The sequence below is a fragment of the Harpia harpyja genome, chromosome Z, assembly GCF_026419915.1.
Source record: "Harpia harpyja isolate bHarHar1 chromosome Z, bHarHar1 primary haplotype, whole genome shotgun sequence".
NCBI classification, from domain to species: domain Eukaryota; kingdom Metazoa; phylum Chordata; class Aves; order Accipitriformes; family Accipitridae; genus Harpia; species Harpia harpyja.
The window spans coordinates 77,547,682-77,750,029 of NC_068969.1; the positions used below are offsets into that span (position 1 = coordinate 77,547,682).

At 38.4% G+C, this 202,348-nt stretch overlaps 1 protein-coding gene and 1 long non-coding RNA gene across 3 annotated transcripts; one reads left to right on the forward strand and one right to left on the reverse strand.

Moving 5' to 3' along the window:
* Positions 1 to 23,293: 23,293 nt before the first annotated feature.
* On the reverse strand, positions 23,294 to 28,097 carry LOC128137830 (uncharacterized). Its single transcript, XR_008233865.1, has 3 exons — positions 27,911 to 28,097; positions 26,566 to 27,488; positions 23,294 to 23,755 (listed from the first exon to the last, which is right to left on the reverse strand). It is a non-coding gene; the product is annotated as an uncharacterized LOC128137830 (long non-coding RNA).
* A 137-nt stretch (positions 28,098 to 28,234) lies between these two features.
* On the forward strand, positions 28,235 to 174,041 carry RORB (RAR related orphan receptor B). Of its 2 annotated transcripts, none has more exons than XM_052778317.1 (10): positions 28,235 to 28,699; positions 132,903 to 132,988; positions 138,011 to 138,152; positions 141,232 to 141,633; positions 159,552 to 159,673; positions 160,953 to 161,085; positions 163,025 to 163,132; positions 164,252 to 164,362; positions 169,541 to 169,653; positions 170,136 to 174,041. In XM_052778317.1, exons 1-10 carry the CDS (start codon positions 28,693 to 28,695, stop codon positions 170,289 to 170,291), a joined length of 1,380 nt encoding a protein of 459 aa, XP_052634277.1. In that variant the 5' UTR covers positions 28,235 to 28,692; the 3' UTR covers positions 170,292 to 174,041. The 2 variants fall into 2 exon arrangements, with proteins under 2 accessions (XP_052634277.1, XP_052634276.1); XM_052778316.1 differs by lacking the exon at positions 28,235 to 28,699 and adding an exon at positions 120,427 to 120,556.
* The last annotated feature ends 28,307 nt before the right edge of the window (positions 174,042 to 202,348 follow it).

The window sequence follows — 202,348 nt, forward strand, 5'->3', positions numbered from 1 at the left end:
GATGCCTGGTAGATATCTGCTGATTGAGTTATTACTGTTCTTTTCATAAGCATGTCATTTTCTCCATTGAATTGATAACCCAGAACATTTTATTTTTAAATGGTTACCTGAAGTAGTAAAAATATAATCATAGAGGCTACTAGAACAGTGAGGTGTGGGAGCAGCTTGGAACACCTGGCATTTGTTTTCAAGAGTAACCGTTAGAATTTGTTGTGCTGCATGTTTGCCAAGCCCTTGAAGAACTAGTTTTACAAGGTCAGGTTGGAGGATAGCCTTGTGTAGGCCTGAGAAGATGTGGCTGAAGACAGTCACGAGTATGTCTATGGAACGTTTTTGTCTTTAACTGTTCTGAGGACTGGCAAACATCCCAGGTGAGCCAGATATGCGCTCCTGTGTTAGTAGTATTGGCTGTATGCTGTTTTAGTTCTTTCTAGATCTTTGTTGAAACATATGTAAGTTGGATTCTTTTGTGAAATAAAGGGAATCTTGGACAGAGAGCTTGAGTGCTTAATTCAGTCATGGCAGTGAGGTGCTATTTTTCAATTATAGGGTGGAACTTAAATAACCCACATCATAATGTTGAAATTCAGCAGCCATAAACTATCCATTGTGCCTTTTTAATACAAAATATTTAACAAAGTGTTAAGCATACAGTGTAGGACTGCATATTTGCCTGGAAAAAGAACTAATGCTGCCCTGTATCTATGCTGCATGCTGTAATTGCAAAATGCAGTACACTCTTCTGTGATGAGAAAGCACTAGTGAAATTGCCAAACAAAGGCAAAAATTAAATAGAATTTTCTTCCAGTTCTCTGTTATTTAAGAACTTCTGGGCTCAAAATCACACTTATATTTTAAGTATTCATGAAAATGTATTAGAATACCTCTCAGAGTAGGCAGTCAGCGTAACAGAAATGGAAAACTTATTTACTTCAATATGAATTCTGCTATTATCTTTGGCTGACAGAAAATTTCAATATCTGAGTGAAATTCAGGTATTGTATATAAAACTCCCATTAACTTTCTTAGTGAAATATCAAAAATGTTGCAATCCAAGTACAGGTGCATTTTTTTGAGCTAGAATGTGGTGAAGATGTAGCTGTTGCTAGTAAAACTCCTTTAAAACACCATCCAAGGGATAAGGGGAAAATATCCTAATCATAAATATTCTACTTTCCACAAAATTTTTATTCAGAAACACAAAAATGAAAAAGAACCCCAAAATAAGAAAAAAAAAATCTTTTTCATCTGCTGTATGATAAAATCTAAAGTGTGACTATCTGTCCATATGCTCCTGTGATGTGCATGCCGAAGAGCATATAGAGATTTTCTTTAAAAAGTGTCTTCTGTGCATAATCTATAAATCTCTACTTGTATATTTGGTGTATTTCAACCGAGGAAGCCTTGCGAAGAAGATCCCTTAAAAGGGACTGCATAAAAGCAATGAAAAAAAATGTTTTTCAGAGGAAGGAAAAATGAAAAAAAGCTTAGGCCAGGGCACAAAAGATTAAATTTTATCACTGTTGAAGTAAATGCCAATATTGGAGCCCGCTTCTCAAGACATCCTTTTAAAAAGTTGTGTCGCTGGCTAGCAGGCTAATCATCTTTTTAACTAGAAAATATTTACAAAATTAATAATAAGGGACTGTGAACAATAAAATGTGTTAACTCATGCAGAATACTTAATATGAATTCTGTAACATCTCTTATCATATTGCTGTATCTTAGCAATCCAGTAAGGTAAGAAAGAGACATGTTTATCTGCAGTTACCTTGACCAAAACTAACGCCATGAATGTTATGTGAGTACTTATCAATGATTAAATGAACATCACAGTGTCTTGACATCCATTTTTATTAAGGTTGGAGCCCTAGATGGTACTTAAATGATTTGTCTCTTTCCTAATGCAAGTAGCTGAACTTGATCAGTGCTCATTAGTATTAGTTTTTGGGATATTGAGAATTTAGCAGAATATTACATTCTCTTATAATTATGTTCATTGAATTTGCAGCATTTTAAGGGGAAAAAAATTCAGAAGCCTAGTTTGCACTGGAATGCCAACATGGGTTGCAAGGGTGAAATCACAAACCCTGCATGTGGTGAGGGGGGAGAGAGACCAACGCAACCATCTCCCCAACAGCGTGGACAGCTGGAGTTCATGGGGCAAGCTCATGCTGACTGGTTTTCTGTAGCCAGGAGGGACAGACACATGATGGTGCAGTTGGGTGAAGAGGAAATCTTAGTGCACAGTGGCAGATCTCAGATAGAGTTGTTGGAAAATTGCTATGGCTGCATCAGAGAATGATGGTGTTGCCTGCAAAGCCTTGTGTTGCTGGGTACGTCCTGGCAAGCTGTGGGGCATTCAGTTGTACCACATGCAGTGCTATTTTCTATAGTTAAACTTTATGCATCTTTCTCTTTGCCTGTGCAAAAGCACACAAAAAATTCAGATGCCATGCTGACTAACATCTTTTCAGTCTTTTGAGAAAAAGATGTGCTTTTAAAGCCTATAATTTTTTTCTTTCCCTTCTTTTAACTCCTAGTCTTAGTTGGGACCCTTGATTTATGATTCCATGAGTTTATAGGCAGGGCTTAGCACATCTTCATTTGTATTTTGCACCTAGCTTGTCTTGGGAAAAAATCTGAAAAAAAAAAAAAAAAGAAAGAAAGAAAAAATCCACCTAGATTTCTAGTATCCCAGTATTGAAATGTGCTTATCCTATTTGGAAATATATTTTTTTTCCTTTGTGGTAAAAGACAAGAAAAAATGTATTAGTTTTTGTATGCAGCTACCTATCACCATTATTACTGTTCTCTTAAAATCTCTCTTTTTTTATAGTCATCTACCATTACTTGCTATAAGCATTTTGCACAGTTATGTATTCTTAGGGAATGGTGGCAGCATCATGTCAATTTGCTATAGTAATTGCTGAAAATAGTCCATCCACCAATGTGCTCAAATAACCCCTGTTAAAGTATCTTTCTTGATGCTTTCCTGTATTCATTCCCCTGGGAATTCCTATAGCTATGGCTATCCTGAAGGCAAGAATCTGCTGCCTGTAGTGAAGATGAGGCTGTTATTTTCTGAGCTGTTGTCGTTCCCATAAGAGACCAATGCACCAACGCTATGGTTTGTTAGTCACTTATAATATCTAGCTCTTCCAAACCAGACTCAGACAAATACAAAATAGGCATTCCCTACAAGCTAAGTTCAGCTTTTGAAGAGTAAACAAACAATTCATTAAAATGGTCTCACTAAAGACAGGCAGAGAGTTCTGAACTGAGCTGTCACCTTATATTAGTCACACCCATAAATTCTGCCATGTTACAGTGCTTGCTTGCAGTATCCCAGAGAGCTTGGAAGAGGCAATTCTTCAGGTTTCCCTCTCTTCATTTTGGAGTTTTGTCTGGGGGGAAGTTATCATCTCCCTTGCAATGTCCAGTATGTGTTTTCATCAGTGCTGCCACACTCACTTTTTGTACATGTACTCAAATACTGACCCTGACAGCAATAATTTCTATTAGGCCAGTGCAAATAAATATTTTTATTAGGAAGACCACTGTTTCTATACCAGCTCCTCTCCTTTCAGGTCTGAGACAGAGCTTTTCTAATGTTGATGGTTTCCTGGTCTTTTGGATTCTTTTCCCCCAGTAGCAGTGACAGTGAATTCAGTCCTCACATTCACTTTGACAGTCTGAAAACTGATATCACCAGGCCACAGCTAGTAGTGGTTTATTACTTTTAGTAGGATTTATTTAATTCAGCCTCACACCCTAAGGGGGTGGGGGAAGAGATTTAACTCAAAATTAAATTCTTGTAGGAGTCCTTTTAATATAAGAAAAATGGACAGAAGGAATATGGGGAGAGGGTAGAAAAGCAATAGTTGGAAAAGCATTTAATGTGAACATGATTATTAAATGCAATAAGTCATGGAAGTGGGCTTGGTAAAACATGTATGAAGCAAAAAAGTAGAGGAAAAACAATAGCAACAGACTTTGTAACATATATGATAAGGTATGATTAAAACCTCTGTGTCTGAGATTTTAAGGGACTACTGGCTGGATGTTTTTTCAAACTATAGCTTTGAAAAAGCAAATTTAAACCAGAGCCTAGGTGAATAATTCTTGAAAGTTTTTCTTTCCCACAAAAAATCCAATAGAAACAGCTTTTTATTACATAAATATTACTTAGCTTTCCACGACTCAAATGCTGTATTATTTTCCAAATGCATAAGGGGAAAAAAACCTAGGGATGTTTTACAAAACAGCCATAAAAGTAAGGAAGGATTAAACTGAGTTTTTCATGGCTTACTTCTATGAGCCCTTGTTAAAGAAGACTGTGTAAACAATGAAACTATGAGAGCTGCCTACTGCACTCAAGTATTCCAAATTCAGATACAGTTCCCAGCCCAGTCCTTATGTCTGATCAGGAATTTTCCTCTCTAACCTAGGCCATCAGAAAGTAATAATTTCTTCCACACAAACCCCTGCATCCCAAACAAGGAAGTTCTTTGATGCTGCCTTTTCACTGCTCATGGTGAAATTAATTTATTCTTTAAAACACGGGAAACAAATAGGATGGAAATAGGTGAACATAATTAGAAAATGTGCTAATCTCCACCTTTTACACAATTAGCATTGGAGGACTTCAGTGCCTCTTTCCCTCCAAGGATTTTTTTTAATTGGTGAAGCTTTCATCTCACTACACCACGGACTACCAACTTTCTTTGCTACTTCAATTGTTTCTCGGGCACATGGACCATCCAGTCTACTGAGAAAGTAAGCAATGCTTAGTAAAATCCCAGAGCAGCTTCCTAACCCACAAGGAAGTAGAATGTTCTTCCCCTGCAGGGCTGGGGAATGCTCTGCATCCACAGGGAAGCACTTTATGTTTATGAAGTTTTATTTTGTATTAATAAGCAACTTGCTGAACAAAATTTAAACAGTCACCTAACTGGGATATGCAGCATCTGCTGGAAAGTCAATGTGATGGCAAGCAATAACCTCGAATAATAATGGTAGTAAGACAAAATGACTCCCATGTCTGTCCTCCAAGGATGCTGCAAAAAGGAAAATGGGATTACCAAAATATACTCCTTTTCGTATTCCATGATTTTCAGGTTAATATCTGCAGTGAACTTATCCTGAATCAGAATAGAGTAAGTGGGGGCCATGTAATCACATATGAATAAAGGCATTTTGTGACACATGGGCTTCATTCAGCACTATTTAATGTTCTGTTCCCCACTCCTTTGCTCACTTTCGGCCTTCAGTAAATCTGTAGTTGGCTACAAGGGAATGGAGCTTTTGGGTGGGACCGGTTTTATGCACACGTGGTGCTTGCAAGGTAGAAAGTCATCAGGAGAAATGCTTTAATCTCCTGCTTCTGCCACCTGTAACTCTCTGACCATGGGGTAGGAGACTACTCACTTTTGAATGAATGATCACCCAAAAAGGAAAACTATTCAGATGTTTTAAAGCCAGTGTCACATATTTTTGCAAGGAGCTGTGAACATAGGCTAATACCTGTTAAAAAAAAAACTGCAAAAGGAGACAATCTTGGGTATGTTATGAGTTTAGGGGAGGAGCTTAAAACCAGTTTTTAAATGGCTGCTCATAGAGTAGCAATGATAATATGTCTACCTGTGATCTGGCCACATACATCCTCATTTTCCTGTACTGAGCCAGATCTGTCAGAGGACTGAAATGCCTGAAGACTCCTCATAATCACCTTCTTCATGAGTCAAACTTCATCCTTTTGCTTCTCCCCTTAAAAAGAAAATGGCCCATTAATGATCAATAAATACTTCAACATTAGCATATTGCTCAGAAGAGAAGAGAGGGGTCACTTGTGATATGAATGACTGGAGGAGAGGAAGCCAATACACAGTGGTTCATCATCTGTGTATCATCACACAGAGTCTATGAGCTTTAGCAATGGTTAGATTTAGAGACTGCAAATGATCTGAATAAATCAGAATTCTGTCAAAATTGCACTTGGTCTGCACAGAAAAATCAACAAGAAATACAGATATATAACCTAAAAAACATCCTGAATCAAATAGTCTGCATAAAAAAAGAGACATCACTGCCACTAATCTGGAAGTCTACTATTTAGCTTTTGTAACCTGTGTATTAATGTACATCTTGTCCCTTATGCCACATCTGGGCAGCTCCCTTTAAACCTATGCACTCACATGCAAAGCCAAAACAAGCTATCTTCAAGCTTTCTACATTATGTATTCACAAACAATTTAAAGACCTCAGGTAATCCTTCTAAATGAAAAGATAAAGTCTAGGGGCCTTATTCCTTCTCACAATAGAAATAGGTGCTTGTAGGCAGTAGAATTCAGGCTTGAAAGTATAATTTCTACCCTGTTTGCCTCTTTGGCTTTACAAAAGGCATAGCATGAGCTTTATGTAATTTCAGTGTAACTGTGGTAGAGCTTAGAAAGGTAATTATTGGATAGTGTAAATCACTTCAGCTCAAATTACTTCATCTGCTACAGTAACAAATGAGATACTTTAAAGAATATCTTTCTCCATGGTACACACTTTTCATTTAATTGCAAACATTTTAGAATAAAGGGCCTTCTCTGAGCTTAGCCGGCACTTGGAACGAGTGTGTTTTCCCAACCACAAAAATTTTTAAATCTACTGCGAGTATCAATGTGGCTTGACAGATAGTACTCTGAAGTGATGATGAGTAAAGTTGGTAGATGAATGGGCAAAGAAGAGTACGTGGCCCAACTCAGGAAAAGGTCTACAGGGCAAGTTTGCACCTTTTTTGCATAAAGGAAAAAAAACTTTTTGAAACCTCAAATCAATTCAGTTTGAATTAGAACTCACACCTTCTTACAAGCCAAATCAACTCACCACAGGAAACAAGTCCGTAAGAAACAGCTCTTAGCTCCAGGTCTCAGAGAAGTGCTTGCAACTTTTCATTTGTTAAGCAAAATTAATAGGAGACATGGACATGCTTAACAAAGAGAAAAGAAGCTTCAGGCTTACTAAAATTGTGCACTCTATTATGCAACAGGTGTTTTTGGAGGGGAGGTGAAAAAGCAAAGCACTACTTGAAAAAAATTTCTACTTTCATTTTACAAATGATTGACAACTTTTTACCAAATTTTGCAAAATAATTTCTCTTAAGAGTTTAGCCCCTGAAAGGATAAGTTTATAATGGATTCCTTAATTGAGGTATTATAAATACAATTCTCTAATGCCATATGTACACAGTGTAATTACTGGAGCATTAACTTAGATGCTCTATTCAAGGCTGTAGAACAGTTCCAACGGATTTATGTTTTATGAGCTGGACTAACAACTCTGAAAAACCCACCATTTGGGCAAAAATGTTTTTTACTGAGTCAGTGGGTAAAGACCATAATTGTTATTTTTTAAGTTGGAGCAAAGTCCCATTAGTTGCACTTGGATACTCTGAGGTTGAAAATGGTCCAAAGTATGAGAAATATCACAAAAAGGATTTCTGAAATTCACAATAATGGCAGTTTTAGATGACTTAATTCCATCGGCTTTTCATCACTTAAGGAGACTAAATGATATCAGGAGAATCATCACCTAAGCTCCTATCTGGTGCTCCTTCTTAGCCCCTGTTCTTTACAGCTGAGGTACATATGTTCATGTGACTGATACAAGTGCTTTTCTACTGCAGTTGTGTCTTATGTAACACAAATAAAAAAAAAAAGTTGACACACAAATCAGAAAACTGTGTTGTTTCTAAATACCTATGAATCTTCCCTGAACAGATTTTCAATGTAATCCAGAAATAAAATTATTTCACTGGAATTCAAGAAAGCTGAGGTAAAAGTTTGTCTCTGGCTTACAGGCCTCCTTGGGTGATCTTGGATGTGTCACTTGGATCAGCATTTGGAAGCACATAAACACTCCTGCATCCGCTATGAGGAAGTAAGGTGCTTAATTCAAGCTTCTGGTTTAGATTCTTGGACTATAAACCTTATTTTTTCTTATCATCCCTCAGCTAGTTTTTGGACATTTCTAAGGTGTTTGAGGACATCCATACTATTCCATTCTCTTCTGTTCTATTTTCTTAAATACTTCTTTTACATTTAGCTCTCAAAACTGAAGTCAAAGGCTATTTTGATTAGTGGAAAAATTGAGTTTAGTAGTTTTCATTAATTTTTCAGTGTTAGCCGATGTAAACATAGGTCTTATTTTCGGTTGTCCTCTGTCTTTAGCACAGCTTCCTTCTTTGCAGTGGTGCTTTCTGCAGAGGCAGGCTGACAATCACATAGTGCCATGTTGCCGCAGTGGGAGCATGGTGTGCCCCACGCTTACAGGACACAGTCTCACAGGGCTGTGCACCACATTTGTTGTAGAATGTGAAAGGGTCATTATTGTATTGATTTTTAGAGCTTAAAATGTGTGAATCAGGGTCCCCAGAATTATTTATTTGTACAAGTAAGATTTATAATTTTTAAACTAATTTTATTTAAAGTTTTTTACCACAGTCAGGAATTAAAGATTTAAATAAGAAAGTCTGCAGCCTGCTCCATGACAAAGACCTCCGCATGCTTTGTAATATGATGACTCTGGGATACTGAAATCAGTGTGGATTAACAGAGGTCTCCTAAATTAGAAAAGGGAGGCAATGGAATACCTTCTCTGGAGGTGACAGATGTGAAGTGTAGCAAAGACTGATAGAGGCCCAAGCCACATTGGAAGGGGGGCAGGTTTGGGAGATTTTAGTTACTAAACTCCACCAAAGTATTTACTTAGCCAGGTACCAACTTTGATTTCTGAAAGGCTCATAACTTCACCAACTAAGATGAATTTGCATGAAGATGGCAAAAGTTAACCCTTGCCAATTGCAAATGCTTGTTCTGTAGTGCAGAGGCAGTAAAACTTTCCAAAGATATGATCTGTACAATTTTACACTGAAAAATGAGTATTTTGCCCTCAGTAGTATCTGAACTAATTTAGGTGAGTATATAGGTGAATATAAAGTAATGCTCACATAAAAAGCTTTATGGCTTTAGCAACATGCTTTAACAAACCTTTATGGTGCTGGCTACGACTTCCACAGTAATCTTCCCATTTATGTGAAAAACAAATGCTCTTATTCAGTTATAGCTGTAATTTCTCTTTAACATGACTCCTGAAGGATTACAGGAATTTGTTTATTTTCAGTGGTTCTGGAGCAAGGGGCTCGATTAAAAAAAACAGGTTGAAAACTCCATAAAATTCTGACTCTTCCTAACTCTGAGGATTCTTTGTACCTGAAAGAAAGAAAAGGTTGCCCTCTTTGTTAAATTTATGCCAGGACAACTGAAGAATACAAAAACCAAACAAACTAGAATTAATCATTTGCTTAGATAATAAATTTAGGACCCTATTCATTCATTTTGTTGTGTGTAAAATTATAAATAACTGAGGAAGGAATGTATTACTTAAAAACTAACTCCTTGCAAATAAGGACAATTAAGTAATTAATAGCAATGCCTGGTTTAACGGGCTGTAGTTTCATTGATCTTGGGTGACATACATTTCTACACCACACTCATGGGCAAATTATACAGGGAAAAACATGTATGTACATATTTGGAATAAATATTTTTAAAATAAAAAGAGAGAGAAAGGGGGAGGCAATTCCTTAAGAGAAAATGTCAATATGCCATTTCACAAATAGCCAAAAATGTCACTTCCTCACTAAACTGTTTAACCCTATTTTTGTTTTTCTCCTTCAGCTGTTTCTCCTTCCTAGATCTTCCTGGTTTCCCCTGTTTAAAAGAATAAACTGAAGAAAGGAAAAACAAAAAGGAGGAGGAAGAAGACAAAGACAAAAATGTACAATGTTTAAAATGCCTGTTTCATTTGTCTCTGTGTCTAGTGTCATTCCAGGAAATACTCGCCAAGTATGTAAATCACTGAGAGGGAAGAGGAAAGGTAAGAGGACATTTTACCGTTCTCCCCAGGTTGTTGTTCACCCAACCTTCTCCCACGGAGAGGTGGTTCACCTCAAGGAACATCCCTGGCAGTACTCAGGCTGTAGTTTCACAGCCACCTCCCTCCAGAGTCAGCTCTGTTCCCGAAAAGGGGTGCCCCTTTTGTCTCTACCATTTTTCCCATGCCACTGTTTTCGCAAGGCTGGTTGCTAGCCAGAGAGGTTACCTGATCCATCTTGCTCTGCAGCTGCAACAACGCGTCATGCAAGGGAGGGAAAGGGGCAGAATTGCCCTTTTTACTAGCAATCCAGATTTTTTTCTGGATTATAGTGCCTTTTTGCCCACGGTCTCTGTGCAAGCCAAGACTGCAGAATCAGTCCTTTGATGTTTTACACCTAGAGAACTTTTTCCCAACAGAAATGTATCTTTTCTTCTAACGAATTTGTGAATTACTTAAATATTGTCACGTCTTTTCTACAGCTGTAATACTGAAGCAGTTTAAGAGAGATGCCTCAAGCTAACCTGAAAGGCAGTGGCAAAGAAAAAGTAATAATTCAAAGGTTCCTGTTTTTCATATCCCTCCGAATTCACTAGATTGTTACCTTCAAGAGGTCTCAGCATTAGTAATGATACTGTAGATCTTTTTATATGTGAACTACATAAAACCAACACATTACCATACAGCTTTAAAGATGAACTTCACAATGAACAAGGAGTTTTTCGAGATCATCTAAGGTTATAATTTTTTCATTAAAAATCGTATTTAGAGAATTGTGTTCAAGCAAATTTCTGTCAAAGAAAAGTGTAAATGTGAAAATTTCAGCATTGCAGCTTTCATTTTTGTGGGGGTATGTACAATAAGAAGCACTTTTTCTTCTATTTAAAATAAATTGTTAAACAAAACATATGATAATAATGCTAATTAAGATGAAGCCTTGTGTCTGTGCTTACCCACTTCTGGTGTTTGCTTTTTTTACATATTTTTTTCTCCTCCTCGTTGACATTCCAGACTAAAGCAAACATTCTTTACCTGAATCTGTGACCAAGTGAGGGCAATATTCTAACCTTTTTGAGAGGATAATGATAGTCTTATTCACCAAAAAATTTCTCCCTAAAGATTACAAAGACAAACACCAGGGCTGAAACCAATTCTCATAACCTATGCCATCAAAGGCACCTTATTTTTTCAGAAAGCAAATGATTGTATTTGGTTATTGACATCTATAATTTTATTAACAAGACTGAAATGTTAATGTTCTCTTTCATGTAGCATTTCAAGATATTTTTCCAATCTTTTCATATATAGATTAGCATATGGGGAGCTATAAGGAGCTTTCTGTGCTGTTTTATTACTCTTCTGAAGTCACGTAGAAATAATCTAAATCATCTCTAATGTGTAACTGGCAACATCACTCTGTATAACCTCATCTCTCCATCTTTTTCCATAATGCCAGTGTCACAGGCACTATCTGCAAAAATATGAAATAAGATTTGTGTGTGTCCTCATAGAGTAGACCTTATTTTCTGCTGCTTCTTCAGTTTGACAGCTAAAATTTGTGGAAGAAATCAGTTTAGATTCATTGTTTCACAACAATTCTCACCTCTCTCCCCCCAAAATTTTGAAAAATCATGAAAATGAAATAAAAGATCTAGTTAATTTTGAAATAATGTATTTTATTTCTAGTTAGGGGGGGAAATCAAGCTGGTATAAAGGAATTAACCTGGAGCCTATGTTTCAGTAGTTATGCCAACCTAAGCAAGAACCTTCAGTTGCCGTTCCACTGCCTTGCTTGTGTGCCTGCACAGTGAACCAGATCAGGGAACCAATCTGGCTAGAAAATAACCATTTAAATCAATACTCCACGTCATGCTGTGTGCCTGAGAACAGTGGTGACTGAGAGTTTTCCAACTTTCAGAAGGGTGTCCTAGCCTAAAATGTTATACAGTCATGTTAATTTCCTCTGGTAGAAAAGGACTGTAATTGCACAGTGTAAAACAGAACCAGAACAACTAAGAGAGTCCCAAAATACCTGTGTGCACCCATTAGATGTTAAATCTGCATTGGCCAAGTTATATGAGCCACCTAGAGAAGCAAGAGAGGGAGAAACTATAGGTGTGAAAATACTTTATTGGAAAATAATACGAAACTTCATATTATTCATTCTCCTTGTGTGGCTTAAGAGCAGTTTATGCCTTTATACATGCCCAACATAGAACCTTGGCTACAGTGGATTAAGGCTCTATGAATACTACAGTGGTCTGTGAATAAATCATGTTGATAGGCTCTTACAACCTCCCTCTAAAAATGAGAGAAATCTGTTTCTGGAACCTTGTGATGTAGCTGTGACAAAGCTTTTGACCTTTTGTGCTTTTTAATATAAGGATTCCTACATTTTCCTTTGCATTTTCCAGTGTAATGAAGACATTTTTTCTGAAAATCACATAAATATATGTTAAATGCTAATCGTCTGTATGATGTTTTTCATAAACAACCTACCCCAAATCAATTTTTCCCAGATCTTTTAATTCACACATTTCAGATGCTAAAAATGTCCTGTCAACCTTCAATGCAAAGCTGTCAAGCTAGATATATAAGAACTGCAGATTAAAAAAATGTTCTGAGTTTGTTTGAAATGCAACATTGAGATCCATTTTCAGTCAGTTTTGGCTTTTTTTTTTTAAGAATGAGGAGTCAGGTGATAAAGAAGGAACAAGATTTTATTTCAGATAAAAGTGAATGAATGGATGGATGGATGGATGGATGGATGAATGTTACATACACTCTGAACCACAAAAACTGTTGTATTACAGTCACAGTCTCATTGCACTGTCATGTCCACATGAATCTCACGGCACTGGAGAAAATTCAATTTTTAGCGCTTTAATAGAAAGCTTTTTTTTTTGTTCCATAATGAGACTCATTTCTCATTTCCTTTTTGAGGGGTTGAGTCCTGTACTGTGGGAGGAGCATTTATCTGGCAAGTCCAAGCAACAACAAAAAGGAGTTGGGTTGACAGCTTGCAGCTTCTGACTCTAAGTCCCACTGCAGTTTGAAAAATGTGCAAAGAACATGGCAACATCTCCTTGCATCACAAGTTCAGAAGGAATATGGTGCTGTGACAGGAGGGAGGTTAGAAGAGATGCTTATTGTATAAAAAGCTTAGAGCTGTCTTCCCTGAGTCTGGCAGCTAAAGACTAGACGCTCTGGCTAACCATGTTTGCACTGAGGCCACAAAGTAGGTGGAATGGAGGTTGAATGAAAATAATTATACTTCCTATACAAGGAGAAACATGAAGCAAACATTTAAGCCAGGATGCTTACAATTTAGCCATTAGTGGTTGTTGCATTTTTTAATATAGATTTTATGGTGTCTACTAGTTCTGTAAAACAGCAAAATATTTTATCTCACTGAGTCAACAATGAAAGCTTTTTTTTTTTTCTCTTTGAAGCACAACAAATATCTTACATTTTAAAATAGGGGTTATATATGAAATTACTACACATGGTTTGGGGAACTTCAATATTTTCTTTAAAATGTTGGTTTGAAAACTACCTTTAGTGATGTACTGCTAAAACCAGGGAAATGAAAGGTGGAGATGATCTTCACTGAAGAGTATTTTCCACTGGGGACTCCACTGGCATTCAGTTGTCTCATTTAATTATCACTTTCCTGATTCAACCATTATTCATGAGCTTCCTTGTATTCTTAAAAAGCTCTGAGCTGTGCTTGCCAATGTTATGGCATATTATGAAGCACAGTTATGCAGCAAGAGGGAGGGGGTGATAATGCATTGGTCTATACTGCTGGCATGTTTTCTGTTTGAACTCCTCAGCTGCCAGCAGAATGCAGAGCTCTTTATTTGAAATCTACTGCTGTTTTTTAAGCATTGTGCTAGTATTACAATCCTTTGCAGTAAAATACAGCAATACAGAAGCACTATGAATAATTTGCATGAAGTTTACACTAGTTTCCATTTGACTGCATTTTGTAACAGTGGTGAAAGAAATGCATGGAGAGAGAAGTTCCTAACAGATGCAGACAGAATACACCCGGGTAGGTTAGAGATGAATTTTAATTGGCGTCAGTTTTATCCATACGTGAAGCTGGAGTATACTTGTTTCCTTTCTTTGTGCCCCCTCTGCCTAATTTAAATGTTTAGATTTTTAGCTGAATTACGCATTGCTAATTTACTAGGTTTGGATTTTTACTAAAAATACATAAGTCCAAGGTAGTAAGGATAAAGATAAGGCTAAATTAAAGGTAGCTGTTCTCCTAAATGTGCTTCAAATCATGTCATAGCTAACTTAAGGGAGAGTGGAGCAACTGAAATTGTGTAATTTCTGTTCTAAACCACTGAATTTAGTTTATAAGAGCAATAATCCTGAGGAAATCAGTCATTAATGAAGTTCACAGCAAGTTAGCTAGAGTATTACCTGCCCTTGGCTTCACCCGAGGCCATTATGTCAAAACCCATAACTTCTTAATAAAGATGAATTATTATTATTATTATTATTATTATTATTATTATTATTATTATTATTATTGCTTAAATACTGAATTGGCACTTTATAAGCACATATATAAACTTCAGAATACAGTTAAGGTAGAATATTTATTTGCAGAAGTACTGCTAACACTTTTTATTTTCAGATGAGGAAAGCAAACACAGGAAAAAAACTCAGCACGCTTCTTAGCTGTCTTGCATCAAATATATATGAGAGTAAAAGCTGATTCTCCCAAATTTATGCTAGGGTGAAAGGAAATACAGAACAACACTTTCTACACAGCCTGGTTGAAACACTTATTATTCCAAATTCCTCTTTCAAGCATGCAGATGCTTTCAGTTTAAATGAAACTATGAGGCAGTTTGAAACAAGATGCAGTTCCAATAAATTCAGCAGAGTTGCCTTTACTTCAGTGGCAAACAAGTTTGAATTTGGCAGCGAATTATACACTGACTGAATATTTACAAAATTCTGAAGTCTTCACTTAGTTGAACCTTTCATTAATTTCAGTGCAAACAGTAATATTACATGAATGGGAGGTTGCTTGAATAAATGTTATTTCCATATCCAAATACATTAACACTAGTATGAGCTATGAATGAATAAAACAGGCCAGCGTCTACTCAGAGTTACATCAGTGTAACTAAGAACAGAACTTGGCTCTGTGTGCTTGGCTGGGGCTGTAGTTGCTAAGACTAGTCTATGAATTGAAAAAGCTGCTGCAACCGGTATGTGCCAACTGAGCAAGTGCTGGAGCTGTTGCACCTCCTTTGCTCCACAGACTCGTGGACAAAACCACTTGCACGAAACCTATATCGCTCCACGTGAGGACCATCAGGACTGATTTCCATGCTGTGTGGTCTATATCCTGTGCTGTAGAGCAGGATATTCACCAAGTCACACTGAGAAAGCAAGACACCACTGAAAGGGTTAAGTTTTAAAGACAAAGCCCCAATAAGTTGACACAGTGTGGGTTTAGTTTGGAGACAGTAGTTTAGATTTTTAAGATGATGAGTAAAAGCTCTTAGGGAAGCTTTAGAAAAGGACACAGTAAATTATTCACTGCAAATTTCAAATTAGTGTTGCATGTTTTGCCTAAAAATTATGCCTTAATTCAAACAAGTCCTTGTGGAAACTCTATGGATTTCATTGTAAGTAAATGTGGCAATCGTTTCTTGCTTTATACTTTATAAATACATTTTTCTGCACATTTTTTCATCACATCTACTGAATGCTGCTTCCATTCTTTTGTTCCAAATTTTTGAAGTTAAAAGTTTTGATTTCTTGCACTTTATTTTTGCTAGCTGTCAGCTAGTGAAATGGGGCTGATCCATCAAAATCTTTTTCATTAGTGTTGTTGTTCTGATTTGTAGCTTTTGTTAATGTTTAAGGCAGTATCATGTCTCTGTAGGATCCACTTTATATTTGAAAGTTGATCTTTAGGATCATCTTTTCTATTTCTATTATTATTTTAAAACTAAAAATAGCAATTCCAAAATTACTTAGTATGATAAAATAGTTTTTGTTTTCAGTATTCATTCTCTTTTGGTTTAATGTAGGATATGCAGTTCAATATAACCAGTACACGGCCTTGTTTAAATTCGGGTTCAATATGTAAAAGAAGCCTTATCAAGTATACCAAACCCTCACTTTTTCTGATTACTATTTTTTCTTTGAAGGTAATTACAAGGTATTACAAGGTAATATAATGTATGGGTGGTGCAGAAGAATTATAGAATTACCTGAGCAACAATTTCACAAGTTGCAAGTACAAAGGTAAATAGATTTTACACAGTGATCTTTCTGCTAGGCACTGCATTTTCTTTCACTGATCAGCTTAGGTCTTGTACACCTTTTCTTCCTAAGCCACTACATTATAATCATTTCTCAGTTCCACCAACAAATATTTATTTGCCTGAGACCTTAATTTAAAGTGTCATCAGAAGAAAATCTGGAATGACAATTGCATAAATCCTTAGACCTCGCTAAGGTAACAAAAATGATACTTTTCTCTCATATTGATAATTCATGTTTTTTCTCTGCCAAGTACCAGTACAGGTTTCCTACACACTTCACTTAACTGACTGCTTTGCTAGTGCCTATATAGCTTGACTGTATCACACTGATAGTTTTCCTTTCATTCCATCTTATCAAATAACCACTGCTATTTGCAGATATTTCTCAGTGACATCACAGTTTGACTCTGCAAACACTGCATACTACCTAAAAATTATATTTCTACAGCATGTATACAGAAAAGTGCACCTCTTTTAATACCCAGCACCACAGTATTAAGAAAACTGGGGTATCTGGTAGAAATATGTAACCAAAACAATATATTTTGACTGTACAGAATTGGGGGGGGGCGGGGTGGAGGGGGTGGGGAAGCGGTGTTAATACAAAATAGCTACAGACACAGAAAAATTTAAAATGCAGAATTAAGAAAATGCAGTTTTCACTGGAAACAATTTTTTTTTATGGTCTTCATTGCTATAGAAATGAATTTCAAGTACCAGACCAGTCCCTAAAAAGTCTTCATCTCCTACATTTTTACCCTTATCACAGGAAGTCCTGTTGTGCCAGAAGAACACACATCTCGTTTCAGAGCTTTGGGCAGCCTCCTAGATATCTGGGACCCAACTATAAAGGTAAGCAAAGAGTCCTTGAATCTGATTAAAAATTCTATAGGAAACCAGTGGAAGGTCTATGTTTGTGGTAGCTGCGCAGGTAAGAAAATGTTAGAGCTGTCTGAGCTAGTTGGAGTTCCCTAATCATCAGCGGCTTCACATCCAGCTCTGTTTAAGGGCTGTAGTCCAGTCACAGGAAGTCATTCTTCTGGCAAAATTGGATGGAGTTTCCTAGACAAAAGGACATGACTGAAAGCTTTTTTAACTGACACTTCTTGGTCCGAGTTTAGCATCAGCAAGAATCCAGGTGTACCCATACACTGCACAACAAACAAAATTCACTTGAAGAATGCTGTGGTAGGACTGCCCATAAGTAATAACCTTCTTTTGCTATCTCTAGTTAGGACTCAGATTTGGCTGGTTTTGATTAGCTCATTCCTTTCTAGCCAGGCTGGCAGCCATAATGCAGTGTAGGACCAGTAGAGCTGAGCATCATGTATCTGCTGCCAGCACTTATGTCCTCTTCTGCTGGTTTACAGAAATTCTGCACAGAGCTGGGGGGGAAACAAAATTGACCCTTGTGCAGTGTAAGTTTATAAGTTAGGCATCAACTAACAGAGGTGCAGTTTTGCAGGCAAGACAAAGGTATGCTCAATAGTTGTAAAATGCTGCAGAAAGACCTAGCAGAATGAGAAGAGATTTAGTGGCACAATATATACCAATGTTGACTTCAGATCTTGCTCTGAAACCACATAGTTTGAGATTGAAACTGAAACCTTCAGCTTCCTCCTGCACAGGTATATTTGGAAATGAAAGGTTTAATTCAGAGTAGAAACTGTTCCAAATGTGTCACATGCAATGTGGCTGGCCAGGGGGATGTGCACAAAGGAGTGGTTTGTTTGTTTACTTGTTTGTTTAGTGTTGGTTCAATTACTGTATATTTGAACAAAGGAAAAAGTGGCTTCTTTAAATGACATGTCTGTTTTAATGGCATAGTTCATAAGACAAAGGAAGCAGGGAAAAATCTTTTCAATTTTGGTCTTCTTATTTTTTATTTTTGGAATGAAAAAAAAAAGGAAAGTAAACTTATTATGGCTTCTACAGCTTGCAAGGAACAACTTGACACAACTGTCATTTGAATAATGTTTTCATTATCCCTTTGACTCCTTAAAATGATTTAATTTTTTTCCGTGAATTTGAAGTGGTTTGGCAGTGCTTGACATTATTTTCTTTTATTTCTTGATAATTGGCTCTTTTTTTTTTATTATCTTCCCAATCAAAAAGAAACAGAGATGGCAGTCCAAAAATGTCTACAATGTATAATAATTACCTAATCTATTTTAATAATACCCTACCAAAGTTTTATATCATAATACTTTTTTTTTCTCCTAAAAACAAAGCTTTTTTAAATTATCTTGACACATACAAAGTCATACAAGCATAGCACTTGCACCTTCTAGCAAGATTTTAGGAGTATAGAAATTATTATGCTGAATTATATAATGGTCTAAGGCAATATTTATTCTCCAACAATGGTAAGCACTGTACCCTCTACATACAAATTAATCAAAATCTCAACTTCTTCAAGAGCTGAAAAACAAGTTTTAAGATCTTTTCCAAAACTAAACACTTATAAACCTTCAAAAAAAATCACTACTTCTATGGATTCCAAACTTTTTGAGTCTGGGCAGGGTACTGTCACTGCTCAGGGTAGAAGGTACCTGTATAATATTTGCAAGTTCTTCTGAAACACAAAAGGTTTACAAGAACCATTATGTAGCCTTCCACTCCCTCAGTATTCCCTCTCTCTGGTCTCATCACAGTAGTTGCAGTGTGCTGGGCAGAGTTACAAAAAAACATGTTATACAAAACATGATGTAATACAGTACCAAGTAGGGCTTCAAGGGATTATATAGTGCACATAAGGCTCTTTCTTAATTTTATTTATTTTTTCTTTTGTGTTCCTATGTCTATCAGTACTTATCTTCCCACTTACTCTCCATCCTGTGGTCCTCGTAAATAAGCAATTTTAACACAGAAGCTTAAGTATTATGAATAATATAGAGTAATATGATTCTCTGTCCCACTTAAGGTAATTCTCTAATTTTGTGTGGCTAAAACAGCAGTGTTTACAAATCAGCGAAGTTTTGCAAAGATAACAGGATTATGAACATTATATTAATTTTATTTTGTTGTGGTAACAAGATACTCTTCTGTTTCCATAAACATCTCTAATCTGGGGTTGTAATCACTAATTTGTGAATATTGGGGTTTTAGCCTATCCTTCATTTCTGAGTTTTACTGTATTGAAAATTGAGTCCTGCTAGTCTGTCCCCCTGCTGTTCTTTCATGAACATTTTCCAAATGTTTCTGCTTCTACATTTTGTCTGTTAACTGAAATTACTGTAAAGTTTTCATAGTCCTTAATCACTGGACTTAATACCTCTTTGGACAGTGTCCCTTGCTGTAGGAGTCGGTCAGAAAATCAGCATTGTCTCAACATTGTCATCAGGAACATGAACAGTACATTTCCTGACAATGGCCTGTTTGGAGCGCAGTGGCCGATCCCAAGAACGGAACGTGCGGTACAAGGCTCCTGGAAGGTACCTGGCTAAAGCCATTAGACTGTCAAAAAGGATGGATTGCAACTGTTGCCATAACATCGATGAAGAAATCATGAACTTTAGATGAACTTTGCTTCATTATAATACCAAAACACACCTCCTGGTCGAAGGCTACCCGCCTCCAAGACTTACCACGCCTCAGACACTGACCCCGCGCCTGCGTGATAGCCTCGCTCGAGAAGGGCGGAGACTCCTGAGGCAGAGGTGGAGCAAGGTGTGTTACTAGGCATAAAAGATGACTTCTGAACAACGGAAGCTTGAAGCTTCCCCACCAAGGACGACGACGATCGACGACGCAGCATTAGCTGGACCCGGGACCGTTAGGACATCTTGAGATCAGCGGTGGTAGCTATAACTTCTCTTTCTCCTCTCTCTAAACTTAACTTTACTCTTTTCTCCTTTCTTTCACCCGTCTCTAACTATCGCGTGCCTCTTCACAGGCAATACAATAAAGTTTTACTGTGTGATTATTGCTATCCCCTTTGGTGTTGGTCACCTTAATTTTGCACTTTCGAGATCGTAGCAAACGAACCATCACGAGTCCACCGAGTGGACCGTGACACTTGCCCACCTGCCAAGAAAGCTAACGTGTTTTGACACATGAACTATCTCCCTGCAACGCAGTGGCAACCCACCATGGGCCTGGGGGACCGGCGTCTTGTTCTTTGTGACTGGCATTAAAAGCAAAGAGAGACACTTGTGGGTTTTTGCTGTGTCCTATTAGCAGCAGCAGTCTTTAAGTTGTTCATTTCATTTGAGAGTCTTACAATAATTGTAGGTGTTTGGAAATTTCCTTTTTATTTGCACACATGTCCCATTATAAATAGTGAAGTAGCCAAGTAGCCTTTTTTAGAAATACCTCATTTCTTTCATGTCATGTGAATGTTTTCATCTCAGGACCAGCCACATTTCACCCAGGAAAGTTCTGAGTGAGGGTAAAGTGGTATCATGAATAGGCAAAAATTGCTAGAATAATTTGTGCCTATTATAGTGCAGTGTAGCTCTACCCCAGCTAACCACTTTTTGCCACGTGCCTCCGCTCTGTTGGATACATTTTGTGTGAGAGGTATTATGCAAAATATTGTGCTGTAGCCATCTCACAATAATAGCATGGAGTGCAGGACGGGCTGCTAAACTTGCCCATGCAGCAGAATAAACTTCTTACGCAGAGTTAGCTCTCTGCTATCACAGCTTGACTGTTGCCAGTACCCAAAATAATTCATTCAAAGCTAGCTCTGGCATCTTTCTGCTACACTGTGTCCTAGTGGGCTTTTACATTTTCCTATTCTTAGGATTTAAGCCAAAGATACCAGTGAACATTTGCAGTTTGTCAGGTGCAACTGACCATCCCGGAAACCTGAGGTTTAAAGGAGTATTAGCTCCTTGGACTTGCTTATTTGTGTTCAAGCTGTGCATTTATCCACCCATCAGCCAGCTATGCTGGAGGTACGGAGATATTTAATACTTGAAATATTTAAGCGTTGCCTGCTTTTATGCTGGAGTGACACAGCAACATTAGCATGGGGTGGTATATGTGCCAAGAACTCAATTTTATACCAGCATTTATGAGTTTCAAATATATCTTATGAGAACTTTTCTTTGCACATCTGTCCACGAATATGAGTTGTTCAGCATTTTTATATCACTGTATCTAGAAGGTGTCTCTTAGACTCAGTCATAGTCCTTATCACAATAAGTATAACAAAAATAATTTTGGAATTAAAGCAGGCAATGTTTATGAGCTAATTTATGTCTCTCATACAAATATTTATATATCCAATGTAACTTATCCAAAAAGTATAAAAAAAAAAGGAATATTCAAAACAATGCCACTTTCTGTATTAGGTCAGCCAACATGGGAAGATTTTCTTAATATCAGAATTGTAGCTAAATAAGCATCCTGACACAGATTCTAATTCAGAAAAGCACATAACCACATGTTTAATCTTAAGCATTTGCATTAGTACTTTCTCAGATCAAGACTTGCTAAATCTGCCTGCCTCATATAAGGGGTTGAGCTAAGGACATTTTTCCCCTCTTGGGATTGGCCTGTGAACTGGAAAGAAAAATTAACTGCATGAATTAAAGTGGTGCTAATAGCTTTATATGAGAAAGAGCTTTTTTTAATGAAAGGGGAGCATGGATAGTCACTCCTGCTTTTGGAGACTGTTTTTGTTATCTGACGTAACTATCTGCTTTGCTTTGCGTTGGCCTGTAAATGGATCATGCCAAAAATAGGGGTAAGCAATCTGTAGGCTCTTTTATTCTCTTTAAATATCTACCTTAACAACAACAACAAAAAATTCTGCTTTTTAGTATGTGTATTTTCAAAAGCCTGATTCTGTTCTCATCTGCTTCAAAAACTAGGCCAACAATGGGCACTTTGAATATCCCTGGCCTTACTGTTTGGACAGTGTTTTAAGCATATTTTTTCCAACTATCTGAAAATAAGTGTATTTTGGGATATCAATTTTAAATGTAACTATGCTGAAAGCAATTTTAGTTTTCACCATAAAAATAGAAGGTAACTGACTTTATACAATTCTCAAAGTATTTGCAGTATATGCAATGTGAATAGGTTGCGCCTGTTCACTAGGGGGTTTTTACTGGTTTTTTTAGTAATACTTTACAAACATAGGAAAAAAAAAAAGAATAACTTTGTATATAGCTCTGGAATATTGTCATGTAGTAAGTGCGTATTCTGTGAAAGAAAAGACTCTTTCTGTATCAGGCCATTCTGTAAATACATTCAGTCCTCAAAGAAAGAAAGAAAGAAAGAACAAATGTAAAAAACTTAGAAGAAACTAAAAAGCCGCTTTAGAATAGAAGCCCTTAAGCATCCTTAACTGTAGCTGTTGCTATGAGCTACAGCTAAAGCTGCGGAGCGTAGAGGTAGACTCAATGTGCACAGGAGATTAGTCTAAAACAGAACCCCAGATATGAATCCCTCAAAAGCTACAAGAAAGGCAAAATATTGAAACCTAAACATTTCTTGGTTCAGTGAAAATTTGAAAGAAATATGTCTTCTTTCAGTTTGAAACCACGGAATACAGCCATTTTAAAATGCTAAGTCCAAACTAACTTTTTTATCTCAAGCTCACCATTGTTTTGCAGGTACTAATTTATTGTAACGTAATAATAAATTACTGGTTGTTCAAGAGAAGGTTATAGATTAATTCCTGTCAGTGTGTTTCATCCTTCTTGTAAAGTCCAGGGTGTTAGACCCTCTAAATTTTTCAGAATTTTTCTGTTTCATACTCCTGTCATTCTTTGTATCTGAGATTTCCGTTATAACCTGTTTCAGTCATAACCTGTGTTGAAATCAATACAAAATGCTACTATTTCCCTTAATTTTACCTTTTTCAGAAGAGAATTACTAATAAGTATGTGCTTTTTGGTCCCTCTTGTAGTGAAGGATTGATTTTAAAAAAATTGTGTAAATAGCTAGTTCATCAAAATGGACTGAACTAAAAACTATGATTTGCTAAACAGACATTAGCTTAGAAATAATAGTTACCTATTTTGCATACAATGAACAAATCAATTAATATTTTAAAATAAACTTTTTTACCTTCTTTGATTTTAAAATGTAAAACTGTAGTGCACAAATATGAATAGGAAAACTGGGATTTCCCCAGAAAATTCATTCATTTCCTGATAAATAAAATATCTATATTCCGAGTTTTGCTTTTTTCCAGTAGAACAACATTAAAAAATTATAAAATCAGACTGCTTCCATAAGGCAAAAAGAATGTTTAGCTGGAAGGTCAGCATCCACTTAAAGTGGAAAATCTTCGGTTGGAATAGAACCTTGCTTTTTAAACTACTGCATGAGAGTGATACACATTTGAAGAATCATCTTGTTCCTGACCTATAGTGCCTGGTGCCTCAGAGGCTGCTAATAGGAGGATTTGAAGCATTGATCTGTAGGTAGGTCTTCTGCCTCCTGCTTCCTTCCTAGAGCATTTTATTTTGCCTGCGTATTCCTTCCACCTCTCATCTGTCTGTCTTCTTCGCTGAAGCCCATTCTTGCTCTTGGGTTGCCTCGAAACAGCTTAGGAATCCCTGGCCCTGCCAAGGAAGGAGAATGTGGACACAAATGTTGGAAGGTCATTGCCTCTCGGCAGCTTTTTTCTGCAGGAAGACAGTCTTTCATTGCTGCCTCCTCACTTCATCAACACTCGAAGATGCTGCAGTTTCTCCAGAGCAAACACCAGGTTATTTGGGCATAGGCAATACCCTCAAACTTAGCTCTTTCCCTGTCTGAGTTTTGTGACCCAAACTATCATTTTAAGGTTTGTGGTGTTCTAGGGCTAATGCAGCTCTGACCAGCAATTATATCCTTATAGCCAGTCTTTTCAGTTGCTGACCATTTTAGGTAAACATCAGGTAGGAGGGTAGGGGGAGAGGAGGGAATTCTCACCTAATATCCATTCTTGTTTAAAGGTATATTTAGGTAAGACATTTTATACAATGATCCAGTGATTGACTACCTAAAGCAGGGGTAAGTCACTATACAACTTCTGCCATCAGAGCAGGGAAGAATATATGGAATGAAATGAGGCTTCAGTAACATTTAAAAAACCAATGCATTTGTAAGAAAAAAATCTTTAAATGTATCAACTATGCAAATTTTATAATAAATTTGCAGTATTAAGGAAAACATCAGGTTTTAAATGTCATGAAGTATTTACAGGAGTTGAGATTCCTTCTTTGTGGCTAGGGATTGCTTTTCATCTCACAAGACAGAGGAAATAATCAAGTATGGTTTTTCATTTTGATTTTTTCAAGTTTCTGGTTATCCTGTCATGCATAATGCATTACATTCTTAACTTCTAAAACTAAATTGGCATAATTAAAGATTTTCAATTACTGAGTATTGTTTCTGAATGTGTCAGGATTTTCTAGGGCTGCTTTTAAAACAATTTTACTGGCTTGGAAAAAAATACACAGTTCTTGAATTAAATAATATTCTGTGGAAACAGTTTGAAATTTCATGATGGTTACAAGGCTTTACAGGAGATAAACACAGTATAGTGTATGTGCATGCTTTCAGATTGCAGGCATAAAGAAATGTAAAGAATTTAGAACGTGAATCTAAAGTGAAGAATCTATGGGAGAAGTTCAGATTCCTGAGTCTGTCAATAAGTCCATGCAGAAGTCATAAAATGAAAAATTAGAAAGTCTTTCTCGTGACTTACATAAAGTTCGGAATGTCTGGCAATTAAACCATATCTGCTGGAGACAGATGAGATGAAGAAAACTGTGACCAATCTTGCTCCTATTGAATCTGAGAAATAAATTTTGGCTATGAGATGCATCTGGCTTCCTTTCATGCCAACAGAAATTAGCCATTGATATCCAGGGGAATGAAATGGGGCCTGTAGACACAGTTTGTTTTGACTATTTTCTATTCAGTAATTTTTAATGAAGCAACTAAATTAGGCATAACTTGCTACAGCTCTAATGAATATATTGCAAATGATTAAAATGATAAAACTATGTGGCCTTAAATATTGTCTTAGAAGATTTGTCATCCAAAGAGCCTTGGGAAAGGTGCTAATGCAAGCGAATATTCTGAAAGGCAATTTCACATTGTTTAGTTTGCAGTGAAAATATATTAGCAATGATTTTTTTTTTCTATAAAATATTTGTTTACATTTTTAAGAAGAACAACTTATTTATTGTATTTTAACTCTTTTTGCCTGGCTTTTTCTAAACTTTTCCTCTGAAGCACTCATCTTAAACAAGAAATCCCATTAAAGGCTCTTTGAAACATAGGATAGCTACCGTCTTACAAGAATGGTGGGCTGAATTGTACCACTCAGTTTATTTAACTACTAAGGATATGTGTTTGGTTTTTAAATATACTATAAATTCCTGTAAGACCTCAGATCATGTGGCTTTCCTGTGTGTTGTTTACCTGCTTCGATGTATAACAGTTTCAAGCAGCCATACATTTTGGAATAAAGTATTTATAATTTGCCTGGTGCTCACTGAAGTCCACATATGCTTATTATATGTATCACTTTATTGCCACCATTACTAGTGCTTAACAGATAATATCTCATCCTAAGTATTAGAATAAATTGCAAATTTAACAACTTGCTCCAGCTACTGAAGAAGTTAACTCAGACATCATTATACATACACCATATTGGACCAAGACAGACAAATAAAATAAAAGCCTACAAGGACTTCTGAAAATAGATAAAGAAAAAATGCCACTCCATATAGTAGAGAGACAAGTAAATGAAACTCAGGGTACAAATTATTTGGGTTTTGTAGACTGGAAAAAAAAATCTTTGTAAACAAAATCAAAATCAAATTAAGAGAGAATATTGGCATTTCAGTTTCTTCTCCATTGTCAAAAGCACCATATAAATTCCAAACAAAGGTGCACCAGTACTCAGTGCAATAGTGTAAGGTATTCTGAATGCACTGCTTAGCAAGTAGACAGCTTGTTATTTACCTATCAAAGTTTTGACTGGTGTTAAGATGTAGCGCTACAACAACTAAATCTAAAAATCATATTGGCATAGACAAGAAAACAAGACTCAGCAGATGAAAAAAGAGTCATTGCCCCCTCTTCAAATTCACCTAGCTTTTGTTCCTGCTGCTAGGTGGACATCCAGGAGAAAAAAAAAAAGTGTCTTGGTTGCAATACACCAAGTACGTCTGCTTTTTCTTGCACTTGCTTTTCTAAAGCCATAAGCACTAGCCAGGAGGTAATTAATCCTTCACCCAAATTCCAAATTAGATATTAGGCAGGGTGAGATATTAGATATTAGATATTCGATATTAGAAAGATGAGATGAAGACCCCATGCTTTTGAACTTGCTTTGCAAAGTGATGTGTATGATTTGTTTTATTGCAACTACCTCAGAAACTTTTGAGCATGATGAACAGGTTGAAGAGATGGCTGATGGGAAAATCCACAAAAGGGAGTCCTAGAAACAAACCTGTGTGCTGCCAACGACATCTTCTGAAATTTCAATTATAAAGAAAATATACTACTGTAAATTCCTGGTCTTGTGAAGTGGAAAGATGGATGGCGTGTAACTGATATTGGAAGATATGCTGATATAATTGGAGTGAAAAATAAGCAATTGTTAAGAGCTTCTGAACAGGATCCTAAGAAAATGCTGTAAATGAGTATTAACAGCTTTGCATGCAGTATACAAATTGCATAAATACTACGGTCAAAAATATAAAAACCAACCAATATCTTAGGATTTCAGCATGATTATTTTATTTTTAACTGACTCTGACTTTACCAGGGTGAACACAGTTAAAATTCACCACAAGCAGGGAAATCTAAACATTTTCAATGTTGGCAGAGCTGATTCTTCATATCTTTCTCAGTTTCAGTTCAAACAGGTGTTTTGAAAGAGTCTAACCACAAGAACTGCTTCCTGTAAACCCGTCACCTTGTTCCCCAGGAGTAAGGCTTTGCCAGTTTGCACCAAGAGTGGAAACTTCACTTTGTCTCTTTCCTGTATTGATTCTTAACTTTTTCAGAGCAAAAGAGATCATACGTGTGATCTCTTGCATAACAGACCTAACAGAACTTCATCTGATAATTCATGTAGGAAAGAATAAATCTACTTCGACAGGTCCATATTTAACTTAAAAGTATCTCTCTTCAAAATATATCCCATTTTGATTTATGAGGTCAGTATGAGTAATTTTGTATGGATATACTTCAGTTAAATAGGGTTTTCCATTTTCATTTCAGGCTTGGAGTTAGGAACCATGATCCTTGGTAGCAGGGACTTGTTTCTAAGATGATCCACGAAGCTGCCTTGTGGTTGTGTTCCACACAGAAAATAAAAATAATAATAATAACATCGAGAAAATCCCACAGTCTTTTTTTTTTTTTTTTTTTTTCACGGGCAAAACACGAGTTAATTCAGAGGGGCAGTTACAAGTCAGGAAAAATCCTGCTGCCCGCGGAACAAACCCGTTTCTGCAGAACCGTCTGCTAGTCTTACACAGGAAAAACAAACTGCATTCGACGTCCAGATTCGCTCTTTACTGAGAAAATGACTCACCAGCAAACTTTCCCATTCCCATCGGAAAACGCCGTTCCCCGGTGACAATCACAGCGGGGTGAGCGCTTTAATCTTCTTCCCCAGAGAAACACCCCCCCCCCAAAAAAAAAAAACCAAAACCCCACCAACCAAAAATACTAAGGCACGGGAAGGGATGTTCTGCGCCTGTTACCTTTCTCCACAAGCTCCAGAGCTGTGCCGGCAAGGCTCTTGTCTGTACCACCACGCCCAGCCTCGGCTGCCGGGCAGGACCGGCCAGCAGCCAGGCGCTCCCAAGAGGAGCAAAAGTTGACGGCAACAGACGGCGCGGTGCGGCGCGGAGCCCCGCGGAGCCGCGCGCCCCCTGCGCGGCGGCGGCCGGTGCCGTGGCCGCGGCCGCGGTGCCGGGCGGGCGGGCGGGCGGGCGGCGATTGGCGGCGGCGCTGACAGCGGGCGGGGCGGTGGCGGTGGCACCGCCCTCCCCCCGCTATAAGCGTCTTTGCCGCTTTGGCGGCGGGTCGCACTCCCGCTTCGCGCGTCCCTGTGGCTGCGCAGTGGAAATCCGCACCGGGGAGCTGCTGAGGGGCGCCGGTGTCATGTGAAAGCGCACATGCTCTGCCATCCACGCAGCCCCAGCCTCTCTTCTTCCTCCGCCTGCTTTTCCTGTTTTTCCTAGCGTAACTCCTCTCCTTCCCCCCTCCCCCGCTTCGCCACTAGCCAGCCGCCGCTCCGCGGCCCAGGCGACCCCCGCAGGGGCTCCGCGGCGGGCGGGCGCGGGGCGGCCGCCAGGGAGGAGCGCGCCCGGCGGCGGGCAGCCCGCGGAGCCGCGCCCCGCGGAGCCGCCTCGGAGGTATGGTTTTCCCGGCGGAGCAGAGCTGCGGCGGCCGCCGCCTCCGCGGGTGCTGAGACGGGATTTTTGTGGCGTGGTTCCTGGGCTCCCAGCTTCATGACTGCGCGGAGCGGGGAGCCAACACCATGCGAGGTAAGCGGGCCGGGGGGCGGCTCTTTTCTGGGAAAACTGCTGGGCAAGGGGCTGGGGAGGAGGTTTCGTGCCGGGGGAGAGGGTCCGGGGGAGAAAGTTGACGGGTCACGCCAGCCCGCCGGCGTGGCTGCTCGCGGCGTGTTCCCCGCACCCGCAGGGCACCGGGAGGGGGGCTTCCCGAAGTGCCCCTCCGCGGCCGGAGAGGCGGGCAGACACCCCCGACTAAACTGTGCGAGAAAGCCCGGCGTCGCCCTAGGCCACAGCGGGCGGGGTGGGATGGAAGGAGCAAGTGGTTGGCGGTGCCCCTGTCGCGAAGTCCCCACCCGTAACTCTCCACGGGGCGCGCTCGCCCTCGGCAGGTGGTCCGTACCGCAGGACCCGCCCGCCCCTTGGTCCCTGGCCGCTGCCAGCGCGGGAAGGGGCTCCCCCTTCCCTCTCCAAAAGTTGCTCTCAGGACTTTTTCGCTGGCTTCGCCTTGTTGCCCAGCCGGCATGTCGCCTGGGCGGTCCCCTTCCCCGGGGGCTGACAACGGGGCGGGAACGGTTGCGCTGCCCGGGACCCTCCTCTCCGTGCCTGCGGCTCTCTTCCGCGACCCCCCGAGCCAACGCCCCCGGCGCAGCCCTATCTCGGAGGGCAGCCAGAGCCTCCCCCAGGGCTTGCAGTCCCACCCAGTGAGGGTCCCGCAGGAAAACACGGAGCATCCCCACCGACGGGACACCCCCAGGCATAGAGAGCTGCCGGGGTGCTTGTCCTGAGGGTGCCGCTGGGGCTGGAGAGGGGCTGCGTGCTGTGGCTGGCACGCAGGACGCCTAAGTGGGTGCGGAGGCGTCCGGGAGACGTGGGAACGCGATGTTTCCGCGTGTCCCAGAGCCATACTCCGCTGGGCCCCTTCCCCGGGCCACGCGAGCACCGGCACCGGTACGAGAACAACCCCGGGCACCCGCGGGGGTTGCACACCTCCTCCGCTCCCCGTCTTCCACACTGCCCCTTAATCGCCCGGTTACTTGCCTCGCCTCACGGCGTGGTAAAGGGGCAAAAAGTAATCTTTCCCGGGGTCGGGGGGGAGGAGAAGGGCTTACGAGGAGCGGAACACGCTCGGGGTTGACAGCGACATCGCGCGCAGATTTCTGGGGTCTCCGGTTTGCTTTAATGAATGGGGACGCACAGGCTGGAAACAACTTTTAGCTACTATTTCCTCTTGTGGGGATATCCGCTCCTGTAGCTGCGTGCGTTAACAGCGCTAACAAATCACGCGTGTGTGTAATTTTCTTTCAAGAAATTGTAACTTTGACGTTTGCGCTGAGAAACAAAAAAACCGTCTTTCCCCCTGAGTTCTTAGATGATGGGATGTTCGCTCTGGGGCATCTGGCAAGAACTTGCCAAACAGTATTTGTCTTTCACAAGAGCAACAGGAAACGGAGAGAAAACTCTCAATTCTGTAACGGGGACCCTGTTGCAGCTTCGCGTGGGGGGTGGGGTGGTGGTGGTGGTGTTTTTTGGTTTTGGGTGGGGGGTTTGTTGTTGTTGTTGTTGTTTTGTTGGGGTTTTGTGGGGTTTTCTTTATTTCCCCCCCCGGAGCGCCTCCAGTGCGAGCAGAGCCGATCAGCGGCTCGGGGTCATTTTCGAAACGCGCCCGTCAGCATCCCCTGGGCAGGAGCCCCCTTCTCCCCTTTTTCCGGGCAGTTTGTCCACCCGAGCCAGAGCCGCCCCCGCGCTTCTCCTCCCACGCCTCGGGGCGGCCCGTGCCCCCGCGGAGCGCAGGAGCTCCCCTCGGCAAGCGCGAAGGGAAACGCCGTCCCTCTCCTCCGGCCCTTTCCTTTAAAACAAGGTCCTGGGCAGGGGGAGGGAGGCGGATCTCTCCGCACACCTGGCGGCATCGCTGGCGGGGCGTGCCCCTGCTCTGCGGGCGCCTCTGCGGCCCCTTGAGCTGTGCTGTCAGCTACTGTCCGTGAAGAGGTGCTGCTGGGCCCCTAGCATGCAAGTTTGTATTTGCATTATGTTTAGGCTTGCTCAATACGGGATTTGTGGCGGGGGGGGGGGGGTGCGGCGCGGGGAGAAGGGGCTGGGATGGATGGAGGGAGGAGAAAAACAACAGGCAGGCAACTTTCATCCTTGTGCAAAACTCATGTGCAAGAGGTTACCAAACTGGTGCTTTACATCAGGTGTACGTCGAGAGGAGAGCAGCGCTTGACACCCCCTCAAATGAACAAGAACATTGTACCCTAATAGAGCATCTGTCCATTGCATTTGTGGCTTTCCCAATAAAGGAAATAAACATATATCACAACAGATTGTGAGCTTCTGTGAATTGATAGTTTTAGAAAGCTGTAAGCCTTCCTGTGAAGATATAGTTGTTTTCAGCTATGTTGTATTTGCTGTTGGTTTTAAAGGAAAAAGCTCTCTCTCTTGTACACATGAACTGTTCCCCTGGACTTTCCCAGCTGAGCTGTGATCCTTCCAAGCTGCAGTTGATGCACTCAGCCCAACATGCCTGGGGTGCGCAGGGGTTGCTGTGGTTGCTTACCTGCTCCACATTGGAGATGGAGGCCAAAGAGCTTCTGAAAATACCCAGCCTGTGTTACTGCCTCCTGCATCCCAAAGTGCTGGGCAGTCACAGGGGCTGTCGGTCATCCCATCCCATGGAAGCACAGCTAGCTTTGGGGCACTCCTCAGCTGTCGCACCACTGCATTACAGTCATTGGTCATGTCCTATCCAAAATCATAATTCCTGTACTTGAAATCTTGGTTTAAATCCCTTTGAAGGTACATAGCCATGCTGACTTATAGCAGAACAATATTCTGGTACAGGAGGCTGAGCACTTGCGCTCTTGGTGCTCTCATTGTCATGGTAGCTTCAGGTATTTCCCTCTGAAATGGGAATGGAAGTTTTGGAAGCTGATGACTTTTATACCTATATTTTAGAGAGGCAAACATAGGTATAAAAGAATGAGATTTACAGTGACCATTCCTCATAGTCTTCCTTCCTTCCTCCTGTCCCACTCCTGCAAACATACTGCAAGGAGGTTATGAACATAGAAGGTGTACTTAAGTATATTTTTTAGAAAAAGAGGACTGCAAAAGCACTAAAATTATTATGCTGCTTAACTAAAAAGAAAATAAAAGTTATGGGTTTTTTATGTTGTAATTTAATTTTTGTTAAACTGATTTGTAAAGTTTAAAGCTGTTACAAATTAGTGAATTCTGTATATAATGCAGCTGACATGCAAACATAAAAAAATTACCAAGTGGCAAAAACCCAGTGTCAAATCACCTAATTTTACTCTGGGCACATGCTACCTATACACACACAAAACCCAAGTTTGTGATCACAATTGTTCGAGTTGTGAAAGTGACATTAAAGGTGACACACAGAGTACCCCTTATACTGCAAAAGTAATATTTAAGCTTTCAGTTGGGAATCTTACTAAAAAACTTTATCTTTTATGTTTTAAAGAAAAGGAACTCCACAAAACCCTGAAGCCAAGGTATTTGAACAAATTTTTTGTGTAGTTTTCTCTTGTTGGTGTCAGGACTGAGCAATGATACATGTTACATAATGTTACATGGTTATTCTGTTTTCTTAGCATCACTGAAGTATTTGTCAGTAATTAGGAAAGTGTGAATCAAACAAGTCCTATCTGCAGTATTGCTGAGAGAGCTTGTTAAGTAACATATACAAGTAGTCTGGATAACTGAGAAAGTTCTCCTTATTTTCATAGATGAATGCAGGGAATCTTTATAAGCTCATTAAAGCAAAGGAAACTTATTTCACAAGTTATTCCAGGAAAAATAAATATTACTAAATTTGGAATATGTAACATTAATATCCTAAAATACGTAAATGAACACACTGACTATTTAAAACAAAGGTGGTAACAGAGAAGCAATATTGATTTTGACAGACTTAGGACCCTACCCCACTACAGCAAAATCTCTTCATCATCACAGCATGGTGCATCCAGCTACTACTTACCTGAATAATGTTATGTGACTTCATTGAGATGCCTTGATACGTGATGGAACTCAAGTTTCTGGTGTTAGGCCTTTGCAGGTCAAATTTTAACAAATGTCAATAAATGCTTAGAAAATCATGACTCAGTAATAAACTAATACTGGGTTACATAATAAAAACCACAAATGTGTAAAGTTAACATGGAGTGACACCTCTCTAGAATGGACAGAAATCAAACTTGAAGCATGACAGCCTGCTTGAATTGTACCATATTTACATTCCAAAGGGTATCTTGCATTTATCTTTAATTGTTTTATTATACCATAGTGTTGAGGGTGGGAGGGGCGTACATAATGCAAATTCATCAATAGAAAACTATCTGGTTTAACATCATTAGAATTTTTACCATAGAAAAGAATTTTTTTTTTGTTTTCTGGTTTGGGGTTTTTTTTTAATGAGAAAATTGTTTTTCCTGGATAGAAGTCTGGTGACCTGTAATATGACAATTAATTTAAGAACTATGAAAATATCATGTGCATGAGCTGGAAGTAATTTCTCTTTTGTGGTATGGAAAATGTCTGCCATCCACTATTGGCCTTTTACAAATACAGTGACAAGCAATAACTTGGTATGACTTAGCCATTTGACAATACAGTCACGATTGCAAGTAGAGATCACTTAATTTGTGTGTTGTGATTAAAAACTGTATCAACATTTGGGGGAAAAATGTACCAGGAGAAAAAATATGTGTTCTGAGTAAACTGGAAGTCAGAATTCCTGTTTAAAATGGACTTGTGCTTACTAGTGTAAAGTCTTTAGGGTGCTATCATGGGTACTGCTATACATGATATTGACATGTGCCTATTAAGAAATGTATGGATGAAGTAAGTATACCTTCAACAGTACTGTGTGTTATTAAACAGTTCCAGGAACTAGGATCTGCCATAGTATGGACACTGGTTACCTGATACAGGAAAACAAAATCAAAGTAGTGAAAGATTCCCAAGCTATCCAAGAAATCATTTTCCTTCCTCTCAAGCAATGCAATGAATTCACAGAAATCAAGGTCTGTGCTATGAAATTGAAGAATGTATGCTTTGTAGCTGAAGACAAAAGATGCACACAGGGGTAAATATTGATTGAACTAATCATCAGATGAATAGAAATGAGCTTTACCAGTGCACCAGTATAATGGGTTATTTAACTAGCCCTTTCGTAGTCCATATGCTGCCCTTTCAACCCACAACCCTATCTATTGAGCTCTTAATGAGGGAAATCACAGGTGTTATAACGGCATTTATGGTAAATCGGGCTAAATATAATAGTTGTATGAATAACCAGTTGTAGTTAAATAGGACAAAAGGGAAATTATTAAAAAGAAAAGAAAAATAAAAGAAACTTTGAGCATTACTACACAATCATGAGGTAACAGTAGTGCATTAGTGGTTACACATTGTTTTACACTTCTAAGATACTGTCCTAGATCACTTGCTGTTGAGCTTAGTAATAAACCTGTTAAATCAACTTCAACCAAAGCGTAAATTTTAAGGAACCTGATACATTTGAATTTAAAATCAGTTTCTTTAAAGAGCAATTTTAACAGCTTTGTGCATTTAGCACAGTTGGGGCTTTCCATAATGACTTTCATAGACAAACTATAGATGTCAAAATGTTGTTCTTTGTGCTTCATGTTTATAAAGTTCAATGTTGTTGTTCCTTCCGATTCTATATGCAGTCTGGGCAAAGTCTGCAGTGCAGCTTTGAGGATAAGACATCACACAGTGTCAGTGGGGGTGGCAGACAGAAGGTGCCTTTTGGATTGTGCTGTTTTCCTGTTTGTTTCTAATATTGCTTTCATGAGCGTATTAAAAACTCTGATTTATGCACAGGATTGAGAATAGAATACAGCTGTGACGGTCTGGTCGTTGTTTGACTGAACAACGCTTACTCACTTGAGTGGTCCTATTGATGAGACATTTGGCTGTCTGTATTTTTGCTGTCTTGGAACTATTTTTTATAAAGCAGAAATGCTCGCACTTAACTTTGCCAGACACATTCTGCTGGACATTTATGCAAACAGAATGACAGCTGTTTCTGCCTCTGCTACAAGTGTATAGGCTAATTTAGTTTGACATAAATGTTGTTATTATGCTGTTAATGATGAATTATTTTGATGAATTGTCAATTACAATGCATCTACACAATTTTTAAGGAAGATCGACACTTTTATTGCTGCACAAAAATTCAATAAATTTTAAAAATCTGGATCTGGATCATGGACATTTAAAACCACATACTCATTAAAGAGTAAACATCAAGTAATTATGCTTGCTTGACAGACAAACTCATTTTGAAAGAGTTTTCCTGTTATCATGGGCCTTGTTTATATGAGTAGTTCAGTTAGATTTGATGGGACTACTCACATAAATAAGGCAAACTGGATTTCAGGCTGTTTGTTCTGTGTCCCTTTGAAACCAAATGACTTGGGATTGTAAGAAACATGAATGATTATAAAGGCTTACAGGGAATCAACGTTGTAAGAAGCATGCCATGTTAAAAAATCCTCTTGCCCTGAAATTTCAATAAAATCACCTTTCACTCCTAACTGCCTACTACTTTTTGGTGCTTGAATATAGCTGTTGGCTTGGCTGGAAATTCCTATTTGCTGGAAAGAGCTGTTGGTAAACATGCTACTTGTTTTCTCAGCTAATGCTGATGTATAAAAAGTATTCAAAAACATTGTTCTTCAATTATCAATAAATTACTTTGTTTAATTGTTATGCTTATGCTGATTGCTGTGTTGCTGCTGGTAAATAGTGGCCAAATCAACCTTTAAGTAAAGATTAAGAAAATACATATGTTTGTAATATATTTAGGCATGAATATGCTACACATGGTAATAAACATTTTAGCATAGCCAGTATTATTTTAAGAGTAATTTTGAAGATTTTTATAAAGTCAGTCTTTAAAGCATTCTGTCTGCTTATAGATGTTCTTGAGGTGGTCTCACAGTTAACTGATTCCTTTTAGTCATCCATGGTCACTTAGAAGGTTCTCTGAACACAACAAACAGCTTTCACACCAAAATATTGTTTTTAAGAGTCTCATTTCTGCTTCATTAATCCATGGTAGCCATAAGTGACTTTATCCTTCAGAGTAACATTTCCAAACAAGATATGCATTACCATTTAATTTAATTTTTTCACTCTGAAGCAATCCTTTAGACTAAAAATGTCTTTACTCTTACAAGTAATATGTATTACGAGTTTTTTTGAGTGAGGGTGTTCATAGGGGGAAAAAAGCTAGATCAAAAGAAGACAAAGAAGAAAAAGTTGTTAAATTGCAGTTCAGTCTACTGTCAAAATAATGAGCTGTCAAGAGGGTAGCATATTATGTTTTGGAGCGGGTTGTTTTTGGTCTCGGATGAAATTATGATTCTCCTAAAATAAACTTCAAGTGTAAAAAGTGAAGACAAGGCTGTTTATAAATAAGCAACTCTTAAATTACCATTCCCACTACAACAGGAGGTAAAGTGTGATAGGCTTTATGCAGTTTGATAATTTGGGGAGGTTAGATTATTTAGTGTGCATTACACATTGAAAGCTTACACTTGTTTGAAAGATATTTGGAAACTATAGATCCGATCCTGGAGCTGATGCCTTGTTTCTGTTTTTTAGCTAGCAGAGTGAAAACTGTGGAGCAAACTATTTTCCTAAAGATTAATTGGAAATGAGAATCTTTTTTTTGGAGGAGGACAGTTTAGTGAATTTACTATATGTGAACTGTATAAAATGGAGTTTAACAAAGTTAAGGACAATATTTTCATTAAAAATGTTGTTTAGAGACATTCATGTGTGTTTTCTTCTCTTTCCTTCTTGAAAAATGTCCTGATTTTACTAGATGATGATAAACTGCTGCCAGTTAACTTTTTGATTTAAGAGCTTGCCACAGCAGTGCTTTTTAGAAAACCTCACACTACACTGTTGGCAAATTTTTACTTGATCGCTTGTTCACTTCAACAGTGCAGCACTGATTTTGCTTCTCGAAACAAGATAAAAAATGAAAGTAAATGTTATATTTCAGGTCCTGACTAAGTAGTGAAACAGGTGCTCTATTGTTTCTTTTCATATTTGTCTGTCTGGAAGAAGAATGAAGCGGCAAACTGGCTATGAAAAGCATTGCTTACTTCAATGCGCATTGTTTGGGGGATTTTGTACAATATTTGTACAATGAACTGTATTTAGCATTTAATTGGAATGAACTGAAAGAAAGGAGAGACCATGCAGAGGAACTGAGGCCAGATATTTAAATGCAGTGGGAGCACAAATGTGAACAAATGCAGCACAGTCTAGTGGCACAGAGAAGTAATGGCACTAGAGAAGAAATGTATTAATAAGGCATAGTGCCATTTGGTGATTTCATCTTTATGAAGAAAAGAAACTTTTCTTTTGGAGACAGTTCCACTGATGACCAAGCACAGATTATTTTAGTTTGGAATTTGTATTAAAACTGCCATTGTTTTCTTTCAGTGCATTTGTGAAAATTATATAAGTATCTGTCAGCAAGCCAGACTTCTTTTAATGACACAAACCATTCTTTCTATACTAATACATATGGAAATGGAAATGTGATACAAGAAATATCAGCTTAATTGTTTTTTTAATCTATAATCTATAATATATATCATACTATAGATAGTATGTAAGCAGTACTGCACCAGTAGTCTTTATTAGATGTGCGAACTAGAATAGTGAGGGATTTGCATTTAAAATTAATGTTGCTTTATTGGGAAAAGTAAAAAACAGCAACACTTTTACTAAATTTTCTCATTCAAAAATCTACGTATTCTAAATAATCTAAATTTATATCTAAAATCACAACTATTAAATAGTGTGAACTATAGCCACACATAGATAAAACAGTTTTCATTTATTTGAATGGGATGCACTTTACTGAGGAATCACAATTGTTAATATATACTAGTTTCCTCTAAGCCATAGCCAATTTTGGAAAATTCAGATTATATTAATCTCTCAAATGATTAAGTAGGAATAAGGAGGAAAATTAAAAAAAACCAATGTCAATAGAGGCAAAGTATGGTTGATCAAAACACTTTGAGAATAACTGAAACTACAGATTGTTCTATAGCTTAAAGAACTTCAGCATCATGTTCCACTACAGTTTGCAGAGCACTTCTACATGCTTATGAAAGTAAATTCCTTAGTCTGAACTGGTCGAGAATAAAGGCATTACCAGTGTTGTGGCAGCTGTTGCAATATTAAAGATCAAACTTCAAAAGTATCTAGTAACTACCATAATTTAGCCATAATTTAATTCATAATTAATGTATTATTAAAAAAAAAGAAAGAAATTGCAGAAAACTTTGCATTCACATTTTGAGAAGCAACAATTATCACACAAAGATTTCTGGAGAAACTGTTCATATGTGTCAGTATTTCAAGCAAAGGTATGTTACAGTATATTACATCAACTGAGTGAAATCTGTCTGCAGAGCTGTGGTTGATCCAAGCTGCATCTTTAATTTTGAAACAGAATTCCCTATAGACTTGGCTGGAATGTTTTACTGTAAAACTAATGGTACAATATGGCTCTTTGGTTGTTTACAGCCTTCTGATTTTCAGAAGATGGGAGAGCTAAATAATACTATCACTTTGAGTTCAGTTCATAAGTGGGGAGAGAACTTGTACTGTCTTAATCCAGGTGCCTATGCAGAAGTTGCTTTCTTCATTTATCATTGATTTGAGTTTGCCACAATTCCAATGTTTATTTTTGTAAAAGGCCATTTACCAAGATGTGTTCTAAATCAGCAATTGCTACAAACACTAGTGGGAGTGCCATGAAGAACAGGACACTAAATAAGACCTTTTGCAGCAAGCCATTTTCAGGCTTCAGCAGAATTTAGGAGAAAAAGATTGTGCCAGCTGCATCATAAAACTGAAGGAGAGAAATACATGCTTTCAACAAGGAATTTAAACAGGTGCAAGAGAAAACAGGGAGGAAAAAAGGATGGTGAATTTGGATTAAAAACAAACTGAATAGAAAGGGAGCTGTTTTGAAAGAGAGTGATCTGAAAGAAGTGGAAAAGTAAAGGAAAAAAACAATATAAAAAGGAAGAGTGAGGAGATGGAAGGGCTTTTTTTAACATGAACAGTCCTGTACTACAAAGTTCTGGACTTTTCAGCTTCCCCTCATTGAAGGTGGAGTTAACTACAGTGGGCATGCTGTTAGAAAAGAGAAAGAAAGAGAGAAGTGGAAGTAATAGAAAAAAGGAGTGAAATAAGGAAAAGAATGAACGTACAATATGAATGTATTCATTGTGCTACCTTCCATTACTTGGTGTTGCATGTAGAGTTGTTGTAGTGGGACTTCAAACTATTTGGTATTCAGCTAAATGCTAGCATTAGACATCCAGTCCCATTCACTTTACTATGTATATCCAGAGGTCCGCTGCTGAGGAGTGCTGCAAGTTGGAACATCACATATACAGTTATGTAAGCTGTCTGTACAAGCTTGCTATTCACTGCACTTCAGCCAAGTTAGTCATTTGCAAAATTAAAATGTCATTTGCAAAATACATCCAAACCTGATCTTTTTAAATTCTGGATCCTATCAAATTGGTTTGTTTTCTTTCCCCCCCTATCTTTCTGTTATTTTTCTGTCCCTCATTCTTTCTCTATTTTTTTTTTCAGTCACTTTTGTTAAAAAGCAGTACACTCAGAGAAGTTCTTGACACTGAACTTCATTCACTTGTTAGAAAATGTGTAATTAGTTCATTAGACCATGCATCATACATGACCATGTATTACAGAAAGAAGTTTCGTTCTTTGCACCTTTTGTTCCTTTTGGTTTATCTTTGGGATATGCTGTTGGGAAGAAATAAACAGTTTGTTAAATCTTGGCCTGGCTACATCTCCATCATGTACCTCTATTACATTTGTATGCCTGTAGCCGTGGAGATAGAAGAGGTGCTTGAGAGATGAATCTCTGCTTCCCTAGTACTTCTTGGTTGCCAGCACCTGCTCTTTCTCTTGCCCGGTAAAAGAATTTACCTGTATCTTTGCATTTATTTATTTTTTTAAATGATCTATCACCTAATTCATATAATAGGCTTTTGGAGACAGTGGAAATGTAGCAATGAAGAGATAATGTCCTATCTGATTGCAGCAAAACATTTTTTTGTAAGATGGAAATAATGCCTTTAGATCTTTTCTCCAAGCTCAGAAGATAAACAAAGATTGCTCTTATGATGCTCTCCATTTCTCCAAGATCAGGGTGATTTTTAAGTATATACCCTTGGCTAACTTTTCCTTCTGTAGCAGCCACAGAGCTTATTACAGAACCAAACAATTGCAGAACTCTCCATAACCAAAAAGAAAAAGGAAATCTGAATTTTCGGAAAACTACTCTGGTAGCGTAGGAGGTTAATTTACATGAATTCTCTGCTTTCCCACCTCCCACCTGTAGTTTTCTGTAAGTCCTAAGCATGAAACAGGCAGAGCGCCAAGCTGTCATCCGTTAACGTCTATTTCATCCTTTCTCAGGATCAGCTGAGCTAGAGGAGGATATATGTCTCAGAGGAAAGTCTTTATGCTATTACTGAAATGTTTAGGTATGCATCAGATTTTGACCCAGCATTAACCTACATTATCTTTTGGGCAGAAATGAGCAGCAGGATAAAATAATTTCAGGAAGACAAATGCTATTAAATGCATATTGTGATTTTTCATAATCTCCAAAATAGGATTTTGATATATTCTTCACTGTGGAACAAGTCAAAGCATGAACTTCTAGTTTACTGTCAAGAATAATATAAATTGTTTAGGAATTGTTTTTCATTTAAGGAATAAGGCTATTTCTGCTTGAAACTACTGATCACTGTCTAGAGGCCAACTGTTACGGTATTTTAAGCAGTACTAAACCATTAGTATTTTAATTACTGCTCAGGAAGGTAACTGAAAAGGTTTCATATTTTAGATGTATGTATAGATATGTTTCATATTTCGTGAGGGAATAGGTGATATTTTGATACATTTATGCATAGAATGGTTGAACAATTCCTTGAAAATCAAATAATACTATTTTCCCATTATGTGACTTTAAAAAAATGTCCATTTCCAATAGGAGATGTATTCACATCCAAGCATAACAACTTACCTTACATATCTATGTATTTTTGTAGTTCATAATGAAGAGGAAAAAGAGAAAATAATATGCCATTTTCCAATCCTGTTTGGTTATCAGGTTTTGCTCTTAAAGCTAGCCAATCATTCTGATGTATGTTTATTGGTTTGGGGTTTTATTGCAGTTGCATATTACCTTTTAGATTTTTTTGTGCTGTATTAGTTTAAATCCCCACCTCCACTGGTTGTCAAACAAGTTGTCACTTGTTTCTTCTTGGTACGTTTCATATTCTTGTAGTCTTTGTGGTTCTTCATTTTGTGAGCTGCTTCTGCCACAAGTATACTCTTACTGGCAGGCTTAATAGAAGAAGGCCATTGAATAGGTGTTAAGGATGAACCTGGAATATGATCCTTCCACGCTGTTCATTAAACTCATTAGAAAGGCAGGTTGAAGAAGAATTTGGAATTGTCCATATGAGACTAATCTATAGTTATGCACAATGACGAATGCTTTCTGTAGTGACATTTATCAACTATTCATGTACAAGAAAGCCCCCCAAAAGTGTATTTAAGTTATGTCATTTATTTGCTTTCTTATCCTGCATGACTACTTATGCCTATGTGAAAGATAATAGTTCCCCTTCTATTGCAGATACACTCAGCATCTTTATACAGTAAGGAAAAGAAGCAGAAAGCTTTTGTACGATGGAATTTTGTCAAATCAGTTAAATTAGAACTTTCCTAGGGGTTTTGAAATCTAGTGCCTTCACATGTGACGTATTCTTTACTTCAAAAAGGTGCCAGATTGATGGCTGTTCTGTACCCTGCAGAGATTTAAGACCTGTTCCTGAAGGGGTTTTTGGCATGCAAATAGTTGCATGGGTGAGGTGACTGGTGTGCAAAAGTCTTTGTTGGGCTGATCTTTTTAGGTGCAGACCTAACAAAGGTCCCAGGAGCCAAACTGCCCAGGTCACCGGGGCTGTCTCTATCCTGTGCCATTTCCCTATTGTGCCTCAACACTGACCTTGCAAGATCCTTTTCCTCTGGCCATTATAACCTTGGCCTTGCTGCTGACAGTGCCAACAGGGGTGCCAATTAGTGCTATGTGGTGGGTTTTGTTTTTCCTTTTTTATGAACAAAGTCCATTGAGGCCTGGATTGAGACCACCAACTTACTTCATGCAGGCCACCAAGTGTCATGGCATTTTTATTTTGCTCAGTCACTACCGACCTGGTGTTGAACCTTCATTTGTAATCTGTATACAGTCTCTGTGTCTATTATTAATTTGAAATCATTTCACGTGATAGGAAAAGATGTTTGCTTCTGAAGTAAGATATGTTAATAAAGCATAGTATTATGTAACAAATATGTAAAATACCTCAAGTTGCTTCTTGAGGTTAGATGCTGAATTTGAGTCTGCTTTTACGAAGTTCACAAATTTTATCAAAATTCTGAAGAATGGACCAGGCATACAAAAAGGGTGCAGCAGGAATGACAGGAGCATTAGAATTTTATATCAAATAAAGAGAATCCCGTGTGCTACAATAAGCTTTGCAATCTAATATACAAACATGAGAGTCTCTATTCTGTTATGGGCTTCTCTTAAGTGATCTTAGGACATTTCTACTTACTAGGGCCATTCTGTCAAAAATATCTAAGAATATGCAGACCTATTCCAGACTTCCAAGGTTTCAGAGATAGAAAATTGAGCTGAAAAAATAGAGTTCTTCTTAAGCATTGCAGGGAGCCCAGGATTAAATCAGTTGTTCTGAAACATTATTCTGTATTTTTCTGTCTGTCAGCAGAAAAGTTATTTTACAGGAATCTTGATTTCTTCTTTTAAATTTATGTGAACAAGATTTTCTCAATGTCCAATGGAAGTGGTAATCACTAGTCTCCATTTAAATCTATAATGCCAAATTTCAGGTAACATACATATATATGTGGGTGTATACTAGACTTGCCAGCTGAATACAGCATTTTTTATTTTATGTTTTTGCAGTATTTTTAATATTTTAAACTTTTAAATATTTCATTCTTTTGTTATCATAACTGAGCAGGAAGTATATCATATGGTTCAGGTTTTGGTTGGGGTTTGGTTTTGTTTTCCTTTTCCCTCCCAGTGAAAGCTGTGATCCCTCATAGTGAGACATATTGTAAGTGTGTCTGCAACTTTAAATCCTGTGGTAATGAAGCTAAAGTTGAGGAAATATTAGAACTTTGTTATTAGCAACAGTAGACAGGAAACCACAGGGAGACTAGAACTGACTTGTTATTGAGTCGTAATAAGGCTGCAGATTGGACTGTGGATATATCCTCTTAAAATAGCTGTTCTGATGCTGAAAAGAGTAAGTATTCTTATTTATTTTAAATGTATATATCCATGAAGAGGCTGTAGAAGGAATCATGTAAATGTTGGAACAGCTTACCAAGTTATGCCAAAAAAGATTTTTATTCCACTTCAGTAAATTCAGCTGGCTACATTTCTGAGAAAGGGAGAAAGCTATAAGGAGGAGGGGTGAGTGTATGAGTGAGTGTGAGTGAGTTTGTGAAGCGCGGTAAAGAAATCTGTGTTAAAGATGAGAGAATTGGGGGAGGGAGACACTTTAGCCTCTCCTTTAAGTACATCTCCCTCCTGAGTACATTTACTTCCATCACAATGGGCTAGAAGAGATCTTTGTTTAGTGGTGCAGTGCCCGTGAGACCTAATTTAGCTTTTATAGCAAATTCAAAAAGAGACAGAGTGAGCAAGAGAGACCAGAACAAAGATATGAGTTTGCACCACGAATATTGATACTTGTGGGTTGCTTCTGTAAATCCATTAAAAGAAATTCTCCTAGAAATGCTGACTTGGACTTTCTGCTAAAGGAGGGCTGAACTTCAGAGATACACATTGTTTCATTATTCAGCTGTGATAATGAGGAGATGGTATAAATGTGTGTTGTAGGGCAGCAGTGGCTTTGTTACTTTTAAATAACAAGTAGAAAGCCATTAAAGTCAAGCAGAAATGCATCAAAAATTAATTTTGCTTCTGAAAATGCATTTTTTTATTCAATCATACTGTTAGAAGCATGTATTAGATCTAGTTCTGTGAACATTACAAAAACATTCTCAGGAGTCTCAAAACTTAATGTATGACATTTCTTGTTCCTTTGTTTGAGTGACTTCTCTTTGAGAATTTGGAATGGTTTTGCTCTCTTCTAGCACATAACTTTGCAAAGGTCATCTTTGGCCCCCTGGATTTAGGGCCACCATGATGGTTTGGGATAATTTTTTCCTGTATTTTACAAGGCTGTGTTTTTTTATCGTGAATGGAGTTGTACTGTGTGTTCACGTAACCCCATGAATCTTACTCAGTAGGACGCATTTCTGCAGAGTCTTGATGTCAGAGCTCTGCTTTGCTACACTACAGATGTGCCTTGTGAGTATCGCTATTTTAAAAGCACAACATGAAACGAAATCAGATGTGGGGAAAATTTGCTTTGGAGTGATGTACTATTCTGTTATCAACACACAAATCATGCTTTGACATCAAAAGTTATGGACAGCTACAAAAATATATTTTTGGTTAAAATGAGATGAGATTAAATGAATCTCCCATTAGTTAATTTAACTTGAGGTTTTATTGGTACTTTTATGGCTGATCCAGTTGTCCTGCACATTCATATTTTACATGAACATTTCCTTCAAAGAGTATTTGATAAATAAAACATAGGCTTGTCAACACATATGGAAAGCTGATTTGAGTCAGCTCAAAAGTATGCATTTAAAGGTGCATATTTTTAAGGAAGTCATATTTATACTTTATTTATCATCTAATTGCAACTGGCTTCCTCTGCCTTCTCTGAAGAGCACTGGCTATTAAATATTCCACTGCCACAAACTTGTGCCCACAGAGGCAATCGCTAGTTTATGTCACATCACCTCACTGAAACTTGTTGCTGCTGTTGCTAGGCAGACCGATTTGCACCAACCAATAGCATGGTGTAATTCCCCTCAGCAGCAGATTTCAATTAAAGGTCTAGGCATAGAGCTGGTTTCTTCAGCTGGTCAGCTCCAGTAGTAAAAGGAAAGGCATCAAGAGCTGTGCTGTGCAGCAGCTTGATTCCTTAAGGTTTTCTGTAATAGATTCAGGCTCGGTATCTTAGAAAAATATTTAAACAAATAATTGAGCTGTTTCTGTCTTCATTTGTATAAATCAATTTGGATGGGAAGCAGTGATGTTTGTTGCCTTCATTTTCCAAATAGATTTTATCCCTTCCTTGGTGTGTTGAGGATAAAAACAATTGAACATCAACCAACAGAAAAAACCCTTTTAATCTATGGTGTGATTGGGAATCCCTCAAAAAGATCCTGTGCCAATGTTCTCTTCTTTTAGAAACATTTCGGGATCTGCATGGAAATATTACATCTTAAGCAAAAAGATCTAAGGCTAAGCAAGAAGCTTTGGGATCAATACATTACCTTGCCATTTAAAAAAAAAAAAGCTATTTTGGTATGTTGAGGGGTTTGCTGGGAACTCAAAAACTCTAGAAAAGGAAATATTTTGAGGACTATGTCTTGGTGTGTTGAGTCACAGCTGGAAAAATGGAAATGGCAAAAGCAGATTTGGGGATGGTGTCATTTGTTAAAATTTAAGTTAATTCTGCTAACTTGGTTTAAAGCAGAGATTGAAGAAGCATTTTTGTAGACCTATGGCTATCTTGTCTCACCAAAGCGTAAATACTTCACTTTTGCCCTTCATGTTTGTGGGAAGGAAAGGTAGAATTTAACCTTTTAATTAATGTTTAAAAATATTTTTCTTGTTGTATCCATCAACACTCCCTTAACATACATCTTTCTGCCAAAGATAATGCAGAACTTGCTTCTCAGAATTACACTGATCTCAGCTTTGCTGTTGCTGCACTAGTATTTTCACCCAAATTCTGATAACAAATAGGACTGACCTATTATTCAGTCCTGCGGGGAAACATTACTGAAGAAAGAAGTGGTAAGAGCATAGACCGAGCAATACCATTTCATAAGGTTTTCCATGGTGGCACAGTGAAATTTATTACAATTTGTATTCTGAACTCTGTTGCAGGCATGCAAATCTGTAGTTTCCCTTCATTTGCCAAAGTGTTACTGTAGAGATTTTTTGCAAAGTATTTTGATTTATTCTAAAGCTGTCCAGGGGCTTCCTTTCTCACCAAGTTCTGTCCAAATGCAAAGCATGCTCCTATGCTTTGGAAAGAAAGAGGTGCCATGTTTCCATTTTTAGGTAATCATTTGATTCTTAGGCCATGTCCAGGTTGTTCAAGGTCTCCTAAATAATTCCTGAAGTTTGTTCCACTCTTCCAGTGTTTCCAGTTGCCGGAGATGGTCTCTAGGGCACCATCAGGCTGGATACTTAATTCACGAGTTCTCAGAGTATCTCTAGCAAGGTTCTAATAACTCTTCATAGCCCAAACTGGTGCTCTATACAAAACCCCATGATACTTCATATTGTGCCTTCACTGTCTCATCTAATGCCATTATCTATCCACTAGGGGGTTCCTCCATCATCTTCTTGGCCACCCCGTGTGGACTTCACATCACCTGCTGGAGGTCAGCACCAAATTCAGTAGCACCAAAGGGACGTGGCATAGAGGGATGTGGGGAAGAAGTCAAAATGTCTGTGAGTATATGCATACAGGAGAGGATGAAAATTTGGAGCAGAGGCTTTTCCACAGAACATTGAATCAAGAGAGAGGGATTCCAGGATAGTATATAAACTTAACCCTCAACAAGGGCCAACAAAACTTACCATTATTAACAAGGACCAAGTACATTGTCTCTCCTCATTCAGGCAGTAGATAAAGAACAGGTACAACTCGTCTTCTCCTCAAAAAAAACCTAAGCAAAAACCTGCTTCTCCTTAAACTTCTCTCTTTTGTTTTGGTTTGGTTTGGCTTTTTTCCAAAGCTGCTCAGAGCATTGGATAAGGAATCTCTTCTTGGCACATCATGTAATGCTATGAAACTCTGCACTTACTGAGAAATGAGTCTGAAGACACCAAGACCTTGAGGCGAAATTTTCATGAAAAATGGGCAGTAGCAAAATAAACATCTTCCACTGTGGTCTTCTACAAGAAGACTCTTAAATTAACTGTACCTCTCTGTACTCAGCAGCTGATCTTAAAAAAACTTTGACTGTCATCAAAGATGGACACATCTTGCTGCAGTTTAAAAATGAGGGTTTCTTTTCCAGACACTAAGCCTGGATGAAAAAAACACAGGACAGTCCCCCCAAAAAGCATTACGTGCAAACTCTTCTTATGACTTAAGGGCTATTGCAGTGTTCCCAGCCTGTATGTTTAGTGTCTAGCTCATCTCCAGACTAGATATGCTAGGGAAATGTTTTTGAAGGTTATGTTGGTCAGATCTGAGGAAGATCCTCGTCTGGAATAAAACCATGCCAAATACTGTAAAAATCTTTTAAATCATCTTTCCTTGATTTAGCAGAGCAAATATGAATCCTGGATTTTTCTTGAGGCCCAAGATACAGGCAGGAGGGATGGGCATCTCTTTTATTCTAGCATGGTAGTCCAAATGATGATGAGTTTAACATGTACCAGTATAGGACAGGCTGTGATTATGGTCAGCCACATCAAGTCTTGTGGATTGGCTACTTGCTTATTCAGAAAAGATGGAGGGAAGGAGGAGAGAGAGCGGGGTGCAGAAGCAGGTCAAGAGTGTGGTTAGATCAGGTGCTGTAGCTACAAATCAGTCATGGAATTTTTTTCTGTATCTGTTTAGGCCATTGTTTTTATTCCCTGATGTGCTACCGCTGAGAGTACCTGAGAGGAACAAGGCTTCAAAATGCCACGCAAAGTCACTTTCTTTTCTTATCTTCTGTGTGAGATATTCTCTGTATCATCTCTATCCCTAAACAGCCAAGAACATTTTTGAGGGTATCCAGCATTTTTCCATTTCACAAAACCTAAGAGCTGTGCTAAAAAGCTGCTATATTCTTTGCAGGAATGGTACAGTATCTAATGAGGCATGTTTTGTAGTAATTGTTCTGTGAAGGCCAGCAAATGGATACTACTGCTGGCTTGATTTTTGGCCTACAGTAATGACCTTGAGGGAGGAAATCATGTGAAGTCAGCATTATGCTTGCCCTTGCCCAGATTTCAGTCTTCTCCTGGGGAGACATTTCAGGCCATAGCTCAAGTCTATCTGAACGATCCTCCTTAGGAACTAGTGTTTAATTTTGCAAGGAGGCAGCTGTACACAGAGTCCAGGAAAGACTGTGGCAGAAGCAGAGGTGTTTCTGGGCATCAATCTGGGAGTGTCACTATGGAGTGCTCTCTGTGGCAAGGAGTCCAAAGTCCTTGATAGGCTTAGGTAGGCTGAGCAAATGATGTTTGCAGGTATGGCCCAAGCAAAGACAGTATGGACAATAAGGAGGTTTTGCCCAAAGCAAGCTTACCAGCTGTGTTCTCATAGGACAGTGTAGATGCAGTTTAGAAATATGATTTCTTACCTGGTCTTTTTATCACACTGCTATATAATATTTTAGACTCTTTAAGTTTGCAAACTGAATGGAGCTTGATAGAATAGTCATGGGACACTTGTAGATTATACTATGATTGACAGATGTGTTCTGACCAACTAAAGCCAAGTATGAAATGGTGAAAGCACTGTATGTCAGAACCATACTAACAGATGCAGGTATTAGTCTAGTGCTGACCTTCATGTAGCTGCATGGTATAGGTTCTGCTCCTTTTCTTCATGTGAACAGAAGATCAATCAAGCATTTCTCAAGTTAAAGTAGCAAAATTAGGGTTCGTACAGAAGGGAACTGCACTGACAAACATTATATTCACCTGCTAACATGAAGAACAAATAAGGAAATAGAGAGGTAATGCTGTAAGTCTGCTGTCTGTAAGAAATATTCCATGAATGTTTTTCATAATTTCAAATTCAAGACAGGGTCACTCTGGTAACAGTGAGTATCATTAGTAGCCTTATCGCCTACCATCACATGATGATTTTGTGATATCCCTTTGTCGTGGTTTAACCCCAGCCAGCAACTAAACACCACGCAGCCACTCACTCACTCCCCCCCACCCAGTGGGATGGGGGAGAAAATCGGGAAAAGAAGCAAAACCCGTGGGTTGAGATAAGAACGGTTTAATAGAACAGAAAAGAAGAAACTAATAATGATAATGATAACACTAATAAAATGACAACAGTAGTAATGAAAGGATTGGAATGTACAAATGATGCACAGTGCAATTGCTCACCACCCGCCGACCAACACCCAGCCAGTCCCCGAGCGGCGATTCCCCGCCCGCACTTCCCCGTTCCTATACTAGATGGGACGTCACATGGTATGGAATACCCCGTTGGCCAGTTTGGGTCAGGTGCCCTGGCTCTGTCCTGTGCCAACTTCTTGTGCCCCTCCAGCTTTCTCGCTGGCTGGGCATGAGAAGCTGAAAAATCCTTGACTTTAGTCTAAACACTACTGAGCAACAACTGAAAACATCAGTGTTATCAACATTCTTCGCATACTGAACTCAAAACATAGCACTGTACCAGCTACTAGGAAGACAGTTAACTCTATCCCAGCTGAAACCAGGACACCCTTCTAACCAGAAAAGGCCAAGAGGAATAGATGTGTTAAAAGTTTCTGAAGTGCACGCTTGGAAGGCAAAGCCTGCTGATAGGCAGGAAGTGCTTGTGCCCCATTTGCACTCCTTTTTATAGTTCTTCTGAGGACAGTGCTGTTTCTGCTGAAGTTAAAGAAGTCATTAACTTGGATGTCTGAGGGCTCGTGCCCAGCCCTAACTTTGTAGGAGAAAGCTGCGAAGGAAAAATTAGGGCCAAAACGTTTTCTTGCCCACCTATGACAAAGCATTCCATACTGCAGCCAACCCCAGTATGGACCACATCACATCGATCTAATGGACAGCTTTGCCACAGTTGCTTCCAAACTCATATAGCAAATAAATAATAATAACATTTTCTGGTGTTTTCAACCTCTTATAAGAAAAAATAGATTCTACATTGCAAAATTTTCAATTTTCTTTCTTATAAGGTCAGTTATTTCTTTGATGACGTGTTTAGCTTTCCTGTCCTTTTGATTTTGTTAATTGTTGTTAATATTTTATATATTTTTACACTTGTTCTGGTTTTCTTCTTTCACCTGTATTTGTCTTCCACTAGTGTCTTCCTTTCATCTGACTTTTCCACATTCTTCTCTGTTTTCAGTTTTTACTCTTCATTCTCCAAATGTCACCTTTTCTCATTAAGCATGTATTGTTCCTCCTCTATAGTATTAGCCCTTAAAAATCACCACTTTTCACTAGTCATAGCTTTTAATGGTCAAGTTATGTTTTCTAAGCCCCTGAATCTCCAAAGGTCATGCATGCAGTTCAGGCTTTCTAATAAGCTTAAGTTAGTCTCTTCTTAATGTTTTCACTATTGAGGGTGTGCCTGCAAAATTATTCAGTACTTATCCTGGACAATGTTATATAGCTCTTTGGTAGGTTTACACAGCTCATATTACATCAATGAAGGTTAAATATTTTATAGAAATTACAGACTTCACTGTAATGTCTTACTGATTTTCAAGATAAGCTTGTGCTGGGGAAAGTATACCAGCATTTTTCTGGTGTCATAAGAGCTTAGGTCATTACCCACCAAATCATTATAAATGCAATTTAGCACCTGTGATAGGTGCTCAGCTACAAAACTGTGACTCTAAAAGCCTCTTTTTAGCTGCAGAATACTTAATCTCTGTAAGCTCATTTGCTTTTAACATTTATGTTCGTCAGAAATTGACATTGCTGTGGGCAATTTGTAGCAAAAAGGGAGTGGAGATGTTGGGTTTCCATCTTGCTTGTTGATGCTCCTCACTTAAAATAAAGATTTTAAAGATTCATTGGGTCAGAAGCAGGGCAAGCATGATCCATTAGCACCATAGAACAAGGCTGAACATCCAAATTTCACACTCTGACCTTGGATTTATTTTCCAAATTTGAAACTAGATAAAAATACCTATTGAGTCAAGAACTGGCACAAGAGCTTCCTCCCCAGGTGACTTGGTGACAGTGCCAAAGAACCATGCTCGCCCTTGTTCCCTCTTGATCTTCTCCTTACTTTCCCCTTTTTCTAAAGAACAGATAGTCCAAAATGAACAGTGTCATAAGGAGAAACTAAGAATATTCACCACCCGTCATAAAGTCTGTGAAACCTCTGTGAGTTCTAAAGGTGAGTATTATGATGTCTTTATGCCTCTACATATATAGCCCTTAGCTGCTGCACTACACAGCAGTAAAAACAACTGTCTTGATTTTTAACTTGTATTAATCATCACTATTCTGCTGAAAATGCTGAAGTTGTGATAATTTTCTCCAGCCAATAATTTGCATGACTGGATGAGTTGTATCAATGTCTTTAAAGATTACAATTAAAAGTGTATTAGGAGATCACTGTCAGAGTGAGAAGTCATCATTCACTTTTAATGGAATTATGATGGTGTCTTCTAAATTAACAACTTCAAATGCCAAACAGTAAACAAAGATGTTGAAGGATTATCGAAGTCCTAAAAAATGTAGCTATATAAGGACAGTTTTTTTCGTTTGGAGTGTTTTGTTGCTGTCATTTTTTTTTTTTCTGTGCTCTGTAACAAGGTAAAATAACTTAGTTCCCAGTTATATACTGAGTATAGGTCCATGCTGATCACAAGTTCACAAAGTCAGGCTTAGTACAGGTGTTAGGATAAGTGGCATGGATCAGCAATAGACTTAGTGGCATTGGACAGTGCTGTCCTCAGAGGGTCATTCTACCATCAGCAGCAGGCCTAGCTGTGGGTGGTGGTTTGGCAGAAGAGCAGCAGGGTTGAGATCTGAGTCACTTGTTGTCCTACCACAGCATCAAGGTACTGTAGAACATAATTGCCCAATTAAGTCAATGCACATGAATTTATGGACCACACTGTGTAGCAGATTGTTCTTCACATGGTCCCCTTGATTTCACTGGGGATAGAATAAGAATTACTGAATGTAAGGATGATTTTCTTCCCGTAGTATCTGTTATTTCTGTCCTTTAGCTCCATCCCATGTGCACAATAAAGATATTTCTCAGAAATTCAAGGGGTTTTGTTCTGACTTCTCCTAAGCTATTAGATAGCCAATTGAATAATTTATTCTTTCATGCAAGATAAACTTGATCCTCCTGGCTGACAAAGCAAAATCACTCAAACATTTTCTACTTACTCTTTGTAAGACAAAGACAGAGGGTCTCCAAAGGTACACTAATAATTTGAGCTGTGTGTAGCTGACTTCAACACAGATAACTGAAGGTGTTTTTAAAAAAAAAAAAATCTGTTTTTGTAAGAAGTAAGGTCTGGCTTCTAGCAATTAACTTATTTTCCATTTTCTTTTATTTTTTTCTTTCTTTTTCTTTTAATACTCAGAACAATGTAACAAAATATGCATGCAGGAGAGAGACATGCAGTATAGAATTAATGCTTGCATATTCCTTACATTTTCTCTTACTTAGCTCTCAATATGTCTCCAAATATTTTTGCTTATGCCACATTACCATGTTGCCTCAGCAAGCCTCACTATTTCAGGTCCTTTCCCTTCAGCATTCTTCTTGTCTTTTCTGCTGTTACCTGGTTGTTTCCAGCTGTTTCTTATGTTGTACTTCCTTGAGATTTCAAGTAAACTTGAACCAAAGCATTTTGCCTCTGCCAGTGAAACCTCTTTCTTATTAAGCATTTACAGCATGTGCAGGACAGCCTGTGTTTAGACATCACTTCTCTACTATTACTTAGGTGCTGGTTGAGGAAAAGGCTGCTTTTCCTTGCCTAAAGACTGTTGCTCAGATTATACATAGCTATCATAACACTAACGTAATATATACAAACCTGGCCCTGTATTTTGTTGCCCCCCCACCCCTTCAGGGAGGCCACCCTCACTACAGCATCCTTCTTCCAATGCCAAGCTTTCCTTGGCAGTGCACCCGAAGCCTATAACCCTATTCTCTAATTTCTCTTTTTCTGCACGCTTCACTTCTCGTTTCAGACAACTCTGGTCTTAAGCCCATACTAAGTACCTTGCTGCATGTAACCCTTTAGTGGCACATGTCCTGCTAGACCTGTGCTCTCGTCCTGGTTTTGGTGAAGGTTTGGGAGAAGGTTAATTTTCTTCTTAGTAGCTGGTACAGTGTGTTTTGGATTTAGTGTGAGAATAATGTTGATAACACACTGATGTTTTAGTTGTTGCTAAGTAGCGCTTGTCCTAGGTTAAGGATTTTTCAGTTCCCCATGCTCTGCTGGTGAGCAGGTGCACAAGAAGCTGGGAGGGAGCTGTCACGGTTTAACCCCAGCCAGCAACTAAACACCACGCAGCCACTCACTCACTCCCCCCCACCCAGTGGGATGGGGGAGAAAATCGGGAAAAGAAGCAAAACCCGTGGGTTGAGATAAGAACGGTTTAATAGAACAGAAAAGAAGAAACTAATAATGATAATGATAACACTAATAAAATGACAACAGTAGTAATGAAAGGATTGGAATGTACAAATGATGCACAGTGCAATTGCTCACCACCCGCCGACCAACACCCAGCCAGTCCCCGAGCGGCGATTCCCCGCCCGCACTTCCCCGTTCCTATACTAGATGGGACGTCACATGGTATGGAATACCCCGTTGGCCAGTTTGGGTCAGGTGCCCTGGCTCTGTCCTGTGCCAACTTCTTGTGCCCCTCCAGCTTTCTCGCTGGCTGGGCATGAGAAGCTGAAAAATCCTTGACTTTAGTCTAAACACTACTGAGCAACAACTGAAAACATCAGTGTTATCAACATTCTTCGCATACTGGACTCAAAACATAGCACTGTACCAGCTACTAGGAAGACAGTTAACTCTATCCCAGCTGAAACCAGGACAGGAGCACAGCCAGGAGAGCTGACCTGAACTAGCCAATGGGATATTCCATACCATAGAACATTATGTTTAGTATATAAAGTGGGGGGAGTTGGCTGGGAGGGGCCAATCTCTGCTCGGGCATCGGTCATTACTATTGTTGTTGTTGTTACAATTATATTTTATTTTACTTTAGTTACTAAATCATTCTTATCTCAACCCAGAACTTTTACTTTTTTTTTTTTTTTTTCCAATTCTCCTCACCATCCCACTGGGAGTGGGAAGGAGTGAGCAAGCAGCTGCATGGTGCTTAGTTGCTGGCTGGGGTTAAACCATGACAACTCTATTTCCTTTGATCTTTTCTCTAGGTTAGCAACCCTTAACTCTCGTTTCTTCTCTTATCCCAGAGGTGCTTTTGTGATAGACCTGTTGGAAACTGTATCCTAATTGTCTCTAGCTATGGTGATATAATATCTAGCAGACTAACATCTCTTTCTGTATGTTAGCAACACTTACTAATTGAATCACAAGAAATTTCATAAACTACATGCCTAGATAGCTATGCTCTCTGTTACTTTTCAACAGATACTCTGTAATGTTGGTTTCCTCTTGGGCAAATCTAGCTAAACAATCCAAACACAGTTAAACAAAAAAGATCAAAACACAGACTTTCTGACTGAATCACAGATGTATAAAATGTCTCAAATTCTGATGTCACTACATGAAATAATGGCATCATGATGTTTCTAGTAACATGAAGTATTTGGATAATGATAGGTTTCAGTTCAGTTGCCTTTGTAAGAACTTCAAATATAGAAAACATTAATTTTCTATAAGGCTTTGATAGTTTATTCATCTTTGTACTGCCTCTTTGTCCTTGTGTTTATTTCTAAACTTGTTGTTGCTATTTTGTTTCAGTGAATACTTCGCCACTATAATTTCCTTTACTTACTTATATGCCTAAACTTCACTAGGTAAGCCATCTCAAGGCTATCTTTTTTGCTAGTTCTCCACAAAGAAGAGTCAATTTCCCAATACCTTTCAATGTACATGAACCTCTTTGATATTTTTTATAATGTGTTATTTGCTATAGCTGGATTGATATTTTTTATAATGTATTATTTGATATAGCTGGATCATATCATGGTCACTTTGCCAGTCAATTCCTGTCAGATGTCAACAAGTGACTAGTAACTCTAAGCTGGTCAGGTAACTGGGATCAAGCAACAAAATGTGAGCCTTTTCCTGTATTTTGGTTCACACATTTATTTGAATTACCACCTTTTCTCCAAAATTTTCTTGCAGAATTGGAGGTGATGGGCAGTATGTTCAGAAGAGGCACCAGAGTCAGCTTTCTAGTGCTCTTTTCCCTGCTGCATTTCAGCTTTATTCCTTTGTAATGTAGGGGTAACAATTGCTACACTCCTGGGACATTTGGATGTTAACTTAATACTTGCTAAGGTCTGCATGTTTTTATATCAATGGCAGGGTATTTTTTTAAGTTTCTTTTACTAGATAGTAGATTTTCCCTTGGGGCATTCAAACATCAATGGCTGAAATTGGATGCAGCCACCACTTTTCCCCCACGCCATATTACACACTGATACAAACTAAGAATGATTACAAATAGAAGAGGAAAAGTTGTGGGAAGGAAAGGAAGGATAAAAAGCTCCTACTGAAATAAGCAGGGTGACAATAAGAATTTGCCAAATAGAAAGCTGTTGTAATATTTCTGAAACAAAACACACAATAAAGGTATCTGATTGCCTTTACTTGCTGTTAGCGTATTGCCCTAAATAAACTGTCTGGACTTTTCCCAGAACTATGTCTAAAACATTTGGCTCATAAGACATAAAAGGGCTACATATTGGAGTCTTTCCCTGCTTTTTTGGGGACATTTGCTCTTTTTGCCTTCAGTACAGCACAGTAAGACCTTTTTGCAGACCATTAGTATTTTAAAAGAGAAACGTGTATGAAAAGTATCAAAATGTTTGCATTTTCACCACGGTACCTTTTTTTTAAAATTAATTATTATTTTTATTTTAACCAAAATGTGTATAACTGTAATTATTAGAGTTCTAATACTAAAAACTTAGAGTTTAGTTGCATAGACATTCAATCTCTTATAGATTTCCTTAAGTATTTTCAATGTCTTTGGGGAATTATCAAAGTTTTCATTGAAATCTGTGTCTTTTGGCTGATTTTAGTAGCTTTGGAGTATTTACTCTGGCACAGAAAATCTGCATTGTGATGAGTGTCACCATCATCAAGAGAGTTAAGCAGGTACCTTTTATGTTTCTTATCATACCTCCTAGTATTCAACATAAGGAACGTATTTTATGGAGGAGTAAGTTCAGGCTGTAAATTCATATACGTATTTTCCCCCACTATATTCTCTGCCTGTATATAAGGGCTCCTGTTGCAGTGATTTGGCTGTGACAAAATAAAGCTTTAGGCTTACACTATGGTGTAAATGAGATCATATTTGTTGTTTTTTGCTGTCCAAGATGTGGAAATACAGGAAGATTATGCTGTTAGTTGCCTCTCAATCTCACTCAAAATTGTTTTTCTGTATGTAAAATCATTCAAGTTAACTTTTCAGCTGAGACAGTGTTCTTCATACTGTGTGAAAGCTGGAATTTTTCCTTTTCTATTGCAACTGCAATACTAGAGATAACTCATAAATTTACTTGTCTTAAGTTAGAAAGTTGGTTAGAAAATTGAAAACATAATTTTCAAAGTTTCATGAATGCACTTAGTAAGTAGAATATATAATATAATTAAGGTGGGCGTTTAGAATCTGTCAAGGTTCACTTGTGTTGCCTCTAAATAGTTAAGAATGATAATGCAATTTTAAATATACAATAACTATGAATGTTAAACAAGCAATGGATTTCTTTTTTTGTAAGCTAAGGGAAAACCTAAGAAATACACTTTAAATTAAAGGAATTCATCTAGGAAAAATTCTGTAATTTTTGTTATGGAAATTTTTTTTTAAATTTTTTGTATAACCTTTAAATGTGAAGAATGATCAGCTCAGCATGTCATAATTACTGAAACATCATCATGTAGTTTGCATAGTTGGAAAAAATACTGAAGAAAATAAGCAAAATAAGTTTCAGCATTACAGTGTATTGTTAAAGACTCAGTGAAATAAAAGGCAGACATAAAAATTGGATAGCATATTGATTTTGCATTATAGGATAAAGGTTTGCTTAAAATTGAAAAACTGTGGCAGTGAGTAGTAATGGCTTTGAAATCGTTTTGAGGAAAGCAACAGAAGAAGGAACAGCTGTCTGCCTTAGTTCTCCGGTTTGTGTGGTGTGTACAGATAGTGATGCAAGAATTTATTTCTGGCGTTAAGAACATGTGAGGAAAATGTTTGGTTATTTTGGCTTGTTTGGTGTATTTGTGTAATTAAATCTGCAGAATGCAGGCAAACAATCCTTTTTTAAGCAATTTCTTCTCCTGTGTTCTCAAGTATGCAAAATGAGGCTGCAGTTTCCTTCAATTATTCACATTTATTTGTTGAATTTCCTCTTAAATAATCTTAAGTCTCTAGATTGTCCATAAGCAATTTGTTGGAAATATTTGATATTTAAAATTCAAGGTGTGATCATTCTCTTTGAAAAACGTAACATAAGGTACAGTTTCTATTTCTTAGCCCAACTTGTTAGAAGGGTATTCTAACAAGTGGCTTTCTGGTGTAAGTACTCATAAATTCAAAATTCATTAACATTCTTTCATATTTTTTTAAAATCAGTTTTTTATGGGAGTTAGTAAATTTGTTTGCTAAAATATTTGTGGAAGGTGAGTGTGAAAGGTGCACAAATAAACTGAAATTAAATGCATCTTTTTTTCTTGGAAATCTTTTCTGAAAATATTTTTAGATATTTGTCCACATTATATCTATATAAAACTCGCTCACAGAGCTGCACACAGACAAACACAAGGAAAAAAAAAAAAAGAAAATAATGGCAAGTAATAGCCACAATAAATATCCCAATATTGTACCATAGTGGCAAATGTTATTTACATCAGTAGGTTGCCCTTCTGTAGATGAAGACTGATGTCCTCACAGTACAGTCATTGTATATGCAAGTTGTTTCTGTGTCCTGCCACTGTGGTACCTGAGGTTGCTCAGTGTCTCTGAGGAGGTCAGTCAACACCTTTCAGTATTAGACCCTACAAATTTAATTTTGCACTAATAACCTTTTGTTTAATAGAACAGTTGTTTGCTTAATTTTTTAATTATGATTGAAAGGGCAGTATTATACTATTTCTGGCACCGACAGTGATTGCTGAGTTGCTGGCTTTATAGCAGAACACAATAATTTTTTAAAAGACTGTTCTTTTTTGATCTTGATGCACAGACTTCATGCCATGCTTATTGCAAGCACAGTTGAAATAGTTCTTGTGAGACCCCACTACAGTACTGTGTTCATCTCTGGGGCCTCCAGTATAAGAAAGACAGGGACCTGCTCCGGTGGGTCCAGAGGAGGGCCATGAAGATGATCAGGGGTCTGGAGCACCTCACCTACGAGGACAGGCTGAGAGAGTTGGAGTTGTTCAGCCTGGAGAAGAGAAGGCTCTGGGGAGACCTTATAGCGGCCTTCCAGTACCTAAAGGAGGCCTACAAGAAAGCCAGAGAGGGACATTTTACAAGGGCATGTAGTGATAGGACAAGGGGTGATTGCTTTAAACTGAAAGAGGGTAGATTTAGATTAGATGTAAAGAAGAAGTTCTTTACTGTGGGGGTGGTGAGGCACTGGAACAGGTTGTCCAGAGACGTTGTGGATGCCCCATCCCTGGAAGTGTTCAAGGCCAGGTTGGATGGGGCTTTGAGCAACCTGGTCGAGTGGAAGGTGTCCCTGCCAGTGGCAGGGGGGTTGGAACTAAAAGATCTTTAAGGTCCCTTCCAAACCAAACCATTCTATGATTCTGGGAAACTTGGAGGAAATAGTAGGAAAGGAAGCGCTCAGGGTTCTAAATCTTGGGGTTTTTTTCCCTGGTAGAGATTACTTAGTGCTCAAATACATACTTCAATCATTTACAATTTAGGGTAAATTTTGCAGAAGCATCTATGTTGCTTTATAGTCTCATTCTAAGCGATCGGGAGACTGGGCTCCTAATTTCCAGAGAGGCATAGGCACACAGTTCTCAAAGGACTTAAGCACCGACTGTGCACATTTATGCATACCTGTATTTAGAAAACTTCCCTGTCCATACAGATGCCTGATTTTTCAGAGAAAACTGGCATTTACCAAGTTTCCACAGGAATTTTGTGAATTTGACTATACAGCTTTCAGCCTCACAGGTTATAAAGCCACTGCTGAGGACAGTAGTCAAGCTCACAAGCCTTGTAAAACATTGTATGAAAATACATCTTGAACTGCTCAGGGTTATGATTGCCAATGTTCTGTTTTTATTACCAGTCTTAATTTTAAACTGGGACTCCTCAGTGCAGAGATAGATCCTCAGACACAAATTGCTTCAGCAGTGATAGAAATTGAAGTTTGCATTTGTTGGCACTGAAAAGATACTTTGAACTAAATTGAATGTACGGATTTGAAGTAGACATACATTCCCATTACAGTAAGGCCTTAATTTCACATTAAAAAAGCAGGTACTGTTGCAATGTTAGCCCCAGAAACACTAAAATTCTCCTTTGAAAAATGTGGCTGTGTGTTGTTATTGCCAGTTCGTAAGTCATTTTTGACACTTGCATATTCCCGAGAGCATTTTTCTGGTAACTTTATTATCTGAATGAGATTATCATTAAAAATTGAACAAATATTGTTTGACTTCCCTTTGAATAAAAGAACAGCTCTTTTGAGACACTTATTAAACTTTACTCCAGGCATTGTAATTCATATAATAGGAAATCTGGCAGTTATGGACAAAAAAAAAAACAAACCACCACAAATACTTTTGATTGATTTATAAGGTGCAGGGGAAAGGAACAAGCAAAAGGGCCTGCTGTCAGCAGGTTAGGGCCAGACTGTAAAACCTAGAACAAGGGTGGACACATCTGTTTCTGGCCTTATTGCCCCAGATCCCTGACCTCCTTATCATGAATGAGATGCAGGCATTAAATTTTGTGCAAAAAGATTTCCCTTGGGTAGTTTATGTTATAGAAGACTTTTAACCTACACGCACCCAGCTCTGTCAGCTGGAACCAAGTGCCTGAAATTGTGTGGGTCACATCATTTAGCACTTCTGCATACTGGTCCCTCTTGGGTGGGATACAGGGCCTGAGTTGCTCCTTTCAGGGTCCAAGCCCATGGCATGACAGTCTTGTGGGTCCCCAAAGACAGTGTAGAAGGGGAGCGAGAGCACAATAAGCAAAAAAGCCACACTGTGCAAAACTGGACTATTGGAGGTCATAGAGGAAGCTTGCTGGTCATGTGCAGTAGCTGGAAAAAACCATGAATAAGTAAAATGTCTGTTCCACATGGAGCATTCATCTCATCTTCTGAGCGTAGGGGAAAGATTAGGTGTGTGTCAGTTAGCCGTGTTGAATGTTTTTTTTCTCCTCCAACTGAAAACTGGTTTTGAGTTGTATTGAGCTGCTGAGGCAGTGAATGTCAGATGAATTTTAATAAGAAGCTAAAGGGAAAAAAAAACCCAAAAGCAAAACCCTAAACCTCTCCAGTGACCTTGCTGACAGCACTACATGTGTTTAGTTATGGTTTCCTATTTAAACAGCACTACATGTGTTTAGTTATGGTTTCCTATTTAGACGCTCCCCACTGAAGATGACCTTGGATTTTGACCTTTCATTAAGAAGAAAGGATGTAAGCATGTACACTGGATGTATGACTGTTATTTCTCAACCATTCCTATTTTCAGAAAAGTACTACGCTTCAGGTTACTGAGGTTGGTTTTATCCTATAGAATCTAATTCTGTAATTCTGTAGCTGAACGTGTCTTGGTGAATAGAGAAGGACAATTTGGTTTTCTCTGGCCCCAGTTGAGCATTGTATTTTATCCTTCAAAAGTATTGACAATGACTTCAAAAATGTGGTGTAGAATACAAACTCTACTGTAGGCACAGACCATGTGCAATGCATATTAAAAATTCACAATAAAGATTATATTCTCCCCCTAATGTGCAGGGATTTACATATGTAACACTAGGATGAAAAGTTATTATATCCACATAAAAAAGCTACTTTAAAATGCAGAACATGGCCATTTTCCAAAGTGAATATTACAATATTAAATATTTGTAATACTGAATATATTATTGTAATACTGTATGTATGCCAATATTTTAACAGTGCCCATGCTCAAAGACTTGCCAATTTGCAGTTAGATAAATTAACAGAGTTATTTCAATATTATTTGGTATAACCATAGCTTCCCTATTCTTACTACAGGGAAAATATGGAATAATTAGTGATGGTGTATAATTACATCTGACATTATTAATCAGTGAGACTATACTGTTTTTGTCATTCTAATGCATGTTTCATGACTGAAATTGCACTAAAAGTGTGGGTCTTCATGCTCAATTCTACAGATTGAATTCTCATAATTTGATGTTCCCATACAAGTAGAATTTGAATGTAAAGGGTCCAGGATGCTACTGCAGTAAGGAGGGGAGAATTCTAAAAGAAGTATTTTGACAGCTGGATGGTATTTTGACAGCAAGACCCTCCAGGAAGAGTAAAACTCAAAATAGCGAGTGAAGAAATAATGGGTAAGAATAGTTTGAAAGAGGGAAGTTGCTGAAAGAAGGAGAAAAGAAAAGGAAACAACAACAAAATAAATGCTAGAGGGGAGGAGAATAAGAAATCCTTCTGAAAACATGCTGCTCAAAATTATTCATTACAGTGAGTCTATATGAGAGGCTTAAATGGTTCTATAGCCTTCTCTTGAATACAAACCAAATGCTTGTCTTTGCTAGAGTGGTAGTATTTCATTGATATAAGAAAATGTTTTTGTGAGAAATTAATATTTATTCATTTCATACTAAGTCATGGAACTGAGGAAAACTTGTGACATCCAGCAAAAGTCTATTTTGCCATATTTTATATGGCAAAATTTATATGCCATTTTGCCTAGGTAACCTAGGAGTTTTCTGTGAGTTCTGTGCTTGCATTTACAGACCTGTACCCAAAGTTCATGCAACTTTTCAGGCTGCATTTAAAGTGAATTCTTTGTGAAAATGTCCATACATTGCTTTTGTATCGATAGCACTTCCAGCACTAACAAAAGAGCCTGGCTACAGAGGAGCCCTGAATAACTTGGTAAAAAAGCAAGATGGCTGATTCACACCAATGATCATCAATAATACCTAGATTATTTGGCACTGAGAAGCAAGAAAGGGGGGGAATTAGATTTGCCTAATATTCAAAGCTGGAAAAAGTTTTTCCAATATCAAAAGGAAAATTATAAACCTCCCTATTGATTGTGTTGAACCGCCACCAAATAAAGGTGGTTTCTTGTTTAACAGATTGCGTGGACATTCTTATACCTAAATATGAGTATCTTATTCCTTCCTAGCCTGAAAATATTGAAGTATTTCTAAGCTGTTGCATGGACTCTAGGTTTCAAATACACAGCTAACAGAATAAGGCATGTGTAGTTACATAGATCTGTCACTTTTACATAGAAGAGGATAAGCCATCAAACTTTGTTGTCTGGGTGTATAAATCCAGATCCTAGCCCTCTCCTCCATCTTGCTCATGCACACAGATGCACACATGTATCACACAGCCCGCAGTACAGAAACCAACATTTCCTTCTAAACCAGACTTCCACATGGCAGAGCAATAAAATGCATCACAGGAGCTTATAGTAGTAATTATTCTCAATGCTTTTTTTAAAACGAGTGTTTGTGCTGTCACATTCTTTTTCTTCTGCTGGGATGGAGGCAGTGCATTAGCCAGAGACTGAGACACTCCTTGGGAAAAATTTGTGGGAAGGGGTTTTGGCACACGGCTTCTCCACATCTCTTACAATCTCATTTAAACTAAGGGAATTTTCCAGTTCTTAATTGGTACAGGAATGTATCAGAAAAGAAGTTTTAGCTGAGACGCTACTCATATTATTGTTGTAAATAATTGGATTGCTTCAGCTAGCACATCAGCTATTGTGAATGTGATATGGCTGTTACCAGCTAACACTGAAATATGTGTTACAAGATGACAGGCAGGTAGTAGATCACAGACCAGAAAACACTGATTAAAATTTCTTTTTTTATATAATGGTCAGTTAGGATAGCATGGCATAAGTAAAAAGAGCAAATTTTTCCAACTGGGTCCCTTGGTTCAATGGCATCATTATTTCCTTTTTTCTGCATTGTCCTTCTTTAGAGAATTTTTAACCTTTCTTTTTCAGAAAATAAAGTGGGAGGAATTGCAGGAATAGACTGTGACTCTTGTTTTATAGGAAGCTTGGTAGTAAACAAGACTCTTAGATATCAAGTAATATACATTTTTTTTTAAAAAGAAATGCAGAATTATGTTGGATAAGTTTTTCATTAATAAATAAATCCAAATTAAAAGGATATTACAGTGTTGCAGCAAAGTGTTTATTTTTTGTGGCATTAGGAACTTTGTAGTGGTGAAGTCAGTGGAACTAAAGCCCTCTCATAATAGTCCGTGAAGGCTCTAAGATTCAACCATTTAAAGAGCAAAACCTTAACATGAATTAGATCAGACATGATGCTGAACCCTCTGCAGGGTGCTGGTACACACAATGGCTATATTGTGAGAAGTCTGACTCATAAAGAGTGTCTTATATAAAGCATATTATATAAAGTATCTCTTCACCTGCTGGCATACATTCAGGATTCCAGAAAGTTCTGCAAATCTCCCAAAGTTTGGATATGTCACCGCATTTGAGTCTGCCTGTCCATGTAAGTGGCCACCATTGTTAGATTTTATAAATACGCATGCACTGATCAAATATCCAAGTGCAGCTGTAGAGGCAATCAATGAGGAAAGAGGAGCGTGCCTGTTGGAAAACTTGGCAAATATTGCCTTTTGCCAAAACTGTTACTGCAGTTTTCGTATCTGCACAGAGCAAATAAGAATTTAGCCTGTGCATGAAAGATTTTGTGTAGTGAACTGCCTGAAGTGGAACAGGCATCTTCCTTCATAAACTAGTATGAAACAGTTCATCATTCTGTATATTATGAATAATAGTTGGGGGTTTTTTGAGTTTTTTTAGTTTTTAATTGCCAATACGCTGAAATGTACAGTAAGAATTACATTTTAGCCTACAAGCACATCTTGTTCAGCTCAGCTTTGCTTTACAGCTCACAGGCTCTCTGCCCATTAATCACAAGGTGACACTCCTAAGTGGTAAACCTGATGATACCTATTAATATTTATGGTTTTGCTATACTGTACTCTTGCTTTTGCTATACTGGGAAAGAGCAGTGCTGTCTATCAGTATGAGCTTACACCTCTTTAAAGCTGTAAACTGACAAGCAGCACACTGGCATTTTTACTAATTATTTTACCAAGCCGATGACAACTAATCAAACTGAACTGCCAGGCGGCCTGCTTATACAGTGGCTGGCACTATTTGCTTTCAGTACCTGCTCTGTGGTTTTAGGAATTTTCTTTCTCAGCAGTGCCTGCTGAATATAACATACTTCTTGAATAAGGATTGTTTTACTAATCTTAAAGGAAAAACAAAGCAACTGTAAGTTCAGACCAGAATCTTCCAGCCTTCAGATATTCTTTTACTTAATGCAAACAAACATTTTGAGTGGAAGACACCAGGTCATTTGGAAATAAGGCCAAGCATATAGGTATGTATATATATATACACACACATATATATAGTACTTTCAATGTAATAGTACTTTTCAATATAATACTTCAGTGTAGTAGTACTTTACCTGCAGTTGGGTGCCAGTCCTGCCAGCATTTTGAAGATACATCTATTCAAAAGTGCATGAAATTGTGACTTATTTTGAAATACGGTTCTTTTCTGGGTTTGGGCTGGTTTGGGGTTGTTTTTTTTTTTTTAATTACATTTTAGAGAATGGTCTGATTATCTGTGGCTACTGTAAAAGTGAACTGTTAGAAATTAGAGACTTTTCACATTAAAAGCTATGACACCATTTGACCTTTGAAAGCAGCATTTTTTTTCAGCAGTCTGAGGCTCTCCCACTGCCTTCATACACAGTCCTTGAGGCTCAATCTGTGAGTCATAAACATGGATAGAGCCACTTGTGTGGAACATTTCTATTGAAAATATTCTACCTTGAGAATATTGGCTCAGCTGATGTTTCGGTTCATGAGTTCAGAGATTTTTGGCAACCCTTAAATTTCTCTAAAGCTAGCACTGCATGAAGAAATGCCTGTGATCTTTTTTAGCTGAGCTGACATGTTGTCTCTCTAGCTGAAAATAAACTGACCTAGTGTGCTGAAGCCAGATTCCAAGCTGCATGTTCTGTCAAGGCTACTTTTCCTTAAGCAGCTCTCCCAGTCCTTAGTCAAGTCTTTAAAAAATATATTTACTACAGTAGATAATAATTCATCTACTGGTGTTACTTTGTGCAAATGATAAATAATGAATTGTGAATATTCTCTCTCTATTACTAGCAACTAATCACTGGTAAATGATAGGTTCAGAGAAAATCTGCCATCAGATACTATAAATGCATACTTGAAAGCATCTGCAGCTTTTTTGTGTGTATGTGTATGTATATATACATAAATATGTATATATAATATTATAAATAATATACATTCATACATGTATGCATACACACTAGGAGAGGCACACATGTATTGGTATCGCCACATCTTCTCAGGTCATGTTTTAGCCATGTTCCACCACCTTTTTCTCTCTGAACCATTCATTATTGATTCATTCTAGAATTTAAAAACCGAAATAGTCGAAGTTTTTGATTAATCAAAAATACTATATATTTGATCATAGTGTTCTTTCCTAAGTTGTATGATCATAGATGTGCAGTGTTTGTGGAGAGCCTCATCATGTTCTCTTAGGGTGCATGTGTATATTTACACACATGGTTTTTTGCTGAACCTATCATTGCATGTTGACTCACCAGGCTCTGGTTAAATGTGACACTGCATGTCAGTTGTAAAATGCAGGAAAAATAAGTTTCAGTGACAGCTATTTTACATGTCAAACACAGTGTTTAGTTCTATATAGAAAAAAAGTAAGAAAAATACTGCAACAGCACCAACGGGGTAACTCTGTCTTCTTTGATGTACTCATTTCCTGCTACCTTGATTCCTCATCATACTGCAGTACACAGAAAGATTATGCCTGCACTGTGTATGGGGTTTGCCCTTGATGAATCCAGTCATTTCAGCTTTCACAAAGAGCAAGCCTGTCTAAAACCAGAGTGGATTTGTAAAGTGTTTACTAAGCTTTAAAAGCTTTAAAATCCAGCATAACAGGCATGATTAAATAGACACCAATGACAAACAAACAGTTCTGTAAGAAACAGCACAAAATATAACAATAACAGTTCCACAAGTTTACTGTTTGCTGCTGCTGCTTTCAGGGAAATTGAAAATGTGCAATATTTTTTCTTTTAGAATTTGTTGGAGTACTTGAAGAGCTCTGTTTAATGTTTGTTTTGGGGTTTGTGCTGATTTATTATAAAACAATGCTCTTTTTATTTCCAGTGGAACCCTAAATAAAATGGCACTTGTGAACAATACAATGTTCATAACACTGCTGTGCTTCAGGTGTGAAGGCACTGCTGAACAAGCAGCTGGTTATTAAACTCTGTGGCAACAGAGGCATTGCTTTTCAGCTACATAATGACGAGTGACTGGTCTGTTTCATGGTCTCCCATTCAAGGGACAAACCACCTAACAAAATAATGGCCAACTTTGTATACTGTGACTGCAGCAAGGTCTCTCTTCTGAAGACTAGCAGGGGCATTCGAGCAAGGGGAAGCATCCCAACTGTGTTGAATGAGCCCCTGCAGCCCTAACACAGTTCTTCATGTGGATGATGTGATAAGTGCCTTGCCCAAGGTCATGCTGGAAGTCAGAGTCAGGTCTGGAAATGTCGTTGAGGAACACTGGTTCTTTGTCCCATCATTACAAACTGCTGCATACCAACAGTTACCTTAATCTACACAAATGAAAACTAATATAGCTACTACTACACTATGTCAGCAGGAAAAAAAGGTAAAATACAGTGTACTGCTATCCCTTCGAGAAGTGGTAAGGAATGCAAAATTCTGAGTAGAGTCTTCTGTCCATCAGCAGTGAAGCAGCCTTTAAGCAGTATAATTAAATACACTTGATACAGTTGATATTATCTCCCTAGTAACTCCTTCATTTTAAAAAATGATAACTGAGAATATAAATCACTACCACAAATAGGAGACCAGCAGCCACATTGCACAAGAAGGCATAGCCAGCATTGTCTAAAACCCCTGAAGAGGGGCAGACATTGACCTACATTTAGGCCAGCAGTCTCAGGTGTGTCTGTAGCTTCTAGGAAAAGCACAGAGATGGGCTGGAAAAGGCTTCTGTAAATCCTGTGTGCCTGACACCTCACTTTTGTCAGTTTTATGCCGCTGCAACTCTATTGAAATCTCTCTAACTGTTAGATAATTGTAATTTTGATGTGCTTTTTTGTTAAAGTTGTTAAGTTTTCTTTTCAACTTTTAGGTCTAATCTGCCTATGGTCAAGATTTCTGACAAAGCACAGCATGTTCGGAAGGTTGCAATGGAGAGCCCCAGGACCAATAACAAAAGGGAGAGGAGGGAGGAGACACAGGCAGGAATAGAGCATTAACTCTGCAGGCACCTAGCACATTCCTCTTCATACTGTTCATCCCTTCTTCCACTCCTGTGTGTTTTCATTTTTGACATGGAGTGGATGCTACATGTGGCTTTCTGTAAGCTGTCGTCCATGTCTCCAGTACAGATGTCACAGCATGTCAGATGAGGAGGGTAGGTTTGTAGAGACAAGAAGGTCTCTTCTCCTTACACATCTTATGAGCTCCTACTTGGAGTGCCAGATATTTGAGCAGAGACTGTGATTTACTTGCATCCCACCTCTGCCTGGGCTCTGAACTGGGATAAGCATAAACCATCTCCGTCAACTGAGTTATGTTGGTACATGGCAATGCTTGCACTAAAAAAGTCAGTGTGTCATCCAAAAATGTTATTGCTGGTAGAACTCCACACTAACATGGCTTCTAGACAGGGGTGTTTTTGTCTGAGAATTAGACCACTCAGGGCCTACCTGTTTGTGGCAAGGGCTCCGCAGTTTTAAAGCAAGCCTGAAAAAACAAGTAGACCATTGTACACTACTTTAAACACTGCATGAGGTCTCTCCATCTCCCTGCAAGCAGAGGTTCTCCTTTATAGTGCTGTGCTACTGTTTTGCAGGTTTTGGTAGTGACACATTTAGCTATACAAAATATCTTCATTACTGACAGCCCCAGAAGAGATAGGTACCTGTTATCACCTTTTGCTATGCTATACTGTGTTGTGAGTGCACTGCAGTGACTGGCGAAACATTATGAAATAACTCCAGGACCACTGTGGCTGCCCTGGAGGACAGAGCACAGCACCACAGAGGTTATGAGTGTTTTTTTCTCCACAGTTATTGCATCCCAAAGTGGTTGTGTCAGGACATCACTACTACTTTTTCCTGTTTTTTCAACGACAAAACTAGGATTAGAATTTGATTTGGCAGCTGCTGAGCCACCCTAATATAGCAGCAGATGAATCTAGGCAAAGAACAGATCTATCACTATATCTGACTGATCTCTCTGCTTATGCACAGTGACAAATTCTCACCTCTCCATATAGATCAGCAGGCTCTGTAACCAGTCAGTCACGCATAAGTTGTGACAGCGCATCACAAGATTGGCAATTTGGAACCCCAGAGTACAAGGTAAAACATGCCATTTTTTTACATGAAAACAGCAGCCTTTTCCATTCCAATACTTTTTACCACCCTCACCCTCCCATCATCCTTTCACAAGAAAACATAATGTTCTTCTATCTTCCAATACATAGAAAAGCATACAAAGCAAGGAGGTAATGAAAACAAATCTTTCAAGATGAATTTTCTGTAACATTTATTTCTTTAACATATTTTCATTCTCTCAGCTCAGGACTGGTTAAGAAAGAAATTCCCATTTGCTATGTTACCTTTAAAATGTAAAGTTGAAAACCTCAATCTTGAGATAAAAATTTAGGCATGTCAATTGATAGAGAAAGAGAGAAAGTAATGAGAAGAGTAGTATAGATATGGTAAGTATCATCAGTTGTCTTTGACTTCAGTGAAAATTGGAAATACATGCCTTGGTTTTAGGAGTTAGTGGTATGGATAAAGGATATTTTTAAAGTAGCTTTAGATGTTACACTGCTTTTCTATAGAATTTGAATTACTAAATTAATTGGGGATGTCAGAAAACCCATCCCAGTTAAAGACACTGGCACTCAGTTAAAGACACTTAACCAAATGTTTTAGAAACAGGATATTTCAAGGAGCTGCTGAAGAACGTGCATTTTGTATGTTTTCATGTTGAATGAAGCCATTAGTAAGCACAGAAATAGGGAAACGGAGTTGAAATATATAAAACTTCAGTTAAAATTAATAAATCAAAAAATTAAGTGGATTTTCAAGCATTTTTATCGTTAAGAAAAGCTATGGGGCACAAATGAAATGTGCTTATTCTCCCTAATATCGGGATATTGATAACACTGAAAAATAGTTGTGTCAGTTTTATGGTTTCCTCTGAAAATGTTAATTAAAAAAAATTAGTTTCTAGGTCAGAAAGCTGAGAGGAGATTTATAGAAAGACAAATTAATAAATAAGGTTATTAAACTTATAAGTCTAACTTTCATGATAGACTTGATGTTCTGTGTCCTGTTGCATGGTGTGAGTCTAATGGAGATCTGCCCGTTGCATTGTAGCATGGGGCTATCTATCAAGGAGGTGTTATTAATGACATTACATTTAATATGATGGTTCTCAAACTTTTTTTGATCACTGTACCAAATATGTATGCAATTTTTTTATGGATCACTATTCAGCCCTAGCATTAAACTTTTAATTTAAAACTCCCTTTAAGATGATGTTGGGGTTTAACCCCAGCCAGCAATTAAGCACCATGCAGCTGCTCACTCATTCCATCCCCTGCACCCAGTGGGATGGGGAGGAGAATCAAAAATGAGTAAAACTCATCGATTGAGATAAGAACAGTTTAATAACTGGAATAAAAATAATAATAATAATAATAATAATAATAATAATAATAATAACAATAATAACAACTAAAAAGAAGATAACAAAAAAAGAGTGAAATAAACCAAAGAAAGACAAGTGATGCACAATGTAATTGCTCACCACTTGCTGACCAATGCTCAACCAGTCCTCAAGCAGTGATGCACCACTCCTGGCCAACTCCCCGCAGTTTATATACTGGACATGACATCATATGGTATGGAATACCCCTTTGGCCAGTTTGGGTCAGCTGTCCTGGCTGTGTCCCCTCCCAACTTCTTGTGCCCCTACAGCCTTCTCGCTGGCTGGGCATGAGAAGCTGAAAAATCCTTGATTTAGTCTAAACGCTACTTAGCAGCAACTGAAAACATCAGTGTGTTATCAACATTATTCTCGTACTAAATCCGAAACAGCACTCTACCAGCTACCAGGAAGAAAATTAACTCTATCCCAGCCAAAACCAGGACAGATGATATAAATGAAAATAAAATAGTATCTTCTCTGGAGCAGCTGCAGGCTGCTGAGCATGGACTCACAGACCACCCAGTAATCTATAGACCACAATCTGGAAACCGCTGTTTCATGGGTTTATCTGATGAATTTTTTTACAGTTTTCATAAAATTAGCTGAGCTTAGCTTGTTTCCTAGAGTTTCATCCACTTTCTGAAAACCACAGTTTCACTGTTGGTAGAGATAACAAACTCTGAGTTGGACATAAAACAGACCTATCTTCTTAAGAGATAGTCACTTTTTTCCAAAGTGCCAGCATGCAGGATTTCAGAAAATACCAGCTGCAACAGTCTAGGCAGTGAGAATGACTAATACAAGAATATATTGCAAAGTATGTCCTTGGTCACTAGGAACAGCACAGAAGCCTGGCAGTCCTTTGGTATTAGAAAATTCAGGTGTCAGAATAATAAAAGCTTTGAAACCATCCAATATATTAATTATGCAGGCTGTATTGTTCTGGATCCCTGGTTTCCTAGTCTTGAAGTGTCGTTGGTTATAATGATGATCTGGACTACCAGTGTAGCAAGGATAAAATACACTTGCAATGGCTTATTTTCTTTCATGAGAAATGAAGCCTCAAAGCTTTCATTTTTTAATGAATGTAACAGATAGAAATACCCAGTTCATCAATGTACTTTGGTATGAGCCTAACTCTGGAGCCTCAGTAGAAATTAAATAATATGTTTAATTGATATAAGAATAGGACATCAGCTCTGAAATTATTATTGCTGATTTTTCTATTGTGAGAAATAATGTGCTTTTGAAACACTGTATATTCTGGAGTGAAATGGCCATGTTCAAAATGTTCCACTTGCCAGTGGTTCTATAAGGGTATTTGCTAAAAAAGGCAGCTCGTAAGGGATAACTGTGAAGGCAGTCAAGTTTAGACAGTAGAGTTTCCAGAAAGCAAGCCATTTGGGATTTGCCTTCCCTCCATAACAGTTTTAAGGCATCACTTTCAAATTCTTGTTTTTACTTTAGCTGGCAAGATGTTGGTCAATTATTTTTTATAGGACTTAGAGAACCTCAGGGACATCCAGTTCAGCCAATGGTAAGAGTAACAGTTAAAAGTAAATAAATAAATTTCAGCCTCCAGGGATGTTACAGGGTATGTGAATATTTACAGTGATCCATCCTGTTCTCCTCAGGTCATGAAGATGACCTGCTTTGAGTAGGTGGAGGAAAAAATGAGTCCAAGGTGAAGAAAAATGTGTAAGACACTAAATGCTTCTACATAAGACAGAGAAATCATCTGTTGAGGAGAGACCTAGGGATGTTCATTGCTTGCCAGTGTTTACAGAAAACTTATGGGGCAGCATGTGAAAGAATGGAGGGACTCTAGCAACCACATAGCTCCTTCCATTCAAGGGTACCATGATAACTCTGGTGTAATTCACAGTGAAACCATTTTCCAAAAACACTTACTTATTTAAATAAACATCATTTCTTGAGAGTCCACTATAGCAAAAACCAAACAAACAAAAAATCAAAGCAAATATTTTTTCCAGCACCACAGTGCTAATGATATTTATTATGGAATATTGAAATATCAACTTGACTTCAGTTCTCAACCTGATTTTAGTTCTCCAGAGATTTACTGAGGAGGGAGCAACCTAGTGCTTCCGATGCTCTCTTTCTTAGTAGTAGGACAAGTCTCCTTGCCAGACACTTCTCACTCTTCTTGACCAGAACTATGAACTGTCTTTGGGTGTTCCATATAATTAGTAGTATCTAAAAAAGAAAAGAAACTATCTATTGAAATATAGCTTGTTACAAGCCAACAAAATAATCTCCAGCTGATCCTTAAAAGTAGGTGGATTTCTTTTTTTGTTTTGTTGAAGTGGAAGGAATTGTTATCTGCCTAACAGAACAAAGTACTAAATTTTCAAGAAAAACAGAAAAGTAACACGTTAAGTTCTGCATTTAGTGCCAAATTGTGGTGTAAACTGAAAAAGTCTAGAGCAGTTACTTTTAAGGCAAAGTAGCATCACATAACCTTTAAATTACAGAAGAAAGAAGGACCTTCATTTTAATCTTAACTACCTGTTACTCAGTAAGCATCCCTGTCCAAGATCAGCTTTACTTGCCCTTCCTAGAAGCATGCTACAATGCAAGACTTGGAACTTCTGCATCTATTCTTTATTTTAGGAAGGGGAAAAATGCTATCCCAGTGCTCTCAGTTGCACTGAAGGCAGCACAAAGAGTGAGAAACACAGAATTGCTCCAGCACTCCCAAGATCCCCATGACAGGTGGATAATTTAGCATGTGCTGTGTTTGTGACTCATGGCCACCCAGCCCAAGGGCAGGGAAGAGCACCAGTTCTGCCTGGCATCCATGGGCAGCTGTGCCAAAGGAAACAAGATTTGGTAGCAAATGCTAGAGTCCACAGTAGGGTTCTGGTCAGTGTCTCATGGTCTAAAACATGAGCAAGTGCTCTTCAACTATCCAAAAAACCTGCTTCTGAGGGAGATGCCTGGGCAAGATCTGAGTCTTGAACAGTGTGAAATTTGGGGGAAAGAGGCAGATTTCCTGTTGCCTGTGATCTTTAAGTCATTGTGCAAATCTGTGAGAACATTCTACAAAGAAGATAATCAGTACCCTTTATCATAGCAGATACACAATCAAAGAGTCATTGGATATGTGCTAGGCAGATAGTAAGTTGATTGGTTTATAAAAGACTTCTTTTTCCATGCAACATGCAACACCTATTGTCCTTGCTCTCTTGCTAAAGTATCCATTTCTTGGTAAGCTTTTTCAGAGAACAGAAAACTTCACCTAGGAGAATAGCTTCAGTACCCTTTCATTTGGCTAAGTCAGTGAATAATTGGTAATATAAATCCCTAAGTAAAAAAAGAAGTCAAGTCACTAGTGTGCTTAGAAATGCTGTACAGTTTGTATTTTCTCAAAAACCCAATTGCTTTTTAAAAAAATTCACAGACACACACAAAAAAAAAAAGAAAAAAAAAAGAAGAAAAAAAAAAGACAGAAGCCAAGGGGCTACATTCTGCTTTTAATTTCATAGTAATTCCACTGAAACCCCAGATGCAAATGGATTTGGAAATGGATGCAACTGAAAGTCTGATTTATGTATGTGCTCCTAAAAACATAAAATAGAAAATTGAGCATGTATCCCAAATATCTTTTCCTACATTAAGGAAATTAATTTATATTGGCATAAGGTAAGAGGGAATCAGGTCTTCTGTCTTTATTCTCCTGCTCTTATACACTTGCTAAATTAAGTTTTGATAACCTTTAATGACATAGGACCTCTCTTTAGCTCCTTTCTGCCTTGCAGATAAATAACAATAATTTAGGGGAAAAGTGGGAGGACTAGGACCTTTTGGAATCATATAGAGCTGAAATGCTTTCCAAGATTAAATAACAAAATTCGGGTAGTCATACCCAACCAATAAACTGATCTGCAGATACCGTTAAGTACATTATATAATGCCAGGAGCTGGGGTATGCCAATGGATACAAACTGCCTGACATTCATAGATAAAATGAGAGGTCTGCTTAAACCTGTATTAAGATAGTAATACCTGATAGTGGACCATTTTGTGTCCAGAAATATCATCTATATCTTCTATATCTGCATTACAAAAGGTTGTTTAAAAAGTTTCATGTTCCAATATAAACTAGTTGATGCTGGAATCAGGAAGGCATTGTTCAGTTCACTGTTGAAGCAGGAGGCTAGACTAGATGACTCCAGATCTCCCTTCAAACCTGAATTATTCTGTGATTATCCAGCTCTGTAGCTAAACATGGGCAGAGATGTGTGAAATTCTGGAGGCTTTCACATTTCTCTAAAGAATTAGGACTGTCCTATGTGGAAGGAGGATATCAAGCTTGTTGGACTCTCTTCTCTGATCCTATATGACATATCCTACTTTCCTAAGTGTAATGCAGCTTAATTAGTGCCTGCCTAACTTCATTTTTTTAGATGATTCCATGTAATTCAACCAGTGAAATGTGGCTTCAAAAGATTAAGCCATTTTTTGTAATCACCCATACTGTAGTCTTAGGGAAAGAGGCTTGGATGCTATCAGAGGAAGTGATGTACTATGAAAAGTTGTAGGTACTTTGTCATTTGCAGGTGAATGGCTATCTCTAAAGATTTTGCCTCTACACCAATCAATATGCCTGGAATAAAGAGACTCCATGCCATAGCATTCAGATGTGCATCAAGAGGTTATGCATTGTACTAGCCAGATTAGGGAGAGAATAGATGTCTTGCATAATATTCTAGTCAAAATCTGTGTTTAGGTTGCAAACCCACATGCCAAAGTGTAGGGCTTTTTAAAACTGGGATTTAGAGTGTGGTTCATCTTTAATATAAATACCTTTAAACAAAAATTAACATTTTATTTGGGGATTGGCAATCAACTACTATCCTAAACAGTCTAAGCTAAATTTTATGCTAGTTTATGCAAAATGTGGTCATGCATGGATTAAGCATGAACAAAAGCCCAAACTACTCAAAAGTTGCCCTTAATTTTTCAAATGTCTCCATTTTAGAAGGTAAATTGAGACTTCGAAGTACCATTTTGACCATATGGTACTTTGACAGTACAGTAATATATCAGTTTCACATAGAAGTCATTAATATGAGCTAGATTCATGCAAACCCTGTAAAAGTTTGCAACATTTCATTTGAAAATTGTGTGTTTTCTTAAGAATAACCCATACATTCTCTCCATTATCCTCACTGCTTATACCTGCACCATGAGAAAGACTACATGGGTCAGACTATATGCTGGATTTTTTTGTTTGTTTTCTCTTGTCCTATATGCATGTAAATATTTTTTCTTCTGCTGTTGGTCTTTTTCTTGAACATTCAGAATTGTAGTCACAGCTTCACCTAGGTGGCATAATTTTGAATCCTCCTTCCCCAGCACTCCATAGTAAATGTGAGGACACATCATGACGCTACCTGAGATTTAATTTCGTTGAAAATCATGTTTGAATATCTTTAAGAAATAAATGGAGGGCCATTGTTCCTTTCACAGAATCCTTATCTGATTGAAACTTGAAGATAACTCTGCTTTTTGTCAAAGAACGGATTAATGCAGATAGTTCCAAAAGAAACAGAAAGTGGTTGAAATACTAACCTGGCTGCTCTGATGATCCAAAAGTACTTAGGCGGCACAGACTGGGTAACATTTTCTTCCTTCTTCCACAGACAGTTTGGGTTAAATGGTGTTACACAAAATCTTGTTTGTAGCCTCTCATTGCTGCTAATGTTAAAGTGAATAAATGCCATATAATTGCCCTGGGGAGCATATAAATGGGAAAAAGCTGAAGCTGGGAATATTATGTATTATGTAGGACAACAACAAAACCAGGTTGAACCTTACTTTATTTCCCAGAAGAGGTTCTCCCTGTCCTTTTGACAACTTGATTTCCTGATGTGCTGAAGATACAACATGGTCTACCTCTTATGCAAGTCTGAAATCACAGCTGGCATGTGGTTTCTTTCAGCCTGTCAAAGATTCAGTATGCTATATTGTATTCAACAATGCTCTCAATACAGCATATGACTGTAAATCTTCTTTTTACATACACTGCGGTAGAGACCTTTGTCCCTTGTGATTTACCAGGTTTTATTCAGCTGTAAAAGGACTGGTGTTCAAGAGCTGTTTCAGGAGGGACTTAGCTAGTCCTGAGAGGGTGCAAAAAGAAGGCAATGTCCATTATTAAAAAAAACAAAAAACAAACAAACAAAAGAAACCACACCTACAACAAAACAAACAAACAAAATCCCCAAACCCCAAAGAAATAGAATCAGATCAGAATTTTTATTTACTTCATGATTTCTGAAAAAATTCTGAACACATATTCCTTATAAAATTGTAGGTCAGGAGCTAATAACTGGAAACTTAACTCTGGAAGCCTCTGCGGTCAGGAAGGCAGTATTTTGTTTAGTAACTATTCTTTTTAACTCCCAAAAGTTTTTACTGTTTAACTTCATACTACCACATAATCAAGCTAGAGCTTAGACTCATTTTTTTAAAAGTAACTTGCAAACAAGAGCTAATAACACTGTGTTTAGCTGCTTCTGAATGTAGATTTGACATGGCAGCTTGTGTATGTCAGAAAGAAAGAAGGAATTAGTATCTGTAAGCCTACCAGAAGTTTCCATGGAAGACACACATCAAGCCAACACTGCTGAACACACAGTTTAGACACTTCTTAAAAATATATATTTAAGCCTTAAAGTCCTGTCAGTTATTGTATTTGTATTGCCAAGATTTAACTAGACTCCACTAAAATCATGTATTGTATTGCTACTAAGTGTCAGCTATCTTATTCCTATATGTCATTTCAACCTAGATTTCTGAATAAAGCATTTTTGAAGACTTAAACCATGGAATTAACCCATTCTACACTGAATTTCTGAGCCATTAAGAAGCTTCATATAGATTAGTTTGAAAACATTGTGCCAAGTTTTTTATCATTCTTAATGCCAACAACTCCCTGGAAGCGCAGGGTAGGTTTCCAGATCTCTGCAGAGTGGTAAGGCTGAACTGACCAACAAAATATTTGTCCCTCCTTACAGCAGGTATCACAGCAAATTGTAAATACACACAATTAAGAAACTGCTGATGTTGCTATTGATCCATAACATCCAACATGCACAGGCCAATCTATTCTTCTGCAGACAGCTAAGATAAACATGCAGTCCAGAAAAGATCACATTTGAACTCAAATAGTGTGAATATGGATTTAAAGAGGAATATGCTTGGAAAAAAAAGAAAAGTTTGTTCTTTTGCACACTTAAAAAAAAAAGCCTTGGGGTAGTTCGGAAGCATATAGTATCCAAGGAGGCATAGGGTGTAAGACAAACCCATTATTACCCTAAACAAGATGCTCCAATAAGCAGAAAATGCAAATGGATGTCATGAAATAACAGTGAATGAAGAGGAAACTAAAAAGGTTTCTCTTGGTCATTTATTAATTATTCTACAAAGATGTGAAAATGCGGGGGGAGGTATTTTGTGTATACTTATCTATTTATATACAAGACAAAGGTTTGGGGTTTTTTTTTGTATTACACATAAATATAGGGAAAAATGGTGGCAAAACTGTAATTAATGGGTGAGGGGCTGTGAAAACAGAAAAACAAATTATGGGATGGTTGAAATCAAAGTTGTTTGGTCAATAGTTAGGATAAAATATGACCTATTTTATAAATTGTTGAGAAGATTTTGCACAGGCATAAAGGAAATGATACTCTAGAATGCAGCGTTTGGGAGATATTCAAATTCTTACCACATTTTAGGGCTCATTTCTTTATATAATCATCTGAAGTGAAATTTCAGGTACTCACTCTACACTGCTTGAAATTGTAAAAACACTCAGCTCTCCCCTGCCTGCTCATCTTGTTATTTATGTGGGCTTCATACAAAAGATAGGAATTACACTCATACTGGGATGATTGTAGTAAATTTTCCACAGCAAAAGTATGAAAATGTGTTCTGTGTTGTGTCCTAGATATTCACGTTACTAATGTTAACTCATGTTGATGCTAAATGTTTTTTAAGTTTAGACTTAAAAATACATCTCCAAATAAGAGTTTAAGTGTCATGGAAATTATAATTTACAAGCTTGATGGTGGGTTGTCTTCACTCAGTGAACTTAATGTTCCTCTGTTCCTGGCCAGACAATGTCACCATAGAGCAGTAGAAATGATGCAACTCTGACAGAAAACACCATAATGTAGTGAGATGTTTGCATCACAATATTGAATACAATGTTGCCCAAGAAGCCCAGAACAGAAAAAAGGGTAGCATGATTTTAATAGGTATGTCATTTTAAATAAAATCTTCTAGAGATTGTCAGCATAATTAATATATTGACCTAAACTTGCATGTTCAGTTTCAGTTTTTCCTACAGAAATTGAAATTTCTTGCCAGTTTATACTTTGCAGAATATATCACTGAATCAAGATTGGAAACAAAACCACATTCCTATACATGTACATATGTGTGTGTGCACATACACTAATGTAGAGCAATCCAAGGTATCCATTTTATTAAACTATTTTCCTGGTGGTACAGTGATCATGACAGAGTTAGCTGAGTTGTACATACAATTAGCATCCTTGGAAAATTTCCTTCTGTGTAAAATATGCAGGAAAACATAAATTGCTTTTGAAATAAGAACAAATGGGGAAAAAATTAGAAAGGAATTAATAATAAAAAAGCCTAGCAACACTTCTAGATATTTGATCTTTAAACTGACATGCCTTTTTTCCCCCCTTGTTTTTTGTTTTGGTTTTTTTTTTTTTCTCTTTAAAAGGGGTACTTGATGTCCTTGAATTTACCTTCTGCCCACCACCTTGTTTCTAATCCTCTAACACCTTTAATGGAATCCTTGGTAATTTTAAGTTATTAAACATTTCTGTAGATTTATAATTTCTACTACTTTTGTAGTGATTGTGTAATCAAATAGTTGTCATCTAATTGGGATCAAAGTGTATAATCGCAGAAATGTTTAGAGCCATGTAAAATCCACTGAATTTAATTGAAGTGGTTAGAAGATTAAGAGTTATATTTTAAAGGAGTGCTGTGATAGAGGATTTGAGCTACACTTACACATTTTTATACTTAGCTGAACGGTTTAAACTCTTTCAGATTTTTTGATCAAAGAGAAAAAGAAATTTATGGCAACACAAAAAAAGGGCAGGCAAAAATGCAATGTAATTTTGAAGCTGCATCTGCAGATCACTGAAAGGTTTCGATTCGTCTGTGGATTTCCTAGGAGTACAGAGGGTAAAAACATTTTTTTCAAAATTGGGTCTGAAACCAAACCTTAGCTAATACCTGGTATTTAGAGTCACTAGTTTTCACTAAATCAAGACATTTGAAGACCTTAAACTTAAAAGCTATTGCTAAAATCATGCACAGTGGAGCATATGCATGATTTTATATAATGCCCAAATCACTCTTGCTTACAGGAATGTAGAAATTGATATTGCTTCCTGGTATGAGAATAAAAGAAGGTCAGAGGAAATGTTTCATTCGGTATCAGGCTTCTAACTCTTAGCAGATCCATCCACAGATTTTTTTTACAGTTCAGGAACAATTTGTACAATTTATAGAATGCCCAAATTAAAAAGGTATCATGTACAACAGCCCTCAAAACTGTAGTGGTATGCTTGTTGCTTTTATAAATGTCTGTTATCATGGTTAAAAGTTTGCCGTGTTAGTATCAGCCACCAGTTCTCCATCCTATTCAAATCTGATGTGTTCAATTAGCTGGTTTTTTTTTACTTTCCTTCATTTGGATCCAGTCATCTACCATTCTGGCTACCTCTTAAAATATCCAGAAGGCTGGGGAACTGCAGGTCACTGGTATTTCTTGCAGAATAGGAGCACAGTTTGTATCTGAAAAGCAAGGATTGAAAGGGCCAGAAAGCAAAACTTTTTGGCTGATCTGTTACAGTGGATACCTGATTAGGTGTCTGCTAATAAAAGGCTTTTAGAAGTTTTTTGAACAAGGGATATTTATTTTGGCTAATCTAAATTTCTGTAGCTACACCATGCGTGGTAAATTGAAAAACAACATAATGTTTCAGTAGCAAAACATGCTAACCCTTTTCCATATATGTCAATAGCCTGCTTTGTCCTCCCATCTCTACACCCAGAAACACATATCAAAATTCAGCGTGCAGTTATGATATTGAATATGTATGACATGGTAGAATACAAAATTAAATATAATTCAGCACTGGACAGCACTTTTGGAAAGATGAGTGAATCAGGTTAAAACTGCTTCATTCTATGTTTGGCTGCAGCATTTATTTACATTAATTTTTTGGAAATGAAAGTCAATGTGGTGATGATGATGATGATGATAATATTTCCTATTTTACCTAGTGATACAGGAAAGTGACAGCATGAACATGGCTATAAACAGAACTATCACTTCTTCTCTCCAGAAAAACCAATTAGAACATAACAGATTTCTTTTCATAATAAGTAACCTGTAGCTTTCAATCTTCTGTTCATGATGAAAAAAAAATCAAGTAAATTAGAATTGTTCTGCCATTTAAAGTACTGGGACTTTTAAAACACAAAACAGAAATAACTCTGACTCTCATCAAGAAAAATAAATATATTGCAACCATTTCTAAGCCTCTGATGTTCTGGAATTCATGCTGTGAATCTAAACGATGAAATTCATTAGTCTCAACATTGTATATTCATAACTGAAAAATTCAAAAAAAACCCCAAATGCTACATGATTATGTCCTGTTTATACATGCAAGCTGTCACCATCATATATTGAACCCTGCGAAGACGCTTTACAGTGAATGTTTGAAGGTTGGGGTTAGATGGTCATCAGAGCCATTTAGAAAAATTGTCCTTTTACAGCTGATACGCTGTGGAAGTGGTACTGTATTAATAAATAATCTAGCCTATGAATATCAAGCTAATATATGTTTGTACAGGATGATTATATATTTGGATACGTATGTTGGTTGAATGGCATAAGTATACAGTTATAAACTCACTGCTCATGTCTTGGAAAAACAAAGGCTTGTTTGTGGTTTTCTTTACCTGAATATAAAGTGGAGTTCACAAGTAACCAGTTTAACAAGTTACACAACATTTTGGTAATACCTTCTACACCAGTTAAAAAAAATGTTGATAAATTACATTTTTAATCTTGTCATTCTGAAATGTGAAATCATAAAAGTAAACTTGGCCAGGCTTTCAACTGCAGTAATTAGTAGTTCCATTAAAGTAGTGTGATATTGATGTACAACAGCTATGAATCTGTGGTCTGGAGTTTTGCTTGGCATGGATTTCGCAGGTCAGGTACCTGTAGTCAGGTAAACACAATTGGGTGGTAACAGGCCTCACTGTCACAGGTAAGTATTGGAAGGTGCTGCAGGTGTAGGGAATGTTTACAACAGGTATAGTGTATACTTCAGAAGGCAAAGACCACCACCTTACTCCTCTCAGCCACTGCAGTGATTCACATCTCTTGCAATTGGACAGCAAAGAATGCACATGTGTAAGAGTATACATACATACATACATACATACATATACATGTTAGCTAATGTAAACCCATAGATTTGCATTATCTTACACATAAAAAGTCTTTGATTCTTAAATTGCCATTATCTTTTAATGTTACAAGGCAAGCACAACAAGTACTAAACGAAGGACCTTTAGGAAAAATGTTACTGTTGTTTCCTGCCAGTGGTGTGCTTGTCACTTGAAATGTATTAGTTAGTCTCAAAAAATTGTCACTAGGATGGGGTAGGGAACCTGATTTTGCAAAAACTGCTTTTTTTTGAACTATGCTTGATCTACAGAGAATCTGGGTAATTTTTTGCTTCTTTCTGTACTGTCATGGATTTGGCCAACATTCAGATACATTTAGCCTGTTCTTAATGATTTATTCTATTATGGTCAGATACACAAATTACTGTAAGGGTTGGTAATGTTTTATAAGCATTTACATTACAAGCAAGTCAAGTGACTTCCACTAGATGGAACCAGATTGGCTCCTGCATGCTTCTCTATCAATATAACATATTCGTGCTACTGTAGGAAACCATCTCCTGTGAACCCCATTGGACATATATAAAGCTACTCATTAATAACAGATGGCCTTTCCTTCTATGGCTTTAGCCTTCTGCAAGAGTAATTGGGGAGAATTACTTGTCTAGTTTTGACTTGGAACCAGACAGATTCATAAATGGAATATAAAGTGTGGTGAAACAGCACAGCAATAACCACACTGAGCTGTAGTCTTGTAGCAGCCAAAGTTTTGTTTTGCCACAGTTACTGCTTTGATGGAGGCATATCTGAGTTCCCTTCCCATTGTGTAGGTTAAATGCCTAGTACATGCTTCATGTGACAATAGTTGCAAGCTTCTTGGTGATCTTTGGGTGCTACAGTCTAAAGAAAAAGAGCTTCACAACTTCAGATCAAAAAGGCTCCAAAACCAACCACAATAAAAAGATATTTTCCACCCTGAAAAGTCAACAAGAGTCAACAAATACAATGCATTTATATGTGGAAAGACAGAAACTTTAGACCAAGCTCAGCCTTGTTATAACTCAGTAATGAGCTGGTCCCACTGAATTAGCCTGTAAATAAATAAATTATATCCAGCTTAGTTCCTTACACATTATTTTGTAAACTTCATCTTTAGGATTGTGTAAATACCCATGACATCATATGGCTGATAGCAATAGGTACAGCTTCATCCAGCTAGTGTAATAAATCAATCAGTGCCTTAAAATAAGCGCATTTTATTCTGTTTGATATGACATTATAATTATTCCCAATCTGTAAAAAATAATTCTGACTGAGCATTACCATTGTAAATTTATAATTAGAGCCTGATTTTTCTCTCTCTTAAATTGAAAAATAAGAGGAGTGTTTGCCCCACAGTTTTGCTTGCTTGGAACATCAGCAGGAAGATATGGAGTGAATTGTATTGTCATAATATTAAAATAAAAGAGGTTTTCCAGAACGTGTGAATAAACCTTTTCTTAAGGACTGTACTGCATATTAGTTTATTACAGAATTAACAGAAATGCTATCGCCTGAAGATATTAGAGACATTTTCTGAAATAACTGTGATGTATTATTAATCAAGTAGCTGGATATGCCTGGGCTTGTCTCCAAACTCTGAGAGTGCCCAGGGAAAGAGAGCTAGTATCACTGCTGGAATTAAGCTGGGACCTACCACAACAGAGTTTTGGTCACCAAAACAGTTCCTTAGTGTTTATAGCAGGAAGTTAGAGCAAATGAAAAACCAAAACCTGTGTTCTCCGTAGTATAACCATCTAGTGACTTGTGGGGCTCAGGCAGCACCCCCAGACAGTGATTAGAAGCTATGCTAACAAACACTGAATTGGGAGCAAAAGCCTGTTTTTCTCAGTGGGCAAATTTAGTTGTAGCACTATTCAGTGTCATTATTACTAAAGTGCTATTAAACCCAAGTGAAAAAGATAACTTTGAAGTCTAAGGGAAAAAAAGAACCTTTGCCTTAGGTTCCTCTGAATTAATTTATTTCAGCTGTAGGTCCTCAATTTTGTCATATCTGAGACATGACACTGTGAAATAAGGTAGTATTTCAATGAATATTTCAATGAGATAGAACGTACCAAAATGGCTTTTCCTCCATCAGTGCTGATATCGGTGAAACAAGTTTCAGAACTTTATCATTTTGAAAAGGATTTGATTTCAGTTTGACTGAGATTTCTAAACTTTTAAGCTGATAAAAAATGTCCTGTGATTTTTTTTAATTTTTTTTTTTTCTTGATCTGAAAATGTTCAGTATTCAAAGTCAAAACTGCCTGTGGGAACAGGTATGCCACATTTACCAGGATAGAATATTTGGATCAAAACCAAAACCTGAAGAGGGGAAGAGAGAACTAGCAAAACCTTCTTCTGCTGCAAACACTGTCTTTGCTAGAGGCTAAACCAGCCAGATGGGCTGTGGTACAATATAGTTCAAGTCTCTACAGCAAAATGTATTTCAGTACTTGTTAAAGGTAGGATAACCCTAAGTGGGACAGAATAGCCAATGGATGGGTAACGAGGAGATCATCTTCATTATGAGAGGACACAGACTGTATCTTTAATCTTGGTACATTCATACAAATGATTTACCTAAGTCCCGAGCTATGATAAGGCTGATATATCTCTCTGACATATTTTTCACTGAATACTTCTAAAGAGTCCTTGAATTTCCTATTACAGAATGAGGAAACCTGTGAAATACCCAAAATTTTTACAGGGTAGCAAAATACCTTCCCACTATATCTGACACAATTTCAGCAATCCTTTGCAGTCAGTGGATTGCAGTAGATGAAGCCAGGTAGCTGGCCAGGCATGGTTCAGATCACATTCTTCTGTGACTTAAGTTGTCAGTTCAATTGACAGTTTCAAGCCTTTGTGCATGTTTTTGGTTTTATGTTCCCCTCTTTAGAACAGATACATTTATAGATGCTTTGCCAGATCTAGAGAGATGAAGCCATATGTTTTTATTTACGTTTTTGGGAATTTTTCAATCTGAGCAGGCATTCCTCTAATTCAATCTGTCATTCCAGGCTCTTTTCACTGTATCCTTCCTTCAAACTTCACAAGCTATATACCACAGCTTTCAGCTGTGTGAAGGGTTTGTCGTACTGGACTGAAATGGTAGCTACTTGTGAACTATGTTGTGAACAGTTCTCAGTATAAAAAGTTTCAGGAATATTTTTAATATAAAGTTCCCTATGACAATGCCAAATTTGCTGACATGCAAAATTTAAAGAATGACCACAGAAATTAAAAATATGCAACTTGCTATGCAACCATGTAAAACTTCATGTTTCATTTCTTTTGATATTTCTGCACTATTAAGTGACTAACTCTAGGCCTGTATGTTTTCCATGGTGCTATCTGATCCTTAGCTTTGGATACAAAAATACATCTTCAATTACCTGTATGATATATTGACTATACAGTACAGTTCATTAACAATTTCTTGAATATTAATACCATGAGCAATGTATCACAGGCCTGAAACTACTTACTCTTTGTTAAGGACTGTTGTTTTATTTACTGAAATTGCACATGGCTTTATAGTAATTATCTTAGAAATAGCCCTTGCAGTGTTAAGGGGCATGATCTCGTTGTGAGGAGTTGCACTTCTGACTTAGTCTTGAATTTTTGTCAGACATGTTGAAATACCGGAGTCTTATTGAGACTATAACTAAAATGGCTGTGTAAATGCCTTATCTTCTTTACTTAGGAGTTTTCTGCTGTTCTGGTGCAGTGACAATGTAATGCAAAATCTTTTCAGACCAGGAGAGGTATATTAAATTGTTCCATTAGGGTCTTTTCATCATCTTCATTCTGAGAGTAGTGAAAACTTAGCTTGCTCTCTTGGTCCTTTCTGGCCTTTTAGAGAATATCAGTGTATGTGGGGTTAGAAAGAACAGAAGAATAGGAAGTTTATTTTCCTTCACACTTGTTTGGAAGCCTTTTCTAATGGAAAAATCCAGGCTGTGTACAATTTTCATCTCTAAATGTAATATGGAGCACTTTCTACTTAAAAAAATATAGTGCCATACAAACAGCTGTAATCCTCTAATGTAAAGATAATCCTATCATTAGGTTTAAAAATCTTAGAAACATCAGAAATCATCAGACCAAAATAAGGATAAACAGCAGCCTTGCTTCCAGAAGTTGCTTTGTCAGTCTTAACCTCACCCTTTGTATCCTTGCATTGCCAACAGAATCAGGCAATTGGTAATTAGGTCCTCTGGCCAGGTGATGGTGAGAGTGGTGCAGAACTTCAACTAGCAAAACTACGTTGTGGAAGTTTGGTTTCCTCCTTGTAATTAGTCATGTCTTATGTAAGCAGTTAGATTTCAGCAGCTTAAAAATGGACATCTTTTTATACTTCATTTGGTTGTTGCTAACTGGAATGACACAAAGTTGCAGTTTAAAAATACGTACTAGACAACTGAGACGTCGGCTGGTCTGTTTCTTTTACATAAGGACTAGATTTTTTCACAGAATAGTCTAGACGGTGGCAGAATGAAGTGAGGCAACAGCCCACACACAATTTGGGGAGCAAATGCTTAAACAGGTTTCTGAGTTCTTCTCCCACCCGGAGATTTTGATAAGGAAGAGACTAAAAAATTCAGAAGCATCTTGAGTCCCTCTGAGCACAGGGTAGGATAGGGACAAAAGTCTGCAAGTGATCAATCCCATTATTCTGTCCTTTGATAGTAAGGGCACACTTTTGTGGACTCAGGTTGGATCATAGGGAAAAAGGAACAAGGAGAGAGCTGTTTGTTAGTCTCTGCAAGTCAGTCCTGGAGAAGAGGCAGCGATTTGTCATGAAAACCCTGATAGGGAAGGATGTTCTCACACACTCAGGGTGAGGATCAGTAGCCCTCATGAAAGGAGGAGGGAAATGGCTGGTCTGGGTGAAAACAATCTGTAAGCAGCACGGTATTGCCCCTTACCAAGGTGAATAATTTCCAGCCTTGCAGGAAAGAAAGAAATTAAGAATCTGCTGGACCAGACGGCAAACTGTCCAACAGACGAGTCATTGTACTCATTGTTCAACTCAAAGACCATCTGGAACAGACAAACTTCAATATCATTAGAGCATGTGTCTTAGGCTGAAGATGACGACTAGTGAGTTCCTAGGCTGTTTTTTTTTTTTTCTGCAGTAAATAGGATACACAATAACATTTTAGCATCAACAAATGAAAAAAAAAGTGGGCTAAGCCCATTGATTTGGAGTTGCAAGACAGAAAAGCATGCAGTTCTCTCTGGTTTGCTTTATTTTTCTGCATGTTGGGGTATGTATATATACTACGTTGGGCCAGCATTAAGCATTTTTTGACACACCTAAGCAGTGCAGCTTTTGAATGGACTGCCCTCTAACTATCAAAATGTTCCTCAGTCGTTTACAGTGCTGCTCTTATGACCAAAGCTTTGAAAATGTGAGGCCGTAACATGCCAGAGGAAATTATATATAAGTCAAAATTATATAGTGTGTGACACCAATGAACAGTGTGATTTTAGAAAGGAAACTTCCAAAAATTTTGTGCCTGCAGTGTATATGATCAACCAGTTGCCCTTTCATAATGTAAAGACACTTAGGGTATGCCCACACTGCATAGGACAGTGCTGGGTTAGAACTTACCAAGAGCTCAGCTCAAGGCCAGGTACACACACATGTATGATAGAGTGCAGCTGTGGGGAGGCCTGTCATACCTGGTCTGCCTCCACTTCTTCATGGAAAGTTCTCTATAACCCCTGAAAATATACCCTTGTGATACAAACATTTCCTCAGATCATTTGGGATTTATTAAATTAATTTTAAGTGTTTGATAAGTGTCATTCCAAACACAAGAAGAGAATAAACAGGCAGTTATGAGTGAAAAAGCTGCGTTAATCTGGAATACGAAGTTTTCTTTATCTCATCTCAGGCTTTTAGGATTCAACATAAGAGGAAGTAAATGATATATTGCTGATAAGGATATATAGTAATGGACTAATAGAATAATTTTTCTAATGGAGCTCCTCAGGCATCAAATTTTGTGCTGATCTTATTTAATATTTCTATTAATGACCATGGCATGATTACTAGGCATGTACTGACATCACAAAATTGGAAGGATTTATTAATCTGGAGAAGGTTTGGGATCTACCATAGGGAAAACTGTACAGATGGCCATAAGGACAGGAGTTGAAATGGGGTGAAATTCTGTAATACAAATTTCATAATGTATACTTGTGGATTAATGACTGAACTCGTGTAATGTGGGAGCTTAGCTGTGGAAAATGACAAGGAGAAGGATCAACGGGAAGTGGTCACTGGATAGCAATCATTCATCAGATCTCAGTATTTCCTTTTCTTTTTTTTTTTTTTTTTGAGTTTTCAGGTGAGATTCCAAAGGAGATTTAAAATACATTCTCAGTATTGGCTGATGTTTATAAGGACCCCCCTGCAGGACTACAGCTCCCCAGTTATCCAGTATTCCAGTATTTATAGCAGTTTCCTGTGATCTGTGAGATAGAGATTCAAGCACACTGCTCCTGAGGTAGAGATAACCCTCCACTTTGGTGAGGAGTAGGTTTGTGCCTGTGTGTGCCTCTGAGTAAAACACTAAAATAAAAAGATATGATGGGGTGACATGAACCAAACCACAGAGCTTCATGAATTTCCCCCTCAGGAGAAAGAAGCTCTAGTTTGTGTAAGTAATTAAATACTCACTGGTCTTAAAAAGGAAGAGTGTGTCTCCTTAGCCTGGTGATGGGCCGAAGAGTCCAGTGAATGGTTCTTTACAATTGTGAATAGCACCTTCAACCTTTGAATATTTTCCTTCTGGTTTCATTAATGCTCAAAATCTAAACAATATTTGTTCTTAGGGGGTTTGTTTTCTTTTGTTTTTGTTTTATTACTAGTAGTAGTAGTAGTATTTACCAAAAGTCCCTAGGTTAAAGTATTTCAAACAATTTTTTGCTGTTTATTATCATTCTGATGTGGTCAAAGAGCCAAAAAAGAAATAAATCTAGCCCAACTCTACCAGCAAGCTCAGTATATAAAAATCCATAATTATCAGTGACATACTTTGAATCCACCTTTTCCTTCCATGTTTTTGTTCTGTTTATTTGAAAAGAAATTTATATTGAAAAAAATCCAGCCATTTTCATAGAATAATCGCTCTTTCAAATCTCTATTAGTCTATGGGGTTTTGTGTTTTGAAGAGGATAACTGAGATCAGAAACCCCCAAAACAGCCAACAGCAGCATTTATGCATGTCATTTGAACTAATGAATTTCTCCATTAATCTTATATTCTAGATGGCAGCTTTGGCACTTCTATTTATTTCATGTAGCAACTGAAACGCAGAGCCCCTGTGAGTCTGATCTGACAACCTTCACCACAAAGGCAGAGCTCCCGTTGTTAGACAACTGGACTTAATGATCACAGCAAGCAGGATTGAAATTTTATTGGTGTGCTTCTGTGTGACTGTGACAGTGTTGACACTAAATCAAATTCAATTAGCAAGGGCTTGCTAATGAGTTATACTGCTTTGCAAAGTAGAAAGGACAAAGCATTTTGCAATCTCCAGCCTGCAGACTGGTTACTCTCAGTGTTAAAGGAGCAATAGCTTAAGGAACCACTGCAGGATTTTCTCCCCAGATTAATGTTAAAGAATGCTTTGCTAATGAATCCCTGAACAAATGTGTTGTGTGTTACTGGAGAGGGGGCTGGCACGAGAGAAAACGCAAGCAGCTTTTTTGTCCTCAAGTGCTCTTGAAGTGATTTATAAAACCACTGTGGAGCATAGAGAGCAGCGGAAACTGCATCAGCACATGACAACATGGCTGAACAGAGTATCGCATTGGGAAATGTGCCCCGTGAGCTACCAGACCTAACGCCACTGCCCCTTGTGCAGTGCAGTAGGGTGCTGCACATTTTGGGAGTGTGCAGCAGGCAGCTGCATGTATGCTCTGTCCTGTGGTGGGCTGCATCACTGGCCACACCCAGCAGAGCACTTAGGCAGCCCCAAAGGCTGAAAGCATGTGCTGCAAAGCCTCAGGGACTAGGAGACTTCAAGTGAAAAAGCACGTGCAGGTGCTTGGCCAAGGCTGCAGCACTCAGCGTCTGGTAAGGCTGGGTTCTGTGAAGTGAGCAGTCAAATAAACACAGCAGCTTTCCTTACACAGCACCCACCAGAGTGAGGTGGAATATGTAAGCCGTGTACCACAGGGGCTGCTGGACCCCTGGCTGCCTTCATCTGTGTTCCATTTACTGTTCACCTCTTAGACCTGTCTGTGCAAGTGAGGCATCTTTTGAGTAAAGAGCACATAAAAATCTATTTCTTAATACATGAATGAGGTGGTCCCCATTTAAATTACAGAATAGCAATAATAATTTCCCCTTTAAGGTCTGCTGACAAGACCAACACTGAATTCTTCAGCAAGTTACATAGTGTCATTCAAACTGAATTCTCTCCTTTATAGTCCTCTATCGATATATCAATATTAACTTAAAGTAGTATTTTAATTTAATGTTTTGAAATAATTGAATTCTTTGTGGATGTGATATCTCTCTTTTGTTTGCACACATACACTTTATGTTAATGCATATGTATAAAATCAGTGTTACATACCGATATCATATGACTACAATTTCAACTGATGATAGCTTTGTAAAATTCAAATCATTTGGACTGATGTTTTTGCCCAAAACTGATGATCTCTCTCTTAATAAATGTTCCTGAAAAATTTTAACTGAAATATTTCAGCTACTTCCAGAATGAAGGTTTGAGGACAGTGCTTCATGTTGTCCAAGCTGAAGCTGTGACCAAAACTAAACTGTGTATTACTGTATAACCAAGCTCTTCAAATTTGCTGTGGTATGCCTCTGAGCATACATTCATATTCCTGTCATGTTAGCAAGTGTGCATGACATATTGTGTATGGTAGCTTATAGGGAGTTCCAAAGTAAAGCTGGAACCAAATCCAGTAATTTATTATTTCAGACTTCTCTGCTGACATTTTCTTCTAAGTCAAAGCCATTCAAGACATTCATGCCCCATGCTGCAGTTCGCCATGTCCTGACTTTGCTTTGTGGGGACTATGATGTACACTGAGTCATCCAAATCATCAGACGTATTAACACAAATCTCGGGGCAAGGGTGAGGAAATGTAAACCCTTTAGCATCATCTTTCAGAGCAAACTACACTGCACTGGTGCAGCCCCACCTCCAGTACTCTGTGCAGTTTTGGGCACCTCAATATAAGAAGGACATCAGAGTATTAGAGTGTGTCCAGAGGAGGGAGACAAAGATGGTGAAAGGCCTTGGGGGCAAAATTTCTGAGGAGCGGCTGAGGTCACTTAGTTTGTTCACCTTGGAGAAGAGAAGGCTGAGGGATGACCTTCTCACAGTCTACAGCTTCCTCAAGGAGGGCAGCGGAAGGGGAGCTGCTGATGTCCTCTCTCTGGTGACCAGCAATAGGACACGAGGAAATGGAATGAAGCTGCATCAGGGGAACTTCAGACTGGACATAGGAAAAGGTTGCTCACTGAAAGGGTGGTCGGTCACTGGTACAGGCTCTCGAGGGAAGTGGTCACGGTCCCAAGCCTGTCAGAGTTCAAGAAGTGTCTCGATGACGTTCCTAGTCATATGGTTTAGTTTTAGGTAGACCTGCAAGGAGCCGTGAGTTGGACTCGATGATCCTTGTGGGTCCCTACCAACTTGAGATATTCTATGAAACACTGAAGGTTCAGTAAGAGCTGTCTGATTCTCAGACCTACATATGCTCTGATTACCATGGAGACCTACCTCAGGGGAAATACATTTTGCACATGCTCTGCAGAGACACTCCAGTGCTTTTGAGCTACATTCCTAGTAACTTCTGTTTATACTGGACCCATGGCAGCCTTGGAGTAAGCAGGATTTTCCCCTGGAATTGGCAGGGGCTGGGTTTGGAGCTGAGATCTGGGAGTCATGATCCCATGGCCCTCCCTGAAATAATTTGCTTCAAATTGTGGCCCTCAAAGGTGGGATCATCTCAAAGATGATGCTGCCTGAGTCAAAGGAAGACAGGGGAACCTTTTCCTCTGTCCTTTCAGGTCTGGGGGTTTAACTCTGGGGATTTCAGAAGCTCCCTTTTTCTGCATCGGAATGACTTGTTTGAGGTCTCTTACATTTGTAGAGTTGTGTGCAGATATTCTTCTGTATGTATGAAGATGAGGGGTGAAGGCTGAACTGCTTGCTGGCTGGTTGCCTGGGATTTTTGGTCACCAGCCGGTGTTGCTGTCCTGCCTGCCTGAGGTCTGTGAGAGACTTGAAACAGTCACCTCTTTCGTTGCAGCTTAATGTTTTCCTTATCTGATAGCTAGCTTTTTTATAGCTTTTGGCAGTCAGGAAACAGCAAACATCTTAAAATTAAGAAACCCTTCCTGGAAAACATATCATCAAAACTGTTTTCATAAGCAGCTGACAGATCAACATCTTAGAAAATAAACCGTCTAATTAAGAAAGCTTCTGAACAAGTTTGTTTCTTTTATTTTAGTCTCCCTATTCCTCAGCTGCTGCTTTTTAAATTTGGCACATGCATATCTGTTTAAGATGTTGCAAAAATAAATATTTTTTAAAAATTTGGATACCACTGAACATTAAAAAAAAAGCTTATGAGAAAATTAAGAATTCTGGTTTTAGAGCAGTGTTGTGTAGTGTGTACGGTAAATAAGACCCCAGGCCAAACATTGAACAACTAGCAGAAAACAAGCTATTGACTGGTTATTTTTTTCAATAAACACCATCCATCCTATGTATTAAGTGAGGTAGAGTTCTACAGAGAACACATTACTGAATCTTGTAGTTCACAGCTGTATCATAATGCATACACACCAGAGGGAAAAATTATTTGCAGTGTTTCCTAACTTTTGAGAGCTTGAACCCACTGCCTTAATAAGGTTCTTTTAACTTAGATTGTGTGTGTGTGTTATGCACATTGTATAGCATGAATGGTGACACTGAGCTGTTTTGATGTTTTCCAAATATTCAATCAGAAATGCTTGGAAAATACAGTATTTTGTTTCTTCAGTGAATCAGATGATATTCTGCATTTTCCATTGAAGACAAAAATGTAATGAAGACAATGAAGACAAATGTAAGAGGAGACTGGACCTCCAAAGCTTTAATCTCTACTCTGCTATTTTAAATTAGTGATTGCCTTTGGGCAAATCACTTAATCAGCCTCTGATCTTGGTTATACTGGTGAGCCTGAAGTAATTCAATCAAAAACAAAGGAGTTGAATGGAATTTATATGACCACAACAAATCAAAATCTGTCTCTAAAAGTGCAACATAAGAGCTAGAGGGAGATATAATTATTATTTATTGTTTTATTTAAAACATCAAATTTTTACTGTCCTCACACAGCATTTGTGTAATTCTTTTTAAGTTTAAACATTTATTTATTCAGGATGTTTCCTATACCCTCTACATGATGGCAAAACAAATAGTTTTGGGGCAGAAGGGAGTATTTCCTTTCCTGTTGCAACAATATTTCAAAGATATGATGCTATTTTAAATATCTTGTGTTCTGTTGAGAGAATTGTTTGGGGTAAATATGTGGAATTGATGTACTGAAAACAATTAAATCATAGCATCCTACCATCCTTGAGCATGCTGCATTGGAACCTCAGTGCTGCATTTTGTGTTCATATAGTCATTACTCTAGGGTCCTCCTTTACACTTTGTGAAAAGTTGTGTGGTCTGGGAGTTATGCTTTGCATACAGTAAAACCTTCCATCCGTGAAAGGGTCTCAATACAAGTAAAGCTTCACAGTTGTCCTGAAGGAAGAAAACACATCTAGTTGATAATGAACAATTAAAATGGCATAGCAATTCAAGTGGCAGAGCCAGGAACTGAACCCCGGTTTTGGCTTTCACTTTCCAGATCTGGCCACATCACTACCTCATGAAGATAAAAGGTCCAGAGAACAGCTTTAATTAGATCGTGTATTATGAACCTGGTTTAGCCCTCTGCTTAAACAGCAGCGGGTAAATACAAAGTGGATGATCCTGCAGAACATTTTAATTGCAGTAAAAAGACTTTGGGTGAATCTAAATTTGTAACAATGAGAAGGCAAGAAAAGGTGAAGCCATTGATGTGATGGCAAGGAGATCCATGGCTAGGAGGTGGAAGCTCCTTGTTGGGTAAGCATATTGGAGCCATTTATAGAGGTAAGAGAATTACAGAGGATTTTTCTCACAGTAAAATCCTCTTGTATTGAAGGATTAAGTTACTGTAGTTAACCTGATCTTAGGTAGGCAGCAGTGTAAATACCGTTAATAAAGCAATTTTTCTTTCCTTATCCAAAACTAAAATGGAACTGTGATATAGTTAGATGACTATACAACAAGCCAAGTAATCCTTCTTCCTTCTCTGCTTTGCTTCTCACTACCTAAAACGTTGGTAATAAGCAGACAGCTACTGTGAAACAAATTCAAGGTAACAGGTTTGTTCGTAATGAGGTAGAAGTGAGAAGCTATCTGAGAGAGTGTAATTTCTTGTTTAACTGAAAATGCTTTTGAAATGTTTCTTTATTATGACCAGTCTCTGAGGAAAATCACTGATTCAGACTTGGTCCATATTTCAAAATGGAATTTTAAATTGCTGACTTCACTGTTAAATATTTTAGGATCTTAATCTGTTCGTGTTCGCTATGTGACCTACTCTTCTGTGGAAGAAAGGCTGCATTTCTACATAAAGCCTTTGGTATGAGAACACTGTGAATGGGAAGCTGTGGTGGCATTTTAAATTTATTGGTCAATACATTTATTTTATTACTACTGCTGACGACAGCTACTCGAATTTTGCTTTTCATGGTTGCATCCATGTAAGACTGCAACAAAGCAAAGGCATGCTTCCCACTCCCCACTGAGACAGCAAGCCTCAAGGCCAGTAGACCATGGGGTCTGTAGGGAAGATAGGGCAGGAGACCCTCTCCAGGCAGTTGAAGCTGAAGCAATGTACCAAGTTGTAGAAAAAATAGGCAGGCAAAGTAGGATTTGACCACAGTTGTTAGAGGGCAGGTGCAACAGCAGGTCACCTGGGCTCCTTACTCCATGATGATTGCACTAGGCCTGTGGGGTGGGCCAGATTAGACCTTGCCTCTCACTTATCAAGCTCTGCCGTGTGCTTTAGAGACTGTAAGTATTATTCTGTATTCAAAATGAATGCTGGAATGACAGATTATAGGTGTTGCCTCTTCTACAGTTTTGTATATCCACTTCTTTAGCTGACTTTGGGAAGAGCACCATGGCTTCAGTGCCTCCTCTGGATCTTGAAAGTGTGATACACCAGATTCCTGAAAACTCTCTAAAAAAATTGCTAAAAGAGTTTGCAAGTGCTGCTAGACCTAGGAATGAAACCAGAGAGTCCTGTTCTCCCTGTACATCTCCCTGTTACAAAAGAGATGTTTAGGCAAACATGCCTCTCTAATTAAGATTTACTAGCCTTTTCAAATTCAGACTGTTCTTCCTCATCTAGAAAAAGAGCAAGTTAAACATCATCTTGAGGTGCATGAAAACTGAATCTGAGTTGAGGAAGCTGAACATGATTAAATCTGGAATGGCAGCTTGACCCCATTTGTCTACTAGTGTAGGCATGACTGAGCCCACCCTCTGGTAAGTAAGTGTTCAGTGGCATTGTTTCTCTAGGAGTTATTAAAATTTATCACCAATAAAATATTTATTGTACAAATACTATGAATCCTCAAAGTTCAGTCTATCTTAGACGGTGAGTCTGGGTGTATTTATTCTCCAGAATAGCAGGAAGCCCTGGATGTTTTGGACTGTTCTTAAATTTATCTGTGTTGGTCACTGAGTTGTTCATAATCTTTTTATTGAGATAAAAATGTGGTGAGATCTGCTCAAAAGTGAGCTGCATGGTCCTCTGTTCTTTCTGAAATTATATAACTGAGCAGTACTGTTAAATATTGGACAGATTCTGTTACAGATTGCTTTTATTTCTTGACTTCTTCCAATATCACTAAGAACTTGTAATATATGAAATCATTATCGTCCCTTCCTCCCACTGTTTTCTTACATCTTTTTCTTGTTTGGATGACTTTTGTTTGTTTAGCTTTTTGTATGTAGGTCAGCCCTCAATGCAATTAATTTATTAAAGTGTTAACTTGAGTTGGGTTACTAGATCAGTTCAGAATAAAGTAGGTTTGTTGTTCAGGGATTTTATTTTGTTTGTATTACCTGATAGCAACTTACACAATATCTAAAATAAATAGGTGATGCTCTGTTTTGTCCTTCACAAAGTGAAATGTGGGCCAAAGGTCAGGATGGTTTCAGGCAGGTGAAGATCTTTCTGCATCCCACTACCCTTTTATTTGATCTAATAGAAACAAGTCTCCTTTTCATGAGATTTCAATGACAACTTCTCAGAACTTGGCCAATATACATCTAATGAATCTATAGGAGTCTACCTAATGTGTAAGCAAGGATCAAGCCTTCTGCCTAACTTCATTGTACATATTCATTCTACCTGCATGGTGGCATAAATAAAAATTATGCTAAGAAATGACTATTGGATGGTTACCAGATCTGAATATGTGGACAGTGATTTACAGACAAATTGGTGTGTATTTACACTTTCATAAGTACAAATACACTCTTTGTAAGGGAGGGCACATGAATACAAGTAGAAATCAAACACACTGGCTTTTGCATCACTGGAGATTAATAATCTAATTGATATGAGTAGTTGTCATGGCTTATACCTTTTGCTATCTATGTCAATCTTTTATAGTTTTACAGTACATCTGACTGGTTACAAGAAATAAAACCGTATATGTGTGGTTGTACAGCTGGTACTCTACTATTTAGTTGAATTACTTCTGCTTTTAACATTTAATTAGCTGTTTTTCTGTGATAGGCATAAGACAAACAGTTTTTTCTCAGGTATGTGATTTGTCCTCATTTCAGAAGCACATAAATAACAAACGGGCTATCTTTGAAATGTAGAGTCCACAAACTCCTTGTATTTTAAAGTACTCAATAGTATATAACAATGGAGGAAGAAAAAGTCTTTTTCATCATTTAGTGCTTGGTCAGTACTCATTGTAATGTATTTTTGACAATTAAAACAAAACCATGCTCACGAAGCTAGAGTCTTCTACTATGCACTGTAAACTTTAATGATGTCTCTACTCATCATAGGCCTAGGGACAAACTGGAAAAAAGGGATCATCTAGTGAGGGCTGAGGACATGTAGAAAAGGCTATTCTGGTTGCCACTGCTGTTGCTGAACTTCAGAACTCCACAGTTTAATTTTGTCACTGTTCAAATGCAAAGCATTTTCTTAATGTCTAGTGCTGTCGTGGCTATGGTTTTTAACTAAAAAAAAAAAATCTTAATTGATTTCATTTTGATATCTTCCCAGACTGAGCTTGAGCAGAATTGCTTACCTAGTTCTAGCCACATTTCACCCATCTGAGAGAAAAGTGTGTCATGTTATGCAACTGATGCTTATGTTTTTGATATCGGAAACTTCATGGCAGCTTAAGACTGCTATCAGGAAAAATGAGAACTGGATGTTGTATGGCTGATTCCCAGAACTGAAGGACAGATACTTGATCTCTGTATGTCACCTACATAAGTATTGAGAATTTCTTGCCAGGGATGGGATGGGGGCAGGATGGGACACATGGCATGACTGTAACAGAGGATGTCACCAGGGCTTTGAAAGCTCTTGGTTTAAAGGCACTACTCCAGGTGACAATACAATACAAAAAGGACCCAATGGGACTCTGTGAGTACTTGAGTTTACAAAGGTTTCAGTGACAAATGGACTCTCTCCTTTTACTTTTAAACTGAGTGCATTTAGAATGGTAATTATTGAGAGAAAAAGTGCATGTGAAGCTTCACAATGCTATTTTTAGGGAGCTTTTGCAGAGAAAAGCTGAACTTCATCAAAGTTTGGTATATTAACACTGGCAAGTATAGCCAATGCTACTAAGATTTGTTGTGTACAGAAGATTAAGGATGGCATGAGCTAGCCGGTAGCAAGGGAAAGCATGCGAAATAGTAAAGTATCTGTAGATTACTTCTTATTACAGCACTTGGCACACATTTATGGGTGGAGGGGAGGATAAGGCAGCTCACCATTAATGTGCAGAACAACAAATTCTCCACCTTCCATGCATCTGCCTTGAAGTAGCTGGACCATAGGCAATAAAGATGGCCACATTTTGCTCTCCAACTGATTTGTTTATCCACTGTTGTGAAGTCTGAGCCAGTCAGTTGATATTCTTTAATAAGGTATTTTAATTATTCCACCAAACTTCGAATCTCTTAGGTGGGGCCCACTTAAAAACAATGACCTAAGATATGGGCAACCTGTAGACATTTATATTTATATTTACATCATCAGAACCGATGCTCCCATGCTACCCACCTGAAGGCAGTAATCATTTACTGCATTGGGGAAACAAAATCTTTGTGGTTGCTAAGCAGAATTTCACTGACACAAGGATTAAAAACAGCTTCAGATTCACACTGTAGTTATAAAGAAAATATTTACATCCTGTGAAGAAGCAGTGATTATTTTCACTGGAAGAAAATATAAAGGAGAAAATGTTACTTAAAATATATGGGAATGACATTTATCCATGAATGAATAACATAGCTGAGAGACGAGTTCATAACAGAAAAACACTGTAGGCAGATCTGCCATGCAGAGCAGAGCAAAAAAAATTACTTGTAAGTCAGGAGAAAAAATAAAAAAAAATAATTAATACTGACAAATGTAGGAAAGGAAAGCACAACTTTTACATGAAGAAATGACAGTACCTTGTCAAGCAAAGGACTAGGTTCAATCCACACCTGGAAAAAATATTTCTGGTTTGGAGTTTCCTAAGTAACTCCAAAAGTAAATAAGGTGAAACAATGCATTTTCGTGCTTACAAAAACATTTTTCACTTTTTGCAGAGAAAAAAAAGAATAAGATATCTTAGGTTGAAACTGGGTTTGGTGATATTCTGGTTCAGCCAGGAAGCCAAAAATCAATTATTTATCATTTTCTGTAAAAGGAAAGGCTGAAGCATCTTGGTCCCCACTCCCAGGAACATGTGCAGGAGAGAATTTGATTATCGTTATTACCCTCAGGAAGTTGTCTTGGTATTATTAAGTCAAAAGACTGAGGACCTTTTGTAAAGTATGTATTTTTTTATATATGCATATGTGGGTATTTGTATGATTAGATGTTTAGATACACTTTTTTGGTCATTTGTTTTTTTCATATAACCTGTTTGAAATGAATTGTTTGTAAATTACTACTCTTCCTTTTGCAGCACGTTAATACTGGCTGTCAGACAAAGAACAGAATGTGTTAAATTTCATTTGACCCTGTGGGTATTTCATTGTCTAACAGTAAGGCGTGAAACATTTCTTACAGCTCTGCTTCTCTGCCCGTTGCTTGTATATTTGGGTTTTCAGAATGCTGGGGGACAGCCTCAAAAAAGCCCAGATAACTGCTCAGGGCAGGCATTGTATGAGGCATCACCTTGCTCTTAGGCCCTACTTTTCTGTCCCTTCTCCCAGCTTGAAACTCAGAAAGTGAAAACAAGGCACCCAAAATTAGCTAGCTCAGTCCTCTAAATTCCTAGATTACTGGAGTTATCTATATGAAGTGTATGCCTCTGGGGATGGACATGAAGGTACTCTTTCAAAAAGTCCTTGATGTGCCTAGGATTTGCCTAGTGCTTATAGTTGCTAAAACATTGTGGGGAATGTCAGCTATATGCTGTCGGAAAGGACCTCATAAAGATGACCTTGAATGTGACTACAGCGGCGGGACAGTGTACACATTATCAAAGTCTGAACATTAATGAACACGGTACTTTGTACTTTAACAGAGACCATTTGATCAATGCAATCCTGTAAGGTTATCTAAATCTGTCAAAGTACAAGGCTAGTCAAGAATATATTTCACTGTCATTATCATTTCATTCACATTTGGTGTATTTCTCTCCCTGGAGTTCTGGCACTTCGAAGAACATTTTAAAATGGTTGTTCAGCCAAGCTCACTTGTAACCTGTGTTTGACTTCCATTACCACTTTAGTTTTGCACAGGGGTAAATAAATACCATGGGAAATGAACACGGTCCCAAGCCATGCTGCTGTCAGTGCACAAGATTTTTCTTTGCTATATACTTTTAAAGATATCTATGCATTTTTCATGTCATTAAAAAATAAAATAAACTAAAAGCATAGCTTTGACTCTGAAGTTTAAATCTGAAGCTTTGCTTGTAAGCTGACATCTCTGGGGAGGAGTGTATGTACCTGTAAGTTTGACTACTTTTCTCATTTATAAATATATACTCAACACTAACCCTTGTCTTAGCTATGTTTTTAGGCTGTCACAGCTAACCATTACCATTATATTGAAATAGAGTCACAGAATCATAGAATCATAGAATATCTCAAGTTGGAAGGGACCATAAGGATCAAGTCCAACTCCCTGCTCCTCGCAGGACTACCTAAAACTAAACCATACAACTCAGAGCATTGTGCAGACACTCCTTGAACTCTGTCAGGCTTGGTGCTGTGACCACTTCTCTGGAGAGTCTATTTCAGTAACCGACCACTCTCTCAGTGAAGAACCTTTTCCTGTTGTCCAGTCTGAAGTTCCCCTGATGCAGCTTCATTCCATTCCCTTGTGCCCCATCGCTGGCCGCCAGAGAGAGATCAGCAGCTTCCCCTCCACTGCCCCTCGTGAGGAAGTTGTAGACTGCCATGATGTCATCCCTCAGCCTTCTCTCCTCCAAGCTGAGCAAACCGATGTCCTCAGCCATTCCTCAAGTCTTGCCCTCGAGGCCTTTCACCATCTTGGTTGCCCCCCTCTGCACACACTGTAGTAGTCTGATGTCCTTCTTATACTGAGGCACCCACAACTGCCCACAGTACTCGAGGTGAGGCTGCACCAGTGCAGTGTAGAGTGGGACAACCACCTCCCTCAATGGGCTAGCAATGCTGTGCTTGATGCACCCGAGCACACAGTTGGCCCTTTTGGCTGCCAGGGCACACTGTTGACTCATATTCAACTTGCCATCAACCCAAACCCCCAGATCTCTTTCTGCAGGGCTGCTCTCCAGCCACTCGTGCCCCAATTTGTATGTATAACCAGGATTACCTCGTCCCATCTATCCAGATCTCTCTGTAAGGCTTCTCTACCCTCAAGGGAGTCCACAGTTCCTCCAAGTTTAGTATTGTCAGTAAACTTACACTTGATTCCTGTGTCCAGATGATTTATAAAAACATTAAAGAGCACTGGCCCTAAAATCAAGTCCTGGGGAGCCCCACTGGTTACTGGCCGCCAGCCTGATGTAACCCCATTTACTATAACTCTTTGAGCCCGATGCGTCAGCCAGTTGCTCAACCAATATATTATGGACTTTTCTAGCTGTGTGCTGGACATTTTGTCCAGAAGAATACTATGAGAGACAGTATCAAAATCTTTGCTAAAATAAAAAAAAAAAAAAAAATCTACTGGCTTCCCTTTATCGAAGAGATGGGTGACTTTGTCATAAAAATTGGTTAAACAGGACTTTGCCCTTGTGAACCCATTCTGGCTATGACCAATGACTGCACTGTCTCTCAAGTGTTTTTCACTAACTCCCAGAATGACCTTCTCCATAATTTTACCAGGCACAGGTAATATTCTAATATAATACATATAATGAATACATATTCTAATGTAATTTTTCAATATCATATATTGAAATATACATTTTTATCTGCTTTATACTGACATATGTCTGCTTTAGCTCTTTGAGAAAATGGTTGTGACACATTTTTATTGTTATGATGAGATTTAATGTAAATAGGTGCATTTGTTCCTACATAGCAATTTATAATAGCAGCTTGCAAACTCTGTAAAGGTCCCATTTTTCACAAGAGTCATTTGGACTAAACAAGATAAATATATTTGTAGATTATATTAAAGTAGATTAAATTGTTTGAGCCTTTTCTCAAATCTTTTCTTTTCTTGAGCCTTTCTGTTTCACTGAAAAAAAAGCCTCTGGTAGTTATAGCTCATTTCCTTAGGACTGAAATCTTACAGACCACAGATAATGTCTTTTAAAAATGGTAGGGTATTTTTAATTCATTTTTGTGCAAATTGCAGGTCATAATTTTTTTAAGATTGTTCTTTACGGTGTTTGTGCCCCACTGTGGATTTTGTAGCATTTCTTCTTCATCTACTGGATTATTCTTCAAAACCTGCATAACTCTTAAGCTCCTTTTACAAGGGTAATTCTGCACAGAATATATATTTTATTCAAAATGAGATTTAATACAAAAATCATGAAAAACTAAATAATGATTTGATTATTTAGATAGAATTGCAAAGCATCTTACAATAGATTGCTTATGCTGGAGAAGCATCTGCTGTCAATGAACCATTTTAAGAGGTTCTTTGAAAAAGATGGTACAAACACTTTGTATAGAAAAACATTTGATATATTTCCTCTGCTGTTCAGCTGCTATGAACTTTCTGGTTCTTTCAGAGTTTCTAAATAGAGTGCCTAAATACTACCAGTGAGGCTTTTCTTGCCATTCTTCTAGCTATAGGGAAAATGACACATTAATGTATCTTACCTGAGCCTTTTCTTAACACTGTATCAACAAACTGAGGCCCATGTTCAGGTCATCATTAACACGATGATCATCCATCTCTGACCCATAAGTTGATTTTATGCAGTAATGATTTTAATTACCATTTTTCCCCTATTTGCTCTTTCAGATCAATCTCTCTACTTTCTTTTGGGCCAGGTTCTGATGATGAATATTTTGGAATCTGTGCAGTTACTATTACTGCTCTGTATGAATATACTGTGGGATTTTTGGTTTGGTTTGGTTTGGTTTGGTTTGGTTTGGTTTTTTTCATGAAGAATGCCATTGCTGCTTTGGCATTTTTGGAACAAAAAGCAAAGCTAAGTAAAGAAGAGTATTTTTGAATACTGAAAGGGGAAAGACAAAATGGCTGTACCCACTCACTAATGGTCAAGTTCTGTTGTGTTATCTAACTCAAGCTGAATGGTCTATTACTTCATACATATTCCCATCAAATCGAGTTTTGGCATTAGTCACTAGTTCTTTGGAAAAATAATTTATTTCTAAACTCTTCAAGGGTGGAGAAAATCTTTAAGGGTGGAGATTGTAATAAACCATGCAGGACCAAGTAAGCACCTGACACTGCAGAAAGCATTGGTGTCGTATCAAAATGCAACCAAACTGATTTCACGCCAGCTGTCTTTTTATTGGTATCTATACGTACATATTCCTAAAACTTTCTTTTGCCAGCTTACTGTAACATCAACCCCAGTTACACAATCCTGTCCCAGATAAATGAAGAGTAAGTATCTCTGTGGATTTGTTCCCTCAGGGTCAGTTACCCATATTAGTCCAATGCCAGATAACTCATTGTAAACATTGGGCATACATTCCTTGTGACAAAGCTGTTAATTTACACTTCATCTAAGCATCCTGGTGTTGAGCAGACCACTCCAGCTCAATTCAATTTTTGTTAGCAATTACCATTAGTATTTCCCTTTACTCTGTTGTTCTGGCTAAGAAAAACTCAAATGGCTGAAACACACAGCGCTCTTCCTCTTGTTTCATTCTTAGTCACTGCTCACCACCAAGCTTATGTCACAATCTCTGCTTAAAAAAAAAGTGATTTAGCTGAGATGCAGTTATTTCTTTGCATGGGATGCTTATGTTTATCATCCAGCACCATGTTGGATGATAAATTTGCCCCATCCCTTAACAATATTGATGGCAAGTGATTGTCCAAATGCACTAAATGCTTATTTCAAAACGTTCGGAAAAACGATACTTCCTACTTTGTTCTGGTACATATGGATGTAAGATTATGGCTCAGAACATAGTTGTCTTTTATCTGTTCTCAGCTCATGCAAACAGTCCTTAAGCTGTCAACAGGTGTCATTTCAGTTCATCCTATCATACAGGGCTGATAAATCTTCAATCAGCAAAGTGGATAGTTAACGTTAAGTAGAAATAAATTATGTTAATATGACATCACCAGCTTCAAACAATGTGACCAATATGTGTTCCCAGGTCATACATGATATATGCTTTACCTCCTTTGCTTGTGTTCCTTTCATGAGTTCTGTATTCACAAATTACTGTATGTTAAGCTTGATATTTATCTAATTGAGAATCTTACACTTAGGATGTCCAGAGACATGAGGTGTACCCCTTGATGCAGAGTTAAGGTACATCAGAAGCTGAAGTTTCTTGTGTGCCAGGGGAGCAAGGCATAATGTGTCCAATTTACGTAAGTTACCTAGATTGCACATTAGTTAAATTACGTCTTTAAAGTTGCCCATACTATATCTGTCAGCGATGATAAACTGCATACCGATGTGAATGTAAGGCATTCATTCATTTATGGTTCCAAAGAACTTTGGACACTCACAAACCAGCATTATATCTTGGAGCACTGAGTTTTGTATTTTTATCTCCATGATGGATGAAAAATGCATACAATCACATGTATGCTGACAGCTTCTTATTAGCAATTAATTTGAAGAAATAGCTACTTTGGATATGTAATATTTGAAGCACACAAGCACTGAAATGTGTTTTTGAGAAATTATTGGGCAAATAGAAGAGGTGTGGTTAAAAATTTGAATTTATATACTTACTGGCACATTAGTTGTGTGCTAATATTGTTATAAGCTTAAAGTAGACCCACTGTTATGTCCCCATATGTAATAGCACTCTAAAATACCTTTGGGATCTGAAACTCTAGAAACGGGAGAAGAGGAAACAGTAGTGGAAAACTAACCTGTCATGAGGACTGTCCAGCCTTGCAAATCATTTATATCTGATCAGCTAATATCAGCTTTCAGTTGTATTCCCCAAAGTGATACTGTGTAAACTGTTAACAGGGTTGTATTGCTGAAATGAAGCTTGGAGCTGATACCTAACGTGTGATTCAGCAACTTAAACAGATCTTGAATCCTCCTCAAGGGAAAGGGACAACACAATAAAAATGCAAAAAACCCACTGGGTGACTGGCATCAGTGACTAGTGATCAAAATAACTATCAATGCTTTTCAGCACTGTTAATCATAGTATTAAGGGAGGCACATAGTTTAAGAAAACAAAGACATTAACCTGGGTTTTGCTACTTCAGAACAGTGCATTTTAAAAAGATCAACTTGCTCCTGAAACAGAAAATACACTTTTAAAATCATGGTTAAATTAATGATTTTGTAGCTGTATCAAAATTAACACAGAAGATTGATTTACTCAGCAGGCTAATTCTGGAGAAAACATTCCTTAGGTTCATTGTAGATAAAAAGAGAATAGCACAGGTTCAAGAAAGTTTATCTAGATATGTATGTAGCTAGGTAAAATTTTTAAAGTCTTGAGAGATGCCTGTTTGTGTTCTGAGTTTTCATTCCTCATTCTTTTAATAAATTTTTCAGTCAGTTTTTTTGTTTGTTTAAAATACCATTACATTGGAACGTCTCTAATGAAACTTTCTGACTGAAATTTCTGCATTCACATTTTATAGTAACTATAGTCAAAAATGAAGATTTAATTGGATTTATTTTAATACTTTAGGCTGTTGTTGCACTTGTAAGATCCAGATCAGCTGAAAGAGGGCAAACTGTGTTCTGCTTGGTTTTGTGCATCAGCAGGTTGATTGTTAAATTTCAGATAGTTATAGCCACTCAGGTAAGGAATTTGCACTTTGTGTGTCACTGAAGACTAACCACAAGACAGTAGAGTCAGAAATAAAAGTTATTTTTCTAGATAACACTTATTGCCTTATTTGTAGAATAAGAAAGAATCTGCTTGATTCCCAGGCCCCATGCTGAGCTTTCAGGGCCTGCAATTAGAAGAAATGGAAATAAAACCTGTAAAAAAAAAAAAATTGCATTGAAAAAGCAAGGATGGAATTTTTAATGCAGTTTTTTTCTGCAGTTTTTCAGAGCTCTTTCAATGGAAATATATAAAGTACCAAGTTTAAATATTCCCAGCACCCCAGGACAAGCCCCCATCCTACATTCAACTGTGTGGGACATGGCTTAGAATGTTACACTGTTTCTGATATTTTGCCTGTCCCTTTATTTTTCACAAATCTCTTGTCTTTTGGAAATCATCCTCTGTGGAAAAATAAATGGAAGAAGCACCAAAAGACTTAAGGAGTTAGCTTTCTGGGCAGGACTTGTACACCTAAGCTGCCATAGATTTGCAGCCACAAGTAAGATTGTTCCACGCATCTCACAGAAGGATTTCTCAAGGTTATTGCTACTAGCTGTGCTAAACTTCTCAATTTAGCCATGGACACCTGGCCAGCAAAGGAAGGATACAGCTCACATAGAGCTATGGTAGGTGATAAGCTTACCTGTAAATGAAGAAGCTCAAAGATGCCTTGTTAATGGATTGCATGTTAAAGAAACAACTGAACCCTGGGCTTCGACTGGAGATTAATGGAAATGTTATCCAGAAGGATTAAATGGAAAAATATGCTTAAATAGGATATTTTCTTAGGAGAGATCTGGGGTGAGGTCTTTATCTTTCTGCATCAACATCATCTCTAAAACAAAAATTAGTCCTCCCTCTACCAAATACCCTCCTTCCACTCTGCAGGTACCTTATCCCTCTTACCTTTTTTCTGAATATTCATGTCAAAAAGAATTCAAAGCCTCCCCAGCTTTCTCTAACTCCCTGCTTAATGACAACAGGGGCAATTTGATCCTAATAGTTATTTATTTGCTTAAATCTCTGAATGAGGTAGTTCTTTGTTAACCTCAAAATGGTTATACTTAAGAATGTCCTTTTAAAAAAGAAAGGTTCTTTTGCTAAACATTGAAAACTAAGCAGCACTGTCTGAACTCAAGTTGCAACTTTCTCTCTTCTAAGCTAGGAAGTGGAGATAGGAGTGGCTCAGGCACATGATTCCTCTTCTACCCACACTGAATGGCTTATAAAGGCGGTCTACACATAGGGTCAGTAAGATCCATAACACTAGAGTCTTTACTTGTGCCTTCTGAAATGAATTCTCCTTATGTAAAAGGCAGGTTGCTCAAACTAAGTGATTGTGCTCCTGCACCCAGTTTTTGGACACCTGAAACATCTGATATACAGTAAAATTCCCATGTCCTGGAACAGAAGAAAGCTTTTCCAGCTCCAGAAATTAGACAATTCGGCTCTGGGTGAGATGAAAAACCCATTTTAGACTTTTCTGGAGCGTGTTAAGTAATTTACAAAAGAGATGTGCCTTCAAATCCCTTAGACAACAAAAAATACTTGTCCTGCAAGTGTGCCACAATCATTAACCAATCTATAGCGTAAAAGGGAGTGTCAGCATCTCCATTTCCTTGCTGATTCTGCATTCAGATCCATAAAGATTTGATCTTTTTCTTAAGGAGAAATTATTGTTTCTGGCTCCAGAACAAGTTCCTTATAGTAAACAAACACCTAGTAAACAAAAAGCCTGGAGTAGGGGAGATCATCACATTTTGTTCATTCAGCTAAAAGACTAATACTAATACTGCTATTAATATAGTTTTGATTAAGTACCAGGGAAAGTCATGTTTCTGAATGCAGACAGTGTTACTGTTTGTTTAGACTTCAATTTTCTCCCATCTGTAATAGAGACCTGCAGCTATAATAGCAGAAAAGGATTTTACAGGTGTCTTTACAGTCATGGTTTTCAAGCAGGTAGGTGATGAATGTCTTCAAGGTCTGGGTGCCATTTTCAAAAGTAATTCAGGAAATTGAGGTTTTAAATGTCATGGACTTCCAAAAAGAGTTAAGCTTGTCCACTCAAATTCTTAAAAACAGTTTTTAAAGTATTTCTTGGTACTAGAAACCAAAACTAGTTTGTACCACCAAACAAAAAACTGCTTGATACTACCAAGACTTCATAAACTAGTGCCCAGTGAAATGGTAGGTAGATCTTCTGCAGGCTTTCAAAAGCTCTATGTCGCTTTTGAAAGTGAAGCTCCTAAAATTACTAAGAGGTTTTTAAACATTTTATCTTGCACTGCAAATTTGTTGTTTCATCTGTACACTTAAGTAATGAAAAATTAAGCAGCCTAAGGAATAAAAGTTAATAAAATAAATAGTAAGAATTCAGTGTATTTTATATTGGTTGGTCTCTAAGGCAAATGTCAAGGTGCAAAGAATTCTTTGAAAGAACAAGGAGATATCAATGGCTGAAATAAAAATATGGACATTTGGTTTGAATTATGCGTAGACAATTCTGATTTTCCAGCCATCAGAAGGCTCTTAGTTTATGTTTGTTTGCCTACAGTCCAAATGTCTTTATTAGGAGAAACATATGCATGTGTTTACATCAACACACTTCAAAACCTCTGGAGATCTACGGAGTTGAAATACCTTGAGTCATTTACATGGCAGTTTCAGCTACTCATCAGTCAGGATATTATTCTTGAATATGTCAGTAACGACTACTTAAATACCACATAAATGCAGTTGTGTTCTAGAAAAGTTATTCAGTTGATTGATTCGCATTGTTTTGAAGTTTCTATAAAGAAAAGGCTTAACTAATCTGTTAGCTTTGAAAAAGAAACCCTTTTAGGTACTTAAGGTCAACAAAAACTTAATTAGCAAATGTAGCATGATTGTTACTTCAAAATCCCTAGTTAACTCTTCATTTAAGTCTGTGTAACAGGTACTCCCTTCCAGGTGATTGGTAAAAATTGTCTTTCACAACATTTCACATTTATGTCTTTATTGCTCACTTTATATGTGATTTTCATTAAAAGTTTTAATTCAAAACAAATTATATTTGCACTCTAAAGGAATTCTGTTATAGAGCGTTATATCATGAACCTCTCTAATACATTTTGACTACTAAAGCACAGCGGGTGGATGCTAATGGCCTTGCAGTTCTGACCTCTTCCAATACCCTGTTATTTTTCTCCTGATTGGTCATGGTCTGTACGTTAAAAAATTTCATTTGAAAATATTTACCAATGACTGTTTCTGTAATAGTTCCACATGGCAAAAGCTGAACTGTGACACCACAGTTGCTTGCTGTGAACAGCAAAAGAACTGCAATTTGTGGAAATTTTTGAAAAGTTTGAAAAAAATTTTAGGAAAAATCCCAGTGTGCAATATAGCATACTTGCAATGAGTGACCAGTGTATACGGCAGGTGAGCAAGTATGAGTCATTGGTACAGTGTTGAAAAGGCAGTCAGTTGATCCCTGCAGTAAAAACCTACCACCCACTTTCAAAATTGCAGATGGTATATTGAGTCAGAGGTGGCAGTAACAAAGCAAACTGAGAGTCTCCCATTTTTTTGTTCTGGTTGTAGGGAAGAAAGAGGAATTTAAAGGAAAGAATTCATGTGTTCAACTTCTACTGGAAAGAAAGCAGGGGAAATATATTTTTATATATGTCTATAAAATGAGAACTTTCAGGAAAGGAGGTGGCAAGTAGGATTTGAGCATAAGATGAGTAGTTATGTGTTGGGAAGCTAGCAGAAAGCCATCTTAAGCTGGCTTTTGGGAAAGGAGACTAAGCAGCAAGCAACAGTGCTGAATTCATTCATTCTGAAATCAGTAAGAAAGAGGAGAAAAGGCAAAAGAAGACCCAACATTGTCCTCTAGCTGCCTGTAGGAACCTTGACAGAAGAAAAGATTCAAATTCACCATGGACCGAAATTGGAGAAATGTGCAGCCCATCCCTTTTTGGAGGAAGCCAAGTGGTCCAAGGCTGGGTATCTTTTGAGATACCCAGCACCATACTGTAACATAATTGCATGCACCCTGCTAGGAGCAACAGTGGAGGCCTATAATAAAAGAAAATCTTGATCATAATAGCTGTTCTTAATTCCTTCTTTATCAGCTTAGTGTCTGTGATCCTATTGAGAATATATTTAGGTGTGTTACTTACGCAAAGGATTCTGAGATCATGTCTTCACAAATAATCAAAATTTGCTCAAGTAAATATACCACTGTGGACCAGTATATCTTCTCTTTCCTATATAGAATGGAGATGAGTGATTGCTGTTGGGTAATCCTTGCACCTGGGACAACCTAAGGTAAAAGTCTGCAAATACAAAATACTCAAGGTTAAGCTAATACCTAATATTTCCTGGAAACCTTACAGTACCACATGACCATCTTGCCTAGAAAAATTAGCTAACATTTGGTATTGAGTTCTGGCTTCCTGTCAGTTCTTGCTCCATCTTCTAGATGCCTTCTCTGATGTTTAGTCTGCTAGGTGAAATCCTGCTGAAGCAACGTATGTGGCATAAGGACAAGTGATGGTACAAACACAGCAGACACAGGAAACTGAGAAATGCAGAATCAGTGGAGAACTGAGACATGAACCATCTAAAACTCCCCTTTTTTGTTTGTTTCTAGTGATTTACTTACATTTCAGCAAATTATTAAATATTATTTCAATGAAAATATGCAGTTGCATAGTATATATTCTTAAGATTTCCATCAGTCTTTTAACTTTGTCTACTTTTTGTGGGGGTTTTTCTCTGAGGTAACAGAAATTCTTTCAGCAGAGAGGATCATATTGGAAGTTGCCCAATGAAGACTTGTACTCTCGTAGCTAGTGACTGACATTTAGATTTGACAAGAGGGAGAGAAAATTTTAAATAGTCACAAACTAACAGTGTTAGCAGCAGCGACATTTGAGAAACCCTTAAGCAAAGAGCCTGCTGTTACACATAATAGCCCTAACTTCTTACTGGGAAAAGAGCACATGAGTCACTTGAAGTAGGGAGATTCATATTTTCTCCCAGACATGTCTCTTCTTTGCATGCTGTTTAAAGACTGAAATGTATAAAACAGGATTGACATTATGTAATTACTTGCCTCTTACACTGTGCTAACTCAATTTGCTTTTCATTCCCAGGTATTTAAAAGACCATTATTTTCCCATCAGACTTTACTGTCTGCCAATTAAAGCTTTAGATCGATGATGTGGAGAGAGAACTTTGTTATAAGAGGTTTCAGGCAGACATATTGAAAACATCTGCTTTGAATTGCTTTTCTTTCCTTTTTTTAATGTCTATGATTTTTACCAGATATAACAATTTTCCTGACATTTTTAATAATGTTTTTCCAGCATTTTTCTGCAAAGCAAAACATTTGTGTCTGAATGCCAGATTTGCTTAGCAATAATTGCTGAGAGTAAGAGGAAAATCTCCAAATACTGCTGGATTTTATGTTTCTTTTGCCTTCTTGGCTCTAACTGCTAAAGCTACACTGAATAAGATGTTAACATGGGCTACAGTTATGGCATATATCCCTGGTATATTGTTTTCCCCTTACCTAGGTAGGTAATTCTCGGTGGGACCAATATTACAGTTTTGATCAGATCTCATAAGTCACATGATCAGAAGCCATTAGTGTCCAAGGGAACATGAGGTAGGGCTGGTTAATAATCGAACATAGAACCACATGAATTGAAAATACTAATGCTATCTGTAGTTATTCACTGTCATCTTAAGTAATAAAAGCTATGTTAGTAAGGTCTGCCTCCAGTACAGTAATTTGAATTTGGGTCATTTTCTTTCTCTCTGTGTAGTTATGGGAAATTGCTGCACTTTTGAGGTGCAGAAAATTATAGTAATTGCATTATGCATGAGAACTGTGCAAAGGGGCAGATGATATACACTTTTCCCCCCTCAGAAACAGCACTTGTAGAGGGAAGAAAAATGGGTAAAAAGGTCATTATAAGCAGACCCAAGTATATGATACCATTAAAATATTTTTAATAGCAGTGCCATTTCTGACAGCTGTAATATGACTGCAGTTCCATGTTTAAGAATACAGTGGACAGTATCTTAGTACTTAACCTTGATGATAAACACAGTTGTTCTGCTGTACCCTTCATTTAACTTTTTAAAGCAAATCAAGTTCTCAATCTCAACACCTAGACTGGGAAATCTTTCACTTTCAGTTAGGCAAGTAGACATGTCTTGTCTAGGTAAGTATCAGAATTAAAAATTCCATGAAACATATTTTTGATTGTACTTTTCTTACTGGATTCTTAGATTTCATCAGCTATCCTTTCTCATTAGGAGATACCAAATTTGCATCTAATCATTTCAGTGTCTTCATCAAAGGTTGTATCTTTTATTGTTTTCAAGAACAATCAAAATGTACCAGCAAAGGAGGGTTATATTTCATGGCCTAGAAAAGCAGAATCCCCTTTCCATATGTTTTTATGTTTCACGAAGCTGATTGACAATGGATCAGGTTTTTGTCCCTAGTTTTATTTATTTTGAGGGGTTTTTTGAATCTAAGAGGTAGATGGTAAAGGTTTATATTTCATATCTCTAAATTCATTGGTAGCTTCTGGAAGGGGAAGCCAGAAAAGCACACCCAACCTAATGACAGAGCAGTGCAGCAGTGATAAAAAAATTGCAGTAACACCACTGTTCTACTGGTGGTCTCTCCTCTCCTTACAGATTGTTCTCATTTCTTTTAAAATGGCTGTATAAAAGACTTCTGACAAGCATGTATTATTTCACTAGAATGGCAGGAAGCTGTACTTGTGGTTCGTTTGATATTGCTCTTCCCTTTTACCCTGTAGATGGTGATAGGCTTTATCAATTGCTGAAAGGGGTGAGGGGCTCTTACTGAGGGCTCTCACTGCATCTTGTGAAAGTGTTCTGACACATTGTTCCTAGTACAGCAGGCACATTTGCCTAATTAACTAAACGTCCCTGAAGTTCTCTGTGTCTAGAACATTTTGCATTTCTTGGTCTGTACTGCTGTTTGAGGCTACAAGCTATTGTACTTTTGTCTCAGATGTGGCCACATCCCAGATACTGTTAGGCATGGACTTACAAACAGGCTCTCCTTTACCCTGTAGCTTTAACAAAACAAACAAACAAACAAACAATCTGTTTTATACAGCTAGGATGACAAAGCTGTATTCCGTTTAGGCTTAGTGAAGTTACAGCTATGTTCATTAAAGATTTGTCAGAAAAAAAAAATCAGGTACTTCGGGCAGAGGGGCAAAAACATCACTGTAAGCAGATGCTTACATTTAGTGTCTCTAATGATTGTATAAGAATAGCTTATTCACTGCTTCCCCTATATTCTGATGCCACTAGTACAATTTTATTGGTTAGTTGCTGTTGAGAAGGAAATTAGGTAAATTTTGAAAATTAAAACCTCCCTTAATAGCTTACCCAAGGCACCTAAGATACTTTCTTTTCTTCTCCAGCTTTTGTGTGTGACCAGTCCACAAATGGCCAGATCCAACGGCAAATCACTGGACTGCTTATACCCTGTAGAAGTGTTTAGGCCATTCATACAGGTTTATTAATCGTACTTTGAATCAAACTTCTCTCAAAAGACAGGTGTCTGAGCACCAAAGTCTTAGGAGTCTCTGTTCTTTGTTTTTTTGGATCCGGCCCTAACATCTCTCAGTGTGGATGAATATGTTTTTCATGTCACCAGTCAAAATGAAGCTGTCATACTGATCGCAGTTTCTCTCCACTCCATTTCATGCCTTCCTGGAGGACTTTCAAGGACAGTGCCACAAGCTTCGTCATATGCTTGGAGATCCTATTGAACACAATAGCTAAAATAGCATCACAGTACATTGGGTGGTTCATGCTCACCCTCAGTTACACATTTTCTGCCTGCAACGGATATGTTCTTTAGTTAGTAATTATTTTATTCTTTATTTTTAAAATTGTTGACCTCTGCATCTATTATTCACATGCTGCACTTGGAAACAGAAGCCTGTGGTAGTGTTTAGAAGAGTGACTTAAAAGCACTTCCTCCTTCTGTCAAAAGCACAATCCGTGTATTCAGGAGTGCAAAGGAGAAGTGCTGACAGAGGTATTAAAGCAAAGTTCTGGACTTGTTTTTTTAGAAAGGTTTGATGTTCTGTTGTGTATTATTAATGAACACGAGATTCAAGATTAGAAACACAATAGTGATGCTTTCTTTGTGGCTGACCTTATAACGTGGCAGGCAGTGTTCTCGTTTGTGAAAGCTTATTTGAGTTTAATGTAAGACACAAAATCCCCATTCTCCCCCCAGCTGGATCTAGCACAAATTCATGAAAGGTTCAAGATCCCCACTGGAATAATTCTGCTGTGTTTGTCATTTCACCCCACTGTTTCCAATATTTGGCCTTGGCAGACTGAAGGAACACAATACAAGCACAGTTCAGAAGCAGCATTGCTGTCTATCAAATACCATTTGCTGATATATATATAATGCAGACGTACCAAAGACATGTTATTGTTTCCTTACATTGAAGTACAAATACAGAGGTCTCAGACTGAACTATGTCTAGTTACACTGGCCTCATTAACTTATTGAAGGTGATTGTGGTCATTGGCAGATAAAATGTCCCATCTCATTAGGTTTCCAACTAGACATTATAGTTATAGAATGTAATCCAGAGAGTTTAAAGTAGACTATATTACAGGAAGCAGAGTGTGGTCACAGTAGCTTATGGGAGTAAAACCAAGAGGTTTCAACTCATACTTTGCTTAAAGTATTGAAGACTAAGGCTTGCATTAGATACTAGAAAACTCTTGAAAATGTTTCATTCTAATATGATTATTTAATTACCAGACTTGCTTAAATGTTTCTGCTTTGGTTTTTATTTTCAAGATGTAGGGCTACTCTTCTTAACAGATCACTTCAGTACTTACAGAAAAATATTTGGGTTGCTGGTTCTTGTGGTTCATAAAGAACTGTAGAAATCAATTTACTTATTCTTAAATAAAAAAAAACCAAAATACCACCTTAGATTTATCTCTGCTTTTCTTGTGAGACACAAGCCTCTGTAAACCATAGCTTTCCTTAACAGGTCAGACCAGGTTCTCAGGAGGCAGTGGTTCTGTTTCTCCAGAAAGCTGAAATTTATTGTGGAGGCACAAAGACTTAGGCAAGAGAACGAGGCTTCATAAGTTTAGGAGACCCACAAGGAGACAATCTTTGATTTTGGTCACGTCTGTTGAACCTCAATAGCAAAGCCACAAAATATGGTAAAATCATATTTTACCTCTCCCCATCCCATGTTCGTACAGCAGTTCAGCTGACAACTTCCTTGTGAAGCTTTTGTGTATGTATGGCCAGTGAGAGTCCACCAAAGTTTTTTTCTTACTCTGAGAAGAGTCCAGAACAGCCTGGACTCTTCTTTATGATATCCATCAGCCCCCAGGATCCTGAAGAAGATTGAGGTCAGTCTGATATGTCAGTCTAGGGGAAGAAGAGATATGGGCAAACAGCTGACAGGCTTATTAGAGTCACAGTGGATGCCAAAGGAGGGGCAATAACATATAAACTTAAACACAGAATTGTGCTTTGATTTATGGGAGGAAGCACTGTGAGGCTTTTTATGCAGCCATCATAACAAATTCATTTCTGTAAATGGCCAAAATTTGGGTCATGTAACTATTTGTCCTATGCAGGCAAATAAATCTACTTTTAAACAGCCAAACTATGTAATTCACATTCAGACTATCAAGCAAAAAGTGACTAATATAGATCAATGGGTCCACCTTGAAAGCAGCCATCAAAGTATTTCTACTTCTCAGAAGGTGACTTGCTATTAAAAGAACATTTGCTGGCTATTTATAGATAGTAAAAATATCAATAAATTGGGCAACCGACGAAGATTGGAGCATAGCATGCTGGCTGAGACTGTCCAGTGCTTCAAATCTCTGGAAATATGTCTGAATGCTGAGTGAGTCACCTCTTTGTACAGAGGTGCTGTAATTTATTATATATTGGGTGTAGGGTGGAAGAGAGTGCTCTGTTTATGTTCAACCTAATATGAATTTTGGTGGTAGTTCTGATGATCTCCAGGCATAAAAAATATATGCTTAATATATGCTCTACCGTTACAGGTGGCAAAAAGAGCCCTGTCACTTGCCCTGTTGGGTACATCTTCCTGGTATTGATAGTTGCAGTCACACTGAAAAAGTGTATGGACCTAAGGAAATAATCAGTTGTTCCACAGGCAATAGCCAATGACAAACGATTTGCTCCAATGCTAAAATCCAATAGCACGAGATTGACACATGAGACATGTGACACATGAGAAATGTGACACACAAGGTTTGAAATGATGAAAACAGTGATAATTGTTCTGGAAAATCAGTGGTTTCCTACAGCAAAAGTTTGATAGTCTGATTAAGTGGTGTGTGAACGTCTGGACTGTAAAATCTAAAATACCTGACTTGCTTCTGAATGGATTTAGCTGTGAACTTCTCGTTACATATGCCAAGGAGATGCAGCATCCATTTTAGGGAAGAGACTTTTTTATCAAGAGGGGTCTGTCACTCCTTGAAAGGTAAAATAAGAAGTGGTGAAACAAAAAAGTCACTGAGAACAAGTCACCCACATGCTGCAGGTTTTCACAGGGAAGTATAATAATAGAGCAGCTAAAAATCTGAGGTCAGCACTTTCAGTTTGGTTCAAAGATACTATTTCCTACATGCCCATGATTTTCTTCAATTTTTCTATGGATAACCATCTAGCCTTTAGTTCTTAAAACTCATTCAGTGTTTTTCAAAGCCATTAGAGGTCATACCAACAGAAGAAGACTGTCACCTTAATGTTACAAGGTTCTCCAAAGACCCTTCTTTTCTGCACATAAAGGTATAGCCTCTCTTATCATTTCTGAAGTCTTTGAACTTAAAATGCACTGCACAGTGGACTAATAGACCTTTAGAGCATGCTCTCTCTCATTCATGGCTCCCCTTCACCCAGTCTAGTGGGGTTACTTTTCACCAGGAAAAAAAAAAAATAGAACAAAAAAAGAACCAACAGAAAGCCCTGCTAACAATTTCTTGTGCTAATCCTTTTGCTGTGATTCCCCCATATATAGCAACCCTGATTAAAGCAGCTGGATTCTCAATACATTTATATTGATTTTTCTTTAAACCAGGAGGTAACATCACCATTTTTGTATCTTTAGCGTGCAAGTTGATGGAACTTGATTCACATTGTTGAAATGTCCCCAGGGCTGCAGAGACTTAGATTTACAGATCACAAGATTTCGGGATGCAGCAAGACTTTTCTTTCTGTTCTGTATCCACAAGGGAGGAAGGCCAGCATCCAAAAGGACATTTGCAAGGTGGATCAGAGCTTGCATGGCTGAAGAATATACAAAGCAAAAGAGAGCAAGGTTCATCTCACCACATTCCCCAAGGACAATACCTACTTCCTAAAATGAGAGAACAGAAGCATCTTCTTTGAAATTGTGCAGGGCCACAACCTAGAAGCTGCTCCTCAATTTTCTATAGTTCTAGCAGTTAAGACCAGGGGAATGTATCATATGCAGCCTTCAGGAGAAGAGTGATATGGTTACCTATAGCCTCTTTAATAACACTCTTTTCCTTTATTTTTCAACTGTCATGTAATGTAGGAATAAGTGAGAATAGGACGTGACCCACAGTTAATATAATTTGGCACAGCTTCACTGATTTCAGAGGCCCTGCACCAGTTCACACCAAATGAGGTTCTGAACCGGTACAGTCTTGCCTGCCCGCGCGCGCGCGCGCGCACACACACACACACACACTTTTTTCATTCCCCTTGCTCCCCAGACAGCTGGATCGTTTTTGATAAAAACAGCAAGAACAGCAAGAGAAACAAAGTTCCTGTCTGTGGATTCATCTGGTGCCTGCTCTTAAAAAGAGCAAGGTGGCTGGATGGAAATGACTCCCACTGTGCCTCCCTCATAATCTCCTTTGTTGGTCTCTAAAGTGATGGCCAGATTGTCCTTGGTTTAGTCAAATCATTTTTACCGGACCTATCATCTAGAATAAATTTTACGTACAACAGCTGAAGGACTCCCTGAGCTATCAAAGTGCATGGGGTGGCGCCAGCACACCATGTCCTTGAGTATTTGTAGTTTCTACAAAAACTGTAATATCCAATTGATTACGGTTTTGAATTTGAATACCTTTATCTTTCAGAAGGGTGGCTTTGGTTTGGGTTTTTTGGTTTTTTTTTTTTACTGTAGTGCAATAGTCAGTTTCTGTGCAACAACTTTTATGGTTTATTTTCTTTCTAAATTATGGGGATAAATTGTTTAAATTCCTCTTTTCCATAGTTAATACCGTGACTGTGTGTGTTATAAGATGTTATAAACTGCTGAGCAAATTAGACTGATGAGAGAATTAACTGTCAGGACATTAAGGAATAAGGATATATTCCATAGCATTCATTGGTGTCAAATTCCTTCCTTTCTTGATCTTAAAAATATTTATCATATTAAAAAAATCTCTTTTCTGTTGGACATTGTCAGGCAGAAATGAACACAGAGAACATTTTTTCATGAACGTGCAAATAGGACCTTTTCATGCTCGTTGCAGGGGGCTTGGACTAGATGACCTTTAAAGGTCCCTTCCAACCCAAACTATTCTACGATTCTATGATCCCTTTGTGATGAAGCAGTTAAAAAGAAAGCTAAGTGCACGACGACCACTTTTATTCACATTGTCCGTTGGTTCAGGCTATTAAGCCAGCTCATAAGACAGCTTCCTGGTCAAAAGGCAGCTTACAATACACGGATGTCAGAACTTGCTTTACTCTATGCTACAGTTGAGTGGAGTTTTCATTTGATATTTGTTCAGCTCTTGTAATTGTTCCTCAACATCATTTTTTTCAGCTGAGAGTCAGTGGGGTACATTTCTAGAAATAAGAACTTAGAATTGAAAACTATCTCTTATCATTATATTTTTGTGAGTTTAAATATCGCTATTTTCTTCTGGAACTGAGTTCTCATTACAAAACACAAATGTTGCCTAAGACTTCTGCATCTAAATTCTGCCTGCCCTGATGTCTGTGGAGGCAGAACACACCCAACAGGACACACACGGTGATTTATTAGACTGCTAGTGAAGTGATAATTCTCAATCTGAAAGCCAGTGTGTCTGGAATCGTTGGTCAGTATCAGTCTGATACCAATTCCTGCATCAGAAGGGTCTGTAATATTTGGCAACAATCTATTGATTTTCTGACTCACGCAGAACTAATTTTCAGTTACACAAATTAGAGAGGCAGAAAAGGCAAAAAGCTGTCTTAAATGTTGTTCATTTCTTTTGGCCATTTCTTTGATCCATGTTTTTTATCTGAGAGGAAAGTAGTGTGTCTAATAGGGAACTGTAATATATTATGAAACAGTGAGACTTAAAAATCTTGTTAGGCAATCAGTACTTCAGCAGAATGAATGCTGTTGCAACAGGAGGAAAATTATGCACCAATTATTTATCCAGTCAAGAAAAATTATGCCCCATAACATCAAAGGCTTCCATTTATGAAATAATAGAGAGAGGGCAATTCCTGTTCTTTTAGCAAGCCAGGGAATTTTTATTCGTCTGAAATGCAGCAGGGCAAGAGTTTGGGACCTTATTTAAGATTATAATCCCACAGCATTACATGTAGCCTACGTGACTGGTTCTAGGAACAGTCATGAAAAAAATAGCTGTGTAATGTTTATGCAGATTTAAATGAGTTATTATAAGTAATTAACTCATCCTGTTTCTCATTATCCTTCAAATAATGTTTTCCTCATTATTGGAAAAATATTTTTTCAGGCTGCCTATTCCCAGCTCATGTATTTGTTTGTTTTCTGTACTTTTCCCAATCTTCAATAATTCCCCTTATTTTCATAAACTTTGGAACTCTCCCCAATTATTTCCTCTTGCTTTGGTTTCTTTTTTTGAAAATTCTTCAACTGTTGTATCTAACCAGAACAAGCGTTCAAAGCAAAGTGGCTGAGATGGTAGCAATTTTGAACACCTGTTTTTTTAACAGTATGTAGGATTAACAGTCATCTTTATTAGGCTTATCGAATCTTGAAAATGAAGTCCTCTCTGTTTTATCTTTGGCACAAATTCCAAAGGAATGAATATGCAGAGTTAGCAGGACAGAACTGTTAAAATCTGAATCATCTCTTATTCCAACAAGTACTTTATGCAAAAGGTTAGGACATGAGAAAACAGTTTAACAGGGAAAGGTTACCTGGAAATGAAGTAACCTTGCAGAGGTCTTCCAGCAAAAGAGCCTGGGAATGTGTAACGGGGAGGTGAGGGGAATTCTTTCCAAGCACAGAAAACCTGCAAAGACTCCCAAGGGAAAAGTGAATTAGTGAGAGGCACTGTATTTAATGTATTAGCTGTCTTGTAAAAGTGCTTTCTTCTTATGTCTTGTTTTGCTTTGTTTTGTTTTTTTAACAGAAAGCCTGTGTAAAGCTTGCAGTGCTTTGTGTTTGTCTATACCATTTCATGTATGACAGCCACTCCATGCCCTTGCCAGTATAACCTGCAAACTAGGATGCAATTCTACCCAATGTGGGAGCCTAGGGGAAAAAACAAAAAAAAAAAAAAAGAAAAAAAAAAAGTAGTTCCAGGCTCTGAGCAAATCTGTTAGAGATTCATACTGAGAGCCTACCCCTAAATTCCCCAAACTCCCTCTAGCTGTACAAACTAGCAACAACTGGGAATCAGTTGATATTCCTTCAATGTAATGGGTATCCAACAGGGGAAGTTCAGTCAGGTCTGTCACATGGCATCTAAAAACACTGAAAGCAAATTAACTTTTTAGCTCTGGATGCAGGTAGGTACGATATAGGTGTTATTTCACAAAATGAGGTTTTTATCTGTAATAATTTGGCATGTTACATGTGCCATTCTAATCCTCCATTCCTTATACGTGTCTGAAGCAAAAGCAACTGATGGTAAAGGAAAGCTGAGATTTATTTTCAGAATTTCAGAAAAGAAGTACTATTTTTAAATGATTGGGCTGGAATAAGAAATGCATTCTACATGAAGATAGTATCAAAAGAAAATGTTGTTTCATTACTTAGTTCCTCCAGCAATCTTCCTCCCTTCCTTAATGAAATGGAACAGTCTATGCCTTTATCACTTCTTCCATTTAATCTCATTAATGCAGTCAGTTAAGACTACACTTTTGCAACAGCATAGGTGTAACTGTGAATAAGTAGGATAGTAGGAAGAATACTGTTCTGCTCCCAGGAGTCTTATTTATTTACAACAAAATGTGTGATATTCAATCCAGAATAAATACTGATGCAACTGGTGAGTTGAAATATTTTTCTTCTTCACTTCCTTAACAATATGAGGTATTCCAATGAAGAATAAATAGGGAAATACTAATCATGCCGTACCAAATCTATCCTCAAGACAACTGCACTTGGAGTTTTACTAAAGATTAATTCTTCCTACTGTGTTAAAAGATAGCAGATTAAATTGGTAAGTAGACAGTTGGAAAGTATAACATTTTTCAGACAGCAACAGATGCAAATCCAAGAATATCTCCAGCTGATTTGACTGCTTTTCAAAAGATGGGGCAATGATTTTAAATAAAAATGTGCAAAAGTGAAAATCCATAGTGATGATCAAAAATATGAACAAATTCAAAAAGCTCTAAGAAGGAGCAGCAGAAGGATTTCAGAGTCATTTCAGACTGAAATCGCTTCTATTAGTTGTTTGTTGTTGCCTATGTCTCTGTCATTTTGCCTTGTAGGAGTTATATTGTGCCTAATGTATGGGGGAAGGTACTGTAAGGAAAGTGATCCAGGAAAGTGGATGGGAAATTATTCCACTGACTGTGATGGCAGTTACATGAAGTCCCAGACAATGCAAGTTAGATCCTCTTTTTTTGCTGCACTGCTATAATTCTACTTGAGTGTGTTGAATTACTCCAAATTTACCTAGTGCAACTCAGAACCAAAATCCATACCAGCAAAAACACATTTTCCCATCCATTCTTTCTCTTGGGCAGCCAGATTGATGATTTTCCATCTTAAAAGGAAAAAGAAATAAAAAAAAAGAAAAAAAAAATTAACTCCCATTTTTAAGAAGGCTTTTGCTACAGAATCATGCTCAGTACAAAAATTATTATTATTAAAATTATTATGTATTCTTCCCTCTCAACTTTTCCTTGAGCATTACGGTTAGCTATTTTGTCAAGAAGTTTTAAGCTGTAAAACATTTTTAAAAGCTGCATTAATTACTGGTTTATCAGACTGCAAATATACAATGTATTTAGCTTACTAAAATGCTTTGGGTTTTTAAGTTGCATCATGCCATGTGGTTCACCAAAGTATTGTTAATAAAAGTATGTGATTGTAATAGTCAAATCAGCTAAAATTTTCCTGAAGATATCTTACATAAGGCAGTCAGAAAACAGTATAATTAAGCATTTTTAATTGTAATGGACAAATAGCTTTCCAGAGATTCCAGGAATGAGAAACATTCCACAAAACAGGAGTGTTGAGGATCGAGGCAGGGGGGAGGAAGGCAGGGTTATTGACAAGAATTTTACTTCTCAATATGCAAAATAACCCTTTGTACTCCCCACTTACACCATTCACACACCTTTGTTCACGGTCCACGCTCTGTAGTGCTTGATATTCTGTGTGCAGGACTCCTGAAAGTCCTTTGGTTTTTCTGTAATTAAATGTATGTGTTCAGATGACTCAGTGTATATATTTCTTCACTGATTAGTGCTGGGCTACCTTTTGTGCTTAATTTTCAGTATTAGATAAAAGAAAACTGCCAGGACTAAATTTCCAGAAATGTAACTATTGTGACATTTGCTTGCTACAATAAGTGATACAACTATAAAAATTCATTCTGGGGATGTAATTTTGGGGGGAAATTGAGGATATGATCAGTTAATGTAATTAAATGTTTAAACAATCTTGCAGGCATGCATATTCAAATAAATATACAAAGGGGTGTTTTGCTGGTAACGGTGATGTGGTATAGGCAATCAGTTACGTTAGTCTGACAAATAAGATATTGGGCTACTGATAAAGCAAAAGAAATTGATAAAGAAAAAGCAACATTATTTTATTTTAGATATGATTTCCACAGCAGAATACTTACCATATGAAACATATCGTTGTTACACATCATTGTTAGGTGTGAAATTTTTTTTCTATATCTTCTCTATAACATAATATGTGTAGAAGAGAGAGAAAAGTTGGAAAATAATGTTTTTCAGAGTTTGCAAAAGCCATTAGTAACCACCAAGTATGCTTTAACATTGTCTTTAAGTCATTTTAAGTCACGTTTTCATAACTTGTGAAGTAAAATGCCACTTGTCGTGGTTTAACCCCAGCCAGCAACTAAGCACCACGCAGCCGCTCACTCACTCCCCCGCCACCCAGTGGGATGGGGGACAAAATCGGGAAAAGAAGCAAAACCCGTGGGTTGAGATAAGAACGGTTTAATAGAACAGAAAAGAAGCAGCTAATAATGATAATGATAACACTAATAAAATGACAACAGCAATAATGAAAGGATTGGAATGTACAAATGATGCGCAGTGCAATTGCTCACCACCCGCCGACCGACACCCAGCCAGTCCCCGAGCAGCGATTCCCCGCCCCCACTTCCCAGTTCCTATACTAGATGGGACGTCACATGGTATGGAATACCCCGTTGGCCAGTTTGGGTCAGGTGCCCTGGCTGTGTCCTGTGCCAACTTCTTGTGCCCCTCCAGCTTTCTCGCTGGCTGGGGATGAGAAGCTGAAAAATCCTTGACTTTAGTCTAAACACTACTGAGCAACAACTGAAAACATCAGTGTTATCAACATTCTTCACATACTGAACACAAAACATAGCATTATACCAGCTACTAGGAAGACAGTTAACTCTATCCCAACTGAAACCAGGACACCACTTTTGGGTACAGTATCCTGAGAGGTAATGTTTAAGGTAGCTGTAACAATGGCTACAAAAGAAAATAAAATTTGTTTTTTAAGGTGCATACAGGATACAAAATTATTGGACTTTTTATGTATGCTACCAGATGGAGTGATTTCTGGACATTGAAGTGCTTTTTTGTTCCTACTAAGGCTGACATTTTACAAATGGCTTTTTCCTACAAAATCTTAAAAATGGCACTAGTTATTCCTGTTGGGTCTGTATTAGGTTTGGACTTTTTCAAATCTCAACCTCCCTTCTTTCCTTTTCCAATATTTTGTTTATAAAAGTAGAACATGCTGAAAATCAGTATGGATTTCCACAGAAATGGAAGAATATAAAACATAAATATCCAGTTATTTGAATCGTGAGCTCACTTACTTATATGAAGGTAAAGTACTTTTCTGTTCTATCACTTAGTGATTTTTCTATGATATTTTTAATGGTATTTATTTCTAGCAGTATATAACTTACTAGTTTTCAGAAGTAAAGATTTAGATTGTTTGATTCGTCTTATCTTATATGTTTCCAAAAGGAGAAAGCATTTTAAACTCTCTGAGTATTTCATAATTTGCAGACAACTTTTGCATGAAGTATAGATAATGAAAAAAATAAATATTTGAGAGGTGGGACAATAGAAGAAGGTTCTGACCCAGTTGTTACTTTCTCTGAAGCTGCATTCTGTGTAGGTCCAGCAACTCTATTTTGTGTGTATCCACAGACTGAACAAACTTCCTAAATCCTTAATCATTCACAGTGCACTGTAATATTGAACTACTAACACCCATCCCACATGATGCTGCTGTTTCTTATAGCTCTCCATCCCAGGTGTTGGTGCAGCTTTTCTTCCCTTTATCAGAGCAAGTGCTTGAGAAGCAGTTCGGAAAATAAACAGTTGCAGAACACTTAAATAGGATTATACTTAAAGCCTCCAGTTATACAGAGACTGGCTTCAGGCTCCATTTAGTGTCAACTGAGTCATGAATACTCAAATGGCTGAGTGTCAGCTGGTTCTGTGTGGAGACCTGAATTGTGCAACGGTCATCATTTCCCTTGATGATTTTGCATGGCATCAAATTCTGGGTCTGAATATTACTGGAAGTACAGGAAACTAGGGACATTTGAAAAAAACCATGCGGGTAGGGGGAGAGGAAGGGGAGGTTGTGAGGATCGTGAGTTTACTGCAGCTGCAGTCCCATAGCAAAGAGCTGGAGAAGAGGGTGCTGCCACAGACAGAGCTAAAAATAAGGATTACACCTTCCTTCCACTCCAAGGTGAAGTAAGTTTTAAGTTCATTTCCATCCCACTCCACCAAGCAGTAATGCAGGCTGTGTGTGAGGAAAGATAAGGTCCTATGTGGTCCCACAGCCTTGAAAACAGTTCTTCAGGGCCTGTTCCTGCAATATCTCTCTTTGTGCTACTAGGTTTTGTAGCTGTACAGCAGTGATCTATGCAGATCTAACATAAAGAATTCCCACTGAGGTGCTGAGTACTGTATGACAATTTCAGCCAACTCTCAACAAGCAAAATGGACTGTAAATATTTATCATGCTATCTGAGCTCTTCACTTGCAAAACTCATTAGTCCATTTATCCAGAAGAGGAAAAAAAAAATACTCATGGATTATTCTCTATCAGGAAACAGTAATTCAGAAACACTGGGCACACTCTGAGTAGCTTTCTGAGTAAAGACAAGTAAGGAGGGAAAATAATTTCTCCTGCTAAATGCCTGCTGTATTGTAAACCATTTAAGTGAAACATCCACAAATTATGACAAACAGGTTGGCAGAATAAATACCAAGTGTACTTCTCATAGGAAAGAACTTTGCGTGTGCAACATATTTTCTGTATAGGCTGTTATTTTTTGAGCAAGTGCACATTTACTGTGTAGAGAATTGCATAGAAAACATGGTCATCACTGCTCAAATAGCCATCCTGACCAGCTTATATAAACACTAGCTAAAGCTGCTAGAGATTATTTGCAGAACATTGGATCTGATGAGCTCAAATATAAGATAGCTTGGGTAGTATAATATTTGGGATTACCATAATAATCTCTTTAGGGAAAGTGTGCAGTATCAGCAGAACCATTGCTTGAGTCTTTGAGGGAAGTAGAAACTGTACAGTAATAATTCTGCATTTATTATACACTTAAATCATTCCCTGTGAATAAGGCAAGTTTCCGAGCTCTTTATGGGGCCCAGGATAAGGCTTTAAGAATTTAATTAAATATCACTCTTTTGAACTCACCTACAGAGTCCAAATCATCGGTTTGGCAACCTGTTTTTGTTTAGTGGTAACTTGTTTTACTGTAGCACCATCCTTTGAAGCTACACACTTAACTTCCATGCATATGATTTACTAGGGAAAAGAGTTCATAGATTAATATAGAGAAGTCCATGCTGAGCGGCAATGAAAATGCTTCTGTACAGATTTACAGAGTGCTAGGTGAGTTGTCAAATTTTACTGATCCTTTGACCCTTTCTGACCGCTCTGAGCACAGCCTTTCAGGGGTCAAGCTTTGAGCCATAGCTTCCAACAAGGGAGCTGATTTTCGTTGTTTCACATCTGGACACTGGACTGTACTTGTCTGTGTTAGCCATCATTGCCCTGCAGAGGATACAGGCAGTTCTGCTTCTCTTCTGCTGCCTTCCCTGCCCCTGAACCATCCCACTAAAGTCCAGGACAGCCTTAGACACTTGTGCTTCTTATGCACTTCAACCACTCTGTCTTGTCCAAAATAAAGAAACAAACAAGCTGCTAGGTAGCAATTTCTGTGCCTTTGGCATCTTCCTAACCTTTTGGTGTTTCATTGAGTGTTGGGCTGCCATTCTTGGCAAAAAAGCTGCACAGCTTTTATTTGGAGGCCAGGAAACAGCATGACCACCACCGTCTTGTAATAACCCCATGGAAATCCAGATATTCTGTTAATTTACAAATGTTTTTAACTCATTAAAATCATCACTTCTGCAGAAAAAAAAAGACTGGTAATCCGAAATAAGTATGTATCAATTATCTCACAACATCATGTCACTGCTCTTAAGACTTTTATGGTTCTCTTGCTCACAACTACCTTTGCTCCACAGAGAATAATCCAACCTTGCAAATCTTGCAGCTTTTCTAATTTATTAGCACAATAAAATTCAGCTCTGAGCAATTATCCTTAACCTGTTTTACGCTCGAAGCCCTTTGCTCCTGAGGTGTGATAAAAAGCTAGTGGTCCAAAAGCATTTCTTTTTAAAAGAATGTATCCCTTGGTCTAATAAAAGATACTACATCTATCTGAAAATCTCATCTCATCTATATCCTTGGACCATCATAAGCATAGCAACATTTTACTATTCATAAATTGTTAAATAACACTGCTAGATCCATCATAGTTACACTCAGGAAAGGAAAGAAAGTGCATTTGAACAAAAACATTTTTTTTCTTATTTCTGTTCTTGTGATGGGAAAAGGTTGTTCTACTGCACTCAATTTTTTTCCTATAATTTCACCTTTTCTGCTGAACGTAAAGGCAAGTAATCTGTGCAGATCATTCTTTCCAGACTTGTTCCAAAATTAATATATAACAATAAGATACAAAAAGATCAGATAATATGAGCAGTTTGGAGGTTACCTTTAGCTCTGCAGCAGCCATAATCATTTGAACTCATATTACTTCATCTGTCTATATCAAAGCATTTGACAATGGTTTGTAAATATTATTATAGCCATGACACAGGTACAAAAAGTCTTCCAAAGTATGTATCTACAGTGCAGATATAAACATATTTCCTTCATATGCAAAACCTGCAAAAAAGCTAATATATAGCATGTAATTTTGAAACTTTTCATCAGTCTACAGGCATTGTCATGCATATTTCTAAGGTTTGATCTTACCTTTGCTTTTAAAAAATAAATTTTAAATGCACAGAATAAGGAAGCACATTGTAACTACATAAAGACTGTTTTTTTCATTAAAAAAAAACCCTGAGGTTTTAAAAGGTTGTTTTCCAATATCTTTAGAATAGTCATGCAATAAAGGGCAGAGTTGATCTGTAAGAAAAGTTGATGTACAATTCAGTGCTTTTCTTTTTTTTTTTTTTCCCCCCACTGGAAAATCCTAAAAGAGGAAGGGGGAAAGAAAAGGTGTCACCAAAAAACCTTGCAAGTGACATTGATTATAAACTAAAAAAAATTCAACTAAGAGTTTGAGACCATGAAAGAAATCAGACCTGACTATTGCATGGATTTATGGAAAAACAATCTTTTCAGCAGTAATCTGTCACTCTTCTATTTCGAGCAATGATCTATCACTTTTCTCAATATCCAAATTCCAGGAGTACCACTTACCTTGAAATTCATGACAAGTTTTTACAGATCATGTGCAGATCAAATTTACTGTGTATGCCCAGTGAGACATATAGATACAAAAAAACTTCTGCTTCTGAGGAATTTGTTTGTCTCCATACATGAGCTGCAGGACTGGCATATTTGGGAATCATCAGCCTTGCTGCACATGCAGAGAGGGCCCTGAGCAGAGTGGACCTGACAGTCTGTGTAGCTCTAACAAAGTCCAGGGTCCAGACTCACAGTCAGATTTGTGTGTATCACTGTGCGAAAATGCTAAGGTTTTATGAAGATGTTATTTTCCTGGGTGAATTCCATCATATCTGCTTACTCTAATGGCTCATTTGGGGTATGGCTGACAGCAAACGTATCTACAGACACATTAATTAACATTAGCTAGCATTAATTAGCTTGCTGAGATATTGCTAACTATGTAGCTCTCACTGCATGACGTATGACAGAGGCTGAAAACATAGCTAGTATCCTCAGCTGTATATTTTCAAGTTATTAAATACAAATGCAAAGCACCTGAAGTCTTGCTGTGAAGCCACAGAATATCTAACCCAATGGCAAAGGGGATACCAAAATCTAGCTGGCAGCCTAACTTATAGTGGAAACTTCTATTGATGGTAATGTGCAAGGAAAAAAGCCTGTCTTATTCAGAGGTCAGGATAAAAAAAGCAAAGTTGGCAACTAGATAAAAATGCTGACTATAATTAATTTGAAATCACTTAGGGATACAAACATGAAAGTGAACTGGGCCAATCTACTAGCATTTTTCAAAGAACTCCAGCTTAAGGATGATGGGAATTCTTGGAAGGTGAAGGAGCTGCTTTTTTTGCTATCGGTTCTCTGATTATCCTTGAAGTTTCCAAGTGCAATCCCTCCTGGATCAACAAATTAGAGAGAGGACTTCTTCTTCAAAGTTCATGCCCAGCATACTTTAGCACCCTCTTTTGATCAAGAACTAAATATTGAAAGCTTGAGTCTTTTTTCCCCTTGGAACCAAAGCTACAGGTCTGGGAGATTATAGTCCTGTCTCTCCTGAAGGAAGTTCCTCAGATGTTAAACTGAAATTATATAAAATGTGAACTTTGCTTTTTTCTTGTTACACAACATATGCATGTGAGTGGCAGTCCTCACAAATACACAACGGACACATTAGCTGCCTTGTTGACTCTTATCTTTGTTTCAAGAGGAATTCAGCAAATTAGCTGCATATCTCCTTCCAGGTTTATTCCTAATTTCATGAATATAACAATTCTTGAAACCTGATTATTGCCCTACTTTTAGGATAATGAATTTTTTGCCCGTGAGTAAATTTTTTGCTGGTAAAAAAAGAGAAAAAAAGCAGATGGGTGTACTTATTTATTTCTCTTGGGGCAGCATTTGAGAAAACAGCTAAGGCTTGGTTTGAAGACGGTTTTAAGTGCATATTTGTTTTTATCCAAGTGTTCATTTCAAATGTGTAAGATGATTTTGTATTTGCTTCCTTAATAGAATTTCACCCTTCTTCCTCTTGTCCTGAGAGAATGAATTAGGTTCCAGGTGGTAAACCCAGCATCTGTAGGTTATTATTACTAGTCATGTAGAATTAATTAATTTCCATTGCGGCATTCTAATTTGTAGGGTGCCATATAAAACCAGAGGCAGTTCCCAGCCCCAAAGAACTTTAAACTTAAGTATAAAATAAGAGATGAATACCTCAGAGAGACGGGATGACCCTGTGGTACTGATGAGAGAAGCTACAGTTGCTGATAAGGATCAATCACAATGCAGTATGTATCCAAACATTATAAATGTTTCGTTAGACATCAGGGTGATGGTGGTTTTGCAGGCTTTTATTGAGTGATACGTCTCAAGACAGGATGAAAACTGAATGTGCTTGTTGAAAAATGGGACAAATGGACAGCTGAGACCTGTGTTATTGCTTGAAAAGAGACAGGAGCCATTATTCTTATTCACATTATTAAAGTTGATGGGTAAGAAGGCAAGTAGAAGGACTTTAAAAGTGGAGATAAGTAGTTTTGCTCTTAGTCCTTCCTCATGTTTACTACACTGGGAGAAAATAAGCTCTATTTCTGTGCTGCTGAAAGTTATCATTGTGGCAACTCCACTATTATTAGTTCATTCCATTTTTGCCTCAATATTTAGGAAGTGGTACTGAATCAATGCCTTTTATATTTGTAGGGAATTCAGAAGCAAGCTGCTTATTTTATAATAGCTATAAAGAGATGTAGGATATACAGGTCCCTGAACTGTTTGTTGGTCTAAGAGGAGAAGGGAAGAAGAAAAACAACATAAAATTATAGGCAGCTGAACAAAGATACAATGTGAAAAAGGTGTAGTAGCCTCTGACAATCATTAAATCTGCAAAAGAAACCTGGTACACTGGGTGTTAATTACAGTAATTCAAGAGGTTTCTGGGAATACAGTGGCTTCTTTTTCAACTGGCCTGTACAATTAATGGCTCAAGTTTTCTGTTACGAATCCTTAAATTGTTTTTCTGTCTTATGAACAAAAAGAAATGCCTAGGAGACAGTAGCAGAGTCTACTTTTCCAAACTTCTTCAAATGCCTTCTGTGTCCTAAAGATGCTGCCTTTTCTGTGAGTGCTCTAAGGAGCCATGATAGCAATTTCCTAGACATCTTGTATTTACTAATTTATAGAATGGTTAGTTTTGAATAAGTGTTTAAATTAACTGCTGAGTCGCAAGTCTAAAGTATTTATTTCATATTAATTGAAACCCGGAGCCTTAACATTTACTAACCTGGTCCACAAATATTTACCATGAATGTAGTGCTTATAATTGCAAGTCATGCATGGAATTTTTGATTGCTCACAGTAACGAGTACTGTGCTAAATGCAATGAGTGTCACAGGATCAATTCTTCTGTCTCTGTTGCTATCACAGTTACAAACTGTATATGCAAGTCACATTAAAAGTACCTTCATATTGTTTTGGGTTTTTTTTCTTCCTTTGTCTTGTCTTTTCATGAAGATGTCCTCACAGTCCCACTGTAGTTCCTGCCTCTGACATTGACATATGTCTTTGAGGCTTGTCAACATAAAGCAGCATGTGGCCCCAGACCTGAGCCTTGCTCCCTCCATGTGACTCAAGCAAAGACCTGTGAGCAATTAGTCAAACTATCCTCTCAAACAGCAGTACCTGGAGGTGCATGTTTAAATGTTTTAATTATCTCAATGAGGATAAGGAGTAGGAATTTTTGGGTAGGATCAACCTAGCCAAAATTGCCAAGAACTGGAGATGCTTTTCGTAAGGAATGGCTGCCTCTTTTATGCATCTATCATGCCAGGATGGCTAATGTGTATTAGTTTCTTAAGAAGAGAAAGAAACTAGCACCACCTAGCTCATGAAAACAAAATGGGTTACAGAAGCTAACACAAGAATTGTGGATGACATGGAAAATTTTATTTCTAGATATGAACTTTCTTAAGTACAGAGACAGGCAAGATTTTGGTTCTGGGTCATCTCCATCCAGAATATATTAACAACAAGTTGCTGTTTCCTACAATAGGATTAATTCTACCCATCCTGGATTGGTAGCAGTTTAAAAACTGGTTTGCTTGTCTAAGCCTTGCCTAAAAATGTGCTTGATCAGAGACAGCATCTCAGGAAACTGAGCTTACAGTGGGAAACTAAAGTCTCTTTAGCCATCCATGAATGTCCTTCTTCCCTGGTTCCTTTGGGATACGGTGTCCCAAGGGAATAGTTACTTGACTTTCCAGAGAAGAGGACCTGCTAGCATTCACCTTGTGGAGTTTACCTTGGTATGCCTCTACCCTGAGTAGAGGGCTAGGGGAGTAGGAGATGCAGTGCAGCTTCCAGTGGCAAATGTGGTGGCTCTGCGGGACACGGTTCTGAGTTTTGGTTGTTTAACCACATGGTGATAGGAAGGTAACTCTTAGGAAACTCTTGGTTTCTGCTAAGAGTGATGAATGATAACCGTATGTAGAAACAGGGCAAAATCCAGACTATACCATTACATTGTCACAGCATCCACTGTACAAGCATGCTTAGTGCTTAGCATCCAATGTGCAGTCATTTTTAAGTACAATTTTTTCCCGCATTTATAACCTTTTTGACTGCCCACAGGTTTGAAATGGGATGCTCTCCTTAGGATGAGCATCTGGACAATAATCTTGTTTCCCTGTCTCCCAGTCCTTCGGAGTTGAATGTCTCCAGTTAAAGTACTAACAGTTAGCAATCCTTCTGCTCAGGGTAGCCCTACTACACAAGCTCTCAGCTTTGCTACCCAAGGATTTGAGGAGTGACTTGTGTTGCAGAGAACTGCTGCTGTTGTTGCCCTGGGCATGGAGGAAGGACATCTACCAGGAGTACTGATCCTTAACAAGTATGATGCTACTTCCAAGTGGCAGGAGAATTGCAGGGAGGCATGCATCCCACATAGGAAAACAAATGAAAGGGAAAGAAAATAAGTTTTCCATTTCTTCTCAATGCACCTGACTAGAATAAAGCCACAGTCCTTCCCTACATTTCAGAGTATGAGCTCCTACAGCATCATCAAAGGAAACACACACAGGATTCAAAGCAGTTGAGGGAAGCAAAGAGCTGTGTTAGCAAAAAAAAAAAAAACATGGAAGGTAGTGAAATATGTTTTCCTTCTCTGAATTAAATGACCATTATGTTTGTAAAAGGATCTGAAACATACCCATATTCAAACATCCACATTCAAAACTATTTTCAGATAGTACCTGCCTCTCCCAGCACACAGCCCCTGGCTACTTAAACTCAGTCTGTGGGCCTTGCCTGCCCATGACCTGGTGCTGAAAAAAATAGCTTGAAGAGAAGGAGAAGTTAAGCAATCATTTGCAAGCCCATCTCTGCTAGTGGGATTGGTCTCTTTGTGTTTTAAAGTCATAATCTGAAGGATGTGAAAAATTCATCACCTCTACTGCTTTGAAAAATGCATTAAAATATACCATGTAATTCTACCTCGGCAAAATGAAAAGTCATGAATATTTGAAATGTGTAAGCAAGAACAATCTAGATAATTATTTAGGACCTCTAATGTCTGTCATTACCAATAATGATGATGAAATTAACAAGTAAAAACAAAAAAGAAGAATATGAGGAAAAACCTTCTAATCGTGAGATATCTTAAATTGTTGAAGAGTTTTGTGGGGTATGGTAGAAACTACATAACATGAAGCAATTAAAATTTGCCAAATCAAAGCATTCAGGAACACACAGTACAATACAAAGCAGTTTTATATTGTTAGGGGGGTGAACAGGTTATCTGCTGTCTAGATCTAGTTTTTAAGATCTTCTTTTGAGAAAGAAAGAAATTAAATAGAATTACATACTCAAAATATTTGTCTTGTTTTCTTTTTCAGCACAAATTGAAGTGATACCATGCAAAATTTGTGGTGATAAGTCCTCTGGAATACACTATGGAGTCATCACATGTGAAGGCTGCAAGGTATGAGATTTTAATACAGCATAGTCATCAGCATCTGCATTAGCCTCAGGCATCTGTGTACAATAATACACTCTTAGAGGCTTTCAAACAAGTGGTGCCAAAGGCTGTAAAGCCTGCTGCTGATATAGATGGGTTTCATGCCTAATTTTACGAGTTGCTTTCCTTTTCATCAAATAGTCTTTAGAGTTATCTCCTCATTTGAAACATGAGTTAATCACATCTGATGAAGTGTAAGTGCTGATACAGAGGCTGGCAACTGTAAGTCACACCTGTTCTACCTTAAATCAGCTTGAGAGATGGATTTCTTATCTTGTTTCCTATACAATCTGTGTAACATTAAAAGTTGGCATGGTATCTCAGTTCAACATCCCAAAAGCTTACAGGTGTCAGTTTGGTCCTATTTTATCCCCTTTGTGTTCTCTGCAGGCCAAATTGTAATCTCCAAAAGAAAAAATGCCTTACATTATGAGTAGTGTAAAAGAATCCTTTGTCTTCTTCCTTATAGGCTCCAGCACAGGGCAATTGCTGGGAATTGGAGGTTAAAAAAAAGGGGGGGGTGGGCAAAACCCCCTTCCATGCTGCTTAGTTATATTAACATATTATCCCAAGCATTAGTTCAAATAACACAAATCGGACCCCAAGCCAAGAGAAGAAAGGCTTCAGTTTTCAACCCTAAAAATACTCTGTGATTTTATTATCTAAGGAATTATATCATTACTCATGGAAAACCAGAATTTCATACTACATGTTGGTATTTCAGCTTTGACTGTAAATGTGAAATTGCAAAGATGGAGAAGCAGCGCCTCTGATTTCTTCTGTGTGGAAACACACAAACTGCTACATTTAAAAGTGGGCGCATATTTGTAGAGTGAAATGGCAAGTCTGTATTTACTTAATGCTTTACAAAATTTTAGAACATCTGAAAAATCTGACAATTTGGGGGCACCCATTCCCAAAAGAAAGGTTTTGATGCCAACACATTGAGAAGCAATATATTGTCAAAGATCAGATTTTTTTCAGAAGTGTTAACAATCGTAATTGGAACAACCCGCAGTGTGTCATTGTCTTATTGTGACACTGGACTAGAAATAAGCATCTTCTTATGATGATCACATGAAACAGGATTAGACTAATTGATCTGATACTTCAAAATTGGTGCAAAAGCTACAGGAGAAAAATGCTTTAAGCAGAAAAGCAGCATCTTGTCTCAGTATTCAGTGCCCACAGAGCAGTTAGGGGTATAGTCTCCTGTAGATGTGATTAGGGTTAATGCTGGCCCTTGTGTGTGCCTCAAGAGGAGATGATACCCCTCAGCCCTATGTGTAGACTGCTTATTGAGATAAAGAGCTCCTCTTCCACTTACAACAGTTTTAACCCTATTGTTTCTGTGCCAGTTTTGCAGTATCAGATCAATTAGTCTAATCTTGTTTTGTGAGCCTGTTGTGGAAGAAGATGTCAGTTTTCACATTGGGTCCTATGGGAGGCATCTCAGTCTGTCAGAGCTCTCTTTTAATGTAAGTGCTGTCTCGGGCAGTGCAACTCTGCTCTCCATTGCCCAGCAATTAAATAACTATTTGCTCAGCCTGAATACTAATAACTGGCCATTTCTGGCTCCTTTTTTCTGAATGCATTAGAAATCTGAATTAATTAAGAGGGAGACCATGTGTGGAAGAAAGAGGCAAGAACCACTCCACAAACACGCGTACACATTGTGCCAGCATTTCAGGACACAGCATCCAAGGATTGTACTGCCAGTGGCAGTGCTACAAACTTCAAGGGACAGGAAATCCTTTAACTCTGCATCCCTACATTAGCTATGCCACTGCAAATGCATATTATAAGTGCTTAAGGGGCATCATAAATATTACTTCTGTTTAGTGTGCATGCCTGCATGTGCTGAATAACCTGCTGAACCCATTGAAGAAAATGGTGGATCTGTCACTATCGTCATGGAAACGGCGAAACCTGAAGACAGGTTTCCACCCTATCTGTCTCTGTGGCTACTTCTTTTGCTGAGAAGCCTTTTATCATCTCTCCTGCCTACCCCCGAACAAAGTGTTTGCTACCACTCTTTTGCTATGCTTTAGGCAGTAGTTCACATGACTGTTTCCCTTCTCAGACTGACCGTAGGTGATGGATAAAGTGACTTGTTCAAGATGTAGAAAGACTTGTTGTCAGTGTTGGGAATATTGGGAAACCTGTCTTTAAGTCCATAGCTCCTTAGTAATGAACTGCATCCTCCTTCCCCCAAGTGGAATTATTCTCAGTAAATATAGCCAATACTATGTAAAGATCCCTGAAAAATGAAATTAAAAGATTGTCTGTACTTTGTAAGACAACATTTAGATCTTACACAGGGGAAAGAGAGTACAAAAGTCTCCTCGGAAAAATAAATTACCTGCTGTAGATTAATTTTATTTAGTAACCCTTGATTTTTTTCCTGAGAGGGGCAAAGGAGCAAACAAATTCTTCTGAGATGAGATCAACCTTAATGGGAAAAAACAGCACTACAGGATAAGCCATAGTCAATGCTAGATGGTTGCGTGGGGTTTTTTACCTTTATTTAATTCATTTGTTCTCTCAAATCCATATCCACATAGGAGCTGCTAAAATCTAAACCTTTAAACCAGAAAATCCTCTTCATATCAAAAACAAAATTGGCTGTAAAGTTCAGCAAATAGTGTAGAAATGTCTGCAATTAGCATCCATTTAGCCTTAAATTGAACTAATCTCCATAGTTTTAGGGAAGTTTTGGTCAGCCAGAATTAGATAAGTGCCCACAAGATTTTTTCTGAGAGTTCCCTTAAAGGACATCCATGTTTTCAAAAGTGCAAATCATGAAACTTTAAATTAAGTTAAATTAAGTTTAAATTAAGACTAAATTGTCTTTAGATATATTACAGTCACTGATAAAACCAGCACAGGCTGGATGAAGTGAGCCTCTTTAACCTTTACCTCAGGAACTAGCACTGCTGGTGTCCTTGGTGTGACAGCATGCCTGTCACCTGTTGTTACTGATACCCCACACCATCCTCATTGGGTTCACAAGGACTTGAGTGAGAATTCAGGCACTACCTGTAGCAAGCAAATTGAGCCCTGTGATGCTGTCACCTTGTTAATTCCCCACTCTCATTCCCCCAAAACGCACGGCTGCTGCAATTTCCATGGCTCAGTATTACCGTATGTCAGCCTGTGCAGAGATAACAGTGGTTTTGACTGATAAATGGAATCACCTCTTGCATTCTGGCTCCATTCAGAGCTGTTTGCAAACTAGTCCAGAAAGGCACAACCACTTTGGCATCACTTCTGGTGACTACTGTAACTGCAGTAATGATGCTTTCTGCCCTTTTTCTCTTCATGGCTTCCTGCAGTGCCTAGGCTATCCTCCAGCTCCCCGACCACACAACCCCGCTGTCATGGTTTAACCCCAGCCAGCAACCAAGCACCACACAGCCACTCGCTCACTTCCCCCCCACCCAGTGGGATGGGGAGGAGAATTGGAAAAAAAAGTAAAACTCGTGGCTTGAGATAAGAACAGTTTAATAGGACAGAAAGGAAGAAAAATAATAATAATATGAAAATAATAATAATAGTAATAAAAGAATTGGAATATACAAAACAAGTGATGCACAATGCAATTGCTCACCACCCACCAACTGACGCCGATTTAGTTCCCAAGCAGCGATCTGCCCCCCCCAGTGAGCTCCCCCAGTTTATATACTGGGCATGAGGTCACATAGTATGTAATACCCCTCTGGCCAGTTTGAGTCAGCTGTCCTGGCTGTGTCCCTCCCAACTTCTTGTGGCCCTCCAGCCATCTTGCTGGCTGGGCATGAGAAGCTGAAAAATCCATGACTTAGTATGAACACTACTTAGAAACAACTAAAAACATCGATGTGTTATCAACATTATTCTTACACTAAATCCAAAACATAATGCTATACCAGCTCCTAGAAAAAAAATTAACTCTATCCCAGCTGAAACCAGGACACCTGCAGCTGCCTACACCTAAAGATGCCAAAGTGGTTAAGGAACTTCTTTTGTTTGTCTCTTTCTGGACTTGCTGTTCCTCTTGTCCTTTGTTTTACAGTAAAGAAAAGAATATCATAAAATGCCTTCTTCCTCTCTCTTTCGCTCTATAATCCTCACCCCCTGGTTTCATTCCTTTTGTCACGTCTGCCATTTCATGTGACCTTTGCCATAATGGTACCTCTCGTCATTCATAGAAGCCAGGAGCTAATAAGGCATTAGGTATGGGTTAATACTCTCCTTCTAGCCCTCTGATCTTTAGCAAAATAGCCCACAGCTGGCCAGAAAAACCTTCTAGGAGATAGAATAACTACAAATTTTTACATACATAAAATGGATAATCTTATATTCCATTGAAATCGAAAATGTCATTACTTTCTCATGGTAGTGTCTAAAGGTGTTGCTTTCTTCTTTGTGTGTTGGCTTTACTTGATACAGTCATTAAATCCTAGTGCTTTTGTGATGCTTGAATTTGAATTACTTTTCACTCCTGAAGTGTATAGGCCCTCCAGATCAGATCAACATTTGCCAGCTTAAATTGAACAGCAGCTTTCAGCTTCTAACGCTATGCATAGCCAGTGCTGGTTATTACCAATCTCTTTCATTAAAGGAAGAAAACAGTCAGAACAAGTACTTTTAAGTCATCTGTTAATAAATGCTGACAAGCTTTTCCTCTATTAGGAGCAAGCATTTGATGATACATAGTCGTTACTGCACAATAAGAATGCATTCTGTAACATTATTGTTTGTGTTTTAACAAAGTAGAATTACATTCTCTACAGAATAAAGCACAATTCTCCTTATTATAAGTAAATGTTCTTTAATTTCACTATAAAAGGCCAACACATCTGCAAAGCCACAGCATAAGTAGCATTGCACTAAATAAGAGTATATTATAGTCATTTACATGGTTCTCTGTGTGTGCGTGTGTGTGTGTGTGCGCACATATATGCACATGGTAATACTCTGTCTCTCTTGCTTTCTTGCCCCTAGGGATTCTTTCGGAGGAGTCAGCAGAACAATGCCTCCTACTCCTGCCCAAGGCAGAGAAACTGTTTAATTGACAGAACCAACAGAAATCGTTGCCAACACTGCCGACTGCAGAAATGTCTTGCCCTGGGAATGTCTCGAGATGGTAAGGAGTCAAGATTCCTGCTTCATGCCTAAACCCTTTGAAACTCTTCTTTACTGCTGACTTAAACTCCCTGTAGATTTCTGGAAAAAGAGAGAGAAGCAGCTCTTTGCTTTGTAATGCACGCACTGTAAGACACGAATCTTTGTCATTCAGTTAACAAAAAGGAAGCTATTTTCATGGGGACAGTGGGGAAATCACGAAATGGAGAGCAGTATTAGTTTGGAATAGAAAGAATCAGAAGTGAGATGTGTTGTTCTGACCAAAAGCACAAAAAGGTCACCTGTGAAGAGGTGGATTTATATTCCAGTTTAGATAGCCTCTTATATTAGGCATTAACATTTATCTTAAATATTGATGTGTGAAAGCATCCCTTTCCTTGAGATCTCTAAAGGTCTGTGACAGTAAATAGGCAGTTAAGAAGAAATTTACACCTTGATAGCATTAGGGGTTTCTGTTTGTTTTATTCAGAGCACTTGACCAAATATTGTGCATTGCTAAAAAAACCCATTTCTTTTACCTGTACATTGCTCCCTGTCCCCGTCTGGCTCTGTAGAAGAAACGTTTCATAGTTTAGCATTGAAAATGGACACTACAACAGAGGAAAGCTCCACAATGTATCCGATAGCAGGATCCTTTGGTCCCTGCAGAGCTCTAGTCCACCTTCCAAGCTGTGGTGTGACAAGCCATGATCTGCAGACTGAGGACATGCACCACACCAGAGCTGCAGGCAGTGGGAGGTTTGGGCAAGGCTGCCCACAGCCAGCCTGCCCCAGCCACCATTGCTTTCTTCAGTTTCTTGGGGGTTTCCAGCTCACAGACACGTTTTAAATGGTCAGGAAGTATAAGAAAATGTTTTATTTTTGAAGGCTGGTTATATTAATTTCAATTGCCTGGCAGCATTTTCTGTCTTAGAAAGTTTACACAAAATGTGTCATTTGAAATTAACAGTCATTGATGGAGAAGTTATTGAAAGACCTATCTCTTTAGATGGTCCACAGATTATAAACTTATTTTAAGTTTGGACTATAATAGGTCTTTTCCTACCTCAGCGTGTCTCATGTCTCACTGAAACAATTTGCTCACCAGTCTCACCAGTCTGGAAGGGGCCTTTCAGTCTAGCCTTTAATCCCTGAACTCTTTTTGGTCCAAGGATGCAGCTTACTTGATGCCTTAGCTCCCGATTCTTCCTGGAGGAGATTAAAGTAGTAATATTTCAGTAATTTAACAGCACATGCTTTCCTCCTAAAAGTAATATCTTCCAATGATTTGAGGTATCACAGGGGCATTTTAATGTGACTGACAGCACTGTCTTCCCAACCTATAATTCAGGGACCACTGCATACAGACAAAGGGAGTGATTCTTCTGACAGCATTGCTTTCTTCTCTCATTGTTTATGTAAGGGTGTTTATACCTAACAATAGTAAGAGCTCTTGCAAGTCTAAAATACGCTGTATGTATTTTTTTAACAGAGAAATTGAATGTGATTTTTACCTCTCAGCCATGTAACAGATTCATTTTTATCATGCAGAGGCAGGATGCTAATTGACAGCAGCTGGAGAATCCAATTAATGAATATATAATGAGAATAAACAGTGGGTGTTTGTTTTTATTACTGAGGCCCTAAATTTGAAGAAAATACACAGTTGCATTTTTCAAAATACAGTCACTGTATATTGTCTGTAAGGCTGTGCAGTGCACCATGGACTGATTCCAGGGGCAGGCTGTGTTCTTGTGAGGTAGCTTGCAGGCTGTGTGAAGGGCTGCAAGTAACCTGACGATGGCAACAAGAAAAAGAAAAAATCTTGGTGTAAAAAAAGTGCAAATAAATTGAAGAGGCTGCCATCTCCTTGGTGATGTGGCACTGCCTTTTCATATTACACTATTCCTTTTCTATTCTTTGTCCTGACTGAAGATTTTCACATTCATCCACATGTGTAGGCTCAGACTCTTCTCGAGGGTCATAGCTGAACTATAGGGTAGCAAAAATGAGAGCCAAGCCCATGCTGTGCTAATAAATGTGATGATTCTGAATTGATTCCAATTACAGATGGACAGGAAATACTCAGCATTGGAAAATACACCTTATAATATGTAGAAATTAGTATTTCCAGAGCAACATCATCTTATCTGTGCTCTGATAAATTATGCTGAATGTATCCCTCATTTGTTTTGGAGCAGAATTAACAACAATGTCAGCTCTGAGATCCCAAGATCTAGCCCAGTAGAAAGCCAGAATTTATAGAGAGATGGGGCAGGGGGGATGGGGGAAGATAATCAGCTATGACCCACTGTATATGCAGTCTGTGGATTTAGAACTCCTCCTAGTTCCACAGCAATCAGCCTATCATTTTTGAAAATTTCAATCTCAGTGTAATGAACCCTGTTCCTGGGGAGAGTGGTTTGCACTCTGGTGTTTTCCTCCCTTTCTCATCAGAAGGAATGCATGGATTTGTGCATAGAGATTATGTAAATTGATTGTGTAAATCCCTGAGACTTCTCTCTGTGGAAAAGATGACATTCATTTGTGCTGTTTACCTTCAAATCTGTTATTTTCCTCTAGGTTCTAACTCTAACCTGTAAGATTTTTTTTTTTAAAAACTGTGAAGATAACACCCCATTGAAAGGATGAGATAATAAGGCTTTAGGGCTTGTTTTAATCCAGAGTACTAATCCTGTTAGTGCACTGTTTAAAGGTTTGTGGAAAGTTGGTAAATCACATGGGATATGAATCTACAGACTGTACATTTCATACAGCTCTGGGTTGTTGTTCAGTGAACACAGAGATATAAAAGGATGCATGGGCTTTTTAACATTCACAGTGGGAAGTGAGCTGCTTGACTGAGGCCCTCCTGTCAAATAGGAGTCATTGTCGTCACCTTGTAAATCCAAGCACACAATACTTTCTCCTTTGTGAGATGCATACGGTGTAAAGCTTTGCATCCTTTCTAATTTCCACAGAAAAAGACAAGTTTCCACAGCAAAAGTAATGCTGAAAGTAAACGTCAAGAGTGGTGGGGTTGAGGGGAATCAAGAAAAAATGAAAGACAACAATGGTTTGCATTGTGCTTTGCTTTTCAGCTGTGAAGTTTGGAAGAATGTCCAAAAAGCAGAGGGATAGCTTGTATGCTGAAGTGCAGAAGCACCAGCAGCGACTGCAGGAACAAAGGCAGCAGCAGAGTGGTGAGGCAGAAGCCCTCGCCAGGGTTTACAGCAACAGCATCAGCAATGGCTTGAGCAACCTGAATAACGAAACTGGCAGCACCTACTCAAATGGGCACATCATTGACCTGCCAAAGTCTGAGGGTTACTATAGCGTGGATTCTGCCCAGCCTTCCCCAGACCAGTCTGGGTTAGACATGACTGGAATCAAACAGATAAAGCAAGAACCTATCTATGACCTCACCTCTGTACCAAACTTGTTTACCTATAGCTCTTTCAACAATGGGCAATTAGCTCCGGGGATATCCATGACTGAAATAGGTAAGGAAAATTCTTATTGCTCTAGTTTAATGTGTATATATAAGCTAGATTGCAATACTGTCTGTATTAAAATATTATATAGACATTCCATACACAGGTACACAATAATTACATGTTCACACATGTATATGTGCACACACATACAGGGAGCAAAGGAAAGAAATTCAGTCTGTCAGTATTGACACAATATCAAGGCAGTTCTGTTTTTACGAAAATCTGAAAATTATGCAGTTTCCTAAACTCAGCAGTTCATGTTCTGTTTATGAAATAGGAGCATCAAAGTAGGTGATAAATCAATCAGAACCAAGTGATAATTAGTAGTAGGGAGCTTGTTTCAAATGAGCTCATTACTAGCAGGGTTAAATGATCTCTTCAGCCATCCATCCATATTCTTGTCAAAACCCAGAATCCCCATGGCAGCTAGTTCTAGGGTATTTATTGTCAAAAAGCACCAGCTTGCTACTGCTGGTGCATGGATGTACATGCAGAGCAGGTTCACTGATTTTGTGAGGTGCACAAACTCTGAATGTAGTTGAATGGATACCCTTGCTCTGCTGCTTGAATGCCTTGGAGAACCTGTCCCTTGATTTCTTCTTTGAAAAGTAGCAAAGAGACCTCTCTGTGAGATGAGATGGTTTGAAAGGCAACAGCTAACAGTGATCCTTCTCTAAGGAGGATTTCTGTTCATCTAATGCCTCTAGTCATACCTCTCCAATACAACTGGAAGTACTACTTCTATTATAAAGAAATAACATGAAAGAAGATTGGCATCCTAATTAGGTACTTCCCACCTCAACAAGTGAAGTATGCTGAGTCAGTTGTGGTTCAGAATATAATCAAAGGGTAACACTTCGTTAATGGAATTTAATTAAAAAGAAAGAAGAAGGAGGAAAAAAAAAAAGATGGTATTCAAGAGCACCCATAACAAATTAATTAATGTCACATCATAAAACCCGTCTATAGTTCTGGCGTGGCCTTGCTGCCTCACGGAGGTACACTGAGATGTGCAAATTTATGTGTGTACTCAGACCTACTGAGGGGCCTGGAGATGTGGCATGCACTTGATATATATTGCAGAAAGGGTGTATGTAGTAGTTACTGTCTGATAAAAATATGAAAGTACAGCTAGAATCTGTAGCATGTTTTCTACCCATGGATGCTCATATGCAGGAAGCTGTGTAACAAATTGTGTGCTTAATTGTGAATTGTGGAGGAGAAAGTTATGCTTTTCTGCCACTCTGTTTAGCGGGACATGTTTTGTTATCACATTTGCCCTAGGCTGCTGTCCAGTGAAGTCTTACACCCAGAGCATAGCAGTACAGAGGATTAGTGAGGTACATCTGCTCCAGCTGCCTTCTTGGCTCTTGTGGCCATATGAGTATTACTCATGTTGGCTTGTGCAAACCTCAGTCCTGCAACAGTGGTTCACGGTACTCCAAACCAGCTGAGAGACAATTTAAACAGTCATAAGAGCTGTTTCCCTGCAGCACCCTGTACCAAAGGAAATGTTCCCAGAGAGACTGACCTCCCAGAGGAGGTACCAGAAATATGACAATTCTGAGAGTCTATGAATTAGGGTTTGCGCTCAGTTACAGAGGTGAGCACAGAAAGCGGGGAAGACCCCAAAGCACAGGGACCAGGACATAGCAAAGGGCCTGTCTCTGAGCTGACAGCAAAATTCAGGTGCTGGAATTTACCTCTCTTCCTTTTGAAATTGGAACTGGGGCTCCTAAATTGCTAGGATTTTACCCAAGCACTGCTGTATGTCATTTGTGGCACATACAGCAGAGAGGTAAGAGTGTTAGTGAGAGATAATGTAGTATAACGGATCAGCTGACACAACTGAAAAAATGGAAGAGATGTACCATAAAGTACTGGGATTAGTGCACAGGCAAATGATATTTTCAGTGTTTGAAAACAAACAGAAAATGCCTCTTAATGCTGCAGTGGATTGTTGGACCATCTGTAAAGCTGCAGTCTTGCAGTCAAAGCAGGAAAACTCTTAAGTACTGGGATGCATTGATTTCATATTAGAGTGTGCTTAAATTTCACTGCAGCAATGTATCTTACTCCAGTGAGATTTAGGAAAAAGCTCAACTCATGTTAAGTAGAAGTTACTGCCTTAACTGTTAATGAAATCATAGAGAATATATAGGAGATGGAAAAGCTATACTGCATTGATCCTCATGTCTGATAGAAATTTCTTTATACTACCTTGTCTAGTGATATACTGAACTGTTGCTTTATGTATCCCAGACGATGTTAGTTCTTTTCCCCACTGAAGACTTTCTACCAGATTCAAATTTCCAGTCTTAGTTTTCTTCTGGTCTTTATATTCTTCAAATACATGTATTTTTTTAAGCACAACCTCACTTGCCATTTGCCTGATCTTGATTGGAACCCTATTAATTTTTTCCTCATAAATGAATGCATGAGGCTCCTTCCATTCTTGAGCACCTAAAAGTTGCTGTAAGCTCTCAAAGGGACAGACTTCTTCACAGACAGCCCAGAATCAAAGTAGTCTTTGCAGCTTCCGCATCACATGCCAGCCAATATCTAGTTCCCTTATTCTTTCACTGTTACTGCTTTGCTTGTTTCTCACTCACTTCTCTCCTGTACAGGGCAGTTTTTATTAAGATTCCTCTGACCACACATTTCTAAACCTGAATTCCCTTTTCTCTTTCTTATTTTTCTAACCTTTTCAATCCTATTACATTATGTCTCAGTCCTCACTGATGCTTTGTGACTTCTTTCAGTTTAAAATTATCTCTTCATTTAATTAGCATGCTGTGAACCTTCTCTTTCAAATTATTAATGAAAACGTTAAATGCTTGTAAAACAAGTTCTAACAATGGTCCCTGCAGCACCTGACTAAACAACTTGCTGCAATTGCATAAATTACTTTAGTATTTACTTTTTGCTTGCTATCCAACAGTAAGGTTCTCTGAAAAATCCAAATAACAAGTCTTACTTTCCCTGTCAGTTTGATTCAGTTATAAAAATAATATTTTCTAAGACACTCTATGACATAATTTACACATGATTTACATTGTTTTCTTCACATGTTAATTTTCTAATTCCACCAAAAAGGAATCAGAATGGTCAGGCCTACTTTGATCTTTAACAGATCTTTCCTTTAATTTGAATGTGAAATTGCTCTTTTTCCTGAACATACCTTCATCTGCAGTAGACTTTGTAGTGGAAATGGATTCAACTTAACAGTTTTGAAATTTAAAATTTTTACACAGCAAATGTTTCAACACATAGTATTAGAATGGCACAGGAAGCAAAATACAGCTTATCCTGTGTTGCATGCATACTAGTATCTTTAAATTCTGTACCAGTAAATAGGTGTAGGAGAAAGAGATGCTGACAAATTAAAGTTTTATAGGACTCCTTCACATGTATTGGGTACTAGTATATTCCTCCAAATGAGTTGAGTAGTCCAGGGTACAACTGCATATTATCTGATCACTATGAGAAGCAGGATAGGTAATGTTTCCTATGGAAGACGGGGCTAAGTATAAGAAAGAGCAATTTCAGATACAGACACAAATTTATCATGTAACTGCCAGAGCTTACAATGGTGACAAGCTGAATAAAACCAGGTAGTTCCCCATTAGGCAGAACTGTGCCCTGGTCAGTATTCCAGTTCCTGTTAGAAAAAGAAACTCAAAGCATAAAGAAATCAGTCAAAGCCTGTAAATAACCATACAGGAGCAGAGCCTCAGGTTGGTATCAGCTGCTTTTCCAGGCCAGCTCCTTTTTCTTTTAAAGGAGGTATTTTCATCCTTAAGGCATCTTATTGGAGACTTTATCTGGATTTGTAGCCAGGTGGGCAGAGCACAAAGTAGATCAGATGCAGCAACCAGATGAGTTGGGCAGGCTCTTTCTCTACCTATCCTGCTGTTCATGGGTGGCATGACCCAGGTGTGCCCAGCCAGCCAGCAATGTTGCCAACACAGGAGACACCCATGGCCTGAGGGTGCATGCTGCCAGGGACCCCATGGCACGGCCCTGTTTCTCCTTGACCACCGTGCCATCTGCACATCTGGGAAGGCAGAGATTCCTCATGCTGCAGTGGGAACTCAAACAGTGGGATGAAATCTGCTCATCGTGTCAAAAGCGAGAATTTGGTCATTTGCAAAACAGCTTTCTCCTCGCAGAGAGAGTCTCAGAAGTCAGCTGGTGCATGGGAAATCCTGAAGAGAGAAGGAAGCTCTGTTTCCTGACCCTGGTAGGCCCATAGAGGGATGGCAATGCTTTCTTCCAAGTGTCATTTTAAATTAGCAGATATTAAAGGCTTATTTTTAGACTTGGTCAAATTAAAGACCATCTTGTTTAAATATATGTGCATAATATTATCTGTCACCGAGCTGAGCATTGCATCTTCCTCACAAAATATGTGGCTCAGATCTTGGTCTGTAAAAGTTAATGGAAAAGTTTCCCTGCCTTGACTGCAATTGAGATTACCAGCCTATGATTTCTTAAAGATGAGAAAAAATTATTAGTGAATACTGTTGTGGAGAAAACAGACTGGTTAAGGGTTCGCTCCAATTCAGATTGAAGAGTGCCCTATAGCTGTATGTATTTAGGTAGTCAATAAGGCATCACTAGAGCATGCAGGAGTTCACATAGCCCAGCCTCTATAATTACAGAAAAAAAGTGTTATGTATATCTACATGGCATTTCTTCAGTGCTATTTGAAGGTACCCAATGGCTTGGAGAGCTTACATTTCTACTAAAATTAAAGTCAAATAGTAAGTAAGATTGATAGGCTTGGGCTTGATCATCCTTTTCCCCAGCCCCTCTGACCCTGCTCTGCTGTGTGTATCTTAAGATGGGCAACAGCTGACTAGAGCAGCCACGTGGTGAGAATTGGAGGAGGCATCACAGGCCCTACTCACTAAACCCACTGTAACACACAGCTCTTTTGACCCTGACCCATTGACTGGAAAATGACACTAAAGCAAAACCTTCAAAATGTTTTAAAGACTGGCATAGGATGGGTGCGTAAAAGAAAAACCCCACTGGTAACTGCAAATGACACCCTGTACATATATAAGCCTTAATTTAGCTGGGTTAATACATTCATCTCAGGACCTACACTGAACAACTTTATTAACTGTAAAGTTATTAAATTTCCATTGCTGCAATATCATACAAGCAGGAGCTTAGCATTTAGGTCATTCACTATCCCATCCTAAGAGGAGATCTTCATGTGGGAACATTCTCAACTCCTCTGCTGAGGATATATTTGAAAGCCAGACCCACACCTTTCTCCTTTCAGTAGAAATCTTCCCATTAACTTCAGAAGAATATAGTTTATTCCTCCCTGCCTATACTGTTCATGGATGTCCACAGCACTCTATGTTGCATATGCGATATATGCATCAGGCTCATGTCTTAAAAAGTATGCTGTGCCTTCCTGTTGAAGGTTGCAAAAGCACTTCTGCAACATGATAAGCATTTTTTATTATTATTCTCTATATCTCCAGGATTTGTTCCCTGTGCCAAATCAAGTCTTAACGGACAGCTTGCTGAACATATATTGGTCAGTTAGATGTTATTTGAAGGGACACTGTAGGGACCATCACACTCGCAATGAACTAACTAAACCCCATACCTAAGGTGACATTAACATCTGTGTTGATGTTCCCTTTACAAGGCCCCCGCCCACCACACAGTGAAGCAGAAATCATAGAATCATAGAATCATAGAATCATTTCGGTTGGAAAAGACCTTCAAGATCATCAAGTCCAACCATTAACCATGCCCCCTAAACCATGCCCTGGAGTACCCTATCCACTCGCTTTTTGAATACCTCCAGGGATGGTGACTCAACCACTTCCCTGGGCAGCCCATTCCAATGTTTGACAACCCTCTCAGTAAAAAAATTTTTCCTAATATCTAACCTAAATCTCCCTTGCCTCAACTTGAGGCCATTTCCTCTTGTCCTATCTCCAGACACCTGACAGAAGAGACCAACACCCTCCTCACTACAACCCCCTTTCAGGTAGTTGTAGAGAGCGATAAGGTCTCCCCTCAGCCTCCTCTTTTCTAGACTGAACAACCCCAGATCGCTCAGCCGCTCCTCATAAGACTTGTGCTCAAGGCCCCTCACCAACTTGGTTGCCCTTCTCTGGACACGCTCAAGCAGCTCAATGTCTTTCCTGTAGTGAGGGGCCCAAAACTGAACACAGTACTCGAGGTGTGGCCTCACCAGTGCCGAGTACAGGGGAACAACCACCTCCCTGCTCCTGCTGGCCACACTGTTCCTGATACAGGCCAGGATGCGATTGGCCTTCTTGGCCACCTGGGCACACTGCTGGCTCATATTCAGCTGGCTGTCAACCAGCACGCCCAGGTCTTTCTCTGCCGGGCAGCTTTCCAGCCACTCTTCCCCAAGCCTGTAGCGCTGCATGGGGTTGCCGTGACCGAAGTGCAGGACCCGGCACTTGGCCGTGTTAAACTTCATACAATTGGCCTCAGCCCATCGATCCAGCCTGTCCAGATCTCTTTGTAGAGCCTCCCTACCCTCAAGCAGATCGACCCTGCCTCCCAACTTGGTGTCGTCTGCAAACTTGCTGAGGGTGCACTCAATCCCCTCGTCCAAATCATCAATAAAGATATTAAACAGAACAGGGCCCAACACCGAGCCCTGGGGAACACCACTCGTGACCCGCCGCCAGCTGGATTTCACCCCATTCACCACGACCCTCTGGGCTCGGCCATCCAGCCAGTTTTTCACCCAGTGAATAGTGCACTTATCCAGGCCACAAGATGCCAGCTTCTCCAGGAGTATGCCATGAGAGACAATGATGGGTTTGTGACTGTAGTCCCGTGTAATGTTTCTTCACCTCTTTTTCTAAGCCACAGTTTAATATCCCTCCTACCAAGGTGATAGTCAAATTGTGCAGGACAGGGGCCTACAGCCTTACAGCCGTATTTCGGCAGAGCAATGTTGCCATCTAGTGAGTAATTAAAAATGTGCAGCATGTGCATTTCTGCGCAGATACCCTGAGGGCACTGTATCTTACCGTCATTACCTACTTAAAGGTGACAATCAGAATAAATTAATATTTCAGTTCTGTACTCATTTCAGTTCATGTGACAAAACTTAGAACTTCTGCTATTTTTTTTAACTAATTAATTTTTTTCCCCTTTCTGTACACTCGAGAACAGAGAATGGCAAGATTTAAAACTAATTTGACAGCGTTGCTCAGTAAGGAAATGCTTCAACTTCATAAAGAATGGAAAGAAAACTGGAAGAATAAATTAGAGCATTATGATGCTGAAGCATTCTAGCAGAACTGATGCTGGAATGGTGGTTTTTTGTGATTGTAGATTCTGATTTTTTTAAGCTTATATTTAGAAATAAATTTAATCAATAAAATCAACAAAGAATTTGGTAGAAATGTTGGGAAAAATGTAATATTTTTGAAAGTTTGTAAAATATTCTAGTTCTATCTCTTCCTACCTTCAAATTAGTAATCTCTCTTTATTTGTAAATTTAGATCAAAACCAGCCTAATTACAGATTTACATAAAGGCTTTAGTGAGTGTATGTTGCCCAACCTGGTAGTTTGAATGATCCAAACGTTCATAAATAACTGATTATGTTGTTATCTTCTACTAAGTGCATATTTTAGTACTTACAGATTTAAGAAAACTTAGGGAGGGCAGAGTTCATGTTGTAACTCTTGATGTAGATTTAGAAAATAAAGACTGTTTTCTAGAAGGTACTATACTTAAGCACCAGTTTTTTCACCCTGTGATTTTCAAATCACCAAGCATCCACTGCCTCACAGTAACTGCAGTGGACTTTGGATCAGTCATGTGTTGGTTCTGGCAGTCCTGTTTCACTATGCTTAACACAAATTATCACAGTTCAATAAGCACGACACCATGTGCCTTTTTACTAACTCTAGTGCAAATTTATACAGTAAAGCAATCAATCAAAAACTATTTGAAAATGCAGTAGATTAGATAGCCTAAAAGTATACCTCAGACTGGGTTTCCCTGCAAATTATAAAGCTTTTTGTCTATTTCTGAAAGCAATTTGACTTCTCTTTCAGTTAAGTCAATTCATATGTCAAATGCAGGCCAACTAGTAACGTCACAATAATTTCATGAATGATGACCATTGGCAGTGTTCCTAGCTGGGGTTTGATCACACTACAGACCATGCACTACAAATGCTGCAGAAAATGCCATTTGAAATATTGCTCTTTAAATTTATTGTGGGGATATATGGCAAGTGGGAATACAATCAAGAGTTCTCTTCACAGATGCATGTTTTCAAGAAACAAAGATTTTCTACTGATTGTGTTTTTCTGTAGTACCCAGGACAATGAGGTCCCATCTTAACTGTGGTTATGACTATTTGAACAATATAAGCAGCTGGATTAAGCAATGAAATTAATAAAATCAGTGACATCTTTTAACTGGGATTGAGGATGGGGAATATTTTGTGACCTTTTGCTCTGTTTTACTTACTTTTCAAATTGTTTTACAAATTAATTAAAAAGGTGCATTAAATGGTATTAAAAACAATCTTTTCTATAGCTTACATTTCTAAAGCATGATAATATAGTTCTCTAAAGTGGCTACATTTCTAATCCATTAAAGCAAGTATATAAAATTCCTCCTTTTCTCAAAAGATATGAATATTTTCTTGTATAACCACACTTGACAAAATATGTTCATTCTCTTGAGAATCAAAAAAGCAGTTAGAAAGCAACCATTTGTAGCAGTCAAAATATGTAAAATACCATATCATACATCCCATATATTACCATATATCATGACAATCTTCTCAGGAATAGCACTGTGCTGTGAATATTGTCAGATTAGAAATCACACAAAAAGATCAATGTAAAGCTAATGGTATAACAAGTACTGAGGCATGCTGTTGCTGCCGGTCATAGGAATAGCCATTTGACTGATTCCTTATCATATGCTTCAGAGCAGCAATGTCAATAGCAGAAGAAACGGTAACTGGCTTTCTGCAAGAAACCGTCGAAGTGAGAAGGCCAGAGCAGGTGCCAGAGCACAGAGAGCCTGGGACATGTGAAAACTGTTGCCTTGCAGGGTTGCATCTCACACACAACCTGTGAGGAGGCAAACGTAGCGCTGCACATGAGAATCAAGAGGACAAGGCAGTGATGGTTTAGGAAACACTGTAGTATATGGAAGTGGCACACTATCTGCAAAAATTGGTGTGGTTTGAATTAGTAGTGATATGTTGCTTACATCCTCATTGGAGCAACCCCTTTATCTCACTGTCAATGCTCCCTGTCCTTAGCATTTGCGTATGTTGTTTCTGGGCACTCAGCACCAACAATACGCATACTTAGCTTGTGCTTTCTGAGAGCTTAATCTGGTATCCATACTGTATTTCTTTGTCACCCTAGACAACATTGTTCAATTGTTCTTTAATTCTCAGGCACAAGGAAGCTAACAGAAATTTGGTTTTACAATTATTTTTTTCCCAATACACATGCAACATCCTAAGTTTGACTTCCCGAGGCCATAGTTCACTTTTTCACACCGTGTGCCTTTTGTTTGGCAGATTTCATCACTTACCTCATGCTTTTCACTACTTTCTACTTCATTCTTGAGAATACTGTAATTCTGCTTGTTATGCAGTTTGTGATGTTGTTCTCAGCTCTATAAGTAGTGATGTCTTCCTTCAGTCCATTCAGTTTTGATACTTTATTTCACAGAACAGTGACAATTCTTTTATACAAGGGTGAAAAGATATGAAAAAAGTTAGAGTGAAACACACAGGAGAGGAACACGGATGCATTTAGCGGAAAAATGCAATGCAACAGGACATAAGGCTCAGACAAATGCTGAAATTGATTATCAGACCACAGCAGTTTTTATAGTGCAGTAGTCTTGCAGGGATGAAAGTCACATGTAAATTGGAATAGTTAAAGCAAGCTATTAAGGCACGGAGCACTGTCTTGTGTTCCTTTTTGACTGCATCAACATTTTTTTCTCTTGATCAGTGAAATCTCTGGCATTGCTTATGATAACCAAATTGTTTTACTTTCTGACACTATACACTGACACCACTTTAATCCAACTCAGCTGCCACACTACGGGAAAATAGAACCATTGCAGAATGTTTTGTTATTACTTTTTGAAGCATTTCTATACCTAGGTTGCTTAAAATTTTTACAAAAAGCTAAATGTAAGCCTATGGCAGTGAAAGAAGTGCTAAAATGTATGTCTAACCTCTCCCAGCCTTTTGCAGACTATGACAGGACAAACGCTTCCAACTCTAGTTTAAAACCCTTAATATGCCAATTGTTTCATGCATATTTCTAGGTTTCATAGTGAACAATGTCCACTCCAAGCAATGTTTCCTTAACTGTAATAAATGAAACCACATTCTTGTTTTGGAACAGTCTCAGTTTTAATATAAAGTTCTCTTTGGGTAAGCTATGCTGGAAGAAGTTAGGAAACAGCTCATCTCGATAAATTTGTGATAATTATACAGTGCCTGTAGAGTCCATGTCCCATAAGCTCCAGCTATTGCCTTGGTTAGTGGTTTTGCTGCCAGCTAAATGATTTCTAATTAGTACAAAATATACGTTTTTTACTAAATTGGCTGAGACCCAGGAAAAGTATTATTAAGTGGAGACCTTTAAGCTTTTATAAAGATCCTCTAGGATTCAACAGAACTCTGGGTCCATCCTCTAGGTTCCTCCAGATTAGGACTTCATTCAATTGTATTGTCATTTCTTGTAATTTATTAACATTTCTTTGAAAGGCAAATCACACTCTGATTTATTTTGAAGGGAGAGAGAGGAAATACAGAATTCACACACTTAACATTGCCTCAATGTGCAATCTGTTCCTGACAGTAAGTATTCAGTAACTTGAACACAAGGGAGGGTTATTCCTGAACTAAATTCAAGCACTTCCAGTCTCATATGAGTGTTTTAATGTTTCATATCATCTTCCTAGGCTGCATATTGTGTAGTGTTACAAATTTATTAAACAAATGGGGGTTATGAAACTTGCTAGTCTATCTATAGCAGTTTTTGAAAGGGAAATCTTTTGTGCATTATGACATTGAGAATGCCAGGGACAGATGAAAAATGGGATGAGCTTTTTGCAACCACTTTTAGGAAAAAGTGTTCCTGCTTTTCTGCAAAACAGTTCAGACTTTTCAGCCAGTTCATTTAAAAAAAATGGGACCTATTATTCATGTCTGACAGCAACCACAAGGCATACTTTTGCTTTATTCCCTGTGTCACTGCCTCTACTACTGTCTAAAAATTTATTGAGGTAATCTGTGTAATGAAATCAGTTTACAAAACTTTTCATTTTGCAGTCATAATACCCTTGAATTAGGGTACAGAAGAGTGTTGATCTGATACTAGCTTGGCATTATTTTGGGTCCTAGAATGGAGATTTTATTTAGAAGGTCTAGCTGGAGTTTTGATAGTTGCACAAACTGATATGCATGCTTACAGCAGCCAGCCAAAGCTGTGGTGTTACTGCAGCATTAATTCAAAGTGGATCCCTGCGAGAGCTCAACTTAGGATATAAGCTGAGATGAGCTCTTAGCTACTCAACTGGATCCTAAGGGTAAGTGGCAAATTAAAAATTCATTATTCATTTTAATTGAGGATGATTATCAGTGGTTTAGGAGACACACTTCAAAGTTCTTCAGTTCCCAGTGCAAAAGAAGGGAATGCTGAGAAAAACTAGTCTCTCCTGAGAAAAGAGAGACAAATGAAAGAACTAAAGAGCCTGTAGGAAACAGACACTGCCAAGTATTGTGGATAATTTCCACTTAGCAGGCCAAATTCACAGCTGGTGAATGTTGTGTGCAGTCCATGTAGTTATTACACCCATCCCCACCAGCATTGTACTTGACCCCAACTTGGAGTTTTTCCTCAGTATTGTAGTTTGAGATCTCCAAATATTACAAGGAAATGTCTGAAAAAGGCAGGACTGACTCATCAGCTGATGACAGAACCCTGCAGGTCTGTGCTATGCTGATTTATACTATCTAGGTTGCAATGTTCAGTTTTCTGTATGTACTTATGATTTAAGCAGCTCCTAACCCACTGGTGCAATACATGTTTGAGCTATCATAACCTTTGGAGAGTGCCTTTTGTGAGGTGTCTACTGAAATCTAAAATAAGAAATTACAGTAGGGGAAAAAAAAGGGAAAGGAAAAAAAAAAAGAGCCCAGCAGAGTAGCCAAAACTGGAAACAGAAAAGGTCATCTGCTGTTCTAGAAGTTGTGAGGTATAGTCCTAGGTTTATGTGAGCGGTGTATAGCTTGTGCACGGTTGCTCTTCCCTTGCAACATATGGCTTTGGCCTGTTTTGCTGATGGAATGGGGCTTTTGCAGTCTTGCTCTCTGGACCCCGTCCTTCCATCAGGACCATCCAACACTGTTTTAGCTACTGTCCAGCTTCAATGAAGGGAAGCAGAAGTCTCAGCCACTGGGGTTTCCACAAGCTTTGGAAAAGAGTCTATTCAGCTGGTGAAGGAGACAGACAACCTTAGGGAAAGGCAGAAGCCATGACCCAGGCCCATGTTCACCCCAAAAGGCAGTGGCTGCTGGCCAATCAGTTTGAGCAGACCAGCCCCTCATACACGTTCATGGTGCCTCTTACCCAGCCAAACACAGGGGATGGGAGATCAGAGAGGGAATGGCAAGCAATATTTGACATGTCTGTAGGAAACCAGGATGGGTCTATTGCACTAGTTGTGGTATAACTTAGTTCACTGTTCATTGGGCCATCCTCACAGAATCAAGTCCTTTTGTTCTCCCTGTAGCTTTAGGTAGGCCCGGACAAATTTCAAAGTCATTTCTTTTGCTAAAACAGCATTGATCTCTCACGGTTATCCTCATCCATATCTTGTCTATGTCCCCTATTCCACATTTCACCTGTCAGATGCTGCTCTTCCCTGATAGCTTCATTAAATTCTGTTAGCACCAGTGAGATCCCTCATTATGCTTCAGGACAGTTTCCATCAATATTTGCATGTGGCCTTTTTCAGGTATTGGCCTCAACAGTCTAATTTCTAACCATCGAGCCCAAGAGCACATTCTGTAGATGTTTATTTATTCTGTTACCATGCTCCCTTGCACGTTGTACAGCCTCTGTTTCACCCTCAGTACGTGTACACCTTTCTGTTACATTTTTGTTGCTCCATCTAGTCGTAGGCGTTGAGGCCATCTTTTCTCACAAGTTGCATGTCACAGACCATAAAATTACATACACACACACAGTATTTCTTTCAAGAAACCCACAATTTTTTCTCTGAATGAGAACAAATCATTTTGACAGATAATCCTTGAGTTTCCTGATGTACAATTTTCAGCTTCTTCTGGACATCTCCTATTACACATTTGACTTTTTTTTACACTGCTGCATTGCAAAATACCAATTAATTTATCTCTCCATCTAGCTGGCACCTTTCAGGGCCCCACCAGCAGTACCCAAGCTGCTGTGAAGGAAGGGCAGCATTCCCACCCATAGCAGGGCACGGAGGCCAACCCAACCTCTCGGGTTTCTACTCTTGGGCCACAACAACCAACAATATCTAGGTTTCATTGTCACCCCTAAGAATGGACGAGACTCTACAGCTAGAATAGTGGGCCATTATAGAAAACGAGTCATATATATGCAGGACAGAAATGAAATATAAGTGGTCATTCCAGGATGTATCTTGTTTGAGTATTTCTGATTTTCAAGACCTCATATTGGTTAAAGTATTGACTGTTTTCTTGATTGAGTATGTTGTTTCTGGTTTATCTCTCTGGAAGCAAATACTTTTTCTAGACTTTTTTTTTTATAATGAAACATAGCATTTTTACAAGAAGTGTCTGCTTTCCATGAAAAATTTCAAAGTACCAATATTAAGAAATCTTCAAATTTAGAACCAAGCTATCTAATGTAAATGCTTCCATGTCACAGTGCATGCTAGAATTCAGACACTGGGAACGCGTTATTTTCTGTGGGCCATGTTTCCCAGGTGGAATCAATCTGCCAAGATATGCTGTGGCTTTCAGATTCCATGTGGTATCATGTAGTATCCAAGTGATCATGATTCATGGTAGGAGATATAGCACTAATATAATAAACCCAGTATATAGACAAAAGGGGAGGAATGAAGCACCTAATCTACACTTGTGTTTACATACTATAGCAGATAAGCTTTATAAATCCTGCAGTTTACAGCTGTAGTTATTATAATGCTGGTGGTGTACTATCATGCAGGCTCAGTAATTCTTTCAGTTAGAATTATTAATTTTCACTCAACAGTTGCAGCAGTTGGTGCTTGTAAAATAAAATGTTGCAGACTTTGATTCTCACACCTGAGTGGCCAGCATCATCTCTTTTGTTTTCCTTTTCATAAAGCAAACCTTGCAAACCTGCTGTAAATTATGTAAAATGGAGGCTGACAACATTTCAAGCAGAAATGCAGTTCACATCGAGGTCACTAAAATGGAGTTGTCTTTTATAGTCCTTGCAGCCCATCCAAACAGGATTCCTAGTTGTGTCCATGCAACTTGTCCATGCAACTTCCCAGTGTAAGGGGACCCTTGAAATCTCTGGCTCAAGATTTTTGAAAACAAAATGAACAAAAGTCAAGACTTGATGTGTGGAGTACCTGTGGTGGACTCTTCTAGCCTGGAGAACAGGAGGGACATAGCTGTTGAGCATCACCCCAGCAGGGTACCTCCATACAGTTGAGGTCACAGCCTCTGCATCAAGGCAATAGCTCTTCTCTTGCTGTATGAAAATGTTTGCTTTCTTTCCTCATTGTCTCTCCTTCTAGTTCTACTAAAAGAATTAATCTGTTGAATTCAGTCTCCGGCAGTGCTTCAGAGCTGTCAGGTCTCACAGAAATGTATCATGTTTTGGGTACAACACAGTATCTGTGCCATGTGACAGGACAGGTTTACATTAGATGTCAGTACATTATTCCCAGTGGTTTAGGAACTTCTTTCTGCATGGGATATGCCGATATGTGTACTGATTCCAACGTCATTAGCAAAAAGATGCTAAAATCTGAAAATGCCAGAAAAAAGGTTGTGGTCTTTGAAACCCTTTGAAAGTGATGTTCTTTGCTCTGCCTGGATTGGATCTTCTATTGCTGGACCATCTGAGAAGCCAAGACAAGCTTATACTTCTTTTACTTTTTGCATCATGTCAGCTCTGCACAGCCAGTGTATGCTATATTTGCATAAAGCTCCTTCCAGGGACTCCACCATTGAGTGTAAGAAAGCAACCTCCTCTGCTGCTGATGATGAATGAGCAGTCCCCTCCTCCCCTGAGACCCAGTGTACCCTTTCCATCACACACTCAGCCTTGCCTAGCCTGCGGTGCAAGAGTTTCAAGTCTGTCTTGCACCTGATTCTTCTCTGGATGTCAGCATTCGGAGCTGCTGCTTGCTGCAATTGCCCTAGGCCTTCACACATCTAAATGGGTTTTAATGTCAGCTCAACATAAGCCCAAGTACATAAGGGAAAGATGTATGGGGGTAAAACACAGAATGCCATCCCTACAAAACTCTGAAGAGTTTGTCAGCTCTTCGGTCCTAAGGTAAATACATAAATGGTGGGAAAAGGAGTGGAGCTGAGGATCTTTGCAGTAATGTAAAACTGCTAATCAGGTATATTTTGAGGTCAGTGAAATGAAAAGGTCTTATTTTCAGGTTGTTGTCATCAGGTCACCTTACCTGATTCAAAATCTCTCTATGCAGTAATATTAAAGTATTTGACGTGTTTATTGTAAGCATTTTCTTTATGTCAAGAGTGTGAATAGTTCCAGCTGTTGTAACAAATGAGGAGGCTAGGAGAGCTGGGCTAGGAAGCACGAGAGAGAAAAAGGCCAGCCAATGGGTATAGAGAGCAAAATCCTTCACCATTCAGGCTGCGGAATTGTCATACAAGTTGAAATCATACTTCTTTCACTGGTGTTCAGATAAAAGGCCTAAATGTTCCTCTGCCCACACCTCAGTTCTGTCTGGTTAAATCCTTCCAGGAGCATAAGTGATAAAACCTATAGCTTGAGCTTAACTTCTGCAGTCAGGTTTACCATGGCTAAGGATGTTTCCAGAAAGATGATGTTAAAACTGTACTTTAAATAGAACAATATGGGGGTAAACATCTGAAATTTATCTTTCTAAAGAAGGTGGGGTTTCCTTGCTTTTCTTGGTTAGACAAATGCAAATAAAATTTGTTGATCCTTTAAAAAAAATCTGTTTGAATTCATCACCCCTTTATTTGAACATGGCCATTTATCTGTAAGGTTTTTACTATGAAATGCAACAGCTTACCATCATGGGTTAAGACTTGCATCCAACCTTTCAAAAAAACCAATGGATAGATTCCTGTACTCATTAATATACTGATAACTTTTAGTTATCTTTATGCCTGAGTCAATTCTTCCATCAGAAAACCTAAAAACAGTGTTGACCTTTAAAGAGATACCTGTAAAGATTGAATTGAGCAAGTTTTATTGTTCCTACAAAAACCTGGAACTCTTTTGTGTTTTCTTCAACACCTTTCCACTGAGTCTCAGCTTATTAACTGTGAAAGTAGCGCAGGCATCTCTCCTTTAAATAACACTCCTATAGCAGTGTTTGCAGGGACCATATGCATGTTTACATTCATTTTTCAGCTTTCCATCTTGCTGGTGTTTTTAAATTCAGTCAAAATTTGGCCAAAGAAACAGGCTTCTTTTGGGACTCCAAGCACCAGATCCACCTGCTGTATGCAAACAGCTGAGGATGTGAATGAGTAAATGATGACATTCCTAGTTCTTTCTAATTCCCATGCTCAGGTTTGGCTAATGCATTGTCAATGTCCTTTCCTTTTTTGACAAACATGTTTCCTGTGAAATGACAGTTCTGCCACAAGGGCTTCAGTTCAGTTCTGTGACTTCAACTTTGCTCCATTGTTTAAAAGGTATTCAGCTTAAGTGATGTCTTCAGGCTGAAGCACTGAGCTTCATTAGACATATACATCTCAAAGCTGCAAAATAAGAAATCATCACATTTCTATAGCATGTTTTATCAAGACATTTCAATTTCCAGTGCTAATGAATTCGTGCTAGAAGTTCTTGTGAAAATCTTTTTAATCCACTCAGGTTGCTTAAAGGGCAAAGATCTACTTTAAAATACTTCCCTGAGAAGTTTACTCTTAGTTTCAGTGGGATCTCAGGACAGCACTGAATGCTTCCCTTTCCCCTTGTGTCCTGCATTCCATGTTACGCAGTAGTTTCTAAGGCTGCAATTTCAGAATGAATTTAAGGTAACTTAATCCTGTATGTGAGATCTATTACCCCCCCATCTCACCTTCTAAAACCCAGCATACTAGTTCTAGCTTTCACCCCTTGCTAGCACCATTCTCAATGTTTATGTTCATCAAGCTAAATCAGAAATTGACCCAGCTGAAAACTTGAGAAAAAAGAGAAGAGACTTGTTTCCTTTTTCTCTGATATGAGTCACCCCAAGGTAATGCAAATGCCATCAGGATTGAGCATTCAGAGCTGGGCAGCTGCACAGGCTTGGAGCAGACAGAAGTGGTCAAGTAACCAGGGTCTCCAAATGACATGTATTTAAACACAGAAAAAAAAAAAAATCACTTTCAGAATAAGAGAGTCTGAATATTTTCACAAGATTTGTTGTTATTCTCACATGCAAATCCACTATTTATCAAACATCATTTGGCTTTGGGTTGAATACTGAAATATTTTGCAACAGTCATCTTCGGAAATGAAAAAAAAATGAGAAAGGTAGCATTGGAAAGAAAAGATTTTTTTTTTAAATCTGCATTTTCCAACAACTTTATAATGTTTCCAATATTTTGCTATTGCAAATCACTGTTCACTGTTTCATGGAAGCTATTTTTTATTCTCCTCTTCGCAGATCGAATTGCACAGAATATCATTAAATCTCATTTGGAGACATGTCAATATACAATGGAGGAACTACACCAGCTAGCATGGCAGACCCACACATATGAAGAAATTAAGGTTTACCAGAGCAAGGTACAATCCTGTAATATGCTTTTTCTTCTGTTCCTTATGGTTTGAAATTGTGATGTATTTGGCAAGGATATACTGATGAGTTTCATATAGGCCAAAATAGGCTTTTAAATATCTTTGAGGAGCTGGTTAATAAAAGCAAAGGAGTGACACTACGTAAAAAGGAGCAGCAGCTTTCCAGCATGTTGGGATGTTTGCTAATATTGAAGCTTAGGCATGGTTATGGAATCCAGCTTTCCGTGCTTTGCTTGTTATCACACGTCTAAACTTCATGCAGAAATTTGGTTGTCTTCAATAAGATCAGGATGGGATCCTCTGTTGTAAGGATTTTAAGAAAATAAGACAACCTAACTTTGTTTCCCTATAATTTTGAAAACACATCCCCTTTTCATGCGAATAACAAATATCTGTCACTTATAGACAATAGACAATGACAAAACTGAAAGTACTCCTTAAATTGAAGTTGTTCAAACTGGGTGGAAAAATTATGTCATTACACTACATTTTTGTTCTACCTCTGTGATTCTCAGGTCAAATTCAGACTATTTACTACTGGCAACTCTTCAGATGTAGTCCAGTCAACAGAAATCTTTGTGCCTCTTGTGCTGGCATCACTAGCAATGATTCTTCAGTCAGATTTCAGTTGGCACATAGCTGGTCACACAAGACAGAAGAGACTCCAGCTTGTTCTTTGAAAGCTGAGGGGCTATGCAGTACTAGCAAGAATAAAAACACACCACAGCTTGCAGAGCTATGGCATGCAAACCAAGAGCATCCATTTACATTTACACACTTGTGTGTGTAAGGAAAATTATTATCAAGGAGACAAAATTTTGATGCAATCAGTGTTCAGATTGAAATGATACTTTAATTATATATTATTTTAAGTTTCAAACTTGCAAAAATATTCTGTTGGATTACTTAATACCACTGTGCCACTTCTTCCTTAAGAGTACTCTGGGATGTTTACATTGTTTGTGTCACTGTTCTTCTATCTTGCATAAAATCAGACATTAGAATCACATTTTAGTATTGGACAATGTGTTCTCCCCCTTTGAAGACGCAATGCCAGAGTTCAGATCACTGGGGCAATCGACTTGTGAAAACAGCCTTCTAATGCACAGTGTCGGGTACCTTGAGAAGCAGAGATGCTGCTAGCTCTGCCTGGGGTTGGGGTGGAGTCTGAGGAGTGTGCCTTTCTGCAAGGCCACCTGAAGAACTTAATGCACTGACAGACCCGCTTGCTCACTGCTTTGCTTTTCTGTGTGTGTTTTCCTGGAAGACCAGAGAAGCTCTGTGGCAGCAGTGTGCCATTCAGATCACCCACGCTATCCAGTACGTGGTGGAGTTTGCAAAGCGTATAACAGGCTTCATGGAGCTCTGCCAGAATGACCAAATTCTCCTCCTTAAGTCAGGTGGGTAAACACCGGAGGCTTGAGACAGGTTTAGCACCCAGCACATTAGAAATGTGTTCTGCTGTCTCGTTCTGCAAATCATTTTAATTTTGAAGGAGCCCTAATTTCAGTCTGTTTCATTAACTACATTAACTCTTCTGTATTTTTCCACATTAATCATGTTACTGCCTTCTGATCCCCTTCCCTCTACAGTCGGTTGTGGTTATTAAGTACACACATGCACACAATCATTGCAGAAAGTGCAGTCTCCAACCTGACATGTGGTGGAAGGACCCTGCGAATTGAGCTGGTTCAATGAGTCATCTGCCACCCTGTAAAATCCCCACTTGTCATTAGTGAAATGAATGCAGGCTCACCGGGGCCTGCCTCTGTGGTCATCTCTAATCTTTTTAATGAGACTACAGAAATACCCTCCAGCCAGTGCACAGGGGGGAAAATCCCTGCTGGTGCCAGTTGGTTTCAGAATAAATGAGAGCGGATTACAGCAGTGTGCTCTGGCTGTGCTCTCTGTGCATGCCTGGGTGTGCACGTGTGTGCATAAGGGCAAGGGGGAAAAGGGTTTCCTTCCCTGTCATGGGACTCGGTAATTTCTGTCCTCCCGAAGAACCATGACAAGATTTATCGTGACTGTGTAGTAACACCGCCAAACTCAGGAGGACGAAACGGTATGACCAAGTGAACTGCAACTGGTAATTAACTGCATTTACCCTGTCATATCGGTTTCTTGCTCCCTCCATGTGTAAAAGGCAGGATGCTGTGTGAGACGGCTCATTAAAGCATAAGAAGTGCTTCCTATTTCAAGAGAGAGCTCTTCATTAAGGCTGAAAGCCAGTGTGATTCAGCACTCTGTACACAGAGGGCTTTGGCTCGGTGAGGGGCTGTACTGAGGTGGTGGGCAGCGGTGCAAAGAGAAGGGATGCAGAGACCCTGGGAACATGCAGGCAACCTCCTGGAAAAACAAAGTCATAGCATGACAACCATTTTCTTTAAAGCTCATACTAATTTCAAAAATTCTGCAGATGTCAGTGCACCCCAAGTAACTTCCTTCATTTGGCTGGCAAAGCTAACAACACAACTGCACCTTCAGCAAAAGATATAGTTATATTTGATGTACTGTCAGACAATTCTGTTTAGCTTCAGCCTGTATAAATATGTCAGGTTTTATTTTCTGTTTTGCTGTTAAAGCTGGGCAGGAGTTAGAAAATCAGGACTTTTCACACAAAAGCATGTCTGCAAAAGAATCCTCAGATTCAGAGTTATTCTTACAGGAGATCTGGATTTAGTTAAGGGATGCTTAAAATTTTTCCCTTCATTTTCCCAAACCATATATTTTTGCAATTAGGAAATATAGGGAAAAATAAGGAGAAAAAAAGAAGAGTTCCTTTGGCTATTCCCCAACCTGAAAGAAAAACAAGGGAAAAAAAAAGTAAAACCCAATTTACAGGTGTTCTTGACAGTACTTTAACTTTTATTTTCTCTCTAAAAACACTTTGTGATGTTATCCCCCTCCAGCCAAATGAAGCTGGGATTTATATACACATTGAATGAAGCTGCTTTTTTGTATAAAAAAGGTTTCATTACTGAAAAGAATTTTCAATAAATGCCTAATTTTCAGGATAAAATATTTCAAATTGAACATATTTGCCCAGGTTGAAATTCAGATTAAGTCCAGGCTGCCAATTTGCTGCAATGGGGGAAAGATCAACCTAAAGAAAAGGTGGTTAGGCTGGACCAGAAATTACCCCTTTCTAATACTTAAAGCAGAAAGAAATATTTTTTCTCTCATCCAGAGACACAACATCTAGATGCCGTCAAAGAATGTCTATCCCTGCTGATGTTTCTAATGATTGATGTCTTCCTAAATATTTTCTTGAAATTTCCTATATTCTGATGTTTTGTAGTAATGTGTGGTACTTTTGCTCTTTTTCGTGTCTGATAGGCTGCTTGGAAGTGGTTTTGGTGAGAATGTGCCGTGCCTTCAACCCACTCAACAATACTGTTCTGTTTGAAGGAAAGTATGGAGGGATGCAAATGTTTAAAGCCTTGGGTATGTTGGTCGTCTTCTTTTCAACTGATTACATTGAGCCACATAGTGACAGATTTGTCTTTCTGAAAATAGTGACCCACAATGAAAATCTCTAGTAAATGTTGAATCCCCAAACCTCTATATCTCTATGCTGGAACTGAAAAAGGAAAAAGGTGACTCCACTAGCTGCTAGCAGTGATAGCTGTTTTTCTCTAATAAAAAAGAGCAGCATGAGGGTTTTTCAGATAAATTTCTTACTCTGCCATCTGAAGTTTTAATAAAACGTGAGTTTATGGCAGCAGCCAAGCAGTTTATCTTCACAGTTCAGTTATGCTTGATATATCAAATCATTCCCTCACTAATTGTGTCCTGCAGAAGGCAGTTTTAGCCCCAGCAATGAGGGGACTAAAATGATGAACTACTACAACATGTAGACAGGGACTTACCTAAAATACTGTTTCACCTAAAACTTTTAAGCTCATTTAGATTCATGTATTGAAAAAATTGTGCCATTTCTCAACATGATATTGAGTGCTACCTGAAATGTTAATAGCTAAATGGATGTCTTTGGCCATTATCAAAAATTTATTCAGGAGCAAACTCAAAGAGAGATATTTGCTTCAAATGTATATATTTATCATATAGGCATGTATTTTTCTTATTTGCATATGGATAAACGTGACACTACTTTACAAGTTTAAAGCATTTATGAATGTGCATTAGTTGATTTATTTTGGTCTTCATAGTGTTTTCACAAATTTTCAGAAATTTTTGTAGTGCTAATTAATAAAATTATATATGTGAAATTTATTTAGGACTGGTCATTCATACCTCTTAAATTTAATATCAGTTTAGAAATAGCATTTCTTTCTACACCGGGAAAAGAAAACCCTCTTCTAAGATGTCTGCGATTTTTGTACTGGTCATGCCCCTAATTTTTTGTAATCTTTGTGCTTCAGTGGGTGTTTTAGTGATACATTTTGGGGGTAAGTGGAATTTTAATAACTGATGAAAGGCACTTGGTTTAGAAGTACAGACATTCACTAACAACTTTTTTTGACATCAAAACAATCCGCTTTTCATGGCAGGTTAAAGAGATGATAAATTTCTAGCACTGACTTTGTCCTCTGTGGTCTGCAGGTTCTGATGATCTCGTGAATGAAGCATTTGACTTTGCAAAGAATTTATGTTCCTTACAGCTGACTGAGGAGGAGATTGCCTTGTTTTCATCTGCTGTTCTGATATCACCAGGTAATTTTTCATTTCAAAGACCACAATGATTTTTTTTTTTTTCATCCTTGTCCACCTCTATTTCTACCTGCTTAAACAGCTGTTTAAGCTGTATTAAGCAATATTAAGCAATGCATTAAGTAATGGAAGAATACCTGAATTATCCAAATATACCTCATTCTCTTTTTGGTAGACTGTCAGGAATTACACATACTGGAAATAGATCCAAAGTGTGGGGGTAACAGACATGAAGCAAGATTGTGTGGACAAGCAGTACAGGCTGATGTTCCTCCAGACCACGTACAGAGAAGCATGGTACTCAAGGAGGTACATGTTCCTCCTAGCATTTTCAGGGACCTCAAACCTCACAGCCCTGACTAGGTTATATAGTCCCTAACTATGATGGGCTTTTACTGTTGGTATAAGAACATAAGCAGTAAAAATCTGTGTGAGGTGCAGAATTTAGCTCTAAATGAGAGGCGGTTATTCCAGGGGCAACACGCTTTTTCATGTATTCATATATCATAACTCTGCAAGGCAAGCATGCACCCCATGAGTGCTGGCTGTCTGACCAACAGAAAAGAGGTTTTGTGATTGATTTACTTGGAAGGTGGATCTAGTAGATAAGTTCACAGTTCAGTGTGGGATTTTTAAGCATGCTGCAGAGAAGGTAGACCCCCAGTTCCCACTAAGAGTAACCTCTTGAAAGGCCTTTACAAAAAATCCCACCATGATTTTTTTTTCCAGCTTGTTCTGCTAAAGACTTCCTCTAGGTCAGTTTGCCCTTTTGCACATCTGTGGTGGAGATTACATTAGGCAGAATTAGACTAGCCCAGATGGTGTCAACATGTTCATTGTCATCATTAATGACACCTACTGAAAGGACTCTGCTCCTCTTATTTTCCCTTTGAGCAGTTCATGCAGTCATCTGCTCACAGGTGAAATGGTTGAGCTGGTGGCCCTTCATGGTGTTAGGCCAGGATGTTTCAGAGAGGACCGTCTGAACAGCCATCATTTCCACCTCAGAGGTGTCCCTGTGTGCAGGCATCCCAACTGTGCACAGGGGTGAGACTTGCCTGTGTACCCCAGATGCCCTGACTTCCTCTGGGACAGGGGACTTGCAGTGTCCCAGTGAGTCCCTGTCCATCAGCCCTCCCTCAGTCTGAAAAGATCAAAGCTGTGAGCATGAAAGAGATGAGCAGCCAGTGCTTGCTCCTGGTTAGCATTAGTGGCCTGTTCAGCAGGCTGACTCAGTGCAAAGCTGAAGACAACCTGGAAATTTGTTCGGGGTCTGGGCTGTGAAGTTCTTCAGTAAGATGTTAACAGAGACTGTGGAAGACTGTTTCAGTGTTTCCAGCTGGCTTCACATTATGAAGCCAAAGAAAGCAGGAAGATGATGCTGAGATCCTTGCAAGCAGGATCTGTATTTCTCTTTTGTAACAGCTGGAGGTTTTTTACCTTTTCAGTTTATTTTCTTACAGTTAGAACAGGAAAAGTAGGAGTTAACTGAACAGACAGAAACAACAAGATCATTTCGAAGCTAACTTCAAAGCACTTTGGATCAGATGCAGGCATCTCACCTGTAGGGAGAAAGAGAATTCAGTTATGTAATTTCTACAAATTGAAAAGAAGTCATTTTTCTGTCTCCCAGGTAATTTTGGAAAGAAGAAAAAGTTATAGCCCTATTCAACAAAAGCTGGTCACAGAAAGCTTCTAGCACCTCAGAGTGTCCTGTGCCTTAGGCCTAGGCAAAACCTATTTAAGTGATGGAAAGTTTCCCATTGCTTTTAATGGATTTTGGATCAAGTAATTTATGAAATGTGCTTAGCTGCATGTAGGCATTAGATGGACATAAAATTTCTGATTCAGCTCTGCAGTTCTACATATGTCCCTTTAGTTTGCAAAGCACCAAAATCTCTTGCATTCTGCCAGCAGTTCATGTTGCCTGAGTATCCACATTCATTTCTACTTCTTGCAGCTGTACTAAGTAATTGAAAAAGCTAGCAGCTCATCACTGGCTTCGAGGCAGCTGAATTGCAGGCATGTGTTGTAAAAGCTTCTCCATTAACTCTAGTAATGCACTTCAGTCCTGGTATACATCAGTCCTGATACAGCCTTTCAGAGCTGGGTGTCTCCTGAATAGCAACTTCTGTTTCTGCTAAGTAGCACAGATAAGTAGAGGCAATTCCAAGGTTTTTTTTCCACTATAATCAAGCTTCAGGGTTGAAGGTGGTGCTACAAGATGAAATATTTCAATAATCCACAGTTCCCCATTTCACATCCAAGTTGGCTTTTTCCTACTTGCTAGCAAGAGGACACATACAGTGTCTCCTATTCCTTTAACAGCAACCAAAAATAAAAAAAAAAAAGTGAAAGCGCTTGATGCACGCTGACTGCTTATTTCTGTAGTTGGTAAGCATGTGTATCTTTAGTCATAGAAGATGCAATAAGAAAGAAATGATGGGCTGCAGCAGCATGTACATGAGTGAAAGCAATCTGTCTTCCACAAAAAGACTGCAAATTTGGATTGTGCAGATAATTCCCATTTCAGCTGGGCTGCTAAGTTTGGGAGTGGGAAGGCAGGGAAACTCAGTACCTATTGAACGGACATTGAAATTTGCCATTGATTTTCTTATGAAAATAGTAACAGTAAACAATAGAGAAAGAAATAATTTCCTTCCACACTAGATGTTCTGGTTTCTTCACAATAAAGTGTTTCATCTTGGGAACATATGTAAAAATTAAAAAATGAAGCACTGCTTCACAGAAGTACCTGCACCAGTCCTTTCATCCACTAATACAGGTACACAGAGATTCCCTGTGGGAAGTATGGATACTCAAGTTTCTTTTCTACAGAAGCCACCATCCTGAAATGTGATCTCGTGTCCTTGATCTCAGTGTTTACGTAGTTTACAGGAAACAGAAAGGTCCCATCAGGAGTACAGGGACCTAAGAACATCCATTAATACAATTGCTAAGGTTGCAAAGCCCAGTGTCAGACCTATTTTCCATCTAATTCAGAGCACAAATCCAGGTTTCCCACTTTAGGCTGGACAAAACCACTCTTCTTGGAGGTGATTCTTTAACTTGATTTCTGATTTCAAAGGTTAAAATATTGCAGAAGAAGTCCAGTAAAGGTTGCAGAGGCATCTCCACCTGCAAACATGCCAGAACCAGGTGGTAAGACACTAACCTGGCTGCCCCCTGTGTGCCATTTCCTATTCTGAAATTCTGACTGGCCATGTTCCTTTTTTCCATCTTTCTTTTTCCAAAAGCAGATCTTGTAAGTTGTCCCTCATCTTCTTTCCTACACTACTCTCTAGCCTAGTGGCCTGTACACTCTTTAAAGATAAACAAGTTCAAAACCCAAAAGGAGAAGTACAGAATTGAACCACTGCTTCTTATGTCCCGTATGGGTAGCTATTGACTTTTTCCTGCACTTTTGTGAATATAACTAGACGTACTTGGGGAATTCCAGCCAAATTTGCAGATGGTTGTCAAGTGGTAGAAACCACATTTTGGGAGATGAACTTAATATCCATTGTAAAAGTTTCACCTAGCTCTTGCCATGAATTTAAGAACTCTTGTGTTATATACAGCATGCTCCATGACAGATAAGTGATTAAACCTCTCTTCCAACAGCTTCAGTATATTTTTAAGCTTATTTTTGTGACAGAAAGATAAATCTTTAAGGATTGCTCTCTATGATAAACCTTTTTAGCTCCAGTCTGCCACAATAGACCTTGATTTAACACTATTGAAAGGCATGTTTTTGCAATAGCATAAAATTTGGCACCTAAGCTGTGACATATAAATATTACTGTGTGCTTATTTGTGTAGGTGCTGTGTATGGTCTCAGCTAGTTCAGTTTCTATGGCCACTGGTGGCACAAGATCCATTGGCTTACCTTCTGGGAGCATGATTCTCTAAGCTTTGCAAAAGGATTATTTTCTTTTCTTGATCATCTGTTAAGTAGCTAGAGGTTTGGTTTTGTCTCTTCTCACAGTATTTAGTGATGGACACTTTTCATACACCCCTCTCCACAGACAGTCAGAAAAATGATAAAATCCTGCTCCTCCTGTGATGAAATACTATTCAGCTCCAGCCTCTGTGGCATGTATGCTTACTGAAATGGTCAACCTATATTATTTCTGTGGATTATTTTAGTAACTGGGAATGGCTAAGAAAGCTCTGAAAGTGAAAGGGATTGTCATGCACTTTTCAATTTTTACATGAAGATTCATGCCCTGTGATAAAATAGATTTTCTTATTTCCTGTTTGAAAGCTAAAATCTATACCCAAGAATTGGTCTGGATTGAGGGAGAGCAGCATGGGAAAACAGAAGGTTTAATGGTGCTGTAAACACACTGTATTAATGGCTTTGGGATTGTCTTGGGGTCTGCTACTTCTCTTTCTGCATGTTCGTCTCCAGAAGCTATGACTTGTGAGAATATAGAACTTAAGGAAAACCTCCTACACTTGGGGTTTGAGTTTAGTAGAAGCCATATAGGTTTCCAAACAACTGTGTCTGCAACTGTTATTCTCCCAGATAATCTTTTGTGTTGTTTAAAAAGAGAACATTTTTAAATAATGAGAAATTTGCACTTCAAGACATTGCAACAACTCATAATTCTTTTAAATTATTGAAGAAATTCTTTTGAAGGAAGTAATTTCTCTTTATTCAGAATATAATATTTGGTCTCAAAACATTAGCCTAGTAAATAATGAGATATATTTTATTTTAATTTTTAAATAATTATATTCTATTATTTTCAAAGAACTGTTTTGATCAATATGTTTATTATTTATGTATTAAGACACTATGACATGACTTGTTTTTCACCTAGCCAGTATGAAGTTAGAACAACACTGAGTGTACCAACAGGGAATAATAAAATGGTTGGGCATTGTTTCATTTCTACTCACATCTTTATTTCTAACATCCTGGTTTAAACAAAGAGATGCAGAGCCAACATTATGTTCCTGTACACTTTGTATCTGTTAATTAAACTCTCAGGTGATCCTTTAATGGATTAAGATACTTTACCTCTGAAACCACGTCTTAATTATCACACAGTCCTTCCTCATGGGAATTACGATTGCTGTGAATGCTTGCCAGCATGGGACACTGTGTTCATTCATGAGCATGCCCCACATCTGTGCATTTATGACTTTAGCTCTTGCTTTCCTTTTTCTCAGATCGAGCCTGGTTAATAGAGCCAAGGAAGGTCCAGAAGCTTCAGGAAAAGATTTACTTTGCACTTCAACATGTGATCCAGAAGAACCACCTCGACGATGAGACTTTGACAAAGGTAAATTGTTAAAATGAAGAGCCGAGGACTCCTTGATTGTGACGGGGGGGGGTTTGTAGCTGTTTCTCCATGTATTGCTGCATTAATGTAAGTTAAAAGCAGCACAATATGTGCTTGCAATATATAGAAGTAAGGCTTGTTTTACTCTAGTCCCTGGTCCCTCTTACTCCATTTTTTGTTCAATCCACTGATCTTTTCAATTGGTACCCTAGCAAAAATGAGACTGCATTAAAAAAATAGCCCTGGAAGCAGTTGCTTGTTAAATGTATTTTTGGCACTTGGCTAAAATTTCCAGGACAATTGTTCTTAGCTTCTTATGGTAAGAACAATGTCTGGTTCTTTGGATGGGTAGTTTTCATGCACTTCAGAGTATTGCATTCAGTTACCCAACGTGATGTTAATGCAGTTCATTTTGGAAACTGTAATTTATACTAAATTTGCTTCCTCCCTATTCCTTTTCTTTTTATTTCAATGTCTCACAGTTAATAGCCAAGATACCAACTATTACTGCACTTTGCAACTTGCATGGAGAGAAACTACAGGTATTTAAGCAATCTCATCCAGATACAGTGAACACACTGTTTCCTCCATTATACAAGGAGCTTTTCAATCCAGACTCAACCACTGGCTGCAAGTGAAGGGGATAATAGAATTTTCACGTAGTCATGGAATGCGTCACTATTAAGACAAAAAGAAATGTTTTCATGAAGAACTTATTAAAAATGTCACTACTGCAACACTAGGAATGTCCTGCACTTAATAGAATTATTTTTCACCGCTACAGTTTGAAGAATGTAAATATGCAACTCTGAGTGGGGATGTCTTTTTTCTCCTTTCTTTGTTTACTTTTTTTTATTTTTGAACTGACAATGAATATACAAATATAGGACACTGGGTGTTACCTTTTTTTTTTTTATTTTATTTTATTGGGGGATGTTTTGGGAGACAACTGTTCCTAGAATTTTATTGTAGATATATATGAGAATAGAGCAGTACTTTGCAGTATTACTCTTGCTGTTTATTGTTCAAATATAATTTAAGAAAAATCCACTTATTAGACTTGCCTATTTCTATGTTTTTAGATAGTTTAATGCATGTGGAAGTTTGTAGCTGTCTTGGAAATTATGGTGCATGTATGGAATACACATATATATATATGTGCTATATACTTTTATATATATATATATATATATATGTAGGTATTATATGCATACATGCTGTAGCTTAAAAATCCCATGCCTACTTTTAAAGGATGCTCAGCCCAGCTGTCATGCGTTTCTTACTCTCCAAGTAATGTATTAGATTTACTTTGGGCAATCAAGATTTGCTTTGCCAGTCAGAGTTAAATTATCAGCTGCCGATGTGTAATGACAGGATCACTTCTGAGATATGTGTAATGTAGTGCATGTGTGCAGTCTATAAATGAAACATCAGGAATGTATCAATGGTGCAAAAGCCTTGTCTGGATTATTTTAGTGGAGAGAGGAAAAGGGTTTTTTTTTATTTTGTCCCTGTTACAGGGATAGAGCATATATAAAAGTGAACACTGTAGGACCTGATGTCAGTATAGTATCTGAAACACGGAGTAAAAATGTAGACTACCCCACACATACATTTTTCTGATTCCACACATTATTTTATTTTTATGTACTGCTTTGAAAAGTAGTTGCAAGGCTTGGTTTGTTTTTTGCTGAACTCAGTGGAAAGACATATAGTGAACTAAGTGAAAACCATAGGAAGCCTAAAATGTAGCTCTGAAGAGTAGTGGCAGAGGGAGGAAGGGAGGAGGAAAGTCAAAGCAAGCAATGTCCATGGTTACAAAGGCAGATATAACTATCACTGTTTCTGACACAGCCATCATCTAGATGGGACTGATGGTTTCCAATACACACATACGTATATGTATGTTACATACACATGCATATATGTATGTATATAACTGTGTATATATACATATATAGGGCTGATTTTAGATGCACTTCAGGAGGGGAGCAAAGGATTGGGGCTTTCTTTTTGTCTGTCTCTGAATTGACTTTTGTGCATTTGCTTGCAAAACCAAAGGCAAACACAGAGGGGAGTGGAAGACTGCCATGGACTTAATCTTGTGGATTAATTAAGTTTAATTAGCAGTCATGATTAATGTATTTGGATTCTGCCAGAGATACAAAACATAGACTTTTTAGTAATGCAAGAGGGATTCAGTTTCTGCTGTGGCTCTGCCCTTACCACCATTTCTACCTGTTGTGAACTTTTTCAGAGAACTCTCCTCTGGGGACACCAGTAGAGGGAGTAGAGCAGAAATAAGAGGAAGCAAGCAGTAGAGAAATAATGAAGTGGAGGCAGGATCATGAGTAGATACATTTCTTTATTTCAAATCACATAGAAGTTAGTGCAAACTGAGGCAAGGCAAGGAGGAGCATGCTGTCAGGGAGGCCAAAGGACCCACCATTTGCCAGTCTGCATGGCAGAGTGGTGTCACAGGGAACTCACAGGGAACCCATAGGGACACGGCTGGGCCCCAGGGTGGGTGCAGAAACTTGGCTTGTTACAGTGATAATGCCTCCAGCTTTTCCAGCAGACTTGCACAGCTATGGTCTCCATCTTCTGTTCCTGTTTCTGCATGACCAAATAATTCACAGACTATTCCAAGTACTTTGTGGAGTTTTACCTTGCCATCCATTAGCCAGTTTGCAAGTTTACATACATGTTTCATGACAGAATCCAGTCTAGACAGTATCAAGATTTGTTTGCTCTGTTTTAGCAATGCCAGGCCAGATATAAGAGCAGTTACAAACTCTCAGCTAATACATGTTTCTCTGTAGGTCCATTACAACTTCAAAAAGAAAAAACTAAAAATCTGCACAGCCAAGTTAGTTGTGCTGATAATTTTGTGTAAACATGACATACTCTTCAAAATCACTTAGTCCTATAGAACAGCAATTTCTAAAATACCTTTTTTGCTCAAAATTCAGAGCACGTTTTCTGATCTCTACTGATTACATTAAAATATCTTCAGTTAACATAATAAAGCATTGCTGTTGATGCTTCTTTATACCACTTAAACCCTAAGACTGGCATTCCCTTATAAGGTAATTTACCTGTTTGCAGCCCGTTTTACATGGCAAATCCATGAAAAGGACCCCAAACTCCAACTTCTTCTAATATCAAAAGACTTAATTAACTATATTTATGTACTGCTTGTGTGATTTTATTTGGGAAAAAAATCAAGTCAAAGTGAACCCCAGAAGTGCTCAGTTTTAACTGTAGGGGATTCATGTTTTCCTTGTCTTTTCCAACATAAGAACACACATTTATATTTGTTTGAAATCCTTTATAAATTTATTTTCAGTATGTCAAAAGTAACATATTTAGCCAACCCACAGAAATATAGAATATGTGATAAATATTACTATTCTTAGTGCTGATAATAAAGAGGTTTGTCATGCTTATAAATAGTTCCTCACAATTATGTGTTACAGCTTGAAAATGTTTTGTTGTCCTCAAATATGCTAATCAGTCCTTGTGATTTTTTACTTATGTCTTAGTCAAGAAAACCAAATGGAGGTCATCAGTGAAAAAAAAAACATTATTTAATCATTATCTTCAGGGCTTTTAATCTTTAAAGCACTATTCTTACATCACTGCAACCTCATGACCTTTTCAATCAGTAACGATTACTGCCACTTTTTAAAGATGTGGAAATGAAGGAAAAGAAGTTAAATGACTTGCCAGAGACCACAGATGTAGCAGTAGTCAGTCCTGGAATAAAAATGGATTCTTGCTTTTTGTCTTAAAAAAATTAAGATGCTGGTATATAAAATCTTCATTGTTAATGATAGGCAATAGCCTGTACAAATAATTCCAAATATTCCAGACAAATTTTTATCTTAATAATATGGTTAATTATCAACAGCTTGCTCTATTTTTGTTACTACTTTTACAGAATTTGAGCAAATAACCTTGTTGTTTATTTGGAAAATAAAAATTCGTTCTCATACATTATTTATTTGTGGTAACTAAGGCTGATAAATTTTATTTAATTTTCTGTGATTTGGGATTGGCCACATAGGTAAAGTAGTACCTCTTTTGCCTTTCATTGACTGAGTTTAGAACAATAAATAATGATCACATGCTACAGGCTGGATTTTTGTTGTTTGTTTTGATATATAGTCATTTATACTCAGAATTTCAAATTCTTGATATTGGATTTCATATGTTCAAGTTATCCATAGACTTTAAATAATAAAATAGCATGAATTTGAGTAAATAACTGCATAATCCACTCACGAGATGCATTTCAGAAAATATTAGTGCTGCACTTTATTTATTCTTGGTTTTCATTAGTCCACACTAGTATCCGTAGCCCTTCAATTAAATCTCTAAAACTAGGATTTGTCACATCTGCTCTCTGTAGCAATTGGTCATGTTTGTTGATTTTTTTAGTGACAAGCTTTTCAAATGGGACACATTTTTTAATGATTGATTAACCTGGGATCTTTAACAAAAGGATATTTAAAGCATGTATTGAATATTCTACTTCAAGCATTGGTCTCAGATAATTCAACCACATTGATCTAAATTATCCTTGACATCAAGAAAGCAGATGTAAACTGTTCGTTACACTACCACAGACACTTAATTTTGGTGTAAATGTCACTCTTGCCAGCTCTTTGTATAAAGAATTAATTCCAAGAGTCGTATTTCCTTCTAATGGAAAGATTGCTTTAGCAATTGCTAGGGAAAAAAACGGTGATAGAAGGCACTCAGTTGAGGCAACTTGTTTCCAAAAGCAATGTATATGTTTTGATTGGTTTGTGATAGGCAGCATTTAGGAATTGATTCTGCGAGTTGTCAGGCTCCCTTAGCTCTAACTAAAAATGGAGGCATCTCAGCACCACACAGAAGGTGCTCAACCCCTCATAAAATCACACGCCCTTGGTGTTAAGAGGTCCCCTTTGAGCTTTGCAGAGCACAAGTCAGATGTTATTCTTATACTTGCATTTTAATGCTTTTACTTCATGCTTCCCATTGTTCATTTCAGCTCCATTTCACAGGGATCAGTTTATTCCTTGTGTTGAGCCTTGGGCGCCAATGCTGTCTCGATGCCTGTGCCAGGTTATGGTGCTCCAGGTGGAGCAGCTACCAGACCTGTCCGTGAAGATGAGCTTTATTTTGTGATTTTCTTTGTTCATTTTCATGGTGGCAGCTTGCACATGTGTACATTTCTATTTGGGATAGTTTGCAGGGATTTCTGACATGACAACGTCTACACAAAGAGGGTGCAAAGCTGCTCTTGTGCTCTGGCCTCTCAGCCTCCCACCACCAGACTGTGGGAGCTGCTCCAAGGCTGCAGTCTCACAAATCGGTCAGGCAGCACAGTTAGAGATGTGCAGCCGATGGCTCCTTTCCTTGTTGTCTTTTTCACCCCCTCTAAAGCTGTGCTACAAGGCATATTTGAAAGATGTTCAGGCTTCCCCATCCTAGTTCCTCCTGACTCTGCAATGATTTTGCTGTTTCCAGAAGAGCCAAGGTCCAGCCTGGAAGCTGGTTCCTATTTTCAGAGTCATTATCTGTTGGACATCCCAGGAATATAGCACTGGGCAATAAGATCAAACTGAAACATGAAAGAGGTTTTTGTCCAAATATATTATGTGTAAGCACATAGGAAATGGAAACCTGAGACAGAACAGCTTGCTTTTCCCTGGCAATAAAAAAATAATGTATTTACACCTACCAACCTGTCCCAGCACTTTCTGCCTCCACTCTAGAAATTAATTCCTATCTCTGACATCCATTAGGAACAGTGTGTTGCAGACCCAGTCCTCTTCTTTCCTTTTTAAATTTCATGCTTTGTAAATGACAATCACTGCTTGACGCAGATGTTGCACTGTATGCCACTCAGGGATGTTTCATTACTAAAAATAGCTATATAAATATAACAGTGATAATAAAGAAGAGAATGTTAGAGGCTTTGAAGGGCACAGGTTGAGCTGCCCAAATGAACACGACCCAGACAAGGCTTTCAAGCCAGTTATTAGAATTAACATTGGTATAAACTGAATTCACTGTCAGCATTTCCTCAGCTTGATGCAGGACTCACTTCACCCGTTGTTTCACAGTCAGTGGAGCCCTACTGATCCATCAGTTTGTGATGTTAGAGTCCTTCTGGAAACAAAATGCCAGCGAGCTTTGTATGAGTTACTGAATTTAGACAACTCACAAAAGAAAGTGTAGTTTAAAGGTATTGAGCTTAGGTACCATTAATGTGAGCTCATATTCAGAATTGCTGCAGGCATGTAAGAAAGGTTAAGATGTGGAATAAATGATAGTATGTCAGCAATGACAGCAACAGTTATGCTGAGCTACCACATGGAGAAATGACTATAAAGAGCAAGTAGTATAAAGTGGCTAACAGCTACTCTTTCCTCTCAGGGATGCACAAAATCCTAGCTACCCCCAGACCTCTGTAGCAGTGCTTGTCCGTGGTATGATCAGTCCTTTTCTCACCTCAGGCAAACATGACCTCGTTTTATACTGCACTAGTGAAAAATAATCCCATTTCCTAGAATTTTGAAACACATTTCTGCTTATCCCTAGCTTTACACCACAGGTTTTCTATAGACCTATCATTACAAGAACACACACAGAAAGACAAATTGCAGTGGATTATATTGCCAGTCATTGAGTTAGTTCCAGGTCTCCAGCCAAGAGGTTTTCCTCAGCTCTAAGCATGATCATTGCTCCTATTCTCACAGTGAGTATGTATGGGTTTTGACTCCCTCCATCTTCTGAACTCCCTACACCTAGAAGATGGGTGGACAGCTTCAAGAGCTGGAAAGGAGAGACCAACATCCCTATGCATCAAGGTTTTCATAATCTTATTCTTTGCCAACTGTGCCATTGCAATTTGAATTTTAATCTTTCAGGTTGCTGGGAGCCATGAATAAGTGACCAAAATTCTTGTTAGCATGATACTTGCCCATTAAAAAGAACAGTCCTCTGGCCAGAGGACCTTGCCTCTCTTTCCTTTTCCTTTTAGTCCTAGCTCCTAATGAGTGAGGCCTGAAGTGGTAAGTGATTCATCTTTGCTCTTTCTCAAAGTTGATCCTTACCTACAACCTGCAAGGGAGGCTCCACCTAGAAGGTAGGAAGCAGGTTCCTTCCTCCCAGCCTCTGTGTCCTTACTTAGCTGTATTGTCGCTGCATGTGTTGTCACACATGTGTTGTTACACAGCAAGTAAGGCTGTGTGACAATGAGCTCAACACCCCAGTAATTTACCATCCCAGAAGTGGTTTGCAGCAGATCACTTAACTATAAAAGCCACTTGTGTACGCAGTCTGCCGACAAAAGCCATTGTGAAGAGACCTAAAATTTCTACAGTGGTAGCTCACAGATCAGTAACTTTCCTAAAAAGGCAGCCTAAATGTCCAGAGACATGATGGATGTGTCATTGTCCTCCAAACAATCCTTGCATTTCATTTGTGCTGAGAGAATAAGGCAATGAACAAAATGCTCTAGGAGAGGACAGATATTTCCTAGGTGTTACTGCAGGCAGTGAGGACAATACTGCTCACAGTGAGTTCAGTAACATGATGTACTACATCTACGTAATTTCATCATCCTCACAATTCAAGCACAGCACATAGGGAGAGTGAAAGAAAACATCATTGGATATAGCAGCAATAAATATATTATAAGTGTTTCTTTGTAACTGTACTTGCAGAAATTGTTTGCTTTGCACGTGGTCTTCTGTACAATAACATAAAGAAAAAACTTCATCTAATGTAGATATCACAGTGTTTTTGCATATTTGTTGGATTCATTGGATGGAGCTGCTAATTTGTGATCGAAGATACTGCTGTTGAGAAAAATGTATGTGCCTCAAGAAAAGGCTGAGGCCCTTGTTTATGGCTATACATTGGCAGCAGTGAAGTATGTTCAATATAAAACTCTGTCTGGAGAGAATTTAAAAAATGTCTCCTGGTTTTCAATATTATGATCATATTGGTCCCTTATTTGGGCAACAAGAACGCAACTGCATTGAAAAACAAGCAGGGCCAGAAGGTTAACCACAAAGAACAGGAAAGAACAGGCTTTACCTTGAAGACTGTTCCAGATAAAACCAGCTTATTTAAAAAAAAAAATAAAAAATATATTAAAAAAAAAGCACTTATACTTGTCTTGATTAGACACACAGCTTAATAAGTCAAAGTAACTACATTAGGCTGTTGACTTTGGGGATTCAGATTCAGATGCACTACATTTGTGTTTTTTTAATGTGTCACTTCAGTGTCAGAATCAGGCAAAAAAGGTGTTTTGTTGTTAGTAAAAAATACTAATAATCATTTAACCCTACAGAGTGTGGACACCACATTCTCGTGCAGTAGATGGGGATTTATTCGTGCACTTATTCTTAAAAAGCCACTGAGTAGCATAGCAAGTGAACTAGCCGTGATAGTCTTTGCCTCTTGCATGACTGCAATGTGACCTCTAGTAGGCTACAGGGAGCGGCTCTGTGATTGTACTTGTGGCCACAAATAAAGCACAACCGAACTCTAAGCTGTTATCAACACCCAGCTAAATCGAATGCATGGGGTATTTTGAGATTTATGCTAATCGCTGTGAGATAATTCCCATGTTAAACTAATTACTCTGGTTGTAGTGAATGGAGGTATAAATAAAATAGGAATCAAAATAGCAACAAAATCCCTTATTTTACAGCTGCACTCTCTGCCTCATCTGATTAACACTAAAGAAAGTTACTTAAAAACTAAACAAACAAAACAAGAAGAAACCTGAGTATGTATTGTAGAAATGTAGAAGACAAATAAAATATTTTTTCAAATGTAATTACTTTTAATATATGCTTGTGGAAGGTCTGATACTATGTATGCTGTCTCTGTAATTTTTTCTGTAAATAACTTGGGACAGTGAATACACTGATTTTTTCTATGTCTCTGTTTAAGCATAAGACTTTGTAATGATTTTTTTTAAAGAGGAAAAACATCAAAGAGCAAATTATGTACTTGCTTCTTGTAAGTGTAATGTACTCTTCAGTTTTTATGGAAACTGATTGTAATAGATAAAGCCTTTTGACCAGCCGTTGATGTTTAGTGTATACTTCTGTTTGTAATGGGGAAAAAAAAGATGGGACTGTCAACGAAACATGATCCCAGTGAGTCTGTACAGTGATATTGTATTAATACCTGCAGACTGCATTTGACTAATATAATTTGAAGAAAGGTTGCTTAAGCAAATAATGTTTCCTTACAGCATATGGCTTTTATGAATCCTTCTGGCATGAATTATATTAATAGAAACATTTCTTTCTTTCCAATGAGCAGAATATTTTTGTATGCCTTTAATTTCTTATTCAAATTTGAGGTCAGGTCACTCATTAGCTGTAATCTGAAGCCATAACTGACCTTCAACAAATACATGTTTTAAAGATCATAATAGAAAAAGAAATTATGTGCAGTTTATCAACAGCTGTAATAACACAGGCGGGAGCATAAATAACACGCAAAGTATTTGGATGCTTTTCCAGCATCCCAATATGACCGTAATGGCTAGTATTTTATGATTACCAATTTATAAAAAAGAAAAACATAATTAAAATAGATATTTAGATTTAAATGAAACTTTCTAATATTTTTGAAATATCCCTGAAAATGCTTCCTTGCTTTTAGGATTATGAGAAAAAATGATTTTTCATATACTTCCCACTTTCAAATATCTAATGTTTTTATCCTATTTCCAATTCATTTTGTTAGAGTGAAATGAGATGTTAAGACCCAGATCTCCAAGCCCTGAGCTATTTGGTGCTTGGCTGTAGCTATATTGTTGTGAATCAACTTGATTTGAATTTTGGGGGGGTGTTGTTTGCTACTTGATAAGTATGCTTACCACTGTTGGTAACATACAATAGGTGCATTGCCTGTCAAGAAGTGTGATAAAAAAACAATCTAATAAAATACAAATAACACTCGAATCACTCTCAAAAGCTGAATAAAAATTCCTTTATAAAATCGAATGCCTCATAGAGTCAACAGTGATTTTTAATTTTTTTTTTTTTTGAAGCTTAATTGTATAATAATTATGATGTATCTTAACAACTGGCTTGTAGATGCAGAAAGCAAAACCGCTGCAAATGAACCATGACATATTGGGTAAAAATCTGGCTCCATTGAAACCAATGGCAAAACCCCTCACTGATTTCCATGGAGCCAGGAGTTCATCCAGCTTTTTTACATCTGCAATTTTCTTCTGATCTTTCTCCCTTGTTTAATATAACTGACCTAATTTATGTGTATGTGAGTAAAAATACAGCCTGATTCATTTAGAAAGTGACCGTTGAGGGCTTTACTTTTTATCATGAATTTCGTAGGACCAGCATCCCTGTCAAATGAAAAGGTTCTATATTACTTTAGAATGTAATAGATTTTTGTCTCATTTTATGTCCTGTAAATTATTAGTTCAATACTGTTAGCATTCCATAATAATGCACACATGATTTTTGAATGTTTTCTGTAAATGACAATCAATGTTGATGAAGTTCCTTTCTTTAATGCAAAATTAAAAAAAAAAACTGTATAAGAAAATAAATTCTGTTGTGTGATTTTTTTTCCCTGTCCCTTACCTGGTTCTGTCAGGAATAGGTATGGTGTGTGCATTTCCAAAAGAGAAGGGTGAAAACAAAAACCTAAACATCAGGAGTCTTTATTTATCTTCAGGTTTTCTCTTAACCTATTGAAGTAAGTATAGCATGTTGCTCTATCTATGCACCAAAAGTGGCTCTGTTTTGCAATTTAAATTAGAGCTGCAACTTTTGAATATGCAAATTGTTAGATGTATTAATTTATTTCTCTATTGATTTGGGGGAAAGCCTCAGCTAGTAGAAAAGCAAAACAACACTAGAAACACTTGCATGAAGGCAAATGGCACAGTAATGTAACAGAAGGTAATCTTATTTAAAAGAAGATACTGTATTTAAAATAAATTATAAATTCAACAAACATTTTTTAAGTTTGTATGTCTAGTAATAATTAATACTGAAGGATGGAACAGAAAATGCTAGTAGTCGAAGCTGAAGATAGTATCTTTCAATGATACTATCTTTTCATTTTTAGGACCCTAAATTTAAAGCAGGAGTGAATTTAAAAAGACAACATCTGAAGGCCTCATTTTGCAAACTGTTAAGCACATGTTTATAGTGTTACTGACTTCAGCAGGATTAATGCATACACTTAAAGCCAGCTATATGTTTAAACGTTTCTTGCATCACAATGCACGCAAGCAAGTTTTGGTTCCGAGATGCAGTGAGTGCAGCTTAGCATGATTAGATTTTCAAGTCCTAGATATTTAAGACTCATTTGGGGATTTCAGATCCATCTGAAATAATTTCAGACAAATGTAATAGGGAGTTCATATATAAACATTTATATTTCAGATATCATGAAGCTGAACAGTTTACTAGCCATGTGAGATAAGTGGACTGTTGTACTTACATGTTGCAAAAGAGTGAACCCTGCAAATATGCTGTTGGTATTTTAATATGTAGTGTAACAGTGTCAGAGTACTCATTTTATACTAGCCTGTATTTTTTTCAGTTAGAAAATCAGAAGCAGTGATTTTTAAAACACTATCAACAGACTTTGCGTAGTTCATGTTTCCTTACTGTTTTGTTGTCTTTGGTATTTTAAGACTGACTTATCTTTCTAGTCTGTCTAGCAAAATAAGTTTTAGTAAAATATCCACTTTTCCTGAAAGACAAAAACAAACTTTCATAGGTTCTGACTGGTAAATAGCACAGTGATCAACACTTTGTGAGAAGACAAGTAGAACATTATTTTGAAACACAGTTATATGAAAGTCATACAGGGCATTGCTTACTACACTGTTGTGCCAGTTAAATGTCGGTGTAAATGCCAGTGTGCCCAGGCCCACAATAGATTTACTCACAATGTATGAACTATCCTATACATTTTGCACATTAAACTTTCTCAAAGATAGATTGATTAATATAAGCTTTCAAGAAAGACAATGGTGAAATGCATTAGACAAAACAACATGAAATAACAATAGCTGTCAGTCCCAGAAGGATTATATACTTACAGGTGTTCACTTAATTACAAACCCATGCAAATGCAACCTTCTGGATCATAAGGCACTGTGGATGTATTTGACCATAACTTACCATGCACTTTGAGCAACATCTTTGTAGCAGGAATGGTCTCATGAAATGTGATCAACATCCTAAAAAATAGTCCAGCATTTGTACTGCATAAATCAAAATCTGGCTAAGCAATTTTTCTGCCTCTCTCTTCTCTTACTCGTCCACTATTTACCTCACTTCCCACCCCACTCCCCCAGGAGAAATCTGAAAAAAAACCCCTTTGAAAACTGTATTGCAGGTTGCTTTGGGAGGACAAAGACTGATTTGTTCTGCTGCAGGTGTGAAATGCCTGTTTATTATGGAAGGCATATATAATTTTGGTGTTACAGACCATGCTTCTGTTCCTGGAAAATGTTTGCTTACCTTCCTATTTATGCATGAGGTTTGTTGTAGCTTTAATGGTCTGTGTATATGAGAGAAGTGAGATTTGCAGGAGGCTTAAGAGCTTCAATTAGTCCTGATGAAGGGACTCTGATCCCAGAAGGGTTTTATTCTAATTATATTGAACAGGGTAGTAAAAATATTACCTCCCACTACAGATATGCATTAAAACTCTGTGTGTAGCTATGATTCTTAAAAAACCTGAGCAAATCTTTCATCTGGGTGTTCCACCTGTAAGGGTTCAACTCAGTTGACCAGAGAGATGTATTGGTCCTGTTTGCATTGGTCTTGGGTACCTTGCTTGACCTCCTTCTGCTGCTCCTCAAGGTCTCAGGTCTCTCATAGCTCTCCCCAGTATATGGACATTTTGGATAGCCCAGGGCAACTCCAGTGTAACTACATGCTGGTGTTCAGGTGTCCACAGAGAGTTTAAGCACATAACACACCTACTTCATATGAAAGCCTGAAATTTTGTATGTATGAATGTAAACAAATTAAGCACCATCAGTGATTTAGAAATAATTGTTGTGATTTCCCTTCAAAATCCAACAGTAACTGCAGTACAGAGTTTAACAGACTACTTCCATGATCAGCAGATTCAGCCCAGTCCTAATAAAGCTGATGCATAAGATGCTTCCATTTCAACTAATTAACCAACAGTAATTTTGAGCAAATGCTGAGCTTGCCTGGAATTTCTTCAGATTAATAAAAGCCTTTATCAGAGGGCTTTAAAAATTACATCCTCTTTCCCCCTGTTTTTGTTGCATTTTGGCATTAAAAAATGCATTCAGTTACAAAGACAGCATCACTAAAATTGCAGTAGTGGTTGATAAGCTTTGCAACACTCTTCTAAATGACTCAGTGACTGACACAGGCAAGGTTTAGCATATCCTTTGCTTCCTTGTGACAGCTCATGGCCAAACACTATGAAGTTTTAGCAAATTTACCAACAAAAATCTCCTGTTGGCTTAGAAGATAGATTTCTCATTTACTGGGTTTGTAATTGGCCCTCCAAATTTTTCTTGAGGCAGTGCACTCAAGAGCACTGTAGTATCAAATGGGGGTTGAGACAGCTGGCGGGGAGGTCATGACGTCAGGAGACAGCTCATCCGACCTTCATCTTCTTTAAAAGGCCACGCTGCCCTAATCAACATGCCCACCTTCTCATTACAAAAGGAAGAGGAAATTGAATTTTCTTTTTCAAGGTTACAAAATAGCTTAGTACACAGTGCTTCATACTAGATGTTTCTAGAGACACTCCCAGCAGATGTGGAGGGGAATAGAAGATTTTTTCCTTTTGTTCCCCAGCCCACGTGTTTGCCTGCTACGAATGCTGAACTGGCATGGCTTGCACTTCAGGGTAATTTAAAAAGGGAAGTACATTTCAGGGGCACTCCTCTATTTCTGTCTCTTCTAAAGGTCCTTTACCACCATATTATTAATTTTCTTCTCTACCCTGCCTGCCTTATAACAGAGGGGAGGTTGAAGGCCATGTTTTTGAGGAGTCCTTGGAGAGTCAGTGGCATTAGCTTGTGTGTGCTTTTTAAGCTCATACGCTATCCAAAGAAATCAATACCTCCTCCATGAGCTTAAAGCTAGACATATGCTTAAATAACTGTCTGAATGTAGCTATCCATGCAGCTTCAGGAAGTGCAGAACATTTTACCAGCCAAAAGCTTTGCAGAAAAACGCTGCTTTAAGAAATTAATATTTTCTGTCCACAAACTAAATCATAATACCATTATATAGCTAATTGAGAGGTCTACTGGAAAATGAGAACACCACCAAGTTTAAACACTATGTTTTGGGGATGCTGGCTCTGATCATTGACTACTCCCATCATTTTAGGCAAGCAGGTGATTTGGCACCTGTGTATCTATCTATTTCTTGGCACTTTTAAGATATAAGCACTGTCTTCATCTTTACTTTAAGGTTTCCAGATGTTATCAAATAAACCCATACTGTCTTGGCAATGACTACCTAGTTTTCTTGCTGCCATCTGGGTTACTAATGAAATCCACTCTGCCTGTCTCAGAGGTGAGTTATCATTCCAGTGTCTGAGAGCGACTTGTTCTGTGCAAGTTAGTCTGAACTGTAATAACATTATCATCCTTAAGGAAAATCCTGGCAATCATGTCATATCACTGAAACAGCATGCTGAGAAGCTGCGGCTGTTTGCAAATCAGGATTTCAAGTTATTACTCCTAACCTTCAATCCTGCATGCTAAAGGATATCCAGCTCTGCTAAAATATGCACTGTTTACACCTTCTCCAAACACTAGCAAAGCATAGGTACCATGCCTTGTACCCATCACTGAACCAAACCAATAGACTTCAAAATCTTTGTATGAAATAAGAAATCTGAATTTGTTATTTTTTCTTTTAATTTGAAAGCATTCAGTGAGTCCAATCAAAATATGATTTGCATGTTCAGAGGTGTTGAACCTTTAGCCCCCAGGCAGAGATGTTATCCACCAAAAACTATTGGAGGGCATTTGTGACTGATGCTAAGCATATACAGTCAAAAGAATAAAAAAAATGCAATTAATATTAGATCTACTGTCCCTTCAGTGAAACGCAAAATTCTCCTATGGGCACAGTTCTCCTGTGAGGTATATTGCATTGAAAGGTAATAGAAAATTATATAAACCTGAAGCATTTTTTCATTAAATTTAAAAGAAAATAGTATGTCTTTTTATGGTATTCCATAGAAAGACTAGGAATCAGAACACACACCACAGAAGTCCAACAACAAAAGTTCCATTTAAACTTCTTCAGTCATTTAATGGCTGTATAAAACTCAGTATTTCTTACCAAATGTGACCAAAAATGTGTTCGTGAAGGGCCTGCATCAAAATCACAGGCAATAACTCTGATTCTTCTATTTTCAATTTACAGACTCAATCCACTTGAGCTAATGCTGGTCTCTGTTAGCTGAGTTTGGGGCATTAAAAGCTTTTGCCAGTATCTTTTTTGGCTATTTCCCAAGAGCTTCTTTTTCCAATACTGTGTTGAACTTGGACCTCTGTTTGAGATGCTGAAATGTTCTTTCCAATGTGGAGCAGCATTGCAACATAGAGTGTCACTGACACATTACCCCTCTGTTGGAAAGATCAGCTTATAGTAAAAATATTTATTTCATCCTCTCTCCAGCAAAGAGGTGGAGGCAGGAGTGCTTCACACTAGACCAATCATTTTTGTTCCATTAGAAACTGTGTTTTTCCAGTTTTAAGCAGACAAATTACCCATGCAATCATATGCTTCAAATGCCACCATCATGTTATTTTTAAACAGAGTTTTTAAAATAATTATCATTTATTTACTGTGATTCACTTAGAAAACATTGGTAAGTAAACTGCAGAAAAATAGGAGCACATGAAACAAGGAAGAGTTGACGTATTTGACAGTCAAGAGCATTCCTTTTATAGGAATATTAACCCATAATTACTCCGAAATCAGCAGCATTACTTCACAGTGATGGAACTGGGGACAGAAAATCATCGCATGAGTATAAAATTTACATGAATAAATGCATACAGAAACTACATATTTTTAAGTGTAAAATAAAATAATGGCAGGCTAGAAATTTTTATAGCCACTACCAAACACTTGAGATTCTCTGCATAAATTCAGTGTGTTTAAGCTAAAAAAACTCCCACTGCAGTCCAGACTCCAGACATTAGCTACACAAACCCACAGAGTGAACAAAAGAACACCTCTGTCTTATGAAGGTTGTTTGCTGAATTTTGTTTCTCATCTGCCTTTGGCCAAACAGCTTGCAAATTGGTATGATGCCAAGGAAACATTCAGAGCAGGTGGGAAACTTTTTAGCTCATTATCTTTCATCATCACATATGCTGGTTCTTTGTCACTGATCTTAGTTATTGGGAACTCTAGCTTAAGCAGGAATTTCCAGCCCGTAGGTCAAATACAAGTCCTTTGGTGTGTTGGTCTGTGTAATTGCCCCTGTGGCAGTGCTTTTTAGCCTTGGAAGGGAGCTGTAAACAGAAGGCTTTGAAATAGCATTCACTGAAGCTGGGTTAAATTCTACTCCTCACAATATTTAGATTACATCATTAAGTAATTTTCATAGTAACCTACTCCTAACTGCAGCCCTGATAGCCCATAAAGATAGGGTTGTATAGCACCACTCACCTGAAACTAAAAGAAACATTAGAAGAAACATTCTCTCCATCACATCTGGCTGAATACCTCCACGCACATGCTGCAGCCCCAGCAGCTAGGTAGTATGGGTGGATCCCCATAGAAACATCTGCGTAAGTTCCAAAATTAACACTTCACTCTCAGAAACCAGCAGTTTGAGTGTGCCATGTCACTAACTCAGTCAGCTCCAAGCTCAGCTCATTGATGCCACTGGGAGACTGTGCAACATTCCTGAATAAGTCACAACACTGTTCTTCCTTCCCTGTGGTTTTCATGTCCTTTTTTGGGTAATCACAATGCTAACGAACTGGATATGGTTGAAATGAAACAGAGCCTGTGTTCCTGCAAAATCTTGTGTGCAACTGAGCTCATTTCTACATGCAGAGTTGTCGTCTGGAGAGCTGCTCTGCTGAAATATGTTGATGAGAAATAAAGGATGCAGTGAAAGTACCAAGTTTTTGTAACAAATGCTTGACATAGGGAGACAGTAAAGTTTAATGGAACATAGAAGAGGTGAAGCAGTGTGAAGGTGTCAATGGCAAACAGGGAGGTAATGAAGTTCAGTAAGAAGATGGAGCCTGCACTCTAGTTCAGGTGCTATAGCTGTCCAAATACTCAAGAAGAGTCCCACAGCTTCCCTTCTCAGTGAAATCTGGTTTAACCCTCTGTGGTTCTGCACTTCAATTTGAATTTGAATCTCCCTGAAACAATGAGTTCTGCCCATTTAACTCCAGCAGGAGCTGATAACCATCAAGTCCACTATTGTGTCCTAATCATATTCCCATCCCATCTCCAACTGCCCTGAGGCTCATTCTGTGAGTGACTGGGACTCATCTGAGTAGCTGCCAAGTGGGAGTAGATACAGATGACTATTTGCAGAGTTGAGGTCCCACTTGTATTATAAAATATCCTGAAACAAGTATTGCTGTTTGATAATAGACAGAAAGTTTTAAGGGGCATTATTTGTGTATTTCTGCAACAGAGAGAGGCCTGAGAGGTGCAAATTTTCTGTGGAAGTTTCTCCCTCCTTCTCAGCAGAAGCTACCTACTGCCCATTGACACACTACAACTCTGTGCCACAGTATATCCCATCATCAGTCACAACTCCTAACCAGAGCACACGATTGTGCTAGCAGTAGCTGTGCTACTCAGCTTCTGGACTTGCATCTAGCTCACAAAAGTACCAGCATCTCTCTCCCTCCCCCTGGTAAGACTCAGGCCTCAGAGATGTTCCCCAGCATTGCCTGCTCTCTCAGTGGGGAAGGATGGACCACTCTTTTTGGACCAACTTGTCCCAAAGGGTCTTTCATTCTTCTCTTTAATTGTAATGTAAGAATTATGTCTCTGGTCCTCACCTTCTGGTGAAGACAGCTGCAGGCATTTAAGGTCTCACAGGTCACCAGCTTCTACTGCCCCTTTGCTGGGCATTATTGATTGCAGGAATGGCAGCAGTAAATGCATGCTGGTTGCAACAGCATATGGTTCACAGGCTGAGATTTTGGGTTGCAATATGACAAGAAAGACTCCTCCTAGAGCATATAGGGTCCCTGCAGAAGTCCCAGTGAGCACAGTAATTCTTGATCAATAACCTGGGCAATGTTGGACAGCAGTGTCTGGTTCCTGAGGGTCAGAAGAGTACAACAACCTCTTCTGACCAGAACATCTGTGGAGGAAGTTGATGCCTCTGTCAAAAGCCTTCAGACTGAGAAGGGACAAGTTACCATAAAGACTGTTAAACTGCTGTTCAGTTTTGTCTCCACCCCATCTCCCAGCTTCTTTCCAAGTCAGAGAGTCAGAAGCAAATAACAACATGAGACAGCATTGGAAAATATCTAAGAAAGAAAGTAGGCAACATAGCGTCTGGAAAGCTGAGGACTCTGTAACATGTCCTCCCTCATGTGGAATCGAAAGTTTCACTGACCGGCTCTTATTTCTTTATCTTCCACTACTAGGAAAAGAAAACTCTTCTCTCACAGCACCTTCATCAGAGAGGAACAATTGCCTCCATATTTAATGCAGCCCATAATCAAACCAAGTCATCATTGCTCTGCCTGGAGACAGGAGGGTACAAGGTTTTTAGACTGATGTTACTAAGTCTTCAGTAGACATTAAAGAATTTCTCAGGAAAAAAAAAGGGGGGGGGGCAGGAGAGAAAGCTATGCCCAGCCTTGTTTCATAATGAGCTTACAATTAAAAAAGCAATAAATATATCTGGGCACTTCCTACCTTCAAAAGCCTTGAAAGAAAATAAGCTGCATTCAAAGTGGTATTAATCATGTTCAGTCTATTTCCCCTCTCACTGCAAATCAGTGCAGTTTTCAGCTAACAAGAATGGGTGCCCTACTTGAGCCGACAAACCCTATTCCCCCGGTAGGAGAGGCACTTAGCATGGCATTACCATCATTACATCCCAAGGTTAAAGGCAATGAAACTCCAGGAGTGGCAAAGTCAAATCAGTTCAATTGTCTGATTGTTCATACTCATGAAGTAGTGAGGCTGGCAGGGGTCCAGCATAAAACTTAGGGCTTTCCAGAGGAGCTCCTTTAAGGTAATTCATTACCCTCTGCAGTAGCTTAAAGCAGAAGGGCTAGAATGGTCACAGTAAATGTGGCTCCTGACATATCTTAAGAGCAATATTAGCAGATAGCCAGCTGCTAGGCCAGATGTCAAAGGTGCATTAAGAGCACTTGGTTTTGATCTAACCCATTCCCGAGAAGTAGAATGGATTTGGCTTTGAGCAATGCAATAAAAAAAGATTGTGATTAATGAAGCAGTATAACTTAATAACGTTGACTCCCGCTTCCTTCTCTCCAGCATTTTCACTGTCCACAAAGCAGTTCTTTTACTTACCAGCAGGGACATGTAAAATGTTAATCATCAATCTGTGGGCCATTAAAGAAGTTGCTTTCCTTTCTCAACTTGAAAACCAAGGGGGAAGGATAATAGATTTGGTAAACAGAGCTGTTCAGATAATGGAGAAGTTCGAAGAAAAGCTTCCATGGAGTCAGCATGGGAGCTCAGTGCCTTAATCCATTGCTTTTACTAACCTAAGTTCAACATCTAGGTGGGGACTAGAATTCAGGATTGAGATGGAGGAGAAGGAATCTTTCTCTTTGCTGGGATGTTCCAATTCAGTACAGCCTAGAACAGCAAAAGAAGATGAAAGGATATTACTCCTTGTGCCTTACCATTTGAGCAGAGGGCACACTGCCAGAAATAACAAGTTCATGTCTGCATTTTTGGACTTTCCTCTAGGTAATGAAGTAAAATACATGCAATTTTAAATTCAAGAGAGAAAACTAAATAGAACACCGTATCTAATAAACAGTGGATATTTATAGAAAGAAGTGAGCCTATAGAGCTGTCTCTGTACTCATTAGACTGTTGCAAAGAGCATCATGCACAGAAAACATTTTTGCGTAAGCTTGAGCTTGGAAAATTGGAGTGACTGACAATATTTAGAACAGGCTTCATGCAGCTCTATAAGACATTTTGCAATCAGTGTGTGAAGGGAACACCAGTTCTGCTGTTTCAAGGACAGGAAGGGGGTGTAATTATTCCAAATATCAAGAATTACTGGGAGGCAGCTGCTAAGCTATGACAGTCAGAGGGCCCTGGAGATGCTACCAAAATCAAGAAGCCTGTCAAAACCTCAGTCCATCTGGGACCTCAGGCTGGATTCAAGCTACAGGTCTGTCCTCACAGGGCGTCTAAACTTGGCTTAACTACTGTGTCTGAATCCTCAGCTTCAGGTGTGCTCTAGTATGAGATGAAGGTCTGAAAAAAAGAAAAAAGACTTTCACACTACCACCTGCTCCTTATAAGCAATTTATTTATTTCGTGTGTTATGCATCACATTTCAGAGCTCATTAGCCAAGTCATAAGCTTCAGCTGCTCAAAAAAACCTCTGTAGCCCCACCTTGAAATTTGCTGCAGTAAATTAATCTGAAAATACAAGTACCTGATTCCTTACACCATTACAGTAATTATATCATTGCTTCAGAAGACTTACCTTAGCATGCCCCTGAATGAAACAGCAGGCTTACAGAACAAGAAAGGTTTGGGTTCAGGTGGAGGTAGCTAACTGCAAGGCTGCACTTCCTAACATTGTAAGGCTGGAAATAAAAGATCTTTTCCTTTCTCCTTCCCACTCACTTTTCTTTCTTATTATTTATTTTATTTCCATATATTTTTGTCTTTTCCTGAATTGGATAGTAAACATCCATAAGGACTTTTATTTCTATAGTGGTTTTGAGGCTTGGGGAGGGGTGGTCTTGTTGGTCTTTTTGATTGGAGGGGATTAGTAACACAGATGCTTGCTAAAGGAAATGGTAATTTTACAAGATCTGTCAAATTTTAATTGGAAAGTTGGCACCAGCACTGCCTACAGTTTCTTCCACATTGTGGACCCTGCATGCTGCAATTAGATGTCACTGCTGTACACTTGATTTCAGTTTTCTGAGAAGAGGGTAGGGATCTCTTTGTAAGCCCATATTTCCCTTTCCACAGTTGTGCTACAAGCCCTTGGGCCACAGACTCCCTTGCTGTGCTCAGGCAGGTAGGTGGACTAATCTGTGAGGAGGGGATTTGTACCCAAAAGTGAATGTTGCAAAACACAGGTGCAGATTTTGCAGTTTATAGTGTCATTTCCTATCAACAGGCATGACAGTCTCCAAAAACCCTTGTGACAGGATTTTTTTGTTGTGGTGGTTTTGGCGGGGGGGGGGTTGTACCATTAAGTCTGCTTATTTATAAGAAAAGAACAACAAAAATCCAAACACGTGCTATTGGAGTAATTGGTTATGTAAACAATGCTGGGTAGACATGGTGCCAAGAAGCTACTGGATATGAGCTTTGCAAAAAACTAATGCAGGTTTCTCATAGTTCAAGTCCAACATCACATAAGCAGCAGTATTGGGAAGCCAAGTGCAACTGCTGTGCAAATTACGTGCCTGACCCCAAAAAATAGAATGAAAGGTTTTAGCACTCAAATAAACACAGACCAAATCAAAAGGTCAATCATTACCAGATAATAGTACATGTTTCTGTTTGAGAATCTGCTTTTTTCCCTCTGTATTGTTTCAAAAAACAGGTGGCTGTTTAGTTTGCCTACCCTTAAAAACAGAGATACCAACAGAAGACAATTTATTCATGTTATACTATTATAAAAGTCTGAGGGTAGGAATTGCCTACCCCAGCATTGAAATGCAATCTGTGGTGAAGAGCACGTCAGGTTTTTACTAGTTTTCAGCAGGAAACAGAGAACACTATATATTACTCCTGCTTTACATGCATGAAGAGCCCAGCTTGGTCCTTAAGTCTTGTTTACAACAATTTTAGAGTAAGAAAGACTACAAAGAAAGAAGGAATAAGATGTGACAAGCAAGCACGTGGGAGGTTCATGAAAAGATCGATGTATGGGTGTTCCACTGCATATTACTAGGGTGTTGGCTTAAATAATTAAAGCAGGTTTCCTGGGGATTGAAGATTACCCTCATGCCCTGGAAGTAACTGTGTGTGCTGTTCCTTTCAGGTTTTAAGGGGCTTGACAAAAAAAAGGTCAGGTAGGCAGACCTACCTGTGGTAAGGACTCTGTTCAAGATGATACACCATTCCATGAAGGACACAGAGAGGATGTTGGATATCTGCCAAACTAACACATACATGTGTTGTTTAATATTTTGGTCACACTTGGAACATTGAATAGAGGAGGGGGGAGCAGTTCCTATATTAAATGATTCTTTGTTTCAGAGGAGCCAGTGGGTCATTTTGCCACTGCCCCTGAGAGAGAGTTAAGGTTCAGTTTGCTCAAGAAAATAGTAATGAGCTTGTTGTAATGAGCATTACAGCACTTACAGCAGATATTGACTGGAAGATAGCAATCCCAGTGAAACAGCTGAGAAAAGAAATCTCAAGGGAGGGCCCAGAAAAGACAACGGAAATCATGCTGTCTGATAAGATTTCCATTCCTTTTTTTCATCCCTGTAGAATATGGTGGCCCATTTCTGGCTACAAAACCTTTCATCTGGCTTTCTAGAAAAACAGGCTGTTGAGAGAAGAGCTAAAAAGTTGTTATAGTGGTAAAAAGTTTCAGCTTGCTTCCCAAAAGGACCATAGAGGTTTGAGCCTATGTGTAAAAGTGCGGTAGTTTAGACCTCTATGAAGGAAGAGCAAACAACTTTGTGTTTGTATTCAAACAAATACCACAGAGCAGCAAACACAATAGCAGCTCATGTGTTCATGTGTTTGTTGTTTGGAGTACATGTTCCCAAGAGGAGGCACAAATTCCCCACTGTTGCTTCCCTTTGTGGTCAGCCCAAAGCATCATGACTGAGGCCAAGACTAAGACGTTCAGATAGGATCCAGGACTGGATCCCATGGCAGAGAGGTAGGAAGATAGATAAGGGAATGAAAGCATATGGCAGAAGTTGAGGAGTGAGGCCACAGTTGCTGAAGTACATACAAGTAGCATGAGGTATGGGAAAGATTGCTAAAAGGAGGCTTTCCGCTAGGTCATGCTCCAGAAGACCAAGATAAGATGCATGACAGAGAGCAGAAGGTGAGGAATGGTAGTATGGACCATGTAAAAGGAAGATTGTGGGTAAAAGCAATAGCCTCAGACTGAAGCAAAGGAGACTGGTGTTGAATTTCTGTGCTTGCTAAGGGAGGCTATAAGATTAGAGACGAGAAGAGGCTTGAAAAATAAATCCCATTATCTGTGAAGTAATGCAAAAGTAAGCCTTTTATTATGAAGGTGCTGTGTCCCAAGAAAACTAAGGTCTCATGCTCACCTAATGGCAGTCAATGGTAGTAAATCAAAATCTTTAGTGACTGTCCAGTAATTAAAATTGTGCACCCCTGACGTGCTGGTTTCCAAATCTTCCTCCTAGCAGTCAAACTCAGTTGATGGAGAAAAGTACAAAACTTAAAACTATCCTTGTGTCAGTGTCTTTGGTGCTTCCATGGGTCTGGACCAACACTGTTATATTTAAAGGCCACAAAAAGCATAATTTCATCCTTATTCACAGAAATAATTGTGTTATATTAATTAAATGGAAGCAAGAATGTAGGTAGGTGAAAGTAATTATCTGAAATTTGCTGGCACACAGAGGCTAAACAGCCAGCTGTCTGACTTCTCTCTTGGGATCCCTAAGGTTTCCAATTAGTGTACACACTCGTGCAGAGGAAAAAGACAGCAAATCCATTCTGTGCTGATACTTAGCCTATCCAATTTGTTTCATAATGATCTATTATGTACTTAAAGGATAGTAATATAGATGTGTCTACAGAAATTTAATTTGAACATAAGAGCTCTATGTAGCTCTCCAGAAAGTCTATTAATTTTAGATCAGTATCTACTTCGTGCTAGAATTTCACTAAATGAAGAAAGAAAGTCTGGTGTACTTCCATTCAAACGCCATCACCTTAGCTCTGCCCACCAAGGGAATACTAGTCTCCTATCCCAACCCTTACCAAACTCTCTCCTCCACACACTGCCATGTATACTAGTGCACAGTAGTAGGCCTTTCTGCACAGGCACATTTGCAGTGAGAGTAATTTGAACTATACCTATGACTGCAGTATTCTTGTTGGAGTGAAGTAACTACAAGAGTTGATGATGGTGTGAGGAGTGATAATTATCTAACTTGGAGGCAGTCATATTTTTGCAATTTTGACCTTAAGTCTTTTCCAGTGGCTACACATTTGTATTTTATCAGAGTACACTTGAATCACTTAGGAAACATGATTGGTGTTCTGTAAGTTCAGTTTATTAAAGCAAAGGAAATATTAAACATCCAAGGAGGGATTAGCCAAGTATGTAATACATATGAGAGTTTGCGTTTCTAATAGGACTTGAAGTAGAAACTTTTCTTTCTGTCTGGGTGAAAGCATATCACACAATGCAAGATATCTGGCAAAGTATTTGGCATATTGTGGAATGCAGGAGAGAAAAGCATTTCCATTTCTGATACAAAGCAAGGTAACAAATACAAGTCAGCATGAAGCTGTGGCTGGTATTCTTTGAAATATGAAATACTTTATAATTTTATATATTGTGATTGTATTGTTAATGTTCTTTCTGACTGCTATCACCTGTCATAATTGTAGCTGGAATGTGTACGGCTTCCTTAGACTAATGATAAAGGAGCAGCAAAGGACAATATCTTTGCTTGATGTTACCTGAGATTTTCCGTGGCTCAGGTCTATTACTGTAAGGCCATTTTTACTCATGAAGAATATGCAGTCGTCAGAAAAGTTTTGTTAGTTTGAACTCTTGAAATCAAAACAATCCAGAGAATCAAGTAGGTCCACACAAGCCAAGAGAATCAGTTTCACCTGACAAAAGGTGACCATGACACCCATGCAGGCTGGATCACAGATACTAGGCTGGCTGTGTAATCAAGGGACCAAGACAACCTCAGTGATCTTACCAGAAATACTCATGTTGTATTTACCTCTGAGGAATCTACCTGATGGAAAGTAATTCAGTGCTCTAAGCAGAAGGGGCAGAACTTCACAGCAAATGCTTCTATCATTTAAATATTCAGTTAATTTCATGTCTGGCTTGGTAGGAAATCTAATATGATTTTAATACATTAAGATTTAGTCTGGATTCTGAAAAGTATATTAGACACAAACTATTAGAGGGATTTGAAATACCTAAATATTTCTGATATTCTTACATTGTAGGATGGAAAGAATAAAATACTTTGGGTTAGACATTATTGTGTCTTCACTGGGAATTCTTTCTTCAGAATGAATGGCATATTGCATTTCGGAAGTTCTGACAATACTCAGAAGCAATGGATCCAAGCGGGTCTTAGGGGAGAGGAAAACAGCAGGAGAGGTTCAGAGAGAGGGTTAGATGGCTAGGCGGACAGACATCTTACTTGGACACTGAAGTCTGGGTTTAAATCCTGGCCCCACTGAAGTCAATGGCAAAGTTGTGGGCTTCCTTTAGGCCTGCTTTTTACCAAGAATTGTGTAAAAGTGATGTAATTAATGGGTAATGTAGAACTATGAATGACACTGAGAGTTCTCAGTTCAGAAGATTGCAATGTTGAATTTGCAGCTGCAGTGAGGCATTCGAATAGGACAGGGACTACACATGCCAGTCATCAGACAGCCCACCACAGAGCTGGTAGTGGGTGACCTCAGGAATTGCAGATGCCTGGTCCAGCTTCTTATTCATCTTCGTAAGAAGTCACTTGCAGACTATATGTCCTAGTCAGTAGAAATTTGACGTAAGCTCCAACATGCTTCGGTGCTCAAACTCTCCTGAGGCAGCTGCCAGCCTCTGTTTGCTGTTCAGATGTCAATAACTTTCAACATGTTGGCCCAATGTAAATCTCAAAATTCACATGTGAGAGAGGGGGCATTAGCTGAGATCATATCCTGCCACCACCTCTTGTAATGGAGTCAAGTGAGGTTAACTATGGATGCAGACTACCGTTGGGTCACTGCACTGTTTTGCTGCTTAGGATGCAACAGGGTCATTTACTTCTCCAATTCAAAGGACTTGTATCAATTACTCCCTCAGTTACTTATTCAGGGACAATGTGAAATTAAATATTATTCTATGTCCCACATTAAGGCTCAGGGGTCGCGAGTCCAAAGCTCAATTACTGTCCCAATTTGCTACTCAGGAAACACTGGTAAAAATTAATAGTTACATTCAGTTTAGCTGAAATGAACTATCACTAACCATCTTTATAGTGAGCACATAAAGTCCCACAGAATTTTCTTACTGGACCTTCAGAGGTTATCTGTGGCCAGCGCCGAGTAGCTGGAGGTCAATGCCTGCCCTAGTTTATGGCTCAAGGTCAATGAATATCAATTGCTGACCCAATTCACTGAACCAGGACATCCAAATGTTAGTGATACCCAAGAAATATGTGTAGAGCCAAAACAGGCACAATTGCTGCCCTATTTTCATATGTAGACATACTGTTAAACCCACCTGCCCAAAACTTTATAATTCGGTCAACACAATTTAACTGTTGTTCCAGACTGCTGGTCAGATGCGACAGATATCAAACTACCTACTACATATGCTGCTCAGGGATTATCTGAGGTCAACTATTGAGCCACAGTTTGGTAGTGGAGGTAAATGAAGTTAGGCAAATGGAAATTTTCATGCTTGAAGATATATTCAGGTCAAATACTACCTCAGCCTTCTGCTGAGATTGGTGGAGCTCAAACACTGACAAATTCTGTGATCTGAGGTTCTCCTAAGTAACATACAGATACAGTTCTCCACACAGCTACCAGTAAAGAGCAGCTACTGTGACATACAGTTTCCTATTTGGGATTAACAGGTAACAGGTCCTGCCACATATGTATGCAGAGCAGTTAGGTGCAGTCAAGCACAACTGCAATGTATTGAAGAAGGACCATGGAAATAGAAAGACTTTGTCTTTTTTGTATGAAGCAGTTACCTGAGATTAAGTGCAGCATGGGATTCATGCCCAGCATGAGCTCTCTCTTTCTACTCTCCTTCTAAATACAATACACAGAGGAGCTCAAATATTACACAAATTTATCAGTCAGAGGTTTTTTTCAGTTTAAGTGCTGCCCATGTTTTGTTGATCAGCAGTCACCAGAAGTAAACTACTGTCCTCAGTTTGACACACTGTGGTCCTTTGCAGAAAACAACTCTCCTTTTTTGCCACTCAGGGGTTGTTTCAAGTCAGCCATAGCCCCAGTTTGCCTCAGGTCCACAGGTCCCAGGCCCAGCCACATGGTGTTAGCTCACATCACTGGGGAAATAGGTAAGTTGGGATCAAGAACTGTTAGGAAGTCTGACAAAAATTAAGTAAAATTACAGATAGACAACCAGCATGATTGGACAGAGTGTGCTCTTAGCAAGTTAATGTAGGATAACAAATTGAGATAAATAGTTGATGCATCACCTTTTTGACAGACACAGACAGGTTGGAAAACAAGTGGGCCAGTAGGAACATTGTGAAGTGTGACAAAAGCAAATGCAAACTCCTGCACATGGGATGGACTAACTCCATGCAGCTGTACAGGCCAGAGGCCAGCTGGATGAGAAGCAGCTTTACAGAAAAGGACCTGATGTTTTCAGTGAAAAACAGGATCTATGATTCTACATGTTTAGTGAACACAAAAGTTAACAGGAGTTAAGAGTTCCTTTGTGGTAAAAAGGGCATCAGGGCCCTCAGTGCAGCAGCAAGCTCTGTGATCTCTTCCCCTCACTTGTCGCAGCTAAGCTGCATCTGCTGACACAGTGCAGCTGTAACCTGGGATCAGATAGCTGTGAAAAGAGCTGTGTGAGAAAGGGCCTTTTGGGGAACCCTGTCTCTTCTCTTGGGAGCTGAGGCCCTCAGGCTTGCTTTTTGCCTGCAACTGCTCCATGCCTGGCTAGACCCTGACCTGCAGCCTCTACTTCATGGCCTGATGTCAGACCTGCCTCATCACTGCAGCATTGCCTGGCAATCAGAGCTATGGGCAGCAAGGAACACATTAACAGGCAGGACTGAAGCCAGCAGAGAATGTAGCCAGGGTCTTCAAGGAGCCCCACATCAAAAGGTACAGTGGACACAGCTTGAAACAAAGGGAATTACAATTAGATACATGGAAACCTTTTTTAAAGGAAACAAGCAAAAGTGATCAAATACCGGAACAGGTTGCCACAAAAAGTTGTGAAATCTCCTTTGCTGGAAAAAAGCAAAATTTACCTGGGAAAGGGCGTGAGCAACATGATCTAATTGTAACTGCTTTGTGCAGAGATTGGGACTAGATAAACTTCAGAGAACACTTACAAACTGAGCTAATCTATGTTTATGAGTTGAGGACAGTCCTGTCATTTGCTCTACAGAGATCATCTGAGGTCAATGTGAGATGCAATTAGCTGTGCAAAGGTCATTCGGGGTCAGCCAGCTCTCATTGCCTGACCGGGGTCATCTCAGGTCAACTTCAGAGCCAATTATCTATGCAAGGAGTCATGTAGGGTCAATCATGACCCTTATTTACTGCCTAGCAGGTCATTTAAAGTTTAATTTAAATCCAGTGAATTTCACAGCCGTAATCTGAGGTCTACTTTAGTATTAATTCAAGGTGAAAGCAGGCCTCATATTTTGTCCAGGGGTCATCTGAGGTTAACTTGAGATGCAACCAGTTGACAAGAGGATCACTTGAGATCAGCAAAATCCTTGTGTGCTGCCTAGGAGTCATTTGAAGTAAACCTGAAATCCATTTAGCTGCCTAGAGGTCATTTCAGGCCAAATAGGTCTGCTTTTGCAACCTGGGGTCATCTGACATGAATATAAGAGCCACTTAGCTATTAAGGCCAGTCATCAGCCCCCACTTCCTTCCTAGAGGTCATTTGAAATCAACTTGAGATACAGTTAGAGGTTCTAAATGTCATCTAAGGTGAAGATGAGATCCAAGTACCTGCTTGGGGTCATTTGAGGTTAAATGAGAGTCAATTAACCTTCCCGTGATCACTGGAGGTCACCATAGCTACTCAGGAAGGTCATCTGAGGTCAACCCAAGGGCTAAATAATTGCCATAAGGTCATCTGAGGTCAACCTGAGGGCCAATTAACCTGTCCGGGGTGGGGTCATCTGACATCATCATGAGACCCAGGTATACACAAGGTGTTTTCTGAGGTCAACTAGGCTCTTGTTTGGGGCCCAGGATCATCTGAGGTCAACTTGACATCCAATTACCTCCACAGGGGTGCTTTAAGGTCAACACTGTTCTCATTTGGAGGAGGGGCAATCATTTAAGGTCAGCTTGAGATCTAATTAAGCAGCCAGAGTTCATCTGAGGTGAACCAAAGAGCCTGTTAGGGTTCATGTGAGGTCAGTGCAGCATTTGTTCAGTGCCCAGAGGTCATTTAAGGTAAACCTGAGATCCAATTAATTGCTTGGTTTGTCATTTGAGGTCAACCTGGCCCTCATTTGATGCCAAGGGGTCATTAGAGGTCAATCACAGTCCTTGTTTCCTGTCTGAGGTCATCTAAGTTCAAGCTGAGATGCAACTCTCACTGCAGGGTCATCTGAGGTCAACCCTCATGGTAGTGGCACAGGTCAGTTCAGGTAAACATGAGTTCTAATTACTTATGGGGGTCACTTGAGGTCCAATTGGCGCTTGTTTGAGCCCCAGGGCTCATCTAAGGTCAACATGTTAGCAAATTAGCTAAAAGGAGTCTCCTGATCACATGATATTCAATGATCTGCTTGGGATCATATGAGGTCAATGCTGCTCTCATCTGATGCCTGGGGTCATTGAAGGTCAGCTTTACACCCAATAAATTACTCACGGTCACCCTGGCCCTTGTTTTCATTCCACAAGTTATTTGAAGTCAAATTCAGAACCAATTATATCTAATTTGATACATAGAAGATATCCAAGATCCATTTTAGGCCTCTTCACTATTTTGTGGCCATATCCTGCCTCTATACTCAGCTAATGTTTCTCACAGGCCAACCTCAGCCCTTTTGTGCTTCTCGGAGATTGAGAGTGGTCACAGTCAGCTCTTCTATGACTTATGGCTCTATGACATAATCTCAGCTACAGGCCTAATTCGAGGGGGTTGCCACAAGAGTTCAAATCTTTCCCTAGGTGGGTAGAGGCTGGGATAATCTGTGGTCATCTACTTTCATTTTGTCCAACAATCAGTTGAGCTCAGTCAGAGCCAACACTTTCACTTTGCTGCAGGTTCAGGTGAGGTCAGATCCTGGTTTGATCTGGGGCAACCTATACAGCTTGAGTTTAATCTCAGCATTTACATTCTGCTTACTGGTCATCTCAGCTGAAATCCATTTGCTGTATTGTGGAAGATAGTTATACAAGGCTAGCTACTAACCCAAGCTGCTCCACAGAGGTTATCTGAAATTGAATATTCTCATTTCCTGGGTAGGATCTTATGGTCTGACCAAATTTCACGCTCCAGTGTATTGTGAGGTTAAAGCTCAGTGTTGATTTAATGGAGTAGTTTGTCCTAGTTCATGTGACATGACAGTTTGCTGCTCAGACATTTTCAGAGGTCAGGTAATTCTTCAAATTTCATAGCAGGGGTCAACTGAGGAGAAGCATCTCTTTTTTCGTTATCAGGTGAGACACTTTTCTATTGAAACCAGGCCACCTGGGATGCATGGTACACACAAACGCTCTATGTTTTAGTAGAGCCTGCCTCACGCTACAGACCACAGAAACAAGACGACATTGGCAGTATCTCCACGGGAGGAGAGTTCAGTCAGGAAAAACAGCAGGCGAAAGGCTCAGAAGTCAGAGACTGCTCTCTGCGTCTCAACCTCCCCTCTTCTTCCTCCTCCTCCTCCTCTTTCATCTCCTCTTCCATGCCACGGGTATGTTAGACTGCCTGCACAGTGTCAAAACCCAAATCATATTTGTTCAATGACAACCTGAAAAATGGAAGGTTTTAGCCATCTACTTAAATCCCTGACGCAAAGAACACAGCCAGACTTTCTTTAGGCAACAAAGTCACTGCTTTTCTGCAGGACTTTTCTGATTTTTCTTCTTTAATCTTCAGCACTTTATCACAACTGAACATCAATATCTAACTGGAGCCAGGTTATTTTAAAGCACTAGTTTATTTGCTCTGTCCCTGCAAACAGAACTAATGGCAGGTAGGCAAATGAACAGACCATTGCAGCTGTTTACACACTCTTCAATATCAAAGAGGAAAATAGCTTTTGTTTGGTTTTAGTTTGAAATTTTTCTTCCCCAGCAATAGTTACCATAAATTAGAGGATCAAACTGTCTTCCAGAATAATTCAGGATATGACAAATACAGTAAAGAAAAGCTGAAAAGCAGTAACAGATCTTGCAAAAGGTCTAGCAACAAGGAAAGGGCTGACAACTCTGATGTGATCACAGTTGATGTGAAGGCCTGAGTCACTCCAGACATGCTTTTCTTTATTTCTGGGATCACTTTTTCAAGCAAAAAGTGACTGGCATCAACATCCTAAGAATGGAGAACAGATATAAAAGTAGCTGATATAAAATAACACATCTGACAAAGAAGTCAATGGAATGCCATTCATTTACATCAGCTCCTTGTTTACACTAGTGGCTGTACAGGCTTTTTACATCACAGATCTAGAATTAGAGTAAAAAATAAGATTGTCATATTAAAGTGATGACATTTATTTTTCTTAAATCTGCAACAGTGATTTGGTTTACTAACTACCAAGTTTTCTGAGAATCGAGCATACACCTCAACTAAAAAAAATCCAGAGTTTATTGAACACCTAATAAATTATGATCTAATAAGTAAATAAAACATCTCATAAAGTATCTACTTGCTGCTTCTGTAAAAAGAAATTTTTACTTATGGGACAGGTGTAGAAATATTCTTGCTGCAAGCATATTGACTACAAGAATAGAAACTAATACTACTACACCATTAAAACAAAATGAGACCTGGAAACCATGTGACAAATATAGAATTAATACCTGTTTATTACCTTGAGATTAAAAATAAAAATAACTGCATTATTTTCTGTATGTTACTTTCACCTGTTTCCCTTAGTGCTTGGAAACATATTCTTTCATTCTACACCCATCAAGAACAGAAACATTTTGAAAATGTATTTTTATTCTTTTGAAAGAGTATGAAATAGATTGACAAAACCACAACAAATACAAATCCATTTCTAGAAAATATAGATGTAATACCCTTCTGACTTTATTGCACTAACAATAAATGAATAACTCCGAATACACCACAACTATGAATAAAGGAAATGAAAAAAGCTTTCCTGAGAATGAGGTTGGCAATTTCTGAATATTTTTCATATGTTTAAGCTACATCTCCAATGCAGCAGCTGCCAGAAATACATTTTGCTTTGAGTAATCCCAACTGAATTCCTAAGTAAGTAAGCTTCTTTTAAGCTCATATTAAAATGTGAGTTTATAAATACTTTGGTTTCAAATTTTTTTCAGAACTTTACTGCCTGGCTTATTTGAGCAAATTAAGC

What these genes read in the sequence shown, in the direction of transcription:
- RORB (XM_052778316.1), top strand. Translation starts at nt 120,517, where the DNA reads ATGTGTGATATTCAATCCAGAATAAATACTGATGCAACTG. An exon ending in GATATCCATGACTGAAATAG is followed by an intron (nt 141,634 to 159,551) that starts GTAAGGAAAATT and finishes TCCTCTTCGCAG; the next exon opens with ATCGAATTGCACAGAATATC. An exon ending in AATTCTCCTCCTTAAGTCAG is followed by an intron (nt 161,086 to 163,024) that starts GTGGGTAAACAC and finishes CGTGTCTGATAG; the next exon opens with GCTGCTTGGAAGTGGTTTTG.